Source organism: Kogia breviceps, chromosome 4 (assembly GCF_026419965.1).
Source record: "Kogia breviceps isolate mKogBre1 chromosome 4, mKogBre1 haplotype 1, whole genome shotgun sequence".
Taxonomy (NCBI): Eukaryota; Metazoa; Chordata; class Mammalia; order Artiodactyla; family Physeteridae; genus Kogia; species Kogia breviceps.
The window spans coordinates 47,786,259-48,074,616 of NC_081313.1; the positions used below are offsets into that span (position 1 = coordinate 47,786,259).

Here is a 288,358-nt window from a genome sequence, read left to right on the forward strand (position 1 = left end):
TTCCTAGTAGGTGGCAGGGAGTCATTTAAAGGGACTTGAGCAGGAGGGTGACACCATCAGAATTATACTTTAGGAAGCACAGCAGCTGGGTGGAGGAGGATTTGCAGGAGGAAAGGTTATACAGACACACCAGTGAGGAGGCTGTGCAGAGTGAAGAGGAGGAATAATTGACTGAGTGAGAGGGGCTGGGATAGATAATGCAGCAAGTAAACCTATATGGGAGTTGCAGGCAAAGGCAAGGAGGAAAAAATCTTTGGGGCCTATGAACAGGTGGCAACAGTAATAACAGTCTAGGGGAAGGAAGAGAGTCTGGTTTCCAGGGAAATGTGGTACTTTGGGTTTGAGGCGGCAATGGAAGAGGAAGCTGGCCACCAGGAAGAAATGAGTGAGCTGAAGCAGAGACCATGGTTGGGAGTTGGGAACAGTGGAAACTCTCCAAGGGGTGGGCCACTAAAAATGGAGAAGAGAACCCTTATAGTCTATAGGGCAGGGTGTACCTTAAACAGTTGGGAGGAGGAGAAACCCCATAGTAAGGCAAAGAAAGATGAGTTGGAGACACTGAAGGGACAGGAGAGCGTCAGGGAAACCAGAGAGAGGACAGTTCAAGAGGGAGGGTGTGGTCTCATGTAAGAGACTGCAGAGAGGGAAAATGGGGTTAGGCTGAGCTGTAGGCTCTAGATTCATCTTTGAACAGAGAGTTCAACGAAATCCCTCCAATGTAGGATGATGCCTTAAATTCAGTCTCTTTGGTTCAATACAAAAATCAAGATCTCTAAAGATTAGGCACCTCCAAAGGTGTCTACTTTCCTTTTCAGTATGAATTAACTTCTTCCACTAACACCACGTAGGACCCTGAATGAGTCACTTACCCTGTCTGGGGGTATGAGTTTTGTCACCTTTAACTTTCCAGTTCAGCGATTCTGTCTGTACCTGTATGAAAATTCTTTGTAAGCTACACATTACACAAGCCTAAGTCCTATCATGACTGTGTTTGAAGACGGAATGGAACCCAAATTTTACTTTTTGACTTACTTTCTTCTCCTATCACCTATATTTTTAAAAAAATTTAAAACTTTTACTTTTTAAGAAACCCCGAAATAGAATTGGAGGAAAAATCTTCCCTCTCCCTTTTGCCCATAAAGATAGTCTTCCAGTTTTCTACCCAGGCCTTTTCCTAAGCATTGAGGAGGTGCCCAGAAAAATACCAGATGGATATACAAAAACATAATGTCACCAACATTTTCCTAACTAGTAAGGCAGCTATGGAAAGTCTGCCAGCATCAGGTCCCCTGGGGACCTGCAGCCTGGGGCTCGGTGAGGCCTGAAGAGGGGAAGAGCCAAGACCTGGAGCTCGAGGTCTTCTGGGCCTCGGCCCTGAGTGGGCGATTTTCTTTAAAACTCGGGAGCGCTCTTATCCCTTTAAATCCAGGCAACGAGGCGGGCAGGTGGGTATGAGCCAATAACCTTAAAAGATGCTAACGTGTCAAAGGAGATACGGTTTATCTTTTACAATAGCGACAGTTATCAGTGACAGGGTTTACAGGAAAAACAGAAGGCAGGGCAAAGAGTAAGGATGTCTCTAACGTGGTAATTAAGTCTCTGTTTTGGACCCAGATTCAACCGAGCTCTGGAGAGTGCGAAGAACAATGTCCGCAGCGTTCCGGGTTCAGCCGGGACTCGCTACTTCGCCTTCACCGGCGCCCTAGCCCCAGCAAGCTGCGGTCTCCGCTCGCCCGCCCCCCACGCTGCCCTGTCCCGGGAGGATGGGCCGTTCGGGAGCTGCCAGGGCGGCAGAGAGCGCGGCGTGTGTCCTGAGCGCTAGGGCTCCCCGCAGCCCGGCGCCCAGGGCGGACGCGAGCCGCAAATCTAAGTGCGCACTGAGCGCGCTTGCAGCCACCGTCCGCCGCCGAGCGGCCCGGGCGCGCCGTCTGCAGACGGCTAGGCTGTGCGCGCGCTCCCGTAGGGTGTGTGCGCGCGCTCCCGTGGCGCGTGTACTCACAAAGGTGTGTTTGCTAAATCCACTTCCCGGGCGTGCCCTCCACCCCGAGCCGGAGCACCCCCGGGCCTGGAGCAGGATCTCGGCAGAGCGGCCGCTGGAGCCAGTTCAAGTTCCCCGGCTCCGCGCCGGCGGGCGGGCCGGCTTCTCCGCCCGCGGGGCTGAAGGAGCGCGAGGGCGGGGCGGCAGCGGCCAACTCGAGACGCGCGTCGCACAGCTGCGGGACAGGCTCCGAGCGCTCTGCGCGTTTCCGGACACTTTGGCCGGCTCGGTATCCGAGACAGAGCGCACGCGGGGCTTGGGGCTGAGTGCGCCGCAGCCAAGAGGGGCAGCGGAGCTGGTGCTCTTCTTCTCTGCCTTGGTCTGCAAAAGTGAACTGGAAAACAGCCGCCTAACGCAGCCTCCTCTCTCTTCTCCGGCACCGCAGCCCGGGCTGGGGGTGGGGGGAGCTCCTCCGGGCTGACTAGAGGGGAAGCGGGCGGCCGGACGGCCTCAGACGCACCTCCTCCGCCTTCCTCACCACCCCAGTCCCCCGGGTTCCACGCCGCATTTCTTTGTTTTGAAAGCACCTCCTCCGCCCAGAGGCTTTTCCCCCGGCGGTCAGGCTCTGACGGGGGGTGGGGCATCAACCCGCGGGCCCCGCCCCCCGTTTAGCCCGGACCCCTCCCCCGTGCTCACCTCCCATTTCCCCTTCCCTCCCCGCTGCGACCCACGAGGCGCGTCCGCACTTGCTGGACATCAAAGGGAGGCAGGGAATTAGAGGGGGAAGTTGAGTAGGCAGGGGGCGCAGAGACCCACCCACATTAGGACAGGCCGGGCGGCCCGCCCCCTCCCCCGGGAACCCCGCCTGAGCCCCGCCCCCAGCGTCACAGCAGTCTGACATTCTCACAACCCCTCGGGCACCCAACCCCAGCGCCCCCGCTACCCCCGTGTCCGCTGAGCGCTCTATTTATGTTTCAGCCCAGCGATTTGCATAGGCCCCGCCCTTGGCCCTAGGTTCCCCTATCGGGGCCCCGCCTCAGCCTCGACGTCACTGTGAAGGCCCCACCTCTTGTGCCCGTACAAGGAGCGGCGGGCCCTAGATGGCAGCGTGGCGTCGCGGCGGCGTGTGCGTGTCGCGCTTCCTTGTGCCGTTTATAGGATCCTGGCACTTCCGCTGTCGGGTTAGAAGCGGCGCGGTCATGGCGGAGCGCGGACAGCACCCTCCTCCCGCAAAACGGCTCTGCTGCCGGCCGGGCGGCGGAGGCGGCGGCGGCGGCGGCGGGGCCAGCAGCGGCGGCGGAGGAGGGGGTGGCGGTTACAGCTCTGCCTGTCGGCCGGGCCCGCGGGCGGGCGGCGCGGCGGCGGCGGCGTGCGGGGGCGGCGCAGCGCTGGGGCTGCTGCCGCCGGGCAAGACCCAGAGCCCCGAGTCGCTGCTGGACATCGCGGCGCGCAAGGTGGCTGAGAAGTGGCCGTTCCAGCGCGTGGAGGAGCGCTTCGAGCGCATCCCGGAGCCGGTGCAGCGCCGCATCGTCTACTGGTCCTTCCCCCGCAGCGAGCGGGAGATCTGCATGTACTCGTCCTTCAACACCGGCGGCGGCGCCGCGGGCGGCCCCGGCGAAGACAGCGGCGGCCCCGGCGGCGCGGGCGGCGGCGCGGGCGGCGCAGGCGGCGGCGGCTCCTCGTCCTCGCCGGCCGCCACCTCAGCCGCCGCCGCCGCTGCCGCCGCCGCCGCCGCCGCCGCTGGGGCCGGGGCCCCGTCGGCGGGGTCCGCCGGGTCGGCGGACGGCGGAGACGAGACACGGCTGCCCTTCCGCCGGGGCATCGCGCTGCTGGAGAGCGGCTGCGTCGACAACGTCCTGCAAGTCGGTGAGTCACGGGGCAGTCGCGGGGCCGTCTGTCCGTCAGTCAGTCCCTCGGAGGGGCGCCCGCCCCCTCCCCTCCCCTCCTGGCAGCCCCTCAACCCAGCGCGCGCCCGCACCCCGCCCGGTGCCCTCACCGTCCCGGATAGTCCTCCCGAGCGGAGCGCCCATTTCCTCCCCGCCCCTCCCCGCCCCCTGGCTCCCCGGACGGGCCAGCGCGAGGGGGAAATGAATCAGCAGGACGCGCCCCTCCGCGGGGTCCGCGGGGTGGGTGTCGGGTGCTCCCGGCCCTCTCGGTTCCCCGCCCTTCTTCCGGGGGGCACGTTCTGGAGGGCTGCTCGCCTGTTTTGGGGGGTGAATGTGGACAAAGGCGCGGGCTGACGGCCGGGCTTCGGCGGAGGGTGTCTGTGGCGGGGCCGTGCGGGGCGGGGGAGGGAGCGCGGGCCGCACAGACAATGCCGGCCGGGGCCGAAACGGCGGCCGGGCCGCGCTCTGCGCTCTCCCTCCTCTCTCCCCTTGTCTGTCGCTCGCTTGTCTTTCTTTCTCCTCTTCCCCCCTCTCCCCACCCCCCGCCCCTTCCATTTGAGGGAGGGAAATACATTTTAATGCCACTCGGCTGCCTCTTTTCTCCTGGCTTCGACGGGCTGGCGGCCGCGGAGCTCCGGGGGTCGCTGCGGCGTCTGGACTGGCCCGGGGGAGCTCCGCCGGCCGCCCCGGGATTTAAATGTCCTTTCCTCCGCGCCTCTCCGTCTCGGGGCCGCGCGGACGGTGGGCGGCGGGCTGGACCCATCTCCTGAGGGACCTCTCTCCGCGAGGACGCCCCCTAATTAAAGGGCGCGAGCCGGGCTGGGAGCGGCTGGCTCTTCCCCGTTCCGGGGGAACGCGGCGTGCCCGGGGCTTCTGCCGCCGGAGTTCGGTTTGCGCCCGGGGGACCGGGGGTCGTGCTCTGTGCGATCCGCGGGGAGCGGTGACGGGCTTGGCGCTCTTGGTCGGCGGCTTCAGGAGCGTGAGGCGGAGGGGCTCCGCGCCCGCTCCCGCGTCCCTCCCTGCGCGACCGCCTGGCAGCCGGGCACGACCCCGCACTTTGTTCTCATTTTCAGGTTTATTTGTGCCCCTTTCAGTTTTCTGTCACCCTCCGAAAAGGGCATACCAAACAAAAGAGTCTCTTTATTTCTTTTCGGGGCTTGTAAAGTAGAAGATATTTGACAAAGGCGAGGGTAGGACTTGTGGTTTAAAGCTGCACAGCCCTTCTTTTTCTGACAGACCATGAGAGTTTTCTCAAATACCGAATTTTAAAGCTTTCCCTGTCCCCCCCCCCCCCCTCCAGTGTGTTTTTCTGGTCAGATATATTTTTCGGCTGTAGCGCTGGGGATGTTTGAGCTGCACGGAAAAGAACAATGCTGTAGTGAAACTCCCCTTTCCCCGTATTTCCCTCCTGATTGCAAAACGACGTTATTTTCTACTCCTCTTCTCATATTGCTGTCTATTTAAACTGTGGTGGTGAGCACAGTTCCTAATGAATGGGGAGAGGTTTGGAAGCATCACTGCCTCTGATTTTTAATTTAATCTTCTCTTTCCGTAGTCAGTTTCTTTTATCCTTCTCTTTGGGAGTCGGGTGGGGGGCTGGGTGGGGACCCAAGAGAGACTTAAAGATTTGTTTTAATTCTGTTTGGTTACTTTGAATTCTGATGCAATCTGCAAACGTGATTTTCTGCATGGTCATTTATTTGTAAAGGCAGCCCCCAGTGTTGCCTTTTCTAGGTTAGATACCCCTTTACTTATGTCTAGAGGGGGGTTTGACTTCTGAGGCCATCCATCCTTTAAAAAAAATCTAATTAACCTTTCAAGTTATTACCCCCCCCCCCCACCTTGTTTCCTGCCTGGTTGAAATGGATTGAAGCACATCCATGGTTTCTCAGTATAACTAGTTTGTGAGTTTTTATGGCTTGGCTGGCAATGCTGAGTTTTTTTTTCCCCCTTCTGTGCTTGACTCTGCTTGCAAGCAATGAGGAATGACAGGAGAGCACATAGGGAGGGTTTCTTGGCTGATTGCATTTAAGCCAGGAATTCACTGTGAAAATAAAGCCAAGGGACGATAAATAAAAGATGCAATCTTCTCTAGGAGACAGACACACAGCGTGGGCTTTGCCTGCCTTCATTGGTGAAGAGGCCGGGGTGAGTTGTAAAAGAAAATAGTAACTTTCTGAATAGTCCCGGGAGGAGAAGGAGGCCACTGAATGGAGCTGGCAGTGGTTGATGTGAAGTAGATGCTTCTTATATAGTTTGAAGAGTTGACCACCCCTTTGGAAACACTTAACATACGTGCTAAACAAGTGCTGTGCAAATTGTGGAAAATATTCTTTTTTCCCTTCTGAGTTCTGCCAATTTCCTTAACTTCCAAGTTGTATTACTTGTTGTGCCAGTCAGCTTAGAGATGGAAGGCTGTTAAATGCCTGGCAGCTGGCACTGTGAGATAGAAAACTTATGACCAAGATTTTTTTTTCCTAAAGAAGAACAGAGAGAGTGGTTAGATTAACCATCTAATTTAGCTCTAAGTGGTGGTTTGAATTGGAACTAACATGAAGCTTATTTTATAATTTTGTGATTTGAGGTAGAACGCTTTCGCTTCATAACCTGAAATGGAAAGAACAAAATACTGTGTTGATAGCATCATAAGCAATTTTCTGGTATTGCAAAATTACAAGTTTGTACAGGAAGTATTCTTTGACTTTTGTGGAGATGACTAAATTGTAGATACAATACAATCTAGTTGTTGGACTTTATTTTACATTTACAATGTTGAAGATTATTTAAGGTTATTTTACACTTACAGTGTTGAAGATTATTTAAGGATTGAGGGACAGAGAATTGAGAGTTCCAGGAAGTTAAACATACTTGCTTAGTTATTTTTCAACTCCTAGATTTTAAGAAGAAGAAATTTAAAGGAAAAAAAAATTAAACCTTTGATGTAGCAGCTGTAAGCAATATTTAATTGGTACAGAGCTGTTCATCAGTTGATTATGGGAAGTTTTGGAGGAAGTGTTGTTGGCTTATTATTGTTAACTAATGATATATTGGGTGGGAGCTATTGCTGAAGGTGTTTGTATGTAAATATTATTGACAACATTCCAGTAATGGTTTAGAAGTCACATAAGTTTTCCCAAAAATTTTGCCTGGGAGAGAGCATCCCTAATGGGACCTGAAATTTGAATTGTTAAGGAAGAGACAGATATAAGTTACCTGATTTAAAAAAATCTAAAAGTTTCTGTAGGATTGAAAACTTGATGAACCAAGTTAAGCACCTAACTGGGGCAAATACTTGCCACATGTTTGACCAAAGGCTGGCAGATAATTCCTAAAAATCAGGGAAAAATAAGAGATGAATAACCTGGTAGAAAAATGGACAACACATTTCAGAAAGAAATGCAAATTATTAATAAATGTATTTATCTTCACTAAGAGAGACACAAAAATGACGTGCCATTTTCATCCACAACATTGGCATGTGGGTAGACATTACCCAGAAATGATTGAGGAGGTGGGAGAATGGGATGCTGCCTCCCCTGATGTTTGGCACAATCTTTTTGTGTCATTTTTAGGAATTTATTCCATAGATATATTGATATTAGTGCACAGTGATGTTCATTACGGTGAGCGATGCTCATTGCAGTATGGTTTGCAATACTGAAAAGCTGGAATCAAGCTAAATTTCTATCAGAAGGGAAGTAGCTAAGTAGTACTCAATGGAATACTATGCAACCATAAAAAAACAAAGTAGATATTTATATACTGACAAGAAGAGGTGACCAGCATATTTCATTTAAAAACAAGTCAGCTCTATACTACAAAGCTACAGTAATCAAGAGAGTATGGTACTGGCACAAAAGCAGAAATATAGATCAATGGAACAGGATAGAAAGCCCAGAGATAAACCCACACACATATGGTCAGCTTATTTTTTATAAAGGAGGCAAGAATATGCAATGGAGAAAAGACAGCCTCTTCAGTAAGTGGTTCTTGGAAAACTGGACAGCTACATGTAAAAGAATGATATTAGAACACTCCCTAACACCATACACAAAAATAAACTCAAAATGGATTAAAGACCTAAATGTAAGGCCAGACACTATCAAACTCTTAGAGGAAAACATAGGCAGAACATTCTATGACATAAATCACAGCAAGATCCTTTTAGACCCACCTCCTAGAGAAATGGAAATAAAAACAAAAATAAACAAATGGGACCTAATGAAACTTAAAGGCTTTTGCACAGCAAAGGAAACCATAAACAAGACGAAAAGACAACCTTCAGAATGGGAGAAGATATTTGCAAATGAAGCATCTGACAGAGAATTAATCTGCAAAATTTACAAGCAGCTCATGCAGCTCAATAACAAAAAAACAACCCAATCCAAAAATGGGCAGAAGAACTAAATAGACATTTCTCCAAAGAAGATATACAGATTGCCAACAAACACATGAAAGGATACTCAGCATCACTAATCATTAGAGAAATGCAAATCAAAACTACAGTGAGGTATCACCGCACATCAGTCAGAATGGCCATCATCAAAAAATCTACAAATGATAAATGCTGGAGAGGGTGTGGAGAAAAGGGAACCCTCTTGCACTGTTGTTGGGAATGTAAATTGATACAGCCACTATAGAGAACAATATGGATGTTCCTTCAAAAACTAAAAATAGAACTACCATATGACCCAGCAATCCCACTACTGGGCATACACTGTGAGAAAACCGTAATTCAAAAAGAGTCATGTACCACAATATTCATTGCAGCTCTATTTACAATAGCCAGGACATGGAAGCAGCCTAAGTGTCCATTGACAGATGAATGGATAAAGAAGATGTGGCACGTGTATACAATGGAATATTACTCAGTCATAAAAAGAAGTGAAATTGAGTTATTTGTAGTGAGGTGGATGGATCTAGAGTCTGTCATACAGAGTGAAGTAAGTCAAAAAGAGAAAAACAAATACTGTATGCTAACACATATGTATGGCATCTAAAAAAAAAAGGGGGCAGGGCTTCCCTGGTGGCGCAGTGGTTGAGAGTCCGCCTGCCGATGCAGGGGATGCGGGTTCGTGCCCCCGTCCGGGAAGATCCCACATGCCGCGGAGCGGCTGGGCCAGTGAGCCATGGCCACTGAGCCTTCGCATCCAGAGCCTGTGCTCCGCAACGAGAGAGGCCACAACAGTTGAGAGGCCCATGAACCGCAAAAAAAAAAAAAAAGAAAAAAAAGGGGGGGGACAGGACAGGAATAAAGACACATGTAGAGAATGGACTTGAGTACACGGGGTGGGGGAAGGGTAAGCTAGGACGAAGTGAGAGTGTGACATGAACTTATATATACTACCAAATGTAAAATAGATAGCTAGAGGGAAGCAGCTGCATAGAACAAGGAGATCAGCTCAGTACTTTGTGTCCACCTAGAGGGGTGGGATAGAGAGGGTGGGAGGGAGATGCAAGAGGGAGGAGATGTGGGGATATATGTATATGTATAGCTGAGTCACTTTGTTATAAAGCAGAAACTAACATCATTGTAGAGCAATTATACTCCAATAAAGATGTTAAAAAATAAAATACAAAAAAGAGAAAATTGTAAGCGAGAAAAATAAAAACAACTCAACTGTTCATGAGTATGCTGTAATTTCTGTTTAAAACAAAAAAGATGGACTTGCATATAAGTGTATAAAAATGTGGGAAGGGTACACAAGCAACCATTGAATAGTGAGTGTCTTTGGAGTAGGGCAGTCAAATGAATGGGCAAGGTTTTGAGGGGACTTTTCATTGTTATTATGGTTGGATTTTTCTTAAAACTAGCAGCATATACTTTTGTAATAAGAAATCTTAGAATAGTTATCCTTGTGTTTTTAATTAACGCATTATTTTTTGTTTTGGGGTGTGTGTGTGTGTGTGTGTGTGTGTGTGTGTGTGTGTGTGTCTGTGTGTGTCCCCTTTCTGAAGAACTGGTGTACACTCAATTTTTTTTTTTGAAACACCATTTCCTTATTTGTGACTAAACAATCATTTAAAAGCAAGAAATGTCTAAACAAAACTAGGAACTAGTCTTTTGTAGGAGAAGGAAGGAGCTAGGTTTTTTGGGTTTTTTTCTGGTTACTTTTGGGAGAGAAATTCTGTTTATACCTTGTTAAACATTCTCATGGTCTTTTCAGATTTGTTACTTAAAATTTCATGATTTAGGGGGTAGCAAAGCAGTAAAAGGGGATCATTATTAGATTTAAGATGGTTAAAATTTTAATCAGCTAACTTAAGGCTAATTTGTTGGCCTTTGAGTATTTTGATTTTCTTTACAGACCAGAGGTTATTATATAAAGATGTGATTCTAAATGTACTTTGAGAGTTAGATGTTTTGTTTATTGATGATAATATAGTTAATTGAATGTAATTTTGAGATTAAGGTAATGATATAGAGCAAATTTGAATCAGAGCCCTATGCTTGTTCTGTCTTTTGGTTAATGAAAAATTACACAGAAGGAAAAAACATTGACACTAGTTGCATATGTTTTTTTTTATTGTGGTTCTATCTGAGTTGAGATGTTTGATTTGCTTACTATTGATTTTTGAAAGTATTGAGCATCTCAGATGTGCTCAGCATTGTTCTGAGGGTTTCAATTTTAGGTGAAGCAATCTTGGAATTTTTTATGATACTTGGTTCTCCAATGGTTAGTATTGGTCCAATGAAGAAATCTAAAGTGTTTGGGAGACAGAGTACTTTTCATTGCTAAAATATTTCAACAATACTGGAAGGTGGAATTGTGGATTTGAATTAAGCAAATATTTCTACTCTCGCTTCAGTTTTTAATTTCCTGCCCTATACACTTGTATTCTGAGTACACCCTGGGATTGAGGAGGAAAAGTCCACCCACATTATTTTAACTGTGCATTGAGTTTCATACTTTTTGCAGATGAGAGACTTGGATACCTTTCTTTCTTAAAACATCAGGATTCCATGAAATGTGTTGTCTAAAGAACAATTATTGCAGTTAATTGAACGATTGAAGTCAGTGTTGTCTTAAGTATGTCCTGGCCATCTGTCAAGATGTTTATCTGTTTATCTTTGGCTTCTTTTCTTTTCACAATGGGTAATCAGTTACTATCAGTTCCAACTCTAAATGTTTGGTCTGGAAGGATGCAGGGCAGCATGTCTTTTTTACTCACAATCATATTAAGAGTTTACTTAAGAATGTGTGATTTTAGCTAGTAATATATTCAGTGAACAGGATGGCAATGAAGGAATGACTGATGCTTTCGTTTAAGAAAGCTGTCCCTTTAAAAAATTATACGAATGGTCTGTACTAATTCCAAATGCTTACGTGCTTTATATTTTTGTGTTAGAAAATCGGTTTTCTTCAGTGATGCAAAATGAATTTGGTACCTTTATTTTAAGAAGTTATGTATACATATGATAAGACAAACTCGTGTTAGAAGTTTTTATAGGGGCCATCATTAAACTTGAACTGCTGTTGACCTTCACCTGTTATATTTAAGAGGACAAATATCCTACAAGAGAAAGCAGATTATAGGTAAGTATAAACATCTTAGAAACAAAGCAGATTATAGGCAACTATTTTTTAAATGGTAATAAACTACATGGAGCCCACAAAACCATCTTCAGTTACATTTGAGATTACTATTATATAGTTTGAAAAATCATGCTTTCTCCCAATGAAAATGTAATCTAATTATCTTGGTTTATTAATTTTTTGATGTATGTAAATATTTGGGGATTACTGTATATTAGAAAACATGAGCTATTTCCTCCTTATAATGAGTGGAAAGACTCATCTCTTTCTGAGAAATCAGTACCAAGTGGTAATTTGGAGAAATATGTAACATAGTCTTGTCCCATGGAAAGAGACTTGTTTCTCAATCCTAGCCAGAGTCTCAAAAATAAAGTGTGTTAGATTTGTTTGAAAAATCTGAGTGTCTTTCCATTTTTTGCTTTCAGTGCCGTGTGTTCTGCTAAGAATTTGCTTTGTACATGGTTTTCAATTCTTTAAAAATAGGATGCTTCCTTTATTTTTTTGATCTAGAAAAGGTAGCCAAAGCAAGCTTTGGAGAGAACACAGTGCAAAATCTGCTTTTCATTTTGAACTTAAAGATTGACCTTCAGCTGATATAAGTGAAGTCTGTTAGAAAAGGGTATGCTAAGTGTTTTCTATTTGTGGAATTCTTTAGTGATAATTAGTTTTTTGTCAGCATATGTTACATATATTTATTTATGTATTTATTTGAAACAAATATGATGTTCCCAAGTGAGAGAAAAGGAGACAGATGAACCTAGGTATCATTTGAGTATCATTACCCCAAGCATATTTCAGTGACCTCTGTGTACAGGTGCATTCTTCTGTTTCTTCTTAAATATGCGAGCGGATGAGATTCTGTTTTTACACAATACTCTTGCATGATAGTTATTATCTACCTGTAGAGCTCTGAATATTTGTAGAGATCGATTCCAGCTTCTCCCACTTTGCTCATGAGAAAACTGAGGCCCAGACATGTTGAGTAATTTGTCCAGAGAGGCATAGTAAATTACAAAGTTAAACGTGGAATCTCTGTTTTTCCACTACTCAGGCTGCCTCCTAATTTGCTGGGAATGTTTGGTAAACTTCAGAAAATCTCAGAAATCAGAACAAGCATATAGTGAATGTAAATTGACTATGCTGTTGGAGAGATTATTTGGCTAACATTTCATTGAATGTTATAAAAGTATTTCTAGATAACATTTTAGTTTCAGGCCAGATTCTAATGGCTTCAGTTAAGCAGTGATTCTGGCATGCATAGTACATGCTAGTGTAAAACATTTTGTAGACATTTAGAAACTGTAGAGATGTTCTCTGATGAGATTAAAGTTCAGGAAAAGTTAGTTATGATTGCTAGCTGTATGAAACTCTGTTACAGTTGGTGTGAGTACACATGACTGTACAGAATTTACTGAAAGTTGAAAATACTACATACACAGGACAATGGAAGTCAATACCCAGTAAGAAATTTGTCTGTTCTGAACTTAGTATGTATATGAAAACTTTTTTCAGTAGTGTCTGTGTTTGACCTGTTTTTGTACGTTTTTCAGTGTTTCTGTCAGTGTCACCCCACCCTCATCACTAGTAACTAGTACTATATACATAACCCTTAGGTATACTTCTTTCACATAATGGATGTGGCCTCAAAGCTTTATTAACATCTCTTTATAAAGACCTTGTGTTATTTCGGGCTTTTCTTTATTGTGCTGAGCATGATTTACAGTGAGCCTTTTAATACTGCTGCAGCATTTCCAGTCAACACTTTCAGAGCACTTAACCATGTGCCAGATACTGCTCCAAGTACTTTTATATTTCTTAACGGCCCTATGAGTTAGGTACTTTTATTATTTTCATTTCACAGATGAGAAAACTGAAGCATAGGGAAAAAGCGCAAGTAACTTTTGCCCAAGGTCACACAGGCTGGTAAATTATGGAGCCAGCCACAGCCTCTCTGGGCTGGTACTCTTACCCCCTAAATAATATTACTTGTGATGTGTCATCGTTAACTATTCCAGAAAGTTCATCTTATGTTTATAGTCTCTTGGTACTTTTTAGGGTGATTTTTCACAGTAGCCAGAATTTTAAATTGTGATCAGAGCTCTGAGTTTTTACATGTATTTTAAAATTTTGATTTGAAAAACTGCACTTTAAAAATACCTTTTGTGGGACTTAGTGTATACCACAGGGAACTCTGCTCAATGTTATGTAGCAGCCTGGATGAGAGGGGAGTCTGGGGGAGAATGGATACATGTATATATATGGCTGAGTCGGTTTGCTGTGCACCTGAAACTATCACAACATTGTCAATCGGCTATACTCCAATATAAAATAAAAAGTTTTTAAAAAGTGCCTTTTGTGAACGAATTTCAGCTTTGGAAGATGGTTGTGTGGGGTGATTTTGATCATCATTCATCAGACATCTTTAACTTTTGAAAGAGGAATAACTTGCATGTTAGATCTAATTGCAATATATATGTCACATATATATATTTATCTTGTATAACTTTTTGAATGTTATGAAAATTATACTATTTCTTATGCTGAGAAAAAGATTTAATGTTCTTTGAAAGAGATAGGTAATTGGAAGGGTGTTAATTGGAAGGATGTAGTAGAACCTGTCAGTACATCTAAACTCTTACTAACTGAAAAAGCTGATCAGATAAATTGGAAGCTCATTTAGTGAATTAATGCGCTTAAAGTTCAGGTGACTCACTGCCTGGTCCTACGTTATTTAACATTCTGTTTACTTAAAGCATTTTTCATTGTTAATTGGTGTCAGATCTCTAATGTTAGAAGGTATTATATGGAAAATATGCATAAGAAGATAGTACATAGAATGAATCCACAGAAGCAAGATTTAAATTCTCTTAATTACATTAGTACAATTTAGAATGCTACATGTGCCATGTTGTAGCTGTTAAATATTTGCTGACAGTGATCAGTATTTTTATAAGTGAAGTATAGGTATTTTATCATTTCACTCTAAAGGGCAGAGCCTGGAGCCTCTTCTGGTGTTACTGTTGGTCTTTTGGTAAAGGCTGGCAGAAGTTGAAGGTAGCACTGTAGTATTTGGTTACGTTGAACCTTTGTTCCTGCTACTGCTTTATATTAACTCATTTCTACAAAGAAGATGGTCATGATTTTTATAAATATTTGTCATAAAATAAACTGTTAAAACACAAATACCAGAAGTTTGTAATCAGATGTATGTGAGAGAGGACTTAAAAAAAATAATAAGTTTACCTTATTTCTTTAGGACTTTGGTTTTTAATTTAACTTAATTTTTTAATTTTTAATTTTTTTGGTCTATGCGGCGGGATTGAACGTGGGCCTTCAGCAGTGAAAACACTGAGTCCCAACCACTGGACCTCCAGGGAAGTCCCGGACTTTGTTTCTTTAAAGCATTCTTCAAGTTTCCTTAGCACTTAGGATTTTGAACTCCTGACACCATATTCTAGTTCTCTCTTGCTTCTCTCCTACAATTATCACCTGTGTTAATTTTTGTCTTATATTTTCTCTAGACCATGGTAAAGCTGAGGACTGAAATGACCAATGGCTGCTTTGTGATGATGGCAGAATCAAGTGAGACTTGAGGGTAGGAGTGAAGGGAGCCTCTGCACCTAACCTGCCTCAGAGCTCAAGTATCTTTCTTCTTTTCCCTCTTTCTCTAATGCCCATGCTTTTTCCCTTCCTTTCTTGGGCACAGGGGAATGGAGCGGGGGAGTGAGGAATAGTAGAGAGTGGTAGGGAAAAAGGCAAGAAGTCAGAAGAGGTAGGAAATACCAACCAAGAGAGTGTGTTCCATTCCTTTCTTTCCCAGCCACTGTCCCCTTCCCTTCAACCTCCCTTGATTTAGGGAAATAAAGCTGAGGTCACAAGGACCTATGTGTTCCAGCTGCTGCTTGGCTGCTATTTTTAGCCTGGCCCTCCATCAGGCTGGCACTAGGCCATGATGGCATAGGGCCAGCACATTGTGGGACTGCTTGGCAAATGTCAAAAACTTAACTTTTCAGTTATTAAACTGAACTAATTTTTGTATATATTCTGTGTTATGATATTCTACTTATCTCTACTTTTTCGAAATGGGATGTGCATTTTTTTAAGAAAGGATTGATTTTTGATAGTAGTCAAAAATCAAAAATTTGATATACTGGTCTTCCCTGGTGGCGCAGCGGTTGAGCGTCCGCCTGCCGATGCAGGGGACACGGGTTCGTGCCCCGGTCCGGGAAGATCCCACATGCTGCGGAGCGGCTGGGCCCGTGAGCCATGGCCGCTAAGCCTGCGCGTCCGGAGCCTGTGCTCCGCAACGGGAGGGGCCACAGCGGTGAGAAGCCCGCGTACCGCAAAAAAAAAAAAAAAAAAAAAAATTGATATACTGTGATAACTGTTTTAGATAGGAGAAAGATTTAAGAATTGCCTTATCAGGTCAGACATATATCTTGCTCAATAATTTTGGTTTTGTGGTGGCACCAAGAGGTGTGAGATTTGCCTGATTAATTTAAAATGCCTTGGGCATCTTTAAAATTGCCATTCCTGTTGAAGTTGTAGAGTCTGAATTGGTTTATATAATTATAGGTGTCATTAGACATTTAAAAAAAACAGGTGTACTGTTTTTTTCTACAGTTGTCAGTGTTCTCTTTGCTAACACAGTTGTGTGTGTTTAGGTTTGGTTAATGCTGTAAGAACATGTTTAGCAAATAAAAAGCTTACTATTCATTCTAGTAGGGAGTATAGGTGGGTTTTAGTTGAAGTAGCAGTATCTGGGTCTAGATTCTGTATACCCTATAGAGCCAGTGTTATGTGGATTGTATTTGCAAACTGAGTTTTAAACTTTTGGATGCACATGTGAATTTAAGAATTTACTTGATTATCAGTTGTATTCAAAATGAAAAATACGTTGTATTTGTTCTTGTATAATTTTGGAAAGAAGTGAAAAGAATGTCACAGTGTGAATCTGTAGTATGTTTGGAAGGGACTTGGGTAAGAAGGACAGTATTTATATTCTTTCCATAGTGGTACATAAAAAAGCTGAGGGTATGTTAGGGATGATTTTCAGTGTACCATGGACCACACTGAACATGAATAGAAACAGAGATGATGATTATTATTTGCTTACTCAATGAATTGTGATGTAATGTACTTAGATCTGTTGGATGTCAGGGTAACATTTAGCTAGTGCATTGATGTGATACCCTTCTTAAGGGTAACAAAATAATTGGCCAAAATAACTAGAAATAGAATCAAATTGATTTTTTTTTTCACTTTGTCTTTAAGGTAGTTATTGGATGAATTTTGCTGCATTCACTGTTTGAAATAAAGCTTAAGGTGAGGGATTTAGTGAAAGGTGACTTGCTGGTCTAATGGCTTAGAGAAGGCAGATGTTTCAGAGTTAATTTAAGTTTTTACATCTTAAAATGAGATGCTTGCATTGTGGATAAGAGCAAGTTGAGCAGCTTACTCTTGCTGATCCAAGAATATTTTGTTTCTTAGAGTGAAAACAAAAATTTCATTAGGGAATATAATCAGAATCTCTTGGGGATAGAGTACCGAGTACATTGAACTATATCACAATGTATTAATTATACCATGTGGTGTATTTCTGCAGTTAGAGGTTATGGTAGGTGTATTTTCCAAAAGTGGCTTGGAGATAGATCCACTGATATATCTATGTATGTTTCTATAGATAAGGGTGTGTGTGTGTGTGAGTATGTGTATATATATGCACACACATATATATTTATAATTTAATATGATGCTTAGAACATTATAATCTACTGGATGGTAGTAGGTAAGTGACTATCTTATGGATTCTTAATGTAATTTAGATTTCATTTAGGTCAGTCATGTAAATGATGTCAGCTCCAGTTTAACTAATAAGCTTGATTAAAACCAAAGCCCAGATGGTAGTTTGACTAGTGCTGTTTAAAGTCTTATAAGCAAAGTACTCAAATGATGTTCCTTATTGGAACTTGTCAGAGCAGTTTCTTTGCAATTTTTGTGGATCTCTCTTAGCAACTTATTAAAAAGGCATTTTGTCTAAGCTGTTTCATTAAATAGCAAGAAATTCCAAAGTATTGGATAGTACTGCATTTTTGCTTTTAATAAGGACTATTGCAATGAGGAAAAAATTTTTTGAAACTCTTTATTCATTTTAACAATTTGTGGAAAAATACTTTTATTTTAAAATGGACAGATTTTTAAAAAAATTCTGTTTCAACAGTAATTTAAGTTTCATCCATGATTTTTCATGCTCATTTATTGTCCAGAATTTGTTTTCATAGTTTATAATTTTAGATGTGTTAGAAAAAGAATTGGTGATGTAAGTAAGAGCCAGTGACTGGGTTTATTCAAAATTCAGTGTATGTATTAGGTCTGAATTTGCATTAGCTCATAGCTTAGCAGTGGCATTGTCTTTTGATAAATCACGAGACTTCAGAGTTCTTGTGCTCTTGTATGAAATTTATTTTTTGACACATAAGGATATGTTATATATTTTTTAAACCCTGTAACTGTGTGTATGTGTTGTGTGTGAACACATGTTTGTGCATATGCGTGCATGTTGGGGTCTTGGGAAAGAATGGTGGTAAAGATGGGCTAAGGATGGTGGTGGGTTAAGGCTAGAAAAGCACAAAAAATTCAAGTAGCCATGTTCAGATATAGAGGGTCCCTTTCCTCCTTCCTTTTCTGGAATTTATATTTCACTGGGCTGCTTATTTAATGTTATGAAAACTGTATTTTTACTTACCCCCCCCATTCTTCCTGTTAAAGATAGTAACCATTCAGAATGTAATGTATGCAGTGTATAATGGCCAACTTATGGTGGTTTTATGGATGGATTGGCTATTGCATCTCTAAAAGGCTAGTTTTAAAAATTTACTCCTTGAGTTGCAGTTCCCCTCTTTGATCCTTTACAGTTGTGGAGCAACTAGTTTTCTCTTTATTTTTGATTTGCCTTTTTAATTTTTAGAATTGAGCTTTGAAACTGGCTCTTTCAAGAAGGCTAATTTATTATTTAATCTAGAAAATTCTATGTCTTGACTCTCTCAATAAGCCTTACCCAGGAAATCTAGAACCGTCATACTGTTTTAAAAAAAGGTATAATAGTAAATCAAGTTCATCAGTATACTCTGGTTTTTTCTCAGTGAAGGTGGGTAGACCTTCTGACATTCTGCAAGGGGTTGTTGTAAAGAGTGACACTGGCCTGTCTGATTCATGGCCCTTTCCAAACTTGAGAACACAGCTGTGGAACTTATCTTTAATGTGAAAATTGGAGAAAATGAGGGATTGTTTTCTATGAGAAATTGCAGTGTGTAGGATTGTACATTTCTAAGCATCTTTTGTAGAGGGGAGCAATAGTTAGGCTATCAAACAACTCAGAATATGAAGTGCTAACAAATAAATGTAAAAATATTCTGCTATATATTGTTATTTTAAATAACATTTTATTTATTTACTTTTTAATATTTATTTGTTTGGCTGTACTGGGTCTTAGTTGTGGCATGTGGGATCTTCGTTGCAGCATGCGGGACTTTTAGTTGGAGCATGTGGGATCTAGTTCCCTGACCAGGGATCAAACCTGGCCCCCCTGCATTGGGAGCACAGAGTCTTAACCACTGGACCACCAGGGAAGTCCTTGCCATATACTGTTACAGGGTCATTTTGAGATTGCTATTGTTTAGTAGCTATTTCTAGTCTTGTTTTCTGGGGTGAGAATCACAGAGTATTTAAATAAAAAGTCCCTTTTTGGAATTGAAAGATAAGTCTGCTAGAGTGAAAAAAAATACTGGTAAATTTTAAATCCAGGACAGCCAACTATTAATAGTGTCAGTGCAATGTGTGTATAGTGGACATTGAAATGTCCCTTGAATGAATGGTAGGCTTAGATTATATGTCAGTATTTGTGTATACCTGTATGAAATTCTCTTAGTTGAAAAAAAAAACAGCTCCAAGTTCCAATTTCTGTTTGATTTTCTGAATGAGTTGTCTCTTAGGAGGTATTTTGAATAGGAATATGACCACAAGATAGGAAGGTTGGTTTTTTTTTTTTTTTTTTTTTTTCCAGTACGCGGGCCTCTCCCGTTTAGGAGCATAGGCTCCGGACGCGCAGGCTCAGCGGCCATGGCTCACGGGCCTAGCCGCTCCACGGCATGTGGGATCTTCCTGGACCAGGGCACGAACCCGTGTCCCCTGCATCGGCAGGCGGACTCTCAACCACTGCGCCACCAGGGAGGCCCCAGGAAGGTTGGTTTTTGAGACTTTATTTATTACTAGCAGTACATTTATACAAATACCATGTCAGGTTTCTTTCTTCTTTTTCTTATTTGAGGGAACTTTTTCCTTTGAGCTTGTTAACTTGTTAACAGCATCAGCATCAGCCAAAAAACTATTCTGAAAGCAGTTTATTTATTAGATTATTCCAGCTTCTACACAGAAAATAATTTGGGCATTCCTGTGTAGAACAGTACTTTTGGGTTACCAAAGCAAATAACTTTGAATTTTAAATACCTTCGAGTGATTAAGAGATTGCTTTTTCTTTTTATTTGATACTTCAATTTTTTTTTTAAACAAGGTTATTGGAGCACTATTTTTTTAGAATAAATTTATTTATTTATTTATTTATTTTTGGCTGTATTGGGTCTTCGTTTCTGTGCGAGGGCTTTGTCTAGTTGCGGCGAGCGTGGGCCACTCTTCATCGCGGTTTGCGGGCCTCTGTCGCGGCCTCTCTTGTTGCGGAGCACAGGCTCCAGACGGACAGGCTCAGTAGTTGTGGCTCACAGGCCTAGTTGCTCCGCGGCATGTGGGACCTTCCCGGACCAGGGCTCGAACCCGTGTCCTCTGTGGCAGGCAGATTCTCAACCACTGTACCACCAGGGAAGTCCCTGATACTTAAATTTTTAAAGAAGATGGCAAAAATAAATTTAACTGGTTTCTTAAAACTTTTTTCAGATGGCTTGCAAGACCACATATAACTTAAAAACATTCCACAAGAACTTATGCATTGTAAAAAGACATTCACTAATTAGGAGTGTTTATTAAATTGGTCTACTGGTCTACAAAATGCTGATGACTTTCCCTTGACGTAGAATTTCCTTAAGACCCAGTATTGCATAAAATGGGACACACCAAGCAGTTTTTTTTTTACGGTACGTGGGCCTCTCACTGCTGTGGCCTCTCCGGTTGCGGAGCACAGGCTCTGGACGCGCAGGTTCAGCGGCCATGGCTCACGGGCCTAGCCGCTCCGCGGCATGTGGGATCTTCCCAGATCGGGGCACGAACCCGTGTCCCCTGCATCGGCAGGCGGACTCTCAACCACTGCACCACCAGGGAAGCCCCAAGCAGTTTTTTTGAACAGTAAGAGTGTACTGCCAATGCTTGGTTCTTGAGAGGAGGGATCCAGATGCTGGGAGACCGCATGTTCCCATTTGCCCAGTCTTTTTTTTTTTTTTTTGCCGTACGCGGGCCTCTCACTGTTACGGCCCCTCCCGTTGCGGAGCACAGGCTACGGACACGCAGGCTCAGCGGCCATGGCTCACGGGTCCAGCCGCTCCGTGGCATGTGGGATCCTCCCGGACCGGGGCACAAACCTGTGTCCTCTGCATCGTCAGGCGGACTCTCAACCACTGCGCCACCAGGGAAGCCCTGACCAGTCATTCTTGGTTTATGCCTCTTTTCCTAGCTTGATCAGGAATAGTCACCTCTTTCACTCTTATAAGTGTTCCGGTTCATATGATGACATATATGGTTACTTAGCCATATATCTTTTTTTTCAGAAGGAAGGGGGCAATAAATAAATCAGTTTAAAATTATACTTTTTGTGTTCGCACGGGCATATGCTACAGCGTGTGTGTAGGGAGACAGGAAGGGAGGGAGAGGAGAGTTGTTTGGGACAGAAAGAGCTTTGGTCTTTATCAGCGGGCTCCACTCACTCTTTTTCAGGTAAGAAATAGCTGATTTCTCTCTGCATTCACATTCACACCAAAAGGAAGCAGTTAATTAAGAGATTCTCCATCTCCATGGGTTTGATGTGTATTCCCCCTCCCCCCACTTTTGCACTTTTTGGTAACTTAAAGATATGTAAATTTTCCTTTCTTTACTTGATGTTGTAGTGCTCTAGGGTATATTTATGTTAATGATATAATTCTATTTTGCACATTTTCTTGCTTTTGATCGATGTTTGCAGGTACTGCTCATTTTAGGTGCTTGCAGTTAACTATTCCTGTATCATTTGCTGATCCCATGGCCATGAGCTGGAGAAGATGCCTGACCCATCAGGAGACTAGAATCCTCTTTGATGGGTCTTGTCTTACTGCCTTAGTACCCCTTAGGCAGATCACACAGTGGCTCTGAATTTCCTTGAGTCTTATAAAATGAAAATAATTATACCTCTGTCGCCTCTATCATGAGGCTGTTAAGAGACCTACATGGGAATACATGAAAGTACTTGAATTCTAAATAGTTACACGAAAGGGAAATCTATTATTGTTCTGCCCCAGTTTTTCCCTCATTTTCTCTATTTATTATTATTTTCTTCTAGTTTTCTGTATTTTCCCCAAACCCTGCAACCATCATATCTCGATTTTATAATCAGAGAAGGGAAACATTGTTGTTTAAAAAAAAAAACAAACTTTCATTACCATTAAAACACTGAAATTCAGTATCCAGAGATTAATCTCTGTTAATATTTTATTATCATTATAATTTTGCCTGATCTAGTGCAACTAAGCAGAACATATATTATTCAACAAAGTATGCCTTGGCTTTAATGTCTTAATGCCTTTCTTGTTTTTGACCCCAATGATTGATGAATTTTGCCTTTACTGGAACTCTAGAATTATTCTCCTGAAAGTGGAGAGGGGCATGGCTAAGATCAATTCAATTCTATTCTTGAGTAGAACGGACAGTTTATGGATTAACCTAATGACTTGTGATTTAGTTTCTAGGCTTCCCTGAATATTTGCAATGGATAAGCAGAGGATGGAAGATAAAAGACACTCATTCAGATGCATTTCTGAGTTTCTCAAGTCATAGGACTGTATGTATAAGATCTACATTCCCATCTTCTGGGGACTTGAATCAGTGAAAAGAGTTGATTAACCTTTCTCCTGATTTAAAGATTTACAAGTAAAGTATTCAGAAAATAGTTTCAAGTTAAATTTTAAGAACTTAATATGAACTGAAATTTTGGTTGTGTATTTTTTTCAATTCTATTTTGGGTGATCTCATATATCATTGCCCTTGAAAGCTGTGCTGATGTGACCTGGATGACCTACTCCACACTCTTTTCTAACTATCCAGTGAAAGTCCTGTTAGTGGTCTTTGTATACTTCTAATATGTACCACAGAGCTTTTCATTTTCTTGTATGTGCTCTTCTCATGCGTGTACGTGTGTTAAGAGTGGGCTTCATGTATTTGTTAAGAGTGTTATAATCAGCTTGTGAACTTTGGACAGGCAAGGATCAGCTCTTATGATATGTATTGCAGGCAGGATGATGTTGCCTGTGCTCTCCCTCTGCAGAACCTTCAGTAGCTTCCCTTTGTTCAGAGGACAGAAGTCATTCATAGGTATGCAAGGCCTAGCATGGTCCAGCCTGGTCCCTCAGGTGCCTTTTGCACACTGTTCTCCCTTGCCCTTCACTGCCTTTGCCCATGTTCTTTTTTTCTGCTTGGAATGCTCTTCTTTGCCTTATTCATGCCTTAATTGTTTGCTTGGCTTAGAGAAAGCTCCTGGGAAAGAGTTCTCTCCTTTGTAACCCTAATCATAGTTTCCTATGTGAATTTTTTGTCTCCCCCATTAGACTGTATGTCTGTATGTCTGTATGTATATATTTTCATATTCACAGTCCCAATAAAACCCTTTGCACATAGTTAACTCTCAAAAAAAGTTTGTTGAATAAATGGATGAAGGCAGTGGTGTTTTACTTGGGAAATATTTTTCTGACTCCGGGAAGAGGCAGTGCTTTTACTCAGTGGCTCTATCTACTAGCTGTCTCATACCTGTCCTACAAAGAATATGTCAGTTTGAAAAACGTAGTCTAGTTTTACATTTGTGGCCTCTTTTGGCCACTCCCAAACTACCCAAAGGTACTTTTTCATTTGTTTCTGCTGTTAGAGGGACTTCCTTAGAAGAGTTTGAGAAGCTCCCTAATCAAGGTCAGTTGTATTGATATGTGGGTTTATATAACATGGATTGAGAAATTCAGTTTGTCATACATATGTTACCTGGAAAAAACCAAACTGCCAAAGGTTTTGAGAGGATGGTAGGGTGTGTAGTTAGAGCAGGAGACTCACCCACGTTTGTAGGTCAGTTCTCTTCTTCAGTCTTTTTCTCACTTCTCTTGCATGAGAAGCTGTGTTCCATCTTGGTGGGCAGGGCACTGGCCTTGAACTGGGCTCACAGGCAGGGTCACTGTGGGCCACACAGCAGGTCTGCATGCAGCATCTTATTCTGTTTGTTATTCTGTGCATTCTTGCCTGTGCTTGAGCTTTTTCTCTTTCAATTTTTTTGTCCTGTTAATCTTTGATCCAGCATGTTAATTGAACTCAAAAGGAGCAGGCTAGAATGATGCATGTAAGAAATATCAAACGAGTATCTGCCACTTGAAGTTATTTCTGTCCCATTAAAGTGATCTTAGACAAACTTGAACTTTTTTCAGTATGTTGTTTGGGGTGGGGTTGGGGGTCAACTCTAATTTGAAACTTGTGTTCATTTGCTGTTTTATGTAGTTGCAGCTCATAATGTCCACTTGTGGACCAGCAGTTCTGTGCTTTACAAGCATGATCTCCAGCCCTCATAACAACTTTGGGAAGAAGGTATTCTCTTTGTTCTGTGGCTGAGGAAACTGAGACATGAGATGGCTAAGTCACTTGTGCAGGAGCACCCAGTGGGTCTTTGCTAGATGTCTTCTCAAGTGGGATTTTTTTTTGCTGACCCGCCTTCTTTCTAAGCATTGCTAAGGGCAGCTTCTCTGCCTGTCTGTGCATGAAGAAAACCATCCAGAGACCTCCGTGGTCTGTAACACCACTCAAAATCAGCTCCAACCTTTGAAAAATGTTCCATGATTTCTGGAATGTGCTGTTTTATTTTTTTCTCCTTGATAGTAGTAATGGTCTGATCCATAGTATCTTCTTGCTTCTTGGAGCTGATACTATAGTGAGTTAAGTATGACTTTTTTCTTTGCCAAGCTTTAAAAAAAAGAGTTTCAGTCACAGTATTTGATGACATTAATAGTTTGGCTTGAAACAGTAACATTTTCTCTTTCATCAGTTCCTTGATTTTAGTGGGAGACTTGGGGGCCGTGGATATAGGAGAAACTTCAAAGAGAAGTTTAGTATAATAGAAGCTGTTTGAGGCTGCTGAAGTGCACACAGCAGTGTTACTAGAAGGCAGTTTCAAGTGCTGGTGGGTTGTGTTAGCAGCCCTGTTGATGGAGAGTTTTAGCAGTTTGCTGAAGTACGGGGACATTCTCACTACTAAATTATAGCCTGAAGACCTGTGTAACTCTTAGAGCAAGCCTTAAAATTTTCTTCCCTTCTTTTGTTTTTAGGAAGCTCCTCTGTTTGCAGGTGAGGAAAGATTAGATATGTCTTTCCAGGCAACATCCAGCATCTTTCCCTTCTCCTATTCCCTCCTGTGTGTAACCATGAGACTATATTAAGGAACATTTCTGGAGGCTATTTAATCCACTAGCCTGAGATGCCAAGACCTGTATTTTTTGAGTTGAGAGTAGGTAGTGTAAGGGTGTGCAGCCTGACTGGCTAATAGAAGATAGTAAATAAAGTCAGGGCACTATCCTTCCTTATAAGACATGGATTATTAGATTTGCCTTCTGACCTCATTCCTGCTGCCCCCATACCCTCTCCTTGACTTAGTGAACTGCCTGTGGGTTCAACTTTCATTCTACAACTGGGTGTATCTGCAGCGATTATAGCTTACTATGTAGACTGGTCACAAGTTAAAAGTTTATTAGCAAATCTTCTGTGACTTGTCATAGTTTTAGCACTTTAACTTATTTAAGGTATATGTTTTTTGATTATCTGATTTACAAAAGTACCATATAAAAGTCCACCTATGCTGTATAATTGTTGAAATACTGAGTAGCTCTGCTTATTATGACCAAGTTATAGGATGTGTACTCTCTAGAGTGAATGGTTCAAAATGAAATAGCTGTATGCCTAAAGTGTGATGTGACACCAGATGTGTTTAAGCCCCAAAGGTATGTAATTATCTCACTACTCTTGCACATACACACAAGTATATTTATGCTTATGGCAAGAGTTTTATGTGCAAAAGAAAACACTTTCTGATAAGTGAAGGAACAGTCCATTATTTTTGAGGGGCTCAGAGATTGTTTGATATTAGAGGCACCATTTCAATCTCCCTGTATTTCTTTAGGGTATAATTTAAATTCATACATCACTGGATTCTAGAGTAAACTGGTATCAAACTGTAAATTTCAAATATTAAGGATAATTTAGGGAGTTTCTCAAAGTACCATGTTTATGATTTATAGTCTGCCTCTATATACCCCATTCTTAGAGTCTTATTTTGATCATCAGTTGTAATAATTAAAGGTAATAAACGTTGTACTGTGGCTTCCTACTGAAAATAACTCTTTTGTGTCTACTTACATTTTTAATTTTGTATGCAGGTTATCTGTCTGGTCTCTTTCTATAGATCATGAAGAATTAAAGGTAGTACCTCAAGCTGATTTGTCCTTTCTATTTTTTAAAAAAAATAAACTTATTTATTTATTTTTGGTTGCATTGGGTATTTATCGCTGCACGCGGGCTTTCTCTAGTTGCCGTGAGCGGGGGCTACTCTTCGTTGGGGTGCGCGGGCTTCTCATTGTGGTGGCTTCTCTTGTTTCGGAGCACGGGCTCTAGGCCACGGGCTTCAGTTGTTGTGGCTCGTGGGCTCTAGAGCACAGGCTCAGTAGTTGTGGTGCACGGGCTTAGTTGCTCCGCAGCATGTGGGATCTTCCCGGACCAGGGCTCGAACCTGTGTCCCCTGCATTGGCAGGCAGATTCTTAACCACTGCACCACCAGGGAAGGTCCTGTCCTTTCTATTTTTAATTCAGTATTAAAATAATGTTTTAATCACATTAAAAATGTGACTAATTTTTTTGTTTATTGCAAGTCTACTGTGCTATTATTGAATAAAGTGATCAGGTTATATTAGTTTCCCCTGTCAAAGGACCAGTTACTTCAGTTTGGGGGTTTGGTTGGTAGTTATGACTTAGCTTCCTGTTCACAAACACAGGAGATGACAATTCATTCCTTAGCTTCGGGACTGGTGGAGACCCATAGTGGCTGCTAGGGCTTCCCTTGGGCTAGAGAAAGGAGAGTTGAGATACTGCCAGCTTTGGGACTCCAAGTAAAATAGCAGTGATTGTAGCTTACCTGTTTACAATGTAATTCTCTTGAGATGCTTTTTTGTTTTAATACAATATTAAGTGGCAGGAACCAAATGTTAACATAGTTTTGTAACTGTCTGAGATCAGTACAAACATTTAAAGCTTTAACTTCTTAAAAAATATAGTTCACAAGTAATTTGTGAGAACAGTAGAGTAGAACACTGGCACTATGCTAAGTATCAATATGTCCAATAAAGAGACTGGTGAATTTCTATTCATCTATATTTGTGCTGTCTGATGTGGTAGCATTTGAAATGTGGCTAGCCTGAGTTGTGATGTGCTGGAAGTGTAACACATGCAACAGAATTTGAAGACTTAGTGCAATAAAAAGAATTTAAAATATATCATTAATAATTTGTTGAAGTGAAAATATTTTGGGTATTGTAGGTTTAAAGGAGTGTATTAATTGAAATCAATTTCACCTGTTTCTTTTTACCGTTTTTAAAGTGGTTACTAGAAAGTTTAAAATTACGTTTGTGGCTCACATTTTTCTGTTAGTGCTGGTCTGTAGACCCTTTGGTCTCATAATAAGTTTTTTGTGTGTTTGTGCACACAGTTCGGCTATGATTTGGTTGCATACTTGATTTTAACTTTTTGCCAACATAAATCTAAACACCTTATAGTGATTCTTAAACCTTGGTTCCAAGACACTGTACTTTAATTGCCCTTCAAATTATTTGGGACTTGTTCAGTCTTAAATTTCTAAGATAGAAGAACCATCTGCCAACTGATTGTTTTCTAGAGATTTCATTGGTTAAGTTATTTCCAATAATCTGAGTCTATATCGATGTTTTCTTTATAGAAAAGTTCAGTGGATTTGTTCTGATATTTAAAATTGAGATTTTATTTCTTGGTAAGGTGTAAAGTAAGTGCTAAAATTCTGTTTTCTTTTAAAAACCATTCCTTAGAAACCTATTGGCCTTTGTAATAATGTAAGGAAGCTGTCTTAAAAGTTTGTTTTTTTTCATATGAAGACAGGAGGGTGGGATTTCCTTGAATTTCACAGCGTGTTTTGGATTTTATTGTCAAATGAAAAGAGGCAGTGATGGTTGCACATATCTGTAAATATAATAAAACCCATCAAATTGTATACTTTAAATGGGTGGATTGTAAGTATGGTATGTGAATTATATCTCAGTAAAGGTGTTAAAAACAACAACAAAAAAAGAAAAAAGGCAGAGCAACAAAAGATGGCCAATTCTTTGTTTTGTCTGTTGTAGAAATTTTTAGAGTGTGGTCCCTTGTTCAGTAGTGTCAGCATCACCTGGGAATTTCTTAGAAATGCGCATTCCTGGCTCCACTTCAGATATACTGACTGGGAAACTCTGGAAGTGGGGCCCAGCATCTGGGTTTTAATAAGCTCCTCAGGTGATTCTGATACATGCAGAACCACTGGCTTAATATACTCCTTAGGGTCCACCCAAGAAAAGGGAAACCACTCTTTTAAGTTTTAAAAATAGGAATTCACTTCAGGGGGTTGGTTACACAGATGATGGAAACAGCAGGATAGGATGGTGAAGCAGCCTAGAGATTAACAGCAAGGGGAGGAGAACAGTATCACTAATGGTAGGTTTATGGGAGCTTGGGAGCCAGAGTTACTCTGAGGAGATTGGAATCTCCTGGTAGGAGCAAGAGCCATGAAAGAAATACAGCCACTGCTGGGAACACTTCCTGAAGTAGAGAAGGAGGGAGAGAAATATCCTGGCTCCATTGTTCCTCCCACCTGCCCATTCTCCACCAGTGTTTCCCAAAGACTGAACCCAGAGAAAAGCCAGCTGACCTAGCTAGGAGCCTGAGAAATGATGTCTGCAGTGATCAACTCTCCTGAGATAAAGAGCTCTCATTGATCTGTGGGAATAGGCCCATGACTGGCACATCTGGTATTTACACTTTAAAACAAAATAATACTTTGACATAATTTTAAAAATTTAAAGGCATTTTAATACCAAAAAACAATCTCAAGATAGAGGATAATCTTCTTAATGGAATAAATTTAGCCTTATAAAAACTAAACTGTCCTTTTGTAATTTCACTGTTGGCCAGGCAGATCTTTTCAGGGACCAGCATCTGTGAGTGTGGGAAATGTTACCTTAAACATTTGAAAGAGTATTTATTATGTGTTTAACTCAGGAGTTACCAAGCTGTCCTCTGTTGTTAGTGCCACCTTGTGGCACCTATGGGAGGCTTGTTTCCTCAGTTTCTCTGCCAACTTTTCCTGGAATAGTTTGGATGTTTTCCTTTTCATATTTTTTCTTTCACTTGTTGCCTAAAGCTTAGTTCTACCTTTTTGTATGTCCTGTTTGCCTCCAGTATTTAAAAATCCCCCCCTTAATTTTCCAGTGTTCTTTCTTCTTTATTGTTTCAACTGTAATTAAACTGGCTGATGGCAGAAGGGTAATTACAATGAGACGTCTCTAACAAGGAAAATTCAAGTTGTAGATTTTCTAAGTATAGGTAGAAATAGTGTCTTGGACCTTTTAAGCTCTTGAAAGGATCCCGAAGATCCCCTCAAAATCTCTACAAAACGTCATGCATTTCCTCATCCTTCTAAATTAATTTTTTCCCAGACACCAGTATTTAACTGCTATTATTTGAAACAGTATTGTTTTATAGTATTTATAACAAATGGAAGCTATGAAGCTAACAGTTTTCCCCCTTGAGGGGGACTGTGTTCTGAATTCCAGTTGACTGGCTGTCTTAGCATTCAATTGTGTTTAACGGTCCAAAATAAAATCTAATATTTATGAATGCAAATGGGTCTGGAATATATATTTTTCTTATATTTGAAAGATCTGTGCTTTCATTCACTAACTTTCTTATGTTCACATTCCAAAAATTAAGAAAAAAGTTGTAGAAAGTGAGGAACTGGTATAGTTTTCACTTCACTTGTAAGTTTTTATAATAGGGAATGCTGCCATTAAAAACTTGGAAATGGAGCAGTTCTGTTTCATGAGGTTTGATGGAAGACTGGAGCTGTTGTTTTGTATGCAAGGTGCTGATCTGGATGCTATAGAGCAGAGCTTCCAACCTCTTTCCCCTCATACCACACAGAAAAAAATACTCTATGCAGTACACTGGGGTAGGAGATTTCTAACAGTAGAAAAGCTGTTGCTGGGCTGGTGGGTGAAGACCACTGGCCTGGGGGCTGGCAGCCCCACCTGCCTGCTCTAAGAGCTGAGGTATCAATATCTCACAACTTTCAGCTCTCATACTGGGAAGCTCTGCTATATGGAGGACATGCAAGGGGTAAAGAATCTTTGTCCCCTGAGGAGCTCAGTACTTGCAACTTACAACGCAAGCATGTGGTGCTAGGTAATAGTATTGGGTTGGTGAAATAGTATTGGGTTGATGAAATGCTAGGGAGGCATAGGAGAGGTTAGTTCTGGTGAAGTAGAAGGGATCTAGCAAAGGCTCCTTGGGGCATGGAAGGCATTCTATCCAGAGGGATTATCCTGTGCAAAGGTATGGAGGGACCAAAGGGCAAAGAAAGTTTGGAGGAGTGCCAAGGGTTTCTGATGTGGTTGGGGTGCAAGATTTGGGGATGTAAATAGGAAAGCAGTATGTTGGGAGCTTCTGTTAAGGAAGTAGGCAGGTGTTGACTTCAGGAAGGGGAAGGCCTTTGTGTGGTTGAATGGACTCGTGACCTTGGGCACCTCGGGTAGTGATAAGATCTGACACCTCCCTTCCTCCCTTTTGGAAAATCCTCCTGGTACAGTGTAGAATGAACTGGAGCCTGCAAGCAGATAAATCCCTGGGGAGGGGAAGACATTGATATAGGCTCAATAAGGAGTAATAAAGGCTTGCACCTGGGGAATGGAGATTCGGAGGGCTCCCTGCAGTGAGAACTGGCGGATTGTGTTTATTGAGTTTATTGACGGGAAGAAAGGTGATTCAGATTTGGAGCCTGGGTGAAGGAAAGGATTATGGGACCATTTTCAGAAATAGTCTGTTTGTGGGACAAGAAACTTGATTTCAGACGTGGATTTTAAGATCCTTGCAGAGTAGCAGTTGTTAACATTTATAAAGTGCCTTCTAGGGTTCAGTTACTGATCCAAGCCTTTACTTTTTAAAAAAAACTTGTTTTGTTCTCACAATAGCAATAAGTAGGTGTTTATCAATTAGTGTCCAATCAGGAAAATAAAAATCACTTGATGTTTAAAGCATAGAAAGATTTAATGTAGGGAATTGGTTACAGTATTAATTGGAAGGGCTGTGTTGGGGGTTGGATGTTGGAACAAAAAGGAGTGTGTGTGTGGGTGGGGTGGGGTGGGGGTGTGAGGGTGTGTGTGTGGTGTGTGTGTGAGGGTGTGTGCGTGAATGTTGAAGAGCAAGAAGGGGAGGGGATGGTACTCGAATATCAGACAGCTGCCGCATAAACTGCCTGCTTTGCAGATTTGCTGGAGATCTTCATTGGTTCTGCTGCTTTGGAGCCACCACAGAAGCTGCTCGAGCCTGCGGTTGTCTGCTGCTGCTTTTGGAGTTACCACTAGAAACAGGAAACAAAAGAAGACCTTTTTCTTTCTCTCACCTTGCAGTCTCATTTCATTGTTTCCCATGGGCAATACCCAACGGGAATCTAGTTGGCAAGGGAGTTTGGAAGATGTAGTTTATAGACGTCTAGCCCCTTTTAATACAGAGAAGAGATGAGACCCAACAGAAAAGCCAGCCCAGTGGGTACTATTTTTATCCTTACTGTCTTTGGTGTGAAAACTGAGGCACAGAGAGGGTAACTCATTCTCCTAAGGTCACACAGCTACAACTTGGCAGAATTGAGATGTGACTCTAGATAAGCTGGTTTCAGAGCCTGTGTTCTTAGCTGCTACACTTTGATCTTCCCTCCACACATGGTTATTGTTTGATTTTTCTCCTTATTGTCAAGCACCTCAAATGAGTAGCTGTTTCCATTGATTTTGCTTATCCTGCACTTATTTTCCTTTTGGTATCTCTAACTAGCTTTAGTTTTTCACCTCTACTCTGGAACCTCTCCTCATGATCACCACTGATTTTATCGACAATGCAATGGGTTATTTCAGTTGTTTTTCCTCCTTAATCTGTTTCTGGCTTTTGGTACTGACACCCATTTGTATGGACTTCCAACCTTGACCTCTTCGATGCTGACTTGCCTCATTTTCCTCTTACCTCACTGAGGCTCCTTGGCTTTCTTCTTTCTCTTCCCATTCCTTAAACCATTGCCATCACTTGGCTTAAGTTTGGATTTCAGTGTGTTATAAGAAGCTACTTAATGTTAATTTCATATTTAAACCAGAACCAATAGAGGCATTAAGTACACAATTGTGTGGCCTTTTGTGTGTTGTGAAGTCACAGAGGAGTTTGAGTAGCATCCCAGTTTGTGCTCTGCCTTGTACAAGGAGGAAAAGAGAATGGGGACCAAGGGAGGGATTCCCTCTGGGTACATTCTGTGTGCCCGCAGTGTGCTAAGTGCTTTAAATGCATTGTTTCATTTAAATTCTCCTGTGTGAGAGTGGTTGTTGTTACCCTTATTTTCCAAATGAAGGCACTGACTTCTTGTGATGAACCACTATAGAACTGGGCTTGAAACCTTCATCTGACTTGCTCTAACAGCCAGGTTCTCTCCTCTGGACCACCTGGGTCAAGCCCCCACTTTCTTATCTGTTAAGTGAAAGAACTGGGCAAGATAATTTTTAAGGTCCATTTCAGTACCATCATTCTGATTCTATTACAAACTAGCTGTCCTTAGCAGTAGTTGCTTCTAATATTGAAAAAGGAAGCTGCCATCTCACTCTAGTTTTATTAAGACCAAGAGTACTAACGTGTGATTTGTAGAAGTTGTGAAGTAGGGCAAAGGCACTTAAAGTAGTCACGATGATAGATCTTCATATAAGTTTCAAGAGAGCCCCATTACCTCCAAATGAGGCTGCTGCCCAGAACATTAGAGGCTGTGGCTTTTGTTGATGGGCACAGGATAATAGGTTTGGAACAATTTCAGTCTAAACAAAGGGCAACGCTGTTATTCCATTATACTCCCTGTTGAGATCATTTGCTTCCAGAGTATTAGGAATCCCCTTCTTTCCTTGAAGGGAATTTAGTGTGAGATTCACAAGAAGATAGTGAAAATATATTTTAAAGATAAGATTTATTGTAATGTGGTTTGACATCTTTAGAATGCCAATGGACAACACTAAAATGATTAACTGTCATGTGATTTGCCTACATGTTGTCTTCAAACATGTAAATAGGTGGTTTAAATGGATACCAACATCTTCTTTTGGTTTACAGTACCCACCATAAAATACCGAGCAAGTGTTCCTAGATATGTGTATATCTGCAGAGTAAGTATATTTCTAGGCTGTGTAACATCTATAGCATCTATTTATTTTACCTTCTTTACTCAAAATCATCCTGCAGCTTTTTCTCATTCATGCCTTATTTTTGAAAAATGGGAAATTGAAAGGGAGATGCCTCTTTTTTAACTTTTAGTTTTACTGGCTTTCCCTGCATGGGAAACCTCAGCTCCCCTGTTTTCCTACTGCCTCTCTGGCCACACCTTCATTTGGTTTAGGTGATTCTTCCTCTGTCCAAGCTCTAAATGTTGATGCCCCCAGGGTTTGAGGCTGGGCTCTTCTCCTACCTCATGCCTTTTTCCTAGATAATGTCAAGTACCCCAAAGCTTCCTATGCTGTCAAGTGATGATGGCTTCCCAGTTTTTGTTTCTAGGTCTGATTACTGTCCTGATTGCTTACTTATCTCATGTCTATTTAGGTCTGGAAGATATTTCAAGCTATTCTTAGATTACAACCCTTCCTTCAAAGTAAGACACTTTACATCACAACCCCCTACACACATACATTACTTTGAAAGAAACTAAACTTTCCAAGATAGTAGTTACCCTTAAAACATAACATGTTTGCTCATGTTTTCAAAGGTATTGATTCATTTAATTGAAAAATGCTGTCTGTAACCCACAACATTGGTCTCTGCCCTGTTAGTTGATTGTGAACCACTCTTTGAAAAACACTGTTCTTGAGCCACAGTAGATATTTGAGATATTTCATGTTGTGGGGAGCCTGCCCATGTGTTTGGAGACCATAAATATTTAGAGTGCAGTAAAAGGCATGGACAGATTCCTTGCTTTTCCCTATATCAGGAAACCAAAATTTCTTGGGCTGTTTCTGCTCTTATCTAGGTCACTGATAATCCAACCACTAACTGGATGACCCTCCTAAGAAACTGCATTTTTGCCCTTTTTCTGTCTGAGCAAGATCTGGATAAATCGAATTACTAATGACTTTAAAAAATTTTGAAATGAAACCAGTCAGAATTCCCAGGTCCAAAACACATGTCTGGTCCATTTATTTTTTTAATCTCCAAATGCTGACTTAAGAGATTTTGGTATCCCCAAACAAAATATGTGTGTTCTAAGTGAATCACTGATTTTCATATAACTGAGGTAAGTCACTCTGGTTTCAGTTTGCCTCTTTTTTCCCTTGAGGTTCAAGATGAAAAGCTCTTTGTTGTTTGTTTGTTTTTTTAAACCACCTGTCCAGTCAGTAGATCTCTGACACCTGCTTGAGCAAAGTTGCTAAAATGAGGAAAAGTATTTTCTTTATTTTCAACTGTGTCCACCTCTCCCTGCACCACAGGGGACACTGCATACAGGGAAGGTGGTTGATTGGAGTTCTGTGCGCCCGACCAGATGGTAAAGGTTCATTACAGACAGCACCACCAGTTGAAAAGCCTATCCCGCATAAGGGAGTCACTATGGAATCAGAGCAAGCTTTTGGTTATTCAGAATTGTTTATTATTTAGAGTTGGTAAGGATATTCTCAGTCATCTGCTGACATGTGGAAATTGTTGGATTATATAGTACCAGGTTTGAATATAACCGTTAACAGAACTCCCCTCTAATAGGATTTTATAGGTACTTACCTTTCACGCTTCTCCTAAGCTCGCAGAAGGTTGACTAATCCATCGTTCTCAGAGCCTTGTCTCTCATCTCAGAGTATTCTTATATTTTAGACCCAACACAACATGTATTCTCATGAAGCTTCAGGAAATAGCTTTTATCATGCTACAGAAATTTACATTTGGCACTGTGACTTAATCATTAGTTGATTTCTGGGGGGCAGAGGAGACCCTAGCTATGCTAGGGTGGACCTGAAAATACTGTGCTATAATATGAACACTGCAGAGGTTTAAGTCATTCCTGAGGGAAGCTGAAATATGTTTAAAGATTCTTAAAAAGGCACACTCTTATTTAACATTTTGGTATTAACTTTAGAAATCAGGATTTTAAAATAGTCTGTATATAGCCCATTTTCTATTTCAGAAGTACAGTAGTGCATTGTTTAACCTATGGACTATCCCACAACCCCCTCCAGATTCAAAGAGAACCTAATCTCAAAATTGCAGTTGATGGGGTTTTTTGTATTTCCTTTTTTTTAACATTAGAGTATCCTATATGAGGGATCAGAAAATTATGACCCATCAGCCAAATCTAGCCTGCCACCAGTTTTTGTATAGCCTGCAAAAACTAAGAATAGTTTTTACATTATTTTAATAGGTGGGGAAAAAATCAAAAGAATAATGGTTTGTGACATGTGAAAATGATATGAAATTCAGATTCCAGAGTCCAGAAATAAAATTTTATTGAACATATCCATGCTCATTAGTTTACATGTTGTCTATGGATGCTTTTGTGGTACAAAGGCCGAGTTGAGTAGTTGAGAGAGAGTTTATGGCCTGCAAAACTTACAACAGAAAAAACTCTTTACAGAAAAAGTTTGCTCACCCCTGGCCATATGTTTTGTAGCCTTTTGGAATGTAACATATTTCATGAGTTATATCAGTGAACTTGATTATTTTAAGAAGTTCCAGTGTAGAATATCATGTTTATAAACATTGGTAATAAAAAGGGTTTGGAAGTTATAAACATGACTTTATTCCTATTTATATGTAGTTCATATACTAGCTTCTTAGATAGGGAATTAATGACTTGCTGAATTTTGAAAAATGTTTGGAAATGGCAGAAATGCAGCAGTGCTTTGTATAGTTGCGATGGTAAGAGTGGAATAATCTAAACTTTGTTTCAGATTTGACAACTTTTCTTTATTTTTGAGATATCTCAAATACATTTTGTATGATCACCTTCATTTCACGCTCCCCTATGTGCTTCTGTTTTAATCCAGTGAAGACTTGTCTCAGAGCAAATAGTGTGATTACATTCTCTTCTAACCCTTAGTGGTTTTTGGTACTTGTTTGTCCAATAGGCTCATCGCTGAAAGTTGGAGTCAGTTCTCTTTGCTGCCTTGCTAGAGGGCAAGAGAGCATGTACGAATAGCATTGAGTTGGCAGAGTGTGGAGAAAAGTTGTTCCTATTGAATCACCACATTTGGCAGTACTTTTAGCGGATGTGTCTAAAATGAGGACCTCCATGTGATGAGACCTTAGTTCCTTTTCTGTCCAGTGCGCCAGACCCTAAACCCTACCTTGTTTTAGCTGTCACTTCTTACCTCTGCCAGCCCTTAGGTAGTAAGCCAGAGGAAAAGGATGGTCTATGCTTTTATGGACTATTTGAGTAATTAGGTGTACTAGCCTGCGGGCACTTTCCCTCACTTTCTTTATCTGATTTGACAGAATAGTAGTAGTGCCACATTCTAGTATGCTCCAGCAAGATCACGTTTATCTATAGATCTAAAATGTATGGTATCCTCAACACTCTTCAAAACCCACAAAGAAGCTGAATAAGCAAAAAGAACTCTGAAAAGCCAAAACCACATGTTCCAAAGTCCATTCACTAAAGTTTTCCTCTTAACTAACTAGAGAGACCCTGGATCCTCCTTCAGAATCTAGATATTCTTACTTAGAAATCAGTTTAGAAAGTCTGGCGATTTAACCTTATAGTTTACAGCATATTTGAAAAAGTGTAGAAGAGGAGGAAAGAGAGGGGATGCCCCATATAGATACATCAGCAGCCAGGAGTACCAGCTTGAGAAAATAAAACCTTAGAAAAAAAGATTTCGAGAACTCAACAAGAGCAGTTTGAAGCCATTTGGTGTGGGACTAAAGCCCTAATAAACACCTCACTATTTCTTGGAGGAACACTGTGTTATTGCTTACTGATGTTTTTGAGTCCTCATTGTGAGCCAGTTACTGTTTACTAGCCATTACATTTTCTTCCCGTAACAGTTCCATGATACAAGAATTATTATATCACTTCTTACATTTCTTTTATAGCTGAGAAAAGGGAGACAGATTTTCTCTAGTTTTTCCAAGATTCATCAGTAAGCATGGGAGCTAGACTTTGAACCCAGAGAGTCAGATTCCAGAGCCCATGCCTTTCCCACTATCTCCAACCCCTACAAGAGAACAGGGAGGCAATGTGGTGGTTAAACTTTCTAGCTTCAGATCCCAAGCCTGTTCCTTTCTGATTTATTAACTAATGTTCATTGCCTCCATTTCCACATTTATAAAATAGATGTTAAAATTGTTTGTACTTTACATCATAGGGTTGTTGTGAGGATTCAGTGAGACTGTATGAAAATAGCCCAGTGGCACAGCACATGGTTAAGAGCTCAAAACACGTTAGCTACTATGTTTATGTAAAATATAATATTAAAGATTCAGAGTAGACACACCAGTAATTCTATATATGTAAGAAGATAGATGTTTAATAAACTCTAGAAACATTTTACTCAGTTTAAAATATTTAAAAAGTATTAATGCTTAAAAGGGGTCCTCATTTAAAGTAAGATAATTGGCATTGACATTTTACATATTGAATTGTTGTCTTGTTTGATGTAAACAGCAGAAGAGAAGGGGAAACAAAACCCTTGAGAAGTCTGCCTTTGATATTCCTTTATGGTGTTTGCCCCTGAACTTTCAAATAAATTCCTAAAAAAATAAAAGTCTGGGCTTTGGCTCAGTAGGAGGCTTACCTTTTTAATTATCAGTTTGCCTTTTGGTTAAAGAACTGTGGGTTTTCTATTAGGTGTGTCAGTAGATGAAATAATAACTCTTACTGCTGGCTGGCTACCAAGAAAGGATGTATGTCTGGGATGTCATCATATAATTTCCCTTTGATCACACTGCCTGCACAAAATGCAAGTTGGTCAGCTCTCTGATGGAGATCTGGCATGGGGAACAGAGGTCCTTCGCCCAAAGTGTAGTTTCTGCTTTGCCATTTAACAGCTGTGTGAATTTGGCAAATCTCTTAAGCTTTCTGAGCCTTAGTTTCATCATCTATGATGGTGTAATTAATATCTGCCTTGCTTAACTTAAAAGATTGGTTTGAGGGCTTCCCTGGTGGTGCAGTGGTTGAGAATCCGCTTGCCGATGCAGGGGACACGGGTTCGTGCCCCGGTCCGGGAAGATCCCACATGCCGCGGAGCAACTGGGCCCGTGAGCCATGGCCGTTGAGCCTGCGCGTCCGGAGCCTGTGCTCCGCAACGGGAGAGGCCACGACAGTGAGAGGCCTGCGTACCAAAAAAAAAAAAAAAAAAAGATTGGTTTGAATACGAAGTGGCATATAATGTGTGAAGGAAGCACCTTGAGAGCTATAAAGAAAGGTCTAGATATATTTTAGCTATCAAATGATATTTTATGTATGATTCCTTTTTAAAACCATAAAGTGCTATACAAATGTTTGTTGGTGGTTTTAATGATGTATCATTACTTCCTTCGGTTCTGGATATAGATTCCTGTGTTGTTCTGAGACCTGAAGACCCAGTGGTTTTAGTAACAAATGTGGCAGCCCTGGTGAGCTAAATCTCTTATTCCCTGTTATAAACTTTACCTTATATAACAACAAAAAGGATCTTGGATCATAGGTAAGTGAAAGTCCAAGTTACTATTGCAGAATGAAACAATTTCATCATTGGATTAAACTCAAGTACATTCTTTTAACATGTGCTAATAAGTGAGCATTCTGTGTTAACCACTATTTTATATAATAGCCAAAAATAAAACCTCTCAAAATCTGTTGTAATAAATGTGTGCTTTCTGGTTGGCTAAAATTTAGTCTTCCTGGCATCAGGCTTAGGTGACTTGGAGGTAGACGGAACTTTTTTGGTTTGGTCTTTTGGGCACCCAATTCTTTCAGAAACATTTTAATATCTTACAAAGGTATCTTCGGACTTGGACAGCCCTGTGTATGTCTGCTTACTTGATTGGTGATTTGTGATTTTCCTGACTTGGGGACGTTAGTTTTTCCCCTTGTATACCTCCTCAGGCACAGATCTGTATGCTTGTGTAAGAACCAGCCACATTGCTAAATAAGGTACAATTCCTGTCTTCTTTCAGGAACTGTTAGTCTAGTAGGGGAGACCTTATTAAGATTTAAAATATTATTAAATATGAATTTTATCTAATAAAGTTATTTTTTAGATTAAGCAAGAGTCAGGTGGTATAAATGGTTCTTCTTTTTCCATCAAAGATTTTGTTAAGCATTTAGGATGTTAAAGTTTACCAAAAGACTAAAAAACGGAAGCTGTAGCATAAATGAGGTAATAAAACACTCCAGCTTAAAACTCAAATGGCTATCCAATTGCATTTAAAATAAAATAACTAATGAAATAACTTCTAAGGCCTAAGTAAGTTGACAGATTTTTTGTTTGTTTGGTTTTTTGCAACTTCTATACACTGGAACTTCGATCATATAGAACAGATTATCTGAGGCGTCCTTATTGTTAGACCATTATTTTTCACTTTTGGAAAAAAAATGTCAAAGAACACTCAAATTTTTGTTCTTATATTTTAAATTTGCAAATGCTTTGTGAACCACCCATTTTTCAAAGCTTTATTAAAATAATAGAAGTAGTTAAACCACATTATGAAAACATTTCGCAAGTTAGTGGGGAAAAAAATCATTCTATACTATCACGTTAACCACCCATAGTCACAGTTTGAGTTTTTTTCCTTTTTGTAATTTTTCTTTGCATTAAAAAAAGTTTCTAAAATCTGTACGGTTTTATATCCAGCCCTTTTTGGTTTGACATTGTATGAAAAGCATTTTTCATGTTCTAAACATTTTATAATTATTTATGACGACCAATGGATTTACCATATTTTACATGACGTTTCTCTTATTTTGGACATACAGGTGGTTTCTAGGTTTTCACTTTATGAATAATTGTCAGATGAGGAACTTTGCACGTGTGCAGTGAGCAGCCCCCCTACTCTGTTATATTTTAATTTATTTTTACCTTAGTATAGAACTTCCAGAAGAGGAAACTGTGGGCTAAAGGACATGTGGATGTTTTTATGGCTCATTTTGTGTAATGTCAAACCGCCTACCAGTTTCAAATACCTCTTACCAGCTCTAGATATTATCATAGTTTTATATTTTTGCCAATTTAACAAGTTACCAGAAGTTTGCCATAAACAGGTTACCTGTTTTAATGAGAAAAATTTGGGTTACTCAGGAAATTAAATATTTCCCCACGTTTCCTTATTTGTCACATTTCCTATTTTATGAATTATATTCCTGTCCTCCTCTTCACCTGTTGGGGAAGGTCAGATAAAGGGGCACAGTGGTGGAGAGCATGTGCTCTGGAGACAGGAGGGCCCAGTCCACACCTCCCATCTGCCCCAGGAATGGGGAATGTGGGCAGGTGCTGGTACCTAGCTGAGATTTTAACTGCCATTTTGGGACATTTGGAAGATTTTTTTTAGAAATTCAAACATTTTTTTTTTCCACTGTGATTTCTAAATTTAGAGGACTTTCCTCACCTTTCCAGAAGTTTAGTACTTAGTTTTTTTGTCCTTGTTTTTGTTTTTTTTTGCGGTATGCGGGCCTCTCACTGTTGTGGCCTCTCCCGTTGAGGAGCACAGGTTCCGGACACTCAGGCTCAGTGGCCATGGCTCACGGGCCCAGCCGCTCCGCGGCATGTGGGATCTTCCCGGACCGGGGCACGAACCCGTGTCCCCTGCATCGGCAGGTGGACTGTCAACCACTGCGCCACCAGGGAAGCCCAATATTTAGTTTTATATTTTTTTCTGGTTTAAAAATTCTTTCATCTCCTTCACTACCTAGATTTTATTTTACATTTTAAACTCTTTTAAAAATGATGACTTTCCCAAGTGTCTGTGCTTATTATGAAGACAATAACACACATTGTTCAGGAATGAAATTTCTCATTTTAAAATTGGCACTGTTATTTGTAGTACAGCTAAATGTTCAGCAGTTTACTGGGATGATGATGTTGCTAAATAATATGTTTATTGCTTTACTTAAATTGCTTTTATTTTATAGAGAACCAGGTCAGAATGTATTAGGTATATTGGCTAGTGTTTGGCATGGTGATTTATTAGATTTTGGATATTATAAACAGTTTTATTTGTTCAGAAATAGTTGGTGAGATAGTTATCTTTATTTATTTATTTTTTCTAAAGATGAGTTTTATATAAGAATCTGCACCTCAGAATCACATGGCCTTGTGTACAGTTGTGTCCAGGGAGCAATGTGGACGGCAATCTGTTAAATTTTTGCCTCAAGGCAAAACCATTAGGTGTGCTATGTATGAGCCTCAAGGGGTGTAAATAACCAAACCATTTATGTAATAGTGAGTTTCCTTTCATTTCAAGGCATCTGTCAAATCTTTAATCTGTGGAAGAATCAGAGTAAGTTGACCTATTGGATCCACAGATTATTCTCCCTTACCTGATTATTTTGAGAAAGTTTATTTCAGAATTTACAAATTACTGGTAAGCATTAGGCATATGAACTTTGAATTCCATTTTCCATTTTGATGTGAGCATCCTAATGTTCTGTTATGATTTAAATGTAAGCAGATCACTCTTATGAAATCATTTATGTCTGCATGAAGGATGTTTTGGGTTTTTTTTGTTTTTGTTGTTTTAAGGGATTTATTATTAACTTTTTTGTTGCTAATTTATTAGAGATTATCTTTAGGAGCAAATAAATGCCAGTTATGGATCGCTGAGTCTTCTCACTACCATAAGATCATCCTCAGAAATGAGCAGCATTACAGTTTTTTTCCTATATTAATTTGGGGGCATTATTGAAAGGAAGGAATTATTTGTTTTCCTTAGTACTGGTGCTCATAAATACCATTTAAACATGGGGAAATCTCTTCCACCTTAAAAAAAAATCCTCCTTTGACACAGAACTTTCCTGTTCCATTCTTTTCCTCAGTGACCTTCCCCCACCCCCTATTCAAATTTCTTGAAAGAGTGCTCACACTATTTCTTCACTTCCCACTTCACTCTTCAACCTCCTCCTGTACGCTGGTCTTTGTCCCATCACTCCACTGAAGCTGTCCCTGTTAAGGGTACCAGTGTTACTAAATGCAGTGGGCTCACTCTCCTCATTCTTCATCTTATTTGACAGCACACAACACTCAACAAAGCTGACAACTCTTTGTAGTAACACAGTCTTGACTTGGCTTTCATAAAATCTGAGCTCTCCTGGTTTTTTTCTTACCTCTCTGGTAAGTCCAGTCTTCTTCGCAGGGTCACTTTCGTCTACCTGCTTTTCTGGGCCCCTTTTCTACTCTTATTTGCTCTCACAACTCTGCATACCAGCTTTAAATCTTTACTTCTGAGCTCTAGACTCCTGTTGTCTAACTGTTCACTAGATGTCTTCACTTGCTTGTTACACTTGTACTTCAAACTTGTTATTTTCCTTCTAAATCTGCCTTTCCCTATATGTTCACTAGTTCTATAAGTGGCACCACCGTCCATTGAGTTGTTTAAGCCTGGAAATCATCAGTGTCTTACCATTTCTACCTCTTGGATATCTCTTAAATGAGTCTTTTATTCATCACTGCTGCTACTACCCTAAGTCCAGCCATCATTGGTCTGGTTCACTGCAATAACTTTTTCTCTATCTACCTTTGCCACACTACAGCTAACCCAGCCTCTGTACTGTACATAGTGATTTGTGTGTGTGTGTGTGTGTGTGTGTGTGGTACGCGGGCCTCTCACTGTTGTGGCCTCTCCTGTTGTGGAGTGCAGGCTCCGGACGCACAGGCTCAGCGGCCATGGCTCACGGGCCCAGCCGCTCCACAGCATGTGGGATCTTCCCGGACCGGGGCACGAACCCGCGTACCCTGCATCAGCAGGTGGACTCCCAACCACTGCGCCACCAGGGAAGCCCTGTACATAGTGATTTTTAAAAAGCAGTTATGATCATAATCTTTCCCTATTTAAAATCCCTTTAAGGCCAAAGTCAAATTCTTTCTGTCGTTGCTCATGATCTGGCCCTGCCTACATCTTTAATCTCATATCACCCCCACCCTTGAACAGAGAGAACATGTTTCTCTTTTGATACCTAAGATTTGTAGCATTGGGCTTCCCTGGTGGCGCAGTGGTTGGGAGTCCACCTGCTGATGCAGGGGACACAGGTTCGTGCCCCGGTCGGGGAAGATCCCACATGCCGCGGAGCGGCTGGGCCCGTGAGCCATGGCTGCTGAGCCTGCGCGTCCGGAGCCTGTGCTCCGCAAAGGGAGAGGCCACAACAGTGAGAGGCCTGCGTACCACAAAAAAAAAAAAAAAAAAAGATTTGTAACATTAAAATTACAGGATATAGTAGACATGAATGTTTTAGTTTTAAAATATTACTTATAAAAATTATTGTTCTTCATTGTTATGTATTCTTTATTAATATGTAGGCAGCCCAATTTATGCATACATGTCAGATGAGATAGTGTATGTTAAGGTGTTTATAAATTGTAAATATTAATGTAAAATATTTTTTCTACTTTTTGCTCCCATTCATCATTCCTTTTGCTTCCATCTACATGATGATACAATGTACTGTACATGTGGTAACAATTCTATAGGAATGCTGGGGGTAGAATGAACATGATTTTCCAATTTAGAGTGATCTTTGAATTGGAAATTAGGAAACAGTCCATAAAATAAACTATTATGAGAGGAGTGATGTGCTCAGAAGAAAAGGTTGCTTAGACCCTGGTCTGGGTCATCTGTAGAGGTCTTTTTCAGTTCTTTACTCCTGTGTCTTTAGCTTTCATTTTAAGAAAACATATGGTGACCATGGAATTATTTTTTATTTATATTAAATTTATGGATAAACTCAGTGAATATGCTATTTTAACAGTACTTATGGCATTCATACATTTTTCATACAACCCTTCTGGCTGCAAGAGGAAGGTTAATGTCAAACACCACTATTAACTCTCAGGAAGACCATCGTCTTGTGATTGGAGACATACTAATATGAAATATGATTGTTCTAGCTGAGTCATGAATCACACCATTCGTATGCAGTGGAACAAAGTTGTCAGGTTTTAGGGTTGTTTCTTAAAGGTAAGTAAGTTCCCTAAGTTTGTCTGTAAATTGGAAATGATCCCAATAAAAACACTAACAGGATTTTTTTAAGCTTGACAAACCAATGCTAAAATAGATATAGGAACATGCATACAATAATATTAGAAACATTCTGAAAAAGAAAAGTAATGAGAGATGAGAACATCCCTACAAGATATTAAAAGATATTGTTAAGCCACATTCATTAAAACTGTGTGATGAAGGCAAAATGCATAGATCTACAGATCAATGAAATAAAATATGAAGCCTGGAAAGGGATCCCCAAAACACACAGGACATGATAAAATTGGCATTTCAAATCAGTGATGAAATTTATTCAGTAAATGGTAACTGGGGAGCCATCTGGAAAAAAATAAAGTTGGATCTATAATTCATACCTCCACCAGAATGAATTTTAAGTGGATGAAATTTTAACTTTAAAAAGCAAAGTCACAAAAGAAATAGAACTAAATAGGGAAGAAAAGTTTTACAATTTAGAATGGAGGTTTTTCTAACTTTGACCTAAAATGGAAGCAATAAAAGAAAAATATTTATAAATTAGACTTAAAAAAATAAAAATTTCTGCATATCAAAAACTAACACAAGTGAAATCAAAGACAAGTTGAAAAACATTTACAACTCATCAAAGATAATGGGCAAATTTCCTTCATGTGTAAAAAATTCTACAAATCAATAAGAAAAAGACCAACAATTCAGTAGAAAAATGGGCAAAGGATATATATGAAGATTTCACAGAAATGAGATAACACTGGTTCTAAATCTAAAGTTGCTGAGTTGCTTATATAGTATTGTACATCACTTATACCTCAATAAAAAAATTAAAAGAAAATAAAGTTGCTCAGTTTGTAAGAGAAATGCAAATTAAAATTGCACCAGATGCCATTAAAAAAAAATCCTGTCACATGGATAAAAATAAAAATGTAACACATTATTAGCCTGGGTGTGGGCATAGGCACTCATTCATACATTGCTGGTGGGAGTATAAATTGGGACAGTCTTTATGGAGGATAATTTAACAGCATACATTAAAATTATAAACGCACAGATCTCTTTGACCTAACAGTTCTACATCCAGGAATGTATTCAGGATCTTATGCTAAGTTGAAATGAAGTAGTTTATTGAAGGATTGTTTATATATAGTAACAAAACTCTGGAAACAACCTAAATGTTCATCACAGAAGACTGGTTAAATGAATTATGGTCCATTCACATAATGGAATATGGTGCAGTAGTAAAAAGGAATGAGGAAACCGTATCAATAGGGAATGATGTAGATATTTGTTAAATGAAAAAAAAAAGATGTAGTGTGTGTTATTATGACATTTGAGAATAAATTTGTATTTATAAGTTGCTTGTATATGCATATAACATCTTTGGAAGGATTCATAAGAAAGTCATTATCTTAAGCTGCCTTGAGAGAGGCTGGGGCAAGCATACCCTTTCAAATTTTTTCATTTTTAAGTCATAATAAAAAATTAAACAAAGATAGAAAGGTAAATAAAGAACAGTTTGGAAGTTAACATTAAGTCTGTATCTCAGATTATCCAATTCAGAAATGTTTTTATTCCTTACTACAATTTCTTGGGCTAGACCTCGTCAAGGGAGTTCTTTTTCTATCCTGGGAACAATCTTTTGGATTTGTGAAGTATGTTTTATTGCTTCTCTTTTCCTTTAGATCTTTATTGTCTAAATGACTGCACAGAAGTAGACTGTCATCTTAAAATTGTAGGGATTTACTTGTGGTCGAGCACTCCATTGCCCTTTACAGTTTCATTTTTCCAGAGGGTCCTTTGATTAGTTCTGAGTTGGTAACTGTATGGAGACAAAGAATTTGATACCACAAAACACTGAAGCCCTTTTTTTAATTCTAGTGCATATTGGAAAAATGACTCTTTTAGGTTTTTGCCTTCTGAAGGATGTCTTTCATAAGGGATAAATTATATTTGGATCTACCCTTTAGAGAATATCAAGTGAAAACTAGAACAAAGCAGGATGAACCTTCCTATATACATTACCTTCCCAAGAAAATAAATAACCCCCTCTAAAATTTTTTCTATTCTTATAATATTCTGAACATGAAAATATGCTTATGTGCAGCTTGACATTATTAGCATGTCCAAGTCCTAGGGTAGGTGGGAGATCAGTTATTTCTATTCAAAAGGAACTAAAAGTGTGAGCACACTTTGAAAAAGGATAATTAGTAATGCAAATGCCAAACTACATCTGATAGATAGTTAACAAAATTAAGCCTCTTTGTGTGATATTTAAGATGAGAAAATGACTTTGTTTATTCTTTATGACTTTGAATAGCCTTGGAACTATTTTGTTCTGTTTATCACTATTCTCACGCTAGGTTTGGTATAGCTTTAAATTATTCTCAGAATTTGGACCGTCTGTGGGGCTCCAGAAAATGTTCCTAACGATTAGCATTTGTAGAATGTTTTTAATTTTTTTTCCTACCATATTTAAATCTAGGTTTTGAAAATACTAGTACTGTAGTATCCATTCATTCTTAGGTCTTCAGATCTTGACAAAACTGAGGTTATTGAGTGTATTGCATCAGGGACAACATCCTCTATATAGACTCTTGAGTCCTTTCTGTGTGTCAAGTCAGGAGGTGGAAGTGCAGGAAATGTGAGCCAGGTAGGGTTGTCTGGAACATGGTAGACATTCAAGAAATGGTTGTTTATTGGAAAATGTTGACTGGAACCTAGGGAGATTATACTCCTGTGCACTGACCATTGAGTCTTCTTTGGTGATGACTTTTGCTCTCTTTGGTTTTTATCTCAGTGATTACCAGCCCCTGGTTTAGAATTATTATTGCAATCATAAACTCCTTCATGTGTTCATAAAAACTTATTGTTCCTTATAGTATGTAATAGATATATTTGTAGAATGAATCATTCTAGGACTTACTTTTATATTTAAAGAATACCATTGAAAATTCTTTTTTTTTTTTTTGTGGTACGCAGGCCTCTCAGTGTTGTGGCCTTTCCCGTTGCAGAGCACAGGCTCCGGACACGCAGGCTCAGCGGCCATGGCTCACGGGCCCAGCCGCTCCACAGCAAGTGGGATGTTCCCAGACTGGGGCATGAACCAGTGTCCCCTGCATCAGCAGGTGGACTCTCAACCACTGCGCCACCAGGGAAGCCTGAAAATTCTTTTTTTAAAGTGAAAATCACCTCCAAATTTTTCTTTTGCATATGATGATATTGAATTTACTTTTAAAGTAAGGGTATATCTGTCCTGGACAAAGACTCAAAGTAACTAACATGGTGATGCATGTCATGCCTTCATCTTAAAGTACGAAGGAAGTCACACACATGCCTCAGTGGTGAGCAGTTATCTGTAGTTTATTTTGTTCTAGTGTGTGACATGTGGCCTCTTGGCTGTAGAAAACTAAGTACAGTATATTACCTCTTTGATCATTGGAGTGATATATTTTCCGCTGTTGTCCAGCTGGAACTCTATATAGTTAACTTTTTGAATGCCATGAGAAGGGCTTTTTTTCCTCCTTTAGTAATTGAGGTATTCCTGCAGTGTGGAGTGGATAGATCCCTCCATCACAATGCATTATGTTATTTACTGTGTGGATAAATGTAATGCAATCTATTTGAAACAAATGTAAAATTTACTAGGGTGTTCCATGTATAAGTAGAATGTAGATCTCTTTCTTGATGTAACAGATGGATGAAGTTGGTTGTAGTTAACATGTGTTATACTAGCAAAGGTCCACCTGCTAAACTTTTTGTTTTTTGTTAAGGGATAGAAAGTAGAGTAATACAGATACACGAGGAAAATGAGAACTGGAATGCAGGCCAAAAGCTAGTCTGTTCCAAATGAATGCTCCCAAGACTAAGTAGCATTGTGTTCCTCTGACAGACCAGCGTGGCTGGTGGTGGATGGTGTCCTGCATGCTGTCTTACACGCATTCTCCTCGCGACTCATAGCTCCAGTCATTTGGCGATAAAAATAGCCAGATACATATCTTATATTTTGGAGCAGAAAGAGATAATCCTTTTCATCTCAACTTTTCTCTGATATTTTTACAAATGAATTATGTGAGTACCCTACTGCCCTTGCCTTTGGCACTCTCATCAACATTCATAAACTCAAGAGATGTATTTTTATTTATGATTAGGTACTTGTCTTTAGTTACATAGCAGTCAGTGACAAAATTAACTGGACTCTAATGGAGTTAACAGTTCTCTCTTTAACAGTGTTTTCAGTTTCCTGAAAGTGCTACACCATAAGCAGTAAAGTCATGATGCCTTCAACAGAGAAAGAAATTTGGTATTTGGGGTGAGTAGGGAGAATGAAGGGAGCCTATTTACAGTGAATTGAGATATAAGGTGTCCAAAAAGTCAGGAAATGTGAGTTAGACTTATTTTCAAGCAGCATGTTTTACTTTCAAATAACATGCTCATAATTTTCTTTAACCTCCAGACACCTTTCCAGGTGATATTTCTCTGAATTCAAAGGAATGGATCCCGTTCTTAATATGAAAGAAGTATAGTAAGTATAGTGTTTCCAAAGTGTGGACATACAGGGAAAATAGTGTGCTTATTGTTTGAGCATATTATTGGAACATGTAACTTACATACTATTTAAAAATAAGTATCTTATGTATTTATTGATATATGTATGTATGTATGTTTTACACACCGTATATTTACTTTCTGTTTAGGATTTCTTTTCAAGTTTCAGGCATAGTACCACAATAACTGTCCAGTAAACAGACTAGGCAGCTAATAAGCAGTCACCTCCCATTAGGGTAAAGATCTTCTGGGCAGCTTGGAGCTGCACCTTAAATTTAGGATGGTGGGAGAATAATGAGAGGCAGATGATGAGAGTGGAGGACAGTGTAGCTGGCTTTCTTTTCACCCTACCAGCTGGCTGTAGTCATAATTGAAATCTCCGTCTTGTTTTGAGAGAATGAAAGCCTGGAAAGGTTGATAACTGTAGCACATAACAATATTATTTTAACATTTCTTATTTTATTTATATATACATATATATTTTAAAATATTTATTTGTTTATTTGGTAGCGCCAGGTCTTAATTGCAGCATGCAGGCTCCCTATTTGTGGCATGTGAACTCTTAGTTGTGGCATGCATGTTGGATCTAGTTCCCTGACCAAGGATCGAACCCAGGCACCCTGCGTTAGGAGCGTAGAGTCTAAACCACTGCACCACCAGGAAGTCCCTAACATTTCTTATTTTAATCTGGTACCTAATGATGTATAAGAACTTTTTCTCATATATGCTAATACCTTTGTGGTTGGTGTAAGTAATATATCATCTTATTTAGAAAAACAAAAAAATGATGCTAAAGTCAGTAATATTTCTGAGGAAAACTACTATTTCAATGACACTTAAACTTTTTTTTTTTTCCAGTTTAAGGATCAGGTTTTCCATGTTAAAATGTTGCTCTCCTTGCTAAAACAGAGACTATCTGATTTTTATTGATAAAAAGTCTTCCAAACTCTGATGACAAGTTTTCAGAACCAGTATGGTAGTGAAAAGTGTACGTAGCTCTGCAAGTCTGGGCAGGGAGGAAAGAATGTTCAAATAGGGTGAAAGAATAACACTACCCTCACTAGGGCTCATGAATAGTTGCCTTAATATTGTACAGTTGAATCCAAATTCACGGGGTTACAGGATTTAGAAAATGTTAAGATTGACAGGTGGCCAGTTTGGCTATGGTGGGTATGAAACTCAGGTGTTGGTGGAATGACTGAATTTAGATGGATGTTGGAAACTTTGTGTTCCAAAAGCTGCTTAAATTTTTATATCCATTGAGCCACACGCGAATGGGTTTCTTTTCATATATATATATATATATATATATATATTTTTTTTTTTTTTTTTTTTTTTTTTTTTTTTTTTTTGCAGTACGCGGGCCTCTCGGGGCTGTGGCCTCTCCTGTTGCGGAGCACAGGCTCCGGATGCGCAGGCCCAGCAGCTATGGCCCACGGGCCCAGCCGCTCCGCGGCACGCGGGATCCCCCAGGACCGGGGCACAAACCCACGTCCCCTGCATCGGCAGGCAGACTCCCAACCACTGCGCCACCAGGGAAGCCCTCTTTTCATATTTTTAACATTTTAGCCTTGGACATATCTTATGAGGAACATCTTGTAGTCTTGGGATTTGACTAGGTGGTCTGTGTGGCCCTCTGCATCTCTAAGATGAGTGCAGTCTCTCATCCCAAATGGTAGAACTCTATGGACGTAGGACACACATTTACTGGTTAGTGGTGTTTGGTATGTTCTGTTCAAGAAGGCAGTTACTATTTTTGAGAAAAATTTTCATCAAATTTACCATTTCATCAAATGATTAAAAATAGAAAAATTTTAGTGTTTAAAGGAGTTTGCCCAAGCCAGTCTGTACTGCTGGGTTGTCAGGAAAATGCTTAGTTCTCTTTTTTTTTTTTTTTTTTTTTTTTTTTTGCGTTATGCGGGCCTCTCACTGTTGTGGCCTCTCCCGTTGCGGAGCACAGGCTCCGGACGCGCAGGCTCAGCAGCCATGGCTCACAGGCCCAGCCGCTCCGCGGCATGTGGGATCTTCCCGGACCGGGGCACGAACCCGTGTCCCCTGCATCGGCAGGCAGACTCTCAACCACTGCGCCACCAGGGAAGCCCCTTAGTTCTCTTTTGAGTTTTAAACCATCTTTATAGATGGCCACAGTGGAGGCCTAACTATTTCAGAGAAACATGATGATGGGAAAAATAATAAAAGGCATTGTGATTTAATAGCAAGAACACTTGTTTTGTAGTTAGGCAGATCTGGGTTTGGATTCTGATTCTATCCCTTACTACCTTTGTGACCTGGGCAAGTTATTTAACTTGTCTGGTCCTCAGTTGCATTAACTGAGATAATATATGGCTAGTATTTAGGCCAGTGTACAGGCACTTTATCAGGGTTAATGCTCTTTTCCTGCTTCATTGTTTCATGATGAACACACGTATTTTGTACATAACATACTGTCTCATATAACCAGGCCCAGTAGTGTACTTTGCTCCACCATTGAAAATCCACCTATATCTTGGTTCTTTTGGGAGCCTGCTCTCAGTTGCTGTGCCCCAGGGGCAGAGGGGTGTGCATAACCCTGCTAGTCAAGGTGATCATGCCCACTTCACCGGGGTTTTATAGAGCAGTCAGCCTGGCTCTCTGTCTTTCAAATAGAAAACACCACAGACTGTGGGTGCCTCGTTGGATATAATTTATTGACAGCTCCAGATATGGGGGTTTGCACTTAGACTCAGGAGAGAGCCCTGCTCATAGCCACAACACTTGGAGTGGTGGGCACAAGTAAGGCATAGGAGATTACGGGAACAGTGGCACTGTGGCCCAGCAATTGAACGTTGCTAAGGATGAGAAAAATCTCAAGCTAAAGATGGGAAATATTTGAGGCCTAGTCTGCACTTGGCTTTCATGTATTACATACTAATTGAGAACACATTCTTATGCTTTGAAGTTGTGAAAGCTCTCCTGTCTACATTCCAGATTGATGTCTGTCTGCCTTGAGTTTGCCGGTTATTTAAAGTACTACATCAGGGAAACACAGACCTCTGAGAGACCTTTGGTTTATCCCCTGTACATGAGTGGGCATTTCTCTTCCTGCTTCTGAGTGGTTCTGCCTTTGTCTTTGTGCATTGATAGGTGCCGCCCACTGCCCCACCCCTGCCCCCACTTTAAACAAGGATTAATACTTCCTTTAGATGAACTGGGGCTATTTTACATGGATTGGTGATTATAAAGCTTTTTCTGAGCAGGTGTGGTGCAATGAATAGTCTTTTTAATTTCATTTTTTTGGATTTACATTTTTTATAACCTCTTCTGCAACAAATGGTGCGACTCCATGTCCACACTCTTTCAGTCAGTAGTTATGGTTTTTCCATACTTCCCAGCTGCTTATCATGGGCACAGCTGACAAACCAGAAGAGCCTTTCTAGTAAGGTGAGCTGAGCCGGCGTTCGAGTAAGACAAAGGACTTTAGTATAGAATTAGGGCTTTGACAAAGTGAACAAATGCAAAGGCAGCTGGAAACTTGAGTGTTGCTAATCAGGAATATATTTCATGATTCTGAAGTGTCCATAACGTGTGTATGTAAAGAAAAATAATCCAACAACTTGTGGGTTAATAGATTTTCCTGTTTCAGAATCCTTTTGTGTGTATTTAAAAAATGTTTTTCATACCTTTGAATATCTTACTTTCTCAAAGAACATTACGAGCTCTCATTTTATTATATTTTTGTATTACAACAAAATTATGATTTACTTTTGAGGCTCTTTACCCATTTGCTCTTGCCAAATGCCATCTATTCAACCCAATTACGGCAGATCCCTTTATCTCTAGTTGCTAAGACTCTTTTAAAGGAAGCATTTGCTTTTATTGTTTTATTTATGATATTGATAATGAACACTCCGTAGAGTTCAAAGGGGCTTGTACTGATTATTAAGAATGTAACTTCTCTGCTGATAGTTGCTTGTATCTGAAACAGCTTTCTACAGTAGATAGGCTGTCTGCTTTTGGGAGAAATCTACACTTACCTTCTAAATCAGCAAATGGGTAATATCAAAAATAAGTACAGTAAATCTGTACTGTAAAACAGCATATTTACATAAGTTGCCTGAAAATCAGGTTTGTGTCCATTCCATGTTCTCTTCCATGCCTCATGCTGGAGAAACTTATGATTATTTTAATTACCATCACTGCAGTATTAAAAGTAATGAAATATTTTAAATGTAGGAAATAGTGAAAAAGGGTAAAACGGCACTTTTGAGATTTCAAATGTAAAAGTTATGTGGTAGGAAATTCCTTTTTCAGTTAATTGGATGCTTGTAACAGTCTATACTCGAAAACTGTTAAGGCAGAAGCACTTCACATGTTGAATACTCTACAGATATATTTAAGATTAGCTTGAATTAATGGCCTGTCAAAGCTACTCTTTGAAAAACAAAACAAAACAAAAGCACCTCCCAAACTGTCTCTTCCTTTTCCTTTTCTTCTTGAAAGATGGAAGAGGGAACAGTTCACATTTTACATCTTTACTTGATGGGTGTAACTCCTTGAAAAACCACTCTGAGCTGAAAAGTTCCCCACACACCAAAATGTTTTTTCAGATGTAGGAAGCATTTTGGATTTATGCTGTCTTCTCAAATTGGGAAATAGTTGGAATGCTCTAGAGGTGACAGTCTTGTTCTAGGAGAGGTTCAGTTGAGGTGCTCATGGAAACCTTCTGGATGATGATGATGATGATAGTAATAATAGTAAGAGTCATTATTATTACAGGAAGTGCTTCATACTGTAAGAGCTTTACATATATTAATTTATTTAAATTAAGAGATACATAAGGAAACTGAGGTACAGACATTAGGTAACTTGCCCACTGTCACACACCTGGTAAATGAAAGAGTTGGAATTTGAGCCCACACAGTGGCTTAAAAAATTTATGCCCTCCACCACTTTGCTGTGTAGTGACTGAGAAGCTTTAAGTTTTCTTGTGTTGGAATTGTGACTTTGGGTATTTTGCTGCTAGGAAAGCTTAAAATGGAAACCAATACTGTTTTACACAGAAGTGGGAATAATTGTGAATTGAAATTGGGAAATTCTGAGTTTGGTTCTGTAGTCAGCAAAAAGACTGCCTTTATTTTTTGAATCATTCTAGATCAGTGTTTATTCTTTGTCACTTGAAGATCTGTAAATGCATCTTGGGATACTTGTCCCCAAACTCCTGGGGTAGGAGAAATGAGAGAAGAGACAAAAGGCATGAAAGTCACCATTTGTCAGTGAAACTTTAGTCTCTTCTCCCGCCCTTGAGGCTTTCTCTCTGGTTCCTGTTCTGGAGAGCTCCTCCCATCTAGTTGGACTCCTCCCTTGAGGAATGCCCTCCTCACCTGAGATTTGTCGTGGTACCACACTTATCCACTGAAGTGGAAGTGTACTTTTCTTAGAACTTTAACAACTCTTCAACTTGATGGAGAAGTTAGGGAAATGAAAAAGTCTGCAGTGATTCAAAGACTAAATGCATTTGGAAACCATCTTGTGGAGAAAAGAAAACCCAGTTGAAAAGTCTCAGAATACAGTTTTGGCATTTAAATCCATTCTGTGTCTGTCTGCTCTGTGTCTGTGTTGGTCTTCTGTGCAGCTTGTCAATGTTGTCATTACAGGTTATAGGGAGCCATAGATGTATCCTGATGCAGACATGCTGGGCTGAGAATAATTTCTTAGCCACATGCCATATATGCATTAGCTTTGATGTGCAAAAGGTGCATGTAGTTTTTGATCTGGAAACCAAAAAAGCAAGTGTTTGACCAATCTGGGGAATTTCTATAATGAAATGTGCCATTAATGACATTTCCTGAGGGCATCTGCAGCATGAGGCAGAACTGAATTTTTTTCTCTTTTTTTCTTCCATCTTATTTGCTACAGAGCTCCCTTTCTTCCTCATCTTTATTTCCTATCTCCTTTCCTTCACTGTTGGCCAGCTTGCCTGCCAACCTGCCTGTCTAAGTATAGTATGTCCTGCCTTCCCCAAAGAATTCCAGTGCAGCTAGTCTGCTGTAATGAAGAGAGTATGACAGTTCAGAATTGTTTACCATATTTATTTTTAAAAGTCATTTTTTCTTCTAGGGCTATTTATTTTGACTAAGAAGGTTATTATAATTAACAAACATTTCTTTATCCTTACACCTTTTATAAGGAGGAAAATTATTACAACTCAGAAAAAATGTGACTAGCATTGCGCCCAAACCACAATTTTTGTAGCTCAGATATTTTCAGATACTTTATTCTTCCATCCTTATTAAACCTGAGCTTATGACAAAGTAACATCTTTCGTGTTTTTCAAAAATTTTTTTAAGTGAAAGTGTAAATTCTTATGCCCTGTGTTTCTTTTCCTCCCTTTATCTTTGCCTCATGCTTTGGAGAGCCCACACATGATAAAACTTTTGTGAATGAGCATTGTCAGTTGGGGCAATCTCAGAAATTGTATTTTCATAATTTCTTGGCTTCTTTTGACATCCAGCAGGCTTTTCTAGGGCCACCTCTATTTTGCATATATTTTTCTTCAGTATTGTTATTTCCCTCTGTGGTTGACATGCTAGTGTTTGTTTCTTTTTTTAACTTTACTTTTTTAATTGACATGTAGTTGATTTATGCCACTGTGTTTTAACATTGAAAAATTTTTTAAAATATTTATGGCATACATTTATTTATTATACTTATTTTTATGATATATGTCCCTCTGTTTCAATGTAATCTCTATGAAGTTTGTGATTTCTTTTTTTTTAAACATCTTTATTGGAGTATAACTGTTTTACAATGGTGTGTTAGTTTCTGCTTTACAACAAAGTGAATCAGTTATACATATACATACGTTTCCATATCTCTTCCCTCTTGTGTCTCCCTCCCTCTCACCCTCCCTATCCCACCACTCTAGGTGGTCACAAAGCACAGAGGTGAACTCCCTGTGCTATGCGGCTGCTTACCACTAGCTATCTGTTTTACATTTGGTAGTGTATATATGTCCACACCACTCTCTTACTTTGTCCCAGCTTACCCTTCCCCCTCCCCATATCCTCAAGTCCATGCTCTAGTAGGTCTGTGTTTTATTCCCGTCCTACCACTAATCTCTTCATGACATTTTTTTTCTTAGATTCCACATACATGTGTTAGCATACGATATTTGTTTTTCTCCTTCTGACTTACTTCACTCTGTATGACAGACTCCAGGTCTATCCACCTCATTACAAATAACTCAGTTTCATTTCTTTTTATGGCTGAGTAATATTCCATTGTATATATGTGCCACATCTTCTTTATCCATTCATCTGTTGATGGACACTTAGGTTGCTTCCATGTCCTGGCTGTTGTAAATAGAGCTGCAATGAACATTTTGGTACATGACTCTTTTTGAATTATGGTTTTCTCAGGGTATATGCCCAGTAGTGGGATTGTGGGGTCGTATGGTAGTTCTATTTGTAGTTTTTTAAGGAACCTTCATACTGTTCTCCATAGTGGCTGTTTCAATTTACATTCCCACCAGCAGTGCAAGAGGGTTCCCTTTCTCCACACCCTCTCCAGCATTTATTGTTTGTAGATTTTTTGATGATGGCCATTCTGACCGGTGTGAGGTGATATTTCATTGTAGTTTTGATTTGCATTTCTCTAATGATTAATGATGTTGAGCATTCTTTCATGTGTTTGTTGGCAATCTGTATATCTTCTTTGGAGAAATGTCTATTTAGTTCTGCCCATTTTTGGATTGGGTTGTTTGTCTTTTTGTTATTGAGCTGCATGAGTTGCTTATAAATTTTGGATATTAATCCTTTGTCAGTTGCTTCATTTGCAAATATTTTCTCCCATTCTGAGGGTTGTCTTTTGGTCTTGTTTATAGTATCCTTTGCTGTGCAAAAGGTTTTAAGTTTCATTAGGTCCCATTTGTTTTTGTTTTTATTTCCATTTCTCTAGGAGGTGGGTCAAAAAGGATATTGCTGTGATTTATGTCATAGAGTGTTCTGCCTATGTTTTCCTCTAAGAGTTTGATAGTGTCTGGCCTTACAGTTAGGTCTTTAACCCATTTTGAGTTTATTTTTGTGTATGGTGTTAGGGAGTGTTCTAATCTCATACTTTTACATTTAGCTGTCGTTTTCACAGCACCACTTACTGAAGAGGCTGTCTTTTCTCCACTGTATATCCTTCCCTCCTTTATCAAAGATAAGGTGACCATATGTGTGTGGGTTTATCTCTGGGCTATCTATTCTGTTCCATTGATCTATATTTCTGTTTTTGTGCCAGTACCATACTGTCTTGATTACTGTAGCTTTGTAGTATAGTCTGAAGTCAGGGAGCCAGATTCCTCCAGCTCCATTTTTCATTCTCAAGATTGCTTTGGCTATTCGGGGTCTTTTGTTTTTCCATACAAATTGTGAAATTTTTTGTTCTAGTTCTGTAAAAAATGCCAGTGGTAGTTTGATGGGGATTGCGTTGAATCTGTAGATTGCTTTGGGTAGTAGAGTCATTTTCAGAATGTTGATTCTTCCAATTCAAGACCATGGTATATCTCTCCATCTATTTGTATTATCTTTCATTTCTTTCATCAGTGTCTTATAGTTTTCTGCATACAGGTCTTTTGTCTCCTTAGGTAGGTTTATTCCTAGATATTTTATTCTTTTTGTTGCAGTGGTAAATGGGAGTGTTTTCTTAATTTGACTCTCAGATTTTTCATCATTAGTGTATAAGAATGCCAGAGATTTCTGTGCATTAATTTTGTATCCTGCTACTTTAGCAAATTCATTGATTAGCTCTAGTAGTTTTCTGGTAGCATCCTTAGGATTCTCTATGTATAGTATCATGTCATCTGCAAACAGTGACAGCTTTACTTCTTCTTTTCCTATTTGGATTCCTTTTATTTCTTTTTCTTCTCTGATTGCTGTGGCTAGGACTTCCAAAACTATGTTGAATAAGAGTGGTGAGAGTGGGCAACCTTGTCTTGTTCCTGATCTTAGTGGAAATGGTTTCAGTTTTTCACCATTGAGAATGATATTGGCTGTGGGTTTGTCATATATGGCCTTTATTATGTTGAGGAAAGTTCCCTCTATGCCTACTTTCTGCAGGGTTTTTTTTTTTTTTTTTGTCATAAATGGGTGTTGAATTTTGTCAAAAGCTTTCTCTGCATCTATTGAGATGATCATATGGTTTTTCTTCTTTAGTTTGTTGATATGGTGTATCACGTTGATTGATTTGCGTATATTGAAGAATCCTTGCATTCCTGGGATAAACCCCACTTGATCATGGTGTATGATCCTTTTAATGTGCTGTCGGATTCAGTTTGCTAGTATTTTGTTGAGGATTTTTGCATCTGTGTTCATCAGTGATATTGGCCTGTAGTTTTCTTTCCTTGTGACGTCTTTGTCTGGTTTTGGTATCAGGGTTATGGTGGCCTCATAGAATGAGTTTGGGAGTGTTCCTCCCTCTGCTATCTTTTGGAAGAGTTTGAGAAGGATAGGTGTTAGCTCTTCTCTAAATGTTTGATAGAATTCACCTGTGAAGCCATCTGGTCCTGGGCTTTTGTTTGTTGGAAGATTTTTAATCACAGTTTCAACTTCAGTGTTTGTGATTGGTCTGTTCATATTTTCTATTTCTTCCTGGTTTAGTCTCGGCAGGTTATGCATTTCTAAGAATTTGTCCATTTCTTCCAGGTTGTCCGTTTTATTGGCATACAGTTGCTTGTAGTAATCTCTAATAATCTTTTGTATTTCTGCAGTGTCCATTGTTTCGTCTCCTTTTTCATTTCTAATTCTGTTGATTTGAGTCTTCTCCCTTTTTTTCTTGATGAGTCTGGCTAATGGTTTATCAATTTTATTTATCTTCTCAAAGAACCAGCTTTTAGTTCTATTGATCTTTGCTATCGTTTCCTCATTTCTTTTTCATTTCATTTTTTAATTTCTGATCTGATCTTTCTGATTTCTTTCCTTCTGCTAAATTTGGGGTAACTTCCCTTTTAGAACTGCTTTTGCTGCATCCCATAGGTTTTGGGTCATTGTGTCTCCATTGTCATTTGTTTCTAAGTATTTTTTGATTTCCTCTTTGATTTCTTCAGTGATCACTTCGTTATTAAGTACTGCATTGGTTAGTCTCCATGTGTTTGTATTTTTTACAGATTTTTTCCTGTAATTGATATCTAGTCTTATAGCGTTGTGGTCGGAAAAGATACTTGATACGATTTTAATTTTCTTGAATTTACCAAGGCTAGATTTGTGGCCCAATATATGATCTATCCTGGAGAATGTTCCATGAGCACTTGAGAAAAATGTGTATTTTGTTGTTTTTGGATGGAATGTCCTATAAATATCAATTAAGTCCATCTTGTGTAATGTATCGTTTAAAGCTTGTGTTTCCTTATTTATTTTCATTTTGGATGATCTGTCCATTGGTGAAAGTGGGGTGTTAAAGTCCCCTACTATGAATCTGTTACTGTCGATTTCCCCTTTTATGGCTGTTAGTATTTGCCTTATGTATTGAGGTGCTTCTATGTTGGGTGCATAAATATTTACAATTGTTATATCTTCTTCATGGATTGATCCCTTGATCATTATGTAGTATCCTTCTTTGTCTCTTGTAGAAGTTTTTATTTTAAAGTCTATTTTGTCTGATATGAGAATTGTTACTCCAGCTTTCTTCTGATTTCCATTTGCATGGAATATCTTTTTCCATCCCTTCACTTTCAGTCTGTATGTGTCCCTAGGTCTGAAGTTGGTCTCTTGTAGACAGCATATATATGGGTCTTGTTTTTGTATCCATTCAGCCAGTCTGTGTCTTTTGGTGGGAGCATTTAATCCATTTGCATTTAAGGTAATTATCGATAAGTATGTTCCTATCACCATTTACTTAATTGTTTCGGGTTTGTTCTTGTAGGTCTTTTCCTTCTCTTGTGTTTCTTGCCTAGAGAAGTTCCTTCAGCATTTGTTGTAAAGCTGGTTTGGTGGTACTGAACTCTCTCAGCTTTTGCTTGTCTGTAAAGGTTTTAGTTTCTCCATTAAATCTGAATGAGATCCTTGTTGGGTAGAGTAATCTTGGTTGTAGGTTTTTTTCCTTCATCACTTTAAATGTGTCCTGCCACTCCCTTCTGGCTTGTAGAGTTTCTGCTGAAAGATCAGATGTTAACCTTATGGGGATTCCCTTGTGTGTTATTTGTTGTTTTTCCCTTGCTGCTTTTAATATGTTTTCTTTGTATTTAATTTTTGACAGTTTGATTATTCTGTGTCTTGGCATGTTTCTCCTTGGATTTATCCCGTATGGGACTCTCTGTGCTTCCTGGACTTGATTGACTATTTCCTTTCCTATATTAGGGAAGTTTTCAACTATAATCTCTTCAAATATTTTCTCAGTCCCTTTCTTTTTCTCTTCTTCTTCTGGGACCCCTATAATTCGAATGTTGGTGTGTTTAATGTTGTCCCAGAGGTCTCTGAGACTGTCCTCAGTTCTTTTCATTCTTTTTTCTTTCTTCTGCTCTGCAGTAGTTATTTCCACTATTTTATCTTCCAGGTCCCTTATCCGTCCTTCTGCATCAGTTATTCTGCTATTGATCCCATCTAGAGTATTTTTCATTTCATTTATTGTGTTGCTCATCGTTGCTTGCTTCCTCTTTATTTCTTCTAGGTCCTTGTTAAATGTTTCTTGGAATTTGTTGATTCTACTTCCAGGATTTTGGATCATCTTTACTATCATTATTCTGAATTCTTTTTCATGTAGACTGCCTATTTCCTCTTCATTTGTTAGGTCTGGTGTGTTTTTATCTTGCTCCTTCATCTGCTGTGTGTTTTTCTGTCTTCTCATTTTGCTTATCTTACTGTGTTTGGCGTCTCCTTTTTGCAAGCTGCAGGTTCGTAGTTCCCGTTGTTTTTGGTGGCTGTCCCCAGTGGCTAAGGTTGGTTCAGTGGGTTGAGTAGGTTTCCTGGTTGGGGGGACTAGTGCCTCTGTTCTGGTGGATGAGGCTGGATCTTGTCTTTCTGGTGGGCAGGTCCACGTCTGGTGGTGTGTTTTGGGATGTTTGTAGCCTTATTATGATTTTAGGCAGCCTCTCTGGTAATGGGTGGGGCTGTAGTCCTGTCTTGCTATTTGTTGGGCATAGGGTGTCCAGCACTGTTCGTTGCTGGTCCTTGAGTATAGCTGGGTCTTGGTGTTGAGATGGAGATCTCTGGGAGATTTTCGCTGTTTGATATTGTGTGGAGCTGGGAGGTCTCTTGTGGACCAGTGTCCTGAGGTTGGTTCTCCCACCTCAGAGGCACAGCCCTGACGCCTGGCTGGAGCGCCAAGAGCCTTTAATCCACACGGCTCAAAATAAAAGGGAGAAAAAAATAGAAAGGAAAGAAAGGAAGGGGGGAAGGAAAAAAGGAAGGGAGGAAGGAAGAAAGGAAGGAAGAATTGAAGGAAGGAAGGAAGAGAGGAAGGGAGGAAAGAAGGGAGGAAGGAAGGAAGGAAGTAGGGAAGAAAGAAAGAAGACAAAATAAAGTAGGATAAAATATAGTTATTAAAATGAAAAATAATTATTAAGAAGAAGAATTTTATAAAAAAAAGAAAAACGGGTCAGTCAGAACCCTAGGACAAATGGTGAAAGCAAAGCTATACAGAGAAAATCTCACACAGGAACACATGCATACACACTTACAAAAAGAAAAAAAGGGGAAAATAATATCTTGCTCCCAAAGTCCACCTCCTCAACTTGGGATATTTCGCTGTCTATTCAGGTTTTCCACAGATGCAGGGCACTTCAAGTTGATTGTGGAGCTTTAATCCGCTGCTTCTGAGACTGCTGGGAGAGACCTCCCCCTCTCCTATTTGTTTTCCACAGCTCCTGGGGTTCAGCTTTGGACTTGGCCCCGCCTCTGCGTGTAGGTCGTCCGAGGGCGTCTGCTCTTCGCTCAGACAGGACGGGGTGAAAGGAGCAGCTGATTCGGGGGCTCTGGCACAGGCCGGGGCGGGGGGGGGGGGGAGGGAGGGGCACGGATGCAGGGCTAGCCTGCGGTGGCAGAGGCCAGTGTGACGCTGCACCAGCCCGAGGCGCGCCGTACGTTCTCTTGGGGAAGCTGTCCCTGGATCCCAGGACCCCGGCAGTGGCCGGCTGCACAGGCTCCCGGGAGGGGAGGTGTAGAGAGTGACCTGTGTTCGCACACAGGTCTCTTCGTGGCGGCAGCAGCAACCCTAGCATCCCACACCCGTCTCTGGTGTCCGCGCCGACAGCCGCGGCTCTCACGCCTGTTTCTGGAGCTCCTTTACGCGGTGCGCTTAATCCCCTCTCCTCACGCCCCAGGAAGCAAAGAGGCAAGAAAAAGTCTCTGGTCTCTTCGGCAGCTCCGCGCCCGTTTCTGGAGCTCCTTTACGCGGTGCGCTTAATGCCCTCTCCTCTGGCACCAGTAAACAAAGGCAAGAAAAAGTCTCTTGTCTCTTCAGCAGCTCCACGTCTCTTTCTGGAGCTCCTTTAAGTGGCGCGCTTAAACTCCTCTCTTCGCGCACCAGGAAGCAAAGAGGGAAGAAAAGGTCTCTTGCCTCTTCGGCAGCTCCAGACTTCTCCCGAACTCCCTCCCAGCTAGCCGTGGTGCACTAACCCTTTCAGGCTGTTTTCACGCCGCCAACCCCAGTCCTCTCCTGGCTTCCCACGGAAGCCCGAGCCTCAGCTCCCAGCCCCCGCCTGCCCCGGCTGGTGAGCAGACAAGCCTCGGGCTGGTGAGTGTGGGTCAGCACCGATCCTCTGTGCGGGAATTTCTCCGTTTTGCCCTCCGCACCCTGTTGCTGCGCTCTCCTCTGCGGCTGCGAAGCTTGCCCCCTCCGCCACCCGCAGTCTCCGCCCGCGAAGGGGCTTCTAGTGTGTGGAAACCTTTCCTCCTTCACGGCTCCCTCCCACTGGTGCAGGTCCCGTCCCTATTCTTTTGTCTCTGTTTATTCTTTTTTCTTTTGCCCTACCCAGGTACGTGGGGTGTTTCTTGCCTTTTGGGAGGTCTGAGGTCTTCTGCCAGCGTTCAGTGGGTGTTCTGTAGGAGAAGTTCCACGTGTAGATGTATTTCTGATGTATCTGTGAGGAGGAAGGTGATCTCCGCGTCTTACTCTTCCGCCATCTTCTCTCCTGTGATTTCCTAACATTGAAAATTTGTTGAAGTACTTCTTCCAGATAGAACTAAGAAACTATTTGAAATTGATTGGGTGACTGGAGCTATGTAAGATATCCTGGTATATAAGTATTCTAGCTTTCAAAATTGTGTTTTCTAGTAAGTAGTACTGATGAATTTGTAGTGATGAGCCTATAGCTATTTGCTGATTTCTGTGTTGTAGGAGATAGATGGAAAGCATGGTGATTGAATCCAGGCTAGCTACATACATCCACGTACTTGCCTTTCCCTCCATTTTCTTTTATCCTGTAAAACGGTATTTGAGATGTATGTGCGCATGTTGGAGTATATTTTTCAAAAATAATTTTTTCTCATTATATACAAGATCTGTGTTTCTGTAGAGCATTCAGACAATATAGAAAATTGTGAAGGAGCAAGAATCACAGTTAATGGTTTGATAATACAGGAATGGTCACTGTCAACAGTTTGGTAATCGGCATGCATGTATGCCCATGTGCATATATGCAAGCATACACACATATGCACCCTTGTGTAATGTGAGTGAAGTTATATCACATGTGCTATTTACCAACCTTTATTTTTTTGCCTAATACTTTGTTGTGGTATCTTTCCATGTTAATGAATATGATCTTTTAAAATGGCTGAATTGTGTTCCATTTTAAGTATAAGTCATAATCTCTTTCTCATTACCATTTTAATAGGTATTTAGTTTTCAGTTTTCCACTATTGTGAACAGCGCTACACTAAGCATATTGGTGTGTTCATCTTGTTCACTTACATTTTGTGGGTAGATTTCTGTAAGTGGAATTGCTAATATTCATTTAAAATATAATTATACTTTGTTTATGGTAGAATATTAAGAAATGTATAATTTTATAGGTAGCATTCCCAAAAAGCTGACAAATTTTGCCTTTAAGAACCTGAACTGTGCTCTTTTAGGTTGAATGTACTGAGCATCCAGACATACAGGGCCAAATGCTCCAGATTGCCGGACTTTGGGGTTCCTGGGCCTGGTTTTTGAAATAGCTTTTTTGTCTTCTTTGTTATGAAACTCTTTTCTCAAATGTGCTGCTTTTAATCTGTAGGGAGCTTGAAAACAAGATAACCAACCTTATCATATGATGTATAAAATAAAAGCAAGCAGAGTCAATATCTTTGGAGTGTTCCAGTTACAGGGGTAGGATTGAGAAGTTGTTGACTGGTTGATGTTAGGATAGGTAAGGAATTTTTTTTTAGTTTGGTGCTATTATTTTATGTCCACGTTCTGTTGGATTAAATTATTTTTGTGATAAAGCAGCAATTTACTGCTGAATGTAGGAGGCAAGGCTATATAAAGTGAGATAAAACGCAAGCGTTTATGATTAGAAAATTCCCTGCCTTCAGTTGGTGGAAGTGCTGGTGGAACAACTGCCCTTCACTTGTCGTCGCCTGGCACAGCCCACTCGTAGCAGTCTTCCTTGGGGCAATGTGTCCTTGCTTCTGGGCATGCTCCCTGGACTGCCAGCCCACTCAGTGTCTTCTCCAGGGCTGGTGGTGAGGGAGTCAGCCAGGACCTGACTGCTTGGGCCCTTGCAGCTCCTGCATGGGAAGTTTCCTGGGATAGCTGAGCCTTGGGTTGCTGATCAGTACTGGTCCTCCCTCCATTCTGACTATTTGATTTGTGCCTGCACTGGTTGAGTACTGGGAATGCAAAGCTGAAGAACCCTGTCTTCTTGGAGCTCACTGGGTGGAAAGTAAGATGACTTCAAGGCATGTAACTTGATTGACAGCACACGAAGTACACTCTGAGTCGTGCGTAAGAGGAGGAGTTATCCATTCCTCCTGGGGATATGTGAAACCTTCCAGAAGAGAAGGGGAAACTTGGAACCATTGGTGGGAAATCCGAGGAATTGGCCAGGCAAATACAGTCAGGAGGGTGGGGAAAGGTGGTTGGTCAGAGGAGGGGGTATGGAACTACATTCTAGGCAGTCGATACAGCTCATGCATAAGTGTGGAGGTATAAAACAGTTATCTCCCTTTTGTGATTCAGAGTCTGCACTGCTTCCGTGACTAGCACCAAGTGTTGGAGAAGGGTGGTGGTGGTGGTGATAGGAGAGGAGATGGTAGAGGCAGGCCAGACTATGGAGGAACTTGTGTACCGTGATAAGGAGTTGGACTTGAGCTTCTAGTGATAGTAGTGTGCCATCACAAGGCTTTGATTAGCCTTGATTCGTGGGCACAGTCATGAGGAGCCAGTGAAAGCCTATCGTGCTCATTTCTTGGAGTCATAAAATCCCATTTATGAGTTGAGGATGTGCTAAACATTAGTACTAGAGGGAGTACCTTGATAATGTGACTCATCCCTTCAGCAAGGCCATCATGGCTTATAAGAAAGACTCCTTTAATAAAGGAGACACCATTTCAGAAAGGTGGTATAACTGCTCAGTGCTGAGAAAACTTCTGTGCAGGCAGTCCTACCTGGTGGAGAGATACAGGTATAGAGGTGGCACCAAGTATGTCCTTGCACAGTCCTACCTGAGAGCCCAATGCAGGATAGACGGCAGGCTATGCAGTACAAGAAAGACCATTTGCTGTACATTGATTTTCGCCCTCCCCCTTCATCCCTGCACACAGCTATGGATCTGTCAGGGTGTCATGTTTGAATACTAAGTTAAGCAATATCAGAGTTAAAATAAAAATCAGTGGTTTGGGCTTCCCTGGTGGCGCAGTGGTTGAGAGTCCGCCTGCCGATGCAGGGGACGCGGGTTCGTGCCCCGGTCCGGGAAGATCCCACGTGCCGCGGAGCGGCTGGGCCCGTGGGCCATGGCCGCTGGGCCTGAGCGTCCGGAGCCTGTGCTCCGCAACGGGAGAGGCCACAGCAGTGAGAGGCCCGCGTACTGAAAACAAACAAACAAACAAAAAAAACAAAAAAAAAAATCAGTGGTTTAATTGATTAAATGAGCATAGGACTAGACACATGGTTATAACTCAGTAAAAATTGATTTTTTAAAACAGCTTTAAAACAAAATGGATTTCAAAAATTTAAAAACATTTGGTTAAAAACTGTTTTTTTAAAAAAGTGTATCTAGAGAGATTAAGATTTAGAACTTCTGATTTATTAGTTAAGACATTTTATTCACTTGACCTTTTAAGCAAAGTTTTATAGGTAAGACAGAATAGGCCATAGACCACATTAGTAATCTGATATTAAAGTGTTCTCAGAGAATTTATTTCTCTATAAATTATTCAGTGGAGTAAAGAAAATGGCTTTACTCAATGGAGGGCTATCAACTTGAATATCTTGTTAAGCTTTGTATGTTTTTTTGAGGGGTAGTTGTTGGTTTAGGCATTCTAAATCAGAGTATTGCTTAGAAATGAAAAAATTGGGAAGTTTCTTTGCAAGTCTGCCATATACACTGAGCTCAGAAGGTACAGTCTGGTATTGGGAGGCAGACATGATCTTGGGCAGCGTGGACCAGAAGGCCAAGTCTTCCACTTGTGCCTCCACCACTTCGAGCTGTGTGCCCTGGATGTCTTATTTATCTGTCACTTTATCTTCTTTTGCAAAATTGTCACATGACGCTTAACGTTCCTGACCATATAGGTTTATTGTGAGAATTGAATGTTTTCATTCAAACGTGAAAACATTTTATTTAGCTTTCAAAATGCTGTGCAAATGTAAGAAGGGAGTGTTAGGTGTCAGATTTTTTAGTTTGTTTTAGTGGAATAGCATACTCTAACTTCACTCAGATTAGTTTAAATAGTTCAAAGAAGTTTAAAGAAAAGTTTTAGGTGGTTTCATTTAAATAGTTTAAAGAAAAGGAAAAAAAATCTACATTCACAAATAAACTAGTAAGGCATTTTAAAATTTAAATTTTTGGTTAAAATTTTTACTTCCTGCTGAATAAAAATCAGAAAATGCAGGGTTTTTGTGGGGGAGAGAGGGGAGGGCTTAAATGAATTATCTAATATTTTCCAAATATTCCTTATTAAATTTTTGCCCTAGAGATTGTTAACCTCTTAGGAACATTATAAATATCATAGCCATACATTTGCCCTTTAGAGTTTTTAAAAATTGCTGTTTACAGGTTAGGGAACTGCTTCTCCGAGAGGTTAATGACTTACTCATGATTGCCCCAATAGTAACTAGTAAGAGGAGACCTGGAATTAAAACCCAGGCTTTTTGATTTGTTGTCTTATTGTCAATATGTGAATTTGCAGTACAAAATAACCAGGTTTTTCAGTTTGGGGCGTTGATTTAGACTTAATCTAAAAATCATTAAAGTAGTTTAGAATGTATTCTTACTCCCCAATGAAATATTATTTTAATTGTATGTAATATATATCTTAAAATATCCTACAAAAATGTGTTTGTATAGCACAATAATCAAAATTTTCTTTAACTTAAAATAATTTAGGTGCATTGGAGTTACCACTAACAAATTTGATCTTGAATCAAATTCACCTTGAGTGTAATATGGAGGAATCAGTGAAATGCTCTGAGGGGTGGCAGTTGTGACTAAATCCACATTTCAGGAGAAAAAGGCAGTTTGTTTTGTTGGTCTGCACGTGCTGTGAATCCTCAGCCCTGTAGCAGGGGCCCTCCAGGGACTATGGCACACGCAGCCCATCAGTGACAGCCAAACTGTTGTGAGGTGACATCTGAAGGAGACAGAGTCCTTGCTGCCTGTTTAGCTCACTAACTTTAAGTGTAGAGAATGGGCTTTATGGTGCAAACCCACTTAATCCACATTGAGAGGGAAAAGAGAAGGGATTTGATCCCAGTGTCTAGTACAGAAAGCAGTAGAAATTTAGTCATTATTAATGTTAACTATTAGAGGCCTTCCAGTTTACCTTCAAAACAGAGGAAGTTGATTTTCATGTCTATACTTAGTCCGTCTTGCTGCTGTTTAAGCCTCTGGTTACAGAAGAACATCTCAACAGTATTTCACAGAATGGCCCAGTGCCATCTGGTACCTGTGAAACTCTTGAGTGGACTTGGGCCCTACTTCCTTTGCATGGTTCCGGTTGTTGCTTGGAGCCCACAGCATCGCTCTCCTTGAGCAAGTAGGCAGGCAGCATTGTATTGGTTAAGATTGTGGGGTCCTGAAGTTCAGAGTTAGAAGCCTGCTTGTAACACTTAGTATCTCTTGACCTTGGGCAATTAACTTAGTCTCTTGGAGTCTTGTTTTCTTCATTTGTAATATGAGGATGATAATATTTACCTTATCAACATGCTGTAATGTACTAAGCACAGCATTTGACACCTGGTCTGCCCCGGTAGTGGTTCATTAAGATTGTGATTTTTATGATTAAACCAAGCATTGTGTGATTTTAATCTTGAGAATAATTTTCTCTGAGTTAGGGAGCAAACTGAATTTGTGGACTGGTGTCATTCGGGTGCTTGTTTGTGAGAAGAGGAAGGATGACCTTAGGTTGGATGGCCGAATAGAAGTTTGGGAGGCTGAGGAGAGTCAGTTGTTTGGCTTTCTGAAAAGACAGTCAATGTCTGTTATTTGAAAATGCGTTTTGATTGAAAACATTGAGTTTGCCTGATTGTGGATTAAATCCTTATATGTGACTGGACTGAGAAAATTACTGACATTGGCACTCCAGTTTCCTTACACATTGAAACCTACTCTTTCTCTGCAAGTGCAGACTCCATCTCTGTCTTTCCAACTGAGGGAAAAAATAAGATCCTCTTTTGTTTTTTTCTAGAATCTATCGTCACTTATTGAATTGGGTGGAAAGTTTGAGCAGTGAGTCATTCCTCTTTGGGGGATCACCTGAATCTTCTTGCTGCAACGCCCTCAGAGCTGAATTCTTAGTGGGAAAACACGTACAGCATCCATGTACATAAAGGATTGGTGCTTTCTGGACTATTTGAGTAACTGAACATTACAGAAGGAATTGAAAAACAAGCAAAATCATTTGTCCCAAAGTGATTGGTTCTTCAAATCCCTACTTCCCAAGTCTGAATGAACTCTTAAGAAGAGGATGTTTTCTCTGTGAGTGAGGGTCAAAGTGGCCTGATACTTAGAGTGAGAAGATGGAACAGAATGAAGAGCATGGATCAGGGAGTCCGAAAAGCTGGCTCCTCGCCTTGCTATTTTATGATTGTGATACCCTGAGCAAGGTGGTTCCCTTGTCTGGCTTCAGTTTTTTCACCTGTATGGTCAGGGGCTGTAGATGGTCTCTAGGGTTATGGGTTGGAAGTAGCTTTGTGCACCCTTCCTTAAGAGCATAGACAGACATCCTTGGCAGCTTGTCATTCCATCTCTATTTGGCTGTTTCATTCATTGGCTTGGCTCCTCTTCTAGAGATTCAGAATCCTTGATTTTCAAGGCAGTTTTGAAGAACTTAATGTTAGGTAGCTTTTCACGTTGGATGGATTCCTAGCCCTCCAGTAGTCGTAATTCTATCTTTTCCATCTTTCACATGACATATCTTCAGATATTGAACAAGAGTTATGTTGATTCTTCTCCGAGTTATGCTGCCAAAGCTCTTTCTACCATCCCTCTTTAATGTAGTTTCAGACTCTTTGTAATCATGCTAACTTTCCTGAAATGTTCCCATTTTTCATTGCCTCTTTTAAAATGTGGTCCTCAGAAGAGCTTATAGTACTTCAAATAGTGTATGACCAGCATGGGGCATGCTAAGAAGGTTTAAAAATTGTGATTTCATTAGTATAGCCCAAGTTGATATGTTTTTTTGGGTTTATTTTATAGACAGCCATGTCCTGTTTTAAACATGTATGTAACTGATCCTTGGTGTGTTGTTTTTCATGTGAATTGCTCATAGTAAGGCCTTATGTTATAGATGAGCAGCTTTTGTTTTTACATCCAGAGTAGTACTTTATATTTATCTTTCTTTTTGTGAGTTATTTTGTATCTGTGTCTTGTTCTGGACTGCTAAATCCTTCTGAACCTTCCATCTTCCCTGGGTATTAGGGAGCCCCACAGGTTGTCTCCTCGTTCTAACTGATCCTGCCTCTGGGTACATCCCAAGTTTGTCTGCTGATGAAAATGTTGACCAGGTAAAGTCAAATAAAGTCTCTTATGGCTTCCTGTTAGGGTCTTTCTGCTCTTTAAATTTGACTTGTGGGGAACCCTGACAGTAGTTTCAGGCTCCAATAGACAGTATATTTCATGGTTGGATGTAATTTGTCTTGGTTTGAAGCCTTGAATTCAAACAACTTTCTCATTAATTTATCATCTATCTTGAAAATTCTGTAAGTTTTAATTTTTGTATACATTTGGACTCCCAATGCTAGCTTTTTTTTTCAGTTGTGCTCTAGTTAGCTTTTACTTTAGTGATCTCTAATAATTGCTCCCTAGCCCCCATCCTTTCTTTTCATTCAGTCTCCCCATGGTTTCCTGACCTCTGGAGTGCCCATTACTGAGTGCTGAACAAGAGGGGGCTGGTGGAACAACAGAAGAGAAAATCTCTTATGTTAGCGTTTCCAGTATTCTTCCAGAGGTACCAGTATGATTGCACACCAGTTTTTCAAAAGACTGTAACTTTAGACAGTTTAAATATAATCTGTGGGGAGATAAAGTTTAAAAAGCAGTGACAAGGAGAGTATACTGAAATCGTATTCCAGATTTTCTGAGTGATGCTGTATGTTGAAAAGAATTTTTTATAGAAAATAAAGGATGTATACTGAGATAGGTTAAAAATGTGAGTGAAATCTACCTGGCAAATAACTGGTAAAAACATTAGTTATGAGTATGTAATGGGATATTACTACATCAAAAATACCACAGAAGTTCTCTCTACTGATCTGTGTGAAGAGAAGCATTAGAGTTTGACATGGAGATAGTTATATAGATTGGCCACATCTGCATATTTTTTTAATTCTGTGATTTGTGCTTTGTAATGGAATTTCCTTTGTTGCATCAATTTATATGACCTTTTCTTAGTTTGATATATTACAAAATAAACTTCAGCGTAAATGTTTCCAATATAATATCACTGCCCAAATGTCCTATTAAGCCAGTCATTTTATGAATCAGCAAGACCAGTCTCATCTCGCCTTGCTACCATTTTTTTGGTCTTTCTCCCTTTCTTCCTCCTGCAAGTGAGCGCGTATCTATATGCTTAAGTATGTACCCACACTGATACCCACTCTCCTTTTTCTCAGCCCAGCTCCAGGGGTGAAAGGAAAGATTGCAAAAACATCTCAGAAGTCTTATGAAGATGGGACAGAATTTAAGGAATATCCTATCATTCTGTCACTCTTAAAATATTCTTTTATGGCACATGTACATCCCAAGTTATGGTAGCAATTAGTAGCTCTTTCTGTGTTTGAGATGCTCTTTAGTGTAAAGTATTAGTAGTAATAGAGCACACACTGTAGAGTTAAAGGATCTTATTTGTGAAGTTAGAAAAGATGACTGTATCAGTTGTAAGTACAATTGAGAATGGAGGACTCACTGTGAGAATGATTTTGAAGATGTATCTATAAATGCTTGAAATTTTAATATAATTATTAGTTTAAGTAGAACTTTTAAAACTACAATGGATTTGCCATTATAGTACTATTATCATTGGAATTTTGCTTTAGTTATATTTGGCTCCCAATTTATATGAAACCTTTATCATTTGGAGCATAAACTTAAACTTTTGCAGCATAGATTTTAGGAGCAGTATAGAGATGAATCTCCAGTGACTCTATTTTTTATTACAGGAAATGTTATGTCCAGAAGCTCTCCAAATTGAAGGTGTTTTTAATGATTAATTTTCTGCACAGAACACGATACTGTATGGTTTCTAGATTACAGTGCTCTAGGGGGTGCATGTAGAAATTGGAACTCTAATAGGATTCAGTTTTATTAAATACATAAGGTTTTGCACCTTAAAGGTTAAGTATCCAATTGCACCCAACTTAGGAAATTCAAAGTTATGATTTTCACAATAACTGTTACGTTGTCCCTATGGGCAGATTTAGAATTTGCATTGTTGGTTGTAATGTATAGTTGATTCTTACATTTAATGAATGACAGAAATTAACTTCATTTTTCTATGTACTTTAATTTGGCAGTATTCATTAATCAGTAACAACTTGAACATATACTATGTGATACGCCCTGGGATATAGAAATGAAGAAATCAAACAAAAAACCCTGCTTTATGTTGTACTCTTAGATAATAGGGGGGAATGCAGGAATTTAACTCTGTGATCCCATGATAAAATTAAGGGAGTAATTGTGCATTGCACCAGGAATGCTTACACATGCTGCTTACAAATGATGTCACTTGCCAAGTTTACACATCTGATTTAGAGGAAACAAAGATTTCAGACTTAATTGAGGACACATGTCTTTGGTATCGTTCTTGCAGTAACTCTTTCTAGTCCTTGAATACTATCATGAAACCATCAATAGGACTTACTTTTAAAAAACCTCCAGCTGAGGTAGCAATTTAAGATTGAGTGATTATTCACTGGGGCATGGTTTTCATATTACCAAAAATCTAAAAGTTTTAAGGTTCAGACCTCTTTTGGGGCTCTTAAAGCTATGGTATTGTTCGTAAAAATAAAAAACTGAAATAAAAAATGGCCTGGGGTTTCTAAACCGTGTGCCATGTGGTCAGTTCAGTTTTTCTTGACATAGAGCAGGGAGCCATTGTAAACAGGACCATTCTAATCCATATGCAGCTAGCAGCTTCAGTCTTTCACAGACTAACAAGTAAGACCACTATGAGCTCTATAGCTTCTTTAGTTTTCGCATGGGTGCTTCATCACATGGAGGCCAGGGGAGGAGGAGCCAGGGAGAAGGAACACTTTGTCTTCAGACTTAGAAAGTACACTTGGAAAAGAAAAGAGAATCTTTTGAATAAAATCAGAAGGGAAAACATGCATACAAACAAGATTCTGGAATCTTACAAAATAATAACATACTCAAACTCTTTGCATGGGAGTTTTTTGGCCAAATTTTTTTGGCCAGTGTAAGGTTTTTGTCATAAAAGGAAGCAGTTTTTAATGTTCAGTTCTTAGTTTCCAATCTTGTGAGCTTCCTGACATTTAAACAATATTTTTGACAATGAGAACAATTAAATTATATGGAAATTTAGCCCCTAAAATATATTTTCCAGTATCTTTCCCTGGATACTATTAGCTGTAGTCTTGTCTACTAAGAGACGAATTAGGTGACCTCATAAAGTCTCTTTAGTACCCATCCTGGGAGATGTTTAAAAAACATTTTTTTTATATACCACAGGACCCCTACCTCCTCGTTTTCTCTGTCAGTTGAATTCTTAAAATGATTACATTTTTTCTTGTTCCCTGTGACTAAATTTTATTTATTTTCCAGTCTTTAAGCAGAGAATGGCATAAATTAGAGCAGGTAGAAAACCTCAAAGAGCTTCCTCCACTCTCCTGAAGCTCATATTGTGTCCATCTCCTGTATGACTACCACCCACGAGGGGAAACTCCCATCCCTGTTCTGCTCTCTTTTGTTCATATTTATTGTTGGGCAGCAGACCTTAAGGTAGACAAGGGTGGGTGGGTTTTAAAGAGGAAACTCCTACTTAAACTCCTGTTTTTAAGAGGAAGTTCCCATTCTTGAAACTCTTAATGTTATTTTCTCCCAGTAGCTGTCTCTTCTTTTTTTCAGGGAAGACATGGGAGAGAGATATTAAATCCAAGAAAGCAGGGGGATTTTTTTTGTGTGTGTGTGGTACGCAGGCCTGTCACTGCTGTGGCCTCTCCCGTTGCGTAGCACAGGCTCAGCGGCCATGGCTCATGGGCGCAGCCGCTCTGTGGCATGTGGGATCGTCCTAGACCAGGACACGTACCTGTGTCCCCTGCATCGGCAGGTGGATTCTCAACCACTGTGCCACCAGGGAAGCCCCAGCAGGGAGATTTTCACCACCTCTTTTATCCTCCTTCATGGCCCTGCTCATCTTTTCCTTTTCCAGACTACTTCTTTACAAATCAGACCTGGGGAGTTTTTTTTCCACAAAATAGATCCTGCTATCAGTTACTGTGCTTCAGGAAGTCTGGGGCTTGAGTCCTGAGAATCTCTATGTTTCTTGAGTTATGCAGGTACCTTTGATGCCCAATTAGATTTGAGAACTGTTGGATACCTGTGCACTGCAGATACTTTAGGACTTCTGAGTCCTAGGTTACAGGAGTCAATACCAGTGGGGCTTAGAGCATGGCAGATAGGTCCACAGGTATCGGGCGTTCGTGATCTGACAGCCAAAGCTTCACGGAGTGAGAGTGCAGTTGAACTTAACTGAAATCATCCTGTTGTGGGGGCTGGTGTTTACAGTGCCCTGTTTAAAGTTTATTAGAGAGGGGAGCTATCAAGATGGAGGAGGAGTAGGATGTGGAGCCCACCTCCTCCCACAAATACATCTACACATGGAAAAATTTGCACAGAACATATACTGAACACTGGCAGAAGAGCTCAGACTTCCGAAAGGGCAAAGAAACCTCTGTGTAACTGCGTAGGACAAAAGAAAAAAGAAAATAAAATGGGAGGGAAAGGAATCAGGATGGGACCTGCACCCCAGGGAGGGAGCTCTGAAGGAGGAAAGGTTCCCACACCTGGTAAGTCTGCTCGTGGGCAGGGAGGTCAGCTTGGACAGAGGGGGAGCTTTGAGCCTTGGAGGAGAGCACAGCACCCGGTTTGTGGTAGGCAAAATGGAGAGTAACCTGCACAGATGGTCAGTACTGCCACCCTATTCTCCCCACCCTGGATGCTTGTCTGCCGGTACCGGCGGGGGCTGAGTGCTGAAGCTCAGCCTTCAGAAGTCAGACCCAGGGAGATGACCAGGGTTGGCTGTGGGAGACAGCAGACGAGGCTGGAGTGTGGCAACAGAGGGTATCCTTGGAAGAAGCCTGGGCCCACCAGAGATGCAAGGTGGCACCATTGTTGGGGGATGTGTGAGGAGCGGGGAGGCACCGCCATAGGAGCTTCTTTCCCTGTGTGTGCTCTCAGGCAACAGGACACCACCTGCACAAGCTTATGGGATGGACGCGAGCCACTGCCGCTGTTCTAGGCTCTGGAGGTGGGGACGGGCTGCCGCCACCACTGAGAGACCCACAGGCAGGCGCCAGTCGCTTCCCCTGCTGTCCCAGGAGTGCATGGGCTGCTGCTGCCACTACAAGATCTGTGAGCAGGCATCAATCATGGCTCCTACCATCTGAGGAGAGTGAAGGGACAGCACATGGGCTGTGAGCAGGTGCCAGTTGCTGCCCCTGCCATCCCGGGAGTGCGCACAGGCCGCTGCTGCACCTTCACACCCCTGTATCAAGGGGATGATGGCCAGCACATGCTGAGGAAAGAGGCAGCAAGCATCCAAACTAAAACCAGCCCCTTGATTCCAGACAAGATGGTTGAGTAGAAAGACTTGAGCTCTCAGAAAAACACCATAATCACAACTAACTGCTGAACAGCCATTGACAGAAAAGACCGGAACCTACCAAAAAAGATATTTTACATCCAAAGATAAAGAAGAAGCCACAGTAAGATGATAGGAGGGGTGCTTTCATGATGTAAATAAATCCCATACCTACTGGCTGGGTGACCTATAAACTGGAAAATAATTATATCGCAGAGGTTCTCCCAGAGGAGTGAGAGTTCTGAGCCTGACCTTAGGCTCCCCAGTCTGAGGGTCTGGAATTGGGAGGAGGAGTTCCCAGAGCATTTGGCTTTGAAGACCAGTGGGGCTTGAGTGCAAGCACTCCACAGGGCTGGGGGAAACAGAGACTCCACTCTTGGAGGGCACACACAGGGTTTCATGTGCCCTGGGAACCCATCATAAAGCAGTGACTCCCTAGGAGCCTGGGCTAGACCTACTGGTGAGTCTTCAAGGGTCTCCTGTGGAGACCGATCGGCTGTGGCTCACTGTGGTGGCAAGGACACTGGTGGCGGAGGCCCCAGGGAATATTGATCCACATGAGCACCCTTGGAGGTCGCCATTTTGGCTTGGAGACCTGGTCCAACCTGGCAGCCTGCAGGCTCCACTGCTGGGACAACTCAGGGCAAACAACGAGGAGGGTGCTGCCCCATCAACACACAGGCTGCCTAAAATCGTATGGAGCTCACAGCCACCCCTAAACACACCACTTGGCATGGCCCCACCCACCAGGACAAGACCCAACTCCACCCACCAGTGGGCCGGCACCAGTCCCTCCCACCAGGAAGCCTGCATAAGCCTTTGGACCAACCTCACCAGAACCAAGAGGAACTACACCCCTGCAGTCTGCAGAAAGGAGACTACAAACTTGGAAAGTTAGACAAAGAGAGGGCAGAGAAATATGGTCCAGATGAAGGAACAAGACAAAAACCCAGAACAACAACCAAGTGAAGTGGAAATAGGCAGCCTACCTGCTAAATAATTCAGAGTAATGATAGTAAAGATGATCCAAGATCTCAGAAAAAAAAAAATAGAGGCATAGACTGAGAAGATAAAACAAATGTTTAACAAAGAGCTAGACGGTTTAAAGAACAACCAGATGAACAATACAATAACTGAAATGAAAAATACACTAGGAGGAATACATAGGAGAATAAGTGAGGCAGAAGGATGAATAAGTGAGCTGGAAGACAGAGTGGTGGAACTCACTGCTGCAGAACAGAATAAAGAAAAAAGTATGAAAAGAAATGAGGACAGTCTCAGAGACATCTGGGACAACATTAAATGCACCAACATTTGCATTATAGGGGTCCCAGAAGGAGGAGAGAGAGAGAGAGAAAGGGCCTGAGAAAATATTTGAAGAGATTATAGCCAAAAACTTCCATAACACGGGAAAGGAGACACTCAAGTCCAGGATGCTCAGAGAGTCCCATACAGTATAAACCCAAGGAGGAACATGCCGAGACACATAGTAATCAAACTGACAAAAATTAAAAACAGAGAAAATATTAAAAGCAAGAAATAACACACAAGGGAATCCCCATAAGGCTATCAGCTGATTTTTCAATAGAAACTCTGCAGGCCAGAAGGGAATGGCATAATAAGTGATGAAAGGGAAAAACCTACAGCCAAGAATGCTCTCCTCAGCAAGGTTCTCATTCAGATTCCACCGAGAAATCAAAAGCTTTATAAACAAGCAAAAGCTAAGAGAATTCAGCACCACCAAACAAGCTTTACAGCAAATGCTAAGGGAATTTCTCTAGGTGGAAAAGAAAAGGAGACAACTAGAAACAAAATTACGAATGGGAAAGCTCACTGGTAAAGGCAAACATACACTACAGTCAGGAAATCATCCACACAAAAATATATCAAAACCAGTAGTCGTGAGAAGAGGAGAGCACAGACACAGAATATTGGAAATGCAATTGAATTTAAGAGACTAACAACTTAAAACAATCTTGTATGTTATAGAGTGCGATATCAAAACCTCACGGGAGAGACTTCCCTGGTGGTGCAGTGGTTAAGAATCTGCCTGCCAATGCAGGGGACACAGGTTTGATCCCTGGTCCGGGATGATCCCACATGCCATGGAGCAACTAAGCCCGTGTGCTACAACTCCTGAGCCTGTGCTCTAGAGCCGATGAGCCACAACTACTGCACGCCACAATTACTGAAGCCTGCGCACCCTAGAGCCTGCGTACCACAACTGTTGAGCCCACACAAGCCCACGTGCTCTAGGGCCCACGTGCCACAACTACTGAGCCCACGTGCCACAACTACTGAAGCCCGTGTGCCTAGAGCCTGTGCTCTGCAACAAGCCACTGCAGTGAGAAGCTTGCGCACCGCAATGGAGAATAGCCCCAGCTCACTGCAGCTAGAGAAAGCCTGTGCACAGCAGTGAAGACCCAACGCAGCCAAAAAACCCCACCAAACCTCATGGGAACTGCAAACCAAAAATCTATAATAGATACACACACAAAAAAGAAAAATCGGGCTTCCCTGGTGGCGCAGTGGTTGGGAGTCTGCCTGCCGATGCAGGGGACGTGGGTTCGTGCCCCAGTCCGGGAAGATTCCACATGCTGCGGAGTGGCTAGGCCTGTGAGCCATGGCCACTGGGCCTGTGCGTCCGGAGCCTGTGCTCCGCAATGGGAGGGGCCACAACAGTGAGAGGCCTGTGTACCGCAAAAAAAAAAAAAAAAAAAAAAAAAAAGAAAGAAAAAGCAGTCCAAACAACACTAAAGATAGTCATCAAAACACAAGAGAAGAGAACAAAAGAGGAAGGGAAGAAAAAAAGACCTACGAAAACAAATCCAAAACAATTAACAGAATGGAATAAGAACATACGTGTCAGAAATTACCTTAAATGTAAGTGGATTAAATGCTCCAACAAAAAGACACACTGGCTGAATGGATACAAAAAGAGGACCCATATGTAGGCTGTGTACAAGAGACCCACTTCAGATCTAGGGACACATACAGACTGAAAATGAGGGGATGGAAAAAGGTATTCCATGCAAATGGAAATCAAAAGAAAGCGGGAGTGGCATTACTCATATCAGACAAAATAGACTTTACAATAAACACTGTTACAAGAGACAAAAAAGGACACTACATAATGATCAAGGGATCAATCCAAGAAGAAGATAGAACAATTGTAAATATATTTGGACCCAACAGAGCACCTCAATATATAAGGCAAAGGCTAACAGCCATAAAAGGAGAACTTGACAGTAACACAATAATAATGGGAGACTTTAACTCCCCACTTACATCAATGGACGGATCATCCAGACAGAAAATCAATAAGGAAACACAGGCCTTAAATGACCCATTAGACCAGATGGACTTAATTGATATTTATGGAGCGTTCCATCCAAAAGCAACAGAGAGTACACATTCTTCCCAAGTGCACACAGAACATTCTGCAGGTTAGATCATATGCTGGGCCACAAAGCATGCCTTTGTAAATTTAACAAAATTGAAATCATATCAAGAATCTTTTCTGACCATAATGCTTTGAGGTTAGAATCAATTACAAGAAAAAAAACTGGAAAAAACCCACACAAACACATGGAGGCTAAATAATATGTTAGTAACCAGTGGATCACTGAAGAAATCAAAGAGGAAATCAAAAAAATACCTAGAGACAAATGACAACAAAAACATGACAATTCAAAACCTATGGGACGCAGCAAAAGCAGTTCTAAGAGGGAAGTTTATAGCGATACAAGATTACCTCAGGAAACAACTCAAACAGCCTAACCTTATACCTGAAACAACTAGAGAAAGAAGAAAAAACAAAATCCAAAGCTAGTAGAAGGAAAGAAATCATAAAGATCAGAGCAGAAATAAATGAAATAAAAACAAAGAAAACAATAACAAAGATCAATGAAACTAAAAGCTGGTTCTTTGAAAAGGTAAACATAATTGATAAACCTCTAGCCAGACTCATCAAGAAAAAAAGGCAGAAGGCTCAAATCAATAAAATTTAAAAAGAAAAAGAAGTTACAACTGACACCATAAAAATACAAAGGATCCTAAGAGACTACTACAGGCAACTACATGCAGTAAAATGGACAACCGAGAAGAAATATAGAAAGTTTTAGAAGCGTACAACCTTCCAAGACTGAACCAGGAAGAAATAGAAAATACGAACAGACCAATCACAAGTACTGAAATTGAATATGTGGTTTAAAAACTTCCAATAAACAAAAGCCCAGGACCAGATGGCTTCACAGGCGAATTCTACCAAATATTTAGAGAATAGTTAATGCCTCTCCTTTTGAAACTCTTCCAAAAAATTGCAGAGGAAGGAACACTCCCAAACTCATTCTCTGAGGCCACCATCACTCTGAGACTAAAACCAGACAAAGACACCACAAAAAAAAAAGAGAGAAAATTCGGGCTTCCCTGGTGGTGCTGTGGTTAAGAATCTGCCTGCCAATGCAGGGGACACGGATTCGAGCCCTGGTCCCAGAAGATCCCACATGCTGCGGAGCAACTAAGCCTGTGCGCCACAACTACTGAGCCTGCACTCTAGAGTTTGGGATCCACAACTACTGAAGCCCCCATGCCTAGAGCCTGAGCTCTGCAACAAGAGAAGCCACCGCAATGAGAAGCCTGTGCACTGCAATGAAGAGTAACCCCTGCTCTCTGCAACTAGAGAAAAAAGCCTGCGTGCAGCAGCAAAGACCTAATGTTGCCCCCCCCCAAAAAAAATCATGAAAAAAAAAAATTACGGGCCAATATCACTGATGAACATAGATAGAAAAGTCCTCAACAAAATACTAGCAAACCAAATCAAACAATACATTGAAAGGATCATATGCTATGATCAAGTGGGATTTATCCCAGGGATGCAAGGATTCTTCAGTATCCACAAATCAATCAGAGTGATACACCACAGTAACAAACTGAAGAATACAAACCATTTGATCATCTCGATAGACACAGAAAAAGCTTTTCACAAAATACAACACCCATTTATGTTAAAAATTCTCCAGAACGTGAGCATAGAAGGAACCTACCTCAACATAATAAAGGCCATGTATGACAAACCCACAGCTAACATAATGCTCAGCAGTGAAAAGCTGAAAGCATTTCGTCTTAAGATCAGGAACAAGACAAGGATGTCCACTGTCATCACTTTTATTCAACATAGTTTTGGAAGTCCTAGCCATGGCAATCAGAGAAGAAAAAGAAATAAAAGGAATCCAAATTGGAAAAGAAGAAGCAAAACTGTCACTGATTGCAGATGACATGATACTATACATAGAAAGTTCTAAAGATGTTACCAGAAAACTACTAGGGCTCATCAATGAATTTGGTAAAGTTGCAGGATACCAATTAATACACAGAAATCCCTTGCATTCCTATGTAGTAACAACAGAAGATCGGAAAGAGAAATTAAGGGAAAAAATCCCATTGACCATCACATCAAAAAGAATAAAAGCACTTAGGAATAAGCCTAATTAAGGAGTCAAAAACCTATACTGTGAATACTGTAGGACACTGGTGAAGGAAATTGAAGATGATACAAACAGATGGAAAGATATACCATGTTATGACATTTTTCATAGAACTGGAACAAAAAAATTTGTATGGAAACCCGGAAGACCCCAAATAGCTAAAACAATCTTGAGACAGAAGAATAGAGGTGGAGGTATCAGGCTTCCTGACTTAAGACTATACTACAAAGTTACAGTCATCAAAACAGTATGGTATTGGCACAAAAACAGACATGTAGATCAACAGAACAGGACAGAATACCCAGAAATAAACCCACGCAACTATCGTCAATTAATCTACAACAAAGGAGGCAAGAATATACAGTGGAGAAGAGAAAGTTTCTTCAATAAGTGGTGCTGGGAAAACCGGTCAACTACATATAAAAGAATGAAATTCGAACATTCTCTAACACCATACACAAAAATAAACTCAATATGGATTAAAGATGTAAATATAAGACCAGATACTATAAAACTCCTAGAGGAAAACATAGGCAGAACACTCATTGACCTAAATAGTAGCAATATCTTTTTGCATCCACCTCCTAGAGTCATGAAAATAAAAACAAAAATAAACAAATGGCACCTAATTAAACTTAAAAGCTTTTTTCATAACAAAGGAGACCATAAACAAAACAAAAAGACAACCCACAGAATGGGAGAAAATATTTGCAGCTGAAGTGACTGACAAAGGATTAATCTCCAAAATATACAAACAGCTCATGCAGCTCAATATCCAAATAAATAAATAAATAAATAAATGGGCCGAGGATCTAAATAGACATTTCTCCAAAGAAGACGTACAAATGGCCAAAAATCTCTTGAAAAGATGCTCAACGTTGCTAATTGTTAGAGAAATGCAACTGAAAACTACAATGAGGTATCACCTCACACTGGTCAGAATGGCCATCATCAAAAAGTCTACAAACAACAAAGGCTGGAGAGGGTGTGGGGAAAAGGGAACCCTCCTACACTCTCAGTGGCAGTGTAAATTGGTACAGCCACTACGGAGAACAGTATGGAGATTCCTTATAAAGCTAGAAATAGAGCTACCATATGATCCAGCTATCTCACTCCTGGGCATATATCTGGAGAAGCCATAATTTGAAAAGATACATGCACCCCAGTGTTCATTGTGGCACTGTTTACAATAGTCAAGACATAGAAGCAACCTAAATGTCCATTGACAGATGAATGGATAAAGAAGTGGTACATATATACGGAGAATATTACTCAGCCATGAAAAAGAATGAAATAATTCCATTTGCAGCAACATGGTTGGACCTAGAGATTATCAATACTAAGTGAAGTAAGTCAGACAGAGAAAGACAAGTATCATATATCACTTACATGTGGAATCTAAAAAAACGATGCAGGTAAACTTGTTTACTGAAGAGAAATAGACTCACAGAGGGCTGCCTTTGGTTGCCATGGGGGAAAGGTGGGAGGGATGATGAATTGGGAGATTGGGATTGGCATATGCACAGTATTATATGTAAAATAGATAATCAACAAGCACTTACTGTAGAGCACAGGGAACTATAGTCAATACTCTGTAATAACCTCTGCGGGAAAAGAATCTGAAAAAAGAATAGATACATGAATGTGTGTAACTAAATCCCTGCTCTACACCTGAAACTAGCACAACATGAGTCAACTATACTCCAATATAAAATTAAAAATTTTTAAAAATCCAAATATCTTTCTGTGTTTTGCAAGAAAAAGGTAAAGCATATTAGTTTTGTACTCCTTTATATTCCTTTTAATTTGGAAGTTGATGGAAAGCTGCACTTGAAGATGTAATGGGTAAGCTGACATCCTCACCCCTGCTCAAAGATGTGACTAATTAAAAATATATACTTTGTTTACATAATTGATATATCTAAGTAGATTTTTTTATAGAGGACCCACATTGTTTTTCTTCATAATGGTCCATCTTTTTTGTGGAATATAGTGTTTCCTTAGTTTCTTTCATCTTCATATTAATATGAGATATAAATAAATAAATTTATTTATTTATTTTTGGCTTCGTTGGGTCTTCGTTGCTGTGCGGGGGCTTTCTCTAGTTGCGGTGAGTGGGGGCTACTCTTTTTTGCGGTGTGCGGGCTTCTTATTGTGGTGGCTTTCTCTTGTTGTGGAGCACAGGCTCTAGGCGCACAAGCTTCAGTAGCTGTGGCACGCAGGCTCAGTAGTTGTGGCGCATAGGCTTAGTTGTTCTGCGGCATGTGGGATCTTCCCGGACCAGGTCTTGAACCCGTGTCCCTTGCATTGGCAGGTGTATTCTTAACCACTGTGCCACCGGGGAAGTCCCTAATATGAGAATTTTAAACATGTATTTTGATGACACCTCTTTAACATTCTTCATTACCATCAGCATCATATTGGTATTCTCTGTTGTTGGAAGGATATTCCAGGTACAGGAAAATATGAGCAAAGTCAACAGGCATGTTTGAGAAACAGCAGGCCCTGCTCCCTTGGGGCCAAAGTGTACGCCCCTTGAAAAAACAGTGGAAGCATAGATTAGGGGCAGAGTGTCAGGAGCTTTAAAGTAATTTCTGTTTGGACTTTATTCTGTGTGTCATAGCTTTTATAGGGAAATGGGCTCAGAGTTTAAAATGGTAACTCCATAAATATAATTGTAGCACCACATCTTAGTTAGAATGATAATGTCTTATATTTGAGTTGCATTTCAGAACTTTAAAAACTGTACACTACGTGCAGTATTTCTCTACCACACAAGGAAAACAGCTTTAAAAAGGCTTTCTCTTGACACAGTTTGTGGTCTTGTGACTCAGTGGCAGGCCTGTCCTGAGAGGACAGGGACCTGTGATGACTGTGAAATAAATGATAGCCTCATCGTACAGAGGACAGCCTGAGCTGCATTAGGATCTTCTTTGTCTCAGGGTTTGGGGCTTCTCCCTGCTTTGGCCGATCTATATTTTCCTCCTCATCCCTGCCCCCTGCTTCCTGCACTCTCCTCCTCCATTAACATACTGGTGCTTTGAGCCTTAGGTCTGAAGGTCTCTATCATCTTGCTGTCTGTCCCTTTAGGGAAGCACATACCTAACCTGATGAGGTCCTTTTCAAAATAGTGGATCATGCTGTGTTTTCAGCAGCGGATGAGTTTTGCATATTACAGTCTTTAACATCTCCTTAAAGTTAAAACCATGTGCATTCTTAATAATTTATATACTAAATAGAATAAGTAATTGTCAATATGGTGGGTTATATAAATATAAAACTTAGGAATTTCATATACACCTGGTAGAATAATCACTAACAGATATGGAAAGAAGGGCAAAAACGAGTTGAAAGGACTAGTTCATCCTCATTTGTCACTCATTTTTCTTTAAAGAGTACTAAAGGGTACATTAAAAGTCAAAGTTGGACTTCCCTGGTGGTCCAGTGGTTAAGACTCTGTGCTTCCACTGCAGGGGGCACGGGTTCAATCCCTGGTTGGAGAAGATCCCGCATGCTGCATGGCAGGGCCAAAATAAAATAAAATTAAAACTGCATTAACAGTTAAAAAAAAAAATCAAAGTTGTTTTACCATCGGTATCAAAATTTTGTTTTAACAGTGTTTTCAACATTTTAAATCTTTCTGATTATTATGTGAAGTCTTTATGAAGAGTAAAAGTATTTGCCATAATTGGTCAAGAGTGATGTTTCTGTATGGATATTTATTTTCAAAACATCAGTTACTTTGAAATCACATTAGATAGTATTTCTGTATAAGTCTTTGAATGTAACAGAATGATGTTATGCTTTAATTTATCCCAGAATTCCAGAAAAGGATTTAATTTGGTTTAAAAATAAATAAAACTCAAATCTGAAATGTATTTATTGAAACTGGATTTTGTTGTCTATACAGAACATATCTTTTTCCTAGTTTAAAAAGTGATCACTGATGATAAATGCAGCATAAAAATCCTGTGAACCCAACTTACATAAAGTAATTTAGTAAATATAATAAGGGCAGCATTTCAAAACAGTGAGTAAAGATAGATTATTCAATGGATGATGTTGGGACTAGTGGATATTCATCTAGGAAAAAACAAAGTACAAACTCCAAATACTGTAATGTAAAACTGAAAACATATAGTAAGTATTGGAAGAAACCATAGGATAATTCTTTTATAAACTGTATGGGGAATGACAGTCTGCATCTGATACAATAACCAGGAGGCATAAAAGAATAGATTGATAGCAATTCAATTACATAACATCTCTAAATTTCTGTATGACAGAAACCACCAAATTCACCTAACTGGAAAAACATTTTTGCAGCTCTTAACACAGACAAAGGGCTAATTTCTTTAATATATAAAAATTTCCTTCAAACTCTCATCACAGACAAAAGGCTATTTTCTCCTACATATAAACCTGTATTTGTAATAGCAGAAAAATTGGAAATTGCCTGAATGCTCACATACAGGGGACTGGTAAATACTGTAAAGTGTGGTGGAATTCCTTGCAGTTCTAAAAAAGAAGGAAGCAACAGAGAAAGCACTTGTGGTGTTTACCATTTGGGTAAAAAGGGAGAAAATAGAATATATTTCTGTTTACTTACATGTAACTAAACTACTTCTGGGTGAATACAAGGGAAAGAAATCACATTCGTTTTCGTGGATTGAGAACTGGATGGCAGGGGGGCAACAGGGTTGGAGGGAGTTTTTCCACTGCACATAACCTTTTGTTCTTTTTGTTTGGATTTTTTGAAGGTATCTCTTGAAAAAATAAGTTCTAAGAAATAAATTATGAAGGAAGGGTCTTGAAAAAATTGAACATTTAAATATATATATTTTTTAAATTGGAGTATAGTTGCTCTACAATGTTGTGTTAGTTTCTGCTGTACAGCAGTGTATCAGCCAGTGTATACATATATCCCCTCTTCCTTGGATTTCCTTCCCATTTAGGTCACCACAGAGCATTGAGTAGAGTTCCCTGTTCTATATACATAGGTTCTCATTAGTTATCTATTTTATACATAGTAGTGTATATATTGTTTTAATAAAATGTTTTAGCTTCCTTGCTTGAAAAATAACATTACTCTAAGGGGCAAAAAGTGGGCCGTTCAGGGGGAGCATGTATGTTTAATTAAAGTGCCTCTTCAGCAATATTAAAAATCAGTCATTTGTGATTTGGCGGAGAGTACATTAGAACCCTGTGGGAGACCGAGTTTCGAAGTTTGCTTTGAACTTGGACCGGGAGGAGAAGGGGTTAAAGGTGCGAAGCAGGTAAAGGAAGGGTTAAAGGCATTATGCAAGCTGTTAAGTAAAAAGGAAGTGAATTACAAAATGCTGAGCTCAGGAGTCTGGCTGCCGGCCAAGACTTTGCTTTCTTCACTACAGCTGAGGGCTTTCGAAGCTTCCCACCAGTGGGTTTGTCTGAACTGTTTAGGAATGCGGCCGCGGTCGCCAGCTGACGTCAGCGCCGCCGGTTCAGCCGGGGGCCAGAGCCGGGACTGACAGCGCAGGGGGTGGGGCGGCGTGTGTGTGACTGACACATAGGAGGTGGCGCGGAGGTTTGAGGTTCCTTAATGAATATTAAATTCTGGTTATGGGTTTTTCCTTGTAGGTGAATGACTTTATTTCTCCCATCGTTTTTGAAAGCCAGGGCTCTGTATCGCTTCAGTGTAAATAGTAAATATGAGCATAAAATTAAATATAACTTACATATCATACTCTCAAATTTCATGGGCCTTTTAATTTGTTTTTGTTTCTGAGAAAGAGAAACAGTAAAAACTATGGTGATTTTTAGCGGAGGACGGGCTAAAGATGATTTTTACTGAATATGAGGGTCTTGATTTTTTTACCTAAAGTCCATTTTATTTCAGAATTGATACAGGAAAGAAATTGTAAAAACTCTCAAATGCAATTCTGTAAAACAGAAGATCAAAAAAGAAGAAATACTAATGTGGAAAACTGCCAATATTGAATATAACTCTATTAAAACCACCTATGGGCATGATAGGTTTGGGTTATTGCTGCTGATTCTTCAGCCCTTAAAGAAAAATGTGGGCATTTTTCTAGGGACATCTTACAAGGATCATGTTTAAAGCTGCATTTCCGCCATTATCTTCTGTTTTCATATGATTACTTTTACTTTTAACAACATGTGTTTTTCTCAACTATATTAATTAGATCATTTTGCTTAGTCATAGCCGAAAGTTTTGTTAATCTTCTGGTTCTTAGTTAATGTGAGTCATTGTTAGGAATGCAACTTATTAGCTTTAAGTATGTGTGGAGGGGGACCTGCGGGGGTTGAGAGGTGTGGGTGGTGAGTACGGAGTGCAATACAAGTTCGTAAACAGGGGTCTAAAAAGAGCCGTTAAACTTCATGGAAAACTTTGTTACTTGACCCGGCCAATAAAGGAAGTCTGTTTGGTGTGGCTTCTGAAGTTATCTGGTATAGTTAATTTAATCAACTGTATTTGAGTAACTGTTTCAGGGACACCAAATTTATAAGTATTGATATGTTATTATGACTTTCGATAGGGGAGGTTTTATTTAGTCTTTCATGAAAGGAAGGCTTCTGTTTATTTGTCCTTCTTGTTAAGAAGCTGCTTCTGCATGATCTTGATTATTTCTTTAAGCATTGATGGCACTCACCTTCTGGAATCAGTCACTGTAATTACACTTATGTGTAACAGCCCAGCTAAGGTGAAGTCAGCGTACAGATCAGGAAGAAACAAAGCAACAAAAAACCAGGACCTTCTTTGGCAAAAGACATGTTCAGCCTTAAATTGACAATTCCATAGAGTTTAATGAGTGTTCTGAGTTTGTCAGTAGTATCACAGTAATTGATATATTTTCTTTTTAAGGCATCAGGCTAGACTTTAAGAACTTGTGTTTTTTGCTTAGGTAACTTTGGCAAAATACACTTCATGCAGAATAATAATAAAAGTATAGGGCTTCCCTGGCGGCGCAGTGGTTGAGAATCCGCCTGCCGATGCAGGGGATGCGGGTTCATGCCCCGGTCCGGGAAGATCCCACATGCCGCGGAGCAGCTGGGCCCGTGAGCCATGGCCGCTGGGCCTGCGCATCCGGAGCCTGTGCTCCTCAACGGGAGAGGCCCGTGTACCGCAAAAAAAAAAAAAGTATAAAGAACTGTAAGCTATTCTGTTATATTGGATTCAAATATTAAGGTTATTTCATTTAATACATGGAATATCCAACAGGAATATTTGATATATTGAACATTGAATTAGGAACGAGGTTATGAATTCTTGCTTAGTCAGCAGTTATATGACTTTGTCCACTCACTTTTAACCTCACTGTGTCTTGGTTTCTCCAGGGAGAAATGCTTTTAATTAGTTCCTCCATAAGGGGACTTAAGGTGAAGAGGCTATTATCAAAACGTAAAAACATGCTGAGTAATAATACAGTATGGTTGGGCTCCCTAGGAGTAGTAAGGCAGCAGAAGAAATGAAGACCTGGTATGCTCACTGGTCTCTCCATCTACCTGCTTGTGTAAAGCAACCCAGCACCACTGATGTGAAGTCTTCGCTCTACCCTGTCCTCTGGGAGTAAAGCCACGAGTGATTTGAGTATGGATTTAGAATTAGAATTTCCTTTCTTTGTTTTTGCAAAAATATTTATTTCTTTTAAGATAAAACCTCTTCAAAATACAGAGAGTAAATGCTTATGTCTTGTTATTTGAGTCTATATTTGGACTCTGTAGAAGAAAAGTATGACTTAGTTAATCATCTGCTTTTTAAGCTCCTTTAATATCAACTAAGGTGAGCATATTTGGGGTTGTAAAGGATGTGAACATGGCAAAAATTGCTGCCCACCAGTCTTGATGTTAGTGAAGAAGGACCTTCTTAATTGGAAGCTTTTGCCCAAAACTACAGTGTGTTTTTGTTCCCCAAATACTATATTTCAGGGAGCTTCAACCTTATCTTTAATAATAACCCTTTAAAATTACTTTTGTCTACTTAACCCATGTTTTAAAAGGAATTATCTGCAAGTACACTTGCATCTGTAATTATTATGTCATTCAATTAAAAGAAAAGCATTATAGCAGGGAATATCAAACAACTGCAAATAACTAACATAACCACACTAAGTTGATTTAATTCCAGCTCACACAGAAAAAAAAGAAGGATGTTTATTAGCCTTGTAGCTTACCCTTAGTCAACCTTCAGTTTCTATTAGATGGTTTGAAGGTTTGGGCAAAACATGTAGATACTTTATTACCGTTTCCAGTGAACTGTAGGGGATTGAGACTGGGGCCTCTACACTTGAAATCTCATGATTAAAAGAGGGAAGAACCTCACAAGAGATAGTTGGGCTACCTCAGTATGCAGGAATAAAACTATTGGGTAGGTCAGAATTTCAACTATCATACTTCATATCTAGCATCTTGTTTATTTGCAATGCGGTTGGGGGAAAGCAGCATCCTTGGTTTGATCCTGTGAATGCTGATGGTTCAGGCATAGTATTATATTTCAGTATGTTTCAGAGTATGTTTGAGTATGTTTCAGAGCTTGAATTTGGAATTTCCTCCTCCTGTTTCCTTGCTTATCAGGAATTAGTGATGTGAAGGCATTTATTGTTTATGTTATTTGGAGCAGCTGGCAGCACAGTTGTCTCTTAGTTCTGGTTAGTGTTTTAACTGTTTGCATATTCCTTTTATGGGCTACTTCTTGGCTTCTTTTAAGATAGAATTGAAGAGAGTAAGTTCAGCAGTGAAAACAGATTGTCAAAACCAGAAAAGAGGCACATTGTGCTCAGTTTTCAAAACTCTTCTGTTAATCTGTTTTGGTTTCTAAGAGCATTGCTGAAGAATCTATTTTCTTATGAGTGTCCATCTTGAATATTAAATTTAAAATGGTTTATTTTGAATTTCCTCTCATTGAAGCTGGTTTCTCATATGGCTTCCATTGAAGGTATTTGACATTAAAATTTATTTTCTGTTCCCATTCATTTATTCTTTTCACATATATTCTTTGAACACCTATTGTGTGCCAGACTTTATTCAGGTGCTGGGTACATACTGCTGAATAAAAGCAGTCGTGCAGTCTAATGGAAATTAGCATTAGCTTGCAGTCTAATGGAAATTAGAGATAATAAAGTATGTCTGAAGGAAGTTCCTGAGGGTAGAAGGACCTGATGTATACAAGGAATTGAAAGGAGCCCACATGGGTGGTGAACTAGAGGAAGATGAGGGGAGAGTGATGCCTGATGGAGTAGGAGAAATGGTCAGGGCAAGATCCTGTAAGGTGTTCCTAGGGCTTGGTAAGGAATTGGCTTTTATTCTGAGTGTAGTGGCAGGGCACCCACCAGTTGCTGTGTGGAGAATAGGTTGGTAAGGGCAAGAGTAGAAGCAAGGCTTCCAGTAAAGAACATGGTTGCAGCAGTTCTGGCAGTATTAGCTTAGACTAGTGTGGGGCTGTGGAGATGGAGAGCAGTGGACACCTCAGCAGCGTTCAATGATGGCATTGGATGGGGTGGGTGAAGAGGAGGAAAGAATTGGATTTGGATGAGCTATTCCGAGAGGTCAGATAGGTAGAGTGGCTGAAATAAATCCTTTTTTCTTTTGTGCTATAGAATTAGTTACGTTTTTAAAATTTGAAGATATGGGATTTTAACTTCTACTTGTTGGGTGTCTTATTAACTCATACTGAATTACTTTAGTTTCCTCTGTGGAAAAAGAAATGTCCTGTAGTAGTTACAAATGCAACAAACAACCCCCAAACTAAAGGACTCAGCATGAAGGAACTCTGCTATGCTCATTAAATATGATTGGGGGGTAAATCAAATAAGGCTGTGTGTGTTTCACAGGAGTGAGCACTCAGTACCTCTTGTGATTAGTTGATTTTTAAGTGTTTCTTTGCTTATTTTTATATTATTTTTCCCTAAGGGATTTTGAGTGATTTAAAGAAAATGACATAATACAACAAAATAATAAAAATAGAAATAGAAAGTAAAAAGTATAGAGATTTGCCAGCTGACTAGTTTGAGAAAATTAAAAATAGTGTACAGGTTTGTTTTTGGAATAGTGTTAAAATTGGGACATTGTTCCAATCTTTGTACATTTCTGTATTAGAAGGTTGGAAAATTGGTGGTTTATGATGTTATTTTTTATTTCTGCACATGATGCCATTAACTTATACATAGTAGGACCTGCCCTTGACTTGTTTTTATGGTACTGATATATCCAGACATTCTCATGTGATTCTCCTGAAAACTAGTTACACATTTATGATAGAACTACTTAATATGTTTGTGGCTGTGGAACAGAACAAATAATGCTTTATTTGGCACTTTTCTCTTAAGTAGTTGAGATACCTGATTGTATAGATTAGATTGGATTGAAAATGCTGGGTTTGGTCCAAGATAAGACTTTCTTGAAGCTGGTAACATGACAAATAGGATCATAGGATAATAGAACCAAAGACCTCTAGTAATGGAGAAAGAAGTGACCCAATTAATAGAAACTACAACAAAAGCTGAACACTGTGTGCCTTGCACTATGCGAATCCTTTTCTCTTCGTTATTTTATTTAAATCTTAATCCTTACAAAGAGGCTGTGAAATAGTGCTTGAATCTTCACTTTATAGATGAGGAAACCGGGTTGTAGGGAGGTCATTACTTGCTCAAGGATATAGAGCTGCTAACAAATTCCAGAGTTGGGACTTGAATCTAGATTTGACTGGCTCCAAAACCCATGCTCTCATTTTAATGAGTAGCACAGGAATACTTAAGATAGAAATCCTTACTGATTCCTATGTAAGAGTATGTTTGTGTGTTGGGATGTATATGAGAACTGGGATTGGCCACATAAATTTCTCTACGACTCACAAAGGTCACATTTAGAAGACAGCATCACTAGTCACCTAAAAGCTGTCTTTCAGTCTACGTTGCTGGATGAGCTCGAGTCAGTTAAAGTATATGCTACTTTCTACCTCAGAGGAATAGTTATATCTTTAGAACTTTTTTTTCCTTTCTTTTTCTTTTCCTTTCTTCCTTTCTCTCTTCCCTTTCCCTTTCCTTCCCTTCCCTTCCCTTCTCTTCCTTTCTCTTCTGTTTTTTGATTCGTTTTAAACAACTGGGAACTTTAAGGGCAAAAACCTTCATAAAAAATTTACCAATGAAGGGTAATGGGAGCTTAAGTTACTCAAGATAAAAGCTTATCAGGGCTTGGAATACCAGCAGTCTGATTTTGCTGTGCAACTAAAAGCACAGATCATAATCTGTGTCGAACCTTCTTACATGTGGGTTGAGTAGAGAAGAATGCAGATCCTAGGAATCACTGGGGACAAAAAGGGCAGATGGAAGTAAGCTGTCTGCACGTGAGCTTGTAGAACAAAAGGCGTTCCTTTGTTGCTCAGTGAGTCCAAGTGCTGGGAAGGAATGGAGAGAGAGGAAGCGAAAAGGCTTGATTCTCACAGTGCTTGCTGTTCTACCTGTTGATAATCTCATGGAGACCTTAAGATGAGTCCATTCTTGTTACCCTTGGGATTTCCCTACTAGTGAAGCCTCTCTTCATATAGCTTCACCTTCCCCCCCGAGAAACTATGAGACTTCTTGATAATTTTAATAAGAATTTTAGATACTCCAGCAGTAATTTCTGGGAGCCTCAGCTTCTGATTATCATGTTGCTTTTCATCTTCCTCCTAGCTGATTATGTATCTGTCAGAGCTTATATACCTCTGATCGCTTCCTAGAAATGTGGTAGCATCCTGTTTCTTGATTCTCTCAGAAGTGATGAGTGACCAGCAGGTAGGCCTTTTAGCCAGGTGATTAGGACCTTATCCCAATGAGACTAAATTCCTGTAGGTCCATCTCTGTGAGGGTGATTTAGTTTAGCTGTGCTACCTCCTTTTGCCTCACATAGCCCACGAGCATTAGCCTGCTACCACCCTTGGATCGCAAGACAGCATTAATTGAAATGATGGGTTGTCAAGAATAAGTTACTGAGACTAGAAGAGGTAAAGCCCATGTGAAAGAACAGAAGCTGAGGGAAGTGAACAGGTGTGAAGAGAATGAATGACAAGAGTGCACAGAAGGAGTCAGAGAGAGTGCTTACCTCTGTTAGCATGGGCCTGTGCGTTAAGTGAAATTAACTTGGAACACAGTTGTAGAAACCAAAGGGACTCAGTTCACAAGGAGCTCACTGCCTGTCTCTACTAGAGGGTCCTGCCTCAGTACAAATTACCTACACTGAACAGGTTTAGAAGATTACTCAACCATGCAGACTAAATGCCAGCTAAAATTACCCAAGTTCAGAAGTGGAGTTTTTGAGTATAAGTAAATCCAAGTTTCCTACGAAGCCTTCACATAGGCAGAAAAGCTGTTTGTTCTTTTGTTTGTTCTTTTCTTATGAATAATTTTTTTTCAGGTACTGCTAGAGGAGACAGGTTCAGAATTGTAGAACACAGGAGCTGGAAAGACAGTCTGAGAGAGTGTGACTTCAGTGTGAGTGAGTACAGTTGCAGAGATAAATGAAAAGCAAAAAGTCATCCACAAAGGTCCACGTTAGCATGTGCTTCTTCCTGATGCTCCAGGTTGTTAATAGTATAAGTAATTAGATCCTTGCCTCTTGAATGTACTTTTAATTTGCACAGTTAGGAAGGATTTGTGTTTTGAAATACTAGAAATGAATGGTTTTTTCTGTAAGAAAAGAATTGGTATACTCAGAATTTTGGAGAATGGGTGGATTGTTGATCTGTGAATTTTTGAAGCAGATTGCACATATCAGTTTTGGCTACATAAACCAAATATGTGACTTTCTTAATAGGAGGCTCTAAGAAAGACCTCGAACTCAACTGAAAACTATTGAGGATATCACAGAATGGTAGAGTTTTACAGCTGGAAATTACTTTAGAAGTTGATCTAATCATCCCATCAATTTACAAATGAGAAAACTGAGGCAGTGTAAAGTTAAGTGGTTTGTAGAGGGCTAAACATCTAGTAGTCAAAGAGTCAGAACCAAGACCCCAGGCTCTTTGACTTGTGGTTCAGTTCTGTTATCAGCACCAGTAAGGTAAAGCTAAAGGAAAAAGAAATGGCAATTGCTTTTATTCTTGGGACTTATGAAACCTATCTAGGCGTTTTGAAAGTCTCAATAATTTTAACACAGAGAAGGATTTGATGCCAAACAAGTCTATCACTTTTAGTTAAATGAAACCTCTTAGTGCCTAGCTAGGTGAATGAGGGGGCAAGACACGTTTCGGAAGGAAGTGGTACGGGTGGTGATAGACATATGGATGTGATACTTACTGTAAGGACAGAGACAAGGATATGGCCTTTGAGATGCTTGAGTTCCTCAGTACTAGATAAAGTATAATTAGAGGAATAATGCCTGATTTATTAAAGACACCTTGCTTTTCACATCCATCATCTCCTATTTATAATTTAGTTGGATTAGTCTCCATGTAGAGTGATGAGCTCTTTTTTCCCAGGAAACCCATTGTGGCCTATAGAATAATGTTGAGTTCCTTGCCCTGCATAGTTTGTACTATTACCAGGCCTGGACTTATATAGTCACTCATTAGATTTGGCTGACCAGAGAGTTTACAAAGATTGAAAGATTATTCTGCGATTATCTTTTGGTTGTATTACTTTTGATGGTATCGGATCCATTCTAGTTCCCATGAGCTAGTGCTGCCCTCTCAGCTCACTATTTAATTGATTTTCTTTTTCATTTGTGCTTAAGGCTACAACATTAAAACGCTAAGTTCTGCTTCCAATCTAAGTTCTGCTTCCAAGGTCAAACTGTGCTCCCTGTTAAGGTAGCCACTGACCCCACATAGCCATTGAAATTTAAATTAATTAGAATTTTAAAACATTAAAAGTTCAGTTTCTCAGTTATGCATTTCAAGTGCTCTGTAACCACATGTGGCTAGTGGCTAGTGTATTAAACATCTCATGTGTAGAACATTTCCGCCATTGGAGAAGGTTCTTTTAGACAGCGCTGGTCTAGAGTGTCATTCTGCATCCACCTACTTACAAGCCTCTCTGAAAGCCCCTCAGGACAATGGTAGTATATAGCCACTGTCATCTGGTTGGATTCATTACAGAAGAGAACATGCAGCAGACAGTGGGTTGATCTGGGCTAGAGTTAGGTGTGCAACTGAGGTAGCCATGGTTTCATTAATAGAAAGATCCTGGAAATTGCAATTGGAGGATCTGGGTTGAGATCCAGCCCTGCTGCTTACTGGCTATAGAGACTAGGGCTACTCATTTGATGTCTTTGAACTTTAGTTTCTTCACTTGTAAAATGAAGGTATCTCACAAGATTATTGTGAGTGTCAAATGAATTGGAAAGTACTGTGTAATTGTAAAACCTATACAAATTTTTTATGGTCTGTAGGATTGACATGCACCAGTAGTGTTAATTCGCAATAGTAATCTTTAAATTCTGTTATCCTTGCTCAGAAGGTATCACATTGAACTGATTGATAGAGAACTGGACCATACAAAGAAGCCAACATGTGCTTTAGAGATCACCAAATTGTCTAGTGACAATATAGGATTAAGTTACAGACCATGATAAAGTCCTACAAAATTACACTAGTTCCCCAGCTTCTTACAGTATGTATATCTAAAAGTTCTAACAGTATTATAGACATTTCATTTGCTCCTGGAGCAGTAAGTGACTCATTTAACATCAGATGGAAAGAAAGATCACTTATAGTAAAGGTTATAAATGTTCTTTATACAGCAGCTTCTACTATGTTACCACAATACATATATATTTTTTCTGGTCTTACATAGAGTCATGGCATATTAGGCACTGTCCATGTTGTAATAGTGGATCAAATAAGTTACAGTGGAACAAAGGCTGCTGGGGAGTGGGGTGGGGAGTGTGTGGGGAGGTATGTATTAGACCAGAATGACTTGGTCACTGATTATTAAGAAGCAGTTACGGAGGTTGCATTTGTGCTCGTTTCTTACCTAAGATGAATAAAACTGAATTACCTGAGGCAACCTATTGTTAGTGAAGAATACAAGTAAAATCTTCAGTGAGTGATATTGCTTTGAATCAGATGGTACCACACAGATGGTAAGTTTCACTTTGTTTATCCCAGCCCTACATTCCGCTGTCAGTAGGATGGTTATCTATGCATTCAGCACTGCACAAATTGTACAAGCCAATGAGCCTTCTGCCCAGAATCATAAAATGAAAGCAAGAATGTTAGAAACCAGAAACATTTCATATGTTTAAAAGTTCAGCTTTTTGTTTTTATAAAATTTTCCCCTCATTGTCATACTGAATTTTGACATTGGCTGACAGCATTTAACCCCTCCCAGTCCACCTCCTCTGTGAACTTTTACTCCTTCCCTCTCCCTCACCCTCTGTCCCCCACAAAGGAGCTGCCCTTTCTCTGTGTTTTCTTAGCACTTTGCTTATGTTTTCGCTACTGCTAGCTGTTTCTGCCTCCGTTACTTACGGTGATGGCAAGTTTTTGAGGCAGGCAGGGTGCCTATGAATTGCTATCTTAAGACTATAGTTTTCAAATAAAGACAAGGACTGTCATGAAGAAGAGGAATTAAATTTGCTGTGCAGGTTCTAAGGGCAGATGTAGGATGGGGGGTGGAAATTAGGAGATGAACTTTAATATTAGGAGTATCTTTTCCCATCTTTCTAAAAATAAAAGGAACTGCTTAAGTGTTTGAGCTGAGGCTAGAAAACTACTTACCAGCGATGATATTACAGGGATTAAGATATAAGGCAGAGGGCTTGATTAGGTCATTTTTTGGTAATTTCTGAGAGAATTATGATTATATTCACTGGCAACTTCAGGACAAGCCTAAGGGAGAAAATAAAGATGTGGAGAATGTGTCCTGAGGTGGCCATAGAGAAGGAACTGGAACTCAGACCCAGGCCTCCTCCAGAGAGAGTAGATGCTGAGGACTCTAGGCTCTCTCCTCAGGTACTTCAAGATCCATTTTAATTCACTGCCTCTAATCTTGAGCTTCATCCTGGCCATTTCGCAGGATCCTGGTAACCTCAAAGAGCAAGGCTTACTTTTAGATTTCTCCAAGCTCTGGTGCCAATAGCCCACCCATGCTACAGGATCACTCTTGTTGTGGAGAAGTGGATAAAAGAGTGTGGATTCTGGGATCAGTTTGCCTGGAACTGAATCTTGACTGTTCTGTGCAACTTTCAGCAAGTTAAGTAATTCTCATTGGTGCCATAGTTTCCTCATCTATAAATATGAGGGAATGTATGGGAATAATACCATATTTTATCAAAACCAAGACCATTGATTATAAGATGTGCCATTGCTTTACCATTAAGAATGAAAAATATACTGTTCATTTGACAGTATACATTGTATCATTGATACATCCTAGTTTCAGAGAGGTTAAAACAGAGGAAAAACCTTCCTCTTAGGATTGTTGTGAGGAGTAAATTGATATTTGCAAAGCACTTTTTCTTATAGTATCTGATATAAAATAAGTATTCCAAGTGCTAACTCTTGTTTAATGTTGAACCTGTCCTACTTAGAGAAGATAATTTAGTCATATTGTCAGTGTTCATGGAGCACTGTGCTTGGAAGACACTGCACTTCTAGACCACAATCCCTGCTCTGAGAAACCTCATGTTCTAGTTATGGAGAAACTCAGGGCAAGAGAGAAATCCTAACTCATACAGCTCAGGAGTAGGGACACAATTCTGGGGGAGCAGAGTAAGGCTAACTTTTTTTTTTTTTTTTTTTTTTTTTTTTTTGTGGTACGCGGGCCTCTCACTGCTGTGGCCTCTCCCATTGCGGGGCACAGGCTCCGGACGTGCAGGCCCAGCGGCCACGGCTCACGGGCCCAGCCGCTCCGCGGCACGTGGGATCCTCCCGGACCGGGGCACGAACCCGTATCCCCTGCATCGGCAGGCGGACTCCCAACCACTGCGCCACCAGGGAAGCCCCTAAGGCTAACTTTTGTTGGGAGAGTCAGGAAAGGGTTCACAGAGGCAGTGGCATTTAAGCTTAATCAGGAAGCATGCAGAAGGGCTCACCAAAAAGAGAAGGCCATCAGAGAAGGACATTCCAGGCAGAGGGAACAGCATGTGTAAAGGCACAGACAGGGCTTATAACAATGAGCATGACTGGAATGTTGAGGGGGTGTGTGTATGGTGGCATGGTGGCAGCAGATGGTAAATCTGAAGAGGTAAGCTTCCCAGATTTTGAAGAGTTTCGTATTCTGAGCTCCATAGGACGTTCTGTCCAGTAGGAAATGGGCAGATAACTGGGGGCTTTTAACAGTGGGTTGATATGAACAGAATAGTGTTTCTTTTCTTCTATTTTGTTATTACGTATTTATGCCTTGTAGATTTGCTCTTTTACATTTAGCTATGGAAATATGGAGGCTGCTTTTAAAGGCTTTTTTTTTTAACTTTAAAAAAGTTTTAAAAATAATTTGTTATTTTTTATTTTCATAACTTTATTTTATTATATGTTACTTTATTTTATTCTTACTTTCTTTCTTTCCTTCCTTCCTTCCTTCCTTCCTTCCTTCCTTCCTTCCTTCCTTCCTTCCTTCCTTTCTTTCCTTTCTTCCTCCATTCCTCCCTCCCTTTCTTCTCCCTTTTATTCTGAGCCATGTGGAGGACAGGCTCTTGGTGCTCCAGCAAGGTGTCAGGGCTGTGCCACTGAGGTAGGAGAGCCAGGTTCAGGACACTGGTCCACAAGAGACCTCCCAGCTCCACATAATACCAAATGGGGAAAATCTCCCAGAGATCTCCAGCTCAACACCAACACCCAGCTTCACTCAACGACCAGCAAGCAACTGGACACTCTATGTCAAACAACTAGCAAGACAGGAACACAGCCCCATCAATTAGCAGAGAGGCTGCCTAAAATCATAAGGCTACAGACACCCCAAAACACACCACCAGACGTGGACCAGCCCACCAGAAAGACAAGATCCAGCCTCATCCACCAGAACACAGGCACTAGTCCCCTCCACCAGGAAACCTACACAACCCACTGAACCAACCTTAGCCGCTGGGGACAGACACCAAAAAAACCGGGAACTATGAACCTGCAGCCTGTGAAAAGGAGACCCCAAAGACAGTAAGATAAGCAAAATGAAAAGACAGAAAAACACACAGCAGATGAAGGAGCAAGGTGAAAACCCACCAGACCTAACATTTGAAGAGGAAATAGGCAGTCTACCTGAAAAAGAATTCAGGATAATGATAGTAAAGATGATCCAACATCTTGGAAATAGAATACAGAAAATGCAAGAAACATTTAACAAGGACCTAGAAGAACTAAAGAGGAAACAAGCAATGATGAACAACACAATAAATGAATAGTGGAATAACTGAGGCAGAAGAATGGATAAGGGACCTGGAAGATAAAATAGTGGAAATAACTACTGCAGAGCAGAAGAAAGAAAAAAGAATGAAAAGAACTGAGGACAGTCTCAGAGACCTCTGGGACAACATTAAACGCACCAACATTCATATTATAGAGGTCCCAGAAGAAGAAGAGAAAAAGAAAGGGACTGAGAAAATATTTGAAGAGATTATAGTTGAAAACTTCCCTAATATGGAAAAGGAAATAGTTAATCAAGTCCAGGAAGCACAGAGAGTCCCATACAGGATAAATCCAAGGAGAAATACACCAAGACACATATTAATCAAACTATCAAAAATTAAATTAAATTAATTTAAACTATCAAAAATTAAATACAAAGAAAACATATTAAAAGCAGCAAGGGAAAAACAACAAATACTACACAAGGGAATCCCCATCAGGTTAACAGCTGATTTCAGCAGAAACTCTGCAAGCCAGAAGGGAGTGGCAGGACATATTTAAAGTGATGAAGGAGAAAAACCTACAACCAAGATTACGCTACCCAATAAGGATCTCATTCAGATTTGATGGACAAATTAAAACCTTTACAGACAAGCAAAAGCTGAGAGTTCAGCACCACCAAACCAGCTTTACAACAAATGCTAAAGGAACTTCTCTAGGCAAGAAACACAAGAGAAGGAAAAGACCTACCAGAACAATTAAGTAAATGGTAATAGGAACATACATATCGATAATTACCTTAAATGTAAATGGATCAAATGTTCCCACCAAAAGACATAGACTGGCTGAATGGATACAAAAACAAGACCCGTATATATGCTGTCTACAAGAGACCCACTTCAGACCTAGGGACACATACAGACTGAAAGTGAGAGGATGGAAAAAGATATTCCATGCAAATGGAAATCAGAAGAAAGCTGGAGTAACAATTCTCATATCAGACAAAATAGACTTTAAAATAAAAACTATTACAAGAGACAAAGAAGGACACTACATAATGATCAAGGGATCGATCCATGAAGAAGATATAACAATTGTAAATATTTATGCACCCAACGTAGGAGCACCTCAATACATAAGGCAAATACTAACAGCCATAAAAGGGGAAATTGACAGTAACACATTCATAGTAGGGAACTTTAACACCCCACTTTCACCAATGGACAGATCATCCAAAATGAAAATAAATAAGGAAACACAAGCTTTAAATGATACATTAAACAAGATGGACCTAATTGATATTTATAGGACATTCCATCCAAAAAACGACAGAATACACATTTTTCTCAAGTGCTCATGGAACATTCTCCAGGATGGATCATATCGTGGGTCACAAATCTAGCCTTGGTAAATTTAAGAAAATTGAAATCATATCAGGTATTTTTTCTGACCACAGTGCTATGAGACTAGATATCAATTACAGGAAAAGATCTGTAAAATATACAAACACATGGAGGCTAACCAATACACTAATTAATAAAGAAGTGATCACTGAAGAAATCAAAGAGGAAATAAAAAATACCTAGAAACAAATGACAATGGAGACACGACCCAAAACCTATGGGATGCAGCAAAAGCAGTTCTAAGAGGGAAGTTTATAGCAATACAATCCTACCTTAAGAAACACGAAACATCTCAAATAAACAGCTTAACCTTGCATCTAGAGCAATTAGAGAAAGAACAAAAAAACCCCCAAAGTTAGCAGAAGGAAAGAAATCATAAAGATCAGATCAGAAATAAATGAAAAAGAAATGAAGGTAACGATAGCATAGATCAATAAAACTAAAAGGCTGGTTCTTTGAGAAGATAAAAAAAATTGATAAACCATTAGCCAGACTCATCAAGAAAAAAAGGGAGAAGACTCAAATCAATAGAATTAGAAATGAAAAAGGAGAAGTAACAACTGACACTGCAGAAATACAAAGGATCATGAGAGATTACTACAAGCAACTCTATGCCAATAAAATGGACACATTCTTAGAAATGCACAAACTGCCGAGACTGAACCAGGAAGAAATAGAAAATATGAGCAGACCAATCACAATCACTGAAATTGAAACTGTGATTAAAAATCTTCCAACAAACAAAAGCTCAGGACCAGATGGCTTCACAGGTGAACTCTATCAAACATTTAGAGAAGGGGTAACACCTATCCTTCTCAAACTCTTCCAAAAGATAGCAGAGGGAGAAACACTCCCAAACTCATTCTACGAGGCCACCATCACCCTGATATCAAAACCAGACAAAGATGTCACAAGGAAAGAAAACTACAGGCCAATATCACTGATGAACATAGATGCAAAAGTCCTCAAGAAAATACTAGCAAACAAATCCAACAGCACATTAAAAGGATCATACACCACGATCAAGTAGGGTTTATTCCAGGAATGCAAGGATTCTTCAATATATGCAAATCAATCAACGTGATACACCATATCAACAAACTGAAGGAGAAAAACCATATGATCATCTCAATAGATGCAGAGAAAGCTTTTGACAAAATTCAACACCCCTTTATGATAAAAACCCTGCAGAAAGTAGGCATAGAGGAAACTTTCCTCCACATAATAAAGGCCATGTATGAGAAACCCAAAGCCAACATCGTCCTCAGTGGTGAAAAACTGAAACCATTTCCGCTAAGATCAGGAACAAGACAAGGTTGCCCACTCTCACCACTCCTATTCAACATAGTTTTGGAAGTTCTAGCCACAGCAATCAGAGAAGAAAAAGGAATCCAAATCGGAAAAGAAGAAGTAAAGCTGTCACTGTTTGCAGATGACATGATACTATACATAGAGAATCCTAAGGATGCTACCAGAAAACTACTAGAGCTAATCAATGAATTTGCTAAAGTAGCAGGATACAAAATTAATGCACAGAAATCTCTGGCATTCTTTTTTTTTTTTTTTTTTTTTTTTTTTTTTTTTGCGGTATGCGGGCCTCTCACGTTGCAGAGCACAGGCTCCGGACGCGCAGGCCCAGCGGCCATGGCTCACGGGCTTAGTTGCTCCGCGGCATGTGGGATCTTCCCGGACCAGGGCACGAACCCGTGTCCCCTGCATCTGCAGGCGGACTCTCAACCACTGCGCCACCAGGGAAGCCCTCTGGCATTCTTATACACTAATGATGAAAAATCTGAGAGTGAAATTAAGGAAACACTCCCATTTACCACTGCAACAAAAAGAATAAAATATCTAGGAATAAACCTACCTAAGGAGACAAAAGACCTGTATGCAGAAAACTATAAGACACTGATGAAAGAAATTAAAGATGATACAAATAGATGGAGATGTATACCATGTTCTTGGATTGGAAGAATCAACATTGTGAAAATGACTCTACTACCCAAAGTAATCTACAGATTCAACACAATCCCCATCAAACTACCACTGGCATTTTTCACAGAACTAGAACAAAAAATTTCACAATTTGTATGGAAACACAAAGATCCCGAATAGCCAAAGCAATCTTGAGAATGAAAAATGGAGCTGGAGGAGTCCTGGTCCCTGACTTCAGACTATACTACAAAGCTACAGTAATCAAGACAGTATGGTACTGGCACAAAAACAGAAATATAGATCAATGGAACAGAATAGATAGCCCAGAGATAAACCCACACACATATGGTCACCTTATCTTTGATAAAGGAGGGAAGGATATACAGTGGAGAAAAGACAGCCTCTTCAATGCTGGGAAAACTGGACAGGTACATGTAAAAGTATTGAAATTAGAACACTCCCTAACACCATACACAAAAATAAACTCAAAATGGGTTAAAGACCTAAATGTAAGGCCAGAGACTATCACACTCTTAGAGGAAAACACAGGCAGAACGCTCCGTGACTTAAATCACAGCAAGATCCTTTTTGACCCACCTCCTAGAGAAATGGAAATAAAAACAAAAATATACAAATGGGACCTAATGAAACTTAAAAGCTTTTGCACAGCAAAGGAAAACATAAAGAAGACCAAAAGAAAACCCTCAGAATGGGAGAAAATATTTGCAAATGAAGCAACTGACAAGGGATTAATCTCCAAAATTTACAAGCAGCTCATACAGTTCAATAACAAAATACAAACAACCCAATCCAAAAATGGGCAGAAGACCTAAATAGACATTTCTCCAAAGAAGATATACAGATTGCCAACAAACTCATGAAAGAATGCTCAACATCATTAATCATTAGAGAAATGCAAATCAGAACTACAATGAGATATCATCTCACACTGGTCAGAATGGCCATCATCAGAAAATCTAGAAACAATAAATGCTGGAGAGGGTGTGGGGCAAGGGGAACACTCTTGCACGGTTGGTGGGATTGTAAATTGATACAGCCACTATGGAGAACAGTATGTAGGTTCTTTCAAAAACTACAAATAGAACTACCATATGACCCAGCCATCCCACTACTGGGCATATACCCTGAGAAAACCATAATTCAAAAAGAGTCATGTACCAAAATGTTCTTTGCAGCTCTATTTGCAATAGCCAGGACATGGAAGCCACCTAAGTGTCCATTGACAGATGAATGGATAAAGAAGATGTGGCACATATATACAATGGAATATTACTCAGCCATAAAAAGAAATGAAATTGAGTTATTTGTAGTGAGGTGGATAGACGTAGAGTCTGTCATACAGAGTGAAGTAAGGCAGAAGGAGAAAAACAAACACCATATGCTAATACATATATATGGAATGTAAGAAAAAAAATGTCATGAAGAACCTAGGGGTAAGACGGGAATAAAGACACAGACCTACTATAGCATGGACTTGAGGATATGGGGAGGGGGAATGGTAAGCTGTGACAAAATGAGAGAGTGGCATGGACATATATACAGTACGAAACGTAAAATAGATAGCTAGTGGGACGCAGCCGCATAGCACAGGGAGATCAGCTAGGTGGTCTGTGACCACCTAGAGGGGTGGGATATGGAGGGTGGGAGGGAGGGTGACGTAAGAGGGAAGAGATATGGGAACATATGTATATGTATAACAGATTCACTTTGTTATAAAGCAGAAACTAACACACCATTGTAAAGCAATTATACTCCAATAAAGATGTTAAAAAATAGGGCTTCCCTGGTGGTGCAGCGGTTTGAGAGTCCGCCTGCCGATGCAGGGGATACGGGTTCCAGTCCCAGTCCAGGAAGATCCCACATGCTGCGGAGTTGCTAGGCCCGTGAGCCATGGCCACTGAGCTTGTGCGTCTGGAGCCTGTGCTCCGCAACTGGAGAGGCCACAACAGTGAGAGGTCCCTGTACCACAAAAAAAAAAAAAAAATCCTTTTTTGATACAAGTACCCCTTCTGTGACACTGAGGCTGTTGAGGCCATTGTATAATTTGTAAGGTTGTTAAGTTAATAATATGATGAAGTCTTGTTTTCACAATGCTATTTTAATACAAATACTGTATTTACCAAACTTAGTGGCAGAATACTGGAGGGAGGCATATAAAGTTTTCATAGTAAAATTTTTTTTAATGTGATATTTCAAACTTAGAGAAAAATCGTGCAAATAAGAATAGAGTATCTATAAACTTTTTGTCTCTATTTACTTGTTAACATTTTATCCAGTTTGCTTTATCATTTGAGTACTCTCCCTCTCCCTCTCTATCTCTGTCTTCTCCACTCCCTCCCCTCTCCCCTCAACACACAGTATTTTTTTCTTAACCACATGAGAGTGAGTTCCATGGGGATATTCTCTTTAAAAACCACAGTAGAGACAGTACAGCTGTCATCTTCCATAAATTTAATGTTGATAAAAACTTTACTGTCTATATTCCAATTTTGTTACTTGATCCAATAATATTCTTTATAGGATTTTCCCCTTCCTTCAGTAATGAGATTCATCTAGGTCAGGTATTGCATTTAATTCTCTTGTCTCTTTAGCCTCTTTTAATCTGGAATATTGCCAAAGATCTTATCTTTTTGATAATTGCCATTTTTAAAGAATAGAGTCTCCCCCTTTTTGTAATGGAACATTATTTTAGTGTTTTTCCGATGTTTTCTCATGATTAGATTCAGATTATGCATTCCCTACCAGAATGCTACATAAATAATGTGTCCTCAGGGTATCACATCTGGAGGTACCTGAAACCCATCTGCCCCTCATTGGTAATATTAATTTTGATCATGACTTGGCCAAAGTGTTTTCCAATTTCTTCGCTATATTTATTATTAATTTTCCCCTTGGAACTAGTAAGCGATCTATGGGGAGACACTTTAAGAGCATGAAAATATGCTCCTCATTGAAACCTCTCCCTAGACTTGGCATCTGTTGATGATTCATGCTTAAACTAATCTTTACTGCAATGGTTACAAAATATTTATATGGTCTATGTTTTTTAAAGTTTGGTGTTTGTATTCTAATGTATATGTTTATTTTCTAATAGTAATCAAACAACTATTTTTATAAAATTCTTAAATTGTTAAACTTTTTATATTTACAATGATTCTTTCTAAGTTCATAAAAATGGCATCTTATTGTCCATACCATCTAGCCATATTGAGAGTTCCTTTTCCAGCTACTGAAGATGGCTTCCTTAGTTCCTGTGTATGTTGACGATAGCTCCTGGAGGGTTAGGTATGAGCCTATTAGGTTTTTAAAAAAAATTTTTTTTTTTTTCTGTATGCAGGCCTCTCACTCTTGTGGCCTCTCCCATTGCAGAGCACAGGCTCTGGACGCACAGGCTTAGTGGCCATGGTTCACGGGCCCAGACGCTCCACGGCATGTGCGATCTTCCCGGACCGGGGCATGAACCTGTGTCCCCTGCATTGGCAGGCATACTCTCAACCGCTGCGCCACCAGGGAAGCCCCGAGCCTGTTAGATTTTATTATCAATGAAGTGGTTGCCACAGTGAGACTTCATTATGTCTGCAATGGGCAGTATCTAAGGGAGCTCTAATTTACATAGAACTTTCTTAATCTTTTGGTTTCTGGCAAGGAACTTAAGAGACATTTGTTGTGACTCAAGTGTTAAAAATGTCGCATCTTTTTTGCAAAAAGGAGTAAGACACAGGCATGAGTGCTGCTGTGAACTGAAGCACTTGGCCTGGTTTGATTCTCCTAACTGGTATTAGTGCTGTAGTCATTTTCCTGCGTTTTTAAAGCCATTTTGGTGGTTCTCTTAGGCTATTTTATTCTTCAAAGTTACAGGGATGCCAGAAATACTTGGAGGGATGGAGAACATGGCCCCGTTTCATTAGTGTCTTCATACTCTTGTAACCTCTGTTGCTCTGGCTTGTAGGTTTTCTGCTTAAAAAAAATTCCTTTCTTTCTGATCTGTTTTTCGTGATGGTCTTCACCTGTTTGCTTTCTGGGTGACTTTGTGCTTTTCAAAGACTGTGGCCTGTGCTTCTCATTTTGGCTGAGGGTGTTACTCTTAGTTATGGGGAGGGAAGAGGCAACATTGTGAATGACTTAACTTTAGGCCCTTTGCTACCATGATAAAACAAATTCTCAGTAATTTAAAGAAAAAGGCACTTCATTTCTTGGGTTTGTTACATCTTTATCATTTTATGGTTTGAGACAACTGGGAAACCTCAGTTAAACACAACCCCTGTTTGTGAGTGAGAGGGACAGTCAAGTGTTGCCACAATTTGAGGTTCAAATTCTGAGACCTTTACTGAGTGCCTGCTTCACATGAAGCACTATTCATGCAAGGGGGTAGGGTTTGTTACAGAGAGATTGATGTTGTGCTTCTTGCCTTGATCAAGTGGCATGACTATCTTCCTTTTTTAATTGAAAGTTATTTCAATATTTTAGGTTTCAAAAACCTAAAAATAAACAGTTGAACTAATCAGCTGGTTTTAATTGGAAATGTGTACGTTGACGTGGTTAATTAACAATATATTTACATCAGAGTTGACCTGTTTCATATGACCCTGTTATAATAATTCTTTATGTGGGGATTTAATCGAGGAATATTTGTGTTTCTTGGATTTATTATAGACCATGACAACATTTATAAAATGGGGGGGGGAGTAAAACTTGCAGTGGAGAACGTAGAGAGGAAGGAGAGTAGAAGGGAGGTGGGGGCCACAATCCCTAGCCCCTCAGTTTTCTTACAGAGTACAGTCACAATTCTGAGATAGCATATAATGTTAGTCTTAAGGGGAATGCAGTGCTCCTTTCTGTGTTTCAGTGGCAATCTAGAGTGGAGTGGCAGATGGTGGAGGCAGGGGCCTCACCTGTTAAAGTGGGAGGTGAAGTCTGGTTTAGAGACAGGGCATTGGGAATTAAGGTGAGGCAATAGATAGGGCAGAGAATGTAGAGGAAGGCCTTGGCAAAATCTGCCATGGCCAAGATGAGGAAACTGCAGGGGTCTGACAGGGCCTGGAAATGGTGCTGGTTTTGACAGGAGGTAAGTTGAGTGAGGTACTGGTGGATGTAAGTATGTATTGTCCATACGGAGATAGCGAACAAACACATGGGCAGGGAGGACAGGTCATCAGAAGAAAACAGATGAAGATACAGACTTGGGGCCTCTGTGTGTGTGCATGCGCGCGCGCGCGTGTGTGGGCGCGCGCATGTGTTTTGTGGTAGAAGGTGTAGGAATGGATGCTGTTGTCCAGGTGGAGGAAGCCTTATCTGTGGTAAGGCCTGAGGACAATGCAAGGACAGGGCCACTCCATTGCTAAACTCTAGTGGGTACCAGTCACATTGTCATTTGTGTGAATGGCACCCCCAGGAGTTGAGCATTGGGGCCAATCTGCAGGAAAGGCACTCAGATTTGGTATCATTTTGATTCATAAATGATAAGTGAATGGTCCTGAGAAGAGATATTTTGAGAGGTTGTTAAGAGAATCATGCCAGTGCAGTATTGCAGAAGCCAAGTCAAACGGTTTTACAGAACATTGTCAGATGTTATAGAGAGGTCAAGGAGAATGAAGCCTGAGAGGAGGCCTTTTTGCTTTGCATTTATGAGATCATTAATTAATTACTCCCAGGAGAACCCTGACTATGGAATGCTTGGAATGGAAGCTAGATTGCAGGGGGTTAAGCAGTGAGAAGAGGAGCGGTGGGAGGTGGCTTGAGGAAGCAGCATTATTGAGACATTATTTCATGAACTAACTTTATAACATCATAGAATATTTCTAGATAAGGTGATTATTTTAAATTATTTTAAGAATTTTGTGTTTTAAAGATTATTTTGAATTGTTAGTGATGTTTTTAAATTTTTCTCATTTTTAAAATTTTGTCAAAATTTTCTGTGGTATTAATATTCTCAAATTTTATTTCCGATGTCTATATTATGTCATTAAATTACATATTAATTTTAAATGTTACATTAAGTTTTATATTTCCCATAATATTATGGAAGCTGGTTTGTGGTATTCCCAGTATACATGTGTAGAAAACAAGCTATAATGAAAGTGATTCACTTTTTGTAAGGCTGTACAGTGAATTTCAGACTTCACATCCCTCAGTCTTTCCAGTGAAACCAGAGTATTTCCTGATCTTGAATGACTATATAGTTGCAGGTTGTAGCTAGTAATGATGATTTGTATTTCAAATATATATAGTGACATAGACTTGTGTTGGGAAGATAATATAGAAACCTAGGAAAAAAGATGTTGTGCTTGAACCAAGACAGTACTAAATAAATTGGGAGTTTAGTATTTGGACAGAAGGGTTATGGATGAGAGGGAGGAACGTTATGATTTTCCAAAAAGACATCTTATGATAATTAGTGATTTTTCTTCCTTACATTGGTTGAAAGTTTGATGATTTCAGCTACCTTCTTAATTCTTCTGTTAAAGAATGTAGCTTAATTAAGACAGAGTCAGCATGTGTTGACATGGACATAAAATCAGTGCTCAATTAAATAAATCAATTAAAATAAATCAATTAAAATGCTTATAAATTTCACAGGATGCTTTGCCTTAGGAAAGTTTTGTGTTTCCCTTTTCTGTTTTTGTTTTTTTTAGTCTTTTTTGGGACTAGGCTAAGACTGTAGTGGGTTTTTCTCCTTTCTGTTTTTCTGAACTGCATTAGCCATTCACAGAACAGAAGCAAATAGCCATTTTTAAAATTCATGTCTTCAAATGTTAATTTGATGCTTTGAGGCATAAATGACCTTTCTAGCCAGCCCAGACTTGTCAAACAAAGGAATGATAGGAACAAGCTGCTGTTTGTTCTAATACAACAGGCTGTTTTTCACAGAGAATTTCAAAACAATTTTGCTTCCCTCTCCTCCAAAACATTAAATTGAAACTGCAGCCTGTGCTGGGTTTGAATTTAGGAAGAATTGTATACACACAAATGGTTAAAGTGGAATCCCAGCCACCTGTGCAAAATGCTTCAGCTTGTAGAATCTTCAAATGTGTGTAGTGCACCCCTGGCTTCTCAGGCCCATATTGGGCTCAAACAAAGCTGAGCCACTGAGTTCATAGAGTGTTGAAGGAGAGAAAGAGAAAGGAAGACCTAAAAAGTAGATGAGCAGAGTGAGACACTGTACAGAGCTTTTGTATTACTCTTGTTGCAAATTAGTTGAAACTAGTGAAATGAACAGAGGCAGTATTTTGGAATGATTGCAGGTCTTTGACACCAGAGGATTTCGGTGTTTTCGTCACTTCACAGCTGGCTTACTAGCCTTGGGCCCTGGTGTGTCATATAACCTCCATGAGTTTATCTGTCAAATGGGAATAATATTGCTTGTCCTGCTCCACTACCAACTCTGTACAAGGATGTTTGTTGAGAGGTACCTATGAATGTAAAAGTGTAAAAACCCTGTTGTGCATTTGTCTCAATAATTATGTTAACTTATTACCAGTTTGTTCTAGATGTCCACTGACACCAACTCTTCTTTTCCTGGATATGATGTAAAGAAGTAGTGAAAGTTTTAATTTTGGGTTTTTCATTGGGTTGTCATGTTCTAAAATAAATGACCAGGAATCAGGAAGCCAACAAAACAAAAATAGTTCACCTATAAATGCTATAAACCACCCCTTCTATAACCTGACCCCCAAATAATTTAATGTCCAGTTCTTTCCCTTGAAAGTTTAATATTCCATGTAGAGGAGTAGAACACATGCTTTGTTTTTGGTGGATTGTTAGTTTATTTTTTCTTCTTAGATATCTTAGATATTTTTTCTTCTTAGATATGAAAAAGGAAGAAAGAAGGCAACAATTCATTTTTGTCAAAGCAAGGATAGTGGCTCATTAACCCAAATAAGTTTAAAATAGTCCCCATTATGCCCTGAAAATTTGTTTTTCTTAAGTATTATTAAAGAAATTGTTAGTACTATAACAACAAAAGATATATAGAGAGTACATTTGGCATATTGCCGTTTATTCCCCCCCTAAGCAATGCGGAGAGCATTTCTATATTATTTTATATTTGGGGATTAGGTTTGTTTCTTAGGGGGAAGGGGATCATTTGGAAGTTTGATAGTTCTAATTAGGAAAAGGCTTTCTATTTACAAGAAAGCACAGTGTGGCATATTGTTATGTTTTAATAGAAAGGGGAACATTAGCATGTGTGTAGGAGCTAAGAAATTACCTTTGGATCTAAAGTAATAGCTTAGCCTCTTGACCACGGTAATATGATTGGTTTGTAGACTTAGTTTTTTTTTTTTTGTGATACGCGGACCTCTCACTGTTGCGGCCTCTCCCGTTGCGGAGCACAGGCTCCAGACGCGCGGACTCAGCGACCATGGCTCACGGGCCCAGCCGCTCCGCGGCATGCGGGATCCTCCCGGACCGAGGCACGAACCCGCGTCCCCTACATCGGCAGGCAGACTCCCAACCACTGCGCCACCAGGGAAGCCCTGTAGACTTAGTTTTTAATGGGAGGGGTTGTAGGAGGATGTGAAAGAGAAAGGGAAAAGTTTGTAAAATTAGAATTCTTATAAATTTCACAGGATGCTTTAAGCTCTTAACCCAGTTCTGAAACAAATATGTCAGGTTTCATAATTTATGATGAGCTGTTACATTTTATGAAAATGATTAAAATAATTGTAACCTGCATTTATTAAATAGTATATTCCTTTGACAAAATTCTATTTTTAGGACCTTGGGATTTGGTTGGAATAATTTTGTGAAAAAGATTCTTGTACTGGAAACCAGGGGAGATACCTATGTTCTGGACAGAGTCCAGCTACTAGCTAGTTGTTTAACCTTGGGTGTTTCACTTGACTTCCATGGACCTACTTTTGTGTGATAAATGATTGAAAATATAAATAATGAAGTTAATGTCTCAAATACCAAAGTTGTATTTGTAAATACAATTTACAAAAATGTAAAAAAAATACATTTTTACTGTTTTTGTCTTCGGGGAATGTTATTAGAACCAGTAGTGGAACTTATTTTAAGTATATATATTTAAAATGCTGTATTTGTTTTTCCCTTGAAGAGTTTTTGTTTAGCCAAATGGGTTGATTTAAAGTTTTTGACCACAGCTGCTATAGAAATGTGTGCACAGCTACTGTTTTGGTAAACACAGACTAGTAACCAGATGGTAGTAATACTTTAAAAAGTTGGGCTATATGGGCTGGGAACCATCCAAATGGAATTTTCAGTGTTTTGCCTAGGTACATTGGATTTAGTGTACACTAAATGAGTTTGAGTGTCTTTTATTTCTGCAGTGGCTAGAAAGAACAGAGTATTATGTGGAATACAAATAATGCTTATTTAGCTTGCAGCTGATTCCTTCTGATAGATGTTCCAAATTGCTGTCAGACTATACTTACTTACTCATAAGCAGATGTGCTTTTGCTTTATTTAAATCAGGATAACTATTGCAAACTTAGTTATGCATATTTTAAACAACTGTTAAGGATTACATTTTAAAATCATTGTTGATTAAATAAGCTGATTTATTATATTTTCTAAGGTTGGTTTGGTGGTTGTTTTCAATGACAAAGAAGTTAATTTTGTGTTTTGAAATGCTGATTAAAGATGGGAAAATTTTTTTTTTCCGTTCTTCAGTTCAGTATGTATATCTAAGGTGAGCAATTAATTACTATATTAAAAAAACTATAGTCACTGTTATCAGCAAATGAGATATTGATGACAATTTGGACATCAGCTGACCCATGTTTTAACTAAACAATAAAGTGGTAGTAGTAATCTTAATCTTAAAATTTACAGGTTGGTAGTATTGGAGAATATTTTCTCCAGTTTTGTTTTTTTCTCCTACATGTATATTGTTGTTATGGTTTATTTAAGATCTTTGCTAGGTAGGTGCTATACTATTCATCAAAAACATAAAGCTTCTGTAGTTTCAGATCCTGATATTAGTCAGACTGAGCTAACTTATTCATGGAAGCACTGGTCACTACCAACTTTTTTCTGGTTTGGTGATAGGTTCTGTCTACCTCAGTGGGTTTTGTATGATAGTTCCTACTATTTCTCAGATTACTACTTTCTAGCATTCACGTGTGCGTGCATTCGCAACAAATATTTGTTGAGTCATCATCATTGGTATTAGACATTGTGCTAGAACAAATAGGTAACCCTCGTTCTCTGGAGCATGCTTGGGAGCTGGTAAAAGATGGTGTGGGGTTGGGTGGTCATGTACATGCACTTGTAAATTTATTTCCTTGGAGAATTAGAATCTAAACTTATGCATCTGAGAGAAAATAGATTAATCTTTTAAAGTTTATTACCAATTTTTAGCCTCATGTTTTAGATTTGTGAGTAAATGCCAAATGGTACCTGTCATTTACCGTGGGTACCTCACATGGCCAGCGTATCTATATCACACCAGCAAGCTTATATGTAGCATCCAACTACACACAAAAACAAAATCCACTAGTCACCTTCTGTAACTAAAAGGTGTATTCACTAACAAGTGTGGATGATTTATAAAGCTAGAAAAACCTAATTTATTAATCTGAGCAGGTCCTTAATAGCAGCAGTACTAACTGTGATAAAGCAATCCAGATTATTGTGCCGGTGTGGTACTTGTAGTTCTGTTAACACAGGCATTAGTTCATTATTGTGCATCTAATATCACTTAGGTTTGATTAGTATAGTACTGCCATTCATGGTGGTTCTTAAGTATTGAACATTCCCAGCTTCCTGCTGAGTGTGAGGGTTAATGAACAAAAGCAATTGTAATTTATGGTATGAGGACTGTATGTAATAGCTTAAAGCTTTCCCCCACCCCACCCCATTCAGAGGTTTATTCAATAACATGTATCACCACAATTTACAAAAAAAAATTGTCTTTAACATGGAATTAATTGCTGATGAGAGAGAAACATGCTAGAAATACGGCTTTTAACATAAATGTACAGATTTTCCAAAAGAACAATTCTAATACTCAAGGTTTACCAACGGTTGTTAATAATTTAACATTCCCTCACCACAACCCCTCAACCTAATGTAAAACTGTATTGAGGAGTCAGGAGCCTAGGATATGAAGTAAATTATTAGTAATTGCTGGCCACAAACTTGTCATATTTGGTTACCTTACTCTGATTCATGATTTTTTGGTCTTCAGTATTCTGTATGCTGTTCATTTGGACCCTGTGTTACAGACAACACTAGGGAAGAGACCTAATAAAAAGTCCCACATATTTCAAAGAGAATAATTTAGGATAATGCTGCTTAAGAGTACCTAATATCAGAACAAACAGGCAATGAACAGCATATAATTCCACACATTATGCAGAGACATTAAATATACATATCAGTAAGGTAGCAGATGCTTTAGTCCTGAAATTGACATGTAAAATAGCAGTCTGTCTCTGCAGGGCTCCGCTCCAGCCAGTGCTCCTTCACATGTAATGAATAGCTAATTTCAGTCCGATGGTCCATAGGAGACTGACTGGGGAACTGGGAGGAGGAAAGCATTGCAGCTCTAAGAACAGCAGGATGTGCTGAGATGTGCTTTTTAATGGAGAAACATTTTAGAACTCTTGGGGGTAGATTCATAAAGCGGGTTGTGCATGTGTTTTTGTGTTTAAATTAAGGAATTATTAATAAGTTAGACAACCAGGAGTCTGGTAGCTGTACTGCAAAAGAGAAAAATCAGAATCTGGCTACTGAACTAACAGCTCAAAACTAACTTGCACTTTTGATAAAATATGTACTAAAACTATCTTGTGTCCAATGGAGCCATTTATTAGAAATAGGCATTTGAGAATGTATTTAACTAGTTGAAATTTGGAGCTGACTTTTAAAACGAGTCTTTGCCTGTATACAGGAAAAGGGAAGTGACTTTTATTCTTTTGCTTCTTGGAGATTTCTTTGTCATTTGAGATTTCCCTATGTTCGTAATTCTTTCATCCATCTATCCAGTCAGTATTTGTTGAGCATCTGCTATGTACCATGATGTGCTGGGAGCCCCCAGATGAATAAAATCAGTCTTCACCCTCAAGCAGTTTATAGTCTTATGGAAAGACAGTCTTATAAATGCTATAACTAAAATAAAAATAAGGATTTTATGTGTGGAGACTGCAGTTTCGAAGCTAAAAGACTGCTTTTGTATTGTGAAGTATAACATACATATTGAACAGTATATAAAACATGCCTACAGTTGAACAGATAGTTATAGAATTATACTTTATGTATTCTTTATACTTGCTTCTCTCTTTTTTTTTTTTTCTCGGTACGCGGGCCTCTCACTGTTGTGGCCTCTCCCGCTGCGGAGCACAGGCTCCGGATGCGCAGGCTCAGTGGCCATGGCTCACGGGCCCAGCCGCTCCGCGGTATGTGGGATCTTCCCGGACCGGGGCACGAACCCGCGTCCCCTGCATCGGCAGGCGGATTCTCGACCACTGCGCCACCAGGGAAGCCCTATACTTGCTTCTTTTATTCAACATTATGTGATTCATCTGTGTGGTTGCTTGTAGCATTCTCATTGCTGTATAGTAATCTATTTCATACCTCTACCATACTTTGTTTAGTCTTTCTACTGTTGGTGGACATTTGGGTTGCTTCCAGTTTTGGGATATCATTAACAGTGATGCTAAGAGTGTTTTTGAGTATGTGTCTTGGTATATATGTACATGTACTTCTTTAGTATATATTTGCCTAACTGTGGAACCGTTGGGTCATAGAGTATATGTACTTCAACTTTACTAGATAAGGATAAACTATTATTTCTAAATGATTTGTTTCAGTGTAGAAAGACTTTTGAAGGATTTTTGGCATTGTTGGGTTTTAAAAAGTCAAATATTATAGGATTTGGTTTTCTTATGAGAATGTGGTGGGGATAGTTATATGTAGCTATATAGTTCAGACGTCCTTTCAGTCTAACTGGGATTGCAGGAATATGCTTGAAATGCCAAATCATAACTTAGTATTTTACTCTGGTAATTGGAAAAGTCTTTAATGAATTGGAGAACATGGGAAAGAACTTTGAGGCTAGAAAGCATGCCACAGTTTTGATTAATGCTCTGAAGAAAAGATGTGTGTAAGGGTGGAAGCTAGGGTACATTAAGGGTACAGAAAGTTTAGTGGCTTTAAAATGTTGAGCTCACATTTTGAAGTATAATTCTATTTTAATCTCTTTCCTAATGGAAGAAGAAAGATGACTGATTTGGTAGGGTAATCTTCTTTGAAAAATTGACAGTTCTTTGGAATGAGGCCCAGCTCTCTTTTCAGATTTTGTGTGAAATAGGAAAATGGCAGTTTTTTAGGTGCTGTTGGTTGTGGGGATAGGGGGTGTGTGTAGGGAGGAAGTACTAACTCTTGACATAGTCGGAGAGCAGATAATAGGGAGGTAGTGGATATTTCACATAAATCAATCCCTCTTATCTTCCCAGACAGGAGAAAGAATGTCATGAATATTAGAACAATTAGCAGAGCATTACTTTAAAGATCCTGGGGACACACAATTTACTTTTTCTTAGCCTCCAAATCCATAAGAAATATGCAGCCTTTTTAAAAACTGTTTTTTTTTTTGTTTTTTTTTTTTTTTTTTTTTTTGTAAACTGATTTTTAAAATACCTTTTCCCCACAGGTCTCTCTGAGAACTGAATTTACAGGGTGCTTGAAGCTTGCTTTTGCCATCTAGTGCAGCAAAACACATCTGAGCATGAGTGTTTGGGATGTTCAGACCCAATGCTGTGTTGGTTGAGTGAAAGGGAAATTTTCTATTCTATTCAGTTCAATTCAGTGACCATTTAATGCATGCCAGCCATGTGCCTGGTCCTGGTAGGTACTGAGGACACAAAGATGAATAAAACAGCTTACAGTCCACTGGGATAGACAGGCATATAAACAATTCACCATAGTGTTATGTGATAAGGGGCTGTAATAACAATCTCCAGAAAGTACTTTGGTGCACAAAAGAGACAACAAATGCTTTTCTGTGTGTGTGATGAGTGGTGAGGTTCTAGGTAGTGGTGGCCTTTCACTGCAAGGATGAATGTATTTGAAATAGGTCATACAGGTGACTAGGACTTCTAGAGAGAGAAGAAGGGACATATTTAGCAGAGGAAACTGCATGAGCTAAAGGGTTTATGTTGTTAATCTAGATTATGGTTAATCTACATGAGATTATATTATGTGTAAAAGTTAAAATTTTGTGGCAATTTAGGCTGTGATCCCAAATTTGAAGTTGTTAGCTTTTCCTCTTTTGTTCTTTTAATCACTAAAATACACATACTCATAACATTTGTTTCTTTCAGGCAGAGTTTAGTAATTAGGCAGACTTACCTTGAAAACCCTTCCTGGATGTAAGATAGTTTCATAGGTAGACTTTAGTCAGTTCATCTTTCATCATTCAGAGCTACTTATTAAATGCTTAAATGCAAATCATCTGTGTTCAGGAGAGTATAAGAAGATTTAGTCTTTGCTTAAACTTAGTCCTTGCTTTATAAGGTGGTGATTTCCAACCCTCCCTCTATATGTTTTATACATTGGTTAAAAAAAAAAGTTAATCTATACAGTTGAATATTCCTTTCAGAAAGAAAGAAAAGTATTGGTGGACATAACCTTAAAAATTATCTAGTCTTCCTCCCACATTTTGTGTGTGGGAAACTAAGGCCTAATTGGGTAAATGACTCATCTAAGAACACAACACAACCCATCTGTAGGCTGGGGCTGGTTGAGGAGATGGGGATATGTTAGGATCAGGTTATCTGATTGCATAGACCCAGGCTTTTTAATAGTTTCTGTCTGCCAGGATTTGAATATGTCACAGATCAGTCTTCTCATATTTACTGCAATTATGGTTTAAAAAATTTATCTGATTAAGCTAGATTGGAGGCAACATGGTGTGGCAGTCAGATTAACTGCCACTTAGCACATCAGCATCGTGTGCACCATCAACATCAACTCTTCTAGTTTCCTTTTCCTTATATGTAACAATAGGGAAAGTAGTATGTATTTTATTGAGTTGTAAAACTTTTAAATATAAAAGCTCCTCACAGTGCCTGGCTATTAATTGCTACTAGTGTCTTTTCTTCTTTATATATGTGGATCAAATGAGATTATAGAACAGAAATTACTTTTCAAAGCATCTTGTTCTGAAGGGGGAGGGGCAAGATGGGGTAGGGGATTAAGAAGTGCAAACCGCGGATAACTATATACCTGAAACTTGTATAATATTGTATATCAACTATACCTCAACCAAAAAAAAAAAAAAAACCCCACGAAGTATCATGTTCTGTACAAATGAACACAGGCCTATTAAATTAGTTTCCTTAGAATATATAGTTTAAAAAAAATATATATGTGTGTATATATATATATATATCTGAAAAACTTTGCTATACACCTGAAACTAACACATTGTAAATTAATTATACTTCAATAAAAAGTTGAAATATAAATTAATTTTCTTCTCATTCACTATTTAATTCTCTCCACCATAACTAGTTTGTCTAATGGCAATATTACTTCATTAAAGTGATTATAGAACTTAATGTTTATTTTAGTAAATCCTATGATTCTCTAGTAAATAAGATAGTATATGTGAACAGGAAAGCCTCTGTTTGGGGGAGGAGAGATGATAGAGGTGTTGGTAGGCATTCTGAAAAAATTGTTCAAGGAATGCCTCACAGAGTCCTACTGGCTCTGATCTGATGCACTTGGAGACATTAAAAAGAAAAAACAACATTGAACCAAGAAGTATATGGGATTATGGTGAAAAGATTTATTTGTCATGTGGAAGTCAAAAGTAAGCATATGTAGGAATGAAGAGCAACGGTAAGGCCATACGTAGTTGGGAGTGAAAGTTGAGTGAAACTAACCTTGACTGGAGATATTGAAGTAGTCCGAGAAAATCACAGTGCCAATAGGAATAGAGAGTAATAGGTGTATAATAGGATAGTTTGACATTATTTACTTGAAATGCCACCTACTAGGGGAATATGTTGGGAAAACTCATAAAACGGCAACACTGTCACCCTGGCAGTCTTTGTAATCAGAGCATCTTCTTTCCCTCTTTGAATCCCTTTGTTCATCCTGTAAGATTTCTTTTTGGCATTTACATCTAAGAATGTTGGTTCCTGGTGTTTTGTAAAGTCTTAGGTCCATCTTAATACTAGAGTAGAGCAGTAAATTAGAAAATAGCACCAGTACCTGTAGGCTAAGCCCGCTGTTTCTTTTCAGTCACATTGGTCTCTCATTCTGGTTCACTCAAGCTGAATTTCAATTTATTTTCTTAAATTTCCAGAGGTTTAATACTTTCTTGTTTGTTTTTAATAGCCTAGGTTTGAATAAGGCCATTTATACCATCTCATAACTCTCCTCTGGTTAAATTATGACAGTCTGCACTCAAAAGGTGTTTAGTAGTTTGGGTAGTAGTAGTAGCAGTAGTAGCAGCAGCAGCAGCAGTGGTAGTAGTAGTAATAGTAGTAGTTTGCATGAGCTTTTGTTGTTATAATTCCAAGAGTCACATTCCCAGCATAGCTGGGATGGATGGTGATGCTGACTGTACAAAGCTTGTGGGGGACCCACTCTATCCCTTTCATAATCTTTGTCCCTCCCTCTCTGTTTGTCAGTGTAGATATTTTAGGACAGTAACAGGTGTGAAGCAGATGGGAGAGCAGTCTGAGTGAAACACCTGTCCCCTGATTGACCTCCAGGTGTGATGCAGGCAGTAACTAAAAAGGAAGGTTGACTGGAAATATAAATAATTGGTCCCCTCACTGCCAGCTTAACCAGAAAGGCATACAGAGTTGGGCTGGGGTGCTGAGCAGTTTGGACTGATTTCTGCTAAATGCTTCAATGGAATGAAAGAACAGCTTATTTTTTAGAAATATTATGTGTTCCAAATTAATATACCCCTATTTCTTATTAGAAACTCTGAACCTAGTAACAACCCAAAAGCCTCCTGTCTTCTAACATCCTCAGCCGCTTCTTTCTGCCCCTCTTCTTGGATCATCCTTCCACTCACCTTTCCCCTCCAACAATCTGGTAGTAGCAGAAAGTTGAGGGGAAAATGGTGATTTGTTCAAATTCTTCTTTGCCCCAAGTATGAAATGGGTATTGCTGAAAGCAGTGGAAATGGATGGCTGTAGTTTGCTTTTGACCTATCAGCTTTCCCATTCTACTGGGAAGGGGAAGGGAAGGGGTGGGACAAAATGGGAACGCATCCCAGAGACTCATGTACTCTTGCTTTAAGTGATTTATCATTTGTATGATTCATTTAAAAAAAAAAAAAACTGATACACTAAATAAGGGCTGCTAAAAAGTATGCACTCCAATGAATTGCCACCTTAACACATTTCCCATAAGTGGGTTAATAAAACCCTCTGACAGTTACAGGTCACTGTTGGAGATTTTTGTCACTTCCTGGTGCCCTGATGGTTATACTTCTCTGAACTATGAATGCTTGACCTGCATAATCAGTTGATTATTATTGTTGTTACTAAATATTTACAGGACTCCAAAGTAGTAAATAGTAAACAAAGAAAATACTACCCTTACCCCATAAGCAAATGATTCCTGAAGGTGAGACTTGGGGCAGGGAAAAGCCTGCACTCACTGGAGAAATAAATGAGGGCAGGGAGGAGGAACCTCAGAAACATTTGCCATTGGTCATTTTGGAAACACTTAAGTAGTCGAGTATATTTTTTAGGGCTATCTGCAGTTTTACTTCATTCAATTGAAGTTTATTTATTTAGGGATAATGTGGTTCCAAGAAGTCTGTTTCCAGGGACTATAGTTTGAAGCTCCTGTTACCTTAAAAAGTATGTCCTGATTCCTGAAGACTGACCTGACCATCTGTTAGTGTGGTTGTTGTCATTGTGATCCATAAAGACTGCTTTAATTTAGGAGTGATTTACCCTGAGTGTTAACTGCTTACAACTGCACAGAAGAGGCAGTAGTTCGAGTTTTGGCTCTTGGTCAGCTGAGGGAACTTGAGCTACCTTAGTCCTTTCAAAAAGCCTGACTAGGAAGCTGGCATCATGGTAGGAATGTTTTAGTTAGATTCAGGAAATCAAGGTACAAATGTCAGAGTAACTTAGATTGACAGACTAACTAGGTTATTTTTAAAATCCAAATTGTGCTTTAAATGATAATCCTATTAAATACATTATTTAAAGTTTGTTATTCGTATATCAAGAGACCTGTAGGAAGTAATGAAACTTCTATAACTTTTTTGTTTTCTTTTAATTTCTCCAGTGACCTTAGTTTTTCAAAAGCAAAATTTCACATTGCAATAAAATTCTCCCATGAAAGAAAATGTGGTTTTTAAGCTTTACCTTGGTTACTTTTATACCCTCTGGGTGTTTGGGGATTTTTGTTTCCCCCTTTGAAATCAAAACTTGACTGGAAAGCATCATTAAGTAAATGATTATTTTCATGTGGAATCAAGTATTTCTCATTAAGTAAGAATATAGTAAACTTCGAGTTAACTTACATTAAAAAAATAGTTTAATAATGACCAAAGTTAGCTCTTTATAAGCAGCATACTTTTGATGTCTTATAGCTCAGCCCTGTCATCATGATGGATTTTGGCCAATTTCCTCTCCTGGGAGCACTATATTTAGGTGTGTGTATTGAGCTTAGGGCCACTTTAGTGTTTTGTATTTAGAATAGACCTGCTGTTTTTATAATTATTATTGATCACAGGTATCATTTAAAAAGTTAAAGCCAGTACTTTACCTTGATTTTTTTATACTGTATTTTATACCTAAATGTGATAACTAACCTATGGCAGTTACTGTAGGAATCTTTTATTAAAAAAACTTAGGGCTTCCCTGGTGGCGCAGTGGTTGAGAGTCCGCCTGCCGATGCAGGGGACACGGGTTCGTGCCCCGGTCCGGGAGGATCCCACGTGCCGCGGAGTGGCTGGGCCCGTGAGCCGTGGCCGCTGGGCCTGCGCGTCCGGAGCCTGCGCTCCGCAGCAGGAGGGGCCACAGCAGTGAGAGGCCCGCGTACCACACACACACAAAAAAAAACCCTTAATATTTAACCCAAAATTTATTTTGAGGGCATTTTATTAATAAATTATAGATTTTGAAAAATGAGATGCATAGACTATTTCATAATCTGAAGACATTTTAATCAGAGTACTGAGTTAACTTTGATCTGGCCATAAGGATGACAAGGGTATTTAGAATTATGTGATAACAGCTCAAGTGGGTTTCTCCTTATTATCTTGCCCAGCATACACAAGCTTCTTGTTTCTGTGAAAGGTAATTTATCCTAGGATGGCAATAGAGGAAGGTTCTTTGTTTTTAAATGGAAGAAGCTAGACATCCCAGTGTAACACTGGACTTCATTAACTAAACTTGCTTTACATTGTAGTCTCTGAATGGGTGACATACTTTCTCAATGTTTTTAGAAATGGCTATTTTTTAAATTCAAAAAAGATGAAGTTTGGAATTTTTTAGAGATTGAAAAGATTTCAGCACCTAATGAATTACGTTTAGTTGGCAGGATGTGTACCTGTTAAAGATGAACTTCTTCCTCACTCCTTTTTATAATTACAAGTAAATATATAATGGATATAAAAGAATATTTATAATACATTTGTGACTTATAAAGCAAAAAACACAGGGAACACTTTGTGTGCCCTTCCCAGACACCTTTATTTCACTTCTTACTTCCCACCATCAGCAGAAGTTATCAGGTACCCTGAATTTTATATTAAACATTTCCTTGCCTAAAAAAAAAAAAAAAAAAAAAATTCCCATTTGAAATTCTGCCTACTTCTTTATATACCGTAACTTGCTTTTTTCAGTTTTTCCTCTCTAAGTATTATATTTGAGATTCATTAAAACAGATGTGATTACATTTTTTTACAGAAATAGAACAATCTCAAGATATGTGTGGAACCACAAAAGACCAAATAGCCAAAGCAATCTTGAGAAAGAAAAAACTGGAGGTATCATGGTCCCTGATTTTAAACTATATTACAAAGCTATGGTAATCAATACAGTATGGTATTGGCATAAAAATAGACAAACATATCAATGGAACAGAATTGAGAGCCCAGAAATAAACCCACACGTGTGGTCAATTAATTTATGACAAAGGAGCCAAGAATATGCAATAGGGAAAGGACATCTCTTCAGTAATTGGTGTTGAGAAAACTGGACAGCCATATGTGAAATAATGAAACTGGACCATTCATTCATGTTGTTAGTTACTTGACGTCAGTCTTAGCGATGATTTTTTTTGGATCTGACTCCAAAAGCAACGGCAACGAAAGCAAAAGTAAACAAGTAGGACAACATTAACCGAAAAGCTTCTGCATAGCAAAGGAAATCATCAGCAAAATGAAAAGGCGACCTACTGAATGGGAGAAAATATTTGCAAATCACATTTCTGATAAGGGGTTAATAGGTAAAATATAGAAAGAACTCATTCATCTCAATAGCAAAAACAAGGAATTCGAATAAAAAATGGGCAGAAAATCTGAATAGACATTTTTTCAAAGAAGACATACAGATGGCCAACAGGCACATGAAAAGATGCTCAACATCACTAATCATCAGGGAAATGTAAATCAAAACCACAATGAGATATATCACCTCACACCTGTTATAATGGCTTTTATCAAAAAGACAAGAAATAACAAATGTTGGAAAGGATGTGGAGAAAGGGGTATCCTTATTCATTGTTGGTGGGAATTGCTGCAGCCACTATGGAAAAGAGTATGGAGGTTCATCAAAAAATTAAAAATAGAACTGCCATATGATCCAGCAATTCCATTTCTGGGTATTTATCCAAAGAAAATGAAAATTCTTAACTTGAAATGATATGTATACCCCTATGTTCATTGCAGCATTATTTACCATAGCCAGGATATGGAAACAACCTAAATAAGTGTCCATCAATGGATGAATGGATTAAGAAAATGTGGTATACAGTGGAATATTATTCAGCCATAAAATAGAATGAAATCTTACCATTTGCAACAACATGGATGGACCTTGAGGGCATTTACGCTAAGTGAAATAAGTCAGAGAAAGACAGATACTGTGTGATCTCACTTATATGTGGAATCTAAAACAAAACAAAACAGAAACCAAGCTCATAGATACAGACAACAGATTGGTGGTTGCAGAAATGGTGATTAAAAGGTGTAAACTTCCAAAAATAAATGCGTCATGTGGATATAATGTACAGCATGGTAACTGTGGTTAGTAATACTGTATTGCACATTTGCGAGTTGCTAGAAGAGTGGATGTTAAGAGTTCTCATGTAAGAAAAAAATTTTGTAACTGTGTATGGTGATGGATGTTATAAAATAGGCTATTATGGTGATCATTTCTCAATGTATACAAATACGGAATAACTATGTTGTACACCTGAAACTAATACAATGTTATATGTCACTTATACCTCAGTAAAAAAAAAGAAAAAGAGGGGGCTTCCCTGGTGGCACAGTGGTTGGGAGTCCGCCTGCCAATGCAGGGGACATGGGTTCGTGCCCCGGTCCGGGAGGATCCCACGTGCTGCAGAGCGGCTGGGCCCATGAGCCATGGCCGCTGAGCCTGCACGTCCGGAGCCTGTGCTCCGCAGCGGGAGAGACCACAACAGTGAGAGACCCGCGTACCGCAAAAAAAAAAAAAAAAAAAAAAAAGAAAAAAGAAAAAGACACCAGATGTGATTGATTTTTCACAGCTATAAAGTGTTCTACCATATGAGTATGTCTGCTGCTGATAGATATTTGGGTTGCCCGTTTTATATTACAAAGCTACTGAATTATTATATTATGAAGCTGAATTATTTGTATGTCTCCTGGTACATATGTGCAAGTATTTTTCTAGAGTCCTCCTACCCTTTATCTTGCTATGAAATATCCTCTTAATCTTTAAATTGAAACATTAGAAATTTACCTTAAAGCAGCCCAAAGGATCTTTGTGGCTTAGATATTGGTGACCTGTTTGCTAAGGTCTAAGTAACCATACTAAGTAACTAGTAACCATATCAGATTCTTCTTAAAAAACTTTTTATTTTGAAATAATTTCAGATTTACAGAAAAGTTGAAAGATGTACAGAGAGTTTTCATAAGGCCTCTACCCAGCCTCCCCTAATGTTGACATCTTATACAACTGTGTATCAGAACTAAAGAAATTAACATTGGTCCACAGTACTATTAACTACAGGCTTTATTCAGATTTCCCCAGCGTTTCTCCTAATGTCCTTTTTGAGCATCCAGTTCAGGATATCATATTGTATTTAGTCATTATGTTTCCTAGTCTCTTCTAATTTGTGACAGTTTAGTGGTCTTTCTTTGTCTTTTATGACCTTGACACTTTTGAAGAATACTGGGCAGGTATTTTTGTAGACTGTCCCTTAATTTGAGTTGTCTGATGCTTTTCTCATGATTAGATTGAGCTTGTGCATTTTTTGCAAGAATATCACAGAAATAGTAATGTTCACTTCTCACTGCATCATTTCAGGGGGTACCTGATATCAACTCGACTTGCAGTTGGTTATGCTAACCGTGATCACTTGCTTAAGTGACAGGTTTCTCTGCTATAAAGCTACTGTTTTTTACTTTTCATTAGATGGGAGTTAACTAAAGTCCAGTCCATACTCAAGGGGAGGAGAATTAAGCTCCACCTACTGGAGGGAGGAGCATCAAAGAATTTAAGTTACATATCTGGAGGGGAGGGAGATTCTTTGAGACTATGCAAATATTCTGTTTCTCTTTAAAGCTTTACCCACTAATTTTATCATTCATCAGTATATCTTGGCCTCCAGCAAATACTACTGTGGTGTTCTAATGATGATTTTTATTTCTCTCATCCTCTCTACATTTTTTAATTGGAATTCTTCTATAAGGAAGATGTGTCCCTTCTTCATTTATTTATTTATTCATTTAATAATTTTTATCAGTATGGACTCAGATATTTATTTTATTCTTTGAGTTATAATCCAATACTAATGTTATTTTGCTGCTCAAATAGTTGCATCCTGGCCATTGGGGACTCTTTCAGGATGGGACAGTTCCCTCAATTTTTTTTAAGCACTTTCTTTCTGGCATCAGTATTTTCTTCATCCCAACCCTAGAATCAGCCATTTTTTCCAAGAAGCTTTGGTTTCTTTTATTGGTATTTAGAAACCAAGACCTGGGCGCATCTTGTCTTTTTAAATAGTGTTCTTCTTGAAAAAACATAGAGCTTTCTTATGTTAGACTTCTTATGTTAGATATGTTTATCCTAAAAGTTATTTTTTTATGTGTGAGGGAAAAGTGAGATTCATATGGTGACAGGTAGAAAAGTTAACCCTTTCTTATTAATATTGGTAGAAGTGATTAATCAGGCATATTACCACATCACATATTTCTAGTAATGAGAAGTAATTTTAGAATTTACCTTTTCAAGTTCATGGCACTTTTGTGGAAAACTTGAAAAGTAGTTTATTCATTTTTCTCTAATTATTACTTTCTCTCTGGGATATAATTGAGAACAATGAATCAAGGACGAAAGAAGAGCCCTTGAAACTGCCAAGCTAAATCCACCAATATCCCCAGACTCAAGTGTAAGCACTTAACTCATAGAAGAAAACCTGAGGCCCGTGCTCAGACCTCATTTAGTCTTATTTTTACACAGCTCTAAAAATGGTAGTTATCTAGTTTCCTAAGTCCTAGAAAGATGTAAGCCAACATTTTAGAAGAACTAGAGGGTATACAGCTATTAGTCAAAATGTCAGCATGAGAAGGGGGCATTTGACTTCTGCAAGGAAGGAGAGAGAAAGAGCAGACCAGTACTTGGCCATCAGGGCAGTGCAGAAGCTCTTTAGCTAAAAGGCCAATAACCTGGCTGAGTAATGCTGTTGAGGGCATTGCTGGGAGGACATAATGCAGTAAATGTTCATTGTGATAACCTTGAGTCATTAAGCAAGTGTTACATTAGATTTTTTTGATACTGTTTAGAAAGTTAAAATGTTCATACATTTTTTGAAAGATCTTCATCAACCTGTTGAAGTGAACATGCTCCTTCCAGGAATAAATCTTCCCTCAGTTTTTCAGGCTACACCTTTTGTTCTTAAGAATTACTAAGAGTTGGGACTTCCCTGGTGGTCCAGTGGTAAAGAATCCATCTTACAATGCAGGGGACATGGGTTCGATCTTTGGTCAGGGAACTAAGATCCCACATGGCATGGGGCAACTTAAGTCCACGTGCCACAACTACTGAGCTTGCGTGCCTCAACTAGAGAGCCTGCGTGCTGCAAACTGCAGAGCCCACGTGTTCTGGAACCCACATGCCACAACTACAGAGCCCTTGCTCCCTGGAGCCTGCGTGCCACAACTAGAGAAGAGAAAACCCGCACGCCACAACTAGAGAGAAACCCGCGCACTGCAACGAAGAGCCCCACACCTCAATGAAGGTCCCACGTGCCACAGCTAAGACCCAATGCAGCCAAAAATAAAATAAATAAATGAATAATAAATAGAACTTTAAAAACAAAAAGAATTACTAAGAGCTAAATTTTTTGAGCATACAGCACTACTGTTTTAGTAAAGTCATGATCATGAAATCAGATCTTCATTTAATCTGATTAATACCAGCTTAGTGTTCCCTTAGGGTATCAACCTTTCACTTCTGATTTTCCCCCTTAAAAATTATATCATTAGTATGGCTGTCATTGTTATACCAGGAAAATTCAGTTTCGTAGAAAGATTTGATATATCAGAGGCCTTTTCAAAAAGAATATGTAACTATAATTTTCATATATTTATTTAGAGAAAAATAAAATATGTTTGAGGAAGAATCATCAAAGAGAATGAAGTAGAATTCTTTAGCTGTTTTAGAAATTATTTTAAGGCTAATATTTCTTTGGCTTGCCTAGATTTTTTTACCTTCTTGTTTAATAAAATGCTGAATTTTGATATATATATATTTATTTATTTATTTATTTATTTGTGGTACGTGGGCCTCTCACTGTTGTGGCCTCTCCCATTGTGGAGCACAGGCTCTGGATGCACAGGCTCAGCGGCCATGGCTCACAGGCCTAGCCGCTGCATGGCATGTGGAATCTTCCCGGACCGGGGCACGAACCCGTGTCCCCTGCATCAGCAGGCAGACTCTCAACCACTGCACCACCAGGGAAGCCCTTGATATATATATTTTTAAAACTTAATAAACTTAGACTTGTGTTTCTAGTAGACCTGTCAAGCTGTCCCCCAGATAAAAAAACTTTATTCTTGGCTCAGAATAACTGCAGATGTCCTCAGTTAATTTATAAATGGTCTGGGTAGAGTTTGGAGTTGCTGAAGAATATAGCTGCCACAGAAAAGATTCTCTTAGCCTTTTCTAATGAATTCCCTCCTGCTGTGCATGTGTATAAAAAGGTAATTTTGATAGTGGAGTGAAGGATAAGGGAGTGAAGCAAGGTACAATTGTGTTTAGTAAAGGGGGAAAGTGTGGGAAGAATTTGAAGGAACAAATGTTTGGAGAGGGAGAGAAATGAAAGAGAAGGACCAGTAGACCAGTAGAAGATACTGTGGTAGCTGTCACTCATCTCATCTTTACTCCTCTCCCTCTACCATGTTTTACAGTCCTAACATTTATAGGTTTTCTGAAGCAGGGAAATATAACTTTCTATTGGAGATGAGGCCTTTTCCAATTTCTGACTACCCTTCTAAGTAAAAGAAAAGAGGCAAATTTATTACATTCTCAAGTAGGGGGGTTCATACTCAGCCAGAGAAATTAGTATGAATAATATGAAACATTTGTTAAGCTAATGTGCTTGATTTATAATGTATGGCCATATGCTTTTTTCCTCAAAATTCCAAAGCCTGAAAACTAGCCACATAGCTCATTTCTCAAGTTTTATTTTTTTGCTTTAAACTGTGGAATTTTCCTTGACTATAATATTTATGTTTTAGGCAATTAAAGTAGCTTTTTAAAACATAATAATTCAGATTCATTAAAGAAGTTACTGACCACATATCTTTTGATTGATCTTTTATGTTGTTGAATTATTGTATTTTTATCTGCATTTAATATGTATGTTAGTTTTATGATGAAATAGAGTAGTAATCAGTCATTGGGTCCTATACATGATGCCAGTTATTTATCATCATTTATCCTTCTTTAATTTCCATTATAAACCTGTTCTAGAATTACTGTTGTTTCATCATTTCATGCTTATATTATGTGGGCTATAAATCCCCTCTTCTCAAGAATGGATAATATAGTCTCTTGAACTTGGATAAGTATGGTTGCCTCCAAATAGGTGAGTACTTGGATAGGTATTCCAGTTGCCTGTAAACATCTTAGAAATAAACTGAATATACTTTTTAAAAACATTAAATTCTTTTTTAAAAAGCCCTTGAAAGTTCATTATAAACCAAAGAAAAAAATACTTTGAGCCAAAGTCTGGGTTTTCATCATGTATTTTGAATGTGAGTATATATATTTTGTTTGCCTTTGACTTGTTTAGAATCTAAGGTGTTGGAGTATAGGGAGATCTATAAGATTCTCAATAAGTGAATAGATAACAGATGCTGAACTATGAAATATTCTGCATAATTTTGTGTATATTTTGGGGGGAGCGTTTATTGCCCTTTTTTAGCTTGTCAAGAGATCTGTGCCCACCCCCTGCTCCCTCTTCTCAAAAAAAAAAAAAAGTAAGGGACCACTGACCTAGTCCTTTAGCCTCCTTTTGCAGATAAGAAAATAAGGTCAAACAGCTATTTAGTAGCAGAGCTGGGATTAAAACCCAAGTCTCTCTCCCAGGTCAGTTCTCATTCCATTATACTGATAAGCCTCAGGCACATTATTTTGATTTTGCACCCCAGGTTGAGCCATTGTATATGTAATTGCTACTTAATTAGCACTCTTTCATATCTGAAGCTGTTCAGGTTTATATTTCTTGATTAAAATGAACAGTAGTCCCAAATTTGGCATAGAAGTTATCTATTTTAACTTATTCAAAATATTTTTTTAAATCCTGAAGTTTGATAACATCAGATCATCATTATTTGTAAACAGCTTTAATGATTACTTGATATTGAAAAGAAAATTGTGGTTAGAGCCCTGAGCCAATACCTGCATTTTTCTGATTTTTTCTGTAATGTTACCATCACCACATCCAACAGAAATGCTCTTCTAGAAAGAAAAATTGAGCTGGAGGAATCAGGCTTCCTGACTTCAGACTATACTACAAGGCCACAGTAATCAAGACAGTATGGTACTGGCACAAAAACAGAAATATAGATCAATGGAACAGGATAGAAAGCCCAGAGAGAAACCCACACACATATGGTCACCTTATCTTTGATAAAGGAGAAAAGACAGCTTCTTCAGTAAGTGGTGCTGGGAAACCTGGACAGCTACATGGAAAAGAATGAGATTAGAACACTCTCTAACACCATCACAAAAATAAACTCAAAATGGGTTAAAGACCTAAACATAAGGCCAGACACTATCAAATTCTTAGAGGAAGACATAGGCAGAACACTCTGACATAAATCACAGCAAGATTCTTTTTGACCTACCTCCTAGAGAAATGAAAATAAAAACAAAAATAAACAAATGGGACCTAATGAAACTTAAGAGCTTTTGCACAGCAAAGGAAAACATAAAGAAGACCAAAAGAAAACCCTCAGAATGGGAGAAAATATTTGCAAGTGAAGCAGCTGACAAAGGATTAATCTCCAAAATTTACAAGCAGCTCATACAGCTCAATAACAAAAATACAAACAACCCAATCCAAAAATGGGCAGAAGACCTAAATAGACATTTCTCCAAAGAAGATATACAGATTGCCAACAAACACATGAAAGAATGCTCAACATCATTAATCATTAGAGAAATGCAAATCAAAACTACAATGAGATATCACCTCACACCGGTCAGAATGGCCATCATCAAAAAATCTACAAACAGTAAATGCTGGAGAGGGTGTGGAGAAAAGGGAACCCTCTTCCACTGTTGATGGGAATGTAAATTGATACAGCCACTATGGAGAACAGTATGGAGATTCCTTCAAAAACTACAAATAGAACTACCATATGACCCAGCCATCCCACTACTGGGCATATACCCTGAGAAAACCATAATTCAAAAAGAGTCATGTACCACAATGTTCGTTGCAGCTCTATTTACGATAGCCAGGACATGGAAGCAACCTAAGTGTCCATCAACAGATGAATGGATAAAGATGTGGCACATGTATACAATGGAATATTACTCAGTCATAAAAAGAAACGAGAGCTTCCCTGGTGGCGCAGTGGTTGAGAATCCGCCTGCCGATGCAGGGGACGCGGGTTCGTGCCCCAGTCCGGGAAGATCCCACATGCCGCGGAGCAACCAAGCCCGTGAGCCACAATTACTGAGCCTGTGCATCTGGAGCCTGTGCTCCGCAACAAGAGAGGCCGCGATAGTGAGAGGCCTGTGCACCGCGATGAAGAGTGGCCCCCGCTTGCCACAACTAGAGAAAGCCCTCGCACAGAAACAAAGACCCAACACAGCCAAAAATAAATAAATTAATAATAATTTTTTAAAAAGAAATGAAATTGAGTTATTTGTAGTGAGGTGGATGGATCTAGGCTAGAGTCTGTCATACAGAGTGAAGTAAGTCAGAAAGAGAAAAACAAATACCGTATGCTAACACATATATATGGAATCTAAAAAAAAAATGGTCATGAAGAACCTAGGGGCAAGGTGGGAATAAAGACGCAGACCTACTAGAGAATGGACTTGAGGATATGGGGAGGGGGAAGGGTAAGCTGGGACAAAGTGAGAGAGTGGCATGGCCAGATATACACTACCAAATTGAAAACAGATAGCTAATGGGAAGCAGCTGCATAGCACAGGGAGATCAACTCAGAGCTTTGTGACCATCTAGAGGGGTGGGAGGGAGGGAGTTGCAAGAGGGAAGAGATATGGGATATATGTATATGTATAGCTGATTCACTTTGTTATAAAGCAGAAACTAACACACCATTGTAAAAAACTTATACTCCAATAAAGGTGTTAAAAAATGCTCTTCTAGGTTAAAATGGAATATGTCTGTTTATTTATGTACTTTGCTTTCAGAAGAAATAAATAAAACCAAATTGCTTTTTGAAGTAGTGTATATTTATTATTAGTGGTACTTTTGTGAGATTTTGAAAAAGTCACACGTAAACAGGGTTATTATCTACAATAAAAGTTTAATTCTTACTATTCCTGCACATATGCTTCCTGGGTAAGGCACATAGATAATTTGTTTTCAGACTTTTCTATCTTGTAGCTTCAAATTCATGCTAGAGAAATTTGGTAGAGTATTCAGATTTTATTCAACTCCTCTACTAAATAAAATTTTTTACTTTTTCATTCATTCGTTCATTTTCTCAGTAAATATTGAGCACGTGTCACACGCCAGGCACTGTTCTAGGTTCTTATAAGTGCTACCAGGGTCTTATCAGTCCTCTCATAGGACACCCCGATAAATACCTGTTAACATACATAGAACACAATTTGGGAAATGAAGGTTTGTACTGTTTCTGTTTTTTATTTCTGGAATCCACCTCTGATTTGACTTCTTAGCTATCAGTTGCCCAGTAATCCAGTTAATTCTCAGAACTGAAACCCTTGTGTTCATGGATGCTTCCCATAGAGACTTGTATATCACCTGTTAACGATGTTAAGGGATTAGGGAAGTGGTTGTTCATAATATTTAATATTTCATAATACTTAATGGATAGTAGGGAAAGAATGCAGATATTTAGGTGGTGAAGGCAGGGCAGACAATATGATTCAATCCTTTCATTTTTAATGGGCTTTCTTTTATGTTTTTATATTATTTTGTGTTTTATACATTCTACATAATAAACTTCACCTATATTTATGCAATCTGAGACTTTAACAATTAGATTTAGGTTTTAGATATAAAAAATAACAAAAAGGTATGCCTTAAGAATCTCAGTTATAGACAGATGGCTGAAAATTATGTAGATAAAAATTAAATGTTTACTTAAATGCTTTTGTATTGAATTTCAAAACTTTAAAAAATTCTCCCGACATGCTAGTTAAATGTATGTGACTGCACCTATAGCAGTGTCTGTCCTTTTTCTCTCCCCTTCCCTGAGCCATAGCTTCCAAGTCCTTTGAGGTGACCATTGATTCAATTCTGTAGCAGCCAGGGCAAGTCAAAGGTCTTGTGTGAGTGATTGTGGTAACTACCATTCTTCATCTTGTCATGGGTAGCTCTCCGTAACTCCTGCCTACCTACATACGTGTTTTTTTTTTTTTTAAATCTATTTCCTTTATTTAATAAATGAGGAAAGAAGAGGGAAGAAGAAATAGATATTAATAAGTAACTTGCCCAAGAGGCTAACATTATATAATGGCTGAAATTAGAACCAGGAGCCCAGTCTTTCTCTGCCTTGTCATACTGAGTGCTGTAATACGTCTTCTCTGGAGTATGGCTGAGCTAAAAGAGGGCTGAGCATCCATGGGTTAAAGAGAGCCTGGGAGTGTCCTGTTGCCAAAGTAGGCTGGGCCAGTCAGTAGGCAGAACTGCGTTGAGGGCATTGATGACCCTTAGTGTTTAAACTTGGTGTGTGGTTATTGCCAGGCTCCCAGAATGTGTGCTGGACATCATTTATGTAGCAAATTCTTTACTTGAGAAGACTTTAAGCACTTTTTCAATTGTAGCCAAGGCACTTTTTTTTCTTCTAAGTAATTTATGTTTGTTGTAGAAATCCTAGAAAAAACACTACCCCTACATCAACCGAAACAAGTTAAATAAACATTCATCTGTAATCACACTGCTCTGAGACATGGATGGGAATGTCTTAGTATGTTTCATCCACATTTTGAACCAAAGTATCTTTGCTTCTGTTTTATCACTGTGTATTTTTTTTTTTTTTTTTTGCGGTATGCGGGCCTCTCACTGTTGTGGCCTCTCCCGTTGCGGAGCACAGGCTCTGGACGCACAGGCCCAGCAGCCATGGCTCACGGGCTTAGTTGCTTCGCGGCATGTGGGATCTTCCCGGACCAGGGCACGAACCCGTGTCTCCTGCATAGGCAGGCGGATTCTCAACCACTGCGCCACCAGGGAAGCCCCTATCACTGTGTATTTAAGCAAAAAATGTACCCCTTAGCCAAAGTATCAGTACATCTACCTTGCTGTTCTTTTTTTTTTCTTATTAAAGACTTGTTTGTTTGTTTATATTTTTGGTAATAGTCTTTTTAAGTTGAAGTATAGTTGATTTACAATGTTGTGTTAGTTTCAGGTATACAGCAAAGTGATTCAGTTTATACATATATAGCTTCACTTAGGGAAACTGGAAGTTACTTGAGACAAAATTAAGTCTTCTCAGTCCCCTGCTTTTCTCTTCCATTTGGAGTCAACTCACATTTTAAGAATGTGCTATGGGGCTTCCCTGGTGGCGCAGTGGTTGCGAGTCCGCCTGCCGATGTAGGGGACATGGGTTTGTGCCCCCATCTGGGAGGATCCCACATGCCGTGGAGCGGCTAGGCCCATGAGCCATGGCCACTGAGCCTGTGCGTCTGGAGCCCGTGCTCCGCAATGGGAGAGGCCACGACACTGAGAGGCCCGTGTACCATTTAAAAAAAAAAAAATGTTTTGTGTAAAATGGGAACAAATTTTTAAAAATCATAGCAGTTCCATTAATTTGGAAATATGAATATATTAGTATAGAATTACTGCAGCAACAGCAAACCCTTGTCCATTATTGTAATAGAAACGCTGGCATGCTCCTGGGAGCTTGACATATCAAGCAGCATGTGCACTCACATTAACGGACTAGGGTTTTAGTGCATGTGTTGGAAATGCTGTGCTTCCAAGAGCATGTGACATTTCTATTACAATAATGATGATAGCAGGCATTACGTAGAAGGAATCCTTGTGGTGGTTTATATACCTTGTCAGTTCTTACAGCAGTCCTACAAGATAGATATTAATCCTTTTTTAGATGAGAAAATTGAGGCTGTTACTTGCTTAAGGTTATTTAACACAACATCTTATTTTAGAAGGTTCTAATTCTCTCTAAAATTCTGCCTCACTTTGTGTTATCCTGCATATTCTGTTGCCTCTGACTTTCTCATATAGGGTACATTTTGCCTTAGGCAAAAAATGTGTTACTAAAATAGTTGCCAGTAATTTTTTTCCATTAATTGGATTGTTTTGAATACACAAAGAACCTTCAATTATGAGGAATCCCATGGGACATTGTAAAACAATCTTTTTGTTTTGTAAAAGGAAATACTCTGATCATTTTAAAATTTTTATATTTTAATTTAGATTTTTATTGAAGGTTTCACTTCAAATAGGATGGTATAGCTATAAGTATTAACAATTACGATAGTAATACATTTTTGTTAATAAAGAGTTTTTTCATTTATTTTTCTTTCTTAATGCTCAGACCAGTTTAATGTCTCATATTGGACTTCTTGGAATTGGGAGCATTTAGGTTCCATGATAAGCAAGAAATTGTATATATTTTTTATATGACAAATTACATATTCCTTACTATTCTGTTTACTGTGTTTACTTAAATGTATTTTTACTAGAAAAGCCTTGTTTAGACTGAATTCTAATCATCTTAGGTCGGCGACCCTGGACCAGCAGCCACAGCATCACCTGGGATGACGGGGTGGGGCCCAGGAATCCTGATGCACATTCCAGTTTGAGACGCACCAAACTGTATGTTCCACCTACCAAGAGAGTAAGAGGGTTTGTGCGTTCTTTCACCTAACAAATGCTTCTTGAGTGTTTCCTCCAGAATAGTCCTCTGTGACAAGGATGCTACAGAACTCTGCTGTCTCAGATGATGTCACAGCCCTCTGCTTCGAGCTTAACTCGGTATAAGCGAGACGTGAATGCTTAGAAATAGGCTTTAATTTAAGGTTGAGTGGTCAAGCCAGGGTGTGGGTGGAGGAACTTGGCTACCGAGGCCTGCATTCTCCCTTCTGGGGTCTGAGCACACTTTTCTCCTTACCTCTTGGCTCTGGTAAACAGACATAGTTTCCAGAGTTTGTCCTTCACCTCAGCTCCTAAAGCAAATAGCCAAGCATTTCTAAAGGTTGTTTTGCTTTAAGCAACAACAGGAAATAAACAAGTAAAAGGATCTTCTGTCCCCTTCCCCCACAGGGGAAGTAAGACACAGTTGTGTAGAGGTGCTCAGAGTTGAACACCAAAGGGCTCTAATAAACGTAATCTGCACTTTAGAGGTTGGACATCCAGGTGAGAGGCCAAATGAGGGAGGGGAAGAGGAGGGAGCACTGAATTGTAGGGGCGCCATTTGGGGCTATGCAGATGGGGTAAGGGAGCCTGGCTGATCTGGTCTTCAGGAAAGGTGGAAGTCTGGAGCTGCTTTGCTTGTATTAGAGAAGGTTGGCATTAGATAAAGTGGAATTTAAAAATTGGGGCAGATAATTTAAATTCCTAAGCACTTTGTGGCTTTATAGTTGTGCACATAACTCAAATTCTACCTAATTTGTTTATCACCCCTCCTCCCCGGGCTGCCCACCCAGAATCTGGGGCTGGGCAATGGTTGTTTCCCTCAAGTATGCATGTTAAAATACAGAAATACATTTTGGAAAGTTACTTGACAGTAATGGGGGGAGGGGCTTATGTACTTCAAGATTGGGGATGACACAGTGATGTGATTTTTTTTTTTTTTTTTTAATCCAACACAGTCTCCTTAAGCTCAGCTTCTTCTAGGTGCTCATTACAGACAGCTAAATTAGTGGATAAGTGTCTTTTTCTTTTTTCAGGAATAATATTAAATAACTATGTAATGCCATTCATATCTAACACAATTATTCTGATCATACGGGTCCTTGTATGAAGTGTTGTGACGATCTACATTAACGAGGAAACAAAACCAATACTGAACAGAGTGCCTCTGGGAACTCTTGATTGGGCCCATCCAGTGCATGCTCCGTAAATTTTTATGTTGTTTATATGGTGTGCTGTGGTTTACAGTCTGGTCTTCGCATTAATTTGCCATTGTCTTTCTCTCAAATATTAATGAAGTGTAGGAGCAATTCTAGTCCAAATAGGCATTTTAAAGGTGGACTTCAAAACAAAGCTTTTCCTTTAAAAAATAATTTTTCTGAAAGACGGAAACCACTTCATTAGTGATTGCCGGCAAAATCTCCTAATGTCTTTCCATAAGCTGTTTAAGCTTAGTGTTAGAAATTAGGGCTAGAGGATTTAATTAGCCAGCTCACAGGATGCAGTCTCTTTAATTTAGGATATCCCTTTGAGAAAATTACGTAGTTGAAGAAAGAATATCATATTTTAGACAAGTTGGTTTTGAGTTGAGTTTATTGCCTCTGTCTTGGTCGCTTAATGTGTCTGTACTGCTTGCTGATCTGGAAATTATACTTGATTTGAATTAAAACTTTTTGTTTTTAAAATTGATAATTGCAGCATGGCATGTTGGATTGTGTGCAGTTCTCAGAGTTAGGAAAGGTAAAAGTTGGGTTTTGTGGGGCAATGATTAACTCATGTATTTTACCAGGGACACATAATCAGGTATTAGTTACTATACATTTAGCCAATGCACTGGGTTTAGCAAACCAATGAATACTTTGTTATGGGAGTGGTTAATACTTCTGCATTTTTAGACTTAGCTTTAAAAACTTAAAAGAAACCTCTTACAACCCTTGCCATCCTTTCAGCCATAACATTGCATTGCTTTGGTTTCTGTCTTTAATTTCCCCGGGGGTTCTTTTTATTTAGGAAAAGGGTGAAAGATGTATTTGTGTAAGTACTACACCAGTGCTTCTGTTAAATTCTTTTTCAACAAAAAATATGTTACTTGAGCACCTCATGCACAGGGTGCATATTTTTCTGGAAAGAATGTGCCCTGAAAGCAGTAGTTTTTAGTGTGTATTTATTTCATGTCTACCAGCTTATTTTAGCTTAGACAATTTCTAATGTTTTCAGTTTGTTACCATTTTTCAGTTAACTGAGCATATATACATATATGCACAAAGTGGCCAAGCTTTAGAAATTCTTTGTGTATTTTAAAACAGTTGTCTCTCCGGTCTGATATCATGGGTCTCTTTGTCACCTTTAAAATGCAACTAAAATCTAACCTTAGATATGGAAAATCAGCTTTCAAGGAAAGCTTATTTTTAGAATATCGGTGAAGAATTTAATATTTACTTTCTAGAAACCTTAATTCTCATTAATGTGAAATTAATGTAGACGATTCAATTGAGTAGTTCACATGTGAGAAATTTGCCCCTTCAGTGTTTCCCTGCTAAGTCTTATAAACTACTGACCTACCATAAGGTCCAAGTGCAAAAATGAAGAAGTTTTGAAAACCTCTCTGGGAGCTATGGGTATCCCTGGACCATGCTTTGAGAATCATTACATTATAATATTTTTGAATTATCTATGGTTACTTAAAAAAAATCTCTCCCCTAACACTTTCTAGTTCTCTCTGTATGAAAGTAACACTCTTTCGCATTTATTTTCCAAGCTTCTTCAAGAATGAGGTTCCTCCTTCCCCCAAGATTCCAGTAGCCATAGAGGAAAAAAAGAAAAGTGTTATGGATAAAGGGAATGTCTCCAGCACCACCCCCCCCCCCCCCCCCCCCCCCCCCGCTATTTCTCCAGCTGGGAAGGGAAGGGAAGGGAAATAAAATTTAATGAGCACTTTTACTATGTGCCAGGTGCTTTACATATGTTATTTCAATTTAATCCCCAAAACAATCCTAGGAGGTATTTCTAGCCACATTTTGCACAAAATACAGCAAGTATCAGAAAGGTTAAACAATATGCCCAGATCACACAGCATTTAAGTGGACAGAACCTGATCCAAATCAGTCTGTTACCAAGGTCTATACAACACTGAGCCTTGGTTTCTGCTTTGTTTTTCTTTAGTTCCTGCAGATTGAGAACGTGAATACTAACATTATATTGGGTGCTGTGGTGGCATGGCCACAAAACGATTTGACTGCCCTGTGAGGTTTGCTCTTATGGAATTAACTGTCTTTGACAGATTATATTTTGTAAAGTCAAATATATTTATTAAAAAAAGATTTATGTAGTTTCTTCAGTTTTAGTTCTTTGAAAATAAAACAGTTAATTATCCATGGTTTACCACAGAGCGCACGATTACCCCTTTCTGTGTTCTCAGTTCTCTCATATAGAACAGCTGTCTGTCCTAGAAGGAGATTTTTGTATTTACAATCCCAAAGCCGCTGGTTGTCCGGGATTGTCAGAACTCCAGAAAGGCGAAATCCATTCTCAAGAACATTACTTTTTGTTTCAAGTCACGCAGTACCTAAAGGATAAGACCTTTGAGGGGTGCGGAGGAAGGAGTTGGGGAAGAATGTCTATAGGGACATCTCTAGTTATCTTTGAGGGAGGAATATTCTCCTTGCTTCTCCTGTGGGTGCTATGGTATGATTTAGGACCCAGAGAGAGTGAGTTGGTTGAACTTCAAAGTTTCCTCAAATTGGAAAGGCCAAAATACACGACCACACAACCCTGAAGAGAGGTGTGATGGAACCTCCTACATGTTGACTCAGTATTGCATTGTCTTAAAAACTAGTGTACCTGCTGTCCCCTCTGTGTATGTAATTTTATTGTATCTAAAGTAAAGCCTCTTACCTCTAGAGACATCAGCCATCCCAACCTAAAAGTAAGGATGGAAAAACCCCAAATAGACCTCTGAGTATTAAATAGTTGCCACAAATCTAGTCAAATTGGAGGTGCAGCTGACCTGAGGGCAAAGAATTTTCTATGAAAAAAGATAGCAATATAGGAGGGGAGTCATTGTGATAGCTGATAGTAGAGAAAAAAACAAGAGCCTGCTTAAAAAATACTGCCACCTGCAGTTGTCTCTTACAGGGAATGCTGTCCCATTCACTTGGTAATACCCTGAATGGTCAGCTGATTAGGGTGGCAAGGTAGAACTTACATTTAGAAATATTTCCAACAAAAATAGTTGGAATTTTAAAAGGAGTTTGGGTACTTGAAAGATAATCTAGAATTACTTGGAAAATGAACATTCATGAAATGCCTTAATCTTGATGATATTACATTAATGAAGTGTACTTTTATAAGATATGAATGTGTTTATTTGTGCCTTCACACATCTCGAGTTAATTTGTTTTGGAAGTCACAATATTTTATAGTTTGCTTTTTAAAAAAATTTATGAGAGTGGCAAATACTCAACGTAATATAATTGGATAGTAGGTGGGGTTTTCCCCCAGCATAATTGTATGATATCAGGATTCACTATACTTTACTTCTGACTTGTACAACTCACATGAATGAAGAAAACTCTGTTTTGCAAAACTATTTAAGGGCTTCGTTGGTTCTGCTAAGGATCTCTTTTTTAAAAAAAAATTTTTATTGGAGTATAGCTGCTTTATAATGCTATGTTAGTTTCTGCTGTACAGCAAAGTTAATCAGCTATACGTATACATATATCCCCTCTTTGGATTTCCTTCCCATTTAGGTCACTGCAGAGCACTGAGTAGAGTTCCTTGTGCTATACAGTAGGTTCTCGTTAGCTATCTATTTTATATGTAATATCAATAGTGTATATATGTCAATCCACATCTCCCAATGCATCCCATCACCCCCTTCCCCCTTGGTATCCATACGTTTGTTCTCTATGTCTGTGTCTCTGTTTCTGCTTTGCAAATAAGACCATTTGTACCATTTTTCTAGATTCCACATATATGCGTTAATATACAACATTTGTTTTTCTCTTTCTGACTCTCTTTCACTCTGTATGACACTCTCTAGGCCCATCCAGGTCTCTACAAATGACCCAATTTCGTTCCTTTTTATGGCTGAGTAATAGTCATTCCATTGTATATATGTACCACATCTTCTTTATCCATTACTCTGTTGATGGACATTTAGGTTGGTTCCATGTCCTGGCTATTGTTGTGCTGCAGTGAACATTGGGGTACATGGCTCTTTTTGAATTATGGTTTTCTCAGGGTATATGCCCAGTAGTGGGATTGCTGGGTCATGTGGTAGTTCTATTTTTACTTTTTTAAGGAACCTCCATACTGTTCTCCATAGTGGTTGTATCAATTTACATTCCCACCAACAGTGGAAGAGTGTTCTGTTTTCTCCACACCCTCTCCAGCATTTATTGTATATAGAGTTTTTGATGATGGCCATTTTGAGATGATTTGTGAGGTGATAACCTCATTGTAGTTTTGATTTGCATTTCTCTAATAATTAGTGATGTTGAGCATCTTTTTATATGCCTCTTGGCCATCTGTATGTCTTCTTTAGAGAAATGTCTATTTAGGAAGGGCCTCTTCTTTGATAGTTAAATCAGTCTCTTTTGAAGCACCTCTTACACTATAGAGTTGCAGACTATTTAAATACTAACTAGCCTAACTCTTTTGGATTCTCAGTTGTCTTGGCTTTGCCTGTGATTGGAGTCCTTCAGTATCACTTTTGTGGAAAGACAAAGATGTTGACTTGGTGGATAAGGAGAAATAAAATAGTGTTAAGCTGGGAGAGATTGATTTTATAAATGGTTAGTTTATGATAACTATGTTCCTATAGTGACAACTAGTTTCTTTTGTACACATATATATGTGACAGGTAGAAAACAGAGAACCTTTGCACTAAGTACACAGAATATACTTGGAAACTTTCTGGACTTATTTATGATCCATTGATCTTTTTCTTGTCTTAATCTGTGCCTGTCTCATGGACTTTAAATTATTGTAAGCTTTTAGTGCACTGGTATATAAGAAGACAAGACTGCTCTTATTATTCTTCATTTCTGAAATTTTCCTGGGTGTTTACTTTTTATGTGATTTTTTTCCTCATGGGGAAATACATTAAAAATTTTTTTAATATGATTACATTTGCTATGTATCCTTTCTTTAATTGCGGTTTTCCAAAAAAACTCCTTGACCAAAAGAGATAGAGGAGGAGACTGGAATATCCATTTGAAAACAGGGATAATCTCTGTGGAAGAAAACCAGAGGTTACTGTATTACGGTTATCAAAATTCCTTATTGTGAAGCAATAATAGTGACTTGATTTTTGGAAATGCACTTCTTAAATTGATAATCTGGTTAAAAAAAATATGACAACGCTTTTCTCTTTCCACTGTGTTACTCAATATGAATTATCAAGATGAAGTTACATTACTCTGAAAGATTTCTCGTAAGTTGAATAATGTTTCTCCCAGTGCCCTGGCCTAAAGGAACCCCTCTCTTGAAAGATAGTAAGTAGGGTTCAGATGCCCCACATGTGAACTCTAAGCATCATCTGGCTGTCCTTCTCGTGTCACATCTCTGCAGCTCCATGTGCAGCATCCTTCCCAGAGTTCCCACGTGGTGAAAAGATCCTTCTCTTTGTGATTGAAGGGGAACCTGGAGAAATAGTGGCCTGCTAGGTAAATTTTATTCAAGTAGCATAGATAGTGGAAGGCTGAGAGAGTCAGAGGCTTCATTACATTTCTAACATTCAAGTTTATGTCGGGTACTTAATCCTGAGGTAAGTCTGTGCCCTGGAGGTTTCCCCTTAATGTTTATCACTGGCCCTCTGCATGCAGCTTTCAGAGAGGGTAGATGGAACTGAATGGTGTGCCCCCAAAAATTCAGGATAAGCTTCCGCATATTTAGGGAAAAGGAGTGAGGGGGATGTATGCCCTGGCCAAACAGGACAAGACTGACTGACTGGTGGCAGTGGCAGTGAGAGGCAGTTTTCATTGGCTGTGAGCTGTAGCTAGAGCTATCCAAGGAGCTGTTGCTGCCTGTGCAGCAGGTTGAGTGTCTCATTTCTGGATTCTTCGAAGCAGCAGCCAAGTGCCATTGGTCAGGGTGCAGTTTTCATTGGCTGTGAGCTGTAGCTAGAGCTATCCAAGGAGCCATTTTTGCTTGTGAGGGTTGAGTGTCTCATTTCTGGATTCTTCGAAGCAGCGGCCAAGTGCCATTGGTCAGGGTGCAGTTTTCATTGGCTGTGAGCTGTAGCTAGAGCTAGCCAAGGAGCCATTGCTGCCTGTGTGGGTTGAGTGTCTCATTTCTGGATCCTTCGAAGCAGCAGCCAAGTGCCATTGGTCAGGGAGGTTGTGGAGGGTTTCTGTGTTGTTCTAAGTTGAGGCTACAAGGCCTCTAAGACCCCTTGCCACTTGGTGATTTTGTGCACCCATGTGTGCATGTGAGCATGTTTAACAGCCTACCTCTGTACCAGCTTTACTCTGTATGATAGGAAAGAAAATAGTCATTGAGCTACTTCAGCCATGGTATGTGTGCGATTTGGTGGGCTTTGCAGTTCCTCCAGCACATACTGCTCAGAGACATTGCAATATTGGGGCTGCCTGGAATAAAGGTGGAAGGAAGGGAGGAGTTTGTTGAGAAGAAAGCTGAGCTGGCCTACTCTATTTTAAAAAGTTGTTTAAAAAGGGGTGGAATGGTGGGGGAGAAAACTACTGATCTAGGGGATTTTGGTCAGGTATATACCACACACATTTAGAACAGAGAAATGATGGCTTACTCTAGGTAAGCTATGATCTAGGTATAGGTGTGATGTTGTGTATGAATATACATATATATAGATGTGATGGTGGTATACTGCAGTAAGTGTTTTCGTATGGCTGTGTAATAAACTACTAAAGCATGTCTGTTAAATAACATTTATTTTTTACTTGTAAGGTGCAGGGAGAGGGAGGTTGGAGTGGCCTGAATGTTTTTACTTGAAAATAAAAGCTGTCATATTTTTTTCTTGCAGCTGTCAAGCACTATGCATTTCAAAGAATTAAAATATTTTGTAGCATCTGAATACAGAAACTGAACTCTCTCCTCCCCTTCTTTCACATAGGTTTCCACTTGAGTGGCACAGTGACAGAACCTGCAATACAATCGGAGCCAGAAACTGTTTGTAACGTGGCCATCAGCTTTGATCGTTGCAAGATTACCTCAGTGACCTGCAGCTGTGGAAACAAGGACATATTTTATTGTGCCCATGTTGTGGCACTGTCTTTATACCGCATCCGCAAGCCAGATCAGGTCAAATTGCATCTTCCCATTTCAGAGACTCTCTTTCAAATGAATAGAGACCAACTACAAAAGTTTGTACAGTATTTGATCACAGTGCACCACACAGAAGTTTTGCCAACTGCTCAAAAATTGGCAGATGAAATTCTTTCCCAGAATTCAGAAATCAACCAAGTTCATGGTGAGTATAGATACTCATTCTATAGATTGCTTCTCTGGATTATTTTTCATTTATAAATTTAATTCTTTTGCATGAAAATGAATTAAATATGAATTAGATCATCAACATTGCTCTTAGGTAGCTGAAGGTTTAAATTTAGTTTTGCATCCTAAAACATTTCTTTTGAAGTGTTCTGTACCTTCTACTAGATACCAAGTCTTTTCTGCTCAGAAAAATCTCTCATTTGTTAAAGCTTGGCTCTTATATGTTTATGTTTTGTAAAATTTCATCAAATACTAGATATCAGTTATAGTAACAAATTCACCTTTGTCAGCTGTTGTCAGTAAACTGACTTGCTCATATTCAGAATTTTTTTCATTTTCTTAAAAACATTTATTTTCCAAGGCAGTAAGTTTCTGATATGATGCCTCATATTAAGAAAGTAACTTATTCTTAGAAAAAGAAAATCTATATAGAGTGAGTTTAGGATATGAATATTATTGTGTGTAAGAAATCTCAAAAAGGGTTTTTTTAAAGTCTTTTATACACTGAACTTGTTATCTCATTTATTTGTAAACACATGTATCAACTGTCAACATATAGTTGAAATATGGGACCAGTCAGTCACTCAACCCTATCCTTTTAGGTTTTCTTCAAAGTCCTTACTTGATGTAGCAAATATAAATGTTTAATGAAAACAGTTTGAGATCATTTCTTAAAAACTTTTAAAATTGTGAGATATAACACAGAAAAGTGCATAGAATATGTATGTGTAGATTAACAAAGTGAACCAACATCCAGGCCAAGAAATAGATGACTCTCAGCACTTTAAGAGGGTTACACATGTCCGGTTCAAGTCAGTCACAGGCTCCTTTCTGTTTCCCATGGTAACAATTGCCTGATTTTTTATGGTAATCACTTCTTTGGTGCTTTGTGTTTTAACATTAACATTACTAAACACTGGTGTAGTCTTATCTGATTTTAAACGTTATGTATCTGACTTCTTTCATTCAAAATCATGTTTATATGATTTATTCATATTGTTTCATATACCTTTAGTTCATTCATTTTCATTGCTCTAAACATGCGCTAGAAGTAACAATAGAAGTACAGTGTGAGCCACATGTATAAGTTAAAATATCTTGTTAGCTTCACTTAAAAAGAAGCAAATAAAATTAATATTAATAATGTTTTATTTATCTCAATATATCTAAAAAATCAATTCAACGTATTCATATCATCCCAACATTCATAAATATCAATTCAACAAAAATATTGATTTATTTCACTTCTTTTCCATATTAAGTCTTTAAAAATCTGGTGTCTGTTTTACACTTACAGCACATCTCACATCAAACTCTAGCCACATTGCAAGTGTTCAATGGTAGCCACATGGCTAGTGGCTACCTTATTGGACGGCACATACTCTATAGAGTATTCTAGGTATGAGGACACCACAATTTATTTGTCTCTTCCACTGCTGATGAACTTTGTTTTGAATAGAGCTGCCGTGAGCATTCTTTTACAAGTCTCCTGGTATCTTATGAAACTTTTAATATGTCTTTTATGTCAGGGGAAAATCCACATAGCCATATTTCTTCTAGTGCTCTCCTTGTCAGTCTCAGCTTTATTAAAGTAGCTGTTATAAGGTGTCTAAAGCATTTTACTTGGTAGAGTCTGCCAGTGTTGAGTAACAGGATTGTAAACAACTCTGTCACAGAAGTACCTTGGACCCACCAAAAGCACATGCATTCAAGGACTTGTTAAGTAGGCTTCTGCTGTGACATATCATCTGTCTCAGTCATGTTACCTTGTGAAAATTCAGGCCAGCTAACAGTCATCTCAGAGATTTCTCAGGAGCCTATTTGTGGCTTCCTATTAAATTACTCATTGAAGGCAGAAGAATAGCATATACCATTTCTTCAAACTTTTATGCACTCTCTCTTTTTCCTTTTTTAAAAATTCATATATTCCATTCGGTCATTTTGTTCTCTGAGTTTTAGTTTAACCAGAGGTCCACATCAACAGTAAGGTGTTTGTTCTGCATTTGTTTTCCTTGCTTTGAAGGATAGCAGCCCCCAAAGTTTCTTATCTAAAAGCTTTTAAAATGCATTTCTGTGTCGAAATAGTGGGTCTAATGAAACAATCTAAACTAAAGTTGGATGTTAGAAAGTGTTCACATGACATTATATTTCTCTCAGACTTTCTAAAATTAGAAGAAAAAGATATCTAAGGAAATATCAAGGGCAGAATGCAGGTTAGCTTTAGACTCAATGTGATTTTCAAATAACTTTTGTATGAGAACAGCTTCACGAAAGCAGTGAACTTGAGAAGTTTATCCTGCCAGCTTTCTCTCCATTTAATTTATCATAAGATTTGCTCCTAGCCTGGAAATGGACCAATTACACAAGCTGCCTTCCTGCCTTCCATTCTAGTGTGACAAGTGGCAAAAAAAGAAGAGAGGTAGAAAGCAGGCCATGACCTTAAGTGTTGAAATGGGAAATCTGCTCCCTGGAGGATCTTATTTTAACTGTTAGATTGATGACTTTGTAGGGGGTAGGATTTAAAATGTTTTGCAATTATTTGACTACATGGTCCCACCTGCCTCCAAACATCTGTACATTAAGCGTTTTCTAACTCATTTTTAAAGCAGTATTTCCTTGTATGGTTTCGAGGGTGTATTTTTTCTTTGAGAAAAATGTCTTGAACATGAATATTGGGAAGAGTTCATTTTTCTCTAAGGAAAAGCATCACTTTTACCTTGTAGCTAAATAGGGTTAGGATAGGATTTAGATTAGATTATTTTAATAGGTATCTTAAACAGAATGAGGTTTAGCTTATCTAAATCCTTTATAAGAGAAAGTCATAATATAATTTTTAAGTAAATACAAACTATGTTGATAACAGTAGGTTTTTCCTTTTCCTTGTGAACTTGTCCTAATGCTTCTTAAAATTCTATTAGTTGCTTTACTTACTATTTTAAAATATTTTATTTTTCAAAGAATTTTATGCTGAGGAATTAAAAGCTTTTTCAAGTCTATTTCAGGCATATTGTTTCTCAAAATTTCCTTGTAAGCTACATATTGCAAATTTATAATTGTAATAGTTTCTAGACTAAGAAACCAAGGAGAATGGGTTAGTGACTTATCCAGGGTCACAGATTGAGTGAAAGTAGTCAGGATATAGACGTAGTCATCATAATAGTTCAGTCCTTATAAGTTTTTTACATTTCACTTTGTTTTCATAAAATTTCTTGCATAATTGTGATTAGATTAAATCAATCACTGTATGCTAAAAAGTGGGTGTAAGATAGTTAATGTTAATGGCCCTCCAAGGAGATTGCCAGTTGTAGTTTTGTACTGATAAGCAAAATTGTTTGTCTTGGTTTTATATTAAAATAAAACTTTCTAGCTTCCATACTGTTAAGAAAAAGCTATTGTCTTTGCTAAGTGTTTATTTGGAAATTTACTGATTTCTAAGTGCTAACTCTCTTGATTAATTCAACTCAGCCTTTTTTGGTCTTTTATGCTTATTAAAGGAGTGCATTATAAATTAGTAAATTGTGGTGTAGGGACAGAACACTGAATTTGAAACCTGGAGGCCTAGAGTACAGCATTGTCTCTTCTGTGTATTACCTATGTGACCCTGGGTGAGACTCATTTTTTTTCTCATATTTAAATTGCTCATAATCTTCACTAGCAGCATTGGAAAAATTTTAGTCATACAAATATATACATGTGTAAAATATTAAAGAAAAGAGAGAGTTTACCTTATGTTGAGGTACCCATAAGTAGTCATAGTTAAAAAGAAGAGGGAAGAAACCAGTTGGGGGATGGATGATAATAGAGTTGTAGGTCAGCTTGCTGTGCTCTGACTCTCTGGCACATATTTCCTCCTCTTCTACTTTTTTTCCTTTTGCTCTTTCTTTTAGTGGCCTCCCTATGGGATAGCCTGTACTGGGCAAACTACAACAAAAAGGGACAAATTGAGTGGAAACTGTGGCATTGGTCTCTGCTTGGAACAGAGGGAAAGGGTGTCATTTCCGTGGCCCTTTTACTCCCAGAGCTTGAGTCAATCCCAAAAGTAGGCTAGATTCATCCCTCATTTCAGTGCCATGTGTCCAGAGATACCATCTTAGTTAGCCAGATGTAGAAGGGATGTAAAGTTGACCCTGGAGCAACTTGGGGGTTAGGGGCATCAATCATCTGCACGGTTGAAAATCCACGTGTAACTTATAGTCAGTCGGTCCTGGGTACCTGTGGTTCCTCATGCCCACAGTTCTTCTGTATCTGCAGTTCCACGTCTGTGGATTCAACTGGGGATTATGTAGTACTGTAGTATTTACTATTGAAAAAAAAAGTCCCTCTAAGTGGACCCATGCAATTCAAACCCAGTTGTTCAAGCATCACTTGTATTCATGTCAGGTGAAAACATCTAAGGTGTTTTCCACTCCCGATTCTGTGACTCTTTGATGATTGTATTTTTTACAGAGACACAGGAGGCACCTAGGATCCATACTCCAAAGATGTACCTCTTGTAGTTCTACCCAAGTGTGCATTTGAGTGTTGTTCTTTCATCAGACATTTCAATTTGTTTGAGGATGGTTCTTATAAAACTAGCACTATAAATTCCATTCATGCCTGCCTGTCCTGCCTAATTTAGCCTTCGAATGCTTCTGTGTCCCAGCCATCATATATATCAGTCTATTCAGTCTCTTCTAGATATTACCAAACAAGCAAATCTATTCAGCCATCCCATGTCTGTTGTATAGCTTATGTTTACTTGATTGTTAGCTCCATTAGGGCTGAAACTATGACCTGTATATTTTGCCAGCCTCCCTAAGGATAATATTTAAGAAGTAATGGGCACATTGGGACTTCCCTGGGGGCACAGTGGTTAAGAATCTGCCTGCCAGTACAAAGGACACAGGTTTGAGACCTGGTCTGGGAAGATCCCACATGACGTGGAGCAACTAAGCCCATGCGCCACAACTACTGAGCCCGCACTCTAGAGCCTGTGAGCCACAAATACTTAGCCTGTGTGCTACAACTACTGAAGCCCGCGTGCCTAGAGCACATGCTCTGCAACAAGAGAAGCCACAGCAAGGAGAAGCCTGCACACCGCAATGAGAAGCCTGCTCACTGCAACAAAGAGTAGCCCCCACTCGCTGCAACTAGAAGAAGGCCCTCACGCAGCAACAAAGACTCAATGCAGCCCCCCCCCAAAAAAAAAAGTCCAGGACCAGTTGGCTTCACAGGTGAAGTCTATCAAACATTTAGAGAAGAGCTAACACCTGTCCTTCTCAAACTCTTCCAAAAAATTGCAGAGGAAGGAACACTCCCCAACTCATTCTACGAGGCCACCATCACCCTGATACCAAAACCAGACAAAGATGTCACAAAAAGGAAAACTACAGGCCAATATCACTGATGAGCATAGATGCAAAAAATCCTCAACAAAATACTAGCAACACATTAAATCCAACAACACATTAAAAGGATCATACACCATGATCATGTGGGATTTATCCCAGGGATGCAAGGATTCTTCAGTATATGCAAATCAATCAATGTGATACACCATATTAACAAATTGAAGAATAAAAACCATATGATCATCTCAATAGATGCAGAAAAAGCTTTGGACAAAATTCAACACCCATTTATGATAAAAAACTCTCCAGAAAGTGGGCATAGTGGGAACCTACCTCAACATAATAAAGGACATATATGACAAACCCACAGCAAACATCATTCTCAATGGTGAAAAACTGAAAGCATTTCCTCTAAGATCAGGAACAAGACAAGGGTGTCCACTCTTGCCACTATTATTCAACATAGTTTTGGAAGTCCTAGCCATGGCAGTCAGAGGAGAAAATGAAATAAAAGGAATCCACATTGGAAAAGAAGAAGTAAAGCTGTCACTATTTGCAGATGACATGATACTATACATAGAAAAGTCCTAAAGATGCCACCAGAAAACTACTAGAGCTAATTAATGAATTTAGTAAAGTTCCATGGTACAAAATTAATACACAGAAATCTCTTGCATTCCTATGTACTAACAACGAAAGATCAGAGAAAGTAATTAAGGAAACAATCCCATTTACCATCTCAACAAAAGAATAAAATACCAAGGAATAAACCTTCACTAAGGGGGCAAAAGACCTGTATGCAGATAACTATAAGATACTGATGAAAGAAATCAAAGACAACACAAACAGATGGAGAGATATACCATGTTCTTAGATTGGAAGAATCAATATATATTTTTTAAAATTTATTTTATTTATTAATTTTTGGCTGCACCGGGTCATTTTTGCTGCACGTGGGCTTTCTCTGGTTGCAATGCGTGGGCCTCCCACCACCGTGGCCCCTCCTGCTGCGGAGCACAGGCTCTAGGCACACAGGCGCCAGCAGTTGTGGCATGCAGCCTCAGTAGTTGTGGTGCGTGGGCACAGCAGTTGTGGCTTGTGAGCTTTAGAGTGCAGGCTCAGTAGTTGTGGCGCATGGGACCAGCCACCCCACGGCACATGGGATCCCCCCGGACCAGGGATTGAACTCGTGTCCCCTGTACCGGCAGGTGGACTCTCAACCACCGCACCACCAGGGAAGCCCTGGAAGAATCAATATTTTGAAAATGACTGTTTTATCCAAACAATCTACAGATTCAAAGCAATACCTATCAAATTACCAATGGCATTTTTCACAGAACTAGGACAAAATATTTTTACAATTTGTATGGAAACACAAAAGACCTTGAATAGCCAAAGCAATCTTGAGAATGAAAAATGGAGCTGGAGGAATCAGGCTCCCTGACTTCAGACTATACTACAAAGCTACAGTAATCAAGGCAGTATGGTACTGGCACAAAACAGAAATATAGATCATTGGAACAGGATAGGAAGCCCAGAGATAAATCCACACGCCTGTGGTCACCTAATCTATGAAAAAGGAGGCAAAAATACACAGTGGAGAAATGACAGCCTCTTCAGTAAGTGGTGCTGGGAAAACTGGACAGCTACATATAGAAGAATGAAATTAGAACACTTCCTAACACCATACACAAAAATAAACTGAAAATGGATTAAAGACCTAAATGTTAGGCCAGACACTGTAAAACTCTTAGATGAAAACATATGCAGAACGCTCTATGACATAAATCACAGCAAGATCTTTTTTGACCCCCCTCCTAGAGTAATGAAAATGAAAACAAAAATAAACAAATGGGACCTAATGAAACTTAAAAGCTTTTGCACGGCAAAGGAAACCACAAACAAGATGAAAAGACAACTATCAGAATGGGAGAAAATACTTGCAAACGAAGCAACAGACAAAGGATTAAGCTCCAAAATTTACAAGCAGCTCATGCAGTTCAATATCAAAAAAGCAAACAACCCAATCCAAAAATGGGCAGAAGACCTATAAGTAGACATTTCACCAAAGAAGACATACAGATGGCCAAGAGGCACATGAAAAGCTGCTCAACATCACTAATTATTAGAGAAATGCAAATCAAAACTACAATGAGGCATCACCTCACACCAGTCAGAATGGCCATCATCCAAAAATCTACCAACAATAAACACTGGAGAGGGTGTGGAGAAAAGGGAACCCTCTTACACTGTTGGTGGGAATGTAAAGTGATACAGCTACTATGGAAAACAGTATGGAGGTTCCTTCAAAAACTAAAAATGGAACTACCATATGACCCAGCAATCCCACTACTGTGCATATACCCAGAGAAAACCATAATACAGAAAGACCCATCACCCCAGTATTTGTAGCAGCACTATTTACAATAGCCTGGACATGGAAGCAACCTAAATGTCCATCAGCAGATGAATAGATAAAGAAGATGTGGTACATATATACAAAGGAATATTACTCAGCCATAAAAAGGAATGAAATTGGGTCATTTGTAGAGACGTGGATGGACCTAGCGAGTGTCATACAGAGTGAAGTAAGTCAGAAAGAGAAAAACAAATATCATATATTAACACATATATGTGGAATTTTAAAAAGTGGTATAGATGACCTTATTTGCCAAGCGGAAATAGAGACACAGACATAGAGAACAAATGTTGTATGGGTACCAAGGGAGAAGGGGGGAGGGTGAGAGGAATTCGGAGATTGGGATTGACAGATATACACTATTGGTACTATGTGTAAAATAGACAATTGATGGGAACATACTGTGTAGCAGAGGGAACTCTACTTAATGTACTGTGTTATCCTAAATGGGAGGGTAATCCAAAAGGGAGGGGATATATGTATATGTATGACTTATTCTTTTTGCTGTGCAGTAGAAGCCAACACAACATTGTGGAAGCAACTATACTCCAAAAATAAGTAAATAAATAAAAATTGAAAAAAAAAAGAAGTAATGGACACTCACAGTTTGTTAAACAAAAAGTAACAGTGTCCTTTATTATGTAGTAAAGGCCATTTATGAGAAACCCATAGCTAAAATCATACTCGGTGAAAAGCTGAAAGCCTTTCTTCCAAATTCAGGAACAAGACAGGGATGCCCACTCTCACCACTTCTATTTGACATAGTATTGGAAGACCTAGCCACAGCAATCAGATGAGAAAACCAAATAAAAGGCATCCAAATTGAAAGGGAAGAAGTAAAACTGTCATTATTTGCAGAGAAAGCCCTAAAGTCTCCACCCAAAAACTGGTAAATGAATTCAGTAAAGTTACAGGATGCAAGGTTAATATACAGAAGTCTGTTGCATTTCTATACACTAACAATGAAATATCAGAGAAAGAATGTAAAAAAAAGTCCTGTTAAAAATTGCATCAAAAAGAGTAAAATACTTAAAAAAACTTAACCAAGTAGGTGAAAGACCTATACTCTGAAAACAATAAAACACTGATGAAGAAAATTGAAGATGATGCAAAGAAATGGAAAGATATCTCATGCTCTTGAATTGGAAGAATTAATATTGTTAAAATGGCTATACTACCCAAAGCAATCTACAGATTTGATGCAATCCCTATCAAAATACCCATGACATTTTCCACAAAACTAGGACAAAAAATCCTAAAATTCATATGGAACCACAAAAGTCCCAGAATTGCCAAAGTAATCTTGAGAGAAAAGAACAAAGCTGGAGCTATCACCCTTCTGCACTTCAAACTATACTACAAAGTTATAGTAATCAAAACAGCATGGTACTGGTACAGAAACCGGACACATAGATCAGTGGAACAGAATAGAGAGCCCAGAAATAAATTCACACAGCTATGGTCAATTAATCTACAACAAAGGCGGCAAGAATATATATACAACAGAGAGAAGACAGTCTCTTCAACATGTGGTTCTGGGAAAGCTGGACAGCCACATGTGAAACAGAGATTAGAACATTTCCTCCCACCATAAACAAAAATAAATTCAAAATGGATTAAAGACTTAAATGTAACACCTTGAAACCATAAAACTTCTAGAAGAGAATATAGGCAGAACACTCCTTGACATAAATCATGGTAATATGTTTTTGGATCTGTCTCCTAAGGCAAAAGAAATAAAAGCAAAAATAAACGACTAAGACCTAATTAAACTTCGAAGCTTTTGCACAGCAAAGGAAACCATTGACAGAACGATAAGACAACCTACAGAATGGGAGAAAATATTTGCAAATGATATGACCAACAAGGGATTAATATCTAAAATATACAAACAGCTCATGCAACTCAATATCAAAAAAAAATAACCCAATCAAAAAATGGGCAAAGACCTGAATAGACATTTTTTTCAAAGAAGACATACAGATGGCTAATAGACACATGAAAAGATGGTCAACATCACTAATTATTAGAGAAATGTAAATTAAAACAATGAGATAACACCTCACTCCTGTCAGAGTGACAGTCATCAAAAAGTCTACAAATAACAAATGTTGGAGAAGATTTGGAGAAAAGGGAACCCTCATACACTGATGGTGGGAATGTAAATTGTTGCAACCACTGTGGAAAACAGTATGGAGGTTCCTCAAAAAAAAAAAAGAAAACTAACTAAAAATAGAAGTAACGGGACTTTCCTGGTGGTCCAGTGGCTGAGACTTCACACTCCCAATGCAGGGGGCCCAGGTTCGATCCCTGGTCAGGGAACTAGATCCCACATGCATGCTACAACTAAGAGTCTACATGCTGCAACTAAAAAAGATCCTTCATGCCGGAGCTAAGACCCAGCGCAGCCTAAATAAATAAATATTTTTTTAAAAAAAGAACTAACATATGATCCACTCCTGAATATATATGCAGTAAAAATGAACACTAATTCTAAAAGATACTTGCACCCCAGTGTTCATAGCAGCACTATTTATCTAGAATAGCCAAGATGTGAAAGCAGCCCAAGTGCTCATCAATTGACAAATAGTTAAAGAAGAAGTGGTATATAAATGCAGTGGAATACTACTTGGCCATTTAAAAGAATGAAATTTTTCCACTTGTAGCAACATGGATGGACCTAGAGACTATTATGCTCAGTGAAATAAGTCAGACAGGGAAGGACAAATACTATATGATATCACTTATATGTGGAATCTAAAAAATAATAAAAAACAAATGTATATAGCAAAACAGAAACAGACTTATGGACACAGAAAACAAATTAGTGTTACCAGAGGGGAGAGAGAAGGAAGGGAGGGGAAAATTAGGGGTATGAGATTAAGAGATACAAACTACTGTGTATAAAATAGATAAGCAACAGGGATATATTGTATATAGCACAGGAGATTTATAGCCATTGTCTTGTAATAACCTTTGATGGAGTGTAATCTGTAAAAATACTGAACCACTATGCTATACACCTGAAACTAATATAATACTGTAAATCAGCTATACTTTTTAAAAAAGTAACCGTATCATTTTTTATTCCATTTTGTTCTTGGTAAGAACTTGGAGATTTATTCTTGTACACATACTTATTCCAAATCTAGCAGTGAGTGACAGTTGGAGTTGTTTGATGGAGGCCTCATGTCACATCCCTCTTCATTTTGTTTCTCTGTGGAGGGTCATAGTCCTTGTAATTGGGCTTGCATTAACAACCAGTTTGTGCAGTTATCCTAGAGAGATAATTTTGTTATTATAGGCATTATCCTTTCTATTGTAGACCGTTCTGGTGTTGACAGTTGGTGAAACAAAGGTATGACCTTACTACTGGTTGTAAATGTAATTAGCAAATCTATCTATAGGACAGAATTAAAGTTGCTTTAAGTGTGCTATCTCAAAGTACAGTAGTGTGAAACTTAAAAATAATAAAAAGAAAAAAGACAGCATGTTGAAAAGATGTATGGAAGTATAGAAGTATCTGAAGATAAAAAGACAAGTACTCACTGGCTCCCAACAGCTCCCCTGCCTTAGTCTCCAGTAGCTCCCTTATTCCCTGGCAACCATGGCTGACAGTGTGGTTTAGAGTCTTCAGAGGCAAGTTTTCTTTGTGCACACATGTATGCAATTTTTAAAAAACAATTTAAAAAACTTTTATTTTGCCATTTCTTTTTTTTTTAATATATCATGAATATCTTCTCTTGTTAGTACAAATAGGTCTTGTACTGTGTTAAGTGTTGCATGTAGTATTACGTACTCTGGATATATTTAATCATTAACATACTGAAGGATTTTGAAGTTGTTTTCATTTTTTTCCTACTATGTGCAGTGCTGCTGTGACCATTCTTTGTGTATGTGTGGATTTGTACAAATGCTTTTGAGGAATAGATTCTTAGTAGTAGAAATGCCAGAACAATTGGTATCGGCATTTTGGGTTTTGTAATTGCTGCCAAATTTCCCTCCAAAAATTACCAGTTTTTCCCTTAAGTTTTAATTAGAACTTGATGTTTCCATAATATGATTTTTATTTTGTTCTAAAAAGTTGTTGAAATATACAATCATGTACACATGATCATCTTCACATGAAAAAACCTTTTAGCAAATGAGAAGTAATCTTAGGACTTCTGTTTCCTAATTGGGAGGAGTCACATCTCTGACACGTCATGTATTTGATAGGGTAATGCAGAGACAGCCAAGTTACTTTTAGCCCAATACCCTTTATCCTTTCTCTTTTCACTGCCAAATCTTGCCTTCCCTCACACCCTATAGCCATCTCTGACACTACCCCAACTCTCATAATTTTCAAAGAATTGTTACCAGCTATGATCAGTTTCCTTGCCATCCCTGTCTCCTTTAACTGATCCTAAGTCTCCATTTTGGCTAGATGAGCTTATTATTCTCATCTCCCTCCCTGTAGGTTTCTCTTACCTCCCACTGTAAGAGTATTCAGAGTGTTTAAGGGCTTAGAAGTTAGACAGCCTACATTAGAATTCTGGTCCCTTTGCTTTCCAGCTCTTTGAGTGGAGGCAAGGAACTGAATCTCTTCAGGGCTTTGTTTTCTTATTTGTAAAACGTGGTTAGGAAAGAGTGCCTATTTCATAAGGTTAGGAGGGTTAAAAAGGAGTAAATCTGAGTTGCTATTATCTCCATCATTGTGATGTGGCAGTTGACGTGAGTCTTCAAGACAGTTGAGGAAAATATTTGTGAACTTTTTTTAAAAAAAAATCTTTAAAAATAATCTGAGCAAACCATTCTTGAACCTTGCAAACATAGTAGATCTCTTTTAATAAATCTGAAGTTATGTAAAAATGAGACTTTCTGAGAACTTTGCATTTAATTATTTATGTTTGTGTACCAGGTAATTGCTAATACATTTGTTAACTAAGTTATGGAAAATGACTTACCTCTTAAGCACTCTGTGCTTATACTCTGAATTTTTTAAATGAGCATTGGTGAATGTACAAATATTTTATTGCTTTTTATCCATATAAAATACATGATTATTTCTGTACATGAATAAGTATATCATTGAACTTCTGAAGTAAATTAAATGATAATAAGAGATGAGTAATAAAGTCAGGTGAGAGGAAAAGAATAGAGGAAGGGCTATAAACCCTGACGGGCCTATTTGAGTTCCCTGAGATATATCCTGATTACTGATATATATATTAATATATCCTGATTATTTCCTTGGAATTTAGCTAAAGGGAATGTGGCTTGTTGAGGGAGCACAGCCTGGTGCATGCCAGGGCTCCCTCTGTCATTAGCCTGCAGGCTAAGGAAAACAGGTTTTCCTCTAACAGTTCCTGGAGAGGATACCACACTGCATCATGGCAGTAGAATTACATGGACTGACCGTTGAGAATAGGTGATAAAGGATCTGGCTCTTTCAGCCACCACAAAATTGTATATTGAAATAAAGGCATTAGTCACTACCTCAAAATGGGGATTTCAGTAAGAATAAAATTTAAAGCTTTTCTCAAGTGTGTGTTTATTCAATGCACATTATTTTTCAGTGGTCTTCTAGTTCTTGTCCCCTCTAAAGAAAGATTTTTTCTGAGCCTGAATCTCTAAAGTTTGCTGCCTTGCCTTTCCTCTCTTGGTGCCAATGGTTGATGTCAGGATTTTGCCTTCAGCTTATAAGACAGGTAGTACAGTACTGGTGTCTTTGTAAGCCACGGACTTAATGTTTCCTATCTTTAACAGCAGGCACTAAAACTGTAGGAGATAGCATTCTTCTATAGGTCCTGCAAAAGAGGCTGAATTAATCACCTCTGCAGTGTAGACATCTGCTGCCTGCATTCTGCCTCTGTAGACTGAATTTGACGATTTAATTTTAACAAAAAAGAACACTGCTACATAAATATAAAACGCTTAGGGGCTTCCCTGGTGGCGCGGTGGTTGAGAGTCCGCCTGCCGATGCAGGGGACACGGGTTCGTGTCCCGGTCCGGGAAGATCCCGCATGCCGCGGAGCGGCTGGGCCCGTGAGCCATGGCCGCTGGGCCTGCGCGTCCGGAGCCTGTGCTCCGCAACGGGAGAGGCCACAGCAGTGAGAGGCCAGCGTATCGCAAAAAAAAAAAAAAAGGAAAAAAAAAAACGCTTAAAGCATTATTTGGACAACAGTGTTGTTACTAAAGCAGTTAGGTCACAGTTAAGATGAAGATGTAAACTAAAGCCTTTCACTTCTTGTTTGAATTTGTTTTCCAGCAGTTTAAGAAAAGAGAAACCTTTAAGTTCCCCGTTAGAACCCAAAGCTGTGGATAATTCCACGTACCAAACATAGTATAAGCCAGTTGTGAACATGTCTTAATATCTCAGTTTAAAATTTGCAGAATGAGTTGGTGTTGCCCAGTGCTTAGAAGTGACTGTTTTTTGTGACGAGAGACAGATAATCTCAGTCAATATGTCCTAAATTTACTTCAGTCAGTACGCTGGAGAGGCGTCTGTCTGATGACTTAGGACCCTGAATACTTTTCAAAACTAAGATCCAAAATGTGCCACCATGTTTCAGGTTCTCTCCAAATATAGACTAGTGTTTCCCAGGCACAATCCCCACCCCCACTGCCCCTGCCTTTTTATCTGTGGCAAAGATTCTGATTCAGTAGGTCTGAAGTGGTGCCTAAGCATCTGTTTTTTCACAGTGTGCCTCAGGAGTTCTGATATACTCCTAATTTGGGGAACCGCTGGGGTAAGAGTTTTTGATATTGGGGTAAATCAGAACCAAATCAAGTAGCAGGAAGGGAAAGCCAAAGACTTGGACAGTAGTCCTTCTTGTCTCTGAACTCTCCTTTGCTCGTCTCCTATGGCATTATGTAAGCAAGGTAGGAGGGTGAATCAAACCCACACACCCTAGCTGGGAGTGAGAGACAAACTGTTTCACGTTTTTCAACAGATAATTTCACTTTCCCTGAAGGCTTGAAACTTTGAAGAATTAACCCTCAGTAATAAAATGCTCACAAAGATTAATTATATACTTGTAAAAGTTATAGCATTTATAATTATAAATATAAATAAGGGTTAAAAAATATGATAGGTTTTAAAACACTTTAATGAATCATTTAATTTACATACACAGGTTCTGGTTCCTGCCCAACTGGGGGAATATCTAATAGCAGATGTATAAATACATGAATTATGATTCTCTTTGCATACCTTTCTCAAAGCTAAATGCTGAGAGGTTTGTCTTTGATTATAGACAGCTGTTAACAAGTAGAAATAAATTTTGCAAATCTACATTTTATACAAGGCTTGGGCAATACTTTAATGCATGTAATCAAGACATGTTAGGATTTAAGTGTTTAAACTTTGGCATTAAAGTTTAATAAATAGGACTTCCCTGGTGGCGCAGTGGTTGGGAATCTGCCTGCCAGTGCAGGGGACATGGGTTCGATCCCTGGTCCGGGAGGATCCCACATGCCACGGAGCAGCTGGGCCCGTGTGCCACAGCTGCTGAGCCTGCACGAGCCACGACTACTGAAGCCCGCGTGCCTGGAGCCTGTGCTCCGCAGCGAGAGAGGCCACTGCAGTGGGAGGCCTGCGCACCACGGCAAGGAGTAGCTCGCCTCAACTAGAGAAAGCCCAAGCACAGCAACGAAGACCCAACACATCCAAAAATTAATTAAGGGGCTTCCATGGTGGTGCAGTGGTTGAGAATCTGCCTGCTAATGCAGGGGACACGGGTTCGAGCCCTGGTCTGGGAGGATCCCACATGCTTCAGAGTAATTAGGCCTGTGAGCCACAACTACTGAGCCTGCGTGTCTGGAGCCTGTGCTCTGCAACAAGAGAGGCCGCGATAGTGAGAGGGCTGTGCACTGCAATGAAGAGTGGCCCCCGCTTGCCACAACTAGAGAAAGCCCTTGCACAGAAACGAAGACCCAACACAGCAAAAAATAAATTAATTAATTAATAAACTCCTACCCCCAACATCTTCTTTAAAAATAAATAAATAAATAAATTTGCTCTTTTGGGGGGTGTTGTTGTAGACATTAATTTCCTGGTCTGTAATGTAAAGTGTACATGTCTTTATTCCTAAAATGTTGAGTTGTGTTTAGAGTAAATTTATGTTTTATTTATCAACTGATTACTTAATTTTTTATTCCTACATTATAGAAATTTAGGGTTGAGGAAGTGGAGGCCTGTCTTTGTGCAGTTGTGTGTCTGTGTCTGTGAGTCTGTATCTGTCTTTCTCTAGAATCAAAGGGATGAGCTAGATTAGGGGTTACAGATGTAACCCCAGTAGTTAGTTAACTCTTCACAACGTTGTGTGTCCTTAAATTTTCCTGTAAAAGAGAAACATGCTAACAGATCTCAGTATCCTTCCCTAAATTTATCTTTGATTTACGGTTGAAAACTGCTGCCTTGATACCTTCAGGGTTAAACTTGAGCTCCAAGGTTCTGGGATATATTCTTCAACATGGGAGAGAAATGGGAGACCGGATTTGGCATTGTGGCTGTGGACAAGTCATAACCACTCTGAACCTGTTTCTCCTTCTGTAGAAAGGGGATCATAGCTATACTCACCTCCAGGGGACATGGTGAGAAGAAAATGAGATAATGCATGTGAAGATACTTTAGCAGTGGTTCCTTTCTGTTAGGGTTCCTTTTCTTGGTAGGGGTGGAATGTATTTATGCCTTTCTCTCTCCCTCTTTTCCCCCCCCGTTCCTCCCAGTACTGGATTGCCTGATAATGGCAAACACCGGCTAGGTGTTAGGAGTCAGTGGTGAACAGGGCAGATATAATCCTTGCTCTCTGGTAGCTTAAATAACTCCCTACTTGCCTCCTCCTTACTCGGAACAGCTTTCTCTGCCTTCTGGAAGAGCCAGTCTCTCCTGCTCTTCCTAATAGGCTACTCATTCCCATTGCTATCCTTCCTCGTTCTCTTGCCCAGCCTTTAAGTGTTGGCCTTCCTTAGGGTTCCATCTTAGATGCTCTCTTTACCCTGTATTGCATCCCATAGTATATCCAGCTCCCTGCTTGAAATCCTGTCCCCTCTTCTTGGCCAGCTATCTCAGAGGTACTTGAAATTCACCCTGTCTAAAACTGAACTCATGGACTTCCCTGGCGGTCCAGTGATTAAGACTCCGCATTTCCACTGTAGGGGGTGTGGGTTCAATCCCTGGTCAGGGAACTAAGATCCTGCATTCTGCGCAGTGTGGCCAAAAAATTTTTTTTAATAATAATAAAAATAAAATTGAGCCTATGATCTAAACACTGCCCCTTCCACCCCCAAAACTGATCCTGCTCTGGTGGTCTGTGTGTCAGTGAGTTGTCCAGTATTTCGTCCAGTTGTTTAATCCAGAAAACCATGTCTCTCTCAGCCCCTTGATCGCCCATATCTCATGTATCTACTTCTTCACCAAGTTCTTTTGTTTTTATATCCTAAATTTCTGTCAGGTTCTCCATTTCTGTTCTCACTGATGTTTTTTAAACTACCATTATTATTCTTTCTATATTGTATCATCAATATATCACCCTCACTGTTCCACTCTTAAATATTTTTGCTCCCTTTCTATTCTCCACACTTTAGAGATATTTTTAGATACATGAATATATTCATGTGGTTTCAAGATTTTAGAAGTATGAAAAAGGTATTCAGTGAAGAACCTCCTTCCCTCATGTAACTGGGTTGCTCATTCTAATCATTCTTCTAAGATATTTTATGCATAGGTAAGGAAATACTAACACATAAACTCTTTTAAAATCTTCTTTATGTAAATCTTCATTTACATAAAAGGTGCCACAGTATGTATACTTTCCTTCACCTTGATTTTTTTTTTTTTCATTCCACAGTGTATCCTGGCTATCTTTCCATTGTAGTACGTAAAGAATCTTCACATTCACTTTTATGGCTGCATAATATTCCATGACAGGAATGTTGAAATTGATGTACATTAGGACAGAACATCTTTTACTATCTAGAGTATTCCATTCTTCCACTTCGGATAACCTTGTCATGAATTCCCATTCATTACTTTTAGGGAGAAAAACTAAGCTCCTCACTCGTCAGGGCTCTCTGGCCTGGCAAGAGTTGTCTCTTCTCTTCTCTAAAGTTGTCTTGTATTGCTCTTCTTCCTTATCATCTACTTTTGAGTTGCATGGACATGGACTATCTTTTGTTTCATCCACGTACCATGTTCCTTTATGCCCGAGACCTCTGCCTAAGCTCTTAGTCTCACATGCAGACCCAGTGCTTCCTTTTCCTGCCTTAATTTATCTTCTAATCTACTTAAGGCAGATCTCAGCTCAAATTCCATTTCCTCAAGGTATGCTTATTCTGCCAATTCAAGGCCGGGTCAGAGCTCTCTGATACAATCTCCTGGCACTTTGTCCTCTTCTATAAACAATTAGTTCACTTACTATTATATATTTGTATGTGTGATTATTACATTTGATATTTATTTCACATACTTAAAACAGTGTTTCTCATATAGTGGATTGCAACCCATTGTACATTATGAAATCAGTTTTAAAAATTATGACAAGCCTTTAAAAAAAATGAAATAGTATAGAAAATATCAGATCTCTTCACTTACAATAAGGGTATTTTTTCATCATACCTTTGCTTCAAATTAATAAATAGGTATGGTCATGTAAGTGTCCGGATACACAGGTGTATTGAGTATGATGTAAATTATATTTCTTATTGTGGGTCTTAGTCAAAAAAGTTTGAAAGCCATTGAACTAGATGTTAAATTCTGTGAGGAGAGGAATTCTATTCTGTACCCCAGTCCATCCCCAAGTCTAGCAGAGGGCACTCACTCAGTAAATATGTCGGCTGAATGAATGAAAGCACACTTTTTTTCAGGGAGGTTCACAGACCCATTGTCTTCCTCCTAGGGACTAATGGACCCTGGTTCTAAGCATATGTTAGTGATTATTTCCTCGGCCAGTCGAGTCTGCATTAGATCATTAAAAGAGAAGAAGTGTAGAACCACACCTACAAATGTATTTTTTTAAGGATTGATAAGGCAGTGAAACACTGTTGAGAAGAGATTTTAGATTTAGTTTTTGTATTACTTATTAATCTTAGGCCTTAAATACCATTTTATTTTATTTTATTAATAAATAATGAAACAATTTTCACCTGCCTAAATATCTGGGTAATTTTTGAGTTTCTAAGGTAGTCTACACACAGGGCTTGTTACATAGCGGTTATCTTTTATGCGTACTTCAGCAATAAAATATTTACGCAGTTTTGGCAAGGTGATACTACAACCTGGTTTAGTACAACAGCTGCACTGCCTGTTCCCATGTGGCTTGATTTCCCTTTTTAATCTTTGGTTTTCTGCAAGTAAAGACTTATGTCAGCATGTAGTTTATACAGCAGCAGATAATGGTGAAAGCTTCTTGAATTAACATAGTAAAGAGAAATACGCTGCTGAGTTTACTTTGTTTCATATTTTTCTGATGTCTCTGAAAAACATTTTACTAATGTGTCCTACGCAGTAGAGCTTTTATAAACATCACATATTTACAATGAGACATTTTTGTGAATTTTTTTTTCTGTAGGGAACCTGTAAACTCATCTCCAAAGGTATAGTCTCTGATCTTAAAGGGAAACATCTCAGCTCTAAAGTCATCCATCGCCCTTTGGCTTAGCACAAATCAGCAAAGTTCTGGCAATAAAAGAATAATTTTTACATTTATTTTCAGTCATACATTTGTATGTATATTGAAATTGAGATTGGATTCAAAAGTGTTTAGGCAAAAAATAAAGAATTCTTTTTAAGTTTATTATCAGAGCCCTTTTAGCCCAGAGTTTTTCCTAGCATATGTGTTATTTTTTTCTTTCTATTTCTAGGTGCTCCTGATCCAACAGCAGGTGCTAGTATAGATGATGAAAACTGCTGGCACTTAGATGAAGAGCAGGTTCAAGAACAGGTTAAACTGTTCCTTTCCCAGGGCGGGTACCACGGATCAGGGAAGCAGCTTAATTTGCTCTTTGCAAAGGTATGACTTTTTATTTTTAAAGAAATATTCTAAATATATACATTTATAGAAAGTATATATGATCATGTTTACAATAGGATAAAGGCTTCTTTTTAAATTCTTATTTATTTTTTTAAGAACTGGGAATTCCCTGGCGTTCCAGTGGTTAGAACTTGCTGCTTTCATTGCCAGGGCCCCTGTTCAATCCTTGGTCGGGGAACTGAGATCCCGCAAGCCATGTGGCATGGCCAGGGCGGGGAGGGGGGAAGAATAGACTAAGTTATTATCAACTGTTAGAGACTTTTATGTTGTAATGCAAGCATTAATTTACTTAGGTGTCTTTACACAAGATATGGGCCATTTTTGTCTTTCTCAGCTCTTATTAATAAAATGGTGGCAATTTATACAATTTTGAAAAGCTGTTCAGTACTAAAAATAAAATAGCTTAATGTTATTTGAAATGCCATCTTTTCAAGCTTTTTCTTCTTCTAGTTAATTTTCCCAAGTAGAGCATACCTTTGAATATAGTCCTTAAGATGTGCTTTATATAATTAGTTTAATGTCAGTATCTTTAAATTAGTTTCAAGAGCATAAACTTTGGTGTCATACAAACCTGGGTTTAAATTTCAGTTCTAAATCTTATTGAGTGTATGTACCTTGGCAAGTTATTTAAGTCAGTTTCCTCATCTATAAAATTAGCAAATAGTAGCAGCATATCCATTCAAGTTGTTGTGATTATGGTGTTAAATTATAATGGTGTCTAACAGTAGTTGGGCCTTGGTAAATGTTAATTTTCATCACCAAAATTCGATAGCCTAAGAAACAAAGTTATCTTCATTATAAGTTCATTGTGAACAGAAGCTGTGTCTGTTGCTTTACACAGAACTCTTAGTACCATAAACACATGTCTAAATACTGGATAAAATGCTTTTTAAATAATATTAAAGCAATGTCTTTTTATTGGGGGTACAGCCATCTTTATAGATAACATATTCAAATTGGTTTTAAGGGAACAGATAACTGTGTTCATTGATATTTCTGTTAAACAACTTCTCTAATATTCATAATAATTAAAAGCTTTTTTAGTTCAGAAGAATTAGAGTAAACTCTGTTACTGCTAATAGCCAGAAATTAGTGTATCGTGATTAATGAAAACCCTTTAAATGAAGATTTATCTCAGGACTTCCCTGGTGGTTCAGTGGTTAAAACTCCATGCTCCCAATGCAGGGGACACGGGCTCAATCCCTGGTCAGAGAACTAAGATCCAGTATGCCACGTGGTGCAGCCTTAAAAAAAAAAAAAAAAAAAAAAAAAAAAGAGTTTTTCCATATACCATACTTAGATTGCCAATTTTTCAAGAATTAGATTACAGTAAAAATACATTTAACTCTAAAATTATTTCACATGATTTAATCATTCTTTGGTAATTCATAGGCACTTCAGACTCTTGTAATACCTCACAGTCAACAGCCTGAAAATTAATTACCATCAGGCTGTAATTAACGTATATGTATTTGAGTGTTGGTTAATAGTTCTGGTTTGTATGCTTAATAGTAAAGCATTTATTTTCATTGCTATTGCTAACTGAGTAGTAGGTTAGAAATTTATTAGGAAAATAAATACTAATTAAATCCATGATATATAGAGGTAATATTAAAGTTTTGGTAAATTTAGACACACAGGAAGTATTTCATAGATTCTCATATCAGCAGAGAGTACACTGTGGCCTAGTGGAAGCAATGTGAAAGAGGTATTAGACTGACCTGCAGTTGCTGTTTTTATCCTTATATATGATGTACACATTGTATATGCCATATGAAGTAAGAGCAACTTCTAATTTTGGAAATGGCATAACTTCCAGAGTTAAGGCAGATCTGGGTTCTGATTCCAGTTGTTCCTCTTGTCCTTTGGACAAGTTACTTTACTTCTGAGGGATGGCTTTATAATTTGTAAAATGGGAATTATAATCTGGCCTACTTTATATGGTTGTTGTGAAGATTAAAAGGTAAGTATGAATGTAAAACTCTTTAGCAAGATGTTCGATAAATGGCAACTCCATTTCTTTTTCCTTTTTAGTACTTCTTAATATTACTGAAAAAACCCTCCACTTGTGATTCAGTGCAGAAGTACATTTGAGTTCTCTACAAGGCTCAAATTCTGAAGCCTGGTTTGGGGGGAGGGTTCCATTACTTGTCAGGGTACAGGACTGAGGCAGAACCTATTGATCTAGAGGTTTAGGCTGCTTTATTGAAGATCTGCTGTTTCCTCCTTCATGTGGCTTTCACATAGAAAGAATTTTGAATAAAAGGACTCCCTTCTCCTTATCTACTACTTATGAACTTGCTCCACTAATTTTCTACACAGAGAACTGATGTTCAGCTGGGATTCCTATTCATTGAACACATAGCGGTACACACTTTAAGAATGGATGGATTCATTTAGGATTTCCTGTAGAGCAACTTAGCCTTGTGTTTCTTTTCTTGTTTCCTCGTTTATTTGGGAAATGTAACAGAAGAATAATGGACAGAGCTTGAGGTTCCAGCAGAGAAGCCAAGTTAACTTACTAGGTCAGTGGTTATGATTCCACTTCAAGGATTGCTCATTTGGAGCAAGAGAGTTCTGAACCTACAGCCCTTTACATTTCCTCTTACCATTGCGAAAACAGTCCCATCTGAGTGAATAGAAGTATGCTGTTGCTCTTTACATGGGAATCCTTGGTGAGAAGGAATCTAGTGAAATTACTAATTTACCTCAAAAAATGAAGCACTTGTAGAACTTGTACTTGAATATATTAAAAACCACTGAAAGAGGTTTAAATTGTACAGTTTAAATTGGTGAATTGTATGTACGTGAATTACGTCTCAAAAAAGCTTTTTTTAAAAAAAAATGGAAGGACAGATGCTATTATTATAAACACTATCAGATCAATTTAGAAGATCTCTAAAGAGTTCTCAGTACAGTGTTTTAGACTCTGCTACTATAGTGGTAAGTGCAATCAGTTAGGGAGTCAGGAAGGTGCCAAATGATTTGTTTATTTTGGTATTATTTTTCTGTAGGCTGACAAAAACATTTTGGAGGAAAATTGGGAAGTTATGCAAATTTCTTTTCCTCGTGTGGATTCTAAAACATAATTTTAAAAAATTAATGGTCAGTTCTCTGATTAAATTGCCATTTAGGACAGAGGCTCGTTTTTTTGTTGTCCTTTTCTTTTTTTAAGGTGTTTTTTTTTTTTTTGATGTGGACCTTTTTTTATTGTTTTTAAAGTCTTTATTGAGTTTGTTACATTACAGCTTCTGTTTTATATTTTGTTTTTTTGGCCGCGAGGCATGTGGGACCTTAGCTCCTTGACCAGGCATTGAACCCTCACCCCCTGCATTGGAAGGTGAAGTCTTAACCACTGGGCCACCATGGAAGTCCCTCAGAGGCTCGTTTTTAACAACTTTTGTTTGCTTAAGAAGGATGGTGTCAAGACTTCACCACCACCACCACCCCACCCTCCCTCCCCAAAGAAATAAAGTAGTCTGTCTCTGTATTGCTGTTCATTCTTTAACATTTTTCTGAAGGTCTGTTTTTTCCCCACTAGGTGCGGGAGATGTTGAAGATGAGGGACTCAAATGGGGCCCGAATGTTGACTTTGATAACAGAGCAGTTCATGGCTGACCCTCGTCTGTCACTTTGGAGGCAACAAGGCACCGCAATGACTGACAAATATAGGCAGCTCTGGGATGAGCTGGGTAAGTATAAATTTCCTGATGGATTGCCATTGAGTTGTGTGGGGACAAAGACCATGGTTGAATGTTTAAAGAGCATGGTCAGAGTACTGCAGAAGAGAGAGCTACTTTTATATGAACTTGTTGCCATTATACACTGGTTAGAAGAATAGGAAGAATGAGACATTTGCAGGAACCAATCTTGGCAGTGTTTTTGGGGAATTTTCTGATGTTGAGGAAAGCAAGCACGGGATCTGCTTTTAAATATTTGAAAAAAAAAAAGCTGTATTTCAAAACAGGTATTTGGTATAATAGAACTGATTACTTATTTCTAGACTGATACTGTAATCAGTTCAGCTAAAATTTGGCTGTTTTCCTCTTTTGCCCACATTAAAAGTATCAAAAGTAGCTTGAATATTCATTTTATTTTTTTCGTTATTATTGACTTCAATGGACTGCTGATTGTCAGAATGGAAAAGACACAGCAAACTCTAATTTTTATTGCTTCCCAAATCCGTGATGATAAAGATATAAATATAGCAGGTGGTTGAAAAAATGAGAAATGTACTACTCATGTTCACTGGGAAGTTTGGGGGGGGGTGACTCTTGTTACTCAGTGCTCATTGCTAGGGAAATTAATAATGTATTTGTTATCTTGTCTATTAAGAAATCTATATGTGACAAATGGAATTTTTGGCAAATATTTTGTCAATGCCTGTATTAGTTTTACGTTATGCATATATTTATTAGAAGATCCTAGTTTCAGTGTAATTGAATAGTAGAAGTCTTCATACCTTCACCTTCTGTCTTCCTCTTGGCTAATGATGGAACACATCATGCTATTGATCCCATGTCTAGACCAAGAGAGGCTGATGTCTGTGAAGATACCACATGATAATAATGCTTGGAAGGGACCTTTGAGATGAACTGTTACAGATAAGGAAACTGAAGTCTGAGGAGGTTAGAAGACTTCCACAAAATGACATAGTGTGACCTAGGGTTGTACAGCAGGTTGGTAGAGAATTGGACACCAAAGTTTCCTTTTTCCCATTAATAGGATGTATGTTCAGGAACTGGGCTGTGGATGACAACTCTTGTTTGTTTTGTTGTTTGTTTTTTTAACGTGCGTCTGCTATTTGCCAGCTGTTAGATATTTGTTGACCTTTTCCCCTAATATTTTTATTAAGTATCTTGTAATAGCTTAATCTTAGTACTTCCCTTGGGTCACCTGAAGTAATGCTTAGTGGCCTTTCCCCCAATCAAAATTTAAATCAATCTGTAACTACAGTGGATCCTTTCAATATATTGGAAGGAAATGTTTGGGGGCCCGGTGTGGTGGTTGGAGAACACAAGTGTAATACATGGTTTAAACAAAAATTTTTATAGAATACTGAGTGATTTACAAGTAAAGACTCCTCAGTCTTGTAACTCTGTAGTAACTGTTGAATTGACTAGTTGGTTTATGGCAGTAAAAAGGATTAGCATTAAAAAAACCCACTATTATTGGATTAATATTAAATGAATAAAATTTAAAGAGCTTTGGTACTTAAGGAAGTTAGAATTAACAAATAACTAATTAGAAAGAAAATACCAACTAAATTTCTTGGTTACCAAAAAAAAATGTACAAGTGATATAGTTAAATAAAATTTTAAGGGTTTGCATTTAATCCATTAGTCCTATTTCACTTTCGCAAGTTGGCTTTGAAAATTATGTACCTCAGCCCTCAATCAAAAGGATTAATTCTTATTAGGTGGAAGTTTCCACTAGCTAATGCTAGTTATACCCTCTGATGGACTACTTTTCTAGTTATGGACCAGGCTTTAAACAAGTTCTTTGATTTCAGTCCAGGATGAAGAATACATATTCTTGCCCTGTATTTTCTTTTTTCACAAATCACCCTCCCTCCCCCGAACCCAATCATCACTAGACTGCTATAAATTCTCCTACATACTGTGATGGTGAGAGCAGAGGTCACTTGCCATTTTAATGAGTTCTAAGTTCTGTGAAGAATCTCATGTAGGAGTAACAATAGTTATCACATCTTAATATTCATTCACCAAAAAGTTAACTAAAAGTTGCTTCTGGACTACAAAAGGAAAGAATTTTGCTTCTTAAGAAAATGGGGGAATTTGACTTTGTGCCCCTGCACAGGGCTCACATTGCTTCAAGGCTCTGCTTTGGAATTAAATGCTGAGCACTGCCAGATGCCAGACATTGAGAAGAGGCTGAGTTTTGTCGGCAAATGGGATCTGCAAGTTAATTGGTGTTTTCTGCAGGCTTCTGGCTGTGAAATGAAATTGGAAGCCCTTTAGCCACATGGATAATACAGGACCTGAATACAAATGTCACATGTCACCATCAGGACCCACTGTGAGACAATAGTGTTCCCACTCCAACACTGCACCATTACAGATCATTTAAATATGGGGATTACATTTAAACTAAAATCCCCATTTGCCTTTTACTGCAATTTAAATGTCCTCTTAGCAAAAGCTAAGTGACAAATCAAATGAAAAAAGTGCCCACATTTTTAAAGCTGTAATGCAAAACAACCTTTTATTGCTTCTCATGTGCCACGAATGAATCATTATACTTGTCAACCCTAAACCAAGCCATAATTGGAGCAGCTACTGTTATCAAAGTAGGGCCGCTCTGTGACAGCTTAATAAAGCTGAAACTGTTAAATTAAATCTCAGATGCTTAACTCCTTAGCACCGGTAGATTCGATAGGTCCATTTCTGGCAATGGCCAGTACCCCAAGAGAAAAAAAATTCCTGGCATGAAAGCCTTAATCTGATGAAAGTGTACTAGTAAGAGTATCTTAGCCAAGTAACTGCTTCTTGGCAGAGAGATTTAGAGGCATCAGATTGTCAGCCAGATTACAAAATTGTATTTTTTCATAGGATCAGATATCCCCCTCCCCAAGATTTACAACTTTTTGAGTATATGTGATTTATTAAAATTTAATTACCGATGTTTCAAAATTAGTTTCAAAAATAACATATTCATTTAACTCTTCTTTCAAATAAAGATATGCATACTTATTTATTTGAGATAGCAAAAGGCCCAATTTCTTTGCCCCATCCTCTGGCTAACAAAGGAATGATTATGCTCAGTTCTTTTCTAAAATAAATGCCTATGATATTCATTTGGTCTGAGTTAATTTTTCTGATTTACTCCCTGATTTTCATAATGTAGTGTGAAATAGATACAGATGCATACTATTAAGATCCTGTTTAGTGCATCTCATTTACAGATACATTTATCTTGCGTGTGAATCAGTTTTTCATATATTAATTTTACTTTCTCTACATAATGTTCATTTTCCCAAACATATGGCAGTCTTCTGAAGATGAGTGTTGTTGTATCATGATCAGCTATAAGAACATGTATATATTAAAATCTTAAGACAGCCCATTGCAACAGTAGAGGCTGCATATTTGGTAGTGGCTACACATCTTAGGTAGGGCTATAGAATACATACATTTTCAGTTGTGTTCTTTACTCGATGCAGATTTTCTGCAATACAGGTCACAGAAATAACCCTTGGATCTCAAGAGTTATTTCAAGCCCAGTGCAGATTGGTGAGCACACCTACTGTTAGCCCTAATGGCTGTCTGTTCAGCACACTTAATTACCGTGGGGGTCTTTAGGGATGAGGGGATATATTGTAACCTCTCATCTGTGTTGATGGTTCTCTTTCCTTAAATGTCTTCCAAGACTGTAATTTTATTTTGCTACATAAAACTATAGGTTGTGGCTGCCAGTCTATTAAAACCTAATTAAAATGGATGTCATTAGAGGAAACAGTTAAATAAGATTTAATTACAGTTTTAGCACAGGGAAAAATTCTTAAATTTTCATTTTCATAATATGTATTGCATACTATGTCCCCCCCCCCCCCAAATTTTAAACACTTTCTCTCTGAGCTGAGTCATTTGTTTTGCTCTCTAGCATGTAACCTTTTTTCTTTGGGAGAGGCTGGGCTGCCATTGCAAGCACCTTACTGCTCTGAGCTGTGCTCACTCAGTTCACAAGAAAAAGGTGGTATCTCTGAGCTCTTTTCAAAGCTTTTGATACAGGTACCTCACTGTGTGTGAGCAGAAATAGCCATAGTTAGATGTTTCTTTCTAGTTTGCATTTCCTTATTAGGCAATAGATATAATATTCCTTGGTAGGGTGCTGGATAGATAGAGTGGGTATAAAGATTCGGGGGACTTGGAATCAGGATAAATCTACATTCAGCAGTAGAGAACTTAGCCCACCCATTGGGACCACAGATATTGCAAAGTACTAAAAATTACCTACTCCACGGACCTAGAACCCTGTCCCAGCTGTCATTGCAGATACAAGTATTGGCCTCTTTTGCACCCACCCACATTATTCTTGAATAAGGAAGAAAACATGCTTAAGTCACATATTCAAAATGGTACCCTAAGTAACAGGAGGGCCTTTGTGCACAGCCAGAACTAAGGTTCTAAAGGCTCTGCTTTGGAGGTAATTTTGGAGAAATTTCTGTGATATGCCATCTTACGTCTCCAAAAGCAAAAGCTTAGTAATTCCCTCCACTGTTTGGAGCCCCTTACTTAGTTCCTATAGTAAATTCAAATTCAGGCTTTCCACATTTTGAAGTTGATGGTGGCTAGTGAATAGGCTAAGGAGTGACAGCTTCTTATTGAGAACTGGAAAGCATTCCAGTGTAGTTTGCCGTATAAGTTGATACGTCTTTGCTAGTGCAGTGGAGAAAACAGCAATTCCCAGAGCCCCCTTGCAGCAAAAAGATGTCAGTACAGACTTGGAAACTTCCGTGTAGCTGTAAGTGTAGAATGTAATCCTAATGAACCACATATCAGGGATTGCTTGTCACCTACCAGTTTGTCTTCCCTGGGTGCAAGGAGAATATAGCTTAACCACTTACACCATTTCTATGCCTTCCTGTTAACGCTTCTTTCCAGAAGTCTTGTTGTGGTTTCCCGATCAGTATGTATTAAGCACTTGCTATGTCAAGGAGAATAGATGTATTAAATATTTGATTTTACCATTGACGATGGTACTGAGAGTATGGAGGGAGTAGAGATACAATCATCAGGAGAAAGGAGAAATTCGAACAGGCTTGAATGAACTGCAGAGCACTTTGATAGAGTAATTTATTCACATATTAGTGAATAAGTAGACTGAACTTAACATGGTTTTACAGGAATGTTCATGGAGGTGAGTTGTAGGGAAGAAGTAGTGAGAATACTACAGAAAGAAGGAATAACATGAAGACGGGGAGAACTCAATGGGAGATGGTGTAAAAGGTTCAAACTCATTATCCAAAATGTTGTCTTTAAGATTTTCAGTCCAACCTTGTTATTCTTCATTGTTACTTAACTTCAGGGGGAGGAGGAGGAGAGAGAGTAGACATTACAGGATCTAGATTTTTGCTTTGTTTTATTTTCCATTTTGGTCCAGCTACTAAACATAACACAGATGCCAACAATTATTTATCAGGCACTATGCTAAGCACTTAATGCATGCATTATTTTGTTCTTAAAACAACCCTGTGAGATAGGTAGTTATTAGCCCCAGTTTTATAGCCAAGAAAACTGAGGTACAAGGAGACCAGATAACTTGCCTAAGGTCACAGCAGCAGAGCAGGAATTTGATCCTATGTGTCAGTGACTTCAAAGACTTTACCACTAAACTAGATACCATCCTCAACTTATTTTAAAAGACTAATATGCCTCTCTTCCTGGCAGTCTCTCTCCTCAGAGGAGAACAGGGACAAAGTCCAGCTCACCTAGATGGCAGTAAATCCTGCAAAAGCTGTCTGTCCTGCCATGGGTCCACCCGTCACATGGTCCCACAGTCCTGATTGCAGTTGTCAGCAGAGCTTACCTAGTCTAGTTGCCCATCTGTGTTCACAGGGGCTCTCTAACTTCAGACTCTGAAAAAACACACTAACGTAGAGTAGCCAAATACATGCTATTGATTGAGAACTGTATTATGTAATAAGTATGTCATAATATACAGATACTACATACTGTAGATGGGATACATTGAAGTTTTGGTCTCATTTTCCAGTCCCTTCTGTTATGGAGCCAGTGAAAACCCTTAGGTCACTGTCTTTGTCCTGGCCTGTGTTTACCTCTTGTGGTCTGTAGGCTCCGCAGAGCCCCTCCTGCACATGGGCTGGGCCATCCTGCTCTGGGATGGGGTTGTATGCTCCTGTCTCAACCTCTGTTTTTCCCCTCATTATTCAGAGCTCCCTCTAAATACAGAGGCTTTGTCAATTGTATTGCTCAGGAGGCTTTGCTTCCCTCCAGCACTGTTCTCAGAATGTCTATCTGCTGCTGGGTCCTCATTACGGGGGCCTGGTTTCTTTCTCTGTTGTGTGGTCCTACTGCTATTTGTCCCTTAAAACTGAGACCTCTGTGTTCGTGGGTCAGAGGGCTCTGGGTTCTGTTCTGCTGTGGGGATGGGAAGAGGGGTTTATTCTCTGCTGCTTTAAGTAGGCAGAGTAATTTCTAGTTTGGGTCAGAAGTTAACCAAAAGAGAGAATGCATATTTCTATATGGTGGGCAAATCTACGATAAATGCTTCCTGTGTAATACCATCAACCATCCTTCTCTTGACTGCAGCTGCTAGGCCTTAATTATACATTCAATACCCTGTATGAGAAATAGTGAAAATAAAGAGAAAAATTTAAAAATACATATTAATAGAAAATAGTAGATTCTTGGGATTAAAAGAGATCTTTACAGATGATTTGATCCTATTTAGCCAATTGGAGACTCTTAATGATATTCATTGTCTAAATTATTTAGGTGTACAATTGAATAATTTTAACAACTTGGGGATCACCCCCTTGTTTGTTTTCATAAAACTCTTCTAAATATAGACCACGGAGATTTGACTAGGAGTTAAGATGTATTACACTTTAGTGTTCTATGTTATACATGTAGTGTGCTGGTAGCATTGTTTGTACCAAGAATAAATTCCAGTTACTTTCTTTTATGCCATGAGTCCATCGGTGGTAGATTTTGTTCTCACATTCGTGGCTAATAGGAATGTCAGAGCATTGGTATAATATGTTCTTTTCTTCCACACAACAATTTCAGAAAAGTTCTCTCCTTACTTTTCTCACTTCTTAAAAGTTAGTATTGCACTTGCCCTCAAGAAACTGCCACCAAAGGGAAATCTGGCTGGGGGAGTCTCCTTCCTAGAATGTGGATCTCTAGAGTGTCCCATCGTGGTAGAGCATAGGAGGAGTGAGGGAGTAAAAACGAAGAAAGACAGGCTGGGGATCATTTCCTTTCACCATTTCTTACCCTGAAGTGGCAGCATACAAAAATTAACGAGGTCTGAGAAGCCTCATTTTTAGCCATCTGCGATTCCCAGGGGCTTCACGGGGAATCAAGGATGCCAGGAGCTAGAATGAAAGAAGTGGAAGCCAAGGGAGGACTGCAGCAGCCACTTAGGCTGTTCTCTGCATGTGCTGGCACCTAGCAAGGTGCTTTGCAAATGTTGTCATGGTTCATTTAAGCTTAGATGGGCTAATGAGGTCGGGGGAGAACCCAAGGAAAGGAATAATGGTTGTCACTCAGATAGGGAGTTCAGACCCTGCCTCGCAGAGCCCCCTGGGGTGGGGCGGGAGGGAGAAGAGTGTGGTAGGAGGAGGCAGGGCCTTCTCCTGCCCGTACAGCGCCTCCTGCCTCTTTACACACTAGGCTTTCCACTAAGATTTCTCTAGGACAGAGGATTCTGAGATTTAAAATACGTGCTTGACAGTGACTATCTTCAGTAGGCTTTCTTTTTTTAACATCTTTATTGGAGTATAATTGCTTTACAATGGTGTGTTAGTTTCTGCTTTATAACAAAGTGAATCAGTTATACATATACATATGTTCCCATATCATTTCCCTCTTGCCTCTCCTCCCTCCCACCCTTATAGGTGCTCACAAAGCACAGAGCTGATCTCCCTGTGCCATGCGGCTGCTTCCCACTAGAGATCTACTTTACGTTTGGTAGTGTATATATGTCCATTCCACTCTCTCACTTCATCCCAGCTTACCATTCCCCCTCCCCATATCCAGAAGTCCATTCTCCAGCAGGTCTGTGTCTTTATTCCCATCTTACCCCTAGGTTCATCATGACGTTTTCTTTTCTTCCTTAGATTCCATATATATGTGTCAGCATATGGTATTTGTTTTTCTCTTCCTAACTTACTTCCCTCTGTATGACAGACTCTAGGTACATCCACCTCACTACAAATAACTCAATTTCGTTTATTTTTATGACTGAGTAATATTCCATTGTATACATGTGCCACATCTTCCTTATCCATTCATCTGTTGATGGACACTTAGGTGGCTTCCATGTCCTGGCTATCGTAAATAGTACTGCAGTGAACATTTTGGTACATGACTCTTTTTGAATTATGGTTTTCTCAGGGTATATGCCCAGTAGTGGGATTGCTGGGTCATATGGTAGTTCTATTTGTAGTTTTTTAAGGAACCTCCATACTGTTCTCCATAGTGGCTGTATCAATTTATATTCCCACCAGCAGTGCAAGAGGGTTCCCTTTTCTCCACACCTTCTCCAGCATTTATTGTTTGTAGATTTTTTAATGATGGCCATTCTGACTGGTGTGAGATGATATTTCATTGTAGTTTTGATTTGCATTTCTCTAATGATTAATGATGTTGAGCATTCTTTCATATGTTTGTTGGCAATCTGTGTATCTTCTTTGGAGAAATATCTGTTTAGGTCTTCTGCCCATTTTTAGATTGGGTTGTTTGTTTTTTTGTTATTGAGCTGCATGAGCTGCCTGTAAATTTTGGAGATTAATCCTTTGTCAGTTGCTTCATTTGCAAATATTTTCTCCCATTCTGAGGGTTGTCTTTTCGTCTTGTTTATGGTTTCCTTTGCTGTGCAAAAGCTTTTAAGTTTCATTAGGTCCCATTTGTTTATTTTTGTTTTTATTTCCATTTCTCTAGGAGGTGGGTCAAAAAGGATCTTGCTGTGATTTATGTCATAGAGTGTTCTGCCTATGTTTTCCTCTAAGAGTTTGATAGTGTCTGGCCTTACTTTTAGATCTTTAAACCATTTTGAGCTTATTTTTGTGTATGGTGTTAGGGAGTGTTGTAATCTCATACTTTTACATGTAGCTTTCCAGTTTTCCCAGCACCACTTATTGAAGAGCCTGTCTTTTCTCCACTGTATATTCTTGCCTCCTTTATCAAAGATAAGGTGACCATATGTGTGTGGGTTTCTCTCTGGGCTTTCTATCCTGTTCCATTGATCTATATTTCTGTTTTTGTGCCAGTACCATACTGTCTTGATTACTGTAGCTTTGTAGTATAGTCTGAAGTCAGGGAGCCTGATTCCTCCAGCTCCATTTTTCGTTCTCAAGATTGCTTTGGCTATTCGGGGTCTTTTGTGTTTCCATACAAATTGTGAAATTTTTTGTTCAAGTTCTGTAAAAAATGCCAGTGGTAGTTTGATGGGGAGTGCGTTGAATCTGTAGATTGCTTTGGGTAGTAGAGTTATTTTCATAATATTGATTCTTCCAATCCAAGAACATGGTATATCTCTCCATCTATTTGCATCATCTTTAATTTCTTTCATCAGTGTCTTATAGTTTTCTGCATACAGGTCTTTTGTCTCCTTAGGTAGGTTTATTCCTAGATATTTTATTCCTTTTCTTGCAGTGGTAAATGGGAGTGTTTTCTTAATTTCATTTTCAGATTTTTCATCATTAGTGTATAGGAATGCCAGCGATTTCTGTGCATTAATTTTGTATCCTGCTACTTTAGCAAATTCATTGATTAGCTCTAATAGTTTTCTGGTAGCATCCTTAGGATTCTCTATGTATAGTATCATGTCATCTGCAAACAGTGACAGCTTTACTTCTTCTTTTCCTATTTGGATTCCTTTTATTTCTTTTTCTTCTCTGATTGCTGTGGCTAGAACTTCCAAAACTATGTTGAATAGGAGTGGTGAGAGTGGGCAACCTTGTCTTGTTCCTGATCTTAGTGGAAATGGTTTCAGTTTTTCACCATTGAGAACAATGCTGGCTGTGGGTTTGTCATATATGGCCTTTATTATGTTGAGGAAGGTTCCCTCTATGCCTACTTTCTGCAGGGTTTTTATCATAAATGGGTGTTGAATTTTGTCGAAAGCTTTCTCTGCATCTATTGAGATGATCATATGGTTTTTCTCCTTCAATTTGTTAATATGGTGTATCACGTTGATTGATTTGCGTATATTGAAGAATCCTTGCATTCCTGGGATAAACCCCACTTGATCATGGTATATGATCCTTTTAATGTGCTGTTGGATTCTGTTTGCTAGTATTTTCTTGAGGACTTTTGCATCTATGTTCATCAGTGATATTGGCCTGTAGTTTTCTTTCTTTGTGACATCTTTGTCTGGTTTTGATATCAGGGTGATGGTGGCCTCGTGGAATGAGTTTGGGAGTGTTCCTCCCTCTGCTGTATATTGGAAGAGTTTGAGAAGGATAGGTGTTAGCTCTTCTCTAAATGTTTGATAGAATTCGCCTGTGAAGCCATCTGGTCCTGTGCTTTTGTTTGTTGGAAGATTTTTAATGACAGTCTGAATTTCAGTGCTTGTGATTGGTTTGTTTATATTTTCTATTTCTTCCTGGTTCAGTCTTGGCAGTTTCTGCATTTCTAAGAATTTGTCCATTTCTTCCAGGTTGTCCATTTTATTGGCATAGAGTTGCCTGTCGTAATCTCTCATGATCTTTTGTATTTCTGCAGTGTCCGTTGTTCCTTCTCCTTTTTCATTTCTAATTCTATAGATTTGAGTCTTCTCCCTTTTTTTCTTGGTGGGTCTGGCTAATGGTTTGTCAGTTTTGTTTATCTTCTCAAAGAACCACCTTTTAGTTTTATTGATCTATGCTATCGTTTCCTTCATTTCTTTTTCATTTATTTCTGATCTGATCTTTATGATTTCTTTCCTTCTGCTATCTTTGGGGTTTTTTTGTTCTTCTTTCTCTCATTGCTTTAGGTTCAAGGTTAGGTTGTTTATTCGAGATGTTTCCTGTTTCTGAAGGTAGGATTGTATTGCTATAAACTTCCCTCTTAGAACTGCTTTTGCTGCATCCCATAGGTTTTGGGTTGTTGTGTCTCCATTGTCATTTGTTTCTAGGTATTTTTTGATTTCCTCTGATTTCTTCAGTGATCACTTCATTATTAAGTAGTGTATTGTTTAGCCTTCATGTGTTTGTAGTTTTTACAGATCTTTTCCTGTAATTGATGTCTAGTCTCAGAGTGTTGTTGTCGGAAAAGATAGTTGATACGATTTCAATTTTCTTAAATTTACGAATGCTTGATTTGTGACCCAAGTTATGATCTATCCTGGAGAATGTTCCATGAGCACTTGAGAAAAATGTGTATTCTGTTGTTTTTGGATGGTATGTCCTATAAATATTAATTAAGTCCATCTTCTTTAATGTATCATTTAAAGCTTGTGTTTCCTTATTTATTTTCATTTTGGATGATCTGTCCATTGGTGAAAGTGGGGTTTTAAAGTTCCCTACTATGAATGTGTTACTGTTGATTTCCCCTTTTATGGCTGTTAGTATTTGCCTTATGTATTGAGGTGCTCCTATGTTGGGTGCATAAATATTTACAATTGTTATATCTTCTTCTTGGATCGATCCCTTGATCATTATATAGTGTCCTTCTTTGTCTCTTGTAACAGTCTTTATTTTAAAGTCTCTTTTGTCTGATATGAGAATTGCTACTCCAGCTTTCTTTTGATTTCCATTTGCATGGAATATCTTTTTCCATCCCCTCACTTTCAGTCTGTATGTGTCCCTAGGTCTGACGTGGGTCTCTTGTACACAGCATATATATGGGTCTTGTTTTTGTATCCATTCAGCCAGTCTGTGTCTTTTGGTGGGAGCATTTGATGCATTTACATTTAAGGTAATTATCGATATGTATGTTCCTATTCCCATTTACTTAATTGTTTTGTGTTTCTAATTGTAGGTCTTTTCCTTCTCTTGTGTTTCTTGCCTAGAGAAGTTCCTTTAGCATTTGTTGTAAAGCTGGTTTGGTGGTGCTGAATTCTCTCAGCTTTTGCTTGTCTGTAAAGGTTTTAATTTCTCCATCAAATCTGATTGAGATCCTTGGTGCGTAGAGTAATCTTGGTTGTAGGTTTTTCTCCTTCATCCCTTTAAATATGTCCTGCCACTCCCTTCTGGCTTGCAGAGTTCTGCTGAAAGTTCAGCTGTTAACCTTATGGGGATTCCCTTGTGTGTTATTTGTTGTTTTTCCCTTTCTGCTTTTAATATGTTTTCTTTGTATTTAATTTTTGACAGTTTGATTAATATGTGTCTTGGCGTGTTTCTGCTTGGATTTATCCTGTATGGGACTCTCTGTGCTTCCTGGACTTGATTAACTATTTCCTTTCCCATATTAGGGAAGTTTTCAATTATAATCTCTTCAAATATTTTCCCAGTCCCTTTCTTTTTCTCTTCTTCTTCTGAGACCCCTACAATTTGAATGTTGCTGTGTTTAATGTTGTCCCAGAGGTCTCTGAGACTGTCCTCAGTTCTTTTCATTCTTTTTTCTTTCTTCTGCTCTGCAGTAGTTATTTCCACTATTTTATCTTCCAGGTCCCTTATTCGTTCTTCTGCCTCAGTTATTCTGCTATTGATCCCATCTAGAGTATTTTTAATTTCATTTATTGTGTTGCTCATCGTTACTTGCTTCCTCTTTATTTCTTCTAGGTCCTTGTTAACTGTTTCTTGCAATTTGTCTGTTCTATTTCCAAGATTTTGAATCATCTTTACTATCATTATTCTGAATTCCTTTTCAGGTAGACTGCCTATTTCCTCTTCATTTGTTAGGTCTGGTGTGTTTTTATTTTGCTCCTTCATCTGCTGTGTGTTTTTCTGTCTTTTCATTTTGCTTACCTTACTGTGTTTGGGGTCTCCTTTTCACAGGCTGCAGGTTCGTAGTTCCCGTTTTTTTTGGTGTCTGTCCCCAGTGGCTAAGGTTGGTTCAGTGGGTTGTGTAGGTTTCCTGGTTGGGGGGACTAGTGCCTGTGTTCTGGTGGATGAGGCTGGATCTTGTCTTTCTGGTGGGCAGGTCCACGTCTGGTGGTGTGTTTTGTGGTGTCTGTAGCCTTATGATTTTAGACAGCCTCTCTGCTAATTGATGGGGCTGTGTTCCTGTCTTGCTAGTTGTTTGGCATAGGGTGTCCAGCACTGTTGCTTGCTGGTCGTTGAGTGAAGCTGGGTGTTGGTGTTGAGCTGGAGATCTCTGGGAGATTTTCGCTATTTGATATTACGTGGAGCTGGGAGGTCTCTTGTGGACCAGTGTCCTGAAGTTGGTTCTCCCATCTCAGAGGCATAGCACTGACTCCTGGCTGTAGCCCCAAGAGCCTTTCCTCCACACAGCTCAGAATAAAAGGGAGAAAAAGTAGAAAGTAAGAGGAAAAAATAAAATAAAGTAAGATAAAATACAATAAAGTTATTAAAATAAAAAATAATTATTAAGAAAAATATTTTTTTAAGAAAAAAAGCAAAAAAAAAAACCGGACAGACAGAACCCTTGGACAAATGGTGAAAATAAAGCTATACGGACAAAATCTCACACAGAAGCATACAGATACACACTCAAAAAAATAAGAAAAGGGGAAAAAATAATATATCTTGCTCTCAAAGTCCACCTCCTTAATTTGGGATGATTCGTTGTCTATTCAGGTATTCCACCGATGCAGGGTACATCAAGTTGATTGTGGAGATTTAATTCGCTGCTACTGAGGCTGCTGGGAGAGATTTCCCTTTCTCTTTGTAGGCTTTTAAACAGCCACTCATCTTAAGGGTATGACTTTTTAATTTATGTAAATAAGTTTCGCTTATATATTTTAGATGGAAAGCAGGCTGGCCAATGGTTTGCAGTAGGTGAATCTTTGTGAGGCTGCTGTAAGCTTGTCTGATAACTTCGTAATATTGTTTTTAGTGCTCAAGTTCAAAATTCCAAATTGAAATAAGGATAGGACTCTATGTAGAAGTACAGGTGCCATCTGACATTAAATTGCTTGAAAGGGTTAGTAGATCTTAGACTGATGAGTTAGACTGATCTTTGGGCCATTTTCTCCGGCTCTGATCTAGAGATGAATTGCCAGGAGTAGTGGTCGTAGTGGTTATGCAAAATGTGGCTCACCCCCTCAATTCTATGAGCACCGATAACCTTTGAAATGGAAATCCAAATCTCTGTGATTTTGAGCTATGACCACCTGAACCTTGTTGACCTCAGGCTGTGCTTCCCAGCTCCTTTTTGGGTAATTTAGTAAATTTAAGAATTTGCTTCAGCAAACCTGGAGGAGAGAGAATCGTTCATAAATTAGGAATCAGACTTAAGCAACAAACAATCTTGAAATGCCTTAGATTGGAAGCCACAGTCTTCCTTTGTGGATGAGCAAGGGCTGAGGGGGTTCTATGGGAGGAGCCTGAACAGGACACTTGGGTCAAAATTAAGCTGGGAACGGGGAGAAAATTCTGTTAGGAGGAATGCTTTCAAAATTCTGCCAAGAGCACAAAAGTCTTAATTCACCTGTCCCCCACCCCGCCTGCCCCCAACACACACACATTTAAAGATGAGATTAATATATCCAGCAACCTATTCACCATACATATTGATCATACACAGAAAATGCTCTTTGCTAAACAATTAGGATCCTGTATAGACCAAGTAATCTGAGATTTTTTGTTTGTTTTGAAACCATTAAACTACTCTCTGTGGTTAATATTAAGAGTCTTCTTGTCAGTTGCTGTCTTTATTGGGGCATTTAAACTAATTTCATGGCCATCCTTGTTCGTCCCTGTATTCGTGTCCATTAAATAATCTCATCCTACTTTTTTCTTTCTTGTCTACTAATAGACATTGAAAGTGATTCAGTTTTTAAAAGTTAGTTTTCCAGTAAAGGTGAGAAGAAAAATATGCCTGGCATAGAGTTGGTGCTCAGTAAATACTTGTGAATAAAAAGTGAATGAATAATTGAAGTGTGATGCTAGACACCTATTTGGAAGCATTAAGAAGTAAGCATTTTTGGTGTACTGAAAACAGTGATTGAAAGGCATTGATCTTCACTGTGTCCTCAGTTTTCCTTTCCTACCCTTCTGGTTTTTCCTACCTTCTTGCCCATGTACAGGTGAATCTTCACGGATGTCTGTGTACTGAGGAACACACACGTGCACACACATATGCACACTGAAATATAAACACAGTTTAGGGTATGGAAGGGCAGTGATTCCCCCTTTCCATCAGTGCTGCAGGTCATCTATTGCATTAATCAGCTAGCCAGTGGGAAATGCAAGGGAAGTGATTATACTATCATACCAATACAATCAGCATGAAGCACTTGTCAAGACCAATACATCAAAGTTTAATATAGTAATAGACTGAATTAGAACAAAATGAAACATTCTGTTCTTCAAGAAACTCAGTACCCATCACAGATTCTTTCTGAACTCGTCAGTGTATTAAGAAATTGTTTTTAATGAGTAAAATTGCAGTTCCAATATGACAGAATACTATAAACCCATTTCCTTGGGGTTGTTACACAGCTATAGCTGAAGTGTTTACCTGTCATCAGTATTCTATAATCATAACCATTGGTAAATATGATTATTTTTGGTAGGGCTCCTGATTATCTGTTGTCCTAAATTAGTCCTCCATGGTAAGTGAAAGGAAGGTGGTTGTACCGGTAGCTCAGGGAAGCACTTATCTGTAAATACGGTGGATAGTAGAGTGCCTTACCAGTACAGGAGGCAGATTAACAAGAACCTACTGCTTATAGTGCCCTATGGTAGGCACTGCCATTGGGGAGCTTATAATCTAGTTAGAAAACAGAATATGTGAAAAATAAAAAGCAGCCCAAGTAAGACAACAGAAGAAGTGAGGTTATATAATGTAGGATGTGTTTCAGAAAATTTTGAGGATAGGTCTAATGTATTTCATACTGTAAGTCACGATTCTGTATCAATTTATAATATATATTCAAAAGTAATTCTTTACCACACTTAACCAGGCATGTTTTTTCAAAGGGAGAAGTTGAGATAAGTCCTGTCTTAAACAGGATTGTTTCAGTGTTTAGAGCCTACAACTAGAATATAAAGAACAGGGTTCTTGGAGCCAGATGCTCTTTAAGTATGGATTCTGATCCTCATATTCACTAACTGTGTAACCCTGGACAAGTTCCTTATCTTAGATAGAACCCCAGTTTCCTTATCTGTAAAAAGGCATTATGAGGATTTTTGAGGCCTGAGATAAGATAATTTAGATAATATACAACACTTTCTTTCTCATCCCGGAAGTCCTTTGTCTGTGCTGGGAAAGTGGGCCCAATGGGAAGCTTGTAGGAGAGAGGCACCCTGAAGACCTAAAGAGTATTTTCAGAACTAGATTTATATAGACTTAGAGTCATGACTGTTGGATGAATCATGGCACTGTTCACGAAGACAGTTCAGTTAAGCAGCCAGTGCAGAGCACGTGGGAAATGTTCTTGCAGGTTACCACAGTTCACATTCCTTCCCCTCACTCTTGACTGCCCTTTTGTATCTCAGACTAAGACGCCATTGGTCATTGTGCCTTTTTCTCTTCTTTCTACCTTTCCTGGCTTTCCTTTCCTCCCTCCCTCAAAAAGGAGAAGGGCGGTGAGTGGTGGAGGAGCTGGCTCTGGTCATTTCCTATAGAACCAGGTTCCTAATGAGGTCAGGGTGTTTTTGATGAGCTGTGCATGTTGACCCAGTAGCACTGACAAGTCAAATGGGATGGAAAGGCTGCATATTAATTAGATGATTAATTAAATTAATTAATTAATTAAACCTTTCAGGTTTGCCTGAAAGGAACATTATCCAGGATACCAGTTAGCTGTTTTGGAATATCTGTGGTTTATTTTCTTTCTTGACCACAAAAAGATGGTTGTTCTACTTCCATCATTTCTCAGAGCCTGGGTAGATGATAACCAGTTGTATCCCGTTTTGCTGAGGGTTCAGCCCTGCTTGACCTAAGTAATCTCAAAAACTCTCTCTTTACAGTGTCCCTGAGGCTTTATTTTGAAATTTCCCCAGAAGTATTTTAGTGAATGAGGAACTAGCATACCAAATTTAAAGTAAAGAGAATGTTTTTACCAGTTAAACGTATTTTCCAAACATGGGTTACTAACATATTAAAACTGAATTGTACTGAGAATGATACTATAATTAGGGTCGCAATTTTTGTGTGGTCTGACCTAAGAAATTTTGTGACTACAGTGTTGCTAGCACAACTATTTCTGCCAGTGATCTTCTATTTGTGACTGCAATTAGGCATTTCATGGCCTCTAAATAAGTATAATTAGTTAATTGGATCATGCATGAAATTCTAGCCTCCTATATAATAGCCTCTGAGAACAAAAATAAATATTATAAATATTATGAATTGGTTTATAACTATGGAACCCTGGGAGGTACCAAAAGTAATTGTTTTATACTTTGCCTACTACTATTTCATAAGAATAAACATGATATTAAAACGTAGAAATTAAATTTTCCATATGAAAGTCTTCATTTTCCACCTTTGAGACAGGAAAAAGGGAGTCACTGGCCTTTCTTCTTCTCACCTTTAGAGAAGGAGGTATTGGTTGCCCTGCCCCTTCGTCCCCCGCTTCCCACTGCCACTGCCCCTGTGCTGTCTCCAGTAGCATTATACACATCGTATCTTCTGGAAAATAGGGAGAAGAGCACATTTATAAAGAATTCCAAAGTGTCTTTTATAAAAAATGTCTAGCTTTTATATTAATTACTGAATTGATTTGCATATTAACAAAAACTCATGAAGTAGAAAGAACTTTAAAAACAAGTTATATTGATTGTGACGAACAGCAAGAGATAGAGAATGGCCGGCTGATTTATTCATTCACAAATCATAATGCTCCACCCAGCAATACACCCAGCAGGCAAAGAGCACATTCAGTCACACACAAAGTGCATTATCTCAGAAATGCTGATGTGGCTCCACTCTAAGAGACCTCATATTAGTACATCATCATATTTTCAGAGAAAACAGATTCCTTCTGACTTGAATAATCAATCTTGAATTGTAAATTGAGCTTTTGATTGTTTATCTGCTGTTTTAATCTGCAGTGAAATTACTTATTTGCTATGCCTGTCAGTCCTGAAAAATACAGTTTTCATTTGTTTCATTAGATCTTTTTAGGTGGACCTGTGGTAGGTTTTTGTTGGATTTGATTCTATTAATATATATGTAACATGTTCTAAGTATATAAGAGTAGGTGGTTAAATAAAGTACAGGGTTTATTAGCTGTACATTTAGGCTACTTCATAATTTTCAACAGTAATATACCATTTGTATTATACTGCTGAAGTATGAGGGAGTGGATCAGTGATTCTGTCAAAAGACTAAAATCATTGACCTTAGAATTCATATATGCTAACTGCACATAGGAAGCCTCACTTACAGAGGTACTTTTTGACCACGTATCTAGGCAGAAGGCTAAACACCATAGGGGGCGGATCATGGGCCTTGGTAACAAATCCTGGCTGCCATCTTTAATAGCAGCACAACTTTTCTACTTGTCTCTGAACCTCAGTTTCCTTATTTGTAAAGTGAGTCTTTCTTTGAGGGTGAAATGTGATAATGTATGTAAAGTACTTCACATAGGGTTAGTGTGAAGTATATTCAATAAATGGCAGCAAGTGGATTAGTAAAGATGCCATTTACTTTCAGAAATATGTTAGCTGAACTAGATGGAGTGATCTTTGTACCCTAAAGACAGACATTTTAAAACTTTAAATGTAGACTCTATTTAGAAATCTAACATGGGTAACATGATATTGTTAGGATTTTCCTTGAAGGGATAGAAAACATACAAATCAGCACTTAATACTGTGTGTTGGCATACCTTTTAAGCTGTTAAGTTTTCATAATGCCTTTTTTGTTTTTTGCTTGACTTGCAGCTCTTTTCATATGTTGAGTGGTTTGTTTGGATTTGATAATTTTAAGTAACAACATTCTCATACCCATTGGTAAATACCTTCGTTTTCCATTTTGTAATCTAGCTGAGTTACGTTATTTCCCGGTAATAGTGATAGATTACAGTGGCCACAGATCCTTCGCTACTCTTCCATTGAGATGTGGGGTCTGTGTTCTCTCATTTTTGTAGATGTTTGATCAACAAAATATGATAGTATATGTTTCAGCCAGTTTCTGGGCCCAAGCCTTAAAAGTGACTGGCAGTGTCTACTTCCTGTCTCTTAGAAGGTTCTATCCTAGGGCCCTGAGTTTTCATGTAAAAAGTCTGGCTATCCTGAGCCTTCCATGTTATGAGAAAGCTCACACTGTCCACGTAGAGAGGCTGTGTTAGGGCAGGGGGAAAGTAAGGAGGAGAGAATCTCTGACCTACAGAATTATGAGATACAATGATACATTGTTATATTAAGCCAGTAAGTTTAGGGTGGTTCTTTTACATAGTAATAGATAACCAGAACAGTGGTTATATGTCTGACAATACTTCATGCTGTTCCTAATGGTTATCTTCCAAGTCTCTAGCAGTGTCAAATAGAATAATGTGTAAAAAGGAAGTTCTGTTATTTCAGTTAACTTTATCCCTTATGCTGGACTAAGATGTTTGTCAAAATTGAATCTGTATTACTAGGAAGTAGTGTAAAACAGTCCTAGAGTATTCTACATCGCCATTTTTTAATATTTTTAAGGTAATTTTTCCTCACCTTCATATTCTCCTTATACCAAATTTCACCTGGTTTGATTTCCAGGTTTTTCCCCTCCCAAGATTACTGGGAGGAACCCAACTTACTGGGTTCCAGTAAGTTTTAATTTTGAGTTCCTGTAGAAGACTGGAACCCTTGACACTAAAAAGGGACGGAGAGTGAATGGTAGACTAGAAGTTTTGGCCGAGATTCTGAGGGGGGGAGGGGGAAGGGAAAGGAGGCTGAGGAAGGAAGAGTCTGAACAGTCTTCAGCACTGCTCTTTGTCCATCCTTTGGCATGAGGTTACCAGGGGCAGAGAAAATGTTATATAACCCTCTAGGGTTGGGGATGAGTTTGAGAAATGCCTCCTCCATTTGTGTAGGTAAGGATAAAATTACGCAAAGCGTCTCAGACCTCTAAGTGACTGTGGGCCTTGGGTGGGGCCTGGGAGGCCTACTGGAAAATAAAACACATTTAAAAGGCTGTCTTTGAAACCAAGGGAAAAGAAGACACTAAAAGATGTTTCTAGCTAAAAACATATAGCAAGTGGAAATTAATTGCACAATAACCCATTATTACTAGCCTAAGTGTTTAATGTCACTGATATTTTTTTGTTTAATATGTTCTCTTAATTGTTTTATTTTATTAAATGTAGAAATATTTATAACGGTATTCAGAGAATCACAAGCTGAGTCCTTCAATCTTGTTTTCACCTTTCGAGTCTCAATTTCCTCAACATCAAAGTCTTCTACACCGGGGTTTGCTGGAGTGCACCTTTTGGTGCTGGGTGGAACTCCACAGTCTTCAGAACATTTCTGCACATATTATCTTACTTAAGTGTAAACAGCCCTACAAGGTAGGTAGGAATTATTATCTCTATTGTTTAAATCAGGGACTGCCATCACAGAGAGACTAAGTGGCTTTGCCCAAGGTCTTGGAGCTGGTAATCCATATCTTGTCCTTTCCAGATCAGAGTTTGTGGATCAAACGTTTCTTCTAGTTGGAAATGTAAAACACTGGGTATGTGGGGCAAAATGGTGGTGATTTGTACATCGAAATGTTTGATGGACAAGACTGGCCTTCGGGACATTTAGAATTCATTAATTCTTGTTACCTACATTTGTTGGGAGTGTGGGTGCTTGTCCATTGGCAGTGTGACCAGTAGAATACAGAAGCCTAAAAAGGCTTTTGTACATGGAATCTAGGAAATGCAAGAAAGAAATGCGTATAACAAAATAGCAATAGACTCAAAGAGAACAAATCAGCAGTTACCAGTGGGGAGAGTGAAGGGGGCTGGGAAAGATAGTAGTTTGTTTTTCTTAATCCAATACCTCTATGTAGAAAATAAAAAACCAAGGATCTATTGTACAACACAGGGAAATATAGACATTATTTTATAATAACTTTTAGTGGAGCATAATCTATAAATATATTGAATCCATATGTTATAATAAATAAATAAAAATATTTTAAAAATAAAAACGCTTTTGTGATGATTTGTCTTCTGTCTCCGTGTGATTCTGTCCATGTTAATTTGCCTATTTGGGTCAGGTATAGGATGCGAACAGATTTTAAGACCACTGAGTGGATTGGAACCATTCACCTTGTGCCAAAAATAAAAGGTTTTGTTTTCCTTCATACCACGGGAGTTGCCTTCCGTGTTTTGCTTTACTTTGACTTGTAGATTACAGCACATCTTTTTGCTGAAATCACTGAGTGCAGATTAGGTGGTGTGGTGGAAAGGAGAGTAAAAGCATGCTGGGTGGTAGAGAAAAAGCTAGACTAGAGCTGAAATGTGCCATGGATAATTCAGAAACCGAATGATGCACACACCGGTGATTTGATAATTGCCTTTATATACTTTGAGGCATTGAAGCTAGGAAAGCAATTTTAAACTATTGAATTTATTTTCATTGTACTTCATAGCAAATAATTAAGTGTCCTTTGTAAAAGAACCAGTAATACTTTCTAGATGCCAGGTCATCTGCTAGGCTGGAAATGCTAAGTTTTCACTGAGTGCTCTGTCCTATTTTTGGTTCAGTCCTTTTAAAAGGGTTTGTATTTCTGAGGGACAGCAGAATGAAGTGTTTAATCATCAAAGAGCTTTATTTTTAAAGCTACAAATGTTGCAGGAGTATGTTGGAGGGGAAGGAGATAAATGCTCACAGTGGGATTCCAAATTAATAAAATTTGGAGGATGACTTACTCAATTTGGTTAACTTGGTTATTAAGGCTAATTACAGCTTTTGTAGTGTTGACTGTTCAGATAAAAGGCCATATCTATTATAGCTCTGAACTTGAATCTAACATTAAGAACATCCTTTCAAGATGAAACCTCTCTTTAGGGAGGTGAGTAATAAAAAAACATTACTGACTTAAATTAATAAAGGCTTGGCTTTGAAAATTTTTTTCTCATTCTGTAACGGAAATTTTCTAATTAGAGAAATGTAAGTGTAAAAATCTAGTTTTATAGCTTTATTTTTTTTTCCTTGAATCACAGAAATCACTGTTTAAAGTTTGCAAGAATATTTAGGATCTTGTTTTTAAGATCTTGTAATCTGTTTGCATTTTAGTTTTCTCATCTTTAAAGTGGATGTATTATTTCTGATCATGGAGGATTATTGTAATGAGTTAATGAAAAAAATGTTTGTAAAGCCCTAAGAATAGTGCCTATAGCACATGATAGGCACCCAAGAAATGGTGACTGTTAGTGATAATAATGATTGTTTAATTAAAGTTGTAATTGGTGTTCTTATATTTATTTCCTCAAAAGAACTTTTTTTAAAAGTAGAATTTTATGGTTTTGTCAGTATTGTGCTGGCTTCTATAAGCTCTGAGTTTTCACCAAGTGAAAGTGAAGCTTACTGGATCATTATCACCTTGTCAGCTTCTTCATATGCAAGTCAGTCAGTCCTTCAGCATTGTATACATTGGTTAGTATTTTCCTAATTTTATCTTTGAGTTACTTCAAAAGAACTAGTGCTTAGTATAAATTTGGTTTTTAATTCTATTTTTTAAACTTTGTATTGTGCTATATCTTTAAAAAGAAAAACAAATTGTGAAAAACAATGGATTTGAGATATATATATATGTTAGGATATATAATCTGTACACTTAAAAAAATTTTATTGGGAGTATAGTTGTTTTATAATACTGTGTTAGTTTATACCATACAGCAAAGTGAATCAGCTATATGTATACATGTGTTTCCTCCTTTTTGGATTTCCTTCTCATTTAGGTTGCCACAGAGCATTGAGTAGAGTTCCCAGTGCTATACAGTAGGTTCTCATTAGTTATCTATTTTATACATAGTATCAGTAGTGTATATATGTCAATCCCCATCTCCCAATTCATCCCCCCACTTCCCCCCTTGGTATCCGTAGGTTTATTCTCTATGTCTGTGTCTCTATTTCTGCTTTGTAAGTAAGATTGTCTATACCAGTTTTTTCAGATTCCACATATATGCGTTAATACACAATATTTGTTTTTCTCTTTCTTACTTATTTCACTCTGTATGACCATCTCTAGGTCTATCCATGTCTCTACAAATGACCCAGCTCAGTTCCTTTTTATGGCTGAGTAATATTCCATTGTATATATGTACCACATCTTCTTTATCCATTCCTCTGTTAATGGACATTTAGGTTGAAGTTAGTTCTATCTTAGCTTTTAGTTGACATGGTGCTTTTAAGCTGATTTCCAAAATAAATTATAGTTCACACAGGTGGACTGAAATACAGAATTCTGAATTATAAAATAGACACCTAGAAAATAAATCAACTTATTTTGGATAGACATTTACATATTATTTGTCCATATTAATGTACTTGGTTGCCCTTTTACACAGAACCTTGATACTATACTAACAACCTGAGAATGAAAGAGCAACTTTTTGATTTTAGCTTTATCTGATAAAGTATTCAAGAGTAGTAGAATTGTAAGACAGAAACATCTTGGAAGAAAAACACGAAAGATTCTTAATTCTGAAGCATTACCTTTTGAATATTATAATTTTATTTTTTAAAAAGATAATTTGATGATTTGTAAAATGACTTCAGTGTAGCCTTATAAATAGAAATGCCAGTTTTTGATCCAATCTGCAGCATTCGTTAGATTTAATTTAATTATTACCATGTAACTTATTTTGTGTTGTTATGTTGTCCATCAGTCCAAAATCTAAAGCCTGGTAAAGTTGTATCCCATTTTCCAATGGGATTCAGTAGGAAAGGCTGCCACTTACAGGTTCTTTAGACACCATTTTGATTTGTCTCTTGCTTTGTGACAGTGTGTGGTCATGTTTCATTTGAAGCTGTTTTTCCTGGTTCTTGGCATGGGAAATGCATACGATTAATAGGATGGTGATTTGTGCAATGTCCATTGGCTTGTAGAGAAATCCTGCAGAGAGAGCACTCATACTTAGGTCTTTGGAATACCAGTAGATAAAATTGTTTGATCCATATATTAATTAGCAATTTTTAAAAATTTACTTTGTTACATACAGTAAAATTCCTAACTATAGTGTAAAATACATACCATAAATACTTAACTATAAAAATACGTACACCTGGGCTTCCCTGGTGGCGCAGTGGTTGAGAGTCCGCCTGCTGATGCAGGGGATGAGGGTTCGTGCCCCGGTCCGGGAAGATCCCACATACCGCGGAGCGGCTGGGTCCGTGAGCCATGGCCACTGAGCCTGCATGTCCAGAGCCTGTGCTCTGCAACGGGAGAAGCCACAACAGTGAGAGGCCCACATACCAAAAAAAAAAACAAAACAAAAAAACATACACCTGACATTTTTAGTGTACAATTTTGAGTTTAGACAAAGGCATAGAGTCATGTGATCAATGAAGATATGGAATGGTTATATCACCTCCAAAAATTCCCTCACACAGTCCCTTTATAATCATCACCTACTCCCTGTCCCTAGCATTGGTAGTCTATTCTCAGTCCATTTAGTTTTGCCTTTTCCAAAATGTCACATAAATGGAGTAATAAAGTGTGTGTGTACACATATATACCCTTTTGATTCTGGCTTCCTTCACTTAGTATAATGCATTTGCGATATTATGTGTATTTCAGTGGTCTGTTTCTTGTTGCTAAGTAGTAGTCTATTATATGAATGCACCAAGTTTGTTCATCCATTCACCAGTTGAAGGACATTCAGGTTGGATGTGTTTTGCATTTACGAATAAAACTGCTATAAACATTCTTGTAAAGTTTTTATGTGAACCTAAGATTTCATTTCTCTTGGGCAAATCCCAAGAGGTAGGATTGTTGGGTCATAAGGTAAATGTTTAACTTCATGAGAAACTGCTGAACCATATTCCAAGGTAGCTATATCATTTTGCACTCACAGCAGCAATTATGAGCATTCTGATTGCCAGTAGTATTTTCAGATTTTAAATTTCTTTTTCTAATTTTAACCCTTATAATAGGTGTGTAGTGGTATGTCGTATGTTTTTTTAATTGAAGTATAGTTGATGTACAATATTATATGTTATAGGTATACAATACAGTGATACACAATTTTTAAAGGTTATAGATAGTCCATTTATAGTTATTTATAAAATATTGGCTATATTCTCTGTGTTGTACAATATATCCTTGTAGCTTGTTTTTGTCATAATAGTTTGTACCTTTTACTCCCCTATTCCTATATTGTCCCTTCCCTCTTCCCATTGGTAACTACTAGTTTCTTCTCTGTATCTGAGTGTGCTTCTTTTTTTATTATATTCATTAGTTTGTTGTATTTTTTAGAGTCCGCATATAAGTGATATCATACAATATTTGTCTTTCTCTGTCTGACTTACTTCACTTGACATGATACCCTCCAAGTCCATCCATGTTACTGCAAATGGCATTATTTCATTCTTTTTTTATGGCTGAGTAGTATTCCATTCTGTGTATATACACTGCATCTTTTTTTTTTTTTTTGTGGTACGCGGGCCTCTCACTGTTGTGGCCTCTCCCATTGCGGAGCACAGGCTCTGGACATGCAGGCTCAGCGGCCATGGCTCACAGGCCCAGCTGCTCTGTGGCATGTGGGATCTTCCCGGACCGGGGCACGAACCCATGTCCCCTGTATTGGCAGGCGGATTCTCAACCACTGCACCACCAGGAAAGCCCTGCATCTTCTTTATCCATTCTTCTGTTCGTGGACACTTAAGTTGCTTCCGTACCTTAGCAATTGTAAATAATGCTGCTATGAACATTGGGGTGCATGTGTCTTTTTGAATTAGTGTTTTTTTTTCAGATGTATACCCAGGAGTAGAATTGATGGATCATATGGTCGTTCTATTTTTAGTTTTTTTTTTTAGAAACCTGCATACTATATTCCATAGTGGCTGCACCAATTTATATTCCCAGCAACAGTGTATGAGGCTTTCCCTTTCTCTGCATCCTCTCCACATTTGTTATTTGTGTTCTTTTCGATGATAGCCCCTCTGACAGGTGTGAGATGATATCTCATTGTAGTTTTGATTTGCATTTCTCTGATGATTAGTACTGTTGAGAATCTTTTCATATGCCTTACTGGCTATCTGCATGCCTTTGGAAAAATACCTATTCAGTTCTTCTGCCCATTTTTTAATCGGGTTGTTTGTTATTTTGATTTTCTTCTCGTTTTGTCAGTGGTTTCCTTTGCTGTGCAAAAAGCTTTGCAGTTTAATTAGGTCCCATTTGTTTATTTTTCCTTTTATTTCCTTTGCTTTAGGAGACAGATCCCCAAAAATATTGCTAGGATTTATGTCAAGGAGTGTTCTGTCCATATTTTCCTCTAGGAGTTTCATGGTTTCCAGTCTTACATTTAGGTCTTTAATCCATTTTGAGTTTATTTTTGTGTATGGTGTTAGAGAATGTTCTAATTTAATTCTTTTACATGTAGCTGTCTAGTTTCCAAGCACCACTTATTGAAGAGACTGTCTTTTCTCCATTGTATATTCTTTGTTGCAGAGTGATTGACCGTAAGTGCATAGGTTTATGTCTGGACTCTCTATTCTGTGCCTTTGATCTATGTGTCTGGTTTTTATACCAGTACCATGCTGTTTTTATTACTGTAGCTTTGTAGAATAGTCTGAAGTCAGGGAGTGTGATTCCTCTAGCTCTGTTCTTCTTTCTCAAGATTGTGTTGGCTATTTGGGGTCTTTTGTGTTTCCATACAAATGCCATTGGTATTGTGATAGGGATTGCATTGAATCTGGAGATTGCCTTCGGTAATATGGTCATTTTAACAATATTAATTCTTCCAATCCAAGAACACAGTGTATCTTTCCATCTGTTTGTGTCATCTTCATTTACTTTCATTAGCATCTTAAAGTTTTCCAACTATAAGTCTTTTACCTCTTTAGGTAGGTTTATTCCTAGGTATTTTATTCTTTTTGATGTGATGGTAAATGAGATTATTTCCTTAATTTCTCTTTCTGATAGTTCGTTGATAGTGTATTAGTGTATAGAGATGCAACAGATTTCTGTATATTAATTGTGTATCCTGCAACTTTTCTGAATTCATTGATAAGCTCTAGTAGTTTTCTGGTGGTATCCTTAGGATTTTTTATGTATAGTATCATGTCATTTGCAAACAGTTTCTGTTTTCATTTTCATAATGATTAATGATGCTCAGCATGTTTTCATCAGCAGTTTGCCATCTGTATATCTTCTTGAGTGAAGTGTCTTTTCCAGATTTTTTGCCCATTTGTAATAGGGTTATTCGTTTTCTTGATGAGTTTGGGAAGGATTTTAATATTCTAGATACAAGTTCTTTGTCAGATGTATGATTTGCACATATTTTCTCCCAATCTGTGGCTTGCTTGTCTTTTCATTCTCTTTATATTGTTTTTTTGCAGCACAAAAGATTTTAATGTTGATGAAGTCCACTTGATAAATTTTATCTTTTATGGATTATGCTTTTGATATTGTATCTAAGATTATCTCTGCCTAACTCAAGGTCACAAAGATGTTTTCCAGAAGTTTTATGGTTTTCGGTTTTATATTTAGGTCTGTGATCCATTTTGAGTTAGTTTTTAATAAGTTAGCTGAGTTAATTTTTAATAAACTGTGTGTTGTAGATTTAAGTTCATTTTCTATGAATATCCAATTGTAGTAGCACTAGTTTTTGAAAAGATTTATCTTTTCTACATCGAATGGCTTTGAACCTTGAATTGACCATATCTATGTAAGTCTGGGCTCCCTAATCTATATAATGGTGTAGGTACCTGTTCTTTCACAATCATACACTGTCTTGATTACTCTTAACTTTATACAAAGTCTCAAAATTAGGTGCTGGGGAGCCTTCCAACTTTTTCCTTCTTTAAAATTGTTTGGCCATTCTATATTTTTGTCAGTATGTACACCAGTGCCTGCTAGGGTTTTGAGTAGTGTTATGTTGAATATATAGATCAATTTGGGGAGAATTGATATCTTAATAGTTTTGAGGTTTCTAGTCTGCTTTTTAAGATTGTCTTTGATTTATCTTGTCAGTGTTTTGTAGTTTTTAGCATAGAGACGCTGTACATGTTTTGTTAGATTTATAACTTAAGTATTTCATGTTTTTTGATAGAATTATAATTGGTGCTTTTGGGGGGTAAATTTTGATCTGTAACTGTTCAAATTTAGTACATAGATATACAGTTGGTTTCTTGCTTTGAACTTGTATCATATGACCTTGCTAAACTTACTTACCTTTTTTGTAGGTTCGTTGTCTACAAATAGAGGCTATTTTATTTTTTCCTTTTAAATCTTATGTCATTAATCTCCTTTTCTTGCTTTATTGGCCTGGCTAGAACTTCCAGTGTGATGTTGAATAGGAGTTGTAGAGCAGACATCTTTGCCTTGTTGTTTTATCTTAGGGCAAAAACATTCAGTCTTTTGCCATTATCATATTAACTGTAGGTGGTTTTTTTTGCAGATGACCTTTATCAGGTAAGTTATCTTGTTCCTAGTTTGCTGAGAGTTTTATTTATTATGAAGGGATGTTGAATTTTGTCAGTTGCTTTTTCTGTATCTGTTGAAATGGTCATATGGTTCTTCTTCCTTAGTCTGCTATATAGTGAGTTACACTAATTTTTAATGTTGAACCGGCCTTGCATTCCTGGGATAAACCCTATTTAGTTGTGGTGTGTTTTCTTTTTTATGTATTTCTTAATTAGATTTACTAATATTTTGTTGTGGTGTTTGACATGTAATTATATTTACTTGTAATGTTTTTTGTCTGGTTTTGCTATCAGGGTAATTCTGGCCTCATAAAATAAGTTGAAAACCTTCCCTTTCTTCTTTTTTCTGGAAGGTATTGTATGGAATTGGTGTTATTTCTTTCTTTACTATTTGGTAGAATTTTCCAGGGAAACATCTTGGACGTGCATTGTTAAGAGTTTTTAACTGCAGATTTAATTTCTTTGATAAATTTAAAGCTATTCAGGTTATTATTTCTTCTTGAGAGAACTGTGGTAGTTTGTGGTTTTTCAAGGAATTTGTCCATTTCATCTAAGCTGGAGAATTTATGGGAATAAATTGTTCATAGTATTCCTTTATGAGCCTTTTAATGCCTCTAGGATCTATAATGATGTGCCCTTTTTTATTCCTGATACTCATAGTTTGTCCTTTCTTTTTTTGGTCAGACGATTATAGCTTTATTAATCTTTTTAAAGAACTAGCTTTTGGTTTCATTAAAAAAAACTTAGGTGGTGGTTTTCCATTTAATTGATTTCTGATCTGTTATTTCCTTCTTTCTGCTTGCTTTGGCTTTGATTTCTCATTCTTTTTCTAGTTTCTTAAGGTGGATATTTAGATTATTGATTTGAATCTTTCCTTCTTTTCCAATACAAGCATTTAATACTATAAATTTCTAAACTCTTTTTAGCTGTAGATCACAAGTTTTGATATATTTTATTTGCATTTTCATTCAGAACAAAATATTTTCTGTTTTCTTTTGTGACTTCTTTTACTCATGAGTTATTTAGAATTGTGTTGTTTAATTCCCAGATATTTGGGAATTTTCCAAATATCATCCTGTTACTGATTTCTAATTTAATTCTATTACATTAGAGAATATACTTTGTATGATTTCACTTCTTTAATATTTGTCAAAGTTTGTTTTATGGCCCAGAATATGGACTACCTTGGTAAATGTTCTTTGTGCATTTTAGAAAGTATAAGATTTTGTTTTGTTTTGTTTTTCTACTAATGTTAAGTGGAGTATTCTATGAATGTCAGTTAGATTAAGTTGGTTGATAGTATTGTTGTAGGTATTCTTTATCCTTGCTAATTTTCTGTCTACTTGTTCTGTTAGTTATTGAGAGAGAAGTATTGAGATCTCCAAATGTAACTGTGGATTTGTGTGTTTCTCCTTTCAGCTCTGTCACTTTTTGCTTCATATATTTTGAAGTCTTAATGTTAGGTGCAGCATCCTCATTTAGGATTGTTATGTTTTTTGTAGAACTGACCCCTTTATCATGTTATGTTTCACTTTATCTGGTGTAGCATTTCTTGTTCCAAAGTCTACTTTGTCTGATAATAATATGGCCACTCCAACTTTGATTTGAAAGTGTTTGCATGGTGTATCTTTTCCCATCCTTTTCCATTTAATTTATCTATGTCATTATATTTGAAGAGGGTTTCTAGTACATAGCATAGAGTTGGGTCTTGTTTTTCAACCTGATTTCACCATCTCTTTTAATTGGTATGTTTAGATGATTTACATTTGCTATAATTATTGATGTAGTTCAATGTAGGTCTACCATTTAATCACTTCTTTTCTGTTTATCCTCTCTGTTTTTGTTCCTTTGTTCCCTCCCTCCTGTCTTCTTTTCTCCTTCTTTGGATTATTTTAAAACATTTTATTTTTAGTATTTCATTTTAATTTATCTGTTGTCCTTTTTGTTTGTATCTCCTTTTTTTTTTTTAATGGTTTCAGTATTACAAGAAATATACCTAACATTAAACAGTCTACTTTGAGTTTTTACTTTGCCACTTAAAAAAGAATGTAGAGTCTAACAACCATATAGGTCCCTTTACTCTTCCTCCTTTATGCTATAATTTTCATGTGTATTACATCTACATACGTTTAAAATACCATAAGACAATGTTCACGTTTTTGCTTTCAGTAGTCATACTTATCTTAAAGAACTTAGAAGGACAAAAGTAGTCCATGACATTTACTTAGGTATTTATTATTTCTGTTCCTCTTCCTTTATTCATATAGTTCCAAGTTTCCCTCTGGTATTATTTCTCTCCAGCCTGAAGAACTTCCTTTAGCATCAAGTCTCTTGAACAATACATGTTGTTAGTTTTTCCTGATCTGAGGAGGCCTTCATTTCACCATCATTCATGAATGATATTTTGCCAACTCTGGGTTGATATTTCCATTTCTTTTAACACTTTAAAGATATTGCTCCACTGTCTTCTGTCCTGTATAATTTCTGACAAGAATAATTATTTGAGTCATTCTCCTTTATGTGGCATTTCATTTTTCTCTGACTGTTTTCAATATTTTTTACTTTTTTCTTTGGTTTTCAGTGATTTGATTATCACTGGGCATGGATTTTTTGGTTAGCTCAGCTTATCTTCAATTTTGGGAAGTTTTCAATAATTATTTCTTTTGAGTTTTTCTGTATCTGTTTCTCATCTTCTTTGGATCTCCAATGATACAAATGTTACTTTTGATATTTTCCCACCTGTCTTAAGGCTCTGTTCATTTTCTTCTGATTGTTTCTCTCTCTTCTTCAGATGAGATCATTTCTATCTTCAAATTTACTGACTTTTACCTCTGTCATATCCATTCTACTATTAATCCTATCTAGTGATTTTTTTTTTTCTTTTTGTGGCACGCGGGCTTCTCACTGTTATGGCCTCTCCTGTTGAGGAGCTCAAGCTCAGCGGCCACAGCTCACAGGCCCAGCCACTCTGTGGCACACGGGATCCTCCCGGACCAGGGCACGAACCCGTGTCCCCTGCACTGGCAGGCGGACTGTCAACCACTGCATCACCAGGGAAGACTGCTAATTTTAAATGTGGAAGAATGTAAAGCATCTCTTTTGGACAAACAAAACATAAACAGACCATTCTTACCTGTATTATTCACTTGGTTAACACAATTGATTAAAATAAAAACAGATACGCATACAAACCTTTTCAAAGAAAGTGTTATGAATGGCTTTGAAGTACTGGTATCTGTCTTGTTTTGAAATTGGTAAAGTAAAAGCTTTATTTTTTGGCCACATGGCAAAGCTTTCAGGATCTTACCCATGCAGTGGAAGCATGGAGTCCTGACCACTGGACCACCAGGGAATTCCCAAACTTGAACTTCTAAAACTTGTGAAATATTTGCTTGAATTAGCTATCTTTTTGAAAAAATGTAGAAAGGAATGACAAATTTTATCAGTACCTTAATTTTTCAAATTATGAGTTATACCTTCTAAATTCATTAGGGCTTTTCCTATGAAAAACAAGTGAGGGCTTCCCTGGTTGAGGGTCCACCTGCCGATGCAGCGGACGCGTGTTCGTGCTCCGGTCCAGGAGGATCCCATATGCCACGGAGCGGCTGGGCCCGTGAGCCGTGGCCGCTGAGCCTGCACATCTGGAGCCTGTGCTCTGCAATGGGAGAGGCCACAGCAGTGAGAGGCCCACGTACTGCAAAAACAACAACAACAACAAAAACACAAGTGAACTTTTTTTTTTTAACTTTTTAATTGAAGTATAGTTGATTTAAAATATTGTGTAAGTTTCAGGTGTACAGCAAAGTGATTTGGTTATATATATAGTCAAAAAATATATATATACATATTTGATTCTTTTCTGTTAAAGGTGTTTTACAAGGTACTGACTGTAGTTCCCTGTGCTATACAGTAAATCCATGTTATTTTATATATGGTAGTGTGTATCTGTTAGTCCCATATTCCTAATTTATCCCTCCCTCCCTTTTCCCTTTGGTATTCATAAGTTTTCTGTGTCTGTGAATCTGTTTATTTTGTAAATAAGTTCATCTGTACTACTTGTAGATCCCACATGTGATATCATATAACATTGTCTTTCTCTGTCTGACTTACTTCACTTAGTGTGATAAATTCTGGGTCCATCCATGTTGCTGCAAATGGCATTATTTCATTTTTTTAATGGCTGAGTAATATTCCATTGTGTGTGTATGTTTGTATGTATGTACATACCACATCTTTATCCACTCATCTGTTGGTGGACACTTAGCTTGCTTCCATGTCTTGGCCGTTGTAAATAGTGCTGCTATGAACATTGGGGTGCATGTATCTTTTTGAATCTGAGTTGTCATCTTTTCCAGATATATGCCCCATAGTGGGATTGCTGGATCATATGGTAACTCTATTTTTAGTTTTTTAAGGAACCTCCATACTGTTCTCCATATGTGGCTGTACCAATTTACATTCTCACCAACAGTGTAGGAGGGTTCCCTTTTCTCCACACCTTCTCCAGCATTTATTTGTAGACTTTTTGATGATGGACATTCTGACCAGTGTGAGGTGACACTTCATTGTAGTTTTAATTTGCATTTCTCTGATGATTAGCGATGTTGAGCATCTCGTCATGTGCCTGTTGGCCATCTGTATGTTTTCTTTGCAGAAATGTCTATTTAGGTCTTCTGCCCCTTTTATGATTGGTTTGTTTTTTGTGGGGTTTTTTTGATATTGAGCTATATGAGATATTTGTGTATTTTGGAAATTAAGCCCTCGTCAGTCGCATTGTCTTGAAATATTTTCTCCGAGTCCATAGGTTGTCTTTTCATTTTAAAGCAAGTGAACTTTTGATAAATGTTTAGTGATTTCATTCACAAAAAGACATAAATTTAGTGATTTCATTTATATAAAGGTTAATTCCTGGTTAAATCATTTAGGGAAGCATGTTTAAGTAAATTTTATTAAAAGATCTGTTGATATATGGATATGCATACTAATTAACGAGCATAATAAAGTTTGAAATGCTTATAAGGAGACTGGAAAATAGTTTGTGTCCATTGTTATGCCTTTATGATTTTATTTTAAAAAGATACTTTTAAAAGTAAATTTAATTTTTGCACAGAACCATTTAGAGTGGTTTATTGCAGCATTCATGAATAAAATCTGCTTATAAATTAAAGTAACAAATTGGTCCTTAAGGTTGTATTCTTTATTGACTTTTGCCCCAAATGTCACAAAAGTAGGAAGGTGATTACAATTACCATTTGAAATATCTTTCATCTTTATATGTAACAGTGTTTGGACTCTTTGGTTCAAATTTGGGCTCTTTTGTCCTCTTTACATTAACCTCTGTGTGAGATTTGTTGCTTGGACAAGGGAGAATTGCATTATAAAACTGCAGACTTGGGTCTGTTTTGAAATGGTTTATCATTAGCTATTAGGATTGGACACTTGTAAACTTTTAAAAAATTTGCTTTCCTCTCCCCCTTTAATTTAGGTGCTCTGTGGATGTGTATAGTTTTAAATCCCCACTGCAAGTTGGAGCAGAAGGCCAGCTGGCTAAAACAGTTGAAAAAGTGGAATGGTGTTGATGTCTGTCCATGGGAAGATGGAAATCATGGCAGTGAATTACCTAACTTAACCAATGCTCTGCCTCAGGGTGCGAATGCTAACCAAGGTGAGTACACAGTGGTAATCTGCTCACTTTGTATCTACCTAATTGTGCATCTATGTTTATAACAGTAACTTATAATAGATTTGGGAAAATTATTTTACTCACTTAAGAACTTACTGTAACTCACGGACTTAATATGTTTTGAATGTGTATGTGTGTGTGTGTTTTAATTTTTATGTGAGACCTTTCTATAACTTTCATATTCTCAGAATACAGATGGATATAATACATATACTACTAGTATGTGTTAAAATTGCCTATTAATTATTTAGTTTGAATATATTTTTAAAAATAATGGAATGGATGTGTAGTATATTGTAAAACAAAATATTGAGAGGCTTGTGTGTTTTTATATCTGTTGGTCAGTTCATATTTGGGCAACTATACAATTTAATCAGTTAAAAATTCTTAGTTTTAGAATATAGCAAGTAAACATTTAATGACTAGGGCTGAAGAAGCATGGAGTGCTGCTGGCATTCAGACCAGGAAAATTCTTTATTGTGAAGGACTGTCTAGCATCCTTGTTCCCACCTACTGTAGGCTAATAGTGCCCTCCGGTCTTTGGACAACTAAGAAATGTTCCCAGACATTTTCAGATAGCCTCTTAAGAATCTTGGTCTCTCATTTCTGTACTGGTTTTTGTTTGTTTGTTTGTTTGTTTAAGCTTCTCCCTCTCTATTGAACCCACCCATTTAGCTCAAGTCTCTCTCATCTTAAAAAATCTTTCCTTGCCCCCATCGTCCCAGCTAGCTACCGCAGAATTTTCTCCTCTCTTTCAGAACCAAATCTTTAAAGTAGTTAACTCTTGGAAATAAAAATTTCATTCACTAACTCTGTCACTCTTCTTATGTAAGTTTGTGCTGCTGCTCCCCCTTTTCTGAGAAAACTTGGAAGACTTTAAAGTTATGATAGATGCAAGGTGGGAGTTAAATGACATCAGAAGGATTCAGGAATCAAGACTGTCATTCTGTTTTCTGGCCCCATCTGGAGTTGGTACTCCTAGAAAGAGCTGGACAATGTGCTGAGAATGAAATGTGATGTTAGCATAGTATTTTCAGTCTTTACAAAGAAAGAAAATAATATGTATTACTCCGTAGGGACTTGTCCAATCGAAAAGAAGTTTCAGGCCTTGGGAAAGATGATTGTCTGGCTCTCCTTTGTCTAGAGGTATTTGCCTTGGGAATTCAGTATTTGAAATCTGTCATATCTTTATTGCCCATGATGATTTTATTTAATAACTTCAAAGAAAATAAATCTACCCCTTATATCCCAAGTTTTTTTCCAGAAGCTCAGAATTTTCAAGTTTAACAATTCAACATTTATTCTCTTCTTTTGCTAGGAAAAGGTATGCTTATGTCTCCATAGGCAATAAATTTGATTTTTTTAAACTTTATTATATTTGGAGGTTTCTCTGTGTTTCACTCCCCATCTGCTTTTTTGTGACTGCTATCCTAACATTTTACAGTTTACTTTTTTTACTTTCCATTTGGTTGCTTTCCCCTTGGTTAAATATGACTATTCCATAGGCTTTAGAAAACTCTTAGGAAGTGGTCCAGCCTCTGGAAAAAAAGAGTTCATTTCATTTATGGTTTGGCCCAGGGATAAGAAGTCAGGACTAGTTTCTAAGGGCAATATTTATAGCTGTTGTGCCTAAAGGCACCAGGGCTCCTCCTTTTAGCAGAACACCCGCATTCTCCAGAGGGGCTGTCAGAAGAGATATCCCTACAGAGGGGGTTGGGTGCTCATCCTGCAGTACTTCTGCTGGAAGGCTGAGCAGGCTTGCAAAGGGAGAGCCTTTGGTGACAGCAGAGCTCAGCAGTCATGCCGCTGGGCAGCGAGTGCATGTGGTACAGACCATGGGCAGAATTGCATGTGTTTGCACATCAGAGTGAAAGTAAAGCACAAATAATTTCTGTCTTTGCTGAGATTATTTGTTAGAATTAATTGACAACATTAGAATCCACACCCTTAGAAAGAGTAGTGTGTTTGCTTTTTAAATATACCTGAATGAAAGCCTTTTTAAAAGTTTTTTTGTTAAAAAACTAATATTATTTTATACTTTATTTAAAATTTTTTACAAATTAGTGTTTATCGGTTTTTAATTAATTGATTGATTGATTTTGGCTGCGTCGTGTCTTCGTTGCCGCACATGGGCTTTCTCTCTAGCTGTGGTGAGCAGGAGCTACTCTTCGTTGCAGTGTGTGGGCTTCTCATTGAGGTGGCTTCTCTTGTTGCGGAGCATGGGCTCTAGGCACATGGGCTTCAGTAGTTGCGGCACGCGGGCTCAGTAGTTGTGGTTCACGGGATCTAGAGCGCAGGCTCAGTAGTTGTGACACACGGGCTTAGTTGCTCCACAGCATGTGGGATCTTCCCGGACCAGGGCTCAAACCCATGTCCCCTACATTGGCAGGTGGATTCTTAACCACTGCACCACCAGGGAAGTCCCTGTGTTTATTGTTTTAACAATTTGATTAAGATCATCTGTTTCTTTTTTCTGTTACTGCAAAAGTCAAGAAAACACAGATATCTAAGATAAAAATTGACCATAATTTTGATACTTAAATCAATTTTTGTTTGTATATCTTTTTAGTCATTGTCTATGTACATATATTTTTTTGTTTCCATGCTATTATAGAGCTTTGTATCTTACATTTTCATTTAAATACCAATAGTATTTAGTCTTTTTTGTTATAGTTAGTTGTATCAGACTCTTAGAGCTAACCACTGTCCTGGTGTATGTCCTGTACATTTCACTATGCTCTTACAGTCACATACAAACATGAAGAGTTAAGATTTTAATTTTTTCAATGGAGTCATACCCACAGCTTGCTTTTATTATTGATACCACAGTGGGTCAAACAGACAGAACTCTCATTCTTTTAATAAGTGCATAATAATGTGTTGCTTTCTAAAGTCTCCTTTTAATTTTAAATTCTGTTTCTATGATTTGAGTTAAACAAAATAAATGAAATTAGAAAGCCATTTAAAAATACTTGTGTGAGATTTGGACTTAAGAAGTCATGGAACCAGTTTCTTGTTGAGTAGGGGTATATTTATTCTGCTCTGCAAAAAGCCCTGGTAGGTTCCAAAGGCTATTAAATGTAGGGCCAACTCTTCCCATTTGCAAAGTGTCCCTCCGTCTGCTGCTAACAAGGAGTCTGGGCAGGGGCCAGAACAGATACATCAGTATTTAGGCCTCTCAAATTATGTCATCCATGCATTTTGATATGTCTGCCATTCAAATACAGATGTCTGAGTCCACCTGAGACCAAGCTGAAGTAATGTCTCTTTCTGTTAAAGACCATTCAAAAGCCTTTCAGAACAGCCTAAATAGCTGAATTTGGAGTGAGGTTATCTGTGTTTCGATCTTGACTGCCATTGCCTGGCGGTGTGACCTTGGCAAGTCACTTTACTTCTCTCAATTTTCAGTTCCATCAGTAGAATAAAGGGGTTGGTCTAGATGAGTTTTCACATCTCTTCTTGATTCAGTTGTATTTTGATTTTTATGATTTCCTTTATGTCTGTGCTTAGCCAAAGCTCCAGGGAGAGAAGATGAAACTTTACCAACTAAGGAAGCTCCAGATTTTACTTCTCATTTAGTTAAGCCTCAGAACAGTGAGGGGTGATACTTGAGCTAAATAAAGCACACATAAATAAAAATAGTTTGTTACCCTGATTGTCAGTGGAGGCTCTTTCTAAGGTTTCTGCCACAGTTTAAGGTAAGTCTGGAGTTGGGGACCCAAGGGGTGGGAGTGCAGGTAGAATTTGAACGATTTTTTCCAGAAGAACTGAATAATCCCAGAAGTTGGGGTAAAAATATCCTTTATTCCCCAAACATCTCTTTTCTCTGTCAGGTCCTGAAACTTGAACCCTCTTCGGAGTGTGTGCTTCTGCTCTTTTGTGATGCCCTGGCGTTACACTATGCTTGGGACATCACACCAGCCATGGAACCTGCACAAGAGTCAGGAGGCAGCCTGTAGGGGCAAGGTAAGTGTGCTGGTTTGTTTTGTAGCTATGTTGTGTGGCTTTGTGAAATGTTAAATATATGCATTTATGCCCTTTGGGATATAAAGTGACATTTAATCATTATATCCCAAGAAGCATAATAGTTTTAATTGTGCAAAACCGCACAATATAGTTAAAAAATACAACCAAAAGCACAACCCTTCTTCATATTTTTAAAGGCTGATTGCATCTTCCTGAAAGGTTCCATGGCTGGTGTCTCATCTCTTGCATAGTGTTTGTGAGAGCTGTTGATCCCATCAGGGCAGTCCACCACAGCACCTCAGAAGTGGGGAGCAGTGAGTTTTCATGTGATTTTTGTGCCGAGTGCCTCCTTTCAGTGTATTTGTCATGGAAACTAGACTTGACGATTCTTTTTGCAGGATGCCTTTAACCTTAGCTCTGATGGCTGCACAGTGTTTGTGTTTGATAAAACAAGTGAGTGAATGGTGGCTCTTTGGTCTGATTTGCCTCCTAGTACTTAGGACGTGAGAATATTCACCCTTCATCCTTCTGCTTAGGGGGTGCAGGACAATGTGTGTGGGTGTGTTCATGAACATCTGCCCACAGAATGGTATGGTATGACTGATTTATTCACATGTGAATAATAGCTGACACCGCTTTCTGAATTGTGGAAAAAACAGATTCATCGAACAGGCCACATCGGACAGTGTTCACCCGAGCCATCGAGGCGTGCGATCTCCACTGGCAGGACAGCCACTTGCAGCACATTATCAGCAGTGACCTGTACACCAACTACTGTTACCATGACGATGCTGAAAACTCCCTCTTTGACTCCCGCGGGTGGCCCCTCTGGCATGGTAAGTGGCCAAACCGGAAAGACATTTCCATGACTTACTTCTTTGTTTAGTTTCTATAGCATTATTGGAGTGGGAGGAGGAGAGTTGAGGGATTCAATGGGAGATGGATGAATGCTTGGCAATAAGAGTTTTTCATTCAAATCCAAGTTCAGAAATGGTTTCTTGTGTCTTTTTAATAGTATTTCAGAGAAAAACATCTTACTATTAAATCCTGTTTTTATAGATATATCTGATAATGGCAACTTTCCCCCCTTAACTTTCTGTTTTAGAACATGTTCCTACAGCCTGTGCACGAGTAGACGCATTACGTTCTCATGGGTACCCCAGAGAAGCACTGAGACTAGCAATAGCTATTGTTAACACGTTAAGACGGCAGCAGCAGAAACAGCTGGAAATGTTCCGAACTCAAAAAAAAGGTAAATGTGTGAAGGAGCCTGTTTCCATTGGAATGGGATTCTTGGTGATGATGTCACTAGGTTTTATGCTCTTTTGGGAGAGAGAACTTTTAAAATTAAAGCCATGTTGATGGCTTTACTCACCACTCATTTGAAATGTTTAATAGCTGATCTGTGAGAAATGTTAGGCACCCCCCCACACACCCGTTGAATGTTGTAAGAAATAAACTTTTTTTACAAGTTTCTTAGGTAGGTTAATTTTTTAAAGGGGAAGGTGGTTTTTTTTTTTTTTTTTTTTTTTTAACTGTTTGAGTTACGTCATATGTCGGAATTATCTAAAATGCAAGTTAGCCAGATATTTCATTTTGTGAAAAAGCATTTTAATTGTGATATTAAGGGCTCTGGGGGTAGACTGCCTATGTTTGAATCCTGGCGGGAGGTCCCAGCTGGGAGACCTTAGGCATTGACTTGACTGTGGAATGAGGCTTGGTTGAGGACCTGTCTCTTAGAGTTGTTGAAAAGATTAGACTAGTTAATTCCTGTAAAGCACTGAAAGCAGGGTCTGACAGAGTGTGGAAGCACTATAAAAGTTTAATTGTAATAATTTGTACATCAGGACATGATATGTATTTAAAGCGATCAAACAGAACTCCTGGGGACTGCTCTGGTGGTCCAGTGGTTAAGACTTTGCCTTACAATGCAGGGGCTGTGGGTTCAATCCCTGGTTGGGGAGCTGAGATCCCACATGCCTCGTGGCCAAAAAACCAAAACTTAAAACAGAAGCAATATTGTAACAAGTTCAGTAAAGACTTTTAAAATTGTCCACATCAAAAAAAATCTCAAAAAAAAAAAAAAACCAAGCTATACTCCAGGGAAAGCTAAAAAAAAACCCAAACAACTGGATTTTTCAAATTCGGTAAATAACATTCGATGAGCTGTCAACTGACAGGACACATTTAACTCCTCTTTATCTCAGTTCATTAATCTTTTAAATTTTAAATAAACATTTCTTAGTAGTAGTAATTGCAAAAGGGTTGTAATGTGCATAGGCCCTGATCAAAAGAAAGACATATGTATGCTTTTTCTGATTAATCCGTGTACTTCTTTTTCTTCTATAGGTGTAAATCTTTTAATTTTTCTTTGGTAGGATTGTTTTGTTTTTATTCTGGAATTTTATATCTTATTCAGAGAGAAGTAGTTTTAGTTGTGGTGGTTTTTTTGCTTATGTTTTTGTTTTATTCCTTGGGTGATTTTACACACATCTAGGGAACAGCTAAAAATTATCAGTTGTTGTTGAAGTGGGCTGGAGATTGGAACAAGTGTTTGTTGTAATTTTTGATATCCTCTATATTGGAAGTATTAAAAATGTTAACATTATCATTTATATGATGAAAGAAAATTCCAAAGTTACCATTGGGACCAGGGAAGTGGGGAGCTCAGATGGGATTGGAATGTGATATCCCCAACAATTACTTTGTCCAGTTCTTTGTGTTTGTCATATCATCACTGGTTACCAGCTATATTTACAAAATATGTTGCTTGGCCCTTTGCAAAATTTTTCTGAAATCTCCCTTTCCCTAAACACACACAATCTATGGCCAAAAGACATTTACTTATGAAAAGTATAAAAGATTGAAATACTCAGGCTAAGAGAGAGAGTGAAGTACTTTTTATACTGCAACAGGAGAGCTTGCTCACGATGATTATCAGAGTTTTGAAATTCATGTTGATCTTTACGAAGAAATGTTTTTAAAATTAGTTTAATTAAAATGTTACAATATCTAAGAAATACAAAGTGTAAAAGTGTTAGTTCATGTAGGTAAGTTGGAACACATGTTAAGATAGACTCCTTTGATTGTTTTTGAGGTCTTAGACTCATTTCTCTTTTATCCTGCACACAATGAAAACTTTAATTTCAGACTATTCTTTACTAGCACTGCATATTTACATCTTTCCCTACTTTTTTTTTGTTTGTCCATATTCAAAGAATAGGTTTTTTGTAACTGTTACAATTCCAAATTGCTGTAAGTTATTTCTTATGGGGCCAAGATTAGTAAATGAAGTATCTTGTACATTTTCAATATTATTTGGCATGATATGTCAACTTTAAAAAAAACTGAGATATAATTGACATATAACAGTTTCATATGTACAGCATAATGATTCCATATTTATATATTTTGAAATGATCACAATAAGTTTATATATAAATAAATAAATAAATATATATAGATAGATAGATAGATAGATAGAGAGAGAGAGAGAGAGAGAGAGGAGAGAGAGAGACTTGTTCCTAAGAGTAATGCTCATGTTTCTGTTTTCATCCTGGTTGTGTATATGAAAGCCAGTGACAGAAATTGAAGGGAAAGACTTTTCCAAGGAATCTAGTACCCACCTTCTATAAATTTTAATACATGTGCCAGGCCATGCTTTATTTTTATGTACAAATAGTTGATAGTCCAAAACAGAAGACTTCTAAAAGAATACTGAACTTGCAGACTGGCTTTTTAGCTATTTACAAGCCAATATTTTTCTTGTATATTTTATATTATATATAGATTTTATTATAGTTTCCTTTAAGAAGGAACCACTATTATTTATAACTTTAGTAAACACTTAGATGTAAAATGTTGCATTGTTTACAATAATGGAATATATCTTAAAATATTTGCAGCTTTTCTCTCAGCACTCTAACTTGAGAACTTGCAAGTTCTAACATTACGTGAAGAAAATGAAAAGGATATGTTTCATCCAAATTATGTTATCTTCTGCTATAGTTCCCCTTTGTGGCAAAGGTCCTCTCTTAAATGACTTATAGATCCACGATAAGGAAGATTTTTATAAGGTGATAGGGGAGTAATTTAATAAATATTCATAGGGAAGTTCAAGTCCGACCCAGGGTACAGCTGCCTTCTAGACTCCATTTTAGATAACCCAGTGAGCACTGACTCTGAGAGTATCTTCTTAATGTAGTTGTAGAGTTAGTTATCCAATGATAATTCCAGGGGGACTTCTTAGTTCTCTCTAAAGACACTCCTAGGAAGTGAGGAGAGTTGTCCTTAGCTTCTCAGGTAAAAATTTAGAATTCATTTTTCCTCATACATCATAATTTAATAGTGTAAATAGTAATGTTAACCTAGAAGCCTGGACATATGAATTAAATAGATGTTTGAGAGCTGTCTTGGGAAGTTAGTACCATTTATACTGTTTCACAGATGAACCTTTAGAACTTAAAATAGTTCACAAGTTGGGGATTTTATGTACCCTTTTTAATTAAAGAGGAATTTTGAATTGAATTTAGTATTAATTTGTCAGGATGCTGGAAATGGTAAAGCCTTTCTGTCCTCTACTTCTCTCCATGTCTCAATTCCCTTTTCTTACACAGAGCTACCCCATAAAAGCATAACTTCAATAACCAATCTGGAGGGCTGGGTTGGACACCCCCTGGACCCCGTGGGCACTCTTTTCAGCAGCCTAATGGAAGCCTGCCGCACTGATGATGAAAGCTTCCCTGTGTTCTCAGATTTTACAGGTAAAACCATTGACATTTGTCTCTTGTGCTTTTTTCCCCTAAACCCTGAATAACATTCATCATTGGTCATTGTTTTTCTTCACAGTTTGTTTTATGAATCCATATAGTTAACAGTACTAGCAGTTAGCAAGAAAGGGTGCGCACACTTTTCAGGCAGCCTCCTACAAACTGGCAAAAGTCTTAGAGTTGACAATTTGGCAGCATGTGTCAAGAACCTAAAAATATTTATTCCCTTCTAGTCAATGATTGATTGTACATCTAAGAATTTATCTGCATTTATGACTATTTTCCAGCATAAAGATATAAAATAAGGATGTACCTCATGTGGGAGGGAAGAAGGACTGTCCCTTCACTACTCCCGTGGCTGGATTGGCTGGAGAGTTAAGCATCTAGCCTGTGGTGGTTGCCTTCATGGATTGTGGGTGACCCAAACTCTTATCAGGAGGGTGAGGGTATAGGTATGACTTTGAATTCACTTTTCTTGGGAGTTGGACAGTTGAAGTTTGTTAAGAATTTCTAATAGAAACACCTTAACAGAGATAAGAGAATCCTCAAAGAATCCTTCTCTTGTGATAACTGATGACTCTTTGATAACAAAAAGGACCATGAAATTTAGTTACACATATGTTGTGTTCTCTACTGTTTTTGTTATAAATTACAACATTGTCATAAAAGTATGGAAAATTTTTTTTAATGCCAAGCTTTAAAAAATTGATAACTATTGCAGTCATCATGTAATTTTACTCTTGTTTAATTAAAATTTTGTTTACTCTCTTAGGTATGCTTAGTATCTCTTCTTAGATTTATAGTTTTCTTTGGTGATTCATTTTTAGTGAGAGAAAAATATTTGTAATATTCTATCCCCCAGAACATACACATTTAGTCATTCATGGTCATTTTTTAAAAGATATTGGAAAACTATATACTTTAACCTAAGAAATATGGTTTCCCGGCTTTCTTGGAGTTAAGTCAGTAATTTATTTGAGTACTAGGTAAAATAGATCGTACTTATCAGGGTACCTGCAAAAGTAGTTTCTGAACTCTGATTTCTTTTGTGACAGAGAATATGGGACAGTGCAAGTCTCTGGAATACCAGCATCTACCTGCACACAAATTCTTAGAAGAAGGGGAATCCTATTTAACGCTAGCTGTGGAAGTAGCCCTAATAGGGCTGGGACAGCAGCGTATTATGCCTGATGGGCTGTATACCCAAGAGAAGGTTTGCCGGAATGAGGAGCAGCTCATTTCCAAGCTTCAGGAAATTGAATTGGATGACACACTGGTGAAAATTTTTCGCAAGCAAGCAGTCTTCCTATTAGAAGGTAGTATGATAAAGAACTTTCTCACTTGTTTAGCCCATTTTATTTAGCCACTCAGCTTTCTTATGTTGGGAGTACAGTTTATGTTGGGAGTACACTTAATATGGTGGTTATCTTGATTGGTATGGTCACTGAGTATCATAAGCATGTTCACTTTCCAAAAAATAGTACCACTTAATAAAAAAGTACAGATGTTTACATGTTTATCATTTGATTTAGGTGGTCATGTAAGATAACCTGCTAGAAATGAGCCCCATTTAAATGCCACCAGCTTTAAAAAGGACTGTTTTTATTTAGCCTGTATTGTTCCTGAGATAAATGCAAGTTTGATATTTAGTGAGTTATTGCTGGTAGCCATATTCCTCTTTGCTTGATCAATTAAGTAATAAAATGGAAATTGGCTGGCATTCCTCCAAATTATTGGCTGTTACGTTGACGTCTGGGTTTTGAACATGTCATTTGCACATGCTGACAAAGAACCAAGGACCAAAGACTGCAGAAGTGAATTTCCACTGCGCTAATTATTTCAGAGAATACATTAGGTATAGATTCATCAAAGTAAAGGTTTCATAGAATCACTAAGGCAAAGTCTAGTTTTCTTCTTTCTATAAGGTCAAGAGCTAAAGGGCCTAACAAACTTTGGATGGCATTATTTTTTTTAATGTTTTTTTTTTTTATTGAAAAGAATAAGTGTAACTAATGTGGTAGCCTAATCTTTTACACAGATTTAGGTGATGTCAAATCTTTTAAACTGCTTTTGTCTCTCAAGTACATGTGTGTTATATCTGTGGATTTCTCTGATTAATAAGCTCATACAGTATGGTATCTTCATCTTATATTTGGAATGGCTATATATAGGGAAGGGATTTAGAGAAAATAGCATTTCAAAACTTTTTATATGTCCAAACCTAAAGATCTATTTGAAAAAAATATTTTCATTAAATATATTATACATTTATGTGTTTTAGAAGTACACCTTAATGAGGAAATATTCTTCTGAATAAAACATGCTTAATTTTGGTAAAAATTCCTAATAATTTTTAGAAGCACTCTCCTGAAGATTTTTTTTTCCCTAAAGATAAAAGCCCATCTTGACAAACTTCAAATGATATTGATCCTTTCATTACTGTTTTAGTTTCCTGTCATATATTTCCTTTTGATATAAGCAATATCATTAGCCATAAACTTTTCTATGCTGGCTCTTAGTAACTCTTGGTAACTGCCTTTTGATTTTCATTATACTGAGGGAAAAGATGAGGATGTGTGGTTTTTGAAGTTGATAGTGTCTGATATCTGTTCATCACTTACCTTTTTAAATGTCTCTGTGTTCATCACTCATGAATATTTTTTAACTTTGTCTTAGTCTTTGATTAGTCCATACCTTCCCATTAAACATTTTAGTGAGAACTGTGCTCTGTAAGGAGTGCTGATGACCCACCCCAGCCTCCTCTCTTTTCCCAACCTTGCTAGGCCCCAAAGAGTGGTTGGTGCAGGACAGGAAGAAGTCCAAGGGACCATTTCTAGAAACTCCAAAAGATAAGCGCTCCATGATTGAGATGAGTGCACTGGGCACCAAGGTCTTCATACACTTACACTCTGTGAATTTCACGGGCAAATTGGTTAGCAGACTCAGGTATCTGAAAAAGAGGAAGCAGTAACCCTGTATTTTGTTGCTGAGTGTTAAATCACTTCTGGACACAGTATGGGCACATTGAATCAATTGGCATATTGGAAAAGCACTTCTAGGGAACTTAGATTTCAAATTTCAGTTTTTCATTTTTCAGTACACCAGAGTTCAGGCATTACACTGACTATTAATCAACAAATAATTCTGTGATACCTGACTGAATATTTTGCTTGTTGGGAGGTGTTATTAGGTTGATTATGCATCCTGGCCTTCCCTGCATAGTATAAAAAGGGAACTTGATGGTACAAGGGAAACACTGAAAGGAAATGGAAGAGAAATGAAGATGGAAAATATACAAGTTTGCTATAATTAGTCCTTAAAAAAATAGAGTTAATGTCTTAGTCTGCTTAGGCTGCCATTAAAAAATACTACAGGTTAGGTGGCTTAAACAATAGAAATTTATTTCTCACAGTTCTGGAGGCTGAGAAGTCCAAGGTCAAGGTGCTGGCTAATTCAGTCTCTGGTGAGGGCCCTCTTCCTGCCTTGCAGATAGCTGCCTTCTCCTTGAGCCCTCACAAGACAGAGACAGAGATCACTTTCTGTCTCTTCTCATAGGTCACTAATTCTGTTGGACCAGGTCAAGGCCCCTATGACCTCATTTAACCTTAATTACCTCCATAAAGGCCTTATCTTCCAGTCACATTGAGAGTTGTGGCTTAACGTATGAATTTGGGGGGAGGGCAAACATTCTATAATATAACAAATAATTTGGCCTCATTATATGAACTAAAGGTGAAACTGTAATGCCTTATCAGCTTTTGAAGAATATCAGATTGCTAAAACATTTTTTAAATGTCTTAAAGACAAAAAAAAGATAAATAGATTTGATAAAATTAGAAATCTAGGATGGATTTTAGTTTGTCTAGGTAAAAAAAAAAATAAGTTACTTACATGACTTTCAAAGAACTTTAATAAGGAACAATTCAAAAATACTAACCAAAGAATAAAACGATGAAATTTAAAAACAACTTCTGTTAAAATGATCTAACATGTATCATGCTCCTACTTAGTGCGCAATTCAGGAACTCCTCTCACCATTTCCTCTGAACTGCATTTCTTGCATTCTAAACTCTTCACCAGACTTATTTTTCTCATGGAAAACAAATGTATTATGTCCTTTGAGCAGTAGTGTCATGATTCATAATTCTAGAAGTCATGAAACCGATGTTACCTGAAGGTGACATGGAAACTAATTTATAAAACACTTCACAGTAACTAAACCTCACAGCACCTAAGTGGAAAGTAGTTGAACCAACCACTGTGGTTTCCTTTCAAAATTTATTTTAAAAGTTGTTATCGTCCTTCTTAGGGTAGCATTCAGAGAGCACACAGGGGATGTCAGCTCTGCCACCATGCCTGTCACAACTTACTAAGAAATGAATTTTGACAGTTTAAATATAATTTTACTTTTAAAATTGGTCTTTTGAAGCCCAAATAGTGGTAGAATCAGTTACTTCAATTTTTTTTTTCTTTTGCCTACGGTGAGTATTATTCTGGTCTTTTATTATTAAGCCTTTATGAGAATTAATATCTATTTCTGCTTATTAGAAGCAACAATATTTCAAGTCTTTGTATTGGGATTTGTGGTTCAGAATCCTCCCCATCCCGCTGAAACAGAGAACTCTTTTCTGGAAACCTGTCTTATCTGTGCCCCTAAGACCGACTGGGTCTGGGGCAGGTTCCAAAGTTAAGCTGTAGAGTCATCTGTGTTTTTGAAAATCTGGATGCTCAGATATCACACACTGAGATAGGGTCTTTCTTAAATTCAGTGAGGTTTCCTGCTTTGGAGTGTTTATTTCTCGGAAGCAGTTATAATGTGAAAAAGTTCTGCCCCCATAGTTCTGTGATTCTCCTTTTAGCTGTGGCACAGGGAATGTTCCTGAAGTAAATTTGATATCGTATACTCTACCCTGTAGAATCATTTTACTAAGAATTGTATTCGTTTCTACTATGTCACTTAGATTACATTCTTAACTAGATTAGCATTGTTTATAACTTTACATAAAAAATTTAAACTATACTTTACAAGAAGTCTTAGTTCCTTTTTTAGGAATGTAAAATGTGTATACTCTCTTCCTACAGCCGGACCATATAGTGGTTTAGGCGAAATAATCCATCGGGAGAGCGTTCCAATGCACACATTTGCCAAGTATCTCTTCACCTCTCTCCTACCTCATGATGCTGAATTGGCATACAAAATTGCACTGAGAGCAATGCGGTACGTATTCACAGCCCCGCCGGGCAGAGGCAATCCAAATCCCCCACTGGGAAAAATGGCTGTTAACTGACTTCTCATTCATTCATTTTTCTTGTAGGCAGCAGAAAAACTAAAAAAAAAGCTTCTTGGGTTGTGGTGGTGGTGGTTTGTTGGCTTGTTTGGCTTTTGTTTTAAAGTAAGGGAAGAATGGTATTCTTGTCTGCTGTCACACTCATGTTCATGGTGGCTTTATCCTGCTTTTTCTTGAAGCTAGAATTTGGGACTAGAGAACAACTTCAGGCCAAGTTTAACCACAAGGCAGCAACAGTGGAAACCTTCCTAAATAACGTAACTGTTTAGAAAAAATTAGATTTTTGAAGCAGTGGTAAACAACACATATTTTTGATGAATATAATAATTGAGAGAGCCCTTCACACTGGCTGTAATTACACATTCCATCAGTAGCACAGGCAAGCCATCCTAGCACCGAAACACCTTTATGCTCCACTGGAGGATGAGAGAAGATATGGGAGCTGTATCTAGTGTGGAAGGCATTGCTATTTAGGGGTCTTCCAGAATTGGTTCGCCTCAGCTTTGTTTCCATCCGCCCCTCAGTCCCTCCTCTTCAGTAATAACAATTAGAACACATTCTCTGCTGCTGAACTTTCTGTTTTCACCCTCCTTTTTAAAAAAAAGTCAGTTCACAAAATAATTATTTTTATCACGAATTTGTTCTAGCTGAATAGTTTTTAATGAACTCAAGATTAAATTTTTCAGTCTTATATATAACCTTTTAAACTTTAAGGACCTGAAAGGAATATCTACCTTTCTTAAAACATGAGCTTTTTTCCTTTTGTCTTTTTTTTAAATTAACACACTTAAAAAAATTTTTTTGTGTGTGGTAAAAGTCACATAATATAAAACATACCATTTCAGCCATATTTAACTGTACAGTTCAGTGGCACTAAGTACATTTACATTGTTGTGCAACTCTTTAATTAACACAGTTTTGTTAAAGTGCCGATTAGACCCTGTTATTGCCACCTAAAGACAAGCCACGTACACATCTAAAAGCTTGAGGTGCTGGAGAACAGTTTGATTCCACAGAAACTTTTCATCGAAGATACTGTCTCTGCAGCCAGTGTAATGGATTCAAAAACAATGCCTTTCCTGTATGAGTATAGCTTATAAGTCGCAGGAGGCCTCTTTTATGCAGCAATAGAGTGTGTTTGTATTTGTGTGTGTGTATATGTGTACCTGTGTGTCATTGTGTATTGAGGCTGACATCCTTTAATTTGACATGCTTTCCTTGGCAACATGAAATCTCATTAACATATCAGAGAAACCTTAAAAGTTCTCTCGTCTGTTTTTAAAATATCAAAAAATAAAATAACTAACATAAGCAAAAGTACCCCACCAAATTACTTTATACCACTTGGTTTGTATTTTAGAGCACAGTTTTATAAGTACATTCCTATTCCCATTTTTGGAAGCTGAAATGGAAGTTATCAGATGAAGACAGATGTTCAGCTCTATAGTTAACTCAAATCCTAACAGTTCTGCTACTGTGGTAAAGGGAAGGATACTAATGTTATGATGCCACCAGATGCTATTGCTACAGTTACTGTAAAGTTTAAGGGTAAAATAGCTAAGGTTTCTCTGTGGTTCTGGCTTATGTGAAGGTGTCTGTCAGGTGGGGAGGCTTGCTTTTCTAACACTCAGAAACGCATTTATGTCCACCCTTGGTTGCTGCCCAGGCAGTTTGTTAACGGGGGACACCAGCAGGGCACAGGGGAATTGTTTTCCACCTCTTCTCTTCTACCTGCCACACGCCCTCAGCCAAAGGATGGCCATGGGAGGGAGGTGGTATGAACTGCTAGAGCATCTCAAGGCAGCCAGGGGAACAGGAAGGAAAAGAGACAGGTAGCTTACTTGCTTCTTAGTCCTTCTAGAAGGAGAGGGGAGGTACTGAAGAAGGGCATTTTCACAGTCATTTTCTCATGTTTCCAGGGACGTTGACTAGTTTGCTCTACAGCAACTCTGGAAGGATCTGCCTGTGAATATAGGGATAGTCTGGGTTTTAAAAAAGCTAAATAGCAACCCCACCAAAATTCTTACTACTTAATTGCCACCATCTAATGCTAACATCTCTGTCTGTAGATAAAAGGAAAAGGGAATGAGGGATTTGGCTTACCAGAGCAATAATTGCTGTTGGGTAGGGCCCCAAGCCCAGCATCACACCCTGACCCTGCTAACTTCTCCTGGTCCCCAGCTCTTACTCCACAGTCCCTAACCTAACACTGGTGTACTTGAGGGAAGGTCAGTGTTTTGATGATTGTAAAAAAAATTATTGCAGTTATAGCTACTCTACTAATCTCTTTGGTGCTTATTTATATTTGGAAGAGACCGCCAAGCATGTGCTTTGTTTCAATAGTTGTTCTTTATTTGTCAACATATTCTTAAAGATACATTGATTAAAATAAGAAATCATGCTGAATTTATGCAAGACTGTCAAGGGACAAATACTTGGATCATTTTCATCCATCATCTCTGATATGATGGCTAGAACATTTTCTAACTACAAATTTCTGAAGTAATAAGGAACTAATTATGCAGAAAGTATGAATATATGGAAAGAAGTCATTTTTGTTTTACTTTCCCTCTTACTTTGTTTTAATAAGTTAAACTTATTTGTCTCAGCTATACACTGATTCCTAACGGTTGTAATCTCAGTTTTAAATATCCACTTGACTATCAGTTTCTTCTGATTTTTATTTTTTAATGAGTGATAAAATTCAGAAATTTTACAGTAGGTAAACATTAAGACTTGTGTTTCAAACCTCTCCATTGTTACACGTCGTAATTTCCTTGAATGTTGCCATTTTCTGAATGATGCTAAAGAAAGGAAACCTCTTAGGGTTAGGTGATGGGCAATTAACGAGGTAACTTTAGCATCCAGACAGCAAAGTGTAGCTGTGCCAGCTCTTCCCTCACCGAGGACCTGAACAATCTCTCCCAGCATCTACCTGCTCCTCTGGCTTCTGGGCAGTCCCTGTGGCCAGGGTGATGGACAAGTGGTAACTAAGAGCCGCCTACCTTGTCTTGTCATTACAGGTTGCTAGTGTTGGAATCCACTGCTCCAGCGGGAGACCTCACCCGTCCACACCACATGGCATCCGTTGTTCCCAACCGGTACCCTCGTTGGTTCACTCTAAGCCACATAGAATCCCAGCAGTGCGAGCTGGCATCCACTATGCTCACTGCAGCCAAAGGTACTGGCTTGTCCTGGGGCCTCATGATTATTTTGTTAGTTTGCCTTTTTATTTTAAGGGTCATGTTTTCCATCAGATTCTCAATAGTGGTGCTTATGTTGTAAGGGATCCTTTTCTTTAGATGTTAGCTTATGAAGCAAAACAGGTGCTACTCATTTGAGCTGGCATTTTCCTCATTTAACTGCATCATTAAACTTGCTGCTGGCAGAGTTTGGGTTTAGTTACCACGCCATGTAAATGGTGGGTGAGCTTCAGAGGCCGATTAAAAAGTTGGGTTACATTTCTTCTCCCTGAAATATTCACCAGAAATAAAAAAGCAGGAACCTGAGAGAACTATTTGCTATCTCATGTTGGTTCTGGTTCACATGCGCTTTTAGCCATGAGGGTGTGTCTCAGTGTTCTTTTTCCCGAAGCCGGGATTCATAGATATGCAATAACCTTGGGACACTTAGTTGTAACATCTGTGCCATCGTGAACATTTCATGTAAAGTAACTTGTACTTTGTGTTTTGTTTTGTTCCTTTTTTAACTCCGTGTGTGTGTGTGTGTGTGTGTGTGATTTTTGTTGTTGTTGTTTTGCTTTGCCTTGCTTTGCTTTGATTTGTTTTCCCCTTGTTCGTTGCAGGCGATGTTCGGAGGCTGGAAACAGTATTAGAATCCATCCAGAAAAACATTCACTCCTCATCCCACATCTTCAAGCTTGCCCAAGATGCATTTAAAATAGCAACTCTCATGGACAGTTTGCCAGACATCACTCTTCTGAAGGTGTCTCTGGAGCTGGGCCTGCAGGTATGTGACTGTGGTCTTTTCTGGGGCATCAAGGAGTGCTAAATAAAAGCATCATCCTAGGGTGCTGCTGTTTGTTTGGATTTTTTAGTGTGGGTACATGACTCTTCGTTGCACAGATCTGTTAGACTTCAGGAGAGCACTGTGCTTCGCAGTTGTGGTCATTCCCACCTGAACCAGACTGCTGCCTCGTGTGTAGGACTGTACCTTTAGAAGCCCTGTTTGTGTCTTTCAATAAAAAATCATCTTCTGTATTAGAGCCTTAACATCACTGTTTCTCCTTTAATGAATTGAAGAAGAGTTCTTGCTATACATGGCTTAAATAAAGCTCTCATGTATAATAACGATTCATTTGTTAGGGTTAAATTTTTAGAGGAAGTACAGATATTTACTGATGTTTGCATTTTCATGATAGATGGACAGTTCTGACTCCTTTTTTATAACCCTGAGAAACTTAAGGTAAAGGAAGAGGGATTGGGCCAGGGTCCAGCTTCAGCTTCAGCAGGCCCTGCTTAGACATATTACCAAGGACATTTTGAGTTAGTCATACAGATAGATGTTTGCTTCCTTATAGTATCCGAAAAGATTACTGTATAAACCAGGAACTGAAAAGTTTATATTTCTACTTTTCTCAGGGAATCTCTATTAACATTTGTGTTTTTTCCTCCATAAAAAGCAGTGTGACACAAGAGGGAAGAGATATGGGATCATATGTATATGTATAACTGATTCACTTTGTTGTAAAGGAGAAACTAACACACTATTGTAAAACAGTTACACTCAAATAAAGATGTTAAAAAAAAAAAAAGCAGTGAAAGAAATTGTCATCTTCTAATTTTCTAAAGTATGGGGACTAGAATGCCCCAATTAGATTAATATGCTTTTCTAGTTATGGGTTCTCCTTACAGTGATTAATAAGGTTAAAGAATTAGACTGTAGAAAAATGCACTTGCCACTTACAGTACTCTACAAGCAGAGGGCATGGGAGATTGCATTTAAGCTATACAATGACATTTTAGAAGTTTTCTTTTAAAAAATAAATTCTTGGGCTTCCCTGGTGGCGCAGTGGTTGAGAGTCCGCCTGCCGATGCAGGAGATACGGGTTCGTGCCCTGGTCCGGGAAGATCCCACATGCCGCGGAGCAGCTAAGCCCGTGAGCCGTGGCCGCTGGGCCTGCGCTTCCGGAGCCTGTGCTCCGCAACGGGAGAGGCCACAACAGTGAGAGGCCCGCGTACCGCAAAAAAAAAAAAATAAATAAATAAATTCTTGTTGTTTGGCTTATTTTTGTTATCATTTTCCTCTTAAAGGTCTGATGCAGAAAGAGCCATTAACATGAGTTTTCTGGGTATTTGAAATTCTGGCAGATTGTTTTGGTAAATGGCAGATTACTGAGAGCTTGCTCTCTGCCTCATCCTTCCTGGGACCCAGGAAGGAATCCCATAGGACCTTTCCAAGGCTTTAGGAGCATTATGTCCCTAGATGCTCTGAATCTTAAAAAATGAGGGAAGCAGGACGATATGGTTAATTTTATCTTGGACTCTATTAGAAAGTAAAAAAAACAAAATTAGATTGCTAATGATGCCAAAGGTGATTTCTTTCTATAGACCTGGGGTTATCGTCTTAATCGCCAGGAAGGAACAACCAGAGATTGAAGGGATAACTAAAACAATTATTAAAAAAAAAACAACAAACCTCTTTCTTTGCCAACTGAGGGTTCCTCGTCAGAATTAATTCATGAGGTGGCTCAGAAATTTAGAACCATGGAATGTTAAAGCTGGAGAGGAGAAGAGGACATGGGCTGTGTTTTAATGTGCCAGTCAAGCCCTTGGATTTTGCAGAGGAGAAAAGTGGTCAATTGAGTGACTTGCCCAGGTTGCCACGTCTAGTCAGTTGGCCTACCAGGAGTAGAACACAGACCTCCCGCCTCCCAGGCTGGGGCAAGGCCAGCAAGGGGAGCTGTGGGTAAGTCCAAATTCATATGCACAGCTTCGTTCCAAATAAGGCTCTCCGTCCTCCTGGTAGTAGGGAGTCTGCCTGATAATTTATACCTTGGAATGAATTGTTTTCTTTTTCCACTGACTTAGGGATAATCTTCCAAAACATTTTGTTATCCTGTCTTCATAGGTTATGCGAATGACACTGTCGACCTTAAACTGGCGCCGGCGGGAGATGGTCAGGTGGCTAGTAACGTGCGCTACTGAAGTGGGTACGTAAGTCAGGGGTAGGGGCTCCCCAAGGCGCCTCGTGGTCAGATTTCACTTATTTCCAGGTACAGAGAAGAACATTTTCACTTCTTTACCTTGACTTCTCCAAGGCTCCTGCCCCTTCTGGCAACCTACAGGGGCTCTCTTCCCCGAACCCCACCGTCAGCCTTCAGTTATACACACTTGCACTGTTCCTGTCACATCTGTGGGGCTCCAACTCTTACTTAAAATGGAATAAGTCAGGGAGCAAACACTTTTTATTCAGCTGTTCTGTCACACTTAAGGTGCTTTCAGTAACTTTTTGTGATCATCAAGTTTACAGTTTCATATTCCAGAGTGACTCTTTGGTAGGCAGCAAACCATCTTTGGAACTAACTTTAGACTGTGGGTTAATGGTTCAGGTCACTAATGAAAACAATATAAAGTTATCTAGTTGCACTGAGTTTTTTCTTCACCATCTGAGGGCATTCGTCATGGTATCGAACAGAGAAATGACCACTGGGTGTGGTTTGGGTGAGCTTTGTGAGAATTTGTAGTAGCCATAAGAAGATCCCCAGTTGCCCATACAGTGCAATCTGTGAGACCCTTCAGCCAACTATTTCCCCTCTGCAGCAATAAATCATAACTAAAAAAACCCATACATTCCTGGCGAGAAGGCGAACACAAACAAAATGGTGGCTGTTGGAAATAAATGTGGGTTAAACTGTCTTCTACTTACTTGCATCAGAAAAGGATACACACCTCTTGCTGAGAAGACACTGCTACCTCAGTGCTTATCTAAAGATTGACACAGCAGATACTGTAAAAGCATTTTTCTTGTTATTTTTCTTTTATTAATCTATAATGGTATGTTATCTTGAAAGAAGGGAAATTGGTCTCAGTATAAAAATTATATTACTGAAGTGATGCTTTAGTGAAGCAATACAAAGATAATACCAGTTCAAGAACTGCCACACCATTCCCCCTACCCCTGCACCAAGAAATAGGCCTTATTTCTCTTAGATTTAGTACCTGTGCTTTAAATGGCCCACGTTTAGGATTTTCTTACAGCTGAGGCATATTGCGTCTGTGTACTTAAAATGGTTATTTTAAAGACCCTGTCATCCATTTCAAACATCTGAGTCATCTGTATGTCTGCTTCTGTTGACTCTCTTCCCTTGATTATAGGTCACATTTTCCTGCTTCTTTGTGTGTTTAATCACTTTGTATTGTGTGTACTTTAAACTTACACACAGGCACACAGACCACATAAAAACTCCCCATTTTGGTGAGGGTTGTAGTTTTTCTGACTCAGACTCTGTGGTGGGTAACTGACAGGAGGCCCCAGTGAACTAGAACTCATTAGCAAAAAGCCACTGTCTGAGATGGCAAGCAAGCAGCAGCACAGTGCAAATACCAGCTACCGAGAGGATTAGTTCTTTATTACAGGAAGCTCATGTTCCTTTCAGGCATTTCACTGAGTAGCATTCTATAATAACCTTATTCTAAAAGGTTGCTCCCAGGCACATTGCCTTACAGGATTTTATGACCTAGCTCATGTCCTGTGATGGTTAACAATGTAAGCATTGATTATAAAGTGGAAATAAGGCAAGACCTCTGGGCAGCCTCTCATCAGTAATGGGGCTTCTCTGTGCTCCTTGCAGGTGTTTATGCCCTGGACAGCATCATGCAGAGCTGGTTTACGCTTTTTACTCCCACTGAAGCCACAAGTATTGTTGCAACCACCGTGATGTCTAACAGCACCATCGTCCGCCTCCACCTGGACTGCCACCAGCAGGAAAAGCTGGCCAGCAGCGCCCGGACACTTGCATTGCAGTGCGCTATGAAGGACCCTCAGAACTGTGCCCTCTCCGCGCTGACCCTGTGTGAAAAGGATCACATAGCTTTTGAGACGGCGTACCAAATTGTTCTCGACGCTGCTACAACTGGCATGAGCTACACCCAGCTCTTTACAATAGCACGGTACATGGAGCACCGCGGGTACCCCATGAGGGCCTACAAGCTGGCCACCCTGGCCATGACCCATCTTAACCTGAGCTACAATCAGGACACGCACCCTGCCATTAATGACGTTTTGTGGGCCTGTGCGCTTAGCCACTCCCTTGGTAAAAATGAGCTTGCAGCTATAATACCTCTGGTGGTCAAGAGTGTCAAGTGTGCAACGGTACTGTCAGACATTTTGCGCAGATGCACTCTGACCACTCCTGGCATGGTGGGACTTCACGGAAGGAGGAACTCTGGTAAGCTCATGTCACTGGACAAAGCCCCCTTGAGGCAACTCTTGGATGCCACAATCGGGGCCTACATCAACACGACACACTCACGGCTCACACACATCAGTCCTCGGCACTATAGTGAGTTTATAGAGTTCCTCAGCAAGGCCCGAGAGACCTTCTTAATGGCGCACGATGGACACATTCAGTTTACACAGTTTATCGACAACCTGAAACAAATCTACAAAGGCAAAAAGAAACTGATGATGTTGGTTCGGGAGAGGTTTGGTTGATAGAACTTGTATGAATGGGGGTGGGGGTGGGAATGGGGGGGACAGTTTGTTTTTACTTGAGCCTGCCTTTGTACCCTTTTTAACTTAAAGAACAGAGCCACACCGGTATTATATGTGTATAGTTATATTGCGTTTGCAGACTAAATTGTCATGTGAAAGTTTGTGTGTTTTTAATTTTCTTCCCTTTTTCTTTCTTTTTATTTTATTATTTTTCTTATTCTTTTTTTGTTTTGTTTTTTTGGTTTTGTATGAGAGAGAGGTTAAAAAGGTTTGGTTTACACTGAGTATATGTTGTCAAGTGGCAAAAGTCCACATAGCTCTCCTGTTTTCTGTATACGTTCACAGCCTCAAAAAAAATAATTGAAATGGCTTTAAAAACCAAACAAAACACCTCCATCCTGTGATAAGTACCTCGAATGGATTCAGCTTTACTCCTTTGTAACTCATCTTTACATTTTCAGCATATTTAAACAAACCAACAAAACGAAAATACTAATAGTTAAAAGGCTGACCCACGTGGCTTTGCAGTGCTGTTCGTCCAGAAGCATGGCACACAATGCTTGTGCATGTGGAAACTTAGCGACTGTCAACATACATTCTCAGGGATTTATCAAAAAAATAAAAATAAAAAAAGAATGAGAGCATTTATTGTACTGTATATATATTATAGTATATGTCTGAATATTGAAAATATAACATTAACTAATTTATAAAAAATATTCTATGTAATGCAAAATACTTGAAGCTGCAGTAGCTTGGTTTTAAACAAAAAACAAAAAAAAAAACTGAGAGAAAACCTATCAGAAGGACTAAAAGTGCGCCTTGCTTCAGGGTTGGCTCAGGCGGTGAACTTCATGCTGGGCATCTATGCAGAGCCACCTTTTGGATTGCATGGTTTGACTGAGATCTATTGGGAGAAATTATATATGTATATATATTTATACAACTTATGTATACATATATATATGTATACACACAGACACAAGACACACCAACCACAACCACTACACCACACATGCTTGTAACAGGCACTAGAATTAAGAGGGACAACAAAATACACAGCCAGAGCAGCAAGCCTTAGCATTAAGAATATACAGTATGCCGGAACCTGGGGTTCGTGCCTCCTAGCCTAGGAAACTTAAAAGAAATATCCTTTTGACAAAACGCAAAACGTTTTCCAAAACAATTGACATCTGATACATTACGCCTTTGCAGTGAGCTAATAATAAGCTAACCTTTGTGCACAAATAACATTATATATATTATATATCTATTCTGCATAGGTATTTTGACTTTGTGCAGGACAGAAAGTTGTGTAGGTATGACTGTTCTACTTTTCAGTTTTCTTTCTTTTTTTTTAAATATATTTTATTTTCTCTAGAATTACTCAAAACAAAAGCAGCCTTCTATCTTGCCTTGTCTTAATGCTTTAAAATAACCAAACTGGAGATCTAACTACCAAACTGTTCATTATATTATTAAATACCAACTTTGGTTACAGTATAGTGTCTTTACTTTAGCTGATGGTTCTGTAACCTTGTGCTTTTTAAAGCAATTTTTATGTTTTGGTGCAAAAGTTGTCCAGTGTCTCTTGTTCCCTTCATTAGAGAACATGCTAGAGGTATGTTTGTAGGTATTTTTGTTTAGAAGAACTATTTCATGCGCTCCATTTTATTTATTATAATAGGTAAAAAGAAAAAAAAAAGGTTGTACTTCATCACCCATGTAAACATGCTCATGAAGTTGAAAGTAATTAAGATTTGATACACTGATATCAATTTATTTATGTAACTAAATCACTGTTTTATAAACTTGTTAATGATCAACAATTTTTGTTTTGATTAAAATTAGTTTTTTGAAAGTTGATTCTGCCTCCTTTATGGTATATCTCTAATTACGCTTGAATTCATTGATTATGGACGTGGGTGTTACCACATCTCCAAGTGTTTTAATACCATATTCATTCATTCAGTAAATATTTATGTACTGTTTTCTAGGCCCTGGAGATGTAATGGTGAATAAAACCAGACACTGGAGCTTACTTTTCTGCTTAGTGGAAAAGACAGACATAAATCAGATAATCACAAAGATAAAATATGGGACAGAATAGCCAGTTTTTCTTCAGTATGTACATTTGGTCATTCTTCCCTAATAAACTATTATTTAAGATGCTCAGTACTTGATATATTTATTAAATGCTAAGTTTGTTAGAGGTTTTTTTGTGTGTGTGGTTTAAAGGAAATTACAATATAAGGGGTAAATGCTATATATACATTATAAACATCTGTCCCACCCCATCTCCATCAAAAACCTAAATGCAAAATGACACAAATACGTTTTTGGTGTGTGTGGTAAAACCACATCATAAAACGTACCACCTTAACCATTTTTAAGTGTTGTGTGTAGTGTTGAGTATATTCACATTGTCATGAAACAGATCTCCAGGGCTTTCCCATCTAACAGAACTACATACCTATTAAACAACAACTTATTCCTCCCTATCCCCCAGACCTTGGTAACTGCCATTCTGCTTTCCATTTCTATGAGTTTGGTTGCCTTAGAGACTTTATGTAAGTGGAATTATTATAGTATTTGTCTTTTTATGAGTGGCTTATTTCACTTAGTATGGTGTCCTCAAGTTTTATCTGTGTTGTAACACATGAGAGGATTTCCTCCCTTTTTTAAAGTTGTATAGTATTCCATTGTATGTGTATACCACATTTTGTTTATTCATCTGTCAGTGGACATTTGAGTTGCTTTCACCTGTAGGCTATTGTGAATAGTGCTGCTGTGAACAAGGATGTGCAAATATCTCTTTCATACTCTGCTTTCAATTCCTGTGGATATATACCCAGAAGTAATACTGACAAGTATGCTTTTTAAAGCTACAATTTTCAGAATATTCAACCCCTTGAAATATTTTAAAAGTTTCTCTTTGACATCCAGTCTTAAATGTGAAAAGTTAAGTCAATGGGTGGAAGTTAAAATAAATGAATCCATGGTGATATATTAAAATCACATTAGTGCTAAGTAGAAATAAAAATCAAAACTATAAAGTGGTATGAGGATTGGTTCTTTTTTGCAAGTTTATTCTTAGTTTTTTGAAAGTTGACATTGCCTAAGGGTAAATGTAAATTCATGTGGGTCCATTAAAACACCAGAACATTTCATAATGAAGTGGACCCTAAAAAGTCAGGAGAGAGTGGCATCATAGGAAGAACAAAGGTGACGTGTAGTAGTAAAGAGTTTGAGATCTTTGCTGATGGAAAATTAGCCAGTGTTCATTGACTATGTTTGCTGAGAAATCTTAAAATTATCATGGGCCCTTAGAAAAGAGATGGAGACCAAGGATGTCAGGCAAGTGAACTCACAGTACTTTCTCACTCCCATTTTAGCCAACATTCTTTTTTTTTTTTTTTTTTTTTTTTTGCGGTAGGCGGGCCTCTCACTGTTGCAGCCTCTCCCGTAGTGGAGCACAGGCTCCAGACTCACAGGCTCAGCAGCCATGGCTCACGGGCCTAGCCTCTTCACGGCATGTGGGATCTTCCCGGACCAGGGCACGAACCCGCATCCCCTGCATCGGCAGGCGGACTCTCAACCACTGTGCCACCAGGGAAGCCCTAGCCAACATTCTTGAACTACCAAGACTTCAACTCCTTGATTAGAACTATGGTCAAGTAGACATACTGATTTGATATGTACGTGTTCTCTCACCTTCCAATGGACCAGTGCTAGAAAAAGCCCTGATATTGTTAAAATTTGAATAGCAGGAAGGAGAAGTGGAAGAAACGACAAGCTTAGATAACTCAAAGGTGGCAGAATTTGTTCCTAACTGAATCCTGGACTCTCGATTTCTGATTTCATTTGAGAACAGAGGCTATAGTTTCAGGGCAGAAATGAATGTTTCATGACTTTCAAATATTAAGTCAGTTGAAAAAAATTATTAAATTATTGTAGTCACAATATTATAATAGTACAGTATAGTAGCAAAGGAGAACTGAGCTTTTTCCAAATTGCTGATAAAATTGTTAAATGGCAGCTATCTCGACTTAATAAGTGGTCAGCAACAAGATAGGAAGATGCAGGAAAAAAGGAACTATCATTATGTAATCTGATACATCTTAGTGAAAGAAATATGAGTGAGGTAAAATTTAAGTTGAACTGTTTTACACCAGTATGAGGATGGATTCAAGCTAGCTTGGGTAAAAGACATTGAAACATGAGATGTACTGGAAGGATTCTGAATGGTTCGTTCAGAAAACATCTTTTGTGTGCCTACCATGTGATAGACATGGTTCTAGGTGCTAAGACAAGCAATGAACAAAAAAGGTCCTTCTTGTGGAGCATATATTCTAAGTTGGAGGAAGACATAAATAATGTATTAGCTGGTGATATGTATTATAAGGAAAAGCAGAGGAAAAGGGTACTACTTCAGGGAGAATGATCAGAGAAGACTTCTGGTGTGGTGAGATCTGAAGAGATATGCCTGAAGGAAGTGAGGGAGGGAGGTGACGGTGCTAACGTCTGGCAGATGTGTATTTGAGGCAAAAGGAACAGCAAGTGCCAATCCCAGAGGTAGAAGTGTAGGGGTTGCTTGCCCTGTTTGAGATCAGTGAAGGAAAGGGACCGTGGCTGGGGTAGAATGGGGTTAGGGGACGGTGAGGTGGGCAGAGAGAGGAGATAAGGCTAAAGACTAGGTAAATTAGATTGAAGAAAAGCTAGTTTTTAAAAATTTTTATTGCTATGAGGGCTTACACTTCATCATGATGATTTTTACTCTGTATTTGAAGGATCCAAAGTAGAGAAAGGGATCTTATGACCTGACTTGTGAGATGAGAAGCCATGTGGTTAGGAGGGCAAGAGGGAAGCAAGGAGACACATTAGGAGGCTCTTCAAGCAATCCAGGCAAGAAACAATGGAGCTTGGGTGCTATGGCATCAGTGGACATGGTGACAAGTGGTTACAGTCTGCATATCTGGCAAGGATGAGCCATCTCTTGATATTAGATGCAGCATGTGAGAAAGAGAGTCATCAAAAATGACTCCAAATGTTTGAACTTGAGCAACTGGAAGGAAGGAATTGCCAGTAACTAAAATGGAGAATATGCCAGGGAACAGGTTTTTGAGAGGAAGATCGGGAGTTGTTTTGAACACATGAAATTTGAGATGCCTCCAAGACACCCAAGTGGTGCTTTTAAGTAGGAGTTAGCTCACTAGAAAGGTCGAGGACTAAAGGAAGGTAATTTGACCCAAAATAGAGAGTCCTAAAAATGTTAATCCCCCTGATTGAATTGTGATTGTGACATAGACCTTTGCCAGTCCTTTCTCATCTTCCTGGCTTCTAATTGGTGGCTTTTTCTAGCACTCGGTCCTTTGAGTGCTTCTTATTTTTGTTCTCTATGTATTGACTTTATGGTCTTAAAATACTTTCACCACAGATAGGAAACAAATTTCTGGTCCTCACAAATCACAGCTATCCGTCAGAGATGGACTGTCTTCCCTTAGTCAGTTCCAGTTTGGAAAATCCCAAGGAGGACCCGCCTCCTGACATGGACTCTGACATAAGGGGAAAGGTCAGAGGGCACAACATGGCCAAACAGGGGGGGTCCTGATTATTGGGGTATGGGATTCCAGAGAGGAGAGATTTATTTTCAACTTTACAAGCATCATTTTTGGTGTCTTCTACGTTAAGAACCATGATCGCCCACTGATGGGCAACCTTATAAATATACAGCTGTGTAAATATAATTGCCTTATGAATATTCTGACTTGCTCCTACCCTGTGCTGTCTTTGGTAAGATTATAATACTTCCAACATTTTGGAGAACCATGGGTTGCTTAAAAGTCAGATAAGGGACTTATGGTCCCCATCCCTCCCTACTTTTATTTTTCTTGGGTTTTCCCCCAACTTTTTATTACAAAATTTTCAAACATACAGAAGAATTGAAAGAGTAATGGAAAATGTTACTTCCTAAATGTCCCCATGACCTGTGAAACTTGAAGCATGTTTTGATGATTCACGTTTGTAGATCTTGTGACTCAGTGTGATATGATATGAACTGCTCCTGTACTAGGAACCCAGTTCTAAATAGAAAAGGAAGAAAACAGCCTCTTTCCTCTTCTCTTTACATCAGAGCCAAAATGGAAACAACTTCCTATTCTATGTAGGGAGAAGTATGAAAAAAGAATTTTTTTTTGCTTTTCAAAACAAACCTAATTTCAAACTATATTAACAATTAGGATAAACTTTCAGCTCTACTGATAAACCCTAATTTAAAGCATGTGGAATGTTCTAATATAAAAAGGAATTTTGTTTTTCCTCCATGAATGGTTTTTAAATGGGCTGCTGCCTTGTAAGTGTGATCCTTTAAGTAATACAAAATGTAGAAAAGATGAAATATACTTCAGGGCAGTTTGAACATTGCTTCTATTTTAGAATAGTGCAATGTGCACATTCACAGATGCTAAAAATATTAGGGACAAGTGCAAGGACGCTTTGGTCCTATCATATAGTTTTGGTTATCATCACCATAACAACAATCATAATAATAATGATGGTGATGAGAAGAGATCTTCTACAACTAAAAACATAAAGAAGGAACCACAACAACATGGGTAGGAGGTGCAGACTTGCAATATAATCAAATCCCATACCCCCCAGGGGCAGGCAACCCACAGACTGGAAAATAACTATATTGCAGAGGTTCTCCCACAGGAGTGAGAGTTCTGAGCGTCCATCTCACCAACCCAGGGGTCCAGCACAGGGAAAAGGAGCCGCTAGAGCATATGGCTCTGAAAGCCAGTGGGGCTTAATTGTAGGAGTTCCACAGGACTAGGGGAAACAGAGACTTCACTCTTGAAGGGTACACACAAAATCACGCACACCAGGACCAAGGGCAAAGGCAGTAATTTGATAGGAGCCTGGGCCAGACCTATCTGCTGGTCTTGGAGAGTCTCCTGGAGAGGTGGGGGAGGGGGGGCGACTGCGGCTCAATCTGGGGACATAGACACTGGTGTCAGACATACTGGGCAACATTCAGCCATGTGAACATGGGCTGCCATCTTGGCTCATTAGCACCAAAATCCTGGCCCCACCCAACAGCCTGTAGGCACGAGTGCTGGGATGCCTCAGGCCAAACAACGAACTGGGAAGGGACACAGCCCCACCCATCAGCAGCCAGGCTGCCTAAAGACTAAAGAGCCCACAGCAACCTCTAGATATGCCCCTAGATACAGCCCTGCCCACCAGAGGGCCAAGAACTAGCTCCACACACCAGGGAACAGGAACTGGCCCCTCCCACCAGAAAGCCGGAACAAGCCTCTAGACCAGCCTCACCCAACAGGGTGCAGACACCAGGAGAAAGAAAACGATGACCCCACAATGCAGGCCAGACTCTACCCTGGAACAAGCTGGGCCATGGGCCTGCTCACTAGAAGGAAAATGCAACCTTTAGGACATACTGGGCCCCATACCCAACATGCAATTGTGTCAGGAACTAAGCCCCCCTGCCCCCTCAATGATCTGAAACAAGCTCTAGGATCCCTGGATCCTGCAGCCAGACTCCAGGAACAAGCTCTGCCTACCAGTAGTCCAGCACTAACTCAAGGATTTGGCTTCACATGCCATAGGGTGGGCAACAGCCCAAGAGTCTTGGGGACTCTGACTCCACCCACCAGTAAGCACTAGCCCCAGGGGCCCCTAAGATTCCACAACCAGCCAAGTAATTAACAGGTCCCACTAAACAGCAGCCAGCAGCATCTACACGAGGCAGGGCCTGGCAACCAACTGGACTAGGGGCCAATCAGTGCTACCAGAATGCCCACATAGTCTGCTTACCACAACAGAAGGACCAACAGAGACTTCTTAGAAAAGATCCCTAGAGCATATAGCTTGGGTGATGAGAGGGGAGCACACAGCTGGTACGCACAGGACGTCTTCTAAAGAGGGCCACTTCTCCAAGGTCAAGAAATATAACTAACATACCACACACATAAAAATAGAAAAAGCAACTTAGACAAAATGAGGTGGCAGAGGAATACTTTCCAGATGAAAGAACAAAATAAAACCCCAGAAGAATAACTAAGTAAAGTGGAGATAGGCAATCTACCCAAGAAGGAGTGCAGAGTAATGATAGTAAAGATGATCAAAGAACTTGGGAGGAGAACGGATGCACAGAGGGAGCAGTTACTACTTTTTAACAAAGAGTTAGAAAGCATGAAGAACAATTAGAGATGAAGAATACAATAACTGAAATGAAAAATACACTAGAAGGAATCAATAGAAGACTAAATGATTCAGAAGAATGGATCAGTAAGCTGGAAGACAGAGTAGTGGAAAACACTGCTGCTGAACAAAAAAAAAAAGAAAAAAGAATGAAAAGAAAAGAGGACAGTTTAAGAGACATCTGGGACAACATCAAGTGAACTAATATTCACATTATAGGGGTCCCAGAAGGAGAAGAGAGAGAGAAAGGGCCAGAGAAACTTTGAAGAGATAATAGCTGAAAACTTTCCTAACTTGGAAAAGAAAACAGTCAACCAAGTCTGGGAGGCACAGAGCGTCCCATACAGGATTAACCCAAAGAAGAACACACCAAGACACACTGTAATCAAAATGACAAAAATCAAAGATAAAGAGAGAATACTAAAGGCAGCAAGGGGAAAGCACTAAATAATGTACAAGGGAACCCCCAAAAGGCTATCAGCTGATTTTTTCAGTAGAAGCTCTGCATGCCAGAAGGGAGTGGCATGATATATTTAAAATGATGAAAGGGAAAAAGCTACAACCAAGAATACTCAACCCAGTGAGCCTCTGATTCAGATTAGATGGAGAAATCAAAATCTTTACAGATAAACAAAAGCTAAAAGCATTCAGCACCACAAAACAAGCTTTACAACAACTGTTAAAGAAACTTCTTTAGGTTAGAGACCTTCAAGATGGAGGAGGAGTAAGACGTGGAGATCACCTTCCTCCCCATAAATACATTAAAAATACATCTACATGTGGAACAACTCCTACAGAACACCTACTGAATGCTGGCAGAAGACCTCAGACCTCCCAAAAGGCAAGAAAATCCCCGTGTACCTGGGTAGGGCAAAAGGAAAAATGAAAAAACAGAGACAAAAGAATAGGGATGGGACCTGCACCTCTGGGAGGAAGCTGTGAAGGAGGAAAAGTTTCCACACACTAGGAAGCCCCTTCACTGGCGGGGACAGGGGGTGGGATCTTCGGAGCCACCAAGGAGAGCACAGCAACAGCGGTGCAGAGGGCAAAGCAGAGAGATTCCCTCACAGAGGATCGATGATGACCAGCACTCACCAACATGAGAGGCTTGTCTGCTCACCTGCCAGGGCAGGTGGGAGCTGGGTGCCGAGGCTCGGGCTTTGGAAATCAGACCCTAGGGAGAGGACTGGGGTTGGCTGTGTGAACACAGCCTGAAGCAGACTAATGCGTCACAGCTAGAAGGGAGGGAGTCCGGGAAAAAGTCTGGACCTGCCAGAGAGGCAAGAGACCTTTGTTTCACTGTGCACGAGAAGAGGGGATTCCTTCCCAGTGTGCGCACAGAAGGCAGAGCACTGCCTAAACGAGCTCCAGAGACAGGCGCAAGCTGTGGCTATCAGCTTGGACCCAAGAGACGGGTATGAAATGCTAACACTGCTGCCACTGCCACCAAGAACCTGTGTGCAAGCACAGGTCACTCTCCACACACCCACCGGGAACCTGTGCAGCCCGCCACTGCCAGTGTGCCGTGATCCAGGGACAACTTCCCTGGGAGAACACATGGCACGCCTCAGGCTGTTGCAATGTCGTGCCGGCCTCTGCCGCCTCAGGCTCGCCCCACATTCCAATTATGACTACCGTACCCCTCCCTCCCCCAAGCCTGAGTGAGCAAGAGAGACCTAGTCAGCTCCTGATTTAACCGCCTCCTGTCTAGGCAGGTAACAGATGCCTGAGGGCGGCCTACACGTAGAGGTGGGGCCAAAACCAAAGCTGAATCCCGGGAGCTGTGCAGAGAAAGAAGAAAAAGAGAAATCTCTCCCAGCAGCCTCAAGAGCAGCAGATTAAATCCCCACAATCAACTTGATAAACCCTGCATCTGAAGAATACCTGAATAGACAATGAATGTTCCCAAAATTGAGGCGGTGGACTTTGGGAGCAACTGTAGACTTGGCGTTTGCTGTCTGTGTCTAATTTGTTTTGGGTTTTAGGTTTATCTTAGTTTAGTATTTAGTGCTTATCATCACTGGTAGATTTGTTTATTGGTTTGGTTGCTCTCTTCCTTTATATATATATATATATATATATATATATATATATATTTTTTTTTTTTTTTAATCTCCTTTTTGTGATTGTGTATGCTTCTTTCTGTGATATTGTCTGTATAGGTTTGCTTTTACCATTTGACCTAGGGTTTTGTCTGTTTTTTGTTTTTGTTTTTGTTTTCTTTCTTCCTTTTCTTCTGAGCTGTGTAGCTGGCAGGGTCTTGGTGCTCCAGCTGGGTGTCGGGCCAGAGACTCCAAGGATGGAGGGCCGAGTCCAGGACATTGGACCACCACAAACCTCCCAGTCCCACATAATATCAATCGGCAAGAGCTCTCCCAGAGACCTCCATCTCAACACTAAGACTCAGTTCCACCCAACAGCCAGCAAGCTCCAGTGCTGGATGCCCCATGCCAAACAACTAGCAAGACAGGAACAGAACCCCACTCATTAGCAGAGAGGCTGTCTAAAGTCATATTAAGTTCACAGACACTCCAAAACACAACACTGGATGTGGTCCTGCCCACCAGAAGGACAAGATACAGCCCCACCAGCAGAACATAGGCACCAGTGACCTCCACCAGTAAGCCTACACAAGCCACTGAACCAACCTCAACCACTGTGGGCAGACACCAAAAAGTAACGGAAACTACAAACCTGCAGCCTGCGAAAAGAAGACCCCAAACACAGTAAGCTAAACCAAAAGAGAAAACAGAAATATGCAGTAGATGAAGAAGCAAGGTAAAAACCCACCAGACCAAACAAATGAAGAGGAAATAGGCAGTCTACCTGAAAAAGAATTCAGAGTAATGATAGTAAAGATGATCCAAAATCTTGGAAATAGAATGCAGAAAATACAAGAAACATTTAACGAGGACCTAGAAGAACTAAAGAGCAAACATATGATGAACAACACAATAAATGAAATTTAAAATACTCTAGAAGGAATCAATAGCAGAATAACGGAGGGAGAAGAATCAATAATTGAACTGGAAGATAAAATAGTGGAAATAACTACTGTAGAGCAGAATAAAGAAAAAAGAATGAAAAGAATTGAGAACAGTCTCAGAGACCTCTGGGACAACATTAAACACATGAACATTTGAATTATAGGGGTCCCAGAAGAAGAAGAGAAAAAGAAAGGGTCTGAAAAAATATTTGAAGAGATTATAGTTGAAAACTTCCTTAACATGGGAAAGGAAATAGTCAATCAAGTCCAGGAAGCTCAGAGAGTACCATACAAGATAAACCCAAGGAGAAACACGCCAAGACACATATTAATCAAACTATCAAAAATTAAATACAAAGAAAAAATATTAAAAGCAGCAAGGAAAAAGCAACAAATAACATACAAGGGAAACCCCATAAAGTTAACAGCTGATCTTTCAGCAGAAACTCTGCAATCCAGAAGGGAGTGGCAGGACATATTTAAAGTGATGAAAGGGAAAAACCTACAACCAAGATTACTCTACCCAGCAAGGATCTCACTCAGATTCGGAGAAATTAAAAACTTTACAAACAAGCAAAAGTTAAGAGAATTCAGCACCACCAAACCAGCTTTACATCAAATGCTGAAAGAACTTCTCTACGCAGGAAACACAAGAGAAGGAAAAGACCTACAAAAATAAACCCCAAACAATTAAGAAAATGGCAACAGGAATAACATATTGATAATCATCTTAAATGTAAATGGATTAAATGCCCCAACCAAAAGACACAGACTGGCTGAATACAAAAACAAGACCCGTATATATGCTGTCTACAAGTACCCACTTCAGACTTAGGGACACACACAGACTGAAAGTGAGAGGATGGAAAAAGATATTCCATGAAAATGGAAATCAAAAGAAAGCTGGAGTAGGAATTTTCATACCAGACAAAATAGACTTTAAAATAAAGACTATTACAAGAGACAAAGAAGGACACTACATAATGATCAAGGGATCAATCCAAGAAGAAGATATAACAATTGTAAATATTTATGCACCCAACATAGGACCACCTTAATACATAAGGCAAACGCTAACAGCCATAAAACGGGAAATCGACAGTAACACAATAGTAGGGGACTTTAACAACGCACTTTCACCAATGGACAGATCATCCAAAATGAAAATAAATAAGGCAGCACAAGCTTTAAAAGACACATTAGACCAGATAGACTTAACTGATATTTATAGGACATTCCATCCAAAAACAGCAGAACACACTTTCTTCTCAAGTGCTCATGGAACATTCTCCAGGATAGATCATATCTTGGATCACAAATCAAGACTTGGTAAATTTAAGAAAACTGAAATCATATCAAGTATCTTTTCTGACCACAACGTGATGAGATGAGATATCAACTACAGGAAAAAACTGTAAAAAATACAAACACATGGAGGCTAAACTATACACTACTAAATAACCAAGATATCACTGAAGAAATCAAATAGGAAATCAAAAGATACCTAGAAACATATGACAATGAAAACACGATGACCCAAAATCTATGGGATGCAGCAAAAGCACTTCTAAGAGGGAAGTTTATAGCAATCCAATACAACCTCAAGAAACAAGAAATATCTCAAATAAACAACCTAATCTTACACCTAAAGCAAGCAGAGAAAGAAGAACCAAAAAAACCCTAAGTTAGCAGAAGGAAAAAATCATAAAGATCAGATCAGAAATAATTGAAAAAGAAATGAAGGAAATAATAGCAAAGATCAATGAAACTAAAAGCTGGTTCTTTGAGAAGTTAAACAAAATTGATAAACCATTAGCCAGACTCATCAAGAAAAAAAGGGAGAAAATTCAAATCAGCAGAATTAGAAATGAAAAAGGAGAAGTAACAACTGACACTGCAGAAATACAAAGGATCATGAGAGACTACTACAAACAACTCTATGCCAATAAAATGGACAAGCTGGAAGAAATGGACAAATTCTTAGAAATGCAGAACCGGCCAAGACTGAACCAGGAAGAAATAGAAAATATAAACAGACCAATCACAAGCACTGAAATTCAGACTGTCATTAAAAATCTTCCAACAAACAAAAGCCCAGGATCAGATGGCTTCACATGCAAATTCTATCAAACATTTAGAGAAGAGCTAACACCTATACTCCTCAAACTCTTCCAAATTATAGCAGAGGGAAGAATAATCCCAAATTCATTCTATGAGGCCATCATCACCCTGATACCAAAACCAGACAAAGATGTCACAAAAAAAGAACACTACAGGCCAATATCACTGATGAACATAGACGCAAAAATCCGCAACAAAATACTAGCAAGCAGAATCCAACAACACCTTAAAAGGATCATACACCATGATCAAGTGGGATTTATCCCAGGGATGCAAGAATTATTCAAAATATGCAAATTAATCAATATGATACCCTATATTAACAAACTGAAGGATAAAAACCATATGATAATCTCAAGAGATGCAGAAAAAGCTTTCAACAATATTCAACACCCATTTATGATAAAAACTCTCCAGAAAGTGGGCAGAGAGGGAACCTACCTGAACATAATATAGACCGTATATGAAAAACCAATAGCCAACATCATTTGCATAGGTGAAAAACTGAAAGCATTTCCTCTAAGATCAGGAAGAAGACAGGGTTGTCCACTCTCACTGCTATTATTCAACATAGTTTTGGAAGTTTTAGCCACAGCAATCAGAGAAGAAAACAAAATAAAAGGAATCCAAATCGAAAAGAAGTAGTAAAACTGTCACTGTTTGCAGATGACATGATACTATACATAGAGGATCCTAAAGATGCTACCAGAAAACCACTAGAGCTAATCAATGAATTTGGTAAAGTAACAGGATACAAAATTAATGCACAGAAATCTCTTGGATTCCTATACACTAATGATGAAAAATCTGAAAGAGAAATTAAGGAAACACTCCCAGTTACTACTGCAACAAAAAGAATAAAATACCTAGGAATAAACCTTCCTAAGTAGACAAAAGACCTGTATGCAGAAAACTATGAGACATTGATGAAAGAAATTAAAGACGATACAAACAGATAGAGAGATATACCATGTTCTTGGATTGGAAGAATCAACATTGTGAAAATGACTATATGACCCAAAGTAATCTACAGATTCAATGCAATCCCTAACAAGTTACCAATGGCATTTTTCACAGAAGTAGAACAAAAAATTTTACAATTTGTATGGAAACACAGACACTGAATAGCCAAAGCAATCTTGAGAAAGAAAAACGGAGCCGGAGGAATCAGGCTTCCAGACTTCAGACTATACTACAAAACTACAGTAATCAAGACAGTATGGTACTGGCACAAAAGGTAGAAACCCCAGAGATAAACTGATGCACATATGGCCACCTTATCTTTGACAAAGGAGGCAAGAATATAAAATGGAGAAAGGACAGCTTGTTTAAGAAATGGTGCTGGGAAAACTGGACAGCTACATGTGAAACAATGTAATTAGAACACTTCCTAACACTGTACACAAAAATAAACTCAAAATGGATTAAAGACCTAAATGTAAGTCCAGACACTATCAAACTCTTGGAAGAAAACATAGGCAGAATACTCTATGACATAAAATACAGCAAGATCCTTTTTGGCCCACCTCCTAGAGAAATGGAAATAAAAACAAAAATAAACAAATGGGACCTAATGAAACTTAAAAGCTTTTGCACAGCAAAGGAAACCATAAACAAGACAAAAAGACAACCCTCAGAATGGGAGAAAATATTTGCAAACAAAGAAACTGACAAAGGATTAATCACCAAAATATACAAGCAGCTCATGCAGCTCAATATCAAAAAAACAGACAACCCAATCCAAAAATGGACAGGAAGATCTAAACAGACATTTTTCCAAAGAAGATATACAGATTGCCACCAAACACATGAAAGGATGCTCAATATCACTAATCATTAGAGAAATGCAAATCAACACCACAATGAGGTATCACCTCACACTACTCAGAATGGCCATCATGAAAAAATCTACAAACAATAAATGCTGGAGAGGGTGTGGAGAAAAGGGAACCCTCTTGCACTGTTGGTGGGAATGTAAATTGATGCAGTCACTATGGAGAACAGTATGGAGGTTCCTTAAAAAACTCAAAATAGAACTACCATATGACCCAGCAATCCCACTCCTGGGCATATACCTTGAGAAAACCATTATTTAGAAAGAGACATGTCTCACAATGTTCATTGCAGTACTATTTACAGTAGCCAGGACATGGAAGCAACTTAAGTGTCCATCAACAGATGAATGGATAAAGAAGATGAGGCACATATTCACAATGGAATATTATTCGACCATAAAAAGAAACAAAACTGAGTTATTTGTAGTGAGGTGGATGGATCTAGAGTCTGTCATACAGAGTGAAGTCAGAAAGAGAAAAACAAATACTGTAAGCTAAAACATACATATGGAATCTAAAAAAAAAAAAAAAAGGTTCTCATGAACCTAGGGGCAGGACAGGAATAAAGATTCAGATGTAGAGAATAGACTTGAGGACCTGGGGAGGGGGAAGGGCAAGCTGGGATGAAGTGAGAGAGTAGCACTGACATATATACAGTACCAAATGTAAAATAGATAGCTAGTGGGAAGAAGCCTCATAGCACAGGTTGATCAGCTTGGTGCTCTGTGACCACCTAGAGGGGTGGGATATGGAGAGTGGGAGGGAGACGCAAGAGGGAGGGGATATGGGGATATATATATATGCATATAGCTGATTCATTTTGTTATACAGCAGAAACTAACACAGCATTGTAAAGCAATTATACTCCACTAAAGTTGTTAAAATATAAAAATAAAATAAATAAAAACAATACTGACTTAAGGAAAAGAAAAACTTCTTTAGGCAAAAGAGAAAAGGCCACAAGTAGAAACAAGAAAATTATAGAATGTAAAAGCTCGCCACTAAAGACAAACATTAAGTAAATGTAGGAATTCCTCCAAACACAAAGCTAGTAGGGAGGTTAGTATACAAAAGTAGTAAAATCATCTGTATCCACAATAAGCAGGTAAGGGATACATGAAACGTGTAAAATATGATATCAAGAACAATAATCGTGAGGGGAGGAGAGTACAAATGCAGGGTTTTTAAAAAGTATTTGATATTAAGAGATCAGCAACTTAAAACAATCACAAATGAATATAGACTGCTATATAAAACCTCATGATAGGGCTTCCCTGGTGGCGCAGCGGTTGAGAATCTGCCTGCCGATGCAGGGGACACGGGTTCGTGCCCTGGTCCGGGAAGATCCCACATGCCGTGGAGTGGCTGGGCCTGTGAGCCATGGCCACTGAGCCTGTGTGTCCGGAGCCTGTGCTCCACAACGGGAGAGGCCACAACAGTGAGAGGCCCGCGTACCACAAAAAAAAAACCCCAAAACAGAAAACCTCATGATAGCTGCAAACCAAGACTCTATAATAGATATACACTTAAAAAAGGAAAAGGAATCCAAACATAACACTAAAGATAGCAGCAAATCACAAGAGAACAAAAGAAGAAAAAAAGACGTACAAAAAAAAATACAAAACAATTAAAATGGCAATAAGAACATACATATTGATAATTACCTTAAATGTAAATCGACTAAATGCTCCAACCAAAAGACACAGGCTTGCTGAATGGATACAAAAACAAGACCCATATATATGCTGTCTACAAGGGACTCACTTCAGATCTAGAGATACATACAGATTGAAAGTGAGGGGATGGAAAAAGGTATTCCATGCAAATGGAAATCAAAAGAAAGCCATAGTAGCAATACTTATATCAGACAAAATAGTCTTTAAAGACTGTTACAAGAGACAAAGAAGGACACTACATAATGAACAAGGGATTAATCCAAGAGAAGATATAACAATTGTAAATATATATGCACCCAACATAGGACCACCTCAATATATAAGGCAAATAATAACAGGCATAAAAGGAGAAATTGACAGTAATACAATAATAGTGGGGGAGTTTAATACCCCATTTACATCAATAGACAGATCATCCAGACAGAAAATCAAAACCCTCCAGAAAGTAGGCACACAGGGAACTTACCTCAACATAATAAAGGCCATATATGACAAACCCACAGCCAACATCATTCTCAATGGTGAAAAACTGAAACTATTTCCACTAAGATGAGGAACAAGGCAAGGATGCCCACTCCCACCACTTTTATTCAACATAGTTTTGGAAGTCCTAGCCACAGCCATCAGAGAAGAAAAACAAATAAAAGGTATCCAAATTGGAAGGGAAGAAGTAAAACTGTCACTGTTTGCAGTTGACATGATATGATACATAGAAAATCCTAAAGATGCCACCAAGAAACTACTAGAGCTTATCAATGAATTCAGTAAAGTTGCAGGATACAACATTAATATACAGAAATCTGTTGCATTTCCATACACTAACAACAAAATGTCAGAAAGAGAAATTCAGGAAATGATTCCATTTACCATCTTATCAAAAAGACCTAGGAATAAGCCTACTAAAGAGGCAAAATACCTGTGCTCTGAAAACTATAAGATGCTGATGAAAGAAATCAAAGACAACACAAACAGATGGAAAGATATACTGTGTTCTTGGATTGGAAGAATCAGTATTATTAAAATGACCATACTACCCAAGGATATCTATAGATTCAATGCAATCCCTATCAAATTACCAATGGCATTTTTCACAGAATTAGAACAAATAATTTTAAAATTTGTATGGAAACACAAAGTACCCCAAATAGTTAAAACAATCTTGAGAAAGAAGAATGGAGCTGCAGGAATCATGCTCCCTGACTTCAGATTATACTACAAAGCTACAGTGATCAAAACACTTTGGTAATGGCACAAAACAGACACATAGATCAACGGAACTGGATAGAAAGCCCCCAAATAACTCCACACTCTTATGGTCAATTAATCTATGACAAAAGAAGAGAAGACTATACAACGGAGAAAAGACAGTCTCTTTAATAAGTGTTGCTGGGGAAACTGGACAGCTACATGTAAAAGAATGAAATTAGATCATTCTCTAACACAATACACAAAAATAAACTCAAAATGGATTAAAGACCTAAATGTAAGGATACTATAAAACTCCTAGAGGAAAACATATGCAGAACACATTTTGATGTAAATTGCAGCAATTTTTTTTTGGATCTGTCCCCTAGAGTAATGGAAATGGAAACAAAAATAAAGAAACTGGACCTAATTAAGCTTAAAAGCTTTTGCACAGCAAAGGAAACCATAAACAAAAAGACAACCTACAGAATGGGAGAAAATATCTGCAAATGATTCAACCAACACGGGATTAATTTCCAAAATATACAAACAGCTCATATAACTCAATATCAAAATAACATACAAACCAATCAAAAAATGGGCAGAAGAACTGAATAGATATTTTTCCAAAGAAGACATACAGATGTCCAACAGGCACAGGAAAAAATGCTTAACATCACTAATTATTAGAGAAATATAAATCAAAACTACAATGAGGTATCACCTTGCACCAGTCAGAATGGCCATCATCAAAAAGTCTACAAATAATAAATGCTGGAGAGCATGTGGAGGAAAGGGAACCCTCCTACACTGTTGGTCAGAATATAAATTGGTGCAGCCACTATGGAGAACAGTATGGAGGTTTCTGAAAGAAACGTGTCACCATATGATCCAGCAATTCCACTCCTGGGCATACACCTGGAAAACATGAAATTGCTGATTGAAAAGTTACTTGCACCCCACTGTTCATCGCAGCACTATTTGCAACAACTGAGACATGGGAACAACCTAAATGTCTGTTGACAGATGACTGGATAAAGAAGATGTGGTATATAATCACAGGGGAATATTAGCCATAAAAAAGAATGAAATAATGCCATTTGCAGCAACATGGATGGACCTAGAGATTATCATACTAAGTGAAGTAAATCAGACAGAGAAAGATAAATATCATATGATATCACTTGTATGTGGAATCTAAAAAATGATACAAATTTGTTTACAAAACATATAAACTCACAGACATAGAAAACAAACTTATGGCTACCAATGAAGAAAGTGATTGGTGGTGGAGGGATAAATTAGGAGTTTGGGATTAACAGATGCATACTGTTAATATATATAAAATAGATAAGCAACAAGGTCCTACTGTATAGCACAGGGAAGTATATTCATTATCTTGTAATAACCTATGATAGAAAAGAATCTGTAAAAGAACATATGTGTGTGTGTATATATGTATATATATATATATATATATACATATATACACACACATATATATGTATGTATAAATGAATTACTTTTCTGTACACCCGAAACTAACACAACATTGTAAATCAACTATACTTCAATTTTAAAAAATTTGCCAATTAGGACATACTAGTACACACCACCACCAGTAAAAATGAAATAAAGTTATAGTACCACTAACAAAAAGAAAGAGAAAGAGGGACATTAGGAATCTGGAAAAGACATCAATAATAGGTACATTTTAATATCAAGGCAAGATGCTTAAATAAGCCATTAGTCCACTGGATTAAAAATGATGAAAAAAATAATGCTTTAAAAAATATTCATAAGGTCACTGAACTAATACATTATATTTGCAAAATTCTACAGCACATTTTATTGGCCTCTTGCTCAAGCTAATTACTACTATAATTTTAAAAATATATATTATTACTCTTAATCTTTAAAATAACAATTTATGAGAGACCTGAATAACACTTTACCCACTTTCATATTTTTGGCTTGGCCCAAGGAGGAGAGAAGTTTTGCACTCCTTCACAGTGTTTCTATTGATATTTTATCTTATACTTACTTCACCCCCATAGGATAAGGAAACATAATTTGATTAGTCAGATAGCCATATTTTATTTGTAGGTGGTTTCTGTGCCTAAATGCATTAAGGCAAGTGCAAAACTTAGTCTAAAAATTTGGAAAATTAATTAATATTAAAAAAATGTTTTTAATAAATTAACTCTTACTTTCCACTCTCCTAGGCATGAACAATTTCACTGGAAGATATAAACAACAAAAGTTACACGGCAGAAAAAAATTTTATGATGCTGAAAGTATGCATGAACAGAAAAACCAAATAATATATAAATGCAAGAAAAAGAAAATCTAAAAAAAGGAAAATATAGTTGAATGTCTGTATTCCATTACCAAAGTATTACAGAAAAAAGTGGACAATAATAACTGTATGGCGCTCAATCAGGGGAATTCTGCTTCTGGTAACACAGACACTAGTAATTTTTAAAAGCTCTCTGTTTCAAAACATCTAGAATGCTTACTAATATACAACGAACATATTTTAAATGCATTTTTGAGCTCATAACAAATAAGAATGACCTAAAAAAAATAATGACGATGGCAAGCACACTTAGTACTTACTATGTATCATGCAGTGTTCTATGTAATTTATATTAATTAATTTATTCCTCACAACAATCCTATGAGGCATGTATCATTATTATCCTTCCCATTTTTACTGATGTAGATGCTGAGTCACAGAAAGGTCATCCAAAGCCACATAGCCAATAAGCGGCAGATTCAAACCCAGGCAACTGGCTCCAAATACACGCTCACAAGCCACCCTGGAGTTATTATTGCTGTTATTACTACTGTTTCTCATAGAATTAATTATTGTATTTATTGAGCATGTACTATGGTTTTGCCTGTAGAGAGGACACAAAGAAATAGAAGACAGAGTTCTGATCCTCAAGAAAAAAAGTGCCACAATGACGTTTAAAATAGATGAAGTAAGGTAGATAGAACTCTTCAACACCTACCTTGAATTTTCACTCAATAAAATAAGATGACACGATCAACTTTATCTTCATTTGAACAAAGGAAACACAATTGTGTGTGTGTGTGTGTGTGTGTGTGTGTGTGTGTGTGTGTGTGTGTGTTTGAAAACCTAACAGTCCAGAGAGAGGCAGCCCAGAGCACATCCACATTTTCTGTCTCTGGGTCCAACTTCACTCATCTCCATCCTGCTTATCCTATCACCAGTGAGTGGTCAGGAGTAGATAGTGGAAGGGGAGGGAGGACAAGACCATTCATTTTTTTTTTCACTGGAACAAAATACACTTTATTCTCCTCATTCTATGAATCATCTAATATAGCAGTGTTTATCAGAGCATGGTCCATGGACCACCTATAATAGAACCACCGCAGGGGCTGTCAGACATGCAAACTCCTGGACCCCAACCCAGACCCAATGATTCTGACCTCTTAGGAGGGGACACAGGGATGTGCATAAAGAAGCCCAGTTTCAAAGCTGGTTTTTACTTTGTCTTCACATCCCACACTGCCAGGTCTGCGTGAAGGGTCCATTAGGAAACAAGGCGGACTAGAAGGAGCAGGCTTGGAGGACGGGCTTGTGGCGAGCTGGGCCACGCCCCAGCTGCCAGAACCCTGCCTCTTTCTCCACCCGCAGCTCTTGGCAGGAGCACTCTCTTTGATTCCTATGTGTCACCAGAAAAACAGCATTTGTCATCATGGTCAGGGAAGAGCTGCCACACATAGATGCGACACATGACAACTCGAGAATACCTACGGGCTCGAGGCTGGGTGAGAACCAGTAGAGACAGAAAGCGATCAACAAAAGAGCTCTCTTGGAACAAAATTAGACATAGCTTCTCATGGCAATCAATCCACCAGCCCATATACACATCACTTAAAAAACAAACAAACAAACGAGCCTCAAGAAAATTAGGCAGTAAACTTGGAAGACATGAGCCCTTCCTAACATCACACTAAGTGGCCCAAACAGTTTCAGCGGGTGCTGCCAGCTCCGGCTCCCGGAGCTGAAAGGGCAGCCATGTCTACTTTTAAACCATTTAATTGTGCCAGATGATCAAATGCTTTTTGTCTTTTACATGTCATATCTCAAAGCCTCAGATCCCCTCACTGGCTGTGAGACAAAGCCACTGAGCTTCCATACTGGGAACCAGTAAATTTAATTTGTGGATGAAGTTCCCCACATCAATTTTGACTGCTGTCACTTTAGGAGATTTGGAAGACTCAGATGCTGTGTGAAAACTCTTCTTTAAACGGCTGGGCAGAGAAGCCACACGCAAGGTCTGCTTGCCCTTCAGGTCCCCTGAGTCTTCAATGATGATCCTGCCAGTGGTTCAGGTGGACCTGAAGTGGGGGTTGGACCTTTCTCTCTATCTTGACTGACCTTCTCAAGGGTCTCTTTCTCTGAGCCCTTGGTCTGACAGCCCTGAAGTTCCACCACATGCTTTATAAAGGCAGCGGTTTGTCCCCTCTGAGGCCTTCCTGGTGGGACTCGGTTGTGCCGTGCACAAGAACTCCTGCAGAGAAAGTGGCTTCTTCTGTTTGAGGTGTTTTCAACCAGCTGTTCTCAGGCCAGGTCACAAGTAACATTCTGCCTCGCTGACTTGGTGACTCAAGAGTCCCTGCCTGACCCTGCTCAAGTGCAGTAAAGAGGAAACCGGGTAAGGTCTCAGATCCTTTTTTTTTTTTTTTCTTTTAATTAAGGAGACATTTAAACATAGCTGACTGTTACCCACCAGTTGGTGCTTGTGGTTTTGGTAACTCCAGGGGGAGAAAGTCTCGGTGCCTGCTGGTCAGTGGGTGGATATAACCTTTTTACTACAAATCACCAAAAAGAAGTGCCTGGTTCATCTTGCTCCTCCAAATTAAAGCCATGACAGCATGTAAGCCCAATACAGAGATTGTATGGTGTGGTAAAGTGCTTCATTTCACCAAGAGCTGGACTCAAATCTCTGAGACCATGTGAAGCCGAGGTGAGGTGGGCTTTGCCCCTAAGTGTGCCAAAAGCATGAGGCCTTTCCCTGGCTCACTGAGTCCTCAGGGCCTCCCTCCCGCCGTTGAGGCTGCGTTGTGGAGTGTGAACTCCTCATGAATGATGTTAGACAGAAAGGCATAGCTAGGGATCTGCCCTCTCCTCTGACAAGCCAGGAAAGCCAAACCCCACCAGAAGCAGAGAAGGAAATCAAGAAGCAGAAACCCATATTCCATCTTACACGATGTGGCAAGGCATCCTGTGACCCCGACCATAATATATGAGGAAGAGCTATAAATGGAGCAAAGCCCCTTGGTGGCACAGGAAGACCTGAGGGAAGAAGTGTCCATCTGCAGGTCTCAGACAAGCCTGGAAGAGCAGAGTCCTCTCACACACCCCAAAGGGCTCAACTGCCCATCTCCTGTTTGAATCAGAGGCATTAGGGTCCATCAGCGGGTGGTGGGAGCTTCCCTGGAGTCTGTTTGATACCAGCAAGTGGCAGAGGTGTGAGGCCAACGGAGGAGCACACGAAAATCATCTTTGAAAGAGGCGATTTGTTGGAGAGGATGGAGAAGAGAGACTCCAACAGTACACAGACTTGTAAACTGTTGATTTCTCACATACACGACTCTGTGATCTCGAAGACTATTTCCGCTGGTCTGAAAACCAGACTGGCTTGCCCATAGGAATCTCCTTCAAAGGGCTGGTCCAAGAAGAACTAGCCTCATCGAAAGATAAGGAATAATTTTAAAAAGAACGAGTACAGGATCTATACAGACATGTTACAAGCAAAACATGAGGAAAGGAGTAAGAAAAACAAATGTTAAGAAACAGGCAGCAGAAATATGTGGCCACGAGGTAGGTGAAAATTATGACACCACAGTGAATTCAAAAAAATGTTACAGGTTGATTTAAGAGCTCGAAGCAAAAACATAAGAGCTCCGGGAAGAACCGGCTATAACAATAATAATAATTATTATTATTAATATTACCACCACCAACATCATCATCATCATCTCCTTCTGCTAATTTATAAAGAGACCTTAAAAATGTGCCCATAGTGGTTGAGAGTGCTTTTATGTATTAACTTATCAATCCTTACGACAGCCCTGTAAGGGAGATGCTCTTATTTTACTCAATTTAATATGAGGTAACCAAAAGTCAAGTAACTGAACAAGAGTTACGTTCTGGTAGGTGGAATCAAACCCTGACTTCAGAACCCTCATTTTTAACCACCAGACTGTCCCCAGGAGCTGGGTGAGTCCAGGGAGGACACAAAGAGAAATTAAACCTGCATTGGAATAAGCACAAAAAGGAATAAACACTGATGAAAATACAAGAAGGACACAAAGGAAAAGATTGAAAAGCAAGCAAAATGAGTTGGAAATGAAAAGTTGGACAAGAATAATATGAGAATAGAGACATCAGTCCAAAGAGATCCACAAATAGTATCCCTATTGAAAAAAACCAAGCAAATAGAAGAAAATGCTCAATATTATTCAAGAGTATTTCCAGAAATAAAAAAGACTTGTATGAAAAGGTATATCATGTGCCAAGAAAAACTGATACACTAAGCATCAAATCATAGTAAAGTAACTAGACTTCAAAGATAAAGAAAGAATCCTGTGAGCATTCTAGCCAAGAGGAAAATTTGCCTACACAGGGAAAAACATCAGGCTAATTTAACTTCTCCACAGGAATGGTCAACACTTTTTCAAATAATGGAAGGAAAATGTGAGGAATCCAAGAATTTTATACTCAGCAAACATGTTGATCAAGTATAAAAACAGAAGACACACATTTTCAAATATGTAAGACCAGCAGCAATATTTTTTTCTAACATCTTTATTGGAGTATAATTGTTTTATAACAAAGTGAACCAGCTATACATATATGTATGTCTCCATGTCTCCTCCCTCTTGCATCTCTCTCTTACCCTCCCTATCCCACCCCTCTAGGTGGTCACAAAGCACTGAGCTGATCTTCCTGTGCTATGCGGCTGTTTCCCACTAGCTATCTATTTCACATTTTGTAGTATATATAAGTCCATGCCACTCTCTCACTTCGTCCCAGCTTACCCTTCCCCATCCCCATGTCCTGAAGTCCATTCTCTACAAGACCAGCAGCAATGTTGACCACTTTTTGAATAAACTACAAGAAGGCAAAATTTGTCAACCAAGACATCAGGGGAGAAACCTTGACAAAAAGAATGGTGGTGAGGGACTTCCCTGGTGGTCCAGTGGGTAAGACTCTACACTCCCAATGCAGGGGATCCGGGTTCGATCCCTGGTCAGGGAGCTAGATCCTGCATGCATGCCGCAATTAAGAAGCCCACATGCTGCAACTAAAAGATTCCACATGCCACAACTAAGACCCAGAGCAACTAAAATAAATAAAATAAAATAAATATTTTTAAAAAAGAATGGTGGTGAGCATTGAATCCATATAGCTGTAGGACTGAGAATTAAAGAATCTGTGGAAATTATGGTTGTTAATACGGAATGCAAGCGTCATACACTATTTCAATGTAGAAATAATATATTTCACCAAGGTTCTGGAAGGAAAAAAGAAAGCAAACACACTGATTTCCAAACATTTTAGAGCTGGAGGTCAAATAATACTTTTTAAAGAAGTTAAGTGATGGTAATATAAATGTTTAATTATAAATAATTAGAACTACTGAACAGTTTTCAAGATATATTAAGCAGAGAAAAAGCAAGTCAGAACAATATGTACAGTATACTAAATACCATCTATAGGGTAGGGAATATGTGTTATATACAAACATATTCTTATAGGTACAAAGCTTATCTCCCAAAGAATATACACAAAATTGTTAATAATGTTTACTCAGTGGGAGGAAGGGGATCTGCTTGGTTAGGTTACAGGTTCAGAGGGAGACTAACTTTTCACTCTCCAGAATTTCATACCATGTGCTTACACTAGCTCATCAGTAAGGTTTTTTTTTTTTTTTTTTTTTTTTTTTCGGTACGCGGGCCTCTCACTGTTGTGGCCTCTCCTGTTGCGGAGCACAGGCTCCGGACGCTCAGGCTCAGCAGCCATGGCTCATGGGCCCAGCCACTCTGCGGTATGTGGGATCTTCCCTGACCGGGGCACGAACCTGTATCCCCTGCATCGGCAGGCGGACTTGCAACCACTGCGCCACCAGGGAAGCCCCAGTAAGTTATCTTTAACCCAGGCTTTGATACATCTTTATGAGCCTCAAGTTCACACCATTTTTCTTTAACTCTTTTTCTGGGTTGTTCCATTTTGGCATATTCAGCTTGGCTCTGAGCTCCCTTTGCTGGCCTCCAGGTTATCACGCTAAGCCTGTCTGAAGAGACACGCACTAGTCTCTTCTCATCATAGAACGTTTAAGGCCCTGGTGAGAATCACCTTTTTTTGAAAAGATGTCCTCCCTGGTCCTCATCCCTACTTCACCCCACCACCTCACCTCTTGCCTCTTGCCAGGTACGCTTTGCCTTGATATAAAAGTCTCTCCTCTCTGACTTCTGAGATGAAAGTGCACAACTGGTGAGAGAAAAGCTTGTCATCAAAGAAGGTTGGGGAAAATCTGAGGCCCACAAAGAGGGTCAATAAAAGTGCTGTCTTTTTTCTCTGCAGACAACCTGCAACCCACTGAGGCAGGAACAACCTATACAAAGGACTTGGGTTGTAAACAGTGGCCTCTTTATTATTGACTCTAAGGGCTCACTAGAAGCCTCAGACTGAGACAGGAGAAGAGTTGGCTGGTGAATCATTCCAAATCACTGCATTTCTATGTGCCTTGCAGAATTCTGGATTTTCTGAATGGTCTGGATGAGTCAGCAGCTGCTGAGTCAAATATTGGTGATCAGTATTGGGTGTTTATTCCCCTCTCATATTTGTAAACACATGCATCTGGGTGCATCCATGCAATCTCCTGTCAGGTTGACCAGTTCCCCCAGTAGAGCATCTGGCTTCCTGCTGATGGCAACCTGGGGGTGGTGTTTTCTCCCACTGGAAGTTTCCACCCAGGACAGAACCTATCTCAGTTCTGGGGTCTGGAGCCAAAACTGCCCTTGGCATGAGGTTGCCAGACTAAGCCACCTCCATGTCCAATAGCTCTCCTCTGGCTTTTCCCACACTGGGGTCTTCTGGGCCCTTCCATGCCCTGGCATGCACCTGGCCTCTTCTCAATCACATCTTGGCTATCTGATGCCCCCCACCCTGGGAAACAATGTGGGGCAGGATCTGTGACTGTGCTAATCACTGTGTAAAGTGCTTCACTTTTCCTACTTATTAGGAGTCCTATTATTGAGGACTACTAATGCCAGACACTGCACTAGGCATTTTACAAGTAATATTTCATAACAGCCTTTTGTCTTTTTTTTTTTTTTTTTTTTTTTTTGCGGTATGTGGGCCTCTCACTGTTGTGGCCTCTGCCGTTGCAGAGCACAGGCTCCGGATGCGCAGGCCCAGCGGCCATGGCTCACAGGCCTAGCCGCTCCGCGGCATGTGGGATCCTCCCGGACCAGGGCACGAACCCGTGTCCCCTGCATCGGCAGGCAGATTCTCAACCACTGCGCCACCAGGGAAGCCCCATAACAGCCTTTTGAAGTTGGTGTTGGAGGTTTAAAAAAGTTTCAGACATAGGCATATTTCTACATGATTCCAAGACTACAATTTGTTCAACTGGGCCACCATCTTATTCTATCTGCATAGTGATCCTATGAGGTACTTATTATTATCTATATTTCCCCTACATCAATAAGCATGGTAGTTTTCCTGAACCTTAAGTGGGCTCCTGAATTGAAAAATCAAGAGCTTAGGTTTTAACTATACAACTATATATTTTTTCTCTTCCTTCTTTGTCTCTCCTTCAAAAACAGACAAGTGCTAAAGACACTGTAGAAGAAAGGATTGGCAGGTTTGTTGACTGAATGTAGAGGCACTGCTTCCTCTTTGGCCCTCTAAGATCTGGGGGACAAGGAGTGTTCTGGGGTCACTGGCCTAGAATTTGGATTTGGGAATGAGAATCTTTGGGCATAAATGAGATGAAAAGTTGTGAAGCTGTAGATAATCTAAGTAGGGTCACTTTCTTACTCCCATTTACATGACATTTTTTGAACCATTTCATAAGAATAAAATAGGTCTTTATAGATTCACATAGCCATTTGGGATGTGGACAGTCTTCAACGGACTGGGATTTCTCATGTCTCTCTGACTTACTTTGAAAATATCCCACACCTTGCAGGCCTGCTTCTGAAGTCCCCCACTCCCTACAGCATAACCTCCACAACTTCCTCAGGTCTTCCATAAATTGCAGAACGAGGCATGACCAGGGCAAAGAGGTGTTGAATATCTCAAGGTCCCGAGGCTCAGCATCATTGCTTAGTTGTTGACTGGACCCACGTCTTGAATTTCAGAGTTGTTACTGAAACTGAGTCCTTACTATGGGCTGCAGGAGTTTTGCCAGGCTTCAGCTTTATCCATATTCCTAAATTCCTATTGTGGTCTTATGACTCATACCCTCATCCCTTTCCAGGGCTGTGCCCCTGGCTTGTTCTTTTAAGTCCCCCTTCTAGGAAATGGGAGTATATAATTAACATATATTCAACCACAAGTCTGTAAAGACATTATCCCGTTTTACCTCCATAGAAGTCTTAGTAATTGGCACAGAAGGACTAAATAACTGCTTAAGGTCACACAAGTCCAGATCTTCCTGTTACCAGAGCTCTGTGCTTTCTACCACAACACATAGACAACTCGAGTTTTGTTCTTTTTGGTAAAGCAGACTTAAACACTAAATTCAAAGGTTACTTTACAGGTACAATTATCACTTAGGGTTCAACCAGCCATGATATTTTTTTAAAGACAGTCTTAGTGAGATGTAATTTACATGCCATAAAATTCATCCATTTAGAGTGTACAATTCAATGATTTTAGTGTATTTTACAGAGTTGTGAACTATCATCATAATCTTAAAATATTTTAAATCACTCCAAAAAGTAACCCCACACCCAATAGTCACTTCCAATTCTCCCCATCCTCTGCCCAAGGTAACCACTAATCTACTTTCTCTACATATAGATTTACTTATTCCGGACATTTCATGTAAATGGAATCAAATGTGGTTTTTTTTGTGTGTCTGGCTTCTCTCACTTAGCATTATAATTTCTAGGTTCATCCATTTTGTATGTATCAGAATTTCTCCCCTTTTTATTGCTGAATAATATTCTATTGCATGGATATATCACATGTTTTTAACCATTCTTCAGTTCATGGACATTTGGAATGTTTCTACTTTAGGCTACTATGAATAATGCTGCTATGAACATTTATGTACAGGTGTTTGTGTAGACACGTGTTTTCAATTCTCTTGGGCATATAGCTATGAGTAGAATTGCTGGGTCATATGGTAACTCTGTTTGAAATTTTGAGAAGCTGTCAGACTGTTTTCAAAGTGGCTGCACCATTTGACATTCCTATTAGTATGAGGATTCTAGCCATGGGTTTTTAAAAAGTCATTTTGATAATCTCTTTCTTTATCCACAAAATGGAGCTAACAATATCCACCCCACCTAGTTCTGGTGAGGCTTGAAGAGCATAATGTATAAAGAGGGACTCTTTCTCAGGCTCTGAAATAGAGGAGGTGTCAGTAAATGGAGGCATTTGATTCCCAAGCAATGGGTATGGCTCACGTGCAGCAGCCAGGAGAAGTTTTGTGTGTTCAAGACTTTTTCAGGCTTCATTTTTTTCTTTGGCTAAAGATGGTTTAATGAAAGCTCCTATCATATCAAGAAACGGAGATGCCTCAGGCACCTGAGAAGTGTTGATTGTGGAGGTCCACCCAGACTAGACTGATTGTCAGGACTTGAGGTAGCTCATGGGCCAGTTTTCTCCTCTAATATAATTGGGCAGCTAGGCAGCTGGGCTTCTTTTGTCTTTCTCTGTCACTGAGACACTGCATGAGCCCCAGCTGGTGTGGCCTGAGTGGGTTCTTGGGTAACAGTGAGCTTCCTGTTGTTTTTATTCATTGGGAACAGTTTAGAAGCAAATCCTAGAGCTCTCAACTGTCTGGGAATGCCATGTATCTCCATACTCGCTTCTGCCACCGTTGGGCCTGGAGACCCACACCCACCAGAGCAGAAATCTGGGTGGGTGCTTGCATCCCAGGCCCAGCACCAAAGTCTGTTATCGACCTGAGGAGGCCCAGGGGGAGCCAGGTCTGGTAGTTGGAATTCCTACCCATGGATCCAAGATTTAACAATGAAGACATGAAAACGATTAATGGCACAGAATTTGACTAGCATTGCAAGTTGGCAAGGTGCATATTTCATTCCCAGCAGCGTAGTTCAGCCAGACAACCTAGCACCAAGTTTGAACCTCTCCCAATCTGAGCAGCCTCGATCTGAACTCTTGTCTTTATCCCTTTAAATTCTTCTATGGCAGCTGCTCCCTGGTCCCCAGACTCTTGCTCTGAGTTGGCCCCTTGGTCCTCCCTTGGTTATAGCATGTGTGGAATATGGCTTGGAAGAAGCCCCAGTTGTATTTCTTCAGACATTTACACGGTGCTATTATCATGTCTGATTTAGAGGCCAGAACTGTCCTGGGGGCCTGGAGACCATCTCTGCACAGAGGCTTTCTAAAGGGCTGACAGGTGGGAGGATCAGAGGCCTCAGGAGACTGGGCCCATGTCCAGTATTCCTCACCATTCATTAGTGGGAGGATGTGAAAGTTACACTAATTAAATCAGCAGATAATGACAGGATGCTGGGGTCTTCCCAGGCCTGTAGAAGCATCTACTTCCTAGGGCATAATCAGTGATATTAACACATTTGATGGAGACACAAGGGGAGAGTAATCTGCAAGGGAACTCAGAAAAAGGGGTCCCCTGTGGAGGAATGGGCTGTGTGGCTCCCCTGAACAGAGGAGAGAGAGCCTCAGAACTGGGACGTCAGCATCTCAAATAGTGTCTTCTGAGCACTCCAGACACTGGGAAGGGACTGCCCCTTTCTCACCCAACCTCTCCCCTTGGTATCAACACAATGGCAGCCTGGCTTATCCATGGGCCACCTGTGACTATACTTGGATTAAGTCATCATCACTGGGGGAGTTCACTGAGGATGCAAGAGAAGACTGACTGTAAAGCCAGAAGGACAACAACCAGCCTTCGGATTGTGGGTCTACTGGTGACAGGGCTGACAGTGTCCTGCCCTGACAACCCCCTACACCGGCCACAGGCTGTTTTTCTAACTCCACCCATGGCCTTTGGAGGATATCCAACAGGATGATGAGCTGAGAGGCACGCTGGCATAAAGTGGGGCGACCAAGGAAGGCTGTCCCAGGCAGTTGGGGTTTTGATTTTAAGCTGAGCAACATTTACTGCATGTGCTATCAGTCATTTCCATACTTTCTTATTTAATGGTGAGAACAACTCCCTGAGTTTCACGCTACTAACCTTACTTTGTAGATGAAGGGACTGAGATTCAGAAATGGGAAGTCACTTCCCCACAGTCATACTGCTGGTTAAAATAAGAGACTCATTTCTGACTTTCAGTGGAGGCCACTGTTGAAAGTCCGGAGGTATCTGACTGCTAGCCCTGGTGCCTCCTGCCTACATGCCTGACCTCCCCAATCCAAGCCCTGCCCTGGGACTGCGCAGCTGCGGCCCTGCAGGGACAGAGGGGATTTCCACTCATGCCCAGGCCATTCGCTGAGCACTAAGCTAGCCAGTTCCTGCCTTGTTGGGACAAAAGTGGCCCCAGGCATTGTTCTCACAGGGCCCAGAATAGATGGGGCCTCCATGAGGAGAGATACACAGCAGCTATTCTGGTATCAAGGCAAGGAATTCGTTTGTGAAGGCATCAGCTTCCCTGGGAAGGAAACGCACACTCCAAAGGCTCACTGCCAACAAATCCTCATCAGCACGAGGGGGAAGAAAGGCTGTTTCCACTCAGATCTCCGTGTGGGAAGGGAGGAAAGCAAACATCCTCTCCAGGAGGGAAGCTTGGGCCGAGTCTCCCTGTGCTGCGTTGTGGTCACAAGGCCCATGGGCCTTCAGCTCCGTTCTGAAACCGAGGACTATCCTTCTGGAGAGCCTAGCCCAGGCTCTCATCTTTGTCATCAAAAGGCCCAGTGACATGGTTTCTGGTTGGGGTCTCTGACACTGAGAGCCCATGATGTCTTCCAGGGCGTGGGGCCCACTCCTTCCGACACTGGGCTGGCCCTTCCTCTGCTCCAGTGCCTGGCCAGGGCAGGACCAGCCCAGTAGGAGCCCTGGGCTTCTATGAGTAAATGTAATTAGCTTATCGGGTGAGCTGGCCTTGATGAAATGTAAATCTGTGCTCTACCTTGGGTCTTCCTTCCAGGGCTCTGTATCATCACATGACTTTTCCACTCAAGCTCATTTTCATCATCCAAAATTAGTTTAATTATTCACAAACATTAAAAATCGAGTGCATCTAAATCAAAGCTCTACTCACTCATACGTTTCACATCTTTGCCCCTGCCTGCCCCCCACAACTCCATACACACAAACACAGACACACACACAAACACACACGCATGCCCCTTCCTGGCCTGGCTTGGTCTTGGAAGCCTGCAGTGGGGAAGGTCGCTTCCTTGTCCCACCTCCTGTCTTACTCTCCCTGCTGCTGTTCTTTGGCCCTTTCGGGGTCTAGCCTAGAGGAAAGGGGGCCTCTGAGAAAAAGAGCACAGAATCCAAATGATGAGGTTATAATCTGGAGTCAGGGCACTCGGGATTATCCCAAATGTGGGATGCTTTTATGTATTTTGGTGGGGGGGACTCTCCCATGTGCAGTGACTCACGATGGGCAATGCCTTCCCTAGTATGCTTTCTTCCACCTCCTGGTTTCCAGAAGCCCATCTGTCTGTTGGCATCCCCTCCTCCCTTCCTGCCTTCTCAGGCTGGTGCCATTCTTAGGGCCCACTGGAAGGCAGACACCACCTCACCTTGCCAAAGCTTTGCCTCTGGCTCAGCCACCTTCCATTTTCAAGGCAGGAATCAGTCTCGACATCCTCCCTAATTCCAGGAGACATGAATCAAGCTCCCCTCTAGAAAGATTTCCTCAAGGACCTCCTCACTTGCCCCCTCACTCACCTCACCCTCAACACCCCTAGATAGCTGGTGCTAAAGAAATCCTTCCTACCAGCCTTTTCAACTTCCTGAACTCCAAACCGGTTCTCCAGCATTCACCCATCATCACCTCCAGGCTACGGATAAGAGAAGGCTGTGTGCTAGATGACCCAACACCTCATTCTCTAGAGGGTGGGGGTTTGAGTATCTATTGTTCTCAGTTTGGGGGCCTCAGGCAACACTCACAGACAGGAAGAGTCCTGTTTAACAACTGGTTAGACAAGAAAACGCCCAGGGAAACCGTATCACCCACAATGTCAGCCTTCATGTCCCGTGTGAGGGCTGGCAGATTCGCTGTGCCCTCTCACTGGTGGCATTCCCAGGCCTCATCCTGAACTTGCCTTTGTTTCCTGGATGGATGTCAGTCTCCCTGAGAGCCTGGCATTTTCGGTTATGACCTCACTGTGGGAGAAGAGATGAAGTGGGGCTGAAATGCTTCCTAATCTAGCCCAAGCTGTCCTGGCCAGAGAACCGGTCAAGGTGAGACAGGAGGGAAAGGGGTAGGACACAACCACTAGATAAATGAAGAAGGGGCCCAGTTAATTGGGATGCGGTAAAGATCAGCTGGAACCAGCTGAAACCAAGAGAGAATAGTCCAGTCATTGAGCTTTAGCTCACTATACCTTTATTGTAATATTAAACATCACTCCCCCTTATGCCATGACAGTTCTGAAATGGACCATAAAAGGCCAAAAAGTGGGCAGTGGCCCAAGTCCTGGGAAATCCCCACCCTTCCCTGGAATAGTAAGAATATTTCTCCCACTCCTTAGCATATGAAATTACTTAGCCCATAAAAACCAACAACCCCATGCCCTGGGGCAGCTCTCACTAAATAAACTAATTTCACATTTCTTTGGCTCACTCTTGAATTCCTTCCTCCATGAAGCCAAGGACCCTCACTTGGTGGTCTGTCCTAAGGACTCCTGTGGACCCCAGAACGTGATATATCCCTTTCCTGTAACATCTTTTGTGGTGACTATGAAGGGACATCAAAAGGCATAATCTCAATCTGTCTACTGGGCTACGGCTCCCCTCCTCCATGGAGGATGGCTGGGACTTGGCCTGAATCATGAAAACCAAACAGCCCCTTAGGTGGTGGCAGATGCTGCCCACGGGATCTGGCAGAGACCAGCTCTCTGGCCGTGAAGGAGCCAGCTGAGCCCGAGGCTTGTCTCTGCTGGCTCGCTCTCCTCCTTTCCCATCTTCTGGTTATATAACTCTATCTCTTCGGAACTGAGAAGATCCATGAGACAACCACCCAGACTTCCAAATTAAGACCATGGCATATAACTGGTGACCTGATTCCCCTCTATGGCTCCTCGAACCTAATTCCCCTTCATTACTCATTCCCAGTCTCAGTCCAATTCTGGGACCTGGAACTGTGTTAAGGGGCCCAAGTAGGGGGCCCAAGGAAGTCCTCCACTAGATTTGTGGCCTGGCCCTCCCCAAGTGCTTCTCGGGACTCATGGTCTCACTGCACCCGAGTGGAAGTCACGTGCGGTCACTTTCCTGACGGGGGTCACAAATTTATATTCCCTAGCCTAGTTTGGATTTACAAACTCCGTCACCCTGGATTTTCCCCTCCTCCTCCTCTCAAACTCTCTTAACTTCTTAGACTGTCTACTGGTCCTTGAGCCCCCTTGCCGACTTTGCCAACAGGTTGGGTGTTCCCTCTGTTTCACGGCTGTACAGAGGTATCCCTCTTCAGCCTCCCCTCAGGTCAAGACCTACTGTTACCCTGAGTTCCCGGCTGATATTCACCTGGTTGGATGTTTGATCCGACATTGTTATGCTAAACATCATAAGGGTATCATCCTGAAGGGAACTTTTTCCTGGTTTTACTAACATCACATCCCCTTGTGGCATTCCAGCCCTATCCTTCGGTTCTATCTGCTTCTTTTCTTCTTTTGCAGGATGATAAAGATTATTCCCTTACCTGATTCAGGGCCTAGATCTCCTCCCTCCCTCTCTGAAGGATTTAGGCCTTGGGATTCTGGTTGCTTTTTCTCCTGGTGGCTCTTATTCCTCTCCTTAACTAACCTGGGGGCTATCCTTAGGCTTGCTGAACAGGCAGAGTTCAGGTCTCACAGGGATCTCACTGCTGCCTTTGCCAAACAAACCCTTTTCTAAGGCCAGATGGCCACAAGCCCGGTTTGCCCTGCTTAATTAAACACCTCTTCTTCTGAATTCCCTACCCTGGAGTCAGGGGCCATCACAGATCGGCCTATTATACTATCTTTTTAACTGCCATCAGAACTTAATTCCACAATACCCCCTTGAGGGGGTCCATCCACTGAAGTCCCTAGCTGTGCACTCCCATCTTATGTTTCTGGGATATCAGGGACACTAGGAGAGCACCAGGACAGTTAACTACCTTTTGGCCAGGATCTGTCAGACCCCTGTCTTATCACAAAGTCCTAACCAAAAATAGGGTTGACTACAAGCACCCCAAAGGACTCCCCGTTAGAATGTACATTAGCTGACTGGGATAAATTTAGACAGGATGGCTTAAGGAAAAAGAAATTAATTTTCTTTTGCAATACTGCATGGCCCCAATACAAACTAGGGGACCAAGAGATCTGGCCAGAAAATGGGTCATTTAACCACAATAGCATCTTGCAGCTAGACCTATTTTGTAAAAGGGAAGGTAAATGGGGGGATGTCGTGTACATCTAAATGTTCATGACCCTATTCCAAGATCCAGATCTAAAAAAATCCTGCTGCGTATGCCTGGCTCACAACCCCTTCCAAGTGCCTTCTTCCTCCACAGGAGCCCAGTGTTTTAGATGATCCCTTTATGTGTCCACCTCCTTGAGGTCCACAACTGGGAACTCTTATCCCCCCAGTTCTGAGGGGAGACAGTCTTCTGGACCATCTACCCCTAGCGCCTCATCTGGACTGCTGGAAATCCCACCACCTTCTCCCTCCAGCCCAGTCCTGTATCCTTCATTACTGGAGGTGGGTTCTCCCAGTACTACACAAAGTGAGACTACCACTGGCCTCCCAATACCAAACTCTGTCCCTTAAGAGAAGTGCTGGCTGGTGACAGAAAAACAATCAGAGTCCACGTCCCTTTTCCTATGGCTGACCTGGTTACTTGCAAAGAGAAATTTGGACATTTCTCCAAGGACCCCAGTCAGTTTGTAGAGGAATTCACCAAGCTGATAATGTCCTATGAACTTACTTGGGACGACCTACAGGTCCTCCTTTCTACATGCTGCACCTTTGAAGAGAAAAGCTGGATCCTTGGTGCGGCCTGGCCACATGCCAACGAATTGTCAATGAGAAATCAAGGACATAAAATCTACATTACAGGAGGGGATGAAATCTCCAGCCAAGACCCCCCTACTGGGACTTACAACAGGGAGGTAGAGGGCTTGAACACAAGAACCACATGATAACTTGTCTCACAGAAGGGATGAAAAGGTATGTTGTTAAGCCTGTTAATTATGACAAAGTCAGAAAAGTAACACGGGAAAAAATGAGAATCCTGCCCTCTTCCAGGGCTGTCTGGAGGAAGCCTTTAGAAAATATACCAGTATTAATCCTGACATCTCAAAGGGCAAGTTCCAGTAAATACCCATTTTGTCACTTAATCTGCCCCAGACATTAGGAGAAAATTACAGAAGGCAGCTATGGGACCCCAAAACCCCATGTATTAGGTCATGGACTTGGCCTTTGGATTATTTAACAATAGAGATAAGGTTGAGGAAGCAAAAAGGATTCAGGGACAACAATGAAAGGCACAATTATTGTCGGCAGCCCTAGCCTCCGCACCACCTCAGGGTTACCCCCCTACTCCCTTGCACAAGCCCATGGTGGGGACAAGATCTAGAAAATCTGGATCAGAGCCACTGTCCCACTGAGAAGGGACCTGCTTTAAATGCAGCCATGAGGGCCACTGGAAGGATAAATGTCCCCTGTATGGAAAAAGTCCACCAAGACCCTGCCACATATGCAAATGAGAGGACCACTTGAAATGGGACTGCCCCCACGAAGAAAGGCCAGCTATGCCATAGTCAGCCTGTAACAATTGTTGAATCTGGGGCACTACCATCTAACACTTTTGCCCGAATGGATTGCCTTGATCAGAGCACTCCAGCTAGGAAAGGGATTAATAATCAATATATAGAGAAAAGCAGCCCAGATGGCAGAGCAGAAAGATTCTGAGCTTACTTCCTCTCACAAGCACAGCAAAATCACAAATATCTGAAAAAACCACCATCGATGAAAATAAACTGGAACCTACCAAAAAAGATCTAGAACTAAAGACATAAAGAAGGAACCACAACAAGACGGGTGGGAGGTGCAGACTCGCAATATAATCAAATCCCATAACCCCCTAGGGTGTGTGACCCACAAACTGGAAAATAATTATATTGCAGAGGTTTTCCCACAGGAGTGAGAGTTCTGATCCTCACATCATGCTCCTCAGCCCAGGGGTCCAGCACGGGGAAGAGGAGTCCCCAGAGCATTTGGCTTTGAAGACCAGAGGAGATTAATTATAGGAGCCCCATAGAACTGGGGAAAATAGAGACTTCAACTTAGAGGGCGCACACAAATTCTCATGCACACTAGGACCAAGGCAAAAAGCAGTAATTTGATAGGAGGCTGGGCCAGACCTACCTGTTGGTCTTAGAGAGTCTCCTGCAGAGGTGGGGTGGGGGGCATGACTGCAGCTCAATCTGGGGACATAGACACTGGTGTCAGACATACTGGGCAACATTCAACCATGTGAACACAGGGGCTGCCATCTTGACTCATTACACCAAGACCTGGCCACATCCAACTGGCATGAGTGCTGGGATGCCTCAGGCCAAACTAACTGGAAGGAACACAGCCCCACCCATCAGCAGCCAGGTTGCCTAAAGAGCCCACAGCCACCTCTAGATATGCCCTTAGATACAGCCCTGCCCACCAGAGGGCCAAGACCTAGCTCCACTCACCAGGGGACAGGAACCAGCCCTTCCCACCAGGAAGCCTGAACAAGCCTCTAGACCAGCCTCACCCACCAGGGTGCAGACACCAGGAGAAAACTATTACCCCACACTGCAGACCAGATGCTACACTTGGACTAGCTGGGCCCTGGCCTTGCCCACTAGCAGGAAAATGCAACCTTTGGGACACCTTGGACCCCATACCCAACAGCCAACTGTGTCTGGAATTGCACACACACCCCCCAGCCCCGTCAACAATCTGAAATAAGCTCTGGGATCTCTGGGCCCCACAGCAGACTCCAGGAACCAGCTCTGCCTGCCAGTAGTCCAGCAGTAACCCCAGGATCTGGCTTCATCTGCCAGAGGGTAGGCAACAGCTCCAGAGTCTTTGGGACTCTGACTCCACCCATCAGTGAGCCAACACTAGCCCCATGGTCCCCTAGGATTCTGCAACCAGCCATCTTTTGACCATGCTGCACTGAACAGCAGGCAGCAGTATCCACATAAGGCAGGGCCTGGCAACCAATAGGACTAGGGGCCAATCAAGGCTACCAGAATGCCTACAGTCAGCCCACCACAACAGAAGGACCCACACAGACTTCTTTGGGGGAACCCCTAGAGCATATAGCTTGGGTGACAACAGGGGAGTACACTGCTGGGATGCACAGGATGCCTCCTAGAGAGGGCCAATTCTCCAAGCTTAAGAAACATAATGAATCTATCACATACATAAAACTACAACTAGCAACTTAGACAAAATGAGGTGGTGGAGGAATATGTTCCAGATGAAGGAACAAAATAAAACCCCAGAAGAAGAACTAAGTGAAGTGGAGATAGCAATCTACCCAAGGAAGTGTTCAGAGTAGTGATAGTAAAGATGATCAAAGAACTTGAGAGGAGAATGGATGCACAGAAGGAGCAGTTACAAGTTGTTTTTTTGTTTTGTTTTGTTTTTTATGCTGTGGTTTTAATTTTATTGAGATATAATTGATATATAGCATTACATTAGTTTCAGGTGTACAACATGAATAGATACATGTCTATATTGTGAAATGATCAAAGTCTGGTTAACATCTATCACCATACATAGTTACAATTTTTTTCTCTTGTGATGAGAACTTTCAAGATTTGCTCTGTGACTTTTAACTATCTTTGCTGGGGCCACAACTTCTACCAGGAGTCTGATAGCTGAGTTATGACTTAAAATTCCAATTTTAATGGTTTTCCTCTCTTTCCCAGTGTGGAATGTGTTGAAAAAATAGGCCATGTTCCTCTGCCCAATGTCACATACAACTTCTTCCCTTGCTGACTAGGGGTTTCTAACCTTTTTCCAATGAGAACAGGGTGAGGAAGGCATGGTGGTTGAAACAAGGTTTTTTTTTTTTTTTTTTTTTTTTTGTGGTACGTGGGCCTCTCACTGTTGTGGCCTCTCCCATTGTGGAGCACAGGCTCCGGACACGCAGGCTCAGCAGCCATGGCTCACGGGCCCAGCAGCTCCACAGCATGTGGGACCGGGGCATGAACCCGTGTCCCCTGCATCGGCAGGCGGATTCTCAACCACTGCGCCACCAGGGAAGCCCGAAACAAGTTTTTAACAAAGAGTTAGAAAGCATGAAGAACAACCAGAGATGAAGAATACAAAAACTTAAATAAAAAATACAGTAGAAGAAATCAATAGTAGGCTAAATTATCCAGAAGACTGGATCAGTGAGCTGGAAGACAGAATAGTGGAAATCACTGCCACGAAACAGCAAAAAGAAAAAAGAATGAGGGCTTTCCTGGTGGCACAGTGGTTAAGGATCCACCTGCCAATGCAGGGGACACGGGTTCAAGCCCTGGTCTGGGAAGATCCCACATGCTGCAGAGCAACTAAGCCCGTGTGCCACAACTACTGAGCCTGTGCTCTAGAGCCCATGAGCCAGAACCACTGAAGCCTGTGCACCTAGAGCCCATGCTCTGCAACAAGAGAAGCCACTGCAACGAGAAGCCCATGGACCATAACAAAGAGTAGCCCCTGCTCACCACAACCAGAGAAAGCCTATGTGCAGCAACGAAGACCCAATATATCCAAACCTAATAAGTAAAATAAATAAATAAAATAAATAAAATTTTTAAAAAAGAATGAAAAGAAATGAGGACAGTTTAAGAGACTGCCTAGTATAATATCAAGTGCTCTAATATTCACATTATGGGGTCCCAGAAGGAGAAGAGCCAGGGAAAGGGCCTGAGAATGTATCTGAAGAGACAATAGCTGAAAACTTCCCTAATCTGGGGGAAAAAAAGAGTCACCCAAGTCCAGGAAGCACAAAGTCCCATACAGGATTAACCCAAAGAGGGACATACCAAGTTACATTGTAATCAAAATGAGAAAAATTAAAGATAAAGAGAGAATACTAAAATCAGCAAGGGGAAAGCAACAGATAATCTACAAGGGAACTCCCATAAGGCTATCAGCTGATTTTTCAGCAGAAGATCTGCAGGCCAGAAGGGAGTGGCATGATATATTTACAATGAAGAAAGGAAAAATATCAAGAAACAATAGTCTACTCTTCAATCCTCTGATTCAGATTTCATGGAGAAATACAAACTTTACAGACAAGCAAAAGCTAAAAGTATCCAGCACCACCAAACCAGCTCTACATCAAATTAGGAAATTATCTAGGCAAAAGAGAGAAGGCCACAACTAGAAATGAGAAAATTACAGACTGAAAAATCTCACCAGTTTAGGCAAACATACAATAAAGGTAGGAAACGATCCACACACAAAGCTAGTAGGGAGGTTAAAAGACAAAAGTAGTAAAATCATCTGTATCCACAATAAGCAGTTAAAAGATACACAAAACAATTAAATGTAAAATATGATATCAAAAAGAGTAATCATGAGGGGAGAAGAGTATAAATGCAAGGTTTTATTTTTTATTTATTTATTTATTTTGTTTTTTGCAGTACACAGGCCTCTCACTGTTGTGGCCTCTCCCATTGCAGACCACAGGCTCCGGACGCGCAGGCTCAGAGGCCATGGCTCAGGGGCCTAGCCGCTCTGCGGCATGTGGGATCTTCCCGGACTGGGGCACGAACCTGTGTCCCCTGCATTGGCAGGTGGACTCTCAACCACTGCGCCACCAGGAAAGTCCTAAATGCAAGGTTTTTTTTTTTTTTTTTTTTTTGTGGTACGTGGGCCTCTCACTGTTGTGGCCTCTCCCGCTGCGGAGCACAGGCTCCGGACGCACAGGCTCAGCGGCCACGGCTCACGGGCCCAGCTGCTCCGCAGCATGTGGGATCCTCCCGGACCGGGGCACGAACCCGCGTCCCCTGCATCGGCAGGCGGACTCTCAACCACTGCGCCACCAGGGAAGCCCCTAAATGCAAGGTTTTTAAAAAAATTTGAAATTAAGAAATCAGCAACTTGAAACAATTATGTATATATAGACTACTATACAAAAACCTCATGGTAAGTGAAAACCAAGACTATAATAGATAATACACACAAAAAAGGAAAAGGAATCCAAACATAACACTATAGATAGCAAATCAAAAGAGAAGGGAACAAAAAAAGGAAGGGGGGAAAAAAGACCTACAAAAAGAAATCCAAAACAATTAACAAAATGGCAATAGGGACATACATATTAATAATTACATTAAATGTAGATGGACTAAATGTTGCCTACAAGAGACTCACTTCAGATCTAGAGACACACAGGCTGAAAGTGAGGGGATGGAAAAAGATATTCCATGCAAATGGAAATCAAAAGAAAGCTGGAGTAGCAATTCTCATATCAGACAAAATAGACTTTAAAAAAAAGGCTATTACAAGAGACAAAGAAGGACCCCACATAATGATCAAGGGGTGGATCCAAGAAGAAGATATAACAATTGTAAATATATTCAATATATGCACCCAACATAGAAGCACCTCAATATATAAGGCAAATGTTAGCAGACATAAAAGGGGAAATTGACAGTAACACATCCGAAAGCAGCAGAAAGCACATTCTTTTCAAGTGCACATGGAACATTCTTTAGGATAGATCACAAGCTAGGTCACAAAATGAACATCAGTAAATTTAAGAAAATGAAAATCATATCAAGCATCTTTTCCAAGCACAACATGATGAGTCTAGAAATCAACTACAATAGAAAAACTGCAAAAAACGTCTAAAAATATGCTCCTAAACAATAAATGGATCACTGAAGAAATCAAAGAGGAAATTTAAAAATACTTAGAGATAAATGACAATGAAAACATGGCAACCCAAAACCTATGGGGCACTGCAAAAGCAGTTCTAAGAGGGAAGTTTATAGAGATACATGCTTACCTCAGAAAACAAGAAAACTCTCAAATAGACAACCTAAACTTACACCTAAAACAACTAGAGAAAGAAGAACAAAATCCAAAGTTCACAGAAAGAAAGAAATCATAAATATCAGAGCAGAAACAATTCAAATAGGACTAAAAAAAAAGATCAATTAAAATAAAAGTTGATTCTTTGAAAAAACAAAAATGTTGATCTGGTTAATAAATCAGAAGTTAATATAATCAGTTAATAATCAGAAGTTAATAATCAGAAGTTAATTTATTAAAAGTTAATAAATAAAATCAGAAATGAAAATGGAGAAGTTGCAATGGACACAACAGAAATACAAAGGATCATAAGAGACTATTATAAGCAACTATACGCCAATAAAATGGACAACCTAGAAGAAATGGACAAATTCTTAGAGAGATACAATCTCCCAAGATTGAACGAGGAAGAAATAAAAATACAAAGAGACAGATTACCAGTACTGAAATTGAATCAGTAATTTAAAAACTCCCAACTAACAAAGGTCCAGGACCAGATGGCTTCACAGGTGAATTCTACCAAACATTTAGAGAAGAGTTTAACATTTAACCTCCTCAAACTATTACAAAAAATTGCAGAGGGAGGAACACTTTCAAACTTATTCTATGAGGCCACCATCACCCTGATATCAAAACCTTCAAAGATATCACACAAAAAGAAAATTACAGGCTAACGTCACTGATGAACACTGATGCAAAAATCCTCAACAAAATACTAGCAAACTGAATCCAACAATACCTTGAAAGGATCATATATCATGATCAAGTGGGATTTATCCCAGAGATGCAAGGACTTTTCAATATCCACAAGTCACTCAATGTGATACACCACATCTACAAATTGAAGAATAAAAACCATATGATCATATCAATAGATGCACAAAAGGTTTTGATAAAATTCAACATCCATTTATGATAAAAACTCTCCAGAAAGTGGGAATAGAGGGAACATACCTCATCATAATGAGTTCCATATACAACAAGCCCACAGCTAACATCATACTCAAGAGTAAAAAGCTGAAACATTTCCTTTACGATAAGGAACAAAGCAAGGATTCCCACTCTTGCCACTTTTATTCAACATAGTTTTGGAATTCTTAGCCACAGCAATCAGAAAAGATAAACAAATAAATGTATCCAATTGGAAGGGAAGAAGTAAAATTGCCATCGTTGGCAGATGACACTATACATAGGAAATCCTAAAGACTCCACCAGAAAACCACTAGAGCTCAATGAATTTGGTAAAGTTTCAGGATACAAAATTAATATACAGAAATCTGTTGCATTTCTAGACACTAACAATGACATACCCAAAGAGAAATTAAGGAAACAATCCCATTTACCACTGCACCAAAAAGAATTTAATACCTAAGACTGAACCTACTTGAGGAGGCAAAAGATCTGTACTCTGAAAACTATAAGATGCTGATGAAAGAAATTGAAAATGACACAAACAGATGGAAAGATATACCATGTTCTTGGACTGCGAGAATTAATATTGTTAAAATGTCCATACTACCCAAGGCATTCTACAGATTCAATGCAATCACTATCAAATTACCAATGGCATTTTTCATAGAACTGGAACAAAATATTTTAAAATTTGAATGGAAACACAAAAGATTCCGAATAGCCAAAGCAGTCTTGGGAAAGAAGAACAGAGCCGGAGTCAGCTGGCTCCCTGACTTTCATACTACAAAGCTACAGTAATCAAAACAGGGCTTCCCTGGTGGCGCAGTGGTTGAGAATCCGCCTGCCGATCCAGGGGACACGGGTTCGTGCCCCGGTCTGGGAAGATCCCACGTGCCGTGGAGCAGCTGGGCCCGTGAGCCATGGCCGCTGAGCCTGTGCATCCGGAGCCTGTGCTCTGCAACAGGAGAGGCCACAACAGTGACAGGCCCGCGTACCGCAAAAAAAAAAAAAAAAAAAACAAAAAAAAAACAGTATGGTACTGGCACAAAAACAGACATACTCCCTCAATGGAACAGGATAGAAAGCCCAGAAATAAACCCACAGATATATCATTAACTAATCTATGACAAAGGAGGCAAGAATGTACAATGGAGAAAAGATAGTCTGTTCAATAAGTGGTGTTGGGAAAACTGGACAGCTACATGTAAAAGAATGAAATTAGAACATTCTCTAATGCCATATAGAAAACTAACCTAAAAATGGATTAAAGATCTAAGTGTATGATCAGATACTATAAAACTCATAGAGGAAAACGCAGGCAGAGCACTCTGACATAAATTGCAGTAATATTTTTTTGGATCCATCTCCTAGAGCAATGGAAATAAAAGCAAAAATAAACAAATGGCACCTGATTAAACTTAAAAGCTTTTTCAAAGCATAGGAAACCATAAACAAAACAAGATGACAACCTACAGACTGGAATAAAATATTTGCAAACAATGTGACTGACAAGGGATTAATTTCCATATACAAACAGCTCATACAGCTCAATATAAAAAAAAATACAAAACCAAACAACCCAGTCAAAATCTGGGGAGAAGGGGCTTCCCTGGTAGCACAGTGGTTGAGAGTCCGCCTGCCGATGCAGGGGACGCGGGTTTGTGCCCCGGTCCGGGAAGATCCCACGTGCCGCAGAGCGGCTGGGCCCGTGAGCCACGGCCGCTGAGCCTGCACATTTGGAGCCTGTGTTCCACAACGGGAGAGGCCACAACAGTGAGAGGCCTACATACTGCAAAAAAATAACAAAAACAAAAAAACACACAAAAAACTGGGGAGAAGACCTAAATAGACATTTGTCCAAAGATGACATCCAGATGGCTACAGGCACATGAAAAGATGCTCAACATAGCTAATTATAGGAGAAATGCAAGTCAAAACTACAATGGGGTATTACATATCAGTCAGAGTGGCCATCATCAAAAAGTCTACAAGTAATCATTGCTGGAGAGGGTTTGGAGAAAAGTGAACCCTCCTACACTGTTGGTGGTATTGTAAGCTGACATAGCCACTGTGGATAACAGCATGGAGGTTGCTTAAAAAATAAAAATAGAGTTACCGTATGATCCAGCAATCCACTCCTGCACATATATCTGGAAAAGACGAAAACTCTAATTTGAAAAGATACATGCACCGCAATGTTCATAGCAGCAATATTTACCATAGCCAAGACATGGAAGTAACCTAAATGTCCATCAACAGATGAATGGATAAAGATATGATATGTATAATATATATATTCAGTGAAATATTACTCAGCCATAAAAAGGGTGAAGTAATGTTATTTGCAGCAAAATGGATGGACCTAGAGATTATTATACTAAGTGAAGTAAGTCAGAGAGAGAAAGACAAGTATCATATGATATCACTCATATGTGGAACCAAAAAAATGATACAAATGAAATTATTTAGAAATCAGAAGCTGACTCACAGACATAGAGAATAAAGTATGGTTACCAAAGGGGAAGGGGGGGTGCGTGGGAGAAATTAGGAATTTGGATTAACAGATACACACTACTATATATAAAATAAATAAATAACAAGGACCTACTGTATAGCACAGGGAACTATATTCAGTATCTTGTAATAACCTATAAAAGAATCCGAAAAAGAACATATATGTATATGTATAACTGAATTACATTTCTGTACACGTGAAACATCGTAAATGAACTATACTTCAATTAAATAAAAAAGAATTTTGTTAGGAATTGATGTTAAATTTTAGCAAATGCCTTTTCAACATCTATTGACATGATATTTTTTCTTCTTTGTGTTATTAGCATAGTGAATTATGTTAACAAGTTTCCTAATATTTAAAAAAAAGAATCAATATATATTTACTGATTCCAAGTAAGGATTTCTAGTGCTACTTGCCCATGCTGCCACACTGAAAGAAAGGGACTACTAATTGCTAAAGGGTCCCCTATAAAACACCAGTTAGAAATTCTAGAACTCCTGTAAGTGGTCCAGCTTCCAAAGGAGGTTGCAGTCATTCATTGTAGAGGTCACCAAAGGGTCAACACCTTTCTTATAAGGGGAAATGTCCTGGCCAACAAGGCCGCTGAGACTGCAGCCAAAGAACAGCCAGCCCTACAAGCTGCAGCTCTCATACGTGACATTCCACCCTTCCCAACTGTTCCATCTTTTACACCTGAAGAAACCGAGTGGGCTAAATATAGGGGACGGGAAAGAGACCTCTCAGGATGGCAGACAGAAGATGACAAGCTTCTCACTGCTGGGGCTGAGCAATGGAACATAATTAAGCACTCCCACAAATCTTCCCACTGAGGGTGGGACTCAAACTGTTTACTCAAGTGTTCCTCAGTGAAGGACTGTCCCAAACTATTAAAAATGTCAACAGGGTTTCTAAGCTTTGTGCCCGCAGTGACCAGGAAGCCTCCACCCCTAACTTGGCCCACACAACACTGGTGAACCTATGCAGGGAAAGATTGGCAAATGGGCTTTACCCAGATGCCCCCATGTAGGGGATGAAAATACCTATTGGTATTCATAGACACTTTTACAGGGTGGATAGAAGCTTTCCCTGCTAGAACTGAAAAGGCAATAGAAGTATCCAAATTTCTGCTTAAAGAGATAATTCCAAGATTCGGGTTACCCCAAACTTACAGAGTGATAATGAACCTTCCTTCACTGCCAAGGTGATCCAAAAGGTTTCCTCAGCTCTAGGTACTCACTACCACCTCTACTGCTCCTGGAGGCCTCATTTCTCAGGCAGGGTAGAAAAAGCAAATCATGTTCTAGAAAGAATGCTGGCTAAACTATGCCAAGAGACTTCAGAAACCTGGATCTCCCTGCTGCCTGTAGCCCTCTACAGACCAGGATGGCCTCAAAGGGAATTTTAAAACTTAGCCCCATTGAAATGACCTATGGAAGGCCCTTTTTGACTTCAGATCTCGTTTGATGAGGAAACCCACCAACGGGTCTCCCACATTGAAGCCAAATTGAAAGGGCCCTCCAAGAATAAGGAAACAAAGTGCAGCCTACCCCCCACAAAAGAAAAGGTTGAAGTCTCCATCCAGTCAGGGGACTCTGTCCTACAAAAAACCTGGAAGGAAAGGTCCCCTGAGGACCAGCTACAACCAAAATGGAAGGGACCATTATCAAGTGTTAGTAAGTACCCAACTGCTGTCAAGCTATCAAGAATTTCTAGTTGGGTATATCTGTCTAGAATAAAATGTGTAACTTATAAGTCCCAAAACGAACCAGAAGAGCTGTGAGCCAGTGGAAGACCTCAGATATCTGTCCCAGAGAACAGGTGACTTCACCTGGCGGTGGTGGGTTGGCCTAGTAATCCTTGTGTTTTTAACTATCATGCTCTTATTCTGCTGCTTTTCAGAACCCCCTCCCCCTCATAAATATCTTCTTTGCCCCTGCTGGGTCTGAGAAAAAAACGTAGCAATATGATGTCAAAAGCCATGATACTCCTAGTAGCACTTCTCACGATGATGGGCTCAGGGGGAATGGGAAAATAATGCTTTAGTAAACATATTCAAAATAGTTGCCTAAGGAGAAAAACTAGTTAATTGTTGTTGGGTCTGCCATAAAAACTCTGGCTCACAACAATCATTTATAGGCACAAATAGGTACATGGATACCCCACCTCCCCTGCCACTGATAGGAGCGTCATGAGTAATACCCTCGTCAGGCCCGATACCTTGCCTGTGTTTAACTCTTTTTAAAAAGGTGACATAACTTTTCCGTTAATCATGGCTCCTTTTGTTAACCAGAAAACCAATCAAGCTTCCAAGGTCTCTACCCCTCTTATGGTTCTTTTGGCTATGGTGAGCCTCTTTGGAACAATCCCTGGCTACCAGATGGTAATATCACAGCAGTGTTTTGGAACCCAGACCCACACTGCATTCCCATGAATGCCCCCACTCTGTGTGCTTATAATAAAGCCCAGACTGAAGGTGCCTATGGGATAGGGATGAAACGGACTAAAAATTGGGGTAAAAATTGTCGGGCTCTATGGAAATGGTGGGTAAAATCTCTTACATCAGTATCTCATCTAAGCCAAGGGCATGGAATACTCCTGAACTTAACTATTTTGTATATACTAATGGGCTCCTGCCCCCACATTGTGTTCACAACTTGCCCCTTCCGTGGATCCAGACAGCTGCTTCCTTGTTAAATTCTTCTGTTCCCAGATCTCTTGCTGCACCTTCAGGATATGGCTGGATATGTGGCACTCCCCAGAATGAGGGCCCAAAGACAAGTGCACCCCAGGGGAAATTTGGCCCCTGTGTAAATGCTTATCCTCATATCAATAATGTGTGGCACCGGGGAGTCTGTACATTAGAACATTTGGTCCCACTCCCAGGCACAATATATAATAATACTCAATATCATCCCAGGAGGGCCACTGGATTAATATTGGCAGGAATAGGACTGGCAGGGGATTGTCAGCTCCATGGGGTGGCTTTGCTTACCATGAGGTAACCCTAGAAAATCTAACCAACACTTTAGAGAGCTTAGCATTGACCACGGGAGATGCCCTAAAAAGACCTTCAACTTCTTTAAACTCATTGGCCAATGTGGTCATGGACTATAGATTGGCCTTGGATTATTCGCTGGCTGAGCAGGGTGGCCTCTGTGCAGTGATAAACGAAACCTACTGTACCTATGTCAGTAAGTCAGGCCAGACCAAGATGGACAACGAAAAGATTTATGAACAAGCATCATGGTTACACTGCTACAACCAGGTCCGACCCTAATACCATCTGGTCCACCATTAAGAGCACCCTCCCTAGCCTTACTTGGTTCCTGCCCCTCCTGGGCCAGTAATGATCATACTCCTATTCCTCCTCTTTAGACCCCATGTCTTTCACATCTTGGTAAAGTTTGTGTCTTCGAGGTTACAACAGTTCCACATCAAAATGATGGCTATGCGAGTACTCCAGCCCATACTGCCCTCCGACTTAAAACAAGAAGCTGTCCTGCCCCTGGGATTCCTAGACCAGGCATCCGGAGATATTTACTCCCTGACAGGAAGCGTCGACACCCCTACTCATCCCTGAAGCAGCTACAGAAGATGGAGCGTCGCCCCTCTGGTTCTCATAAGAATATGGGAGTAAAATCTCTGAGGAGGGAATGAAACAGGAGGGAAAGGGGCAGGACACAGTTGCTAGATAAATGAAGAGGGGGCTCAGCTGTCGAGATGCGATAAAAGACCGGCTGGAACCAGCTGAAACCAAGGTGGCTTTGAGAATAGTCTGGTCATTGTACTTTCATTGTAATACTAAAAATCACTCCCCCCTATGCCACGACAGTTCCGAGGTGGACAATAAAAGTCAAAAAAATGGGCAGTGGCCCACTTCCTGGGAAATTTCCTCTCTTGCCTGAAACAGCAAGAATACTCCTCCCGCTTGTTAGCAGTATGAAATCAGCCCATAAAAACCAACAACCCCATTCCCTGGGGCCACTCTTACTTTCTGAGATGGTCCCCATTCCGCCTATGGAGTGTGTATCCCTCCAAATAAACTTGCTTTCACTTTTCTTTGGCTTGCTCTTGAAATATTTCCTGGGCAAAGCCAAGGACCCTCACTTGGTAGTTCGTCCTTAAGGACTCCTGTGGGTCCCAGGACATGACATTTCCCTCTCCTGCAACGAAGGTCAGCGCCTCAATTTGAGGGTTGTGAAATCTGGAGGGAGGATGCAAGGTAGGGGTCTGTCTTTGTTGTCTTTTATTCAGGGCTGGAGTTTTGGGATTAGTTTTGGCTGAATGACTAACCAGCTGGCAGACCTTGGCAAAAGCCTAAAGGGCTTCACCTGTAAAACGGAGCTGGAAACAAGTCTGAGGGCTCTACCAGCAACAAAGTTAAAGGGAAGTAGATAGGAGTAGGAAAAGGTGGCTCGTTGCGGGTTTCTTCAGCGTGTCATGGGCCCAAAGTGTGTTGGCACCTTCAAGCGCTAGAAAGCTGTCTCAGAGCAGGCCTGATGGTGCCACCCTGAGACCCAGTTTGCTCTTCCTCTGGCATTCCCAATCCTGGGAGCAGAATCCAGCAGGGCCCCGACTTCTCCCCACTCACGCATGACCACAAGTCTTACAAAATCCGCGGATTCTACCTCCCAAATTTACATTGAATTGGCTCATCCTCTCTTTCGCTTTGCCCAGAAAAGACTTACCTCTTGGCTGGAGTCTTCATCTTTCTGACGGTTGGCTTAAACCTTTCTTTGTCACCGACCTTCCTGAGTCAATCCCCAACAAAGGTCCTCCTTCCTGGTATCCTTCGAGCAAATAACGAGACCAAATTTGGTTCAGAAGCAAAGGAAAGCTTTCTTCTTTGATCAGAGAAGGGAGAGGTGAGCGCTCCCGCTCGAAAGCCTACAATGCACACGCTTCTCACTCTCCGAGAGGCCGTGGGTGGGGCTACTTTATTCGAATCTCCTCAGCGGGGAGGGGGTTGGGTTCTCGTCTGTTGGGCGCAGCTGTGCTGTTTACGCTCCAGATCGCAGTGCCGCGTGCAGCGTCTCTGCACACGGCCCGTTGTTGCCATCTTGGATTGAGTGTCCTGAGCAGCCCCTCGCCGCTCTGCCAGGAGCTGAGATGCCGGCACTAGGAGCCCTGGTCCCAAGTGCCTGGGGCAAGGCATCTACTTGCAAGCCCTTATGGGGAAGTGAACCGAGACTAAGCACAAAGGATTAAAAAAAGGTAAGACTTTATTTCATTACCCAGTTTCTATTTTTATTTCCTGGGAATTATTAATGGGCTTTGCCGGTGGCAAATCCCTCCTCTGTCTTTGTCCTGCTTCTCATTCTTGAGGGGTGCTGACGGGCCGCAGCGGTGGTCTGTCGTACGTAACTGCTTCTTGCAGAGTTTGGGCGTCATCATAACCTCGGGTAGAGGACCAGAACTTCTCCCTAGTCACTTTTAGATATGTTTGATTGTCACCAGGCCTTGGCCCTTAACTGTTCATATTCCTGAGTGACCACCATTTGTCTGTCCTTTTGGAGACAAAGGATATAAGACAATTTTCGATACATGGCCCAGATGTCAGCAAGAGAACGATGGTTATTAAGGGGCACAGCAAAGTAGAAACCAAATAACGCTGGGGAGGGCCTGTTTTACCCTGCTCCACATTTGTTTGGCAAGGTAGACTGGCTGGCTTCTGTTAGCCAAGTTGCTTTTTCTAGTAGCCTGTCTGCACTTTCTCCAGTCAGGCCACTTGCATTGACATAAAAGCAAATTGACACGTTGGCCAGTGCACAGACCCCTCCCTGATCGGCTGACATGATCTAGGGCAATTCGGTTATCTAGGACCATACTAGCCAGTGAGTCAGCAGATTTTTGTATGGGGTTTGAAGGTTTGGTCTGCTTCACATGTCAAGTTGTTTTCTAACAGTTTGAAGTCGAGGCCAGTCTCAGTGGATACTGTCACCACTGTGGCTACTACCTTTTTTAGGGTGACAGTGTTATATGCAGTTCCCCCAGCCAGGGTCACTAGTACCCCAATGAGTGCAATGACTCCTGCGATTAGTAGTCTTGTGGCTCTTTTGGAATGTTACGGCTTCTTCGTGTGGGTAGTGGGTCGATTGTAAGCTCCAACTAAGATTGGATGTGGTCCTACAGTTCTCATGGTGATACAGCCCCTCACCTTAGTACTGTCTAAGCATTGGATGCCCAGCCCCTCTTTGAGTTTGGGGGCTTACCCAAGAACATGTATCCTCTTTGTAAGCACAGCGATCCTGTGCTATTGGCTTGAGTCCTCAAAGGGTCAGTGCTCTGGTTTTTCATCTACTTAAGTATCTCTAGGACTCCATTGGGGCACCCAGGTACCAAACTCAACTGTTTTCCCTTGTTGGATCACCTGATTCACATATTGTTTGTGCTGTTGGTCCGTAAGTGTCTCAAGTGGGACCAGCTGCTTCAACTTGTTTACAGTTTATCACCGGCTGGGAGGAAGGTGGTATTTAGTAGTTCCCCCTTGGTTAGTGAGTTTCCTCTTAAAAATGTCTGATGCTCCTTTCCTGTTTCAGGTTGGGCATGACAGATCCAACAGTCAGTGAATTTCCATTGTCCTGAATATCTCTGGTCACATTGTAGAAGAAATTTGTTTGCCATGGGGTGACAGTGGGGGTGAACATTTTAATGCCCAAGATGGGAAAAGTATAAAGGAAGTATAGGGCCCTCATTTTGTCCTGTGGGTACAAAGAAGACTCAGCACAATGGCAGCAGTTACCATGGTATCTTGCGGACTGCTGGTTTTCTGGGTTTTTAGGTACACATAATTTCCAGGCCAGAGGGGTGTAGGGCCAGGTCAGTGGGTGCGGGCAGCACCTGATTACGTATTCTGTGAGAGCTTTCATGGTTTCTCCTTTCTGGAGGGAATACTCGAGTTGTTCCATTTTAAGGGGGTTAAGGTATCCCTTTTCTTGGGCTTAGGGAATGGGCCTACCATACATGAGTTCAAACACGCTTAACTTTAATTTATCCCTTGGGGCAATCGGAAGCAACTTAATCCAATTTTCTTGAGTTTCCTTACATAGCTTGGCTAAGGCCCGTTTCAAGGTTTGATTGAATCTCTACTTTTCCTGATGATTGGGGTCTCCAGGCTAAGTACAAGGTCCGTTTTATGCCCAGGGCACTCGTTCACTTGAGACACAAATGCTGGACCATTATCACTTTGTCGGGATTCTGGGAGACCAGAGCGGAAGATTATTTCTTTTAGCAGCCTTAGCCACTCCAGCTGCTATTTCAGTTCTATCTGGGAATGCTTCTATCCACCCAGAAAATGTGTCTACTAACACCAAGAGATAGCTGAAATTGCCCCGTACTCTCAGTATGACAGTGAAATCAATCTGCCAGTCTTCTCCAGGATATGTCCCTCTGGTCTGAAACATTTAAGATTTTCCCTTTTCTAAGCTCTAAGACTTGGGTGAGGGCTATCAGCTCTGCCTTCTGGGCAGAAGTCCCTAAGCTAGGCTTCTTGCGTCTATGACTTGGGTCTGAGAGGTTACTGAGTATCCTACCAGCCTTTTCTCCTCCCTCAAAAAACTACGCCCATCTCTGAACCGTTCCTTTTCCAGTGTTTGGGAGAGTTTCATTTCCTAGGTCAGGACAACTGGAATAGGCTGTGTCTTTTCCTTCTATTTAATCGTGTTCCAAGGGCCCTGTTTCTGTAGGTAGTAAGGTGGCAGAATTTAGTGTGTGACAGATTTTTATAGTAACCACTGGGTTGTCTAATGGTTCTATGAATGCCCGTTCTTAGGCCTTCCCTGATACCCCACAAATTTTGCAACCCTTGTGACCGAGTTTGCCAGAACCAAGTAAGTGGCACTGGTGTCGATTAAGAATTCAACAGGCTTCCCCCTGTGTCCATTGTCAGCCAGGGTTCCTCAGGAGTAACTTGGAGTACCAGCTTGGGAGCCCCCTGATCCCATCATTTTCCATTGATTTGGACCATCTGCCTTTGAGGGCAGTGGCTGAGATCTGCCATTCCCATCCCCCTCTGGGACTCTTCCAGTGTCCCTCTTGGTTAATTACGGCACCCTGATTGGGTCCTAGTTTCCTTGGCTGGCTACCCGTGGATGGGGGCTAAGGGTCCTCATCAAAGTTGAGAGTCTCTGTGGGCAGTTAGTCCAGATTCCCATGCCAACCAGTTGCTACTGGAGGGCAATAGCCAGTAGGTGGGCTTGCTTCCAGGTCTTTTTATCCTCTGACTTCTTCTCCTCTTCTTCCTCCTCCTCCTCCTCCTCAGTTATTAAAGGTTGTGGTAGGGAACCTTGACCAGGTGAGAGAGATGGGTATCTGGTTCTATTGGGTTGGTCAAAAAGTTCACTCAGGATGTTTTAGAAAAACCCGAACGAACTTTTTGGCCAACCCAATATTTTTAATTTCTGAAGTTTAAGCCTAACATCGAGGGCACTTTGGGAAATGAAATACAACCTCAGGATTGCATCCCCTTCCAGTGATTCAGGGTCATGGGTAGTATAGATTCAGAGGCATTCCCTGAGACACTCTAGGAATGCCAAAGCATTTTCCTTTGGCTCCTGATTAATTTCCTTTATTTTATTCCCATTGACAGATGTCTTTCCTGCTGCCTGGATTCCCTTTGGGATCGTATTTTTATAATGGGTCAGCCTCTGTCTTCCACTCCCTGCTCCATTGTCTTGGCGGTCCCAGTTGGATTAGTTATCTGGGACCGCTTGAGTCCCCAGTCTGAAAATAGCGTGACCTGCATTGTTTCTGTTCTCTTTGTCTGCTTCCTCTCAGGCTTTTAAAAAGACTGTGGCCTTTTCTTCCCCTACTAGGAGTACACTGAGGAGGCTCTGGATGTCAGCCCAGGTGGGGCCATGGTCTGAATGACTCCCCTAATCAGATTCAGGACCCCTCTGGATCGTCCCTCCATCCCTTACAATGACATTCTCCCAACTACCGACGGGGGCGGTTGGAGTGATTTTTTTTGGTATGAAAATGCCATAAGATTTGACCCAAATAAGATTTCCAGTTTGGGAAGTTTGGAACTAGCACCAAACTCTTAATGGATTCCTCAAGAGACCCAAATAGGCATGGGCTCTGATACAGTTGGGGATTTCCCTTGAATTTATAGTGGCCTGTGCTTGAACTAGTCAGTCCTTCCTCAGTCAGAATGTCCCACAGGAGGTTAGACGGGACTGCCTCCAGGCCAGAGCAGCTTGGCTGAGGCGGAAGTCTTCTCTTTCCTCCATTCAGCCAAAAAGGAGACGTTTTCAGACTTCCCGATAAAGGGCTAAAAACAAGACTCCCACAGCGCTCCCCAGATCACCAGGGTAGCTGGAATGCTGTGCTGTTACCTGGAGGACAGCCCGTGGAACCTCAGTCAATCAAGAGTCACCCAAGCTTTGCCTCACAAGCAGAGCAGGGAGGAGAGGTCAGATGGTGGGTGTTGTGTTTCCTGTTCTTGCCAGCAGCTCGCAGGGATTCCTGATAATGGGTGTCCTGGTCTGGAGAGTGGCTCACAGGGCTCCCCAGCCCACTTCAGAGAAACTAGCTCTGACAGGAAGAGGTCAAGTCACCGGTCACTTATTTACCTTAGGACCATTTCATACTCAGGTAACCTTGGTGCCTTTTCCTGAGCTTGGACGGAGCATCCTTGTTCTAATTTGCCAGGTGACCCTCATTACCTAGACCTTTTCCTGGTCTTGCCTCTTGGCTCACGGGGCTGGCCAGTTTCCTTTACCAAACCAAAAGTGGCTGTGGAGAATGCTACTGCTGAGCCCCAGAGGTGGGCAAGGAGGACAGAATCCCTGGTGCGGCCACTACTGCCTTGTACAGGGGTCCATAGGACAGCACTGCTGGTGAGACATTGGGCCAGACTGCTGTGGCTCCCTCTCGTCCACACGTCCTCACAGTCCCCGGACGTCGGACACTGCAGGAAGTCCAGCCAGAGGCAGCACACAGATGTGTGAGTTTCAGTCTCTGATCCCCAGTGATGCCACAGCATGATTCCCTTAAGAGGATGTGGTCCAGATGATGCTGCAGGCTACACTGTGTGTGCACCACACCCGGGTATTGGGCTGCTGGGCAGCGTTGCTCTGAATTCAGCTGGAGGCTGCCGCCGTTCTACCCCATCAGAGTGTACTCAGAGGTCAGAGTCAGTCATTCCTCATGTGAACCTTCCAAAGCTTCCGCCATCCTCCCGCTGGAGCCGGGGCGAGCCTGGAGCCTAGTGGGTAGGTGCAGGCAAAAAAGCCATGGTCTGTTCCTTCGTGGTCACCAAAATTTGTTACCAACCCTTTAGGGTCGGGCAACAACAAGGGTCCTCCTGCTTGTTGTCATTCGAGCCACTAGAATGAGACCAAGTTTGGATCAGAAGCAGAGGAAAGTTTTATTCTTTGATGAAAGAATGGAGAGGTGTGAGCTTGAGCTCTAAAGTACACACTCTGGAACAAGCCATTGGTGGGGCTGCTTTATAGGGTCCTTCTCTGTGGACAGCCTGAGGGGCAGAGTCCTCAAGGGTCAGGTGCAGTCATGTTGCTTGCAGAGCTCCCGAGTGAAGTGCTGGGTGCAGCATTTCTGCACATGGCACGCCAAGTTGGGGTGCTGGGTGCAGTAGTTCTATGTTGGGAACGCTAACCTGCCGTGTTAGGTGCAAGGCCTCTGCATACGACATCTTATATGCAAGTGAAACTAGACTAAGCGCAAAACAAGAGGCTAGACCTTATCACCTAGACTACATCTTATTTTTCATGAGGACCCCAGTAGGCTTGGCAGGGGACATCTCCTTGGAACCTTCCTTGATCATTCCTCATTGTCATTTACGCTGGGAGCTCCCTTACTGTTGCTTCATTGTACCTGCGAGTGTGTGCTTCCACATTGGTGCGATTATTCAAACAATGTCTCTCTCCTTTACTTAGACTGTAAAACTCCCGAGGGCAGGGACTGAGTCTGTTTTACTCATCATTACATCCCAGGGACTAGCGCAGAGTGTAGTATATAACAGATGCTCATTAAGTCTTTAATAAATGATGAGTGAAAGAAGGAATGAATAGGCAGTCTCAACAGTCTCTAGTCAGTCTCCCTGATCTCAGACTTGGCTCACTCTAGATCATTCTTCAGTTTTCTTACCAAATCTAGGCTCTGAAATCTTGCAGGCAACAGGAAGTAATTAAATCTCTTAACTCGACTGTTCGGAATCTAGTTCCAATTTACCCATTTACCATCCCTGCCCTCTCCCCAAGCTCTAGCCCACATTTTCTCAACCTCAGCACGATTGAAATTTTTAGCTAGATGATTTTTATTGTGGGGGCCATCCTGTGCATTGTAGGTTGTTTAGCAGCATCCCTGACCTCAACCCACTAGATGCCAGTAGTACCTGCCCCTAGTTGTGACAATAATGTCTCTAGATGTTGCCATATGTCCCCTGGGGAGCAACTGTCCTCACCTGAGAACCACCACTCTAGCCATATTATAAGTTTTCCCCAAATATGTTAAGCTCTCTGACGCCCTAGGTCTTTGCAAGTCCTACTCCCCCAGCCGGAAATGCCATCCCCTCTGGGATAAGGGACTTCCTATTCATTCTTTCAGATCCAACCCAATGCTTCCCTTTTCTGTGAAACCTTCCCTAATTTCTCAGGGCAAGAAGCAAGGATAATAATGCTGGCTGTTGTTATCTTTATGAGACTCTTACGAAGATGGAATAACTCAATGTCCATGTAAGGGCTTGGCAGAAGGCACAAATGCATGTGTCAGACGACTGAACAGATGTTTGGTATGCATATGGTTGGTACCCATGGAAAGAACCAGATTATTTATTTGTCCTCAAATAGCTGAAGGATGATCTGTGAATGAGCAATTACTTGGTGAGTTATGAGTGAGCTTTCCTGGGAGGTTGATAGTAACCGTACATTAGAAAAAACTGTTAATAAATAGGGGTGTCAGGCCTGTGATAAAGGGAGTGCCCACCCCAGCCCAGGCATTAGAACGGTTAGGCAGAGGCTTGACGGCCATCTGCTGGGATGCAGTTGGGGTCTTTGCCTTGGATGGGAGTTCAGTTGGGTGGCTTTTGTTCCTTTCTAACTCAAGGTCTCTGCAGTTTTGAAATATTCCCAGTGTTTACTGATAAATGGAGTCTTAGATTTAGTGGCAGAGTTAGGCCTGGGAGTACCCCTGGCCAAAATGAAATCCCCTATTTTCATTGTACTGATTGTGCAAGATCTCTGCCCCCCCCCCCCCAAATGTGTGAGTGATATTTCTACTCATGAAGAAAGAGGCTGTCCTGGTGGGGGTTTGTGGTGGACACTGTGACATGCTGCCGTAACCCCCTTCGGGACCCTTCGGGGCTACTGTGGGAAGAGAACCTGCAGCTGTTGGCACTCCGTGGCGATTGCCTCTGCTGGGACAGCCACCTTTCCCAGAGCCAGGCCCGTTCCCAGAGCAGCCACGTCTAATGACTGATCCACATGGGAGATGCAAAGGCCCGGCTCCCCTCCCTGACTTGGGACAACTCTGTGGGCTACTCCAGCTCCCTGTGTGGCCAGCGGAGGCCTCCTTGAGATCGTATCACAACTCAGCTTCTCCCTCCGTCTCCTCCAATGGGTGTTGATCCAAGAGCACTCCCTAATAAACATCCTGCACACTAATCTATATCTGTCCTTCTTGAGGACCCCAACTTGAGACAGGACCCCCTCTCTTGCTCCTCATCTTAGTGTCTCTCCATAACCCCATATACTTTGCCCATGGAGATCGGAGCCCTGAGAGCAGTGACTCCTAAAAAGCCATATAAATTCTCACTGGGCTGTGGGGAACTATGAAATTTAGGGGATGTAATCGAAGTGGCTTTTGCGTGTATGTCTCAAAAGTGATGAAGCCTTTGATCACTCTGATGTTTCCTTGCTGCCCCTTCTTGGTGTTACTGGAGAGCTTTCTTGAGGATTCCTTTATCCTATGAGTCCCCAAGCTCAGGGCAGCGGGGTACTGTGGCATAGTTTTCAAAATGCAAAGACCAGTATGCTTTTTGGTGTGGGCCATAGAAGATGCCACACAGGTAGGACTCGGAAAAGCTGGGATTTACACATGGGTCATCTGATCTGGGGTCTACATCTGTAACCACCGAATTAAACTATCCTCCTATCGGCTGTGGCTTGGAGGGGAATAGACCCATCTCCAGAACAGGAGGAGTCTCAGGCAGAAGCACTCTGATTCTTAAAATACACCCACTCACAGGGCAGAGAGAGGTGGGAAGAAAGCAAGTGACAGAGGCTCCGCAATAGAGACAACTAGAGGGCTAGGTCCTGGCACAGGGATCCTCTGTGAGCTTCCTCTAGTTTCCCCAAAGTTTTAAGCATGCTTGACATCTGGCAAGGACACTGGGAAAACCTGGATAAAATTCTGACCCTTCCTCCCCTCCCACAGCAGCTCCATCTCTCCTTTCCAGAGGCCTCCTCTGAGAGGTCTGCTTTCACTAAATTGCATTTATTCAAATAATCTGTCTCAGAAAGAGGCCAGGCCTAGCAGAAACCCTCCTGGGATTTGAACCTGCCGTTACCCGGAGCAAAAGTATTTCAAACCTGAGGCTGAGGTCACTGAGCCAGTCCCTGAGGGGACCGAATGCAAATTTTGTACTTCAATTTAAATCTGGGCAGGAGGAAGGGTGCCTGCTCCCTGGGAATGCTGGAGCTCCCCAACTCTTCCTGGTCTTTGCTTCTGGTTGCAGCAGACATCCCTGCCAACAGGGAGGCAAAACCAGGCTGCAGTGCACAGGGCTTCTTGCTGCTGCAAGATTTTCCTTCTTCAGCTGAGTCTCTTTTCGTTTAGTGAGTACCTACTGTGTGCAGGGCACAAAGTTATCTAATCCTCACCATGGCAGTGAAGGAAGTATTATTTGGGAGGCAGTTCCAGGAAGGTGGTGCTCGGGATTTACCGAGATGTCACACCTAAGTTCACCCCGATGCGTTTCATTATTCCACTTTTAGTTCTGGGAAATCAGAATGTCATGGAGTGGAAAAACTAAAGCATCCCTGTGTTCTTTAGTGCTCTTTCTGGGGGCAAATGCCTGTGGATTAAAACCTGGGTAAAGGTCTCGGAGGGCCCACCCCACCGGTTTATTGTGGGTTATAAAACACCAGGAACTGGGCTCATGATGGAGACAGGGACAACAACATGCCCGTGCTGACGCTGATGGGCAGCTCTGTAATCAACCCCGCCGATGTTTTCAAAGATCCCCGTCCTCTTTCGTGGCCACTTGGTGTAAATCTTGTCATTTCTGTCTCTCAAATTTCTATCAGCAACTCTACGCATGGGGCCCTTGTTAGGTGCTGGCAGCTCTTCCTCCCCCAGGCTCTCAGGACATTCTTCCTGGCCCACCCCCACGCGCAGGTCGGGGTGCATGAGTCCACCTTCAGTTGTCTTTCCTGGTGACCCCGTTCAGGTCCAGCTGAGGGACTGAATAATCTGTGGGCCTGCAGGATGCTGGGGGGCAGGCAGCTTCTCTCTGGGCTGCAGGGAGGTCTGTGCTGTTTGGACAGTGGTCATCTTAAGGGAAAGCCTTAGGAAGGTGGATACCGGCTCTTAGGCTGGTCTTGGGCCAACCCCATCCGACATCCACGTTCCTTCCCTTGAGGAGCAGTGAGAGGAGCAGGATGAGAGGATGTTTCCCATTAGGCAACCCTTCTGTCTCCATACAAGATGAGGGCAGTTATGGGCTGAATTGTGGCCCTCTCCCTCAAAATTCACATATGAAGTCCTAACTCCCAGTACCCCAGCATGTGGCTTTATTTGGAAATAGGGTTGTTGCAGACATTATTAGTTAAGATGAGGTCATTAGGGTGGGCCCTAATTCAGTATGACAGGGGTCCTTATAAGAAGGGGAATTTTGGATACAGACATCCAGACATGCAGGCAGGGAGAAGGCCATGCGAAGATAAAGGCAGAGATTGAGGTGATGCTTCTACAAGTCAAGGAACACTAAAGATGGCCAGAAAACCTCCAGAAGCTAGCAAGGAGTCCTGGAACGAAGTCTCCCTCACAATCCTCATAAAGAAACAACCCTACCCACACCTTGATCTCAGACTTCTAGCCTCCACACTGTAAGACAAGAAATTTCTGTTGTTGAAGACACCCAGTTGGTGGCGCTATGTTATGACAGCCCCAGCACACTAGCAAAGTGGTCGAGTGTATCCACTGCTCAGCCTTGTGGGGTCTTGTACAAACACTCCTCTCTGGGAGGGGCGGCTCCTGCAAGGAGTGTGCTCCCTACTGATGCCAAAGGTGACCTATAACCTATCTGGTAATAATAACAGTTAAGATAATTGTTTCATTTATTTAATATCTACTTTTAGTACGTTTGAACATCTGCTATTTACCTGACACTGTTCTGGGTGCTGAGGACACAGCAGAGAGCAAAACAGCCCTCAGGGAACTTAGGTTCTAACGGGGGAAAGGAGGCAGCAAGCAAAAGTGCAAGTAAAGAGATACTGTGTTGGGCAGTGAAAAGTGACACAGAGAGAAATAAAACTAGAAAGTGGAGTAAGGACAGCTGGGGGTACGTGGGGAGCCATTAGCAGGAAGGAGCTCTCTGAGGTCATATTTAAGCAAACCTGAAGGAGAAGAGGGGGTGCTGTGAGGACACCCAGAAAAGAGTATTCCCGGCACAGGGGGACAAGTGCAAAGGCCCTGAGGCTGGGACATACCTGGCATGTTTGAGGACCCGTGGGAGCCTGTCGTGACTGGAGTGTCGTGAGCGAGCCAGAGTCGGGAGGGAGATGATGAAAATCTGCTTCCCCAGTCTGCACAGTGCAAGCCCCGGTGCCCCCTCTACAGATGACACCTGTGCTGGCAGGAACACCGCAGGAAACAGGTTGCTCACCTCCTATTGCTAGATCTATGGCTCAGCTCGGGTGTCAGGAACTATCTGGGGCAGTTAATGGAGTCTCTGCCTGCCGGGGAAAAGCAAAGTCAGTGTTGCTCTGGGCTCACCAGGCGAAGCTGCCTGGTCTTAGGCGCCGGGTGGAAGCCATCTGTGCAGAGCCAGGTTTTCCCTCTGCAGGAAGAAGTCCCTGTCCCCACAAGGTCCCCCTCCAGCCTACCCAGGGAAGATGGGTCTCCTGCGAGAGATAGAGGGCCTGGCTCAATCTACTCCGAGGAATCCACCTCTGTCTATTGCACTTGGTAATGACGGTGTTCCAGTGCTTGAGCCTCCACCAGCAATGATGCAGAAGTAATTTATATCATTTAAGTTACCTTCTAATTGTTACAAGTCAGTAACACTCACTGAGTTGTTCACTGGCTTCCTCCCAGGAGAGGAGATGCAGAGAGGAGGAAGGGAAGGCAGTGTGCTCTTCCCCTTCTCACAACTGAGGACAAGGGGCTAATCCTTAGCAAGTGCCTTCTGGATCTGATAGTGCAGGTGACTGGACACTATTATTACCTTGTCTTGTGAAGTGCAGAAAAAGGGAACCCTTTCACAGAAAACCAAGTGATCAAATATTTAAGTACCCTGGGTTGCAACGTACAACACTCAGTGGAGGAAGAGATGGAAGAGATGGTAAAGGCACTGCCTCCAGGAGGTTAAAATCCAGTTAGAGAAGCTGAGTCTCTGCATGCACGTGGTTTTGGGTGAAAAGGAAGACGAAAGAGCAATGAGAGCCATAAAGAAACCACTGAAGAAAAGAAGCAATTTTCAGTCAGTTGGACTCATGGGGGGGAGTGATTCAGCTTTGAGGAGGATGGAGAGCATGAGGTTATGTATAACCCCCAAACTCAAGGCTCAGACTCCTTGGGGATCCTGTCACCCCAATTTTAAATGCCACAAATGGGGCTCCAGAAGGACAGGGCTGGAGACGTGGTTTGGGTCGCTGAGTCAGGGCCTCTTCCCAGGCCTTGCATTTGGACTTCTTTCCAGAATTGGCTTTGTCTACTGTGAGCCCACTTTGTCTCCTAAGTGTCTACAGAACCCTCAGACTGTTTGATCCACAGTGATGTTTAAATGCACACACACACATACACATATACATATGCAGAAACAATTTTGAATTTACAACGTTTCTTGCCTAGGGAAAAAGAAAAGAAGTTATCTCTCTAGAATGCAAGCCCTACACTGTCTTTAGAAGGGGCGGATACAGCCTTCCTTTGTATAGTTTGCCAAGGGCTTGGAATGCCATGTGTGGCTGTCTTGTTCTGTCCCTTCTGGTTAACAATGAGCCCTCCCTCAAGCCCAGGAATCTGGCTCATTTCCTGTATCTCCTATTTCACTCGACATGTGGTACAGGATTCCTGTAAGTAGCTTATGATGCAAGCCTAGCAGTTAGGGAGGTGGCGGTTCAAGGAGGCCTAGGTGACTTCTGCCAAGTGACAGGGCATGTCCTGTTCCATATGCCCAAGAGCAGCTCTGGCTGGGAGCTTGCCTGTTGGTTTGTCACCATCTTGGAGGATCAGCTCCAGGATGGGGGTGGGTTAACAGCAGTGGAATTCATCAATGAGGAAAAGTCTCTTTATCAGTGAGAAGCTCCAATTTCTTGGGATTCTGTCTCCTTAGAAAATTTGATTAAAAACAGAAGAAAGTCAAAGGACATTCTGTGTTTTAGGGGTTTTGGCGAGACTGGTTATGGGGGCCTGAAAGCAGCCCCACTGGACCACACTGTCCTGGTGAAGGTCTGTTCTTTATATTCCTTATTCGACTTTCCTCCATGTGGCAGGGCCTCTAGGCAAAGAAAATCACCACACTCAGCCTGGCCTCCAGTGAAGGTGATTTCTGGCCCATCTTGGGTGTGTTTGATCTTGGGATAAGTTCTTTTTTTAATATAATTTTTATTGGGGCATAAATTTACAGTGTTGTGTTAGTTTCTTTTTTTAAAAATAATTTTTATTGGGGCATAAATTTACAATGTTGTGTTAGTTTCAGGTGTACAGCAAAGTGAATCTGTTATACAAATACATATATCTACTCTTCTTAAGATTCTTCTCTCATATGGGCCATTACAGAGTATTGAGTAGAGTTACCTGTGCTATACAGTAGGTCCTTCCTTACTATCTATTTTATATATATACTAGTGTGTATGTGTCAGCCCCAATCTTCCAGTTTATCCCCCCCTTACCCCCATTGGGATAAGTTCTTTTTTTCTCTTTTAATTTTTTAAAAGTTTTGGCTGTGTTGGGTCTTCGTTGCTGTGCACGGTCTTTCTCTAGTTGCAGAGAGCGGGGGCTGCTCTTCATTGTGGTGTGCAGGCTTCTCATTGAGGTGGCTTCTTGTTGCGGAGCACAGACTCTAGGCACACGGGCTTCAGTAGTTGTGGTGCGTGGGCTCAGTAGTTGTGGCTTACGGGCCCTAGAGCGCAGGCTCAGCGGTTGTGGCGCACGGGCTTAGTTGCTTCACGGCATGTGGGATCTTCCCGGACCGGGGATCGAACCCGTGTCTCCTGCATTGGCAGGCGGACTCTCAACCACTGTGCCACCAGGGAATTCCCAGGGATAAGTTCTTTTAATCAAATGAAGTAAGTACGGGGTTAGCTCAGTTTCTCATCAGTGTTCTGTTTGACAGAGGTATCATGGGATGGGCCTTTGAGGCCCGGTTGCCTAAAACTTCAGTCTAAACACATGAAGCAAGATTCCCCTCAATTTTCTTATTTCCTATACAAACCTAGAATCCAACGTCCATGAATTTAATTCAGTAAACTTGAATTA

The 288,358-nt window shown here is 39.7% G+C and overlaps 1 protein-coding gene across 1 annotated transcript; it reads left to right on the top strand.

Annotated features, from left to right (window-relative positions):
• The first annotated feature begins 3,177 nt into the window (after positions 1-3,177).
• ZSWIM6 (zinc finger SWIM-type containing 6) lies at positions 3,178-225,686 on the top strand. The gene is made up of 14 exons (XM_059060965.2): positions 3,178-3,844; positions 142,967-143,323; positions 162,940-163,088; positions 166,651-166,801; positions 200,924-201,103; positions 205,747-205,923; positions 206,193-206,339; positions 209,704-209,850; positions 210,912-211,172; positions 214,939-215,074; positions 218,168-218,325; positions 218,950-219,113; positions 221,235-221,316; positions 222,958-225,686. The coding sequence occupies exons 1-14, from the start codon at positions 3,178-3,180 to the stop codon at positions 223,818-223,820; spliced, it is 3,639 nt and encodes a 1,212-aa protein (XP_058916948.1). The 3' UTR covers positions 223,821-225,686.
• The last annotated feature ends 62,672 nt before the right edge of the window (positions 225,687-288,358 follow it).

Coding starts and splice junctions, on each gene's coding strand:
- ZSWIM6 (XM_059060965.2), top strand. CDS start 3,178: ATGGCGGAGCGCGGACAGCACCCTCCTCCCGCAAAACGGCTCTGCTGC. Junction 143,324..162,939: donor AGAAATCAACCAAGTTCATG/GTGAGTATAGAT, acceptor TTCTATTTCTAG/GTGCTCCTGATCCAACAGCA. Junction 209,851..210,911: donor TGTGTTCTCAGATTTTACAG/GTAAAACCATTG, acceptor CTTTTGTGACAG/AGAATATGGGACAGTGCAAG.